Source organism: Amblyomma americanum, chromosome 1, assembly GCF_052857255.1.
Source record: "Amblyomma americanum isolate KBUSLIRL-KWMA chromosome 1, ASM5285725v1, whole genome shotgun sequence".
In the NCBI taxonomy this organism is placed as follows: domain Eukaryota; kingdom Metazoa; phylum Arthropoda; class Arachnida; order Ixodida; family Ixodidae; genus Amblyomma; species Amblyomma americanum.
In genome coordinates, this window is record NC_135497.1 from 329,955,102 (window position 1) to 330,230,210 (window position 275,109).

A 275,109-nucleotide genomic window follows, 5' to 3' on the forward strand; every position below is an offset into this window, starting at 1 on the left:
CGTGCAACTGACGATCACGGCGACAGCAACGTGTGGGCAGCACTAGGGAAATAGTTGGGGTGCGACCACAGCTCACTCATTCGTATCATCGGTAGTGGTGCAGGAGAGTTCAGAGCATCCAAAATACTGCACATTGTACACAATGCACTTTGGAATTTGTAAAATTCCTATCATCCCTAAGTTCATACCAAGCGTGATTGTATCTAGACTGCGGTATGGTGTAGTGACAGCCCCCCAGTAGGATGCCTTCAACTACATTGGAAGTGCTCCGGTCTGCACTGAACATCCAACAAATGATCTCATGAAAACAAACACAGCCTGTCAAACAAAGTACTGTGCTTTATTAAGCTGCACGTAGCTTTCTGATTAAAAATGTACAATAATAAAAGTAAAAGCTCGTTAATTCAAACTCCACAGGGACACAGACAGAGTTCGAATTAACTGAAGTTTGAACTAACGGAAGTGCACAGAATATGCGCTACTCTGCAATCGGGACAGAGTCAGGTAGCGAAATTACCCTATTTTATTGTTCTAATACCGTATTTTCGAGATTCTTAAGCACTCCCACTTATTTACGGAAAAAAAATTTGCAAAAAAAGTTTGCCTGCGAATCTAAGCACCGCCTTTTTCAAAAGGGCATACTGAACCAATTTCAAAAGGACATACTGAACCCCGGTAGGATTGGAGTCACTACAAGTATTCTGGCGTTAGACGTTCGCAAAGCTTTTGACAATGCGGCTGTGCCGAGAGGCCTCTCAGAGATAGGCGTGGGACAGAACTTTCAGGTTTATAGAAATATTCCTAAAAGGGAGGACGGCAGAAATACAGATTGGAGACTTATCGAGTCGCATAATACGGTCAGGAAATATGGGATATGGTTAGAGACTCCACAGGGGCTGTGCTATCTCCCTTGCTGTTTAACCTCACTATGAGAAGCCTACCTATTCTCTAAAAAGATATTCGGCACATTATCTTGCCATATATGCGGGCAACGTTACCATATGGACATGTACAGGAAAATACAGTGAAATACAAGACAGCCTGCAGAAAGCAGTAGAGGTAGTGGACACGATGTTCGGTCAAAATGTCCAGTCTGTTCGTCCAATAAATCGGAACTACTGGAGATCAGGAAAATATCGAGCAACAGGAGTAAACAACGTGACGAGGGTGCCAAAATTAGCATTCTCTTATATTGGGAAGAGGTCAACACGGTTAGAATGATAGGGATACTTGATATGCTTATACAAGAAAACACCGGAAATCGGGAAGCTTTAAAGTGGCTAAACAAATTGCAGGTATGCTTAGAAGGATAGGCAATAAGCATAGAGGCGCCAAAGAACATGACATGTGCAAACTAGTACAAGCCTTTCTCATAAGTAGAATAATGTATGCATTCCCATACTACCTTCTGCGGCACAGCAACAAGGATCCCCAGAATAGTGCAATGCGGACAGCCTGCAAGTTGGTCCTGGGTATCACACAATATGTTAGCAGGGACAAACTACTGGAACTATATGTCCTGGACAATGGGGCTTTAACGCAATCGCGTAAACTACTGGAACTAGGGATCTTCAACACCACTGAAGACCTGGTAGAGGCACACAAAACATCTCAAAGGAAGAGACTCTCGGCATTCTCGACATCAAACACAAGCAGACATATTCTAGAGAAGCTAGGTATTAACCCTGTTCAGAGGCTGGAAGGTCGGTTCCGAATCCCAAGAGATGTTCGAAATAATCTGGACATAAAGCCTATTCTGAAAAAAAAAAATGCTCCCGGGGAGATACGATGGAAGACGCCAAGCCAGAGCATCTGCGATTGAGATGGTTTTTTTGGGAAAACCCCATAGTTCTATATGTGGATGCTGCCACGCAAAGCCATGACCAATATATAGGAAGTGTAGTTACTGATAACAGTAGAATCATACACGTGATTGCAATAAAAGGTCTCCTCGATTTGGCTGCACTTTCTGCACTGGTTCAGGTGCAGCACTCTCGCACTCGATTTGAAAGTGCAGCTAGCGCCACCTGCACTTTGGCACTCGATTTGACTTCGTGCTGCACGAGTTCTTCTGCACTAGCCTCCCGGCGAGTTTTCTCTGGCAAGTACAGTCGAACCCCGCTACAACAAATGTCGCTTCAACGAAATATTTTCAATTCCCCGCCAGCTCGCTATAGAAAGTAATGGAACAAATTTCTCATCATAACGAACCATTTTCGGGGCGTGATTTCGCTTCAACGAAATTTTTGCTATGCAAAGCTGGGTTTAAAAATCTACAAATAAAAAAAGCATATCGCCGCCCATCTGTGTACTTCCATAGGTCCACGCTGCTTTGTTTAACTAAACCTTCGCTGAAACCAATTGATGGCAGAAAGTGCAGCCAAATCGAGACCTTTTATTGCAGTAAAGTGTATGATTCTATAGTTATCAGTAACTACACTTCCTATATATTGGTCATGGCTATAGTGAACTAGAATACTGGTCTAGTGGCGCGAACGGAGGCGTGCGGCAGCGGAGCGGCTGAAGCAAAATGCCTCTCCTCGCCGCAAGGGGCGCTGCCGCGCCTTTTACTAGCTCCGCGCCTCTGCCACCGTGCTCGCCGGGCAGTAGGAACGGCTCAACATTTTGCTTTTTCGCGCCTCACTTCCGGTGTTCTAGGTCAATTCTGCGTCTGTTGACAAGCTTCATTTATTTCTGTCGCACCTGAGTGCATGGGAAAACCACACTAATGTAATGCAAGGCTTTTATAAGCAAGCCGACAGCTACAGGACTGCGTGCGACACTGTTTAGCGTGTTGTCACTGTTGAAGTACCTAACAGAACGTGCAGGTTTCAGTTACCTTCAAGTAGAACTCTAGTTTGGGCGAGTTGGTTCATGTTGAAAGAAAAACCGGTAATGGCGCAAGAAACGGGGACACAGAAGGCACACCTGTCAGTCCTGTCTTTTGTGTGTCTTCTGTGTCCCCGTTTCTTGCGCCATTACCGGTTTTTCTTTCAGTTACCTTATGACATGTAGAGTGAGCCAGGATCCGGCTGGGGATCTTATCAGAATTGTGCGCCAGTCTTCTTTCTGGCTGCAATACCAATACCCAGCGCCTGAGCAGACGTTCCTAGTTATACTGTAATCTGCCTTGCATTTAACAACCTTTCCCACCGAGTTTCTACGGGAAACCTCGAGCCTGGCATCCTCATTGCCATTTTGTACGCAGACGCTGGACCCGCCGCGGGGGCTCAGAGGTTAGAGCGCTCGGCTACTGATCCGGAGTTCCCGGGCTCGAACCCGACCGCGGCGGCTGCGTTTTTATGGGGGCAAAGCGCTAAGGCGCCCGTGTGCTGTGCGATGTCAGTGCACGTTAAAGATCCCCAGGTGGTCGAAATTATTCCGGAGCCCTCCACTACGGTACCTCTTTCTTCTTTCACTCCCTCCTTTATCCCTTCCCTTACGGCGCGGTTCAGGTGTCCAACTATATATGAGACAGATACTGCGCCACTTCCTTTCCCCCATAAAAACCAATTGTAATTATATACGCAAATGCTGGCTAGCTAACCTGTCCCAGTAGCACGCAGGAGCTTGATAAATTTTAAATGCGGGCAACATGCAGATGCAGCAGGCGCAGCACCTAATTCTTAAAATACCGCCATGCCATTCCACTTGCACTGTAGCACCAAGTGAAAGGCGGCTAATATTCTAATGGAGAAGCTTGGGCGTGTTGGTGGTGGATCATTCTTAAAACACAGCGCTAGCAATTCGAGGACGCAGAGACAATAGGTAAGGGGCGATCGAAAGAAACGCGAACAGAGCGGAGCCTATAGGCGCTCCGCTGTCCGCATTTCTTTACATCGCGCTTTTTCTTCGGTGGTAGCTAAAGGACGCCAGTCGTCCGTAATGCTTTCTAGGATGACTCTAACGTCTTTTTCTTATAATTCAGGTAAAAGCGCGATCAAAATGAATTCCAACAGCTGAGCGCATAGGCGCCGGGTTCGCGTTTCTTTCCATCGCGATAGTGCACACGAGCGCTCAAGTGTACGTCTCGTCTATGCGCGCTCGTATTGTTAGCGCTGTTTAGTATTGTTAGATGCACGGTTATGTAGCAAAAGAAAATGGCGTCTTGAAGACAGGCTGTGAAGGCTGTCTGAATTTGTTTCTAATGACCAAAGAAGCGACAGCCAACTCAAGCCAGCCGAGTTCGCTCGCATGAACGACAAAGGTGACCGTCGTTCCTCTGCAGGGCCCCTCTACAAATTGCAGCTGACCTCGAAAATACTTACATGACATGCTTTAGCCTCCTATAAAGCTACATGCAGACAGTACCCTTGATATCATACAGGTGTTTAAGGCAAAAAAAAAAGATACATCTGGCTCTATGGCCACTGTTAAAACTTAGCAGCCGAGCTCACTGCTGTAGTGCCTAGCTATCACTACTTTTTACGTAACAAAACCGCCTTGCATTTTTGAACAACCAGAAGTAAAAAGATTTTGAGTACCAGAAAATTAGTCGGTGCGCTTAGACCTGTAAAGGACCTGTTAGGGTGAAATTCCATTTCACATAATTTCGGCTGATTGCTCGAAGAATGCGCCTGCCAGGAAGCAAGATTTGCTATAATTTCTATTTTACAAATATTTGAACTTACAATGCAAGCCTTGCCTAAAATTGGGGTAAAAATGTTTTTAATCGTGTGTAAATTTTTGTGAATAAAATGCGTTTCTGAGGCCGCTGAACCGCTTCAGGAAAAGTGGAAAAGTTATTTAGATCACTCGTACAGTGCCCTCTCAGATGAATCACTAGGGTAGATCAATAGTCGCACGTAACCAAAATCAGCTCAGTAAGGGATGCACCTAAACAAATTACATCCACCAGCAAAACTGTGAGCATTTCGCATTGCCCTTTGTCGGTAGCAGACGACATAGACGGTCTCCTCGATTTGGCTGCACTTTCTGCACCAGTTCAGGAATTGCGGCACTCTCGCACTCGATTTGACAGTGCAGCTAGTGCCACCTGCACTTCGGCACTCGATTTGGCCTCGTGCTGCACGAGTTCTTCTGCACTGCTGCACTAGCCTCCCGGCGAGTTCTCTTCTCGTGCAAGTAGTGCAAGATGCTTGGCGCGCTCCGTAGCAGACGGCTCCGCGGCCGCTTGTTTTGTGAGCGGCGTTGAGACCATGGTTGAGACGGCCGCGTACCCGTGAAAGACGCGGCATCTGCGCCGGGCGCTCACGTACCAAACAGCTGAAATGACTGCGCGTATACGTGTGTGTATGCGCGCGCGTGTGCGCGTGTCTGTGTACGCCCGTAAGCGACTGGCTGGCATGGCGCACGTACGTAAGTACGTACTGCGTATGGGTTCGCATCTTTCTGTCCAGCCTCGCACGTTGCTTACACCATTTCTCTTTTGTGTGCAATTATTATTATAGACGCAGCACGATCGAGCGCTTCCATAAGAGGCAGATTGTGAGATGTTTTATAATACGTGGGCGACCGCAACGTTTGTGGCTCGCTGCGACATCAGTACCTCCGCTTACGACAGCAACTGGGCTTGATGTCGCCGTCAGCCCACAACTTCGCCTGCCACTTAGCCTCTGACAGTCACGTCGCCGTCACCGTCCGCCGAAAGTGAACGCGATTGAGTTCAAATATAGATCAGGCAACTCTTGGCGGATTTGCGGACAACCGCAGTCACTTTTCGATAGGACGGAAGCAGCCTGAATCACGCGTATGGACTGTAAAAGATCGTCTCGAGCGGTAGTCTGAATAACCTGTATAATTAATTGTTGCCTCTTTGAAGTACCCGTTGAATCAGTGACGGTCGACCGGCCTGCGCCCCTTTACACAACGCAACGGAAATAACGGTGTCAAATTCATCACCACTTTTGGAATTAACAAAGTTCATAGCCGCTCCACGAGATGTGCCACTTGGAGCAAATACACAGCGTTCAATGCAGCTAGCACAATCTCGCGCATATTTGAAAACACGCGACAAACACCACACGTACATGGCTGCAGCAGACGAAAGTTTCTGCACTTTTGCACTCGATTTGGCCGCTGCACCGACAGCACTAGTGTCGGGCTACACTCGCGCCGCAAGAACTGGCACTACACTGACACGGCACTTTTGTGAACTAGTGCGGAAAGTGCAGCCAAATCGAGGAGACCTAGAGCGACGCGATTTTTCATCATCGCCAAAATGCTCAAAGGGGCACGGTGAGGAAAAAAAAGGTGCCTAGGAGGTTACATTGTAGTTGAAGCCAGTGGCATGCAGGTTTCTTAACTAGGAGCGTACTATGCACCCCATCGTTACAACTATGCGGAGAAACATGCATGAGCTCCTGAAGCAGCAGCGACAGCGCCGCTAGAAAAGTCGCCGTGGCGCCATCTGGTGGCTTTTATGCCAAAGAGCACGCCCGCGCTAATCTAGCCACCTTACCCGCGCCCTCGCGTTCGCGCCACTAGGACAGTTTTCTAGTTCACAATAGTCATGGCTTTGCTTGGCGGCATCCACATATAGAACTATAGGGTTGGTGGTGATGACAGTCGGGCTGGCTGCCTTGCGACAAGGCATGGGTGCAAGCTCCCGTTTTCTTCTAAGCCAGAGCCGCAACCAATCCGTCGCCAAAGGACGCAGCAGCCTGGAAACAGCAGCAGCGTGTTTGCCCTAGTTTTGTAGCGATAGCTACATTACGGTAGCATTTCGAGCTTTCAGCGTGGCTGCGCGCCACCGTCGCTGCGCCGCCACGCTGTCACGTAGCAGCTACCGGCGGCACCGTGGCTGATCACGTGGTTGCTCACGTGACCAAGTTCCACTCGGCCAGCTGTAGCTATCGCGTCACTCCGGGTTTAAAAAGAGCTAAACCACCTCCATTTTGTTTCACTCGTGCTTCTGCGCTGCAATCGACATGAGCATGGCGACTGCCTAGGAAGCGGAAGTTCCTTTCTCTTGAAGAGAAGGCGCGAATTATCAGCGCGGCATCCAGCGGCAGGAAAAAGGGATCCGAGATGTTGCAGCGGACTTCGGCATCCTACAGATCACGCTGTCAACGATCCTGATGATGTTTTGGGACTATGTTGTCTAACCTGACAGTGTTTTTGGGCTGATTTTGCCACAACGATATTTCCGTTCCAACGAAATTTTTCGCGCACCCCGTGAATTTCGTTGTAGCGGGGTTCGACTTAGTGCAAGGTGCTTGGCGAGCTTTGTAGCAGGTGGCTCCATGGCCATGTTATTTTAGTGAGCGACAATGAGACCAGGGTTGAGATGGCTGCGTACCAGTGATAGAAGCGGCATCTGCACTGTGTCCTCACAAAACATCTCAAATGACAGCGCGCGTTACGTATGTATATGCGTGTGTGCGTGCGAGCGTAAGCGACTGGCTGGCATGGCGCACAGCGTATGGGTTCCCATTTTTCTATCCAGCCTCGCACATTGCTTTACACCATTTCTTTAGTGTGCAAATATTATTATTACACGCAGCACGCTGGAACGTTTCCATAAGAGGCAGATGGCGAGATGTTTTATAATACGTGGGCAATCGCAACATTTGTGATGACTCGCCGTGACGTCAGTACCTCCGCTTACGGCAGCGACTGGGTTTGAGGTTGCTGTCAGCCACACCTTCGCCTGCCAGTTAGTCTCCGATAGCCACATCGCAGTCACCGGCCGCTGAAAGTGAACGCCATCGAGTTGGGTTCAAATATAGTGCACATTAATTATCAGGCAACTCCTACTGGCAGACAACCGCAGTAACTTTTCGATAGAACGGAAACAGCCTGAATCTCAGGACTGTAAAAGATTGTCTCGAGCGGAAGTCTGAATAACCTCTCGAATTCAAAGTTTGTTGTACCCGTTGAATTGGTGATGGTCGACCGGCCTGCGCCACTTTGCACAACGCAACAGTAAGGACGGTGTCAAATTCTTCACCACTTTTGGAATTAACAAATTTCATAGCTGCTCCATGAGATGTGCCACTTTGAGCAAATGCACAGCGTTCAATACAGCTAGCACAACCCCCTGCATATGTCAAAACACGTGACAAACACCAACACACTACGGCTGCAGCAGACGAAAGTTTCTGCACTTTTGCTCTCGATTTGGCGGCTGAGCCGAGAGCACTATTGTCAGGCTACACCCACGCCGCAAAAACTGGCACTACACTGGCACGGCACCTTTGTGAACTAGCGCAGAAAGTGCAGCCAAATCGAGGAGACCAAAGGCTCTCTCCCCGATAGAGGCCAAAGAAGCAGCCATAGCCCAAGCGGTGGTTAACCACTCCACCAGGATCATAGTGAGTGACTCTAAAAGAGCTGTATCAAACTACAGTAAAGGCCTAGTCGGGAAATCAGTGGCTAGAATATTAGCCACAGGGAGAGTATTAAAACAGACCAAGAACCTTTGGGTTCCGGCACATGCCGGAAACAAAGGAAATGAAGCAGCGGACAGGGTGGCCCGAGGTCTAATCATCTGGGTGCACCCAAGTCAGAGATGCGCAAAATTAGAAAACACAGCAAGCTCATACCATGAAATCATGCAGCTTTACAAGAAAAACAGAAGAATCTGCCCTCCCCCAATTAAGGAACTAAGTAGAAGACAGCCAACTATGCTAAGGAGACTTTAAACCTCATCAATCTTCAGCTCTCACAGGCTTTCACTTATCGTATTTACTCACATAATTTGCACTTTTTTTCTTCAATTAAGGCTTCAAAAGGGAGTGTACAAATTATGCGAAAATTTTCTGAACATATCCTCAAAAACACTACAGAGGTCATAATGCACAATATATACTGTATATTGCCGCCTATACGTAAACCTGGCCCCCACCTCGCATCCCTCACTGGCCAAAAAGCAGACTCCAAATATGACATGCGTGCCCCCTCCCACCCGACATTAAGAAGTTCCCTGCGGGATGGCATGACGACACGTGAGCAGCTCAAAGCAATAATGCAAATGCCAAGGCAGCAGTGAGAAGCAAAGGCAATAACGGGCATAATAAAACTGCACCCGTGCGTGTGGCCCGGCTGACTATCAGCCAACTGAACAGCAAACGGTTTGATAGTTTCGAATTCAGGCGTGCGCACAACTGATTATCCTGGAAAGCGATCGCCAGCGTGAACAAGCTGGGTAAATGGCACACAGTTCGTGCCCGTGCCACTCAAGTCTTTTGCAAGCACACACGGTGACATGGCCATGCCAATCTTCCCAAGTCTGCCTTGCAAGCATCCAAGAACATGCTGCTGGTCTGGCGCAGCAGAGAGCGCAAAATTCAAGAGGAAAAATTTTATTTTCAAAAGTCCGAGTAAAAAGATTGGGGTGCGCAAATTATACGAGTAAAAAAATTAGGACACTTTGGAAATTCTAAAGTGTGTTCGGCGAAAGCCTGTGGCCACTCCACTGCCTATTTCCATGACTTTGTGCATGCCGCCCACAGTCGAATGGCCAGGCCTGTCGCCTTAGTCCCAGCAGAAGCCTCGAGCCGCCGTTGACCCATTCGTTCATTGATCTTTTGTCATTTGGTGTTGGGGGAATCTGCCTTCCTGCGCTTGTCTAAACCGATTGGTGCGGAATCAGTGGGTCGCTTGGGAGCCATCAGACTCACTCACTTGACTGCAATGACATGTCTGGCGAAGGAGTGCCGTCGCAGCGCGTACTCGCTCCACCTGCCGGTGCAGGTGACGTCACTGCTGCTATGTGCAGCTGCGCATGTGCTTCGGTGCCGCCACCTCTCACCGAGGAAGGTGTGCGCCGGCGCAGGGGAGGGTGTTTCAGGATGCAACGGACAGACAGGGTCTCGAACTTGGAGTATGAGCCATAAAAGGCTTTTGCCTTAATACGGTATCACTAGATGGGACATAAGTCCCCTATGTCCAAATTGTAGTGAGGTTACTACACAGTCACATTATGTGGGGATGTCGAAAAAAACTCCCTCCTGAGATTTTTTCTCCATGGCTCTATCAGTGTGCGGCCTGGTATCAGCGGTGCTTGGCAGGTTTCGCAAGCATTGCAGGCACGCACTGCTTTGTTTGGTGTCAGTTGCAGTTGTTGGGCAGCCCTAACCGAAGTCGGAATGGGTTTGAAGAGGGCTTATGCTTAAAGGTTGAAGTTCAAGCGAACTGTAATTGCGCTTGCCGCATATAATGGCAGCCACAGTGCCACCGCGGAATTCGGCGCGGACCATGTCTGCATCATCAGATGGAGGAAGCAGTGGAACCAGGTTATCAAAGGTGCCGCGACACGTAAGTAGTTCACAGGACCGCACAAGAACCAACATTCGCAAACTGAAGAAGTCTGCGAGTTTGTTTGCAGCGAACGATGCAGGGGCTTTGCTGTCACTACCGATGCAATCCAGATGAAAGGGTGAAAGCGACGGAGATCGCAATAAGAATGCAGATTCCCCGAACAGTGTTTCATGAAAGCCAGGGGTGGGTGGAGCATATGTTGAAAAGAAATGGATTTTGTTCGAGACGCCGGACAACATTGTGCCAGAAGCTGCCAGCTGCTTTCAAAGAAAAACATTGCTTTTCAGCGGCATGTGAAGCTCCGCAGGGAACACAGCTTTGGGCCCGGCCAGATCAGCAACGCTCATGAGACGCCAGTGTATTTTGACATGCCAAGGCCGTGCACAGTTAATGAAGTAGGAGCTTGAGAAGTGAAGGTGAAGACGAGGAGCAGCCTGTCACAGTGAAGTTGTGCATACTAGCTGATGGCCAAGAGCTTCCGCCATACATCACCCTCAAAAGGAAAAGCATGGCAAAAAATGAATGGCATCAGAGCTGATGACCGACTGGATTCAAGTCGTGTGGCAGCAGTGCCTGGGAGCATTGCTCAACGGACCTGAGACACGCAACTGATGCTTCTGTTGGACGCATCTCGCAGCCATCTTACCCCAGAGGTAAGGACCAAGCTTCAGAACAAGAATTATGACTTGGTTGTGATTCCAGGCGCCATGATGCCAGTGCTGCAACCTCTCAATTAACAAGCCTTTTAAAGCTAATCTTCGACAGCAGTATAAAGAGTGGGTGCGGAACCCCAACCGGAAGAAGACGCCGACGAGAAAGCTGCAGAAAGCGTTGCTGTCGACCGTCGCAAGGTGGATTTCAGACACGTGGAAGCGGATCCAAGTCGAAATTGTGGTCAAGTCATTTTAAGCGTTCTATTACAAACCACTTAAACAGAATGGAAGACGACTTGCTGTGGGATACTGACCACAGCACCTCAAGCGGTGCAACGGACTCGAGTGGCAGCGTGAGTGACCGAGTACCAGACACATGTGGTGGATTCACTGTCTGCACCTATTTTTTTCTTTTTTGAATGTTTTCCAATTTCTTGCACCTGTCTCATCGAGATATCGCCATGAAAAGAGGGGGGGAGCTCCTCTCACTTTGGGCATCACGGTCATGAATAAAAGGGGTGCTTAGAATCAAGTAAATAAGGTATATCCCATCATCACCTGCTTTTTTTCCTGGAAGACAATAGCGAACACTTTCACTGCTAAAGCCCAAACTTATCTGAAGGCCTGTACTGCGCCTTTAAGACTGAAGATGAGGCGGGTGGTGTACGGAGTGTCCGAACCTGAACGGAGGGCTGCACCGAAGTCGCGAAGGACATGCAATCGCCTGTGAGCATGAAGTTGAAAAGCTGGAAAATCGAGCAGTGTGCGACCGTCCCACAGCTGCCGCTTTTTTGCAACCTGGACTCGTAAATTCACATGTGCAAGTTGCGGAGGTCGTATGACCATTTAGGTTGAAAAGCGAAAGTGGTCAGCATAGCCGCAAGTACATTGCAAGATTTTCCAGCCTTCCGGCCCCGAATCGCAAACTGCCAAATCTGTCAGCGCGCTTTTTGGCTATATCCTGATTCAATAACGCACCAGCATCGACTTCACGCATGGTTTCAGTCTCATCTTGAAATGTTTTGGCGCGGTAATTACTGGAAATAGATGACACTTTTAAACAACTACACCCGAATCCACGCAAGTTGACTGCTATGGTTGCAACTAATCACATAGAACGTGACGCAAAAGGAACTTGGAAAACTGAGACAGACTCGCAGCAAACATCAGCAAGAACTCCACATCGTACGATTCGCGAAAGTCTGTGTTTCCTGGTTTCAGATTCGGAGTGCTACAGACTGCGGCATGTCTGAATCCCGCCCTTACCCGTTTACCCAGTACTGTGCCTCGCCAGTGACCTCACGTTATTTTTGCCCTCTCCGCATCACCAAAGAGGCAGCGCAGCCTTGTGGGAGTGTTCCTTGGTTCGACAAATGTGCAGGCCACCCAGGCCTGGCGGCACACAGTTCGAATTATCGGAGGTACAGCCCATTCAGGTTTTACATAGACACCTAGGGAGCGTGGACAGACCAAGTCGCATAGTTCAAATTATCCAGAAATTAGAATGAATGAAGTTCGAATTAACGAGTCTTCACTGTATATACAATTTTATTGCATATTCATTCATTGTCGCAGTCAGCCAATACATTTGTATTAAAAAAAGCTGGCAGACTTGTGGCACTGTGACTCCCAGACGGCTCTGAAACGAACAATAAAGCGCCAACAAAACACTGAGAAACTGCACCAGCATGTGGATTCCGAAAAAAATTCCATTTTTGGACTTTAGTTTCAAAGTGACTTCCTAAATTTAAGCTCACTCAATACCAAAACTGACGCTTTTTATGTTTTCAAACATTAGAAGCAGGTTAGGCCCTCTGACCTCTCCGTGAAGCTCGGTGTGGTGTGACTATACTGAGCATGGAGTCTTCATCACGAGCCAATCATACTCTGAGCCAATCACACTTGGAAGTGCTGTGTGTGTGATCTCTCGTTCTGTGTCCTTGTCGTGTGTTGCACTACAGCGATGGTTATTTCTTTTAAGTAGGGGTGTGCGAATATTCGAAATTTCGAATACGAATCGAATATGTTCGATATTCGATTCGTATTCGAGAAATTGATATTCGAGAATTTCCGAATATTCGAAAATTCCCGAATACTCGCCAGCGATCGTATACTGCGCAGACTTTCATAAATTCGATCGTGGCAAAACCACAATATCTGGGAAAATTAGCCAATGATCGAGTTAAAAATTCCAGGAAAATAATACAGAGGTCCTATTCCCTTCCTTCTCCGTCGTTTATCACGTGGACCGATCTCATTCCGACGCCGCTACGCTTGACCTCGTGTGAAATTCCGCAAGTGGGCTTTCCCACATATCACCCATGCTGTGAACAAGATGGTCCGCTTCGAACAATCGCAACGCGAAATCGCACTTTTTTTAATCCTTCCGTAATACGTTACATATTTAATGCCCAAAATCGAAGAATGAGTCCTGTCGCCTTCATAACTCTCTGAGCGTGACCTCCGCCATCCTGTTTTGTAAACTAATGCGGGAAAGCCTACTTGCGGAATTTCGCGGGAGCCTCCTGAAGGGGCACGTAGAGTTGTCACAATAGGGCAAGCGATCCTGTAAAAATCCCACCTATTGCATGATGCATTGTAACCCGCGCACCTCTTTAAAGGGCATAACAGCAGGCGTGACGAAGACCGGAAGGCCCCTGTCGCTAGGTCAAAAAATAGCCTGGCATCGTAGTTTCAGTTTCTGAGCTTCGCCACTGCCCCGCGGCAACTGCAACTGTCGGCCCACGCATTCGCCGGTAGTCCAATCCTAGCTCTGCGCAGCTTTTGGATGCCGAATGGCGCGTCGCAGGTGATTTATTTTTCCTTTTTAGAAGCCGTCTCACCGTTCCAATGCCAGTGTGTTCCCCGGTGCCTTGCTTTCCTTTGTGTTCTTCCAGCACTGCCAAAACGGGCGGCTCGTCACGGGCTTACAGGCTTCTAGTGCGATGGAGCTGCCTCATAAGGCCTTACTGCATCTTCGCATTTTCAGCAGTTTTTTTTTTTTCAGGGGGCGCGGGGAAGCTTATAGTAAACCTATAGTAGAATACAACTAAAAAAAACAGCGGCTGTTAAAACTGGGCCACGGTCTGCGGCGTACTGTATTACTCCGCTAGCCAGTCATAGAAGTACACGAAATCAGCTTTTTAATGTTTGACTTTATTAAACAAGCCAGGTATCAAAATTCTAGAGCTTATAACTTTTTTCTCCTGATTAGCTTCTTGTTTAGGTGACGAGAAGTTTTACCAACTATGTTTTTGTCATGGAGCAATTCTGTGCGCCGGTCCTAAATGTGGGCGGAGCTTCACTGCAGACTTAAGTTGTATCAGACTATAGGCCTCCTGATAAACTGGGCATTTCTTCCAGACCCTTGAACTCCGAATGAATGAGGTTTTACTAGTCACCATGCTATTTTTTGTTGCCAGTCTTGTCATTTTTATGGATTTCGTTCTGCATGTCCTCATTACAGTTTGGGTACTGTTATGCTGTCTAATTAATAGTAAGCATTTCTGTGCACGTTCTTTTATACGGTACTGAGGCAGTCTGGTTTTGTTTATTTTAGTTGCAAAGGCCACACACTATTTTGAAAAAAAAAATAAGGGCAACATTTGCTTGTTTAAGGGCACAGGGTAAGGTAAAATTAGAAAAAAATCGTTTTTTTTTTCTTTTGGAATTTTAGAAGTTCAATTCTTTCTACACATGTTCCATGATCGCACTTTCCTCAGAAAGCCATATTTACGGCTGAAAAACGCTTTTTCCGAAACCAAGTAGTGAGCGGCCACGCCCCCTTTCAGGATTAACGTCAATTTTTTCAACCAAAAAGTCCACCACCTGATTTCAAAACTTGTCTAAAATCAGCTACATATAAAAAATTGTCTGGCAACTATTGTACAGCTCCTCTTTTTTAGCCAAGACAATCCTGAAACGCTTTGCACGTTTTTTCCACGTTTCTGCAACCTTCATGCAGCTGCGTCCGAGTGCTATCCCTTTCGATCAGTATTGTAAATTGTGCCGGTGTTGGTTGCTGCTGATAAGTTGAGATGCCCAGGGCAAAGAAGGCCTTCGTCAGGCGTGAATTTCACGGCAACCGCTACGCTCATCGTGAAAAAGCAAAAGGATGTCCACGACCGAATGAGATCCCGAACGCCGAACGCGCCAGCTCCTCGACATCGAAGCTTTCAAGATTTTCTCTGTGCTTCCAGGAAGAGGATGTGCTACAGAGCAGCAGCCAATATGCCTTAATGGACATGGATGGCATTTGTGCCGCAATTACACAGATTTGTGTGTGCAGAGAGTGCGGTGGAAGTGTTGAGCTCATCGAAATTGTGACAAAACGGGTAGGTGTTGCAAGCGTTTACAGTTTGAACTGTGAAGTGTGTAGTGCCGCACAACGATTTGAGACGTCGAAGAAAACTACTTCTGGCCTCTATGAAGCCAACCTCAGGTTAGTGTATGCCTTGAGGTCCATTGGTAAGGGAATGGCTGCAGGAAATATACTCTGTGCTATGCTAAACCTTCCTAAGCCGCCGACAAAGTCTGCGAAATACAATCAAGAGCTTCTAGGTCACATCGAAGCTGCTGCTCAGGAGTCGATGAAAAGGGCAGCTGACGAAGCTGTGCAGCTGAATGAGGGGGATAAAGACATCGCAGTTGCTCTTGATGGAAGCTGGCAGAAGCGAGGCCATACTTCCAATAACGGCATAGTCTCTGCGACCAGTGTAGACTCTGGGAAAGTGCTGGATGTGGAGGTTTTGTCTAAACGTTGTCCAAAGTGCAGCATCAAGGGTACAAACAGTGACCCCCTTCATAGAGAGGTGTGCCAAAGCAACTACCAAGGCACCAGCGGTGGAATGGAAGTCGCAGGAGCACTGAAAATTTTCGGCAGGAGTGAGGAGCTTCACGGCGTTCGATACGTCAAATACCTTGGGGATGGCGACAGCAAGGCTTTTATGGCTGTGAAGGCACAAATGCCATATGGTGATTCCGTTGAAATATCCAAGGTTGAGTGCATAGGGCACGTGCAAAAAAGGATGGGCACAAGGTTACGAAGGCTAAAAAAAGGAAACAAAGCAGGAAAACTCTGATGGAAAGAGCCTCTCTGGCCGAGGCCGACTGACTGATGCAGTAATAGACAAGCTCCAGACGTACTATGGTTTGGCCATCAGAAGAAATGTAGGAAACCTGGATGAAATGCGAAAGGCCGTTTGGGCAACCTTCCACTTATCGGCCACAGACGATGACCCATGCCATGGACTTTGCCCAAAGGGACCTGATACGTGGTGTGCCTTCAACAGAAGTCAGTCAGAGGGCAAGCGATTTTTCCACAAGGAGAGTTTGCCTGCATCTGTCTTGGAGGCTATCAAACCCATTTATAGGAAGCTATCGAAGGCTGAGCTCCTAGAGAAGTGCCTGCATGGGCGAACTCAAAATGCAAATGAGTCGTTCAACCATGTTGTTTGGGAACGCGCGCCAAAGAATGTGTTTGTTAGGCTTCGGACCCTACGGATGGCAACACTGGATGCTTTCTTTCATTTAATGATGGTAGCATCGCACGGGACAACGTTTTGAAGGCGTGTGGATTGAACCCAGGGAGCAACACCATCAAGTGGCTGAGGGAAGCTGACCATAAGCGCATGTACTTTGCGGACCGAGCAACACGACAGCTTACAAAAGAGGCCCGACAGTCAAAACGACAAACCGAAAAGCAAAAAAATGACGGCGACAGTAACTACGAAGCAGGGGGCTATTAAACCAATTACTATGGAGGCGTTTCTGCGAATAAAAAATGGTTTTTCACATCTTTTTTCTCTTTACACTCTATTATCTCAAAACAGTGTTTTTTCTTACAAAGGTACCATTATTTCCAATGCCTTTCAAGACAGACGGCTGATTTTTTTTTGCAATCATCTACATAAGTGTTGCCAACTACTGAACTAGAATTAAGCAATTTCACTGAGCAGTTATTCTGTTATGAATTTTGAAATGCACAAAGAAAGGCCAGATTTGTGTACTACCGGAAAAAATTTTATTAAAAATCGAATTTTCAATACATTTCAAATATTCTAGTTCAGTAAAAAGAGCACAAAATTTGGCAAACAATGATATATGTATTATTAGGCTACTGTTATTAGTTAGTGAGAAACATGTACCTCAACATGGCCTAAAATGCATGGGAAGTATAGGGCTTACCCTGTGCCCTTAACATTTTCTGAATTTTTTTTTTTGTACTGAACAGATATCTGATATTCGATTCGTGCTAGAAAATTTCAATATTCGCACAACCCTACCTTTAAGTGATAGTGATGGGTCTGGGGGCGACATCCAGTGAGCAACTTCTTGCATCAGCAACACTCATTATGTTCTAGTATTGAGAAAAATGGAAAATGTGTGTGTGCATGTATATGGAATGGAATGAGTGTGCGTGTGTGTCGTGCGTGTATCTTCAAAACTCCCTATTTCAGAAAGAAGCATGCATGGCCTAGAAAGTTTACGAATTCATGCATGCTACATGATTCCATACAGGCACAATTGCAACCTTATACTTCCACCAAACATAATTATGCCGAATTAATTGTTTTCGTTATCACCCGAAGCTGCTTCTGCAATGAAAACTCTGCTACGGTGTCCTTTAATAAAACATTCCACCACGCAAGAGAAGCTACAGCACCAGACCACACTTCATAGGTGCTGTAGAACTGAATTTCTTGTTCTGGAAAACAATTTTTTTTCTAGACAAGAAATGGCCTGCCATTTTGTCCATCAGGAATTTAAAATGTAGCTAACGTCGCTGACTCGTCAAAACCGTGCTAAATGCTTTCAGACAAAAAAAAAATTGAAAGTCCCATGCAGCAAAGAATTAAGGGGGAAGCTGGTCTTAAAAAAACCATAAATCACAAAAATCACAATCACAAAAAAAAGTCAATTCTGAAATCTTCAGAGAACATGTTTTTGTGTGCCAATTTTAAACATGCCATGTAATTTCATGTAAAACAAGCAATTGTGGACTTGCACATTTTTCAGAGCTTTTAAGAAACTTTTATGCAGGGAACTAGCTGAATTGTAGGCCAGTGGTTTGTCTTGACATCAAGGAATACAATAAGGGCAAAATTATATTCTGCCTATTATAGAAGCTAAGTTATAATGTTTTTAAGTTGCCACTTCAGACGGAAAGAAACGTTTGTATTTGTCTCTGAAGTGGCAACTTCAAACCTTGGTTGCACTTGGGGGGATGCACATGACTAATTACTCTTTTATTAGAAAACTACTCCTTCTTGGGGATTCCCCTAAACATTAGGCCAGCAATTGGATCTTGCAGTAAAATTTTAAACGCTCTTGACAAAAAGTTACATGCCACATTACACTAGTGCACAAGCACTAGCTTTACAAGAAATTAAATACAATATTTGGAATCCGCATGCAAAAACATGTTCCCTGAAAATTTCATGGCTGTGACTATGATATTAATTTTTAAAGAGCAGCTTTCAGCAAAAATGTACACAGCACATCAAAATAGTTTTATGACTGCTCTCATAAAAACTCACTGTTGTAACTCCGGAAAATTGTTTTCTAATACATATATTTTCACTCTGAGAGAGAGAAAAGGCTGCAGCATTAAGAAATTATGACAGAAGGCTGGCTTAGCATTCATTGCGTTTCTACTGGCATACTACATGTTATGACATTCTTACAATTTCTGATTGCAAAGTACAAATTTTGGTTTTGATTTTTTGCAATAAGTGTCCATGGACATATCTAAAGCAAAAATAAAAATTTCACACAAAAAAGTCAAAATTCACAAATTTGAAAAACAAAACATCTTGACCTGAACAATAGTCTTAAAAAGGCAAACAAACTGGGTTAAAACAGATAAAACAGTCACGAAGAAATCTGCTCTGAAAGCTGAGTATCAAGGCAGAAAACCGTAACTGAGAAAAATGCCCATTGCTGGAGCCCTCCCCCGCAGTGCACAGCCGCTGCGGTTCATGAAACAATTTTTTTAGAGCACCATATATACTTGCACTATGAACCCATTTGCACAATGAACCGGCTCCCCACTTCTGTCGTCCAGATTTTACTTTCTTTTTTAGCCTTTAGCTTTTTCTAGCCTCAGTTTTCACACGAGCGAGCCGCAGACCTTGGCAGCGCGCCAAGATGCTGCTCACCCATAACATCATCACCTTGGCAGCGCACCAAGATGCTGCCCACCCATAACATCACCACCGCTTATCTTTTGAGGAGAGCTCCTGCCAGAGGGGGGGGCGCTTGGCGAACCTGGCAGAGTGCCATGACGTTGTGTGCTCAAAGCCAAGGCTTAAGCATTCACATTACACATTCGTAGTTATCCCGTGTTTGTTTTGTTTTTTTTTTCAGGCCTGCTCTCAAAATTTTGACGCGGCCTGCCTGCCCCCATTCCCCCCCCCCCCCCCCCTTTCTTCCCGCTAGGAATGTGGTTCCTTCACGGAAGTGGCGACAGTGGCTATGGCGACCCTCAACCTTGCCTTGACGGCCGTGCTTTCTCTGTGTTACTGCAGCCAGCGTTTCAACGCTTGCTGCTTGCTAACTTCCTATGCGTGCTATAGGAGGTTGAAGGTGCGATGCCCAATAAGCGTTGCATGCCAGGTTGCTCTGGCAATTGCCTGAAAAGAAAAAAGGTGCAGATATTTTCATTTCGAAAAGACGAGAACCCCCCCGAGAAAATTAATACGTGCTATTCCCCTGAAGGATTTTAAGGATTTTGTGCCGACTTCGTACACCAAGGTGGGATCATTCTTGTGTACTTATAGCTTTTCTAGAGTCGATTGACCTGCGTTTAATCCTGCTATACTGAAAGCGTTAACTGCTAATGCAGCGACGTGACAGAATAATCAGCAGCGGCAATGTTTGTAAGGTGGCTGCTCAGTTGACGTGTACTGCATATTTGCGCAGGTGCGCGCCGATCATTTTGATCCATGTTTCAAGCGGAAAACAGCGTACACCAATCCAAGGACAGGGAGGGCGCTTAAGGTGGACTTGCCAGTGCCTCGTTTACGTCTAGGATCTGTCCAACACGATAGCAAAGTGGGCGAGTTGGTGATACATATTAAAAAAATGACAGCGCGGAAAACGGGAACTTCAAGGATAGAAAACACAGGACCTGTGCTGAGTTTGTTCCCTGGATGTCCGTCGTACCTGTCGAAGGCAAGTCACAGCACAAGAGAGGCGCCTGACGTGAAAAGAAGTCGACAGGAACCTTCACAACTAGCTCGGGCTATCAAAGAGTCTGTGACAACGTATAAGGAGCAGCAACAACAGCGTCACTTCTCAACGCTCAAAGAGATGAGAGTGCAGCTCCAAACTGCACAAGTACCCGAAATGTGGACAGTCATCCATCAGACCAAGTGCACAATGTTTCTGCACATTGTTGATGAAAGCACACCATGGCTGAAAGCGTCAGTGACAGTTTTGGATAATCTGCACCTCAGTGCATGCCATTATGGAGTTAAAATCAAGAGGGTGGCAGAAAGTGTTGTGCCTGACTCTGTCCGCAATGTTAGCGACTTGATAGAATTACAGTCGAACCTGGATATATCGAACCCGCATATTTCGAATTATTGGCCATATCGAACACAAAGATTACCCCCTTGAAAATACTATGCAAAAATATAGGACAGGTGCTTAGTACAGTTGAACCCCGCAATAACGAAACCTCCAGGGAAGGAAAGCTTTTTCGTTCTCGCGAGAATATCACTGCCGCAAAAATCGACAAATAAGTACACCCATTACTTTCCAGAGCCAAAATTTAATGAAAAAAGTCTCTTATTTTTCTCTGCTTCACAATGCTGTGCAGGAGCTTCACGACTCGGGTTTCGCAGCTTGATAAGCTATGCATGCTTTGTCGTCGTCGTGGTCGCCGAGGAAACTCCGGATAACATCAAAAGTGTCAAGCACATCACGCGAGCTTACTTGCCTTCCTTGTGCTTGGTTTTCGCCATCCTTGCCGTCACTCTCCTCATTTCCTTTGTGCACACTGTCGATAATAGCGTCGTCACTGAATTCCTCGTGCACGATCAAGTCGGCGTCCGCACACAAGAAGTCATTCAGTTCAACAGCGCCTGGCCCCATTGCATCGACACTGCAAAGCGCGTCCCATGCTTCGGTTAGTGGCTGCAGATCGTCACCGCTTGCAGGAACACTCGCTTCCGGTTCTGCCAAGGCGTGCTGACCAGCTGCGAAACCGGCGTGCCTGAAGCAGTTCTGGACAAGGGTGGCCGAAGTAGCAATCCACGCCACGGCAAGCATCTCCAGCGCCATGAAAAGATCAAATTCCGTCGGTCGCTTCATTTTGATGTTTAACAACGTCTGGCGGATCAGCCTTCCCCGGTATGCAGACTTGACACTCTTAATAACCCGTTGCTCAAGAGGTTGAATATAACAGATGTGCAGTTCGGAGGGAAAAAAATCAAGCGGATGCTCATCAAGATAACGTCTTCGATGTGGTGGGCACTGCAGTTATCCAAAAAAAAAGGCAGGCAGATCTGCCCTGCTTCCGCATATCTGCATCAAAAGCTTCCAGCCAGCTGGAGAATATTGCGTGCGTCATCCAAGCTTTCTGGTTAGCAGTGTACTCGACCGGAAGCCTTCGGTTACCTTTAAAGCACTGTGGCATCTTGCCCCAGCCGATCACGAGGAGGGGACGCTTGTCGGATCTGTCCATGTTTGAGCACAAAAGAATGGCCACCCGCTTTTTGCTCAGCTTGCTGCCATGGCATTTTTGTCCCTTCAGGTCGAGCGTTTTCAATGGCAATATTTCATAGAAAAAGCCAGTTTCATCCGCATTATCAATTTCGGAGGGCTCGTATTCGTCCATTATGCTTTCGTAAGTGGGGACACTGCTCTTTGTGGTCGGAAATTGGTAAAAAAAAAATCGTATTTTTGATCTTTTCATTTTCGCGATCCTGAAGTCATTGTGCAGCTATCTACGAATTTTCGTTGAATAATACCACCTAATCCATGCGTTATAGCGTTCCAAAGACTTGAAACGCGCATGGCCCTTCAAATTGAGCCTTAATCGCACCGAACTTTGATCACCCGCAGTTTGACCAATACGTGTGCCATTTTGGTTTTGTTTGAAAGGTTGCAATTCAGGCTATTCTCCTATTCCGGCAGGGAACCATGAGCAAGCCCTGGAAGCGGAAAAGAAAGAAACAAAATTGAGCAAAATGCGCGCTGCTATTGGTTTTCCAAATCACATGACCAAAATGGCGACTTTTGGTTGACTGGCGGTGCCAACCGCTTGCAGCCCTGTGCCATTTTGAGTTAGTCGTGCCGTCCCCCTGCCTCGGCCAAGTGAGATTCGTTGGGCGCTAAGAGCGAAATATTCCGATTTGCCGAGTCTTTGGCTAAAAGCCCTAAAAGGGAGCAAAAGACAGAGATCCGAAGCGCTCTGGGTACGCTGCATCGTCACACCCTGGTGTCTACAATCAGCGACGGCGCTCCACGATGCCCAATAACGCCGTAACCGGCGGTGCTTAGTGCGACAGCGAGGAGTGATTCTGAGGGAGCGAAACGTAGAGATCTGAAGCGCGTTGGTTACACTGCATCATCGGATTCAGTTATCTACAATCAGCGATGAAGCACCGACGCTTCGTGAAGGCCCAATAACGCCGTCACAGGCAGTGCTTAGCGTGACGGCGAGGAGTGATCAGGGCGATCCCCGTTGCGTACAGACAGCGTAATCGTGACTGTGCAGATGAAGAAGTGATACCTAAGCAGCTTTCGTGGAGAGCCAGCAACGGCGCGATCGATCACGAGCTTTCCAGTAAGGCTGGTGGCGCGGCGGTCGCGAAACGGCGTCCCGCAACGTGCGGAATCGGAAAGCTTGACGAAATAAACTTGCTTCTGAATATTTTGAGGGCCAAGATTAGTAAAGAGCATGTATCATTTCTCAGGGGCTGACTGTAATAACAGCGACGTTGTGAGATACAATCGTGCGCTGCAAGTTCGAGGAGGTTGCAGTGCAATGGCACTCGTCTCTGATTCCAGCCTCCAGACCATGCCATCTGTTCGCCGGCATTTTCCTTATTGCAAGCACAATTATGTCGACGGCAAATGGTGCTTCCACATCAGGAACCAGCCACAACACACTTCAGTGATTACTAGTTAGCTCTGGCACCACAAAAATATTCCAAAAACGTTTTTCCCCGCTTTCTCAAAACTGCATTTTTGGCACATTCAGAATTTTGGAGGAGCGACGTCTCCAGTTCTATATCAGCTATTACTACAATTCTTTCTGTGCTAGAAAGATAAATGCACAGGTTGTGCAATACGGCTAACTTTCAACCATTGCTTTCCAAGGGAAATTGTCAAAATAAATCCTTTGTCTCAGTCATCAAAATGAGCTTTTCGAAAACTCTGTCAAGTTTGACCAGCTGTAACTTTCGTCCAAGTCGTCCTAGAATGATCATTTATGACTTATTGCACTCTTTGGTGACTCTAGATCATTTATACTACCCCACAAGATCTTACGTTTATTAACCAAGCTTCCTCCAAACAAGAGATATTTTCCATGATAAATCTAAAACTATCTGATGCAGCAGGGAACTATTTGCTGTTTTGGAATCAGCATATGGAAATGAAGAAACAGTGAAAATTTGGTGCAAATCTGCCCATAAATAAAGAAAATAGATCTAAGAGGTGTGTCCCCCCTCGTAACTTTCCTGCATCCAAAACGATGCTGCTTTAGCGTCGACGCTCACAGACTCCCCCGACAACACCTTGGCAACGATGCAGTGCCGTGCTTAAAATCGGCTTAGCCATCCGGCGCTCGCCTTGAAGTAGTTGTGCCCCAAGAATGCACGCGAAGTCAATTGCCTTCTGCTGCAGAAGGCTTCCAGAAAAGGGCATCTTGTTCGCTTTCTTGTCAAGAAACCACCGGAATACGGCTTTGTTGACGTCTTTGTAGACCGGCGTTGCCACAGTCTTGTTCTGCATGTGCACGCCATTCTGAAGTGCTGCAACAATGCTGTTCTTGAATTTCAAAATGTAAAAAGTGAGCTGCACGGGATACTGAATTCCCTCCGCAATGTCCAACTTCTTTCTGCCTTTTGCAGCTTTGGCAATGATTGCAGACTTTTCCTGCAGCGTCAAAAACTTGGCGCTTTTTAACAGGAGGCAGCATATTTCCAACAGGACAAAAAAAAAATACTGGACACAAGCAAGTCACGGGCGAATTCAGTGTGCACGAGGCGGACGGCGAGATAGTGTGGTCGGTGTGCACGAGGCGTGGTAGCGAAAAAAAGAAGGGTTCGTTGTACTGCCTAGATGCTCCCCGGTTGGCCGGCGGTGTCACGTGAAACATCATGTGCATGCGTAGTTGCCAACAGATGGGCTAGCGAAAAGCTGCTTTCAGTGAACAAAAAAAAAAAAAGTCTCATCGCTATCATCATCCTTACCAAACCAACAGAAAGTAAAGACCAATGGCCGCGCCGGTGCTTGTTGGCAGAAATGAATGGCCCCGACTTGTCGGAGGAGTGTGCTGCTGTTTTGCCACTTCTCTGTTCCCAACTGGCTGATGTGCCGAAAAAATGTTGCAGATCACTACCTCAAACTTTCGTTAATGCGGGACTGCTTTTTTAAAAACTCTTCGCTGTTGAGAGGGGGCAAATGCATTGAACTCTATGGAAGTTCACCGGGGGCACCAGAATTTTTCGTTGTCGCGAGAATTTTGTTCTTGAGGGCTTTCGTTATTGAGGGGTTCAACTTCAACTCCATATCGGACTCCAGTTTCGCTGGCCGTACGATATTTCAAACGCTGCGCCAGGGCCCTGGGAGGTGCACTTTGCCCAAAAACACCTGCATCTCCGGTCGCACAACGTGCGGCACGGAGGCAAGCGGCGACGTTTGCAAGCCATGCCTCCTCGGGAAAGAGAGAAAACCGGTCATAAGTGAGTGCAGCGCCTCCTCACTGGTGAGGGAGACGAGAGAACTGGAAAGAGCCAGGCGGTGGTTGCGCTCGCGGCGCCCCATGATTGGCACAACTGGCACCAACGGCGTATTTCCACTGAGTTTTCTCCATCTCTCTCTCCTTCATTTCCCTTTGCGCTGACTCCTCAACCGACGCTAGTCGACTCCATCGGCCAGTGCGGGGCTTGTCACATTTTTCTTGTGCATGCCTTTGTTTCAACGCGCCGATTGTAGTGTGTGTGACTGCTGTCATCTAGTGAGCTATGGCATCTACGGACGTAAAAAAGAAAGAATCTGGACTTCGCAACAAAGCTTGCGGTTATCTAGCGCGTTGAGAATGGCGAAAAGAAGTCCTCCGTGGCACACGCATTTGGCATTCCGCGGCTGTTAAATAACAAGCATGACTTCACGCGCAGGTGAGCAAAGAAGCTCGGGAGCATGTCGTGTGCACCCTGCTGCCTTCGACAAAGTTGAGAAGGCACTGTATGCATGGTTTCTCAAAGTCCAAGCGAAAAACATCCTTGTGGATGGCCCCATGTTAATTGAGAAGGCCAAATGGTTTGCCACGGCCACGGAAAACCGCCACGGAAAACCCATTTCAGGCGAAAGTGGGGCTGTCAGGAGCCAGGAGATGCAGCAGTGGCTGAAGATCTGCCGAAGTCTTCAATGCAGACGAGACTGGTCTCCTTTGGCAAATGCTGCCGAATAAGATACTCGGTCTCCATGGGAGCTCATGTCACGTCGTGAAATTGAGCAGCACATGTGACGGTTCTGCTTGCAGAAAACATGGATGGCTCGTGCAAGCTACGTCCGTTTGTTATAGAAAAGAGCACGTCACCGCGCTGCTTCAAGAATTGCAAACAGCTTTCCGTCCGCTATGGCTGTAATAGAAAGGCCTGGGTGACACGCCAACTTTTTGTTGAATGGCTGCAGGCTTGGGATACCGAGTTGGGCAGGTTGGGCCGCCGAGTATGCCTTCTGTTAGACAACTGCTCGACCCATCAAACGACTTGAAAGCTTAAGAACATTAAACTCAAGTTTCTCCTGCCAAACACCAGAGTGAGACAGCAGCCCATGGACCAAGGTATCATAAAGGCTTTCCAGGTAGGCTACAGGAGGTGATTTGTTCAGCGGCTCCTTATAAACCTCCGCATAGGAGCTGATCTCAAGATTGACCTGCTCGGCGCCATCAAGGTGATTACCGGCGCTTGGAATAACATAAAACAGGTCACGATAGCCAACTGTTTCAGCAAGGCAAGTCTTGAAGTGGCTGGAGATGAATGCCATGAAGCTTCTTTGGATGGCGACGATGAATGCTTGCAGGACGCGTTTCGGGACTTGTCCCATTTTCCCAGCGTCGTCCTGTCGGAACTTACCGTTGAGGACTTCATCAATGCTGACCGCAAAGTTCAGGCTGTAGCTGACCTCGCTGATAAAAGTACTGTGGGCAGCATAGATGGCGCCCAAGAAGGCGATTTCAGCGACGACGAGGACAACTGTGTTCCAGAAGAGATGCGCCCATGCACAGCCGTTGAACTGGCATTAGCGTTCGGTCTCATTCGGCGTTGTTGGGGCGAAACAGAAGGTACCAGGCTGTCGCACCTGGACAGTCTTGAGAAGATCGAGACAAGTGTTCTTAACTGAATTATTCACAGCAAAAAGCGGTTGAAAATGAGTGATTTTTTTTTTTCCATGAAATACAGTGCTGTCAGGCTGCATGCCCTGACTTTGCGGTTCATGACTCTTGCGATCGGTAAGCCACAATTTGTCATGATCTCGAGTGCGGGTGAAGCTTCTATCTGTATATCGGATTTTCGCTATATCGAACTATTATCTGATCCCCTTAGAATTCGATATTTCCAGGTTCAACTGAATAACATTTGCATCGAAACTATTTCACCGTCCATTTTTGTGTCAGACGTGAATGATGCTCAAAATAAACGAGTACACTTGGTGGTTTCTGCTTGTGATTTAAGGACGTACGGCTCGCTCGAATCTGATGCCGTACAAAATGTGTACGCTCCTTTTCAAAAGGCTGTCTCGGAGAACAACCTGTTTCTTCCTGGGTCATCAGCACAATAAGTGAACACCAAACATTTGTAAATTTCCTATTTTTATATGTAGAATGCAGAACACATGTCCGTACGGTGTCAATGCTTCCCGTTCGGTGCCCAAGTGTTCACAATGCGTGCGAATGTACCTGCCAAACCGGCCAGCCAGCGTGTCATGATGTCGACACGTCATGTCACATGACATGCAGGCTTGAAAACCTGTCCAGGGGGTGTTGAAAAAACGCGTACGTGACTTTCAGAGTCGGTGTTCAGCATGTTCGCGTTATCTCGCTGCAACCGGCCAGCGCCGCCGGCTACCATAAAATTTCCGGATCACGTCAAAGTGAACGATGCTAAACCCCAGCGGTACGAACGCGGCTGACCGCATGCGTTTGTTGATGACGGAGGAACAGACAAAGGTATATGGAATTTCAGCCCTTCCAAAAAAATCTGTTGAAACTTTTTTCCCCGCGTAATGAACCCTACCACAAAACTGATGTCAACTTTTCTGAAAAAAAAAGTGGGTTCATTACGCGAGTATATATGGTGCCTTGTGGTCGATTTCAACAATAAAACTTCGGTACAGCATAAAAAAAAGTGATACAAGCGAATGCAATTAAATTTTTTTGTTGTAATTTTTGGGAATTTCAAAGCAGCATCCCCCATTAACTGGACTCCACAGAGCTGAAAGGTGATGTTATCTGCACGCGTGAATAGCACACACACAAAAAAATTGGTGTGCTCCAGCCACATCAGGTTGCAATAGCCTTCCTAAGCTACAAATGCAAGCTCTGTCCCGTTACATCCTCTGCTAACGTAACTGATGCGAACTCCTGCAGGCATCATGCCACCATAAAAATGCCACAAGTGACAACACAATGGTGTACTGCTTCCCTCAACAGGAAAAGTGCTTTGAATAGCAACTGCCAACTCGAATATTCATCCCATCGCCAGCTACCACATGTGCTTATGACTGACACCAGAGCCTTTGTGGAAATACCGTATTACACCCGTGTAATGAACCCACTTTTTTTCTAAAAAAGCTGACATCAGTTTGGGGGGAGGGTTCATTACACGGGAAAAAAAGTTTCAACGGTTTTTTTCAGTCCATCCTTCCATCATCAACAAACGCACGAGGTCAGATGCGTTCGTGCCGCTGGTGTTTGGCATCGTTCACTTTGACACGATTCGACAACTTTGCGGTAGCCTCCGGCGCCGGCCAATAGCGGCAAGATAACGGGAACATGCCGAACACGGACCCTGAAGGTGAGCTGCACGTTTTTTACTGGAGGTTAAAAAAAACACACAGGGTAGTTATTAGTGTATAATGTGAATGTTTAAGCCTTAGTTTAGAGCATACAACGTCTTGGCGCTCTGCTAATTTCGCCAAACGACCCCCCCACCTCTGGCAGGAGCTATCCTCAAAAGATAAACAAGCGGCGATGTTATTGGCGGGCAGCATCTTCGTGCACTGCCAAGGTCTGCGCTGCAGATGGCGCAAAAACTGAGGAACCTGCTACAAAAAGCTAAAGGCGAAAAAAATAAATTCTGGACGACGAAAGTGGGGGTGGTTTCATTATACGAGTATACACAGTTAGTTGGTAAGTACAACAGATGAGGCGAGTTCAATAGAAAAGCTAAGCTAACAGCCACAAAAATGGAGTAGCAAATTCTCATGTGCTTGCGACATTCAGTGTGAAAGGGTAAAGCTGACTTACCTGGACTGATGAGGTTGAACCGACATAAATCCTCTGTTTGAATAACAGTAAATGTTGGGTACTCCACAATGACTTTGCCTTTCAGGCAGTTCTCCAGGCTCATTGACAAGTCTAGGTTGTAATAGCTGTAAAAACCATAAAAAAATAAGTCACAAATATCCTTTTTTTTTTTCAAACAAAAGGCAACAAATTACTGTATTTACACGATTGTAAGCTGACCTATTTTTCAAATTTTAAAAATCCGGAGTGGGGAGGTTGACTTACAATCGAAACCAAAGCATGGCATCATAAATAAAGGCGAGACAAATGAGATATCAGGCATGCTACAGCATGGTTGCATTTTCGCTGCGCAACTCCATTGCATCGCTCTCCGTGCTGACCTTGAGTAGCTGCTATGTCAACACGTAGAACCGCCATCCCCTCCCCGTGCGCGGTGGCCGATGGTGGCTGTTGATAAGCAGCAAACTGGCCACGGAGGCATGTGTTTCTTCCCACATGTTCCCATTTTCTGTCTGCCCACCACCATTGTCCCAGGAAATGGACTCTTTGTCATGCCCACTCCCGACACGCGAGAGCTACCGGCGCCAGAATCGCTCAAGCACAGTGTAGCAGTGATGGGTGTGCACCTCTCATCCTGTGTCTTTTTTTGCTATGTCCAATTATTTTTCGCTACTTCGGAGCCTGAACTGTTGTAGTGTTATGTGGTGCGACGTTTCAAAGGCGAAAACAGCGAAGACTGCTGCATTTGCCCCACTGATGCGCTGATGGCACAGAACACTGCGTCAGCTGCACTCGCTTGTTGCAATCGTAGATGTTTCTCTCATGTCAATTCGCGTTTTATTTACCCGCCGCGGTGGCTCAGTGGATGGGTGCTCGGCTACTGATCCGGAGTACCCGGGTTTGAACCCGACTGTGGCGGTCGCGTTTCGATGGAGGCGAAATGCAAAGGCACCCGTATGCTGTACGAAATTAATCTGGAGCCCTCCACTATGGCACTTCTTTCTCCCTTTCTTCTCTCAGTCCCTCCTTTATCTTCAAAGAAAATACAGTGCGCGAATAGACGTAACCCAACTAGCCCAACTTCCCATCCTCCTTTATCCGTTCCCTTACTGCCTGGTTTAGGTGTCTGCCAAGATGTGAGATAGATACTGCGCCATTTCTTTTCCACAACCAACCAATCATCATGAAACTTCTGCGTCATCCTGCCAAATTTCAAGTAATTAAGCACTAGCTAACAGATGGCCAGCGTAGCAAGTTCATTATGTCAAGGTCAACCACTACAGCACCTTCGTTACATGGAGTTCTCAAATACATGCACTTTAATGAAGGCAACGCTAGGGCATTGAAAATATTCACAATATCGTGGATTTTGGTACATTGAGGTTCGTTAGCCAGCGACCGATTTTTCGGACTCTCTGGGGTATGCGAAAACGACCGAAAAATCGGGCAGTCCGGAAAATCAAGTTTCACTGAAAAAATCACGAATTTATTGCCAATATGCCGGAGGAAGGGGTCAGTTGCATTGCACACATTCTGAAGCTCCTCATGACTGCATTTCGCAACGTGTCATGTGCACAGACGACGGGCGGCGACCACTTTCACGAGCTCGGCCTGGCTGTGCAGCCCTCGGCACGTCGCCGATGAACGCACGGGTTGGGGCAGTGTCTAGACGGGAAAGCGAACATGCCACTGCTGTGGGAACTGCGCTGTGCCCGCAGTAGGATGCACCAGGACCGCGAGGATGACAAAACAATAAGAACAGAGAAATAGCCGAAGCAAGCACTTCATCGGCATTGGCCTTCGTCATTAGGCCTAGCGACTAGAGCCAAAATCAGCATCACATCTAGCGATGCGCATTCTGCGGTGGCTTGCGTATAATGAGAGGAGTGTTGCCTGACGCCAGTTATTTACGGTTTTACGATAGAAAGTTCAACTGCAGTGCATTTTGCCACGAGTATGCTGACCTCACTTTGAAATTCGCCAGTATTTCCTTCCGTGCTCGCCGTCTACGCGTGAAGCCGTACACCTCCCACGCAATTCGCTGCTACCTCTTCCCGTGCTTGGGACAAAAGACTCGGCACAGAGTTCAGCGAACTCTGACTACGGTTCAAGTTCGTGCGGCAGAAGACGTTCAAGAACTGTACGAATTCGAAACCAAGCGGGTGCAATATGCCGACTCACGCAGAATTTCAGCATCACAATTTAAGAGGCTCCCTTTAAGCTTGAATTTCGATTTGTTTCATCAAGTGGTCGATCTTTCCTGCAGGTTGAATTAATGAAATTCCACTGTACACATTATATGGCGGCTTAGGTATTGGCGGCGATTGCTAACGAGGTCCGAAGAACCGAGCAGCTCCATCACAGTGCGTTTGAAATTTCAAGTGCTCTTATACATTGGCTCCATGGGCCATATCGTGGTGCCGCAAAAGAGTCCAAATAATCAAGCATATCCGAAAAATCAGGTGCCCGAATTTTCGGTAGTCGACTCCATATCCAGGTTTAATTGTAATTCGAAGCTGTGACCGCCCGGGTAATTCGAGATCTGGGGTGCTATGCTGGAATGCCCGATCCCGATTTCACTGCAAACCAGCGAAACGACGGCTCCTTGGAGCCGCAAGGCAATGCCACAAAGCGATGCTTGATATGCAAAATGCCAAAGCCCCAGTACTACCCACACGAAAGCCAATCTATGCTACAGCTTGTGGATCATCAAAACGTACATTTGCACCTGTTCCACGACACAATCATTCTTGCTCCATGCCTGCGATGGGCTGACTGCACGCAACGCCGGCCTATCTAAATACCTAAAGTACCGTTGTGTACAAGTCAACGTATATGTGGACCTGGCCTATCTGCAGTCTAAGGTAGTTTTGGACGAGCGGCGGGTAGTATACATGCCCCCTACCGGTGCCTGTTCCCAGCAAGACACATAAGATCCAGGCACACAAAAAAGTTAACTCATATGCAAATAGGTTCTGATAAACAAAATACGAATTGTGGGCTGTTCCCCGCTCTTTTGCGCTGAGAGTTGCTTCCTGTGACGAGCGGCAGGCAGCGCGAGGGCAAACTTCTCATGATCTCCGGGGTGTGCATCGCCCCAGAATCTGAAACCACAATACTGCTTGCAGTTCAGTTTGCCTCTTTAGTCCACAGGCCACATGCATGTGTAAGGCAAGGTGGAGGGCCATTTTTTCACTTTTGACCTGCACTTTCAGACTGCTGTCCTTGTGATCGCATTGTTACTTCGCATTGTTGTTGTTCGAGTTGCACGCGTGCCGCGATACCATCCCGTGAGAAACTACACAACAAAATGAGGTGGCAGGACGAAGCAGAGGAAGGTGCGGATAAAGGGGGCTTATGCGGCGACTTATACCATGTGTTTCAAATTATTCAACATATTTTTCATTGAAGAGGCGTGAGAAAAACGACATAGCAGACATTATGCCCCTGCTTCAGCTCAATAATTAAACAATGAATTAGCTAAATTTAAGTAATCAACTTTTTTGTTTTTGATCTTAGGTGTCAAGATACAGTAATCCCTCGTTATACCAAAGTCAGCGGGATGGCGAAAAAATTCGTTATTAGTGGTAATTCGATATAAGTGACCACCAGAAAAAATCTAAAGCAGTCAAGCTTTAATTGAGCCGCAACTGCGAGGAAGTCAAAATACAATGTATTCAGTGAAGCAAAACTTTATTCAGGTGCAAAAAAGGCAGTGAGCTTTAGCTGTTTCAAGTTCTTACTGGGGCACGTGCAACCCGTGCTCTAATCTGACCAAGCATTGCACAAAGCCGCGGTTGCCGCCCACGCATTCAACCTTCGGGGCATTTCAAATCGCGAAGGCAGTGGCCGCATTTATGGGTGTTTTTCAGGATATTTCGAAGGCAGTGGCCGCTTTATGGGTGAGTCATGGAAGACTACAAGAGTATCATGCTGGAAAGTGCCGCAAATGCCGTGGCTCTAGTCTGAGGCTGTGTTTGTTGTGCTCAAAAAATGATTAGCCGCTCATTGCGGGCATGCAGCGTGATCATGAAAACTGAACGGTTTTGCAGTAGGGGCTTTGCATGATTACTGGACAATTTTTTCCCAAGGTGTGCAGCTGTGAAGTTCGCAAAACGAGTTTTTCGGTGCGCCGTTGTTGACGAAACTGTGCTAATTCTACAGTTCGAGTGTCGGTGTTCGCACAGCGTGGAGTCCACGCCGTTGACAAATGTCTCGGGACAAAACTCAATGACCCTACCATGCATTTAGACCGTTTGTCTAGCCGGATGGCATGAATCGAGCATGACCGGCTCGAGAAAATCGCCAGGGAAACACCATGGTTGCGTTGACCCGCCATGTTGACAGCCTGACTCGGCGCTGGCGACGCTCGGATTTTTCGTATTTTCGGCACATTATCGATTGATTTGCACCGTCAAAAGTGCAACGAATTGTAGAGGCGGTGTTTCAATGCGATGAAGGGTGATTATGACGAGCAAATTTCTAGACAGGCTTCCCAGAAGTCGTCTTCCAGATTTGTTAACGTAGCTCCTTGCGTCAAACATGGCAAAGGGCATGCGACCAGGCAGCAGCTCGACAGCACCGTTGTTCACGCTTGCAAGTGTGACCTGCAGGTCGCCTTCCCGTCTGAAGCGAAAACTCTCAAAAATGACATTTGCGCGCTTTCGAGAGTTTCGTCTGCTTCGGCCGCAGTGAAACAGTTAGGCTTAGCGACGACTACGGCAGCCAGGCAGCAGCTCGGTTCGTTGCCCAGCACCGCGGTCGGCGTCGTTGCCAAAAGCTCAGTCCGCTCACTGAAAATCGAGCAGCAAATGACTGGCCTGCGACTGTCGTTTTTCGACCAATGCGACCGTTTGCTACTGGCACTTTTCGACCGAAACAGTCGCACAACCTGTGCAACTCGCAAATGTGAATGAGCTCATAATCGGAGGAACACTTCTTTTGTGCTTTTTGGTACATTTCAGTGCCAGAAGTGCTCTTTAGAGCGGTCAAATTTTGCTGATCGAGTACACCCCATGGAATGCTACGGTGCAAGTCTGCCCGCGGTCTTTTGGTCATTTTTCGGCATCCAAGAGACTGCGGTTTTCTGGCATCGCAAAGCATCAAGAAAACTATTTTCGTGTGGATTCTACCACAGGGGACACTAGTTACACGATTGCAACCGAGAATAACAGTCCGGGCGAACTGCACCATGGAATTTGACAGCTTCCGTTCGCTCTGCTGTAAACAGCTGGCGGCACTAGGCACTCGCTTGGTACTCGTTACTAGGCAGGTCATCGGTCATAGGTTTGGTACTTTTGTGGTGTGTTCTGTGCCTACATGAGACTAATTCGCTGGCGATAGTAATTTGACACTGCATGTGCAAAAGGGTCGCCACCGCTCTTCGGCGCCGATGCCTCTGCTTGCCGCTTCGCTCTAAGCGGGCCAAGCTCTTCGTGCGCTTAGAGTAATGCAGCTTAAGGGGGGACGCGGGTCTTAGATTAGCGAAATATGGCCAAAAAATCGGTTTTGAGAAAAATGCATTTTAGAAATGTTTGTACCTTCAAGCACCTGCCCTCAAAATATTAACGCTGAATTCGATCGGGAAATATGACAAAATCGACTTTCAAAACATCACGGGAGCCACGAAATGCCCCGTAACGGGCAAAATTTGTTCGAACTTCCCGCGCGTGCCACGGGCGAAACATCCGGCCGATCGGCGCAATCTTGGGCTCGTTTTGAAGCTTGTTTCTTTGTGCGCATTTTGCTGCATTTCAAAATGGCGTCGATCAATGAGAACGACCGCAGTAGCGGTTTTCCGAAGGCCTTTTTTGGCCAATAATTGGCTAGAGCGCGCGCGAGAGGCGAGCCTCTCGTCCAATGCCTACCACTGGTCGACGCGGCCGCGCACCATTTTGTTTTCTTTATTTTTATTTTGTGCCGTCCTGGTTCCCGTTTCGTGCGTTTGACCGCGTCTCTTTTTTAATAGCGCTCGCTTAGCGAAGTTTCTCCAGATCTTTTTTGCGGTTTCTTTTTCCTCCGTCGCATACTTTGTCAGTACAAAGTAACTGATGCCGGGAGACGTACGTTTGAAGAAGACGATGCGTAGTACGTACGGGAGAAAGCGTTGCCCGCCCAACGCGAAGCCCGGTTCGACATCGGGACGTTTGACTGTGCCAGATGATTGCAGCCACAGCGAGCGTCGCCTGCCTCATCGTATGCCCTACGGTCGACCGTGCCGGATGAGGATTGTTCAAAGTTACAGCGAGCGTCGCCTGCTTCGTCGCCTGTGCAATGTTCGACCATACCGGATGAGGATTGTTCGAAGTTACAGCGAGCGTCGCCTGCTTCGTCACCTTTGCAATGTTCGACCGTGCCGGATGAAGATTTTTCGGACCTCGGCTAGCGCCGCCCGCCCCAAAAGCCTGATCAATTTGCTCCAGAATCCTGGCCCCATCCCAGCACGTTTTGTCGACACGACACGGAGTTTTACACAGCGGAGGAGATCGCTGCGTACACAGAACACGCAGACATGATCAAGCCCGGCGTGGGTGCAAAGTCGGCAACGCAGCCTCAGCTACACTGCAGGCTGCAACACCCTTCGTCATAGCCTTGAAAAGGACCAGAGAAGGCCGAAGAAGAAAACAACAGCCTTTTTGAGCAATAATGCAGACAAAAAAAGTCTCTCTAGTGGGCGCAGTGGAGACAGGTCTCCAGGCTACAGCCCCGGACAGGTGTAGATCACCAACACGAACCACTCTAGACAATAGCCTGGGACAGGTGCATATCACCGTCATCATGGACGAGAACTGTTTAGCTACTAAGCTTTTGCAGCCTTCATGCAATAACTGGCAAGACACAATAAAGTATTGCCACTGTCTTGGCTAGCTTTCAAGTTCACAAATTTTGCTGAATTCCTAATGGCATATGCCATCTTGACCTTGGGTTGTCTGTGATATCTTCAGTTTTAGTTGGCATATTTAGAATCCGAAGACAGTTTTGGAAATGGGAAGAACATGTCATTTTTGGTGGGAAATATCACAGTGAAGGTACCGACCATTCATCTTATAGCATATGATCAAGCTTCAAATGAATTTTTCTCAGTTTCATGTTTTTGGTCGATCTCCTCAGCCTTACGCAGGATTTTGATAACTTCATTTTGTCTCACAAGAATAACCTTGGTGCCATTTTCTTCGGAGAGAAATAAGGTACCCGATAACATTCTTACTTTTTTTGTTTAGGGCATGCATAAATAGCAATCTGCAATTAGCTTAACGAGTTGCAGTGTCAAATACTGCGACCTTTTACTCTCGACATAATACAGTGCAGTCCACTTATAACGATACTACATATAATGATATATCGGTTATAACGATGGGTCGACATGAGAGTGTCATTTTATGCATTAGGTCTATGGGGAAAAAAACCATTTATAACGATAGGCTATTCACCGCATATCGGATATAACGATCAAAATATTGCCGTCCAGATGGCTTTTTCCGTGCAAAATAATCGTAACATTTGCGTCGCTTAGTTCCCTGAAACGAACGATGTTGAGACGAGGCGATGTTTACCTCCGTAAGTTCGTATCTGCTGCCATTACCACGCTGCGCGTCCCGCGCCGCCAGCGCACCGGAGAGTACTTGAGTAGGCGCAGCGCGCCACAAGATGGCGCGAGCTGCTTCATGCGCGTCGGTCACAGTCGCTCCGAAAGAGAGAGAAAGAAAAAAAAAAGCGACAAGCAAAGCGGCGCGGTGGCGCCCGTGCCGCACCCAGTCTCTCTCTCTCGCGCGATAGCAGGCTGACGCCACCGAAGCAGCGTGCAACCAACGGTACAACCCAGTTCAAAGATGGTGCCGACAAAGCGTAAAGCTGTGTCGCTTGACACGAAGATGGATATTTTGCAGGACTCTCGACGCGGCTTCAAGGTGAGCGCCCTCGTGAAGAAGTATGAGCTCGCCCAGTCGACGATAACAACCATCTTGAAAACCGGGAGCACCGCGATTGTGAAGGCAGGAGCTATGAGCGGCCATGCCGATCAGCGGCACTACTTGACAACTGTAGCGAACACAGCGTTAACCCGAAGCTAACATCTGTCGAATTGATGTTTCTGCCTTCGAATACTACGGCAGGCCTTCAGCCGTTGGACGCCGGCGTGATCGCCAACTTTAAAGTCCTGTATCGGCGGCGCATGCTGGAGTGGCTAATTTTAGCCATTGACCGCGCAGCTCCTGGCACGTTGGGTCATGCAGACGGGCCCCCTGACCTGAAGTGATCAGCCTTTTGAAAGCCGTGCGCTTCGTTTACGGTGCACGGTATGAAGTAAAGCAGTCAACCATATACAACTGCTTCAAAAAGGCGGGCTTTGTGCGTCAGGACGAACTTCCCCAACCCACTGAGACCAACACGGTGGAAGCCCCTGACATAACCGAGCTCTGGGAGCTCGTTCCTACTGGTGACACAGGTGGTGCGTCAGTGGAGGAGTTTTTGACTGCAGACAGTGCTGCCTCGTTCTGCGATGAGGTCACCGACGAGGCGATCGCCGAAGATGTGCTGTCTCGACAGACGGCAAAGTTGTGCGACGGTGGCGACGGCAGCAGCGACAGTGACAACAAGATTGACAGTGGCACCTTGACCCCGACCACGATGTCCACGCAAAGTGCACTGTCGTCGATCGACTCCTTTACTGATTTTATGCATGCAAAAGGATTGCCGCCAGTGTTCGCGCAGCAGCTGGAATCCATGCACACCGTGGTTGTGAAGCTGAAGCTGCCACAAAAGCAAGTGCAGATTTCGGACTATTTCGGCGCGCCTAACCCTTGACACGGTTACTGGCGCTAGAAATAAAGTTTGTTTTTCACAGCCTACTTTCTACATCATCTATTCTTTAGAGCAAGTAGCGAACTCAAGTTCGGAGCTGCAAAGGTATGTTCCGCGTTTTTTATTTATTTTTATTTTTTATAACCAGTCCAGATATAGCGATCATCGGTTATAACAATCATATTTTTCGTCTTTCTCGATATCGTTATAAGTGGACTGCACTGTATATCAGGATGACCTGCCTTTAGAGAAAAACGAAGAATGTCATCGGGTGTGGGAACTCTCCGGCTGTCAATTCATGCAATTAAAAGCAACAAAACTCTATGAGAAAGTTCATTAAAGCTGCGTAAGAAATTACCTAATTACGCTCTAGACTTCGTAAGATAACTTTTGATCTAACACCATCAGCTCAATTATGATTACATTTTTAAAATAAAGAGAAAAACGCATCTGTGTGCAAAATTTCATGGCATTCTAGCCATAAATAAAAAAGTTAGTTTTAAGACCCTCGCCGCCCTTAAAGATAGATAGATAGATAAAGAGGAGGAGGGAAAGGCAGGGATGTTAACCAGAAAGGGGAGCCGCCCTTAAAATGCATGCGTTTGGGTTGGGACCGGAAGAAATTTCGAAAAAAGCGATATTTTGAGTAAAGCGATTTCGTTAAAACGAGGGATTACTGTAATATTGCAAAATTGGAGGCCAGCAAGACTGAAGCTGAGCTCAGTTTTTTTAATTTTCTTAACCAGCAATGTGGTTTGAAATATCGAACTTCAAAAATATGCATTTTAGAGCTCGTTGAGTTGGCTGCAAATAATTCAGTACTGCTAACTGTGACTGATAATCAGCCGCAGCACTTCTCACAATGACTGGCAATCAGTTGCTGCATATGTAATATTGTAATGAATACAAACAAAACGTAAACACCTCTATACCTTCTCAACTCCTCAAAGAATTAAAACATCAGACAGGACACTCCTGACCTGAGTGACTCACTTCTGCTACAAAACGATGGTTCGCCACAATGCAACCACCACACCACAGTTCCTTGCTAAGTACAGTGTCACTGCACTTGAGGATCCCTGAAAAGCGGTTCAGAAAGTGGCTATCGGATGCGTGCATTATGCAGAGTAAATACCACTCAGTGTGCATGCCGTGTACAAGTCCTCAGAAGTGAGCCAACAATTTACAAATTTTTTAAAATTTCCGCTTTCGCTCCTTGCAGTGACCTGCAGTGCCAGGCTTTCGTGCAAAATCTCGCACACGATCTCATGCAGCACACGTGACATCAGCAGTACGGGGCTGTCACTGGCTTGCAAAAACCGCTGTAAAGAAGGCGAGTGCGCAGCCGGCAGGAGACTTCGGCACTTCCCTTTCCCCATTCTCCTGTATTGTCTAGCCAAGGTAGGAGAACAAGCGGCAAAAAAAGTAAGTAAACAAAAGGCAGGTTGGCTGGATGATGCTTTCGTGGCTGGAGTACAGTGCCGGTCTGTAATCTTCATTTTTTTCTTGCTCGGTCCAGTGTATCAGTTGAGAGGAAACACACAGAGGCCATTTTTAATCGCCAATCTCTCTGGTGCTACATAAAGTAGATCAAAAAATTTTGCATAAGGATGACAGGCGATGCAATATCTATATTATTTCGGCTTTTTTTTCTTGCCCTCGTGGACACCATTTCAATGCCCCTTAAACTCTCCCATCATATGTTATCAACAATTCATAACTGCAGTTAACTTCCTTTTTCTAAATTGAAACTTCATGTGAAGCAATGTTCTGACCATGCCCACGCCATTTGAACATTATGAGTGCACTGAAATGAAGAGGTAGCATGCTGGAGCTGTACGACCACCAATTTGTATACAGTCGAGCTCAGTTATAACGAACCTGACAGTCATGGGGGTTACGTTCGTTGTATCCAAAGTTCGTATTAAATGGACTTGCCGTTATAAGTGGGCTCCACTGTACTGAGCTGGGCAGGATGTTATGTTGAAGGATAAATGATAAAAAAAAGTCAGAAAACAGTCAGACAAATGGGGCATTCACTTCCTTAAAAAGACCGTTGTGCCCTCCTGTCTCTTTCAAGCAGACCATTGCAAGGCGCTTTCAATGCTCTAGGTCGGAGTCACGTGGTCCTGGCCGAGACCCTTCTTGTGGACAAGCCGCTTTAGGGACGCGATAATACCCATAGCGACTAAGACATACACAGCAACAGATGCTAGGTTGCCATCCTAATCTTCGATCCTCAATGAAGTCGTACGGATGCAGCGATAAAAGTTACCGCGGCGTATGTGCATGCCGAACGAATATCTATTATCTACGCGCTGCCTACACAAGTAAATCCGATTGGGCAGGCGACGTATGCCACGTGACCAGGTGGGTCAGGAGGGCATACCTCATGACTGGCATTCAAACTTCTCTAATCGCCGTCACTGGTTGATCACCGGCCGCGTGCAGCAGCTTCACTTACAACGGTGCCCCTGTCCGGCGGTTGCTAAGCTTCTGCTTCCACTCTCGCTTTGCCCAGGCAGCACGCACTCATGCACTGATGGAACGGGGTGAGTTTGGCTGGCGGGTAACTACAATTTCAATGCCGCTGTTTTTATTGTTCTTTTGGTGGTCAAAACTTTCGCTGGGGGTGTCACGGGGTTGAGACACGCTCTTAGGTCACCGTGGTGGTGGAAAGCGCGCATTTGTCGACTGCAGGGACGAGCTAATGGCTCCTCTTCATTCGTTAAAACCAAGTAGTGCATCCATTGTTGTTCATTTTATCTGAAATGCAGTCCCATAGCCTTAATACATATTTTGATGGTAGCTCCACCCTTGTTCGTAATAAGCGAGCATTCATTATAACTGCGGCCGTTATGAGTGGGCTCCTCTGTACTGATCTAGGCAGGATGTTATGTTGAAGGATAAATGATGAATAAACGATAAATGATCCCATCCTTTCTTTTGGTCGGCGCCTTCTACTTTCATCAGGTACCATCCCGACCAGACGGGTTTCCGTCAAACTCTAGACTTCAAGGATAAATGATAAAGCTGCTGCTACTTTTCAAACTCCTCAATAATTCAATTCCATGCATTCAGAGATGCATACAGCATAGGACCTACTACTTTTGTGATGCTGGCTTTCCTTCAACAGCCAGGAGGACGGACACTCCTTGCATTCCAGCTGTTATATATTGCTGCAGTGGACCTCGCAGCTCAGGCCGGCACCTCTCCATGGTCAAATGCTTCTCAAGACATCTGCCCAGGCTTTCCTTTTCATGCACTCTGCACAGCAAAAAGAAAAAAAATCAAAAACACAGGTCAGTTACTTTACGTGTCCCACAAACCGACTGTTGCACATATTTGAGCGTGACTGCAGTAAAAGAGTAAAACCCAAATAATTTTTAAAAATGGTTTATACGAAATCAGAGTTAATTTGAATATTTCTAGGATTCTCAAAAATTTACAATTCAGATTTCGCCAACTAAATTATTGACTTTTGTTGCAGCATTCAAGACTCCCACACCAGTTCTGTGCCACTGTTCACTGTTCACGAGCCCTGGTCTGCAAGTTCACAAATGTGTCCGGCGTTTCCAGTTTGCTTGCTGATGCCACAGGTTTGCCATTCAATGCTTTATTAAGCTAGCCTTTCTCGCATCCTTCTCCACACCAAGCTGCAACACGAGCACTTGTGAGTGCACTTTTTTTTTTCTTATTGCAAGCTTCAAGTAACAATCATGATTTTGATACAGGAAATGCTGCAGCACAGAATATTTCATTTGCACCTGAAGGCACCCTGGATACTACAGACCTCCTCAACCACTCAGAAGAGTGCACAGAATCTTAACGTGTTTCTGCGTGCCTCGTCGTCTGCTCACCATGACCAGAAATAGGAAAAAAATAATGCCTTGTATGAACCATAAAGAAACACCCAAACAACGTTATCACGACAGTAGTGGTTTTCCAACAGAAGTGCCTAGTAGCGACACTGAGGAACTACGCAGCAGAGCAGCAGTAATCAGAAGCAGCGATGTGGTGTAGACTCGCATCAAAACCTGTCAAGCCATTTTAGACAGCTGGGTGTGTGGTGCCATCTAGGTTGTGAACTAACTACACGTCCCACTAAAACTGTCGCTGTCAGCTTTGCCTTGCGTGACAGTTCACATCGATTCCACAACAGACTTAGCACTACCCGCTCCCAGTCCTCTACAGTGCTCCTTGAAATGAAATAAGCAGAATTCTGTTCTGATGATGCCAATACACTAAGCTGAATATAACACAACTAGGTTTTTGTGACGTTAACTGGGATAAACTGAAATTGAGAACTATTTTTTAATGTAACTTTTCTTGAATGAAAAACCTATCTTGAAAATTTGGCACATCGCACAGAACGTCCTTTCCATTGCAAACATAGAAGCCTACCAACGCCTCTTGTGCAGATTACGATTCTGCAACTTAAAAGACTTTTATGCTGGCATTAAAAACTGCAGCGCTTTGGGAGGTTAAACCCCATAAACCAAACCTATCAACTGCAGCGCAACAGCGTTACCTCTGCATGCTTCACAGCTTTGGCAGTACTGCAAGGAACAACTAAGATGAAGTATAAGAAGCTAAGCAGTCAATGTGTTCAAAACACAGCATTTTTCAGCTGATGATATTGACAAATCGAAATTGGCGTGTACTGATAAACTACAGTGTTTTAATCACAAAAAGACCACTCTAACCAAAAAAAAAAAATGTTTGCACGAATATAATGGGATCACAAATATAACACAAAGAGGGAGTTTGTGCCTTGAAGAAAAAGAAGTAGTACAATTATAATGCAAGTGCAAACTACGCAGGGCAACCATAGCTGAAGGCTATGTGTGAACATGCTAATGTGTTTCGTTTTGAGAAGTTGGATTCTCCACGCAGCTCACGAGTGTTGTGGCTGAGCTCTCTCAAAGTGAAGTGAAAAAAAACTCATGCTATGGCCGTACCTTGGCTTTGAATACACAAGTACTACCACCATATTGATTTAAAGGAATTTTAGGAATGCCTAAAAATACATTATAAAGAAGCTATAAAGCTACCTTAGAGCACTCTGGCAGCTACTGGGGCACTGACACAACCCACATTTTACAATGAACTGATGTGGGCCCGGCAAACTCCCTGGAGATAACGCATTAAAAGTCCCGATTATACAACACATAATTACACACACCCCGCTTCATACGATGACCAGCAGGAACCATACGGAACAAAAGAGGCTGGTGGAGCCCTTTATTGCTAGATGCTACTTCACCCAAGGTATTCCAAAACTTGCGAAGTTGCAAATAATAATGCAATCCAATGTTTCTAAATCACTGCACCGTGGCATACTGTGTAGCCTTAAGGGGAGAAGCTGGTCTTAAAAAAAAGATTTGCTAATAACATAGTAACAACTATGAAGGCTTTCAGAAACCTGTTTTCCCATACAGATACCAAACAGGCCTTTTAATTTCATGTAAGACTAGAGCTTGTGTACTTATGTAATATGCTAAGTAACCTTTTGCTCAGAGCAAGAAATTTTACTGCAAGGAACTTGCTAAAATGCATATCATTGTTTTCTTTTGTGACATCAAGGAATGCAATAAGGGCAAAATTATCATCCTGTTTATGACAGAACTTGAGTTATTAGGTTTTTAAGTTCCCACTGCAGAAATGGGAATACAATACAAACTTTTCTTTCCATTTCTCTTTAGAACTTGATGACTCAATTTGTATGAAAGGCAGGGTAGTAATTTTACCCTTACTGCATTCCTAGATGTCAAGACAACCCAATGGCATGCAGTTCAGCAAGTTCCCTACAGCGCAATTTCTTAAAAGCTCTCGGCAAAAAACTTGCATAGCATATTCCATAATCACACAAGTACTTGTCTTAAATGACATATTTAGAACCGACCCACAAAAATACATGCTTCCTAAAGATTACAGAATTGCGACTTTATTAATGAAAAAATTTTTTGCAAGACAAGCTTCCCCACAACTTGGGTCAACCGCTACAGCCAATCGCAAGAAACATGATGCAGAGGGCACTGGAAAACCTAGCAAAGACACGTAGCAAATGTCTGCGGGAGCTCCACTTCGTTTCATGCACAAAACGACCGTGGTTTCAGAGTGCCGGAGACACGGAGAGGCACCTGATTTGCTGTACTCTTGGCACTGGTCACGTCATCCATCGTTCAGCAATAAAAGCTTACACAGCAGGCTACTGAAGCTTTCGAAATCGGCAGATTCAAGCAACAGTCGTACAAACCTTGGAGGTCATAGATGCTGCCACTATTCTGCCACTAACCCAAAGAGAGCCCCCGTTCATCCCCAACGTTGGTTCACACTTCCTCTCTAGCCTCGCACGCCAGATTTACCCTCTCCAAATCGCCAAAGAGGTGGTGCAGTCTCACCCGTATGTTGCTCACTTGGCCATGTGCCCAGGCCGCCAAGCACGGAAGCACATAGTAGTCCAAATAATCGATGGTGGAACCAATTCACATTTTAATTAATGGGCTATGTTTTACGTAGGCTCCAACGGAGCGTAGACAGACAAAGTCGCACAGTTCAAATTATCCGAGCAATTAATGAATTGTGAATGAGCAAGCTTTAACTGCACAGGTGCACCCCCCCCCTCTCCGTTGGCATTGAGTGTGTCTTCTAGCAGGTCAATGGTAAGCTGCACATGCATGCTTACACAAGCCACCTACTGACTGTTCTTAACACTGAAGGAACAACAATTGATCTCTCTTACAGGAGTGGAGACAATTCTTGTTGACACCAGCCACAAAAACTCACATAGGCCACCAACACTGTAGTAGGATGGAAAGTTGGGCTACGTTCATTTTAAAGGAGAAATACAGCACGAACAGAGACGACGGACGAAGAAGAGGTGCACAACACGAGCGCTGTCTTGCAACTAAAATTTTATTCAGGAGGAAAACACATACGAAAGCGATTGAAAAAACGGTGAAGTCAGCAATCACATGAGGCAATCAACACAAAGAATGAACTCAAAAACTGAAAAGATAGCGCGGGGCGCCCTTTTCTATGACCCATGGCAAAATCAGGTATTGTCCAAGAACCGTATCTCCGCATCAAATAATGTGATAGAGGGTTGGCTGATGCACGCACTAATTTTTTTTATGAAAAACGCTTCCATAATCTCTCTGGTACGCTGGTCCCGTTGCTGGTACAGTACCTCGGTTTTCTCAAATATCGCCTTACAGTTCTGGTGAGTGCATAGCTGGCAAGAGCTACAACACGCAGTGAGCAAGCAGCATGCAGGTAATATCAAATGGACCACACAATGGCAGCATTCATGTAGATACAGTCAGAACAAAGTAAACAACTACTGCAGCTTTTCAATGATGTGATCCCTTGCTGCCAAATGAAGAAGGCACTTGCACAGCGTTCTTCCCTTAATAAAGAAACTGTGCTGGCACGTGTGAATGCAGCAAAGATACTAACAAATTCATTTCTCAGCACTGCACACCTTTAATCTCTGCATGCGAGGATTAACATCCAGCAAAGTGTTTTATGCATAACAACCATGGCTCCAGGTGTGTGAGGCAGCGAAGACCCCAACTAGTACAATGTTCCTGTCACTGCTAAACTGCGGCCTGACAACAGAGTTGTGAAAGATGATGACGCAATCACGATTGGTCACCTGAATGCTGACGAAACATGCTTTTCCTGCTTTTATTAATCAAACCTCCACGCTTATCCTCCAGCCCTCAATAAACTAAACCACACATTACAACACTACTTATATATTTGAATTTGAGCAGTTATATGGCTGTTGGTAATATATCAACATGTTTCTGATAAAGATTCTGCTCAGTAGTTCTGATATGCATGACACAAGCTGCATTCATGTAGTCGTGATTAACAAAAAACAGGTTTGTATCTAAAATTAACAGGGCTCAAGATAAACATTATTATGCACCCAAATAATTTGTCAAATACAACACTTGCACACAAATAAACGTACACCAATGGCCAATACATAAAAACTAAAACTTTTTTCAGGATGCTAACGCTACACTGTAATTAAAAGCAATTAATGTGCACCTGAACACCTGAACAAAACCTCAAATGCATGCAGGTTTGCCTGTCATTACAATACAGAAAGAGGCCTCTGAAGTAGGCAGGTGGCTGGAGAGAGACAGTAATGCTAACATGCAGACTGCACTTATAGTTGGCATGCAAGGGGCTTTAGGTTAGATTATCGCAATCCAAGTGGCTGCAATGTGCAGCAAAACTATACCTCTGGATCTCATGGACCTTGATACGGGCAGCAGGGAAGACCCAAGCCACATGCCAGTAAATGCAGTGCTCACGGAAATTGAACTGTGACTTGTTCTCTTGCCGCTTGGTGAAACAACGTGGCAGCAACTTCAGCATAGTACCACGATGCCTGCACTCAGCTTGGAACTTGTGCAGAAACTAAGAGGGGGAAAAAAATTGACAGAAAAAGCCAATACTGTAGTAACACAACAAATAACGAGGCAATTTTGCAAGCAGCTTGGCAACCTTCCTCCTTTCAACTTTTCAGTTTCAGTGCTGCCAGTCACTACTGGGGAACCACTGGGTCAGTTACAAAACGCCCGTTTGCTTTACACAAGCTCAACCGATTAACTCAATCATTTTGCCTTTTAAAGCTCTCGCCTGAGGCAGTGTAACCGACCGCAATCTTATGAATGTACAACTTGACTCTACAAACTTTCAAGCAAGCAAAAAACTGAGTACGTCGAACTGAATATGTCCAATCATACTTTGAGATTTCATTAACTGATGAGTACCAGCAATTAAAAGGTGGCTGTGTATTTGCAGGTGAAAGTAGTAAAATTACCTGCCAACATTGCTTACCACAACCGAGTACTGTAGACTTTTTTCTAGCTGAAAATCTGAACATTTACAGTACAGCAGTAAACGAAAAAGAAAAAGTTTTCCAGGATAATTCATTTCAAAAGCAAGAGCAAAGGCAGATTTAGACTTGGATTACGGGAAGTCCCAAAGCGACTCAGGCTACGAGGGATGCCGTAGTGGAGGGCTCCAAAAATTTCGACCACCTGAGGTTCTTTAAAATGCACTGACATTGCGCAGTACACAAGCGTACTGAACCTGCTGGGACTGAACCTGCGTTCTTCGCATCAGCAGCCAAGCACCATAACCACTGAGCCACCATGGCGCCTACGAGAACAAGGCAGATTTACAGCATTTTGTGCAATGCAACTTTCTCTCTGCTGAACTTCCTGTAATCCCTCAATGCTTACCATTGTCCCATCATAACTGCCGTGGCAGGCTACCCTGCAGAATATCGGCCAACAACAAAGCTCTGCATTCCAGCCGCACTTCATTACTGTTTGGCAGCAATAATGAGCGCATGGCCAACAGCCAACACATTGTCAGGATGTTTCACGTTGGAAGTGGCTACACAAAACTGCATTGTTTCAAGTGGGTGCACCACGAGCCCCACCGCACCACAAACATATACTACTAAAAGATTGCATGTTATGGTAACATTAATGCAGCTGTAAAGATCAGTGATAAATACAGATGAGGTGCTCATGGAATTACTGTGGGCATTTGAAATGATTACATCGTAAGCCTGTTTTACAAACTCTCGTGAGACTTCCGCTCCAGAAAGTAAGAGTGAAAATTCAGCATTAAAGAGGCAGATAAATGACAACAGTTCAGTAAAAACTGCAGGCACACCAATTTAATTTCCAGTTGGACCTGTGCAAGCAGAAATGGGCAAAACAGCAAAAGAAGTAGTTGTGCAGTCCCAAATGTTGCCATGATGGCATATCTGCACTAACCGATGCCATAATCACTGCAAGTCTAACCTATGTCGCAAACTATAGGCATGCCATCCACTCTGCAGACTATGCAGCAATCTTCGCAGGTGATCATAAATGAAATCAGTGAGAATGATGTGCAATTTTAATCCTATAGTACTGAAGAAATGAGTTACAACGTGTGTGGCAAGCTGCAATACCTGCACACAGCAACTGACAGCAAAATGTGTGGCTTCCAGTGATAAACAATGTTATGCAGCCAATCAATCAGGAGAAAAGCATATCAATAGTAAAGAATGCAGGGCTGTTATGGAACAAAGTCATGTGTTAGGAGCACGTATGTCCTTAGTGCCAGATTATCCTACTCAAGTAACGGCACAGTATTAATAAAAGAATAAGGGGTATTCATGAAGAAATCCACAGAAAGCATCTCTACCATTTGAAAGATCCGTCGAAAGGATCGAATGCAAACACATGTAGATAATGTAAGGCAAGACTCACACCAGGAAGGGTCTTCTGTTGAGGATATACACCCAATGCTGGTTTGGTTCTGCATACACTGTCAACAACCCTTGCAGATTCTTCAAGAAAACGGTAATCTGGGGCAAAATGAGCACACACACACAAGAAAAAGACTTGCTTCCATGCATGCACTGTGACATACAAAATGCAATAGCTGCAATATGTATACGTGACTTGGTTGGAATGCCACATTTTATTTCTAAACAGCATGGATAAAAAATAGTCCAGTCTATACAGCTCCCAAAAGATGGCAGGGGTCCTGATCTTTTAATAACGAGTACCATAATTTCCGGTTTACAGAAGCCCTGTATTGCAGGGCTCAATTTCAGCATTTTTTCGTTGTTGCCGTAGGCGTAACCGGTGGGTGCGTTAACGGCATCCACCCATAGAGTGGATGTTATTAACGCACCCACCGGTCATTAACGCACTCACCTCGTATCAAGGTCAATCTGGGTCGCATAAGCGTACGGGTGGCTCTGTTTGGAACAGCTGCCTGACAGTGCAGGGGTGCATCACTTGACCACTACACCAGCTATCGCTGAATCTCACGTTACATAGTCGTAACCGTTCTGTGAGGTTTTTTTTTTTTTACTAGATTGTCAGCACCTGATATATAGCATGCTGACGCAAAGTGAGCAACTAGTGCATAAAAATGTATATGCAAGTACAGCGCAAGTACCAGAAAACATTGTAAAAAAATAAGCATTCGGAATTTCACGCCAGATTCGACGATACTGAAAAAAAAAATATACTGTGTAGTCCTTGCCTATAGATAGCCTACAAAGCACGAAACTTCATTTTTAAACATGTAGCGAATGTACTCACAAAACGGCGTGGGCACCATTTTGTTGTACAGCACGTAGCTTCAGCAATACAGGCCAGAGCAGGTGGCAATAAGGCTATTAGACATACCATGTTGCCTTTCACCATGTACCGCTTACATCAACATGGCGGCCACTGCTGTTTGAGTGAAATACTCCCTACAGCTTGTGGACTGTAAACCGGAAATTACGGTATATAAAAGAGGCCCTTCGTTTTTGGGTAAAACCAGATTTATGCCTGAAAATATGCCTTCCAGAGAATGTAATCTCCAAGTACACAACGGTGAAGGCACTATACGGCAATTAGCCTATCTTGTACTGCCTTGTACTTGCTCTCTAGAGAGCGGTGTTTTTCAGTTTAAAATATTTTAAACTTTTTCTTAATGCTTTAAAGTGCTATCCAAAGTTTGCCTTAAACTAAAGATAAATTCTAAAAAAATTTGTTTCAGAAGCGATAGGCCAGGACAAAGACACCGTCTGGGCATTTTACAAGCAGCACTGTACGAACAGTATCAATGCTAATCACATCCTACACTGAAGCCTTGAGAAGGACTGAGAAAGGAAGAGGAGAGGCAGAGAGGTTCTCCAAAGCTACTGTGCATTTAAAACAGTCGCTTTGATGTTTGATGCTTTTGGACAGTGCAAAGGCAGGAAGGTCTAGCATAGACGTGGAGAGATGGCACATGGACACAATAATGACAGTAGTAAATGAGAGAAGAAAAAAAGAGATATATCTCATTTGGCAAGCAGTTTTTTGATGAGACCTGTCATTTCTATATTGTTTAAAAAACTAAGAGGAACAAAGCACATTCCATGTACTGCACAAAAATGAGAGCTTGAGTCAATAATCCTCACTGGAAAAAAATAACCTGAAATCCGGGTCTCTCAAAATAAATTACACAATGTACTAAATGCTTTGAAAGCAGAATTTGATGAGACTGTGAAGGCCAAAGTTCCTGTGCAGGCAATACTGTTGCATGGGCTTGCATTTTTATGCAGACAAAATTTAATTATACCCTTTATGCACTTATATAACTTGTAATTAGCCCATTTTGCTTGAAGGCATTTCAAATAAAATCAGAGCTGGAACCCATGAAAAAAGCTTCTCATATATTATCATTTAAAGGGGCAGAACACTGAATTTTAAGGACTCAATTTTTTTCGACACAACAGAAAGCTTGCTGTCTAAGGTGCTGTATTCCGCAACGGTTTTATTGGAAATGCTGTAGGAAATTTTTTACTGAGAATTTTTAAATCAGCGCATGCTCCTGTTTCTATGTATCCCGATGCTAGAAACCGTGATCAGCGAGCATGACGGCCACTGCACATCGGCAAAAGCGTTGTAGCAAAAACTGATATATATCTCACCCGTGTGAGAGTAATAAGACATTTTTAGTATATGGGGTAACATCCATCTCAGTTTCCGTACCCAAAGCTGTTATGGCACGGTGATATACACCTCGTCGCTGAAAGATTTAGTATATCGTGGTTGCCACTCCATCCAAGAAATTCAAAACACTGCTGCGCCATCTAGTTACAAAAGCTAAAAGTGCATGGTTGACAATACAAAGGGAGCGTTGCTTTTCATCGACTGGCGCACTGGAGAGAGTGTAAACGGTAATAAAACATGAACACTCTTGAAAAAAAAAAAATTGTGCATTTAAAACAAGTGATATTTCAGAGATGTGGTCACGTGGTGTAATACAGTGATAATGGCAGGTTTTGCCCCAAGATGGCTTTTAATGCAATTTTCAATGCCAAATTGAAATCATAAATCCTCGTTTCTTTGATATTGCAGTGCTCAATTCTTACAGTTTGAGGCACAATCTTTTTTTTTTTTTTTAAATAATCTCATGACATGTTTTGGTCAGTGTTCAGTCCCTTTAAAATTTTACTTTTGAATTAACTTCATTTTATATTTTTTAGGCACGCCTTTTTTATCCATAAAATAATTTTTCTATTAAGCAATGTTTCATTTTAATGGGAATCTTCATCACTATCATTGCATTTATTCAAGATCTGCTCCAATTACACTTAAGTGGGGAAAGGTTTGTGACAGCAAGCAGTGCAGTTTTGTAGGAATGTCGTCATATCTGTGGTTTTGATACACCCTACTTCGTGCCACAAATAAGGAAGCCAAACTGCGGCGATAAGAAGCACATATATGATTATCATTGATGACCAACGACATACTAGTCGATAATAAGTCTGCCTTTTCTCCATCATTTGTGTAGCAGGAACTGTCATGGCAAACGCTGTGCCTGAGCTATTTGTCTGACAAAGTATTCCGAGTACTTTTTTTCTCTTTCTCAATTCGCTATAGTACTAGGCCTGTACGCGCCTTCGGCCTTTCCAGCACACTTCAGCCTTCCAAGGTCGAAATAAATATAACCTGACGCCACTCAAGAGTACCCCACCCCTCCCCTCTTCCTTTTGTCTTCTTAAAGGGGCCCCGAAACACATTTTCAGTGCATTGTTTTGCCTGTTGGTTGCATAGAATGAGTAATAGTGATGCTATTAGCATCGGTCGTACCGCGTGTACTGCGGTTTTTAATATTTTAATTAGCAAAAGCAAATTCGTGGCGCTGACGGTGTCACCATACAGTGGCGGTATTTAGCAGCGGATATGACATCACTAAGTGGGAGCCTGATGATTGGACGAAGAGTAAATATACTGCAAATTGTGTTAATAACTAGATATGTTTTGTCAAATTTTTGTGTTTTATATTACATTAACAAAACCAACTTGTTTGCCTTGGATAAAAGCACTGTAAAGCAAGTAAAACAAAAATACACCACCAGGGGCTCTGGCTACTTTTTGCATCTAAGGACTTTGCGCCTCTCTGTAAACATCCTACAACCTAGCACTCAACACTTATGGCTACTCTCTATGTATCTAAGAGTGGCTTTACGGAATCGATCCGATCGAGCCATTGCACTCTATAAGCGTTCGTTTCGGTCACAAGGAAGGATGCGTTCGTTTCACATTTAGCAGACAGTGCGCATCGTCAGATTGTGGAGGATCACCGGGCGGCGGCGCCACGCTCCCGTCAACAGCGCGCGCTCCTTGCTCGCCGAGACCAACCAGCGCGCTAGGAGCGACAGGCGATGGTAGGCGGTAAGCAGTAGCTGTACGCGCTATGCTAAATGTGTCGGATATCTTGCGCAGGCCGTCACACCGTCGCAGTATCTCGCGCTCGAGTTCGGATCCATAAGTAAGGGAACGTCACTTATCAGTTTTTCCCACTGATCTCCACTAGGTGGCTGGATGCCGCATTCCCGCTTTCTGAAGTGGGCGCAAGTGAAGCCACCGGAAGTTGGATGGCATGTCCCGGAAGTTCGGTGTTTGTTGTGTATTTCAATGCAAAAAGTCGCGTCTTTCACCCTTCCGTTCTCAGTTTCGCGTTGTTTTCGTGTAACGTCTGCTGTAATATCAAAGGAATAAGCAAGCTAAACGTGATAAATGTGAGCATTGTTCAGGGAACACTAATTTCAGAGAAACCGAAGTAAACAGGCATGCATGTCTCACCATGCTGCAGCAAAGGGGTACGTGCATTAAACACTATTTTCTGACCTGGTTCTTGTCTTCCGAGCGTAATTAGGAGAAGTATGGTGATGAGCCTAGGTCATCTTGAAAACAAATTTTCGCGTACCAAAGAACATGCAATGGCATGGAAATCCTGACACTCGAAAAGCCACTCATTATACAGCTGCCGCTGTTTCAATTTCGGGTTGGTGGCGGACGATGTCTCTTCTCATTGATGACAGGTGATGTTTATCGCTTTAGTGTGCCATTTACCTTCCAGACGTGCTTTTAATCTAACTCTATAGCACAGCCACGTTTCATCTACACAGCACCAGAGAAACGACTGACGATAAAGACGAATGCAGCAGCGCATGTGACAAGCGCTGTTAGAAGTCAACTGCACCAAGCATCACAAATAAAAGCCCATTCAAGCATAATTTGAGACAGTACGAAACAGTACAGTCGAAAAAGCAGTACCATATACATTTTGGACGCGGTAATGTGAACCAGCAGAACACCGACGGCACCTCGCCAGATTGTGGCCTCGCCCTAGCTCGCTCCGGTTCGGTGTAAACATAATTCGGTAAAATGTATGTTCACTGCAAAGTCAGCTGCCAGGTGAAGGTTTCTACCTATTCTTTCTTAAATTTACCCCCCATTGGTGGTATAACTTGGGCTTACAACGCGACAACACCACAACAAACAGCAGAGTTGGCGACGCTAGTGCAACAGGACGACACAGTTGAGCAGACGAGGCTCCGTACGTACAGCGACGTTCTGTCGTCTGCTAGTGTCGTCCCATAGCGATCCAATGGACCCTTATTTTTTAAACGTCTTTCCCGAGGACTTTGCTGCTTTCCTCATGCAGTTGACTGCGCAACAGGTAGGCATTGTCACGAAAAAAGAAGAGAACGTCGAAACGACAAAATGCTAAGTGGAAAACGAAAACTAAAACAGAAAAACCGTGCTGAGGTCCGATTTCGTGCACTGCTAAAGGCTGACTTCCGGGACATGCAGCCCAACTTCCGGTGGCTTCACTTTCGAGCGCCCGATGCAGCATCCAGCCCCCTAGTGGAGATCAGTGGTTTTTCCTTCTGCGCCGTCGACGTGACGATGAAGCATCGCTGGGTCAGCTGGGCGTTCACATGGTTGTTGTAACCATGCAAACAGCACTGAATAATAATTGGTTTTGGGGGGAAAGGAAATGGCGCAGTATCTGTCTCATATATCATTGGACACCTGAACCGCGCCGTAAGGGAGGGGTAAAGGAGGGAGTGAAAGAAGAAAGAGAGAGGTGCCGTAGTGGAGGGCTCCGGAATAATTTCGACCACCTGGGGATCTTTAACGTGCACTGACATCGCACAGCACACGGGTGCCTTAGCGTTTTTCCTCCATAAAAACGCAGCCGCCGCGGTCGGGTTCGAACCCGGGAACAAACAGCACTGCCAGCTTTGGCATGAACGAGTTGCAGAGAACAGGCAACCATAGAGTGCAAACTTGTGAACTTTGCGGAGGCGCTGATGAGACCATCGAGCACATCGTGTTGGAATGTGCAGGCCTACGCCCGTCGGTTTCGGATGCACAGGACAATTCCTCAGTAGGCCCCATGCCACCAGACGCGATCAGCGGATCCAACAGCCTCGAGGCACTAGCGATGGCACTTGATTTTCGCCGACCCGACGAGCCACTGCAATGGAAGCTGGTTGCGCGAACCAAGCGACGTTTGGAACATTGGTGGCGCACACGACACGGTCACGCTCCTTGAAGGCTCAGGGGACCAAAACGTGCCATGAGCGTGTGTTAGGTGTTTTTATTCTTTAATTTTTATTTTTTTTACAATCTTGGCTTGATCCGGTTTTTAGTACCGTTGATCTCCCGATACAAAGAGATAGCCAGTATCATCATCACTATGTGCTCAGATAGGCTGTTTTGATTGGTCGCATTAATGGTGACTTCCAATCGCAGAGTTGGAGCACTTCTGGAGGAACGTTTCCTGCTCGTTTCGGAGCAACTGTATTCCAAACGCAGATCTGAGCCACGGATCGCGTCTTCCAATCGTAGACAGGGAGCGGTTGCCGGGACTGCTCCGCCGAAATCGGCGGATCCGACCGGAAGTTTGCGTGACGTTTTCAAGCAGCGGCGATAGCCGCGCCCTACACGCTCTGGCCAGAGCAAGTGCACTCCAATCGCAATTTCAGGTCGCGCGCTCTGCGCCGGATTGAGGCGCTCTGTCACAGAGCGTGCAGACCGCTCCGGGCCTGCGATTGGAATTCACCATAAGTGTCGCCATGGGGAGAGTGAAATGGGAGTGGGAAGCTGCGCGAAAATTGAGTTGGGGGCAGCATTTTGTTTGCTTGTATTTTGAAACTTCATTGAATAACTCCCGTTCATATGCATCGATTCTCGTAATTCTTTTTTGAGTCAGCATCTGTGTGACATAAAGAATTAATCTGAAGTGCAACCCGCATCCGTTCAAGCAGTGTTTCGCAGCCCCTTTAAGCAAGCTAACCATCTTTCAAGGCACGAGAAAAGGGCCATGTTTGATTGCGCAGTTCGAAATAACAAAACGTCATTCCCGTACAGGCAATTGACCGCAAGAAAGAAATTTTTTTGCTGGCACGAAGCAAATTCCATCACTTACCACTAAGAAGATCCAAATCGGTGAACCCGTCCAATGGAACGTACGCTGTTTTGTCGCGAATGCCGTCGCACTCGCCGATCTTTTTGTGCCGCTTCACGCAGGGCAGGGAGCACGACCGGGCTGAACATTTCGGACAGCAGTACTTCGAAGGCTTGCCGCACTGGAGGCACGTCCTACGTAACAAATCAGCGCAGTCGGAATCGTCGCTGTAATAGCTCCACAACCCACGTGCACTCACCTTCCTGAAGCCGCCATATTTGTTTTGATTCCCGCACCACGGTTTGCAGCCGCCCTTGCTGCGACGGTAGGATCAGCTGAACCAGCACTTCCTGAACTGATGCATGACGTCGAGGACGCCTTGCTGACGCTACTGACGCCGTCGGGCGCAGTTGGAAACGCCCTGACAGTCACATGAAATCACTAAGTAGAGCAAAATTTTATTTGCGTATTTGAGGCAAAAAAAAAAGCATACGCTTTAGATGACGATGAAACCAACGAAAGTGATACCATCTTGCGCATCAGGGAATGACGGTTGCCTGGCAACGGCCGGCCACTTACTCCTCGCCCTCTTTCAAGGGCTCGCCCGCTCGCCGCAACTCTTCGTCGGCTCGCGCGTAATGTGGCGGGGGTGGGGGTGTGCGACGGCGGCGTCAGCCGACCAGTGTTTGTTCCGCTTGTACCACCGCGTCGGCGGCGGTAGCGAGTTGTTTTCGTTGTGGAGACGTGCGCCTAGTCGATGCAGCGTACCCGATCGTGCGAATGCACTGCGGCGCTACCCCGGTCAGCGGCAGGGACGCTCCCGAGCGCGACCTTAGTGATCCACTCACCCACTTTGCAGCAGCGGCATTGAACAGCACGGAGTGATAGCACTGCGCAGCGATCGATAGACCAAGAGAAGCAGCCGTAGGAACGAACACGATGGGGGAAACTTGTGCCCCTTTGCTGGCCGTGCTGTTGTGTTTGGCCGCAATGCTGCGAAACGCGAGCTCCCTTCAACCCAACGAAAAAGTCGAGACAGGAGTGCAGAAGCTCAAGAGTTTGTACATAGCGGCGGTGTTTCCCATGAAAGGCCATGGTGGCTGGCTTGGCGGCCAAGGATGTCTTCCAGCGGCGCTTATGGCACTGGAAGACGTGAACCAGCGATCGGACCTTTTAATCGGCTACAAGCTCGAAATTGACTGGAGGGACAGCCAGGTGCGTCGTCCTTGACACACATTTACTGTGCCGTCGAAGCACACCGCGCAGCAGAACGACCTTTGACATTTTCGTAGAGTGCCGCTGTTTGGCAGATGCTTGATTTACAGTCGAATTCAGTATCTTCTGAATGTTGCATCTATAATCTTTAAGCTGACCGCAGAACGGGCCACGTTAGCTTTGCGTGGTCCGTTCTGTCTTTGTTACGAGTTTCGCTTCAATGTCGGCTAACAGAAAGTGAAAATGTTGCACTCTGGGGTTACTGTGTGACGCTCTGGTAGTTTCCCACTAGTCATTAGTGTGATCTGTGTTGGAACATTGGCGATATCTGATTTATTTTAACGGTTATTTATTCGATTTATTTTAAATGATTGTCTATTCTGTCTTTCTTTTTGCAGTGCAATCCTGGCCTTGCTGCAACAGTCATGTATGACCTGCTGTACAATGAGCCACAGAAATTGATGCTACTTGGAGGGTGCAGTATTGTCTGTTCTACAGTGGCAGAAGCTGCTAAAATGTGGAACTTGGTTGTTGTAAGTGCTTACTGCACTCTTTTTAATTTGCTGCTTGACAACTGAGCATAAGAACATTGGCTGAAAGCTACATTGTTTTGAGGGATTAATCATTACCACCTAAGTTTGCAGCTGATTCAGACATTGCAGGTATGATCGGCGCACATGCGACTCGGTGTGTGTGGTAAAGTTTCTCGTGTTACCTGCATTTCCACGATTGTTGCAGAAGTTCTGAAATTTTTTCTTTGCATTTGCTATGGGATACATTCAGTTCCAGTTATACTTTTACTGGCCTTCACCAATTATAGTAGGGGCTCCAGTGAAGAAAACATAGGCTCCATGCAGTGGCTAGAGGGCGCTGCGGAGCAGCACCGCTTTCTGCGCCGCCATGGCATGTATGATGATACTGGGCAGGCGAACGCGCTCGCTGCACTACCTGCTCTCAAGTCCTCACTGTGTTTTGTATACGACCGCCGGCCATGTTCTAGTGTTGCATCATGCGTTGTGCTTTCCAATGTCGCAAGTGGCCTTTTCTGTTTTTATGCCCATTAAAGGCTTATAGCAATACGTTCCTGCCGCTGTGAAGGGCATAATTCAGTTGCGTTTGATTTTATTGTGGAAATTCACTCTGTGGCATCAATGGAACATAGGACTCCAATGAGTAGTGCATACCATGGTTGTGATGGGATGATTATGGTGTTTGAAACACGTCAGATACCTTTCATCTCTTGATGGCCTCTTGGTTGCATAGACTCGGCTAACGATAGTAATTGGCATGCGTTTCAATTGCGCTTTTTTGCATACGTTTGCGAGGTGCTTAGTGCAGATGTTTATTTGCAGCCATCACTCTGAATATAAAATAAGATAAAATAAATTGACAACAGCTAATTTGCACTACGGCGAGGTATGCGCACGCTGTGCAGCACAAGCAAACACAAAAGTTTATGGGACATGGAGATCGTAATAAAAGCCTGATTGTTTGGCACTCAATCTAAGCATGCAGCCACATACTGGAGGGTGTTCTTTGCACTTCCCTGTGTGACCTGCATAGTCCACCCCTCAATGCCTGGCCGCACCGCCAGCTGGCAAGAAAATCCAGCTTTTTCATGACTTCGATGCTCAGAAAACTTTTGTGAGCACCAGTACATGCTATTGGCAGCAAAGCTTACTGGATGTGAGTTCTCAGATAAAAAAGTAGCACTGCCTCTCAACCCAGTCGCTAGGTAATATTACCAGTGGAAGTACACGCCCCGTCATACATTCGTACATTTCGGGTGATATGCTTGCTCTCCCTCCTCCTCGAATTCCGTTAACTTCTGATTCCGACAGTACATACGTGTTTCAGATGATTACAAATATCAAAGAAACTAAAGCGCGGCGAGAAGTCTCACAAACAGCAAAAGCGCGGTTAAACGCCCGCAATTAGAAAGTAGCTCTAACGCTATCAAAATTCTAAATGCATGCTGCAGGAGTTGTAACGTGTGCGTAATTTGAAAATCTAGCTTTAAATACATGGCACTACGACTGACGTTCAATGTGACAGAGGTTGTCGACTTGACTGTCCGGACTGCTACAATCCACTTCTTGGTCGTGTGCAGCCTACCCGAAAACTTGCACATTTTGATGCCAAGCTTCCCCCCCACCTGTGATAATTCTGGACGCAGCATAACCGGTAGTTGTGTATTTTGCTTCCTGGAATTTCCTAGGTAATTTTCTTTAGTACTCACCATCATTGCAGCGGCGTGAAAGCATCTGAAAGCGTAATGCAGCGTGCGGCGCTTCCGCTCCCGCCGACCCACAGTTTCGTGAAAGCTGCGTTAGGTGGCAGAGGGCTCATGACCAAACTTGACTGTACGGAGCCTATAGCGCAAGTGCTTGAAAACATTCCGCACAGAAGAATATGATGTTTAGTTTCATATCTTAGTTGGGAAAAAGGTGTATGAGTTTTAATTCGACAACTCGGGGGCTTTCAGTACCTAAGAAGTCAAGAGGCCAAATTGTTGACACCTGGGGAAGCATGATGAAGTTGTGGTGTCTGATTTCATTATAAACGTTTTTGATTTGAATGACATATCTTTTGATAGATTTTTATTTGTGCTCGAAATGTCATTCATTTTGTAGTTCATGATGAACATTACTGTTTTTGATGGCCTGTGCACAAGTCAGCTGTGGAGCTGAACCCTTGGTATGGGTGAATCAAAAGAGTTTTAATGCGTGCTGCCTTGTGAAATGGAGTTCAGGAACCGCAGAAACGTGTACACAGCCACCCTTACTGCAAGTTTGTCTTACTCTTCTTTTGCATGACAGTGTTGATGATATATGTCCAAGGAATCAAAACATTCCCGGCTGAAAAATTATTTTAAGCATTTATCTCTAGGGGAACAAGCTTCCATAATGCTGTGGGTATTATAAACCTGTCTTGGAGATTAATTTCGCGAGTGCAGATGTATCTGCATGGTAGAAGTAAGAGAGCCAGTGAATACAAGAGAGTTGAATATCCTTGAACCATCTTGCTGGAAAAAGCACTTCATGTCCAATTTCACTTTCAAGAAGTTGAGCATCCTTGATATTGACTAGTTGAAAGTGTCCTTGTCTAGGATTGCAGGTGATGCCAAGTACTTCACTTGGTGCCTCGTGAAGCACAAATAGAGCACTGCACGGGCTCGGGCTTACCTGAAAGCCCAGGCCGGGTACAGCAACTTTTTGCCGGACCTGGGTCAGGCTTGGGCTTTGGGTTGCAGGCCTGGGCTGGGCTCGGGCTTGTGGAGTGAACTAGTACTTTCACTGAACGCCCGCTTCTTATGTTCTCATGGTGTTAACAGACAGCAAGTCAGGATAGTAAGAGCCAGTTTTCAACTATATCCAAAGTGCAAACTTATTAATCTTCAGTAATATGTTATGTGACATGTTGAGTGTGAAAAAAAATGAAAACAATGCAGAAAATACAAAGTAATTCAGACAAAACAGCGTATATACCATTCTATATTTGCTAAGCTCATTTGCACCCTTTGCAAAGCTTTCCGGTTCTGAAGCACTGAAAGTCTTATCGTCACAGTACTTTTGCTTGCCAGTTTCTTAACTTTGTGAAATCATTGTGCATGAAGCATAATTACGGCATCCATAACAAAATGGAAAAACATTTGCTTTGATAATTCGGATATAGCCTGAGGCTATCAGGAAATGTGAGGCTGTCTTTGTGTTTCGGTGCTAGATTTTCAGCTCTGAGTGCGTCCCACTTACCTCCTCCCTAGCATGTGCCTTGGCTCTGTAATGTTCCACGCTCTATATTATCGAGTATCATATTTCCTGATACTCCCTAGCATGCGCCTTGGCTCTGTAATGTTCCACGCTCTATATTATCGAGTATCATATTTCCTGATACTCCCTAGCATGTGCCTTGGCTCTGTAATGTTCCACGCTCTATATTATCGAGTATCATATTTCCTGATACTCCCTAGCATGCGCCTTGGCTCTGTAATGTTCCACGCTCTATATTATCGAGTATCATATTTCCTGATAATCGTAGTATTATTTCCTCTCTTTCGTGGTGGTGCTCCTCAGAATTTCCCGAAGTATGGAGAAGGTTGATGTGCATGCAGGCAAATCTGGCCCTTGGAGGGTGCATCTAATAAATGCTTAGCTCATAGCACCGATATAGTGTGGTTTCTCTCCTTTTGGTCTGTGTGTTCGTGCTGAGCACTTTTCATAATATATGGCACAATACTTATGAGACTTCTCTCTTTTGTGCGCCAAGTCCTGCCTTCTTTTTTCTTCAGTTTTTCGTGCCCTTTATTCTACAAAAGCTTTCTAAACTAATTGTCTAAGATACGACAGCATTAACATTCAGTTTCAGTGAAGTATGTGGCCTGCAGAAATTGACATCTTCATTGTGTAATATATCAGAGCCCAGTCGATGTTCCCTCCATTTTTTTTTTGCTGGATCGTAATAGACAAGCGACAGTGGGAGGAGCAGCTGTTTGAACACGCGCAAAGTGACACCTCGCTGCCTTGTGGTCTTCATGCGTGTCGGTGGCGAACCAATTGCAATGGTACAGGCTGTTTGACATATGCTTTCGAAAGTTAAATCCGAAACTAAGAAGGCTGAAAACGAGCTTCAGTTGATCATTTTCAGCAAATAGGCATGTGTGGCATTCAAGGCTCTGTACTTTCTTCTGGGCGAAAAAAGGATTGCAAACTCAACGAGAAGGAGAAGCTAGAGAATTTCAGACCTCTATTTTAATAATGGCGCATTCTTTTTCACTGAAAATCATAGTTGCAACATTTCCACTTCTGTAGCACGCTTACAGCTATGGCCCAGCCCGAGCCATTAATTACGGCCTGTGCAGTGCTCTAAGCACAAACCTTTTTTTTCGCTGCCAACTTTCGTTCTTGTTCTAAGGCATACATTAACTGTTCCAAGTTTGTTGTCCACTTTTGAAACGCATTATCATATAATTGTAGGGATCCTTCGTCTGTGCCAACGCCAGTTATAAGGCCATTGAAACAAAACTATTGGACAAGTGCTTCGGTTGTGACATCCTTGTTAGCGAGTGCTCTTTTTGAAGTGGTAAACAATGGTCACAGCAAGTCAAAACGCTGCATGTTATTATAAGTGGTGCATGTATCATTCTCTCCTGAATTACTTTTCTAAGTGCTCGGCTACATCTCCTTGAAACCAAAAGAAGCAGAAAGCATTTCTGTCATCCTCTCTGACCTGTGGAATGGCTTTTTTTATTGTTCTGATGCTCTGTTTTACCTGTTACTGCGATGTAGTGTGTTCTGATATGTATCTAAATACTGGTGAAAATTGTTGCCCTTCTCAGGACAGTTTTTTAAAGATAGTTGGCCCTTTGCTCATGAAGGTGCGGTAAAAATTACTCTCCCTTTTGTAGGTGCACTTTTATCTCTAATTAGTACTTCCTTGTGTAGCATGTGTCAAAGCTTTCTTGGGCCCATAGCAGAACTGTTAGCTACTTTTGCACGTCCAGCTTGCAGGTCCATCTTGCAGGTGTTTCATTATTTTAATTTCATAGATATCCAGTAGCCCCTTTTTGCTAAAGAGGTACACCAACTTTCGTTCTTAGTAGAAATTTATTGCTGCAAAAATTCTATTTAAATTTTTTATTTTTTTGCTTCTTGATTCAAATCTGTATTTCATTTTTTGACCTTTCCTAGCTTATAAAAGCTTTGTTTTCAGTGAAATTAGCATCTTTGTCATTAGGGTGACGTTATCTATCTATACACGCCAACTTCAATTTGTCCTCAGTGTCCCTTTAATGTGTGACCTATCATCTGTAGTCCGAGAGTTCATCTTTCCACATTATTGTGCCGTCATATTACCTCAAATATAAGACTTTCTCCAAAATGTTTCATGGTTGCACTGTCTGGGTGATTCCTATATATAGGATTCAATATCCTGAACCTCTTGAATACTCAAAAAATGTGAATTAAGTTGTTCTCAGTTGCATGCGTCTTCAGCATGCTAACCCTCATCCACGACTTGTATGCCTCATTTCTCAAGCTTCTTTTGCTACCTTGAACGGTCAGCCCATCTCAGCTTAGAGTTCACTGCCGTTAGCATCTCTTCATGTGGAAACTTCACCTGTAATTATTGTCAGTGTATGATGAAAGGTAGTGAGTATATGGGCCTTGTGATGACATGAAGGGTGAAGTAGTTCACCTGGCAGTGTTCACACTTATTAAGTGATGCCACAGAGGATAGTTCTGGGGTTTTTTTTCAGTGTTTTGGAAATGTTTGCAATCTCTATTGCGCGTAATATGCCTGTGTTATGTAACTGGTTTTTCAACTGTAGTTCTGCAGTGTTTAATTTCTTGGCTGTCTGATTTCACACACTTTGAATGTGTTAAGGGTAATGGGGGACGATATTTACGCAGTTTAACTTGAGGTGCCTTCAAAGTTCCTAAATTATAAACTTACTCCACTGTCAGTCAACATGTAATGCTGGCTCTTTCCAATGGATTTACACATAGTTATGTTAGAACTCTAGTTTTCTCCTTCAAACTTGTAGCACTTGCAAATTCCTGTGTCTTTCGATGCAGGAATGGTTGTCAGCTTGCAAAGCCTGGCACAGTATTCTTGATCCAAGTGCATCTTGTCACTAAAGCATCTCTGGCATTTCACTAGCATCCACAAGCAATCTTCAATAGTATGGTAGCCCATGATAGCTGAAGCAGCATTTCTTTTCAAGGGAGTTGAAATAGTTGAACTTCTCAATCAAATGAAGCCATAGTTTGATTTATCATTTGGTCAAACTATTCTCAAAACTTGCCCAATTGGGGCAACTCCTCAAAGAAAGGCACGATGGGTAATTTAGCTTAAGTTCTCCCAGGAGAAGCGGTGACATCTTGAGTAGCTGGAGCCTCTGTTAGCAGTGACCATTAACAATAGGTGGTTGTATTTTCTGAGAGGTCGGTCAGAGAGAATGCTGCTTTGTCTCATATTCAATCACTGTCATTTCTTCCGGTCTTTTGCCTCTTATAAAGGAACATTATTTGAACAAGCATCACGAAATCATTAGTCAGAAGAACAATTGCGTTGTTGACGTACTTGATACTCTAGTTATTGGGCTGTCCACTTGAATATCAGTCTTTCAATAATTGACTGACTTGTAGCCTTTTCAAAGGTCTCGTTGCAGCTTTCATGTTTTGGCAAAACATGTTTCTCATGGCCCACACATAGGCAGACATAGACTGAATTCTTCGTACAGGTGCATAAAAAGGTTCTTTAGTGCGTGCAACCTTGCTCAGCAGTGGAGCCCAGGAATCCTGCAGTATGCATAAAGCCACCCCCTCTTAAAGTGTGTTTTAGAGCAAAAGCTCTACTTCACAACCAAAGCTGCAAAAGTCAGACCATCGCTGAAGCTTTGACCTTGACCTTGAATAAATAAATATTGCCGCAACTGGGTTTCGAACCCGCGGTGCCACGAACAGCTCAGCTTCGCTGGCCACTGCATGAGATCACTATGCTATCACCGCAGCTGATCATACTTCGTATTTAACTGCAATACACTTTCGCGCTGTGCATTGCACATCGTCGTCTTCACCAGCTTCCATCTGCGGCACGAACAGATCAGATCAGCTTAACCTCAGAGCTTAACCCGAGTCTAATATTGTTGCCAGACGTGCTGACCACCCAGCAAAGCAAGACCATGAGCCAATCGGGCTAAACATATGCTGTCGCATGTCTGCTCGGTTTAACTACAATAAAACTGTACCATTTTTTTTTCTCTTTTGCACCACAGTATGAATGGTGTCAAGGAATAAAAATTACAGTTCACTTGCATGCACATGCCTTAGTACCTGTGACCGATGCATTACAATTCACTTGCATACACATGCCTTGGTGTCCGTGACTGATGGACTCTGCACTCACTTAATGTGTTACGTATTTCGTTTTGTTCTCTTAGGACTTGATTGATTTTTTGCTTATTCATGAGCAAATGCTTTGTGTTAGAAGTTTGATTTGTATAGCAAATCTACAGATTGTTTGCACTGACATCATAGTGGCCGTCATGTTTGTGAACTAGGCATGCGGCAGAACTTTGTGCATTTGTCAAATCTATTTATTGCCTTCTGCTCTGATCTGCACGGTGAAAGCTTGCATGATATGCCATCGTGGCACACATAATGTCACATGCAGCGGATCTGGTATTCAACACTGGCTGCCAGAATATCTTCAGGTTTTTTTATGCATTTGTTTGATACAGTGTTTATTTGTGGTAAACTGTGAATTCTGCAGTAGCTTTTAAAAAGTCAGCTGCCAACTGGCCTCCACAGCTAAATTGGGTTGACCGCTCTGCTAAATGCAGTGTAGTAATTACTTTGTTGTGAAGAATCTGCTCTGTGTGCAAAAGGTACCTTTCTTAAACCCTTGGTGCTTGGCCATCTGAGGGGAGAAATGCTTATGAAACGTGCTACCTTAGCCTCTAACCAAATGGTTTGGTCTGAGCACAGGTGGCGTTTCCGATCACCAAGTCAGCAGCTGCTTTTTACCCGTTAGAAAAACTCAATGGACCTAAACAGCGCATATATTCAGACCCAGTTCCTTGCACATAGATACAAGTCGGGTGCTCTTGTACAGCAGTTCTTCATCCTGATTATGTTTAGCACCCGTTCGGCATCAGTGTAGGTGATTGAAGAGCTCAAAAAGAGTTGGGGTAGAACCACTATCTTATGATGACAAATGCTAAGTTTTGCCATTAGGTGTAATTGTGAACTGAGCTTATTTTGTAGATTTACCCTAGAATGATCTCAGAAATGCTGTGTGGGTCCAATTAGCTAGTTCATTTGTGCATTGAACAGTAAGGCGACTTTTATTCACTTGACCTTAAAATATAAAAGTCTCAGTAAACATAGTTTAAAGTTCAGTTCAAATACTAGGGTCACTACACCTGGTTACTCAGATCTGGTTACTCAAAATCACTCACCTGCCAGCAGAGCAGTTCGGTTTGGGGAACCAGGGGGCATTTTTTTCTATGCAATCTTCCTCTGGGAAGGCCAACTACCAGGTCAGGAGGCACTTGCACCAGAACCAGTGGGTATTTGGTGGTGCTCAAATTCAGACCCAGTGGCTCCTGAATGAGAGGGAGATGCTATACCACTAGGCTACTTAGCATACTGTTTGGAGAAAACAATATATATATTCATAGTTGCAATGTAGGTGGAATGATTTTGCAGAATGACTTCACGTTGATTGTGAAATGTTTTATGGTTGCTGTTTTACAGATATCATATGGATCTAGTTCACCTGCACTGTCCAATAGGAAACGTTTCCCAACATTCTTCAGAACACATCCGTCAGCTACTATTCACAATCCCACACGCATCAAGCTTTTTCAAAAGTTTTCATGGTCAAGAATTGCCATCATTCAAGAAGCTGAAGAAGTTTTTATATCTGTGAGTTGTCTTGATTTTATTGTTTTTAAAACACAGTGAAGCCCGTGAAAATTAAATTTGAACAATGGGGTTTAACATCCCGAAAAGACTCATGGACATGTAAGGGTTGCTGTTGTGGAGGGCTGTGGATTAATTTAGACCACCTGTGGTTCTTTAACATGCGCTGATATGACACAGCACATGGGAGTTTTGTATTTTGCCAAGCCAGGGTCAAACCCGTGACCTTTGGGCTAGCAGTCGTGTGCCAAAGCCACTGAGCCGCTACGTTGGGTTAGCTTGTGTAAGAAAAAGAAAACGGGAGATGCCGTAATGTCACCTTCTCTGAAGCCAGGACAGGAGGAGCAGCTGCTTGATCAGTGTCAGAAAGCCCAACACAGCGCCTCAATTTTCGTGCCATAACATTCCATTGCAGTTCTTTGTAGGGTGAACTAGTTTACGCAGTTTGAAGAAAACAACCCTAAATAAGGATGTGTGTGTGCATGCAGCCAGTTAACAAGTATGGCTCCAGAAACAAGAAACGGCAGTTGGAAGGGGGGAAATTGGGCCCTTTGCAAACACTGGTAGCACTGTTGCTAGCAGCCCAATTATGCCTAAAATTGTTGTGTTTCTTTAGTCATGCTGTTTAGAATATTCTTTTAGAGGAAGAAGGGCCTCTCCTGTGTGTTCTTTCCTCCGTGGTGATGCAAAATGTAGACCATACTGTCATCACTGGATGAGTGGCATGGACTGGGACCTTAATTTTCAGTTCCATCTCTGCCCCACCGTGGTATTTGTCATCACTAGAATGCCCAGTAAAAAAAAAAGAAAAAAAAGAGGGGGGTTTAAAATAGACTTGGGGTAGTTAGTGTAATTATTCTTGTCTGTTTCTTTTTATTTTATCGCCCTCCACACCAGCTAGGCAGTTGCAGCGATAGCAGGGCATATCTTTGCCTGATCCAAAGACAGGGTGTTAAAAGGATCAAAATAGATTAGAATGGTGATATTATCCTTGCTTAGAAGTTATTGGCTTGCTATTGGTTCTAGTTGTGTTTGTGGAACTTTCAGTTCTTGCTTCTTATTTTTAGGGGGGGATAAGTAAGTCTTCCCTCATTGTTTCAGCATCAGGTGCTAGTTTCCTTTCTTTTTCCACTCTTTGTGCGAGATGAAACCATCTGAGCGGCAGGCTTGTCTCCATCCTGGTTGCTTTTTGTCAAAAGATATATTGTGGGAGCAAGTTGTTAGTCCTGTACTCGGCACATTGCTACTGGTGGGAAAATTCAGTAATATACTTTTGTATATTGTGTGCTCAAGCATCTGTGTAATGTTGCTTTGAAAGTTTTTATGTGTTGAAAGGTTTTTTTTTCTTTTGGCACATCTCAATAGAATCAACAATCTGTCTTGTGATTTAATACGGCTTTCGAACTTACGCACACAAACTTAAGTGGCCTTTTTCTGCCAGGTTAAAATTATTTTAAAGGCAGTATGCGTAGTCATATACAATAAAACTTAATTAACTGAGACTTCCAGGGGCCATAAAAGTGATAAAAGAGGCCATAAGAGTGTCTGTATCGTCCAGAGGTCGAATTGTCGAATGGCCCCCAAACGACTGCCAGAAACTCCATCACAGTGAATTTATTTCATGAAAATGTGGGCACCAGTCTTCTGCTTTTGAGGTGAAAATTGTAAGGCAACAATTTTCTGTATTTCGTTCATGCGCTTTTGTGCATGCACACTGTCAGGAGTGTCAAAGCATAAGTGCTGCAAAGTCCACAACTTCTGTGCAGTGCAGCATGGTAGCGGTGGAGCCTCCTCACAAGCGGCACCGTTGTGTGTGAGGAGGCTCCACCGCACAAACTGGAAGTAGCAAGCGGTGAGTGTGCAGTTTCAGCGCACTAGAACTGCGCAGACAGAAGGAAATGCCTGGCAGTGCTGGAGTCATAAGGCACCTTCTAAAAAAAGAAAAAAAATATTAGCAACGCACCAAACGTCGTTCAAAATGGCATGAGGGGTGCTCGGCTGACTGGCCAATTCACAATCGATAGCTGCCCTAGCTGCAGGCTGCCAGCCAAGCTCGGAAAACAAAACTATGCAGGCAGTCTATTTCTCGTCCCAGCGACGGCAGTCCTCCAGTCATCGTTGCGCCTGCTGTTGCGTGAACGTTACAGGTGCACGCAGAGGCATTGTAAGGCTGAAAAACACCCATTGTGGTGGCACGGCGCGTCATTCCCCTCTCTCCTGCAACATATCCTGATATCCTGCTTTGCTGTGGAACATGATTCAGTGACACATCACATGAAAACCCTAACCTAGAGAAAATATTTACATTTCTGGAAGATGCAGCAGAGAAACAGATTCCTTGACATTTGAAAAAAAAAAAAGCATTGATGAAAAGACACTGTGCATGTTTCGCGACATGGATCAATGTCTAGATTGGTGATGTGAAAGTTAACAAAGTAAAAAAAAAATGGTAAGGAATACAAACACAGTCTGAGCATGTAAAAACACATGTATGTGTGTAGCAATACTGCTTTTGGAAATTGGATGAAAACAAAAGGCAAGCATGTTTTATTGCCACTTGCAACATTTGAATCGCGAAGGTTTCAGTTACAAGCTCAGAGTCGCAACCCTGGTCATACCTATAATTCTTTGCAAGTGCCATGCCTAAGAATTGCATAGAAGGTGGTGTTCCCCAGAGCTCTGCTTCCTGTCTTTTGTAGACCGGTGAGGATCTAGAGGCACGCTGTAAAGAAGCACACATTGAAATTGTTACCAGGCAAAGCTTTCTGACTGATCCTACTGACGCAGTCAAGAACCTTGTGGTGAGTGCTTTTCTGCCACAGCTGGGAAGTTCATCTGCGCATTCACATCTTGTATTGCATGATTAACAAGATTTTCTTCTTTCACATCTAATTCCAGAGGCAAGATGCGCGGATCATTGTTGGCATGTTTTATGTTGCTGCAGCACGACGAGTGTTTTGTGAGGTATGTGCAAATCTGCATGCAGAAGGGCATCTTTTATTTTAATTTATTGTAGATAGTGTTGAACAAAGTTGTATCACTAAATTCAAAATCATTGAACACATTCAGCAGTTACCTTCAGTATCTTGTGCAGGTGCAAGTAATCTGGAGTTGCTAAGGCACGAAGGCAGGCCAGTTGGTCTCTAGAGTGTATAGATGTGCTTTGAGCACATAAGAAAAAAAAAAAACACAGGACAGAGAGAGGAACAATTATACATGGGATGAATGTTCATTCTGTGTATATGTGCTTCTTATTCTGTCATGTCCATTTATGGGCTTACATGTCCATTTAATCTGGAAAAATGGAAAATAATAAACAAATAATGTGATAGTCTTGTAACCATCTAAGTTGTTCTCAAACATGTGGACCCGCAAGGGCACCTTGAGCCTCAAGATGATGGTGCTTGGTGCCACGACAGACCCTTAGCCCCTATACCGAAGCTGTCATCTGCACCGTAGCGATAGGCTTTAAGGTGAAGGGTAGAAATTATGAACGGTGGTGGTCGGGGCCATGGTCAAGCTCCAGCCGAAGGGATCCCTGTCTGTCTACCAGTCGGGGAGGTTCCGGGGCCTTCTTGTGTCTGTAAGGGTGAAGCACAAGTGACAGAATAGGAACCCTTAATCCATACATGCCGCATAAATTCTCAATTCCCCCCTCCCCCCACCCCTAAAAAAAAAACGATCGGAACCGGAAACAGAACCACACCGAAGGAATGAAAGTGTCAACTCCGAAATCTCCTGAAAATTTTTCCCAGTTCCTGATAGTGCACGCTGTTGAGCAAAATGCTCCAGTGGCCATGCAATCAATGTTCATAATACAAAAGTGGCTAGAGACCAACATAGGCGTGGAATATGAAGCAAAGAAAACTCTCCTCCGGAGATCTGCTTGTACAGGTGAAATCAAAGAAGCAGAGTGATGTATTACTCGCACAACAGAAACTTGGTGACCTTGACTTACTGTAACACCTCACAGAAGCCTCAGCAGCGTTCAGGCAATAATTTCTGAGCGGTTGCTAATGCCAGAGGATGACAACGAGCTCCTCGAGAATTTGCGAGACCAAGGCATAACATCCCTTTGCCGTATCACTATAAGGCGCAAGGGAGAAGAAATAACAACACCTCACATCATACAACTTTCAGCAGCACTCGCTTGCCTGAGTCTGTCCGGGTTGCATTCATCAGGTGCCCAATGCGCCCATACATCCCTAACCCTAGAAAATGTTTAAAATGCCAAAGGTATAGCCATGGCAGTAAGACATGTAGAGGCAAGGGGACCTGTGGCAAATGTGCCAAAACCGAACACAACAAAATGTACGAATTGCTAAGGACCACATGCAGCCTACTCGCGAACCTGTGAAATCTTCAAAAAAGAAAAGCAAATAATCAATCCTAAAGTACGTAAGAATATATCATACCCTGAGGCACGAAAAAAGTACAATGAACAGACATCCAGGTCATATGTTGACGCTGTGCACCGGGGGGCGGAGCGACGTCTGGTGACAGTGGGCACACAGTACACCGTGCATTGTTGATGTGTGCCTGCCCCGTCCCCCACCCGAACGGCACATCGGTGTCAGCACATTGACATCCCAGAGGTGCGCCTGACGGCAGCCTCTGGGACAACCGCAGCTAGTGGGAGTGGTAACGCACCACACCAACTTCAGGGCCATCTATATCTCTGACAGGTGCAGCCAAGGCTGCCCTGCCATCTCAAAAGAAAGGCTCGCTGGCCCATGACGAGGCAGGCCGCACGGCTTCCCCCCATCGGGAGAAGCCACAAATTCGTACACCCACGGGTTCCCCCGCTGAAATCCATCGCCTCCTCCGAGGCGATGGATATAAGCAGTAGTCCGCCTCCGCAGCAGCAGCGGCGCAACTTCCTTGAACACAAAAAGAAAGGCAAAATTCCAATAACGGGCCCCACAAAACTGCGAGCATAGGTTTTTAAATACAGTACATCCCCAAAAGGCATCAGATATGGCATTCCTAATTCACTGGAACTGTCGAGGCATATTAAAAAACTGTAGTGATGTAAAAGACATTTTAGCTTTATATTCCCGGCTGTTTTATGTCTCCAGGAGACAAACTTAGGATCAAAACAAAAATATTTTAAGTAAATGTAAAGTCTTTCGCCACGACCGAGAGCAAGCAAATAGGCTCTCTGGAGGTACTGCTATAGTCGTCCAAAGTAGTGTGGCCATTTGAGAAGTCAAGCCTCAGACTACGTTTGAAGCCATTGCAAAGTAGTGTGGCCATTTGAGAAGTCAAGCCTCAGACTACGTTTGAAGCCATTGCAGCCACTGCTGTACATTTTAAAACAATTACAATATGTTTCGTACATCTCCAACCACACCTGACAGAGCACTCCATGACGTAGAAGAACTTTTAAAACAATTACCAGAGCCATATCTGTTAGCCGGGGATTTTAATGCTTACTCCAATTTGTGGGGAAGCAAACAAACGGAAACTAGAGGCCATCTTTTAGGAGATTTTATTCTGTGCGATAATATATGCCTAGTCAACACAGGCAAACACACATACTGCTCTCTGAGCTCAGGAAAATGGACCTGGATAGATTTGTCTCTTACATCACCGTCCGTTTTTACGGATTTTAAGTGGGATGTCTTGGACAACCCATATGGCGGCTATCATCTACCCGTTCTTATCAACCTAAAATCTTCTTCGGAAACCATACCAGCAAAACCACGACTTTGGAAGCCGCACTTGGCCGACTGGGCGCTGTTTCAAGAAAATACCAGCCTAGATAAATAGATCCAGATAACTTCAGTATGATCTTATGAAATTTTCACAAATTGCATTATTTCCGCTGCACACCTAGCTATACCTCAGTCTACTGGAGTGGTGAAACAAAACAACACAGCCTGGTATAAAAAAGAATGTATAGTAGCAAAAAAGAAACAAAACAAAGCATGGGGAATCTTGAATCTTTCGCAGGTACCCCATGCAGAAAAACCTCATAAACTTTAATAAGGCAAGGGCAGAAGCTCGATATATCCGCTGTCATGCCGAAAAGACTTTGTGGCGAAGTTATGTGTCATCCAAGTTAGACCCACCGCGGTGGCTCAGTGGTTAGGGCGCTCGGCTACTGATCCGGAGTTCCCGGGTTCGAACCTGATCGCGGTGGCTGCGTTTCGATGGAGGCGAAACGCTAAGGCGCCTGTGTGCTATGCGATGTCAGTGCACATTGAAGGTCCCCAGGTGGTCGAAATTATTCCAGAGCCCGCCACTATGGCATCTCTCTCTTCCTTTCTTCCTTCACTCCCTCCTTTAACCCTTCCCTTTCGGCGCGGTTCAGGAGTCCAAGGATATATGAGACAGATACTGCGCCATTTCCTTTCCCCAAAAACCAATTATTATTATTATTATAAATAGCCCAACCAAATCAAAAGAAATGCGGGAGAAGGTAGGAAAGCTGAATGGTAAATTCTCCCCATTCACACTTCCCCTTCTAACAGCCCCTGGTATACAGACAAACATCGAAGAACAGGCAGAGATTTCAGGCGAATATTTTTCGGCAGTTTCCAGCTCATCACACTACACAAAATCATTTCTAAAGTACAAAAACGCGGCCGAGAAACAAAGACCCCCTACAAGTGGATATACAAATGAGCCATATAGTAATCTTATTACAGTTCAAGAAATCCACACAGTCTTGTACGCTGGTAAACAGACCGTGCCCGGCCATGACGGAATGCACTATCAAATGCTGTCCCACCACTCTGAACCTGCTGTAGAGGCACTTTTAAATTTTTGTGATAAAGTTTGGGTATCGGGTAAGCTCTTTGAAGCCTGGAAGAAGGCCATCATCGGTCCATTTCTGAAACCCGAAAAACCACCAACCATTCCCAGCAGTTATAGGCCCATAACTCTCACCAGCTGCCTTGCGAAATCCTTTGAAAGTATTGTGAATATTAGATTAACCTTCGTGCTAGAAGCCCGTGGGTTTCTTGATGTCCATCAGAGTGGTTTCAAAAAGGCATTCTCCACAACAGACCACGTAGTTCGTCTTGAAAATACTGTCTGTGAAGCTTTTGTACACAAACAACACTGTCTTGCTGTTTTTTCGATTTAGAAAAAGCATATGATACAACCTGGAGGTCCGGAATTCTTCACGACTTGGCTGAACTTGGCATTCGCGGCAGTATGTTGAACTGCCTAAAAGACTTCCTGTTAACCCGCTCATTCTATGTATGCCTCGGTTCTACCCTTTCGAGAATTTTTGTTCAGGAAAATGGAGTGCCTCAAGGGTGTACTTTAAGCACAACCCTCTTTGTTGTTAAAATGAATTCTATTTGTCAGATAATCCCAAGGTCCATTATGTATTCAGTATATGTCGACGATCTTCAGATAGCTTGCACGTCCTCAAACATACAACAAGCGAAAGACAAGTGCAGTTAAAAATAAACTTTCAACATAGGCTGACTGAAATGGTTTCCGGTTCTTCCCACAGAAAACAGTGGCCATTCTTTTTTCACTGAAACGTGGCCTACAGGCAGATCTGAGTCTACACCTGAACGAAATCGAATTGACGGTAAAGAGTGACCACAAATTCCTGGGCATAACTTTTGACAAAAAACTGACCTTCTTACCCCACATAAAGAACCTGAACAAGAAAGCTTTTCGATCATTAAGTATCTTAAAGGTGCTTTCACGTAAACGCTGGGGGTCTGATAGGACCTGCCTTTTACACATCTTCCGCAGCACAGTTCGTTCTTGCCTAGATTATGGGTGCATAGTGTACAGTTCAGTTTGGCTGTCCTATCCAAAGCAATTAGATCCAGTACATAACTCAGGCCTGTGCCTCGCAAGTGGGCATAGAGGACATCGCCCATAAACAGTCTATATGTAGAATGTAATGAACCAGCTCTTGCAGATAGAAGAGCCATGCTCACATGTGCATACGTCCTAAAAACCCATTCACTACCAGAACATCTCTGCTACTCCATAGTTACGAAGGGCCCGCCTAAACAGCTTTTCAGTAACAAACCCAATGCAACGAGACCCTTTATCCTACGTTTTGAAGAAATTTGCCAGGAATTAGGTATTCTGGACACGCTACCTTATGTTGCCCAGATACCTGAACCACTGCCACCTTGGTACACCTTTCCCGCTGTAGGCGACTACACACTGACACAATTTCACAAAAAGCAAACTCCACGTGAACACATATTACAAAAGTTTTTGGTGCTAGACAAAAAACACAAAGAATACACAGCATTTTATACAGACGGTTCTAAAACAGCACTTTACGTCGGAAGTGCACTATGTAGTGCAAGATAAATGGGAAAAAGTAGTCAAGTTGCCTCAGTGTGCATCAATTTTCTCAGCCGAATCTTATGCCATTTTGGTGGCTGTATCAAAAGTAGTGAAAAGGAACATTCAAAACAATATCATCTACATGGACTCGCTTAGTGTAATCACAGCACTGCACGCCAGAAATATAATAAAACCTTTAATAGGAGGTATAATACATCAAAATAATAACTGCTGAACCACAAGAACATGAAATGAAGTTCTGCTGGGTACCAAGCCATCTTGGAATTACTGGCAATGAGAGAGCTGACGTGTGTGCTGCCCAAGCTCGGCATAAGGAAGTCAGGAGTGTAAATATACCCTATCCAGGTTGCATAAAGTTAGTAAAAAATAAACTCAAAGAGAAATGGCAGTCTACATGGAATAGTGAAGAAAATAACAAACTACATTTAGTAAAACCCATCCTCGGAGACTGGAGATCATGCAGACACCAGGAACGTTTTATAGAGGTAATTTTATGCTGTGTGCGCATCGGACACACACACCTAACACATAATTTTCTACTGACAAAACAAGACATACCCCTGTGTGAGAACTGTGGAGGTGACCTCACAATAAATCACATTTTATTTTCGTGTACAGAACTCGAACAGCTAAGAAAAAAATATTTTACTGTATTTTACAATGAACACATTCCCTTCCACCCAAATTTAGTTTTAGGAGATAATCCACTTGTAGATATTTCATCTGATTTTAGTTCCTGAGAGAAGCGGTGATCTTAAACTATAATATCACAAAATCTATAAATTATAAAAATTCTTACCCTGTGCTTTGACGCATTTCATGATGCACCTGATCCATTTTCTCAGGCCTGAGAAGAAGGCTGAGGTCTTTATTTGATTTGTTGGGCTCCTCGGAGTCTCTGTCCGGGCAAGGACTTTTGCTGAGGACACCCAATTTTTGAAAGAAATTATACCATGTGTTTGGCGCATGACAGCCTGAGTTGCTTATGTACCTGAAAACCCAATACAATGCAATACAAACATGTAGAATATAGGACATAGCAGCAGCTGCAATGGCTCATTCAGGCACATAACATGTTTCTGGGTCATAATTGATGTCTTAGAAAGTTTTGGGAGTTGCCACTGTAAGAGTGTAAAAAGCTCAAGGGGAACTATCAAACTAAACTGTATATCAAACAGGCAGATGTGAATGAGAGCACTTCTAATTGATTGCCACTGAGGATATTTAATGGAATCAGTATGTAACCAGTTGCTAATTGAGTGCTACCCCTAATTCTTATTGAAAATGCAAATGATCTCAGTTGCACACACATTTAGCTAGTGAAGAGTGTGCATTGTCACTCATGGAAATTATTTATATTGCTGTTTATGCCAGTCGTATGTCTAGCACCCTCTTCAGGAGGTTGGTTGCAAAATTCAAATGGAGATAGCATGTATTATTAGTCATAAATGAAAACTCAAGTGGTGTGGAGAATTTGCACCTGCCTCTTATTTAAGTGCAAAATTTTGTACTGAGTAACCACGTCCCCCCCCCCCCCCCCCCCGTTTTCTTTATGAAAAAGTTTTTAAAAATGCGTTGTATGTAGAACTTTCACTGGGCATCCTCGGGTATGAAAGGCACTGCACTTTTATTGAAGGGACATTAAGGACAAGTTCAACTTCATGTAGGCTGATAGATTTTCTTTTTTTAATTAGACTACTTTCACAAAAACATGGAGCTTTCATAAGTTAGCGAAATATGAACAGGTGTTACCACCACTGGCCATTTTTACAAGCAAAAATAACAGATTGCATGCTCAGATATTAAGGTAACCTTTCCATCACTACTGCTAAAGCATATTTATCATGTCAGAAAGATGAAGATGAAAGCTAAATGGCAAGAAATAACTTAAGCAAACTGAGAACACTTGATGTCATCATCTACGTCACAATTTTGAACTGGAGTGGCAGAAAAAAAAGCATTCGAACTTCAGCTGTAAATTTTTCAGGAATTTTTGCTGGTGAGCAAACTTTAACAGAGTCACGAAAGCCCTGGCTATCACAAATCACTATGAACTAAAGCGTAGTAGGGTTCTCCTCACTGTGCCATTAAAGGGCACTGTTCCTGATGGTGGTGCCTAGTAGATGTGGAGCCTTGATGCCAGTCATATCCTTCAGAATAAGTCATTATGCACCATTGGTACTGGAGTCTGTGCTGTGTGTCCACAGTAGTTGCCGCGGAAAATTCTTTCCTGCACTGTCTATCTTGTCACGTTTGTATTATTTGTTGAAGTTTGTAATCCTGGATTCATGTTTAAATGAATGTGGAGAGTTTTGATGTTGTGGAACTGTTATGAAGGCAATGATAGCAGTTGAAAGTGGTCTTGTTTTCGAGCATTCTACGAACTTTTTAGGGTCAAGCTTTCACACCAGCTGTGACCATGAGATGAAGCTGGACAGTCGGAAGCCTGCAAGTTCCAACTGAATTAATTAGACAAAGAGTGAAGCTCTAGTGAAATGTTTCAAATGAGCTTTATGTTGCAATTTGTCAAGTGTAGCCCAAGTGCTCCAACAGGATTTTTTTTTTTTATGAGAAAACATCCGTTGTTGGTTTTACAGCTGTTGTCGTCATGCCTTTGCATGAAGGTTGCTATAGGAGATTTCTGCCATTATTTTTGGCATGCAGGCATACAAGCAGAATGTGTATGGCAAGCAGTATGTGTGGCTGCTTATTGGATGGTATGAGGATGGCTGGTACACAGTCCAGGACAAGGGACACAACTGCACCACAGAGCAGATGAAGGAGGCTTTGGAAGGGCACTTCACCACTGAGGCCCTCATGCTCAACCAGGGAAACCAGGAGACTATCTCTGGAATGGTATGTGCATATACCACTAACACATGGAGCAGATCAGATGAATGGAGCAGAGCTATAAGGTCAGCAGATGGAGCAGGTTTTTTTTTTTCTTCACTATAAAGCTATAGGCTTGTGACAGCATTTACTGCAAGCATGTTGGTAGAGTTTTGCTAGCTAAATTTTTTTCTCAACTGAGCCACATTTCTGGGCTGGATACTGTTGTCACATGATTCTGTGGCACATAGTTAAAGAGTTTCACCTGCAGCTCACCTCCTGCAAGTCTTCTGATGGCATTGTCTGGTGTCTCTGTGTCACGTGACACATGGTTTGCAGCACAGAACTGTAATTCACTAGGTCATGTGAATGCTGCTCAAGAGAAATGGTTGCCTGTGGCCCAGGTCTGATTTTTTTTTTTTTTTCATTTTGGATGTATGGAGAATGTGTCAACTCTGTAAACCGAGCTGTTATATAAAATCAAACCACTGAGTTCAATTTAACACATTCGCTGTGTTGTATGGGGTTCATATACCGTATACAAGCTGTGTGGCCACAAATACTGAGTCTCGCATTGGATCTGTGGGATAGCTCAGTAAGTTTCAAAGAGCCCCTGAAAAGCACACATGCAAGATCACTATTGCCATCTGTTGGTGGCTCAAAGAAGCTGGTTTCACCAGTGGCTCACTTGTGGGTCACGCTACATCCAAAATAATTTAATGATGGCCTACTAGTAGACCATTATGCGCAGGGATTAGTTCACCAAAATTGCTGCGGCAGTGAGCGTGTTAATAAAACCTGTTTATTTTAAAAGGTACTACAACTTATGCTGTCAAATGAAGGAGCAAAATATGATCTGAGCTTCCAAGTTGCTATAAAACTTATATGTCTGTAATGCAGTGTCCCAGTTTAACCTTGTTTTTTGTGTGTGTTTTGCTAGATCCTCTGCAATCGTTTTAATCCAGTTCAGGATATCTTTTGATGCATTCTACAGTGGTCATAGCTGAAAGGAGTTTATATAATGAATGGGAATTCCACAATCAAATGAGAAGGGTTTCAGCAAGAGCTCTGAAAGGTTTAAGCCATATATGCCTGGTGTCCCTCATGTAGGACACTGCTTTTTTGTGTTTATTGCATAAAAGTTCGTACCCACTAGCGCAGGTTCAATCGACTATAATCATTTCCTCTGCAAGCATTGCATTATGTTCATTAAGTTTTGTGTATTGTGGGTGTTAATTAGTAAAGAGTTGCCTGTATTTTCTGGAATCAGGGAGCACATTCAACCATCGACCTTATTGTGATTCCAGAAAAAAAAAACAAGATTTGCTCATTGTCATAAGAAACCCACCGTGCATAGTGAGAAAGATTTTAATGTTGACATCAAATGTTGTTTGAAGCTTTACCGCATTTAATAGGTAGCACGTTTCCCTAGTATATCCTACATTGTAGGACGGCTGGAAAGGCGGTGCTGGGGAAAGTATTTTCATCAATAAAAGGATACTGAATTCTGAAGTGAAATAAAATTTTATATAAAAATATTTTCTTTTTTTTTCAGTTTCTGAAGTTTTGCCTTATATGGTCGCATTATATGGGTTAAGTGTGTTAGTAAGCTAAGTTCTTTGCTGCAGTCAGAGTAAATTGGAAGAAAGAGTGTCTCAAATGAGAACCCAAAACAGGCAGAAAAAGGTAATTTCTGCTTGGAGCGCTGCGAACGTTATCCTTCCCTATATGCCTTTTTAGATGCGGTGCAACGCGCACGCTGCATAGTGTAGTGGTTAGTGAACTCGTTTCGCACGCAGATACCTACTAGGCTTAGATTCCTGGCCGCTAGGTGAATAATTTGTTTTTATTTTTTATTTTACCCTAAATCACATTCTATTTCATTGCAAACAAACAAGCCATGTTAGTTAAAAAGAGCCATCCGAAACCGAAGTTTGTGCAGCGTCGCCTCACTGCTGCCATAAACTTCACACTGCCAGCATAATGCCCAGAATCTCCGTGCCACGCAGCGCCAATTTTGAATGCACGTTTAGAGCGCACCTGGCGTTACTCTCCAAGCTCCGATCTGTGCCTTACAAGATCAGTAGGACACACGCGCCCTACAAAAACTGCTGGGAATTGTTTCGTTCAGCTTGACGTCTGCCGGCTGCACAGAGTGTGTCACGCAGACGTGTGCTTTCACTGAACGAAGTTTTCATCTGCAAGGTGCAGGGACAGCGCCAGGAAATTCGAAGTGGGGTGGTGATCGAGAAGGGGTGCAGGCAGATTTCAAATTTTGGGTAGTCATGCTGGCCTTTACAAAACCAAAGTAAATACTAGCAAAAGAGTGCTGAAGCGATAGCTTCACATTCTTGCTTACCAACGAGGGGGCCGAATACAGGCTTCATTCCAGTACATTCCTCCTTATAAGGGGTATGACGGAAACGCTAGGCAAATTTGCAATGTGGTCAAGCAGATTTGTGCCACCCTTGGCGCTGTCACTGGCAAGGTGATTGTAATATGTTTTCTTTCAGCTTGTGAAACAGGAAAATTAAAGCAGAAGTGCTTCTTTGTTTGGTGTTTATGCATATATGCGTCCTGCCTGCCATAGACAGAATATTTGTGTCTTCTTGTCGTCCGTTTCGCCACGACCACGAACCGCGAAAGAAGGGTATCTTTTAACCGCTCGTTGTGGCTGGTTGCATTGTAAGCCACTGTTCTGCCCGAGCACGCATTCCGCTAGCATCACGTAGAAACCAGCGCTGTGCGCTCGGCTCCATATAAAACCCATGCACTTAGCACTATATTAATGTTTCTTTCATGCAGTTTGTTTTCAGCAGTACTGAAGCGGTGGTTGTGATGGAACGAGTAAATTTAGTGCTCACGTAATGTGTGCAAAGAGCTGCAATTCCTGCATTGCGATTTTCTTAGCCTGTACCTCTTAACCATGATTGCCTTCCCGATGAGCCGGAATGCAAGCGACTGAACAGCTGTTGCAGTTTCTGTATGTCTTTGTGATCATCATAATCTCTTTACTGGGCGTACTGTGATTACCACATATTTATCTATATTTACCAATATGAGAAAATGCGAAATGCAAAAACTCTGTGCCTTCCCCCTTTGAAGGTGCAGTTTGTAGAGTTTTGGAGGCTCAAGCCGATTTATAATGGCCTTTTCCTAGCCTCCTATTGACTGTACAGTGAAAGAAAATAAAGATTATTTATGTACAATGCGATCTTCATTTTCGAGTTAGAAACAGTAAACAATATATCTACTTTAGCCGCATTTCTTCTATTTCTACAGTACACATGTATACGCTCTCATTATAGTCTGATGTGCGTATGGGCTCTTATGTCTTAATTACAGCAATTTTTTTTTTTCATGCAGTTGAGTATTACAACTGTGCCCATGTTTTTGAATAAAACTATCGTTGTTGCATACGATGCACTACAGTTTGGTAAGTCTGCTTGATTACACTTCTAAGTTAACTCGTACTTGTACAATGACTAGAACGAAGTGTGCCCACTTTGTAGATAACCTAACCGTCTATACTTCGCAATCATGCACCTCGCGCATCCATCGGTTGACATGTCTAACTGCTGGCCGTAGGACCCTTGGCAATGCAACGTTCGCTGCATTGTGTGCAGTGTGTCGCCGCCAAGTCTGAGATAATCCAGTTTTGCTTTAATTTTCCTGTTTCACAAGCTGAAAGAAAACACTGCAATCTCCTCGCAGGCGAAAACTTCGTTCAGTGAGAGCGTATGCCTGCGTGACGCACTCTGTGCAGCTGGCAGACGTCAAGCTGAACGAAACAATTCCCAGCAGCATTTGTAGGGCGCGTGTGTCTCACTGATCTGCTGAGGCACAGATCAGAGCTTGGAGAGTATTGTCGGGTGTCCTCTAAATGCGCATTCAAAATTGGCGCTGCGTGCCACGGAGATTCTGGTCATTATGCTAGTAGAGTGAAGTTCACGGCAGCAGTGAGGCGGCTCTGCAAAAACTTCAGTTTCGGTTTCGGTTGTCTCTTTTTAGCTAACACGGCTTGTTTGCAATGAAATAGAATGTGATTTAGGGTAAAATTTTAAAAAATAACAACGAACTATTGACGTAGCGGGAATCGAACCTTAGGGTTACGCGAGTTGTAGTGGTTAGCGAGTTCACTAACCACTACACTATGCAGCGTGCACGTTGCGCTGCATCTAAATAGGCACCAAGGGAAGGATAACATTCATAGCGCTCCAAGCGGAAATGACCTTTATTTGCCTCAATTTTGATACACAGCTGCCATAAGCATTTAACATACTCTTTCTTCTAGTTCACTCTACTGCTGTGTACCATGTGTCCCACCTAAGTTAATGTAGCACTCAAGAAACATTTCCTGTGTTTTGTTGAGATCAAAGAGAGACATTTCTTTTTCCGGGGGGAGGGGGTAACTTTGGTTAGGTAAAAAGTATTTGATGTGTTTAATTGGCCAAATACTAATAATTATCGGCCAAAAATTTGATTACTGCACATCTAAGGAAAGTTTGGTTAGGAAGGTAATGTAGCGTCAAACTGAAAGTAAGATAATGATTTCTGGATCTAATGTTATTAGCTTATAGGTCAAACCTCAATATAACAAACAGAGTCATTACGTATTATTGACTGTATCAAACTGTTCCTAAATGTATTTAACAAACACATGCAATTCTTATTTTGTATGTCGGACACGGTTTGCCATTAAACGGATACTTCGTACTGCCGAGTGCCAAGCTGTGCCCGTTGGGATAGCAAACAGCAGGCTTTGCCTCACTACACGAGTCACTAGCGGTAACGTGGCAAGCGTTGGCGCCACGATTCACGCTTTATCGCACACTTGCCAACAAACAGCGCCACGGAAGATACAGCAGCGTGAACAGTTGCTAACCAGGTGGCTGGCACCCATTTGTTCTTGTCATACTTATCTCTCATAACCTGTGGCATGGTCAATTGTAGCCTCCCAGCAGTCATCCTGTGCTCACGTCTGCTGCCATGGAGGTGTTGAAATCAGCAGTAGCATTGTTCTGGCGCCCCATTTTTGATGAGATGCTGGTATTGGGGAAGCCACCCTAGAGATGGCATTTGACTTGCCGCTGCCGCGTGGTGGTGGTATATGTGAGGAAGCCAACCTAACTGCAGAAAAACGCTTGGTTTTTTGCAGCCTTCTCAGTTGCATTGAACGGCTTTGAAACAGCGCTAAATTTTGGAGGTCTCTCCCATTTGCCATCCTTTCGCTGACTAAAGTGTTCTTCTCCTGCACAATTTTCTAGCGAAATTTAAATTTCCAATTTTGGCTATATCAAACTTTTTTACAATTTTTAACCTGTTCGCTATAACAAGGTCGGACTGTAGTTGATCAGTTATAACTAGAAATGTGTCTGGTTTACGGTGATAAAAGGATCTGATTTCTTCAGTTGTGGTGAGACACGTTGCTCATTTCTTGATAGTTTCGCGTTAAGAGCCCCATGTCACATAAGAGCCGGCTTCGTCGTTGACATCATTGGCCGTGAGTGAAAAATCCCCAGAGGAGCAACCTAGGGGGAAGGTGGGCCACCTAGGTCATGTGACCTGTGACGTCGTCGTTACCTATCCACTGGATTGTGAGCAAACTGCCTACTGTGGCAGCTGGCAGTTCAGTTGATGATTGGCCGCGAGAGGTTCCTTGAGAAGAGCAACCTGGGTCTCGGCGGGCCCCACCGGTGGCAGCACCACCTGCCTTCGCAGGGCAGTGGCGCATTCCTTAAGCGCTGCACCGGCACTCCAGGAGCAGGAGGAGGACTCCCTGGGATCTATGAATGCAAAGTAGAGAATGACCAATTCCGCATATATGGGCATCAGCCCATTAACGCTATCGCGTCATATTCTTAAGGCGGAGCTTAAGTATTCCATCCAATTTTTTTTCTTGTGTGCAGTTTCAGATTCCTTTAGAGCATGTCCACAGTCTGTGCACACAGTTACATTCATAATGGCTTTCCTCATCACTTTTTCAAGAAGCTGTTATCATGCAACAATAGCATTGGCAGGTACACCGTCTGAGTCTGTTCTCTGTTTTTGGGTGCGGTTTCATATTTTCTGAACAGCAGCCATGTCACTGCTGGCTGTTGTTCACATGCTGTGTATCGTTTACCTTTTTTTTATATTTACAGAGCTCACAGCAGTTCCTGGAGCGGTACGAGCGTGCGCTGGCAGAACAGAATGGAGGCTTACAGGGCTACAAGCCTGAAGGGCACCAGGAGGCACCACTAGCCTATGACGCCATCTGGGCCATTGCCCTGGCACTCAACAAAACCATCAACACATTGCGTGAATACTCCATGAGCATCGAGGACTTCACTTACACCAACCGCAAGATTGCAGATGAGATTTGGTCTGCCATGAACGCCACGCAGTTTCTTGGCGTCTCGGTTAGCATTTTGGTTTTTGTGTTCTTGATTTCAGTGATGTCACCTGCACATTTCACATACAGCTTCTAGTGTGCTGTGGTGTCCCATAATACATCAGGAGTTGATTGTACCTCCTTTGGTTTGTGGAACATGCAGCTGCTGCCGTGCTTATTTTCATATTTGCAATTTTGCCAGCATCCAACCATTATTTTGCTTAATTATCACTACATAAATGCACATGAAAACAAGTTGGTAAACTAGTAACAAAACTTGTGTTTTAGAGCTTTTCTAATACAACCGTTGTAGGAGCGGGCACTTTGGACACAAAGCTTTTTATCATCAGTAAAATCATCAGAAATAATTCAGAATTACAAACAGAAATCATTTGTCAGTCCTTCAACCAAACCTTTACTGTAGGTTTTCCTTTCTGTCCGTATCAAAATGCCCATATGCTTGGATTTCGTTGCATGTTGAAACAAGAATCCCGGATGGTCATTATCAATATAGAGCCCTTTACTGCCCGATTACTGACCCCGCAGTGTAGCCGTGGCTTATAAAACCCAGTAGTCTTAATCTGATGAATTGTTTTGAACTTTACTGCTACACTATGTTTTGTTTCTGTAGAAATCAATTTTAAGCTTTCTTAAATCACAACTTCAAATCGGGATTTCGGTGGGCAACCATGCACCTTCTATGTGACAGATATTACTCGCTCTTTGTTGCCTTAACCACATTTTTCAAAGTAATGTGAAGCTTTTTTCTGTCATTCCTACCATGTTATGAATGTGGTCACCACTTGTAGTTGCTAGTTAATAATCTTGACAAACAGAGGTTGCTCTAAGAAATGCAATTTGATCAACAGCTCAAAATGTTAAAAAAAAAACTTCCTTATGTTGCCCTTTTTAGACACCTGAAGCAGCTCAGATCTTGTACCTTGTGTTGATAATAATCTATTAAAGCAGCACCTCACTCTTGTATCTCTTTAAGGCTGAGAGATAGATAACCAGTTCTTTTAATTCATTACAAGTTAAGCTCATCAGAGTTTATGCATGCTGTTAAATTTGGTGTTGTCTCCTGTTTCGAGGCTTCTTAACTTTTAATTAAGGGGTTTATCTTTAATGTTTCCCTGTACATAACACTTCTGTAGAGCTCATTAGTGGACAAGAGGGCACAAAGCACTTTTATAAATGATGACAACAATCTTATTCACTTTTCTTTTTAGGGATTTGTTGCCTTCTCTGCAAAAGGTGATCGCATGGCATGGACACTGATTGAACAGATGATTGGTGAGCAGGCATGCTTTGAAGTGGTTTTTATTTGATGAGAGAGCCATTGAATGAAATGCTATATATCTGCACGGGTTCATTGATTGGTTACATCTTTACAATGTTCTATCTTCAGATGGGAACTATGTCAAGATTGGTTACTTTGACACGCAGACTGACAATCTTACTATATTGAACCAAGAAAAATGGGCAGGTAAGCAGACACATCCATGTGGTTGTCCCTATATTGTGTATTTAAGAGTCCAGAGACAGCAAATTTTTCTTTGTTTTTGCGTGAGAATAACATACCATATTTACACGATTGTTAGTCGACCCTTTATTTGAAATTTAAAATACCGAAGTGGGGGGGTCGACTTACAATCGAAACGAAACCTTGAACTGCCAATAAAAGCAAGAAAAACAATCTATCAGGGACGCTACTGCGATATTAGAAGTTTTTGTTTGCTCTACGGCTCCAAACGTAGCATTCAGGTATTCCGCGGGCTTTTTGGCCAGGATTTTTCATTTTTTTATTTTTACTGCGCACTCCGTTACCCATCGCGATGGGTCAGTGCTACTGAACAGGATACCCGGGTTAGAACCCGACCGCGGCGGCAGCGTTTCGATGGAAGCGAAACGCAAAGGCGCCCGTGTGATGTGCGATGTCAGTACAGCAGGTTAAAGATCCCCAGGTGGTCGAAATTATTCGGGAGCCCTTCACTACGGCACCTCGTTCTTCCTTTCTTCTTTCACTCCCTCCTTTATCTCTTCTCTTACAACTGGGTTTCCGCCGATATTTGAGACAAATACTGCGCCACTTCCTTTCCCCCAAAACCAATTTCATTTCATTTCACTCGCGGCAAGGGCCGCTGTCCCGCTATTCCAATCGCGGAGTCTGCGCCAGCGCCCGGGAGTGTCGCTAGCTGATGGAAGAGTCGCTATTTCAGTTGGTTGCGCAATATGTAACAGCGGCGCTTCTGGGGAATGCCGATGTTTGCTGGAAGAGCCGACGCCCCGACAGCGATCACTCTTTGTTTGGTGGTGCTTGGAGTTGGTGCTTTTGACTCGACTGCTGGCCGCGTGCTTTGCCATGAGCTCTCCAGGTTCGAAAAGCATTTGGCGCTCATTCACTGCAGCGTTCAAGAGGGAGGCCATCATTTACGCCGAAGAAACCAACAACTACGCTGCGGGCCGCAAGTTCGACGTTTCTGAACGGTTGGTGCGGGAGTGGCGGAAGTAGCGAGACAAAATTTTCTATTGCGACTCAAAGCGAAGAGGTTTCCGCAGGCCGAAGTCGGGACGCTTTCTGGAGCTGGAGGTCAAGCTTGCAGCGTATGTCACCGAAATGCATGATCGGTCTCTTCCAGTGACATGCGAAATGATCACGCAACAAGACCGGGTGTTCGCTGCGGAAGCTGGAATACTCCGAACAGACTTCAAAGCCAGCAGGGCTTGGGCTTCGAAATTTATGAAGAGGGCTGGCTTCTCTCTTCGTCGGCGTACTAGTGTATGCCAGAAACTGCCTGCTGCTTACGAGGAGAAAGTTCTCGCCTTCCATAGGCACTACCTCAAGCTCCGTGACTCGCGGCGATACCTGTACGGCCAAATCGGCAATGCAGACCAGACTCCCTTCTACTTAGACATGACGAGCAACACAACAGTGAGCGTGAGGGGAGCTCGCAAGGTTAAGCTTCTCACGACAGGAAACGAGAAACTTCGGTTCACTGTTATGCTATCATGCTTGGCAGATGGCACAAAGCTCCTACCGTACATCGTCTTCAGAAGAAAAACTATGCCAAAGGAAATGTTCCCGAAAGGTGTGATTGTGCGAGTGAACGAAAAAGGCTTTATGACGGACAACTTAGTTATTGATTGGTACCGTCGGGTGTGGCTTTTGAGGCCAGGGGCATCCCTCAAAAATCGCAATCCGAACCTCCTCGTGCTGGACTCATTTCGCGGCCACCTTACCGCGAAAGTGAAGGCAGAGCTCCAAAAAGAAGATACAGATATGCTGTTGATTCCCGGCGGTCTGACGGGACAGCTGCAGCCGCTAGACGTTGGCATTAACAAGCCATTCAAGGACTTGCTCCGGCGTGAGTACAACGAGTGGCTGGCGGCAGAAGGGCGGGAACTTACGCCAACGGGGCGCGTGAAGATAGCCTCCCTGGCAGCTGTGTGTGGGTGGGTGATTTCCGCTTGGGCGGCCGTTCCACGCGATGTCGTGGTGCGGTCATTTAGGAAGTGCGGACTTTCCATGGAGGACGATGTGCTGTGGGATCGCAGCGGCGATGACGACGACAGCAGTACCACTGCAGATGACTCAAGTGAGGATGAATAGCCCATCTATGCAATAAATTTTCGTTTTTGAAGCGCTCCACCGGTGTTTTTTTTTTCGGACATGCGATTGGGGGGGTCGACTTACATTCGCGTCAACTTTTTTTTTTTTCGGACATGCGATTTGGGGGGGTCGACTTACATTCGAGTCGACTTACAATCGTGTAAATACGGTATATGACATTGGTAAATGTGGCTCATCGTGTGAAATTCACTCACAGTTGACGAATCTTCTACGATTACTAAATGTGTTCTGCCATCTAGTTTTGCTTTCGGCTGCCCCTGTAGAATGATGGTTGTGACGTCACGAGTAAGTAGGAGGTCACATGAGGCTTTCAGAAACTGCCCCGCCGTGGTGGCTCGGTGGTTAAGGCGCTCGTCTACTGAGCTGGAGTACCCGGGTTCGAACCTGACCGCAGCGGCTGCATTCTGGTGGAGGCAAAGGGAGCCCATGTGCTGTGCGTTGTCAGTGCAGGTTAAAGATCCCCAGTTGGTCGAAATTATTGCGGAGACCTGCTTTATGGCACCTCTTTCTTCCTTTCTTCTTTCACTCCCTTTATCCCTTCCCTTAGGGTCCTTCCCCTGTCCATGGAGATAAGTGAGGGAATTACTGCATCATTTCCTTTCCTCAAAACCAGTTTTCTCATATTATGGCTGTTTGCTCATTTGCCGTGATTCCTGTTTCTGGAGCAGGCTAGTGTAAGAGTGGTAGCGTAGTAAAACTACAGAGCAGGGATTATATTGCAGTTTCTTTATCAATAGATGTCATATCTACTTGTCATATCTACTTTTGACATTGTAACCACTGTGGAGCTACTAAAACCAGAACTGAAACTACATGGCAGAAGAAATTCAGTTGTTAATTATTTACGGAGTGCAGCCGAATTCTGCAAAGTGACCCATGCTTACTAATATCTTACGCATCATTCCAAGCTAAAAACACAATTCCAAAAAAATTTGGTGTCTCTACCCTTTAAAGTCCAACACAAACATTACCTTCATCAAAATGCGTACCGTATAATCTCGCATAAGGGCCGTACCTGTGTATGGGCCGCACACCGTTTTGGACTAGATAATTGATAAAAAATGCGGTGATAACTTTTCTTAATTTGTGTATGGGCCGCACCTTCTAAATTCACTCCTGAATTTTAAAAAAACAAGTGCAGCCCTTGGACGAGTTTATGCAGTAGCTGCTTGATGCTTCTTTGTGGAACCTAAGCAGTTCACTTTTTATATTAGTACTGCACCCATTAGCAGCGCAATTAAAGCATTGGTGTCAAGAACAAAGCAGTATGAACTGTTTATTAGCTACTAAAGGTGTGAAATTATTATCCTGAAAGAGTGTTAGTGAGGGATATGCAAATAAATCAATAGTTAAGATGGGTTAAATAATTTCGCTAATGCATTGCTTCTATAAATATAGCCAGAATTTGTTATTGGGGAAAGAAAATGAGCTTAGAATACCTCAGCCAAGTTAAAACTTTCTTGAGCCAAATTTGTTGGTATCCTCATAATTTGTTGGTTACATATGGAAATAGGTGATGTGTGCTTTTGTGTATAAAGGTGGTGGGGTTCTTCTCTGTGAGGGGCCTGCACCCAGCTAGCTAAGGTTCAATAAAGGATGCATGGCAGAGGTCCTAGTTGGTGCAGACTGGGGTCTAAAGAGTGCAGTGTGAGGAACATGGGCAAGGACACACAGAGGACAGGACAAGCATGACCTGTTGTGCCTGCACTGTGAAAACAAACAAAAGGATGATGACTGTCGGCAGCAAGTCTCACAATGTTTTTGTTTCATGGGCAGATGGGAAGCCACCACAAGACCGGACCATTATTGTCCGTGTGCACCGCAAAGTCTCGCTGAGCCTCTTCGCTGGAATGTGTGCTGTGGCCTTCATCGGAGTTGTCTGGGCTGTTGGCTTGCTCATATTCAACTGGATATTCAGGCACTCCAGGTGAGATCACAGTACATGCATTTTTTTCCTCTTCTCTTGCTGTCAGTTTTTTATATGGTAGAACCCCGGCTGCTGCATTCCCGGCTGCTGCGTTTTCGTGAGCCAGTCCTGTCCAAGCTCCCATAGAAACCCATGCAATACAGACTCGGCTGTTACGTCACAACTGTGATAACTGTCCCACATGCTTTGTTGCGAATGTCACTTTGTGTTAGTGGTTCACCTCGTGCCAGCGTTTTTACAGTGTGTGCGGAACGGCAATGGGGCCAAAGTGGAACTTGGACTCCATCGGTGCTTAGCTGCCACCATGCCATGTTCGACAGCTTCTGGCATGTTACAGCGACGCTGAGCACAGTTTGGTAGTGGCTTGACTCTTGTTACAGCTGCTGGTATAGTAGCTCCCTTGCCGCTGTGGCATGGGCATGAATGGCTGAAGGTGTGAAAACAAAGCTATGCCACGGCAAGCGCCACGTGGTCAACGGTGCATGACATGCAGTTGTACAGGTTGGCCACGAGGCATGTTTCTGTCATCCACAGTTTTCCTGTCACTTGAAGCTTAAAAATGAGATTTCTAGGTTCCGATAGACGAGGACTTCGTAGGATTAAAGTGGCCTCCGCGAAAATAGTGCAGAAATGCACATGCGGGCCTAAACTTCGCCCGCTCTGTGCGCCTGCCTTCTTCGCTGCTGCCTCCCTTCTGCCAACAGCTGTTGAGGCAGACGGAGAGCCATTGCAGGGCATTTAGAGCTTTCTGTGCATGCGAACGATCGTGAGAGCCACAGAGCCTTGCAACTTCCAGTGAAGCTTATGTTCCCCTTACTAAAAGTAAAACAAAAACAAAAAAACAGCAGGCAACGATTTACTTTTTTTTTTTTTCACGCATGCTTCCCAACTACTACGTTTCCTAGCTGGTACGTTTTTTTTTTCCACAGTCCCGTGAAAAGTGTAACAGCGGGGTTCTGCTGTACTGGTGTTGCTGCTGTAATATAGGTATACCAGTTGACTTTTTTTTTTTAGTTACAGATTTTTATTTTTAAAAACTGTGAGAGATGTATCAGTGCAGTCTGTGCACATGTACTCGACAGCAATGCGGACTTTATGTACATGGCAGAGCTAAAATAAAAGACGATTAGTTCACTAAAATGTACTAATCAACTTTATAAATTGGCATTGCTGCATGTGCTATAATCACCAAAGTCATGTTAACTTCTTCTGCATCATAAAATACGTAAAATGCATCTGTCTTTGCTGCAGTAGAAATGCGAGAAATGCCATTTGATAGTGTGCCACACGGGAAAGCCGACTTGATGAGCTTTCAAAGGTGCATTTTTCACCTGTGCTATTTCGAATGAGAATGCCGATTCAGAAAATTTTAAAACGGCTCGCCTTCAGTGCTGACAGCCTCCGATTTCACTATATACTCTTGCACCCTAAAACCAAAAATTAAAAAGTTGATTAGTCAATTTTAGTTAACTAATCATCATTTAATTGAGCTTTGTCACTTACATAATGTCCACCTTGCTGTACAATTCAACTGTACAGACTGCACCAGTATTTCGCTCACTATTTTTAAAATAAAAATTTGTAAAGATTTTTAAAAAATCACCTGGTATACCTTCCCTCTCCTCTAGTCACTTTTTGCACGCTGAAATGTCGGCACTCCTCCACCGGCCCCTCGCACTTGCCCCCTCCGCCGGCTGCTGACGCACACGAACCAATGCTAGCGGTCCGCTGTTGACGTAACGAGCGCTACATGACGTAACGAGCGTGGATGCTGACTTAATGAGCGCGGATTTTGGTGAAAGCCCAGCAGTGCAGGTCGCCGCTAGGCGTGGAAGGGGTTGTTCTAAAAATTGTATTGGTAAATTATCGGCTCACTTTTGAGGTCTTGTACACGACATGAACGCTCATTGGCTCGTACTCTACATAATGCGAGCATTTTGTAGACAACCTCAGACACCCTTTTCAGGGGCCCTTTAATGTCTGTTGTTAGTCTCATAATGTTTACTGCCCTATGAAATGGCTGCTTGTTCCCAGTATTTGTGAGAAATTGAATTGGTTGCTTTTTATATGTTATACTCAGGCTGTGGGGCACATCATAGTGGAGGATTCTGGATTAATTTGGACTATCTGGGGTTTTTTGCCATACGTTGAAATTTTGGTAAACTTTATGGCTTATGCTTATTTGGATGAGGAAGTCCAAGGACATTAATATTTGTGCCCTTAATAATGAGAAAGGGGAGTGAGTAAAGTGATATGGTTGCAAAACAGGGTCATTCAAATTGCTGTATTTACTCACGTAATGATCGCACTTTTTTTCTAAAAAAATTGACGCAAATTTAGCGGTGCGATCATTACGTGGAGTAAATTTTCCACAAAAAATTTCTGAGAATCGAAAATGCAAACAAGTTGCAGGTCAGACTTCTTACAATAGCTATCATGATCATAACCAAAAATAGACGTTGAGTAAGGCTTACCTTTGTAATAAACGCACACATTGCACAGGCATCACATGAACTACACATTGCCCTTTTATTTTTTCTTATTCAAAAATTTATTCAGAGTCCGAATCCTCACTGTCGTTGCTGCACGATTCGTTGTCAGAAACGGCAGTTTCATCACTGGGGCCATCTTCGTGGTCCCAAAGAAAGTCATCTTCCATTCTATCCAGACCGTTGGATATGCTAGATTTCTTAAAACTCTTGGCCACTACCTGGTCGGGGATACCGCTTCACGCTTCGACAATCCACGAGCAAAGCACCTCCATGGACACTCTTCTGATTTTGCCGCTCGATCTCAAATCATGTTCGCCCGCCGCCATCCATTCTGCATAAAGCCTTCGAACATTTTCCTTAAACTGTTTGTTCAGTGCCACGTCGGGAGGTTGCAGCAACGACGTTAGGCCTCCCGGGATCACTGCAATGTCCGTGCGTAGCTCCTTAAAGGGGCTGCGAAACACCGCTTGAACGGATGCCGGTTACGCTTCAAATGGATTCTTTATGCCACACAGATGCTGACTCAAAAAGAATTACGAGAATCGGTGCATAGGAACGGGAGTTATTCAATGAAGAAATTTCAAAATACAAGCAAACAAAATGCTGCCCTCAACTCGATTTTTTCGCAGCTTCCCATTCCCATTTCACTCTCCCAATGACGACACTCAGGGCGACCAATCAAGACAGCCTATCTTAGCATGTGGCAGAAGTTTGCACTCCATGGTTGCCTGTTCTCTGTAACTCGTTCATGCTAAGGCTGGCAGCGCCGTTTGCATTGTTACAACAACCATATGAACGCCCAGCTGACCCAGCGAAGCTACACCGTCACGTCGACGGCGCAGAAGGGAACACTGATCAGTGACGTTCCCTTACTTATGGATCCGAACTCGAGCGCGAGATACTGCGACGGTGTGACAGCCTGCACAAGATATCACATTTAGCATAGCGCGTTCCGCTACTGCTTACCGCCTGCCGTCGCCCGTCGCTCCTAGCGCGCTAGTTGGTCACGGCGAGCAAGGAGCGCGCGCTGTTGACTGGAACGTGGCGCCATCTGGCGCCGCCCGGTGATCCTCCACAAGCTGACGAAGCGCACTGCCTGCTAAATGTGAAACAAATGCGTCCTTCATTGCGACCGAAACGAACGCTTATAGAGTGCAATGGCTCGATCGGATCAATTCCGCAAAGCCGCTCTCAGATACATAAAGAGTAGCCATAAGTGTTTAGTGCTAGGTCGTAGGATGTCTACAGAGAGGCGCAAAGTCCTTCGATGCAAAAAGTAGCCAGTGCCTCTGGTGGCGTGTTTTTGTTTTACTTGATTTACAGTGCTTTTATCTAGGACAAACAAGCTGGTTTTGTTAGTGTGATATAAAACACAAAAACTTGACAAAACGCATCTCTAGTTATTAACCCAATTTGCAGTATATTTACTCTTTGTCCAATCATCAAGCTCACACAAAGTGATGTCATATTTGCTGCTAATAACCGCCACTGTATGGTGACACCGTCAGCGCCACGAATTTGTTTTTGCGAGCTAATTAAAATATTAAAAACCACAGTATACGCGCTACGACCGATGCTAATAGCATCACTATAACTCATTCTATGCAACCAACAGGCAAAACAATGCACTGAAAATGTGTTTCGCCCGGGGCCCCTTTAAGCTTAGCACGTACGCTATCCACAAGATGGCCTCTGAAACTGTCTAAAGCAAGAAGCGAGGGAAGCAGAAGCGCCCCTGGCCTTCGTCGCCAAACAGTCTTTATCCAGTCTACCATCAGTTCGGCAGTCATCCAGCCTTTAGTTTGAGCACGGACGTGGATGTCACGGGGAAAGTTTCCGTTCGGAACAGTGTGCCGTTTAAATATAACATATGGTGGCAGCTTTCGCCTGTCGGCCATCACAGCAAGCATGACAGTGCATCGCTGCTTTTCTGCACCCGATGTCTTCACGAAGACACTCCGAGCGCCCTTCTTGTTGACCGTCGTGTTTCGAGGCATGTTGAAGGTTAGCGGAGTTTGGTCGTTGTTGCCTATTTGCGACAAGAGGCAGCCGCTCTTTTCGCGGATCCTGGTGACAAAGCGGTGAAAGTCTATTACCTTGCTTTCATGAGCGGATGGGAGCCGCTGGCACAATGACATCCGCCGCCTCAGGGAAAGCCCATTTCGTCGCATGAAGCAGGTAGTCCAACCGGAGCTAGCGCGGAAGTTCTTTGCGGAAATTTCCAGCTTTCTGGCAGCTGTGCGTGAGGAAACTTGCCCGTTTTGGGTCCGCGGAAAGCCCGGCGAGTTTTGTTTGTAGCCATCGGCTTTTCACGCTGCTTTTTCCAATATCGTATTCGAATTTCGTCGATGCTGAAATGTCTGGCGGCAGCATGATTGCAATGCTTCAGTGCATAATCAGTAGCCTTGAGATTGAACGCGGCCGTGAAACTTGCATACCGCCCCATGGTGAAATGGCACCGACACACACACACGATCACAAAGCACTCCACAGACTTTCAAAATGACGTACACGAGCTTTTATAGAGCATGGAGGAAGGAAAGAAACTCCATTTCCATGCGAGTTTTTATATTATTTTTGTCAAGAATTATAGGTATGCGTTTGCTGCGGAATGACTTCAGGTCAACCAATAGGCGGCTGCAGCTGTAGCATTGCGAGACATCAAAACAAAAATGGCAGCTGACAGAGCAAGCCGAACGTAGCGCAGCAAATTTGGGGTGTGATCATTGCGCAAGTGCGATCATTGTGCGAGTAATTACGGTAATGTAAAATGTTGTGTTTGTTAAGCGTAAGATGTCCGATTAGTTTTTGTTTTTTTTTTCAAGAAAAATTGTCATAGAAGGTCTTGAAAGTTCTCAAGTAAACTGCTCATCTTGAAGGAGAAAGGCAGAAGCTGCAGAATTGTGACAAGCAGTGCGAGTTAGAAAATGGGGCAGAGAAAGCCATTAGTGGTTGGTTGTTACAATATTGCTGCTGCTTCCTTCTCATTTTCGGATAAGCAGCTAACTTGAGAAATTTTATTCTCTGACTTTGTACCTCCTTGATAACTAACGCTAGATGAAAAAGCATTTGGCACATCCTCTTCTCACCAGTGACAACCCTTTGCACCATTTGTTATTGCCTCTGTGTCTCCTTACTTCATTCCCCACCTCTCTTCCCACCTTAGAGGGTGTGAGGCACAACTTCCTTGTCTCAGTGCTATCAGTTAGCGTAGCCAGTTTCAGTTGCGATGAGACCAACCACTGAGGCTCCTCTCTTGTTCATTTCTAGTCGTTTTATGTCGACTCAGTGTTTGCACCAGTGAAGACCACCTCGGATAATACTGGGTGTTCTGTGTTCAACACTGCCAAGCTGCCGTGCTCATGCAATTCCATGTGCATGCAGGTACATACAGCTCTCGCATCCCATGTGCAATAACATCATGCTTATCGGCATCATCCTCTGCCTGGTGTGTGTCTGCCTGCTTGGCCTGGATGGGCAGTTTGTCAGCGAGTTTAGATATGCACACATCTGCCAGGTATGACCGCTGCTTTGCTATTGCTTGATTACTTCTTATTTGCTTGCTTTCTGAGTGCAGCTGTAAATCCCAAAATGTTTTTGCAGCATTTGACAATGTAAGAGTGTTATGCACAATGAACATACCTCAGGATGTGCATGCAGGTATGCTGCATAATTGGTAGCAAAGGGAAACCTTGTAACTGCCACTTGTGCCATTTTTTACAGTTTTGAGTTGTAGAAATTTAATTTATTTACTTTATTTACTTTGTAAGAGCGAGGCCATGATTGTAATATGTGAAGCTGTGCTCCAGCTCTCGGAAGCAGCCTTTTTTTTTTTTTCGGAGGGTCCTCGATAACACTAAGTCCACTGCAGTTGAGCAACGGCTTACACTGCTTCTTCCATCTTCCCATCGTTGTTTCTTCATACTGGTCACTTCATGCTTAGTGCTCTTGTGACAAAATCGACATAAGACATAAAATCGAGCAATTTTTTATCAAACTAGCTGATTTTAATGGTGAGTGTTTACTGTGCTTCCAAACTGTTTTGTCTAGCCCTCACAGCTGCCTTTGCATAAGATTCAGTTATAATGCGAGGGGTGACGTTTCACTGGAGTGCGCAGTGATTCTTTTACAGTACACATGTAATGTTATGGGCAGACAGGTTAGACTAAATTTCGAATGTTTGGACACTAAAGCTAAATTTTGCATCGCAAATGAAACATGAAGGAAGCAAGTCTGAATCAATTAACCTTTTCCCAGGCCTCAAGGACTAGAAAACTGTATTGGCAGTTGTGACATTGTAGAGAGTTTAGCACCCTGTATGCTGGCCATTGCAGGCTCGGTCGTGGTTCTTGGCCATTGGGTTCACATTGTCGTTTGGTGCAATGTTCTCTAAGATATGGAGAGTGCACCGCCTCACGACAAAGTCCAAGTCCGAAAGCAAGGTAAGTTTCGGCACGGTCAAGCATTGTGCTTTGTCAAAAGCACCATAATCACCTCTCTAGTTTTTTTTACCTGAAGAAACTGTAGTGATTACTAGAACAGAACTTGTTAGTCAAAACATCATTAGAGTGAAAATGCATGTACAGGCAACAGGGAAAACCCCATAGATTTCTGTACCGCCATGGTTATTTCCAAACCAAATCATGCATTTGTGGAGAAATCACACATATTGAGAGTATATATATAGATATATAATCTGCTGGAGTTCATGTGTTTAGGTGTGCCATTTTCTGAGATAGGTTTATACTCAAGCTTTTGCTCTTTATTAATCAATTTCTGTAGCTATCACCAGGAGTATCATGCTCCAGAAGTGCAGATCATACTTGAGCTTGTGCAAGAATCTTTTGTAGTCAGTAAAAATTGTTGGCCTACAAATTTAAAGTTTAGGAGGCAGCCAGCACTTACATTTCTTGCTTTGGTTTGTTAGTTTTAGATGCAATTAAAGGTGCCTACTTCTTTAAAATGAACTTCTTACTATCATCCTCTGATACTTTTATGTGCCTTTTATATTTATGAGTATGCCCTATGGGGTCACTCTGCATCCAGCCGGCCGGGAAGGCGAGCTTCCGTGCAAGCTACACGCAGGCGTTATTCAAGTACGCAACACGTTTCCCCAACCCGTGGCGGAGAGTCACAGCCACGGCAGGTCCGGACGAAATAGGCAACGGCAGGGCACGCTAGGAAATAGTTTATTATCCTAACGCGAGGTAAAGCACACTGTGGAAGAATGTTCTATCCGTAAAATAGATGTTCAGTAGCTCACCAAGTCATTGACGTCGACCGGCGTTGGTGTTCGGGGGCCGGCGGGCAGCGAAAGGGGTCCGTGAGGCACTTAGGTAAGGTCCAGAAGCGAGAGTCGCTTCCCGCCGCGCGTTCCCCCCTTTTATCCCTTCGGGCATTGCCTCCCTGGCAGCAAATCGTTGCCGTCAAGCTTAGGCGTGCTACCCTCTCCGCAGAAGGTAGCGCGCTGCCGTGACGTCACGTCAGTGCTGGGGCGGAAATGAGCAGGGTGGCCAGCGCGCCCTGGTGGCCAGCGCGCCCGTGTAAGTCACGGTCGCCGCTTGCGCGGGGGACGAGGAGGGGATACCAGTGCATCCCACATCCTCCCCTCCTCAAGAAGCCTCCCGAACACAGAAACAGGGGCAACATTACTTGATCTTCTCCGCCATCCTGGGATCGAGGTTCGAAGTTCTTCAGCTCCCGCAGGTGCATCGGTTGACGGCCGCGCCGCGCCCCCGCCGATCAGCTGCTTTGCTCCGAGGGCTTGGCCTCCCGCACGATGACGCTTGGCATCTTGCTCCCTGTCACGGTCTTCCAAGTGCGCGCGGCTGCGCCGTTCCGGTGAATTCGGTCGACCGCCTCCTTGGCGCCGGCTGCGATGGCCTGGAGGCCAGGTCCATGGCTGCACCCCTGAGGCACTGGGTCAGGTGGCTTCAGGGGCCAGGGCTGCGGCGCTTTATGGTTGAGGCCGCGGTTGGGCTGCCCTGGCATACCTGGTCAGCAGGCGAGGACCTAGGGTTGCGGTGGTAATGGGGCCCCGCAGGCGGTGGCGCACAGTCGGCGGGTGGGCAGCTCCGATGCGATGTGACAGGTAGCAGGGGTGGCCAGGGTGGCGACTGCAGGTCGCAGGCGTGTTGTAGCGTCGAGCCTTGGGTGCGGCGCGTTGCCGAAGCTGGATGGTGGCTGGTAGTTGGTAGTGGAACGGTGTCGTTCTGATGTGCCCTGCTTCTTTTCCATCTGCGCTGAAAAAGGTCAACACAGATGCAGCCAACTCCCGTAGCGCGTGCTGCGTGGCTGTTCGACCCTCACGATAGTCATGTGGGTTAACGCAAGTCAGTCTTGCGTGACACTGTTCGGCATGAGCGGCCCGTACGTTCATGCATCTAACGAGACTGCCTGCCGGCTCGCGCCCTCGCTCTAGGCTGCGCAGGCAGATTCTGTTTCTGCCTAGGGCGCAAGTTATAGCGGGACGCGGGGTTCGCCGGCTGATCGCAGCGCTCGTTATCAGACTGCGGCGCGGGTTGGGCTGTGTCTTCTACCCACTCATCTCGCTGCACGTAGCGTTTCAGGTCGCATACGTGCACCGGTCCGTCTGTCGATTTCGACCGCAAGTCCTCGAGCCTGTAAACGAGCAAGGAAAGTTTCTCTCGCACGCGGAACGGCCCGATCCATTTCAGGGCCAACGAGGCCGCAAACTGTTTGCTAGCGTCGCTGAGAACGTGCTGGCATCGAAGCACCAGATCGCCCACTTCGTAGTGAACATCCCGGTGCGAGCGGTCGTACTGTGCTTTCTGCTGCGCCCTAGCGGTGCTCAGGTTGCGGCGAGCCTTGCGTAAGGCCTCCGTCATCTTAGCGCGCAGCTGCGTCGCGTACTCAGCTCGTGCTGACGAAGTGACTGCCGTCTTCCTGCTGTCCGATAGACTCCGGTCCATCGGATTTAGCAGCTCTCTACCCAGATTGAGAGAAGACGGCGCATACCCAGTCGAGCGGTTAACGGTCGAACGCAAAGCAAACGCGATCTCCGGCAGATAGGAGTCCCAATCTTTGTGCCTCTCAGAGTACGCGACAAGCAAGTGCTTAACGATGCAATTGACTCGTTCCGTGGGGTTCGACTGAGCATGATAGGTGGTCGTTTTCTTGTGCTTAATGCCGAGTGCAGCGCTCGAATCAACAAACAGCTTCGCAGTGAAGTAGGACGCATTGTCCGTTATCAGCTGTTCTGGGAAACCGAACCTGGTGAATACGTCCATCAGCTTCTCCATGATCACTCGTGCCGTGAGCTTTCTAAGGGGGAAAAGTTCAACCCACTTGCTGAAGTGATCCGTGACCACCAGCAGGAACTTGTTCCTACTCGGTGTCATAGGATACGGTCCCATGATGTCACACGCCGCGATTTGCCAGGGAGTCTGGCTGTTAACCGGGTGCATGAGGCCGGGTGGTCGTCCGCCTCGGGGCTTCGCACTTTGGCACACATGGCACGAGCGGGCGTAGCGTGTTACGTCCCTTTTCATGCCAAGCCAGGTAGCAAAGCGACACAACTTAGTGTAAGTCTTGGGGCCGCTTGCATGCCCAGCGATGCACGAGTCGTGAAAGTAGCGTAACAGTGCTGCTCTCAATACTAGCGGTATCAACACCTTGAACGCCTCATTTGTGTCGTTATCGGAGGGGATATACCTTAGCAGGACGCCGTCGGAATCCAGCAGATACGAATCCATCGCGCTCACAGCACTACCAGCTGTTTCCGAGCGCTCCGCACCGACAGCAAAACCAGCTGTCTCCGTGTGCGCGGCGGCCCTGCCGCCCGGCTCCCGGAGCCCGTCGAACACCTTTCGACAAAACGGATCCTTCTGCTGAGCTTCGAGCAGCTCCTTTCTGCTGAACACGATCCCCACGGAACTCGCGTAGTCCACGTGGTTGTTGCTCTCTCCCTGGATCAACGGTTGGTCCGCGTTCCTTACATGGGCTACGGCTCGGGCCTGTCCCTCACTCTCTCCGGCTGTCGGGCGGTCGGTCGAGTGACCTTCCTCGCACTGGACAGGCGCTCGCGAGAGTGCGTCAGCCACAGCGTTGTTTTTCCCTTTGCGGTAACGCACGGTGAAGTCGTAACGCTGCAGCAACAGGGACCAACGCGCTAGGCGGCCGCTCGGCTCGCTGAGTCGTCTCAGCCAGGTGAGCACCATATGATCCGTCTCGATCACAAATGCCACCCCATCGACGTAGGTAGTCGAACTTACGCAGAGCAAAAACTATCGCGAGACATTCCTTCTCTGTCACCGAGTAGTTTCTCTCTGCCGGCATCAACGAACGGCTCGCGAAAGCTACCGGACGGAGAACGCCTTCATGCTCCTGAAGCAACACTGCTCCTAAGCCCAGATTGCTTGCGTCGGTTTGAATCACAAACTCCCTGTTTAGGTCGGGTAGCTGCAACTCAGCCGTGTCAGCGAGCATTTTGGTGAGGTTGCGCAGTGCATCCTCTTGCTCGTGACCCCAACTCCAGCGCTCGCCTTTCTTCAAAAGCTTTGTCAAAGGCGCCTGCAGCGTTGCGCAATCTGGGATGAACTGGCGATAAAAGTTCGCCATTTCCAGGAAGCGCCTGAGACCGGCTATATCTGTGGGCGACGGAAACTTAAGCAAAGCTTCAAGCTTATCGTCGCACGGCAGAATGCGGCCTCTGTCGATCGTGAACCCCAACAGTGTTATTCGGATCGCGGCGATCTGTGCCTTTTTCGGGTTCAAAGTGGTTCCCGCGGACCTCAGCCTCTCTAGGACGTCCCTCAAGTGGCGCAGGTGTTCCTCGAACGTTTTCGAGTACACCACGATGTCGTCTAGGTACGCGAGCGCATGTTGCCACTTCGCATCTCCCAGAACACGGTCCATTAGGCGCTGATAAGTAGCGGGTGCTCCTACCAAACCAAAAGACATTCTCTTGAACTGGAAAAGGCCTCTGTGACAAGTGAAAGCAGTTTTCTCCTTGTCCCGCTCATTCATTTCAACCTGAAAGTATCCGCGGCTAGCATCGAGCGTTGTGAAGTACTTCGCCCCACCTAGGTTGGACACTAGGGAAGAAATGGTTGGCAGAGGGTAGACGTCTTTCCTCGTAACCTCATTCAGCTTGCGGTAGTCCACGCAAAGTCGATATGTATCGTCTTTCTTTGGAACCAAGCCTACCGGGAAGCCCCAAGGGCTGTTAGACCTCTCAACAACGCCAGTATCGATAAGTTCGTCTAAGGCGCTGTCCAGTCCTTTTCTCTTGGCCAAGCTAATTGGTCTAGGATTGCACTTCCAAGGCAGTGCGTCACCCGTGTCTATTCGGTGCCTGAGTAGGGTAGTGAGGCCCGGGCGGTCAGTGATTGTCGCGTTGTACTCGTAGAGGAGCGATGACAAACGTGCCTTCTCCCTCTCCGTCACGCTGTTCACTTCCGACAACAAGGGGTGCGCTGACCTGCCCTGCGCGGCAGAGCAGCTTTCTACCGCGGCAACCTTCTCCCTGCTCTCTCCCTCAGCGGCGATGGTCCGCTCGCCTCCTGGATCTCGGGCTGGCGGGGTGGACTTGTCACGGTCTCCCCCCGCTCGCGCCGCGTTCGGAGTCTGAATGGTCTGCGACGCCGCAGGCGCTTTCGCGAAAGGCTTCAAGGCGCCTGACGTGCGCTCCCTGTAGCCTCCGCTGCTGATGTCTATCACAATACCTGTCTTGGCTAGGAAGTCTCGTCCAAGAATTACAGGAACGGATAAACAGGGAAGATGAACGAGGCGTTGTCGCCGCACGCGTCTTTCCCAGCGAACCACTATCCTAGCTGCACCGCTTGATTGCGCTCTGCCGCTCGCGAGGCGAAAAGTGGTATCGCACTCTCTCAGCCGGATTTTGTTCTCGCGGAGATGGTTTAACACCTCGTCACCGAACAAAGAAGCGCTTGCTCCTGTATCTAGTAACGCGGTGAATTTCTTTCGAGCTATCGTTAGCTCAATGAACAGCGCTGACAGGTCAACAGAACTTCCTACGCGACATGCCAAAGGCGCTAGCAAACCAGGGTTTTCTGTGTACGCCGCGCGGGATCGAAGGTCGATCACCGGCGGCTTTGGCTGTTTCCCGACCGTGTTTGGTCACGGGCGGGAGGGCGGCCACACTTGCGGGCGAAGTGCCCCGGCTGGTCGCACCGGTAGCAACGGTTGCCCGGGCCCCGACGGGCTAGGCGCTGGTCGCCCCGTTCCGGTCGGTCATCTCGAACTCGCGGTCGGACAACTCCCAACCCCTTGGGACACGCTCGTCAGCAAACTGTGCTGACGCTTCAGTTCTAGATGGACTGCGCGCTGAGCTGCTATTCCACGCGCAGTGCGGCTCAAGTGACAGCGACACGGGTGGGGGCGGCCGATACGCTCGCGCAGAGAGGATGTCTCCCTGAATGCGCTTCGCCTCAGCTGCCAGCTCATCCAAATCTCTGAACCTGACTCCTCTCAGGTAAGCCGTGAAAGTCGGGTGCGCTTGTCTCGTGACACGCTCAACTTTCTCCGTGTTCATGGCGCGAGGGTCAGCGAGGCGATAAAGTTCGTCCATCGCTCGGACGTACTCTAACAGAGACTCGTCGGGGTGCTGGGTTCGGAGCTCCAGCTCTCTCCTCAAACGCCACTCATAGTTTGCGGGAAGGAATTCGTCGCGGAAGCTTGCGCAAAACTCCTCCATTGTCCTCGCTCGGTTGCCGGCTAGTCGGTACCAGCGGGCCGCTTGCTCCGTCAAAGAAACAGGCACAACACGCGCGAGCATTTCGGCGTCTGCGATTCCTGTCACTTGCTGATAATGCAGCAGACGGTCGAGGTACTCGTTTGCTCCCGTACTGCCGTGGTACACCGTGTAGGTAGGCAAGTCTATCCTAACACGTGGTGACTGGGCCGGGGCTTGCAAATTGTTTTGCAAAATACCCGCTAGACTCTGCATATTCTGCAAGAGCACCTCGGATGATTGCGGACTAACGCCCCCGGAGTTAGGCGCAGCCAGTGATGGCGTCGAATGATGAGGCCTAGGTGCCTCATTGTTCGCGCCGCGGAGCGGCGAGGCGCCCAATGTGGAGCCCCCCCATGCCAGGCCTAAGTCCTAGCAATGCGTCAGGGGATGTTACTCGGCTATTCCGCGTGGAACGCCCAAGATTCACAAATTCAAACCCTTCCAACGGCGCATCAAGTAGGGAGCCCTGGTTATGTGCCGCTGGCTCTGACAGCATAAACAAAGACTGCATGTCACTCCTGTCGGCTGCCATCCTCTGTTAGGGTGCCGGTAGTCGTTCGGTCCAACAAAGGTCACTGCTCAATTGCCTAGTTCGCCCCACGTTCGGGCGACAAGATATGGGGTCACTCTGCGTCCAGCCGGCCGGGAAGGCGAGCTTCCGTGCAAGCTACACGCAGGCGTTATTCAAGTACGCAACACGTTTCCCCAACCCGTGGCGCAGAGCCGCAGCCACGGCAGGTGCGGACAAAATAGGCAATGGCAGGGCACGCTAGGAAATAGTTTATTATCCTAACGCGAGGTAAAAAACACTGCGGAAGAATGTTCTATCCGTAAAATAGATGTTCAGTAGCTCACCAAGTCGTTTACGTCGACCGGCCTTGGTGTTCGGGGGCCGGCGGGCAGCGAAAGGGGTCCGTGGGGCACTTAGGTAAGGTCCAGAAGTGAGAGTCGCTTCCCGCCGCGTGTTCCCCCCTTTTATCCCTTCAGGCATTGCCTCCCTGGCAGCAAATCGTTGCCGTCAAGCTTAGGCGTGCTACCCTCTCCGCAGAAGGTAGCGCGCTGCCGTGACGTCACGTCAGTGCTGGGGCGGAAATGAGCAGAGTCGCGGGGGTGCCTTCTCTCCACATTCCTGGTGGCCAGCGCGCCCGTGTAAGTCACGGTCGCCGCTGGCGCGGGGGACGAGGAGGGGATACCAGTGTATCCCACAGCCCACATACAACACTGAATCACGAACACATGAACAGTGCGATCTCTTATTCACTTGCTAGGCCTTCACGAATTGATGCTTTGGCGTGCATGCTTTGATGTGCATATGCACATCACAGTGTCAATTTTCCATTTTAATTTTCACTCTTGTGTGATGTTATATTGGTTTCCTGCAGGTCTGGCAGTTTTACCGACCTCAGATGTATGCACTTCGAAATCAGAATAAAATGGGGACCTTTTAGTCGCTGCCAGTAATTTGTGCTTGGAGAAGGCATCTTCGTAAAAGTGCGAAAGCATCTGCTGTGATCCCAGCGGACAAGTTTGATACCTCCGCTGCTTTCCTTGAGCGTTTAGGTGCCATGCTCACCTGCTGTCACTTTTGCACTCCTTTGTGGAGAATGCATGTTTTCCAAAGTGCTTGGCTGCAGGCTTTTTCCCATGCATGGGCTCGTTTCTGTCCCTGTGCTGCAGGGCCTGTCATTCCAGCGCGTGGAGAGCTGGAAGCTGTACGGGATGGTCGGTGGCCTGGTGCTGGTGGACGCAGTGATCCTTTCCGCCTGGCAGCTGGTGGACCCTATGCAGCGCCACCTCGAGGTCTTTCCCCTTGAGCCACCCGCCCTCTCCGATGAGGATGTCCGCATCGAGCCCGCCCTCGAGCACTGCGAGTCACGCAATCATGCCATCTGGCTTGGTGTGCTATTTTTCCTTCTGTGGCACTTTGGCTACAGATGCCTGTGTGGTGTGGGTCATTTCACGCGAAACATCGCAGACCGCAAAAGCGACCACCGCCGATTCTCTTGAAAAAAGTTGGGCTAGTTGGCAATTTGGTGAAGAGACTTTCAGTGAAGTATTTTTCTCGAAAAATGCTCACGTGAGCGCTGTGTGAGGTTTCTGCAAAGCAGCAATAGTTTGTTGGAGTTAAAAGTTTTAAAATCAAATGTGAAACAGGATACAATACCGAATCTTATTTTAGAATATTTATCTTGTGTTGCTCTTTGATCTGATTTTGTTAATGAAGTCATGCAAGAATTTTTAGTGTTTTTTGGTTCAGTAAAAAAGCAAGAAATGTGGCGTTTAAGAAATTTTTTACATAAACGTCATTGACATTTTAGCCGCAATAATTTTTTCTTGCTTTCACCTGTTGCTGTAGCATATGCTAAAAATAGATTAAAATTGTTTAACAGGGTACTTTTTAACATAATTACTTCCAAAGTTCGCAGAAAGTGACGTTCTCCTGAGATTCAGACGTAAATTAAGAATCAAGGCCCTCCAGATAAAAATTACGTGAGATAGCTCATAATACACACCAACTTCGATGCTTGCAATCTAGAAATTTTAATTCAAGTAAATTAAGTTTGACGCAAGAAAAAAATTTTTGAAGCCTGTAGCCAGCCTCCTCAATAGATACTGCTGAACTGTCTTCACTGCAGAACACGTACTATCGTGCTCAATATGAATTGCTTTGCACAAAATGTGATAGGAGCTTAGGGAAGCACTGCAAGCGCAATGTTGCTAGAAATCGGTGGAGTTAGCTGTCGATGCAAACAACAAAGTACATTGTGTAAGTGGAGGGCTTTTTGATATCAGGCATTGATGTACCATAAAGTGGAAACCTCAGGTGGTTCCCATTAGACACGTTGCAAGCTAGATTGAGTGCAATAGTACATGCCACCGCCTATTTTTATGGCACTAACATGCACTGTGGCTGTCACATCATATGCGTTGCACTTCTTATTGAGCACAATAGTATGTGTTCTGCAGTGAAGACATAGTTCGGTAATATCCACTGAGGAGGCTAGCTGCGGACTTCAAATTTTTTTTTCTTGTGTCAAACTAAATTTACTCAAATCAAAATTACCAGATTGTGTGGGGTCACACTACGTCCAGCCGGCCGGGAAGGTGAGCTTCCGTGCCAGCTACACGCAGGTGTTACTCGTACGCGACACGTTTCCCCAACCCGTGGCACAGAGTCGCAGCCACGGCAGGTCCGGACGAAATAGGCAACAGCAGAGCACGCTAGGAAATAGTTTATTGTCCTAACGGGAGGCAAAACACAGTGCGGAAGCATGTTCTATCTGAAAAATAGACGTTAGTTGTCAACCGGCGTTGCGTTCGGGGGTCCAAGGGCAGTAAAGGGGTCCCTCGGGGCAGTCTGGTGTGGGCCAGCAGCAAGAGAGAGATTCCCCGCCACGATTTCGTCTTTTTATGCTCCTCGGGCACTGCACTCACATGCTTAGCAACACAACCCCTTCCCTAAGTCACCCATGCGCTGCCGTGACGTCACGTCAAGGTTGGGGGGGGGGGGGAATGAACAGAGGCGCAGGAGTGCCTTCTCTCCAGATTTCCGGTGGTACACGCGCATGGGAGTCGCGTTCGCCGCTGCCGCGGGGGACGAGAAGGGATACCAGTGTATCCCACAATTGCAAGCATCGAAGTTGGTGTGTTATTATGAGCCATTTCATGTATTTTTATCTGGAGGGCCTTGATCCTTAATATACATCTGAATATTAAGAAAAAGTCATTTTCTGCGAACTTTGGAAGTAATTTTCTTAACAAGTGCTTAGTTTACCATTGTAATTGTTCTTTTGCATAAGCTACTGCAGCGAGTGAAAGCAGGAAAATATAGTTGAGGCTCAAATGTTAAGAACATTTATGTAAATTATTTCTTCAAATGCCAATTTGTAGTTCTTTTTACTGAACCAAGAAAATGCAGAAAATTCTTGCATAGCTTTATTAATAAAGTCTGGTCAAAGAACAATGCAAGTTAAATATTCTAAAATAGGTCTTATTATTGTATCTTGTTTCACATTTGCTTTTAAAACTCTGAGCTCCAACCGGCTTCTGCCTCTTTGCGGAAACTTCAAGGAGCGCCCAAGTGAGCAAAAAGTTTTTTAGAGAAAAATATTTTGTCTATTCACATAATCGCCAACTAGCCCAATTTTTTTCAAAAGAGTCGGCTGTGGTCACTTTCGCGGTCTGGGACGTTTCACGTGGAATGACCTGTGTGTCACTGGGCTGGGCCATTTCTTTTCTTTTTTATTTTTCAGTTGTGTCTCTGCAAGGCTTAGAAAGGGGAACTAGAGCCAGTCAGGTCTCTTGTGATCCTTCTGTTCCTGCACAGAAGGATCACACTGAAGCATAGTTGCAGAATCAAATGCGGTAGCTTATTGGCCCACTCTATCAAATTTTTCAAGGGTGCATATTCATCGTTGTGCACTGCGTGGATGAAGATACTTTTCACGAGGCCCGCAGCCTCTGGTTGCTATGAGCGAAACAGAAAGTAGCCATCTCAGTTGGTGGCTGCCACACATAAGATATTAGCTGTTGCATGGGGATATACTAGCATGCTGAAGTGTCAGGACAGTAGCTTGCTGATTTCACGTCATGAAAAGCACTCATATTTAGCTATTTCGGTTGAGCAGACCAAGCTGAGAAAAACTTTTATTTCATTCCTTCTCCCTTCCTCTTCCCTGGCCACAGGCGTGATGTACAGCTATAAGGGCTTGTTGCTCATATTTGGCATCTTCCTTGCATACGAGACGCGGAGTGTCAAGATCAAGCAGCTCAACGACTCGCGCCTCGTTGGCATGAGCATATACAACGTTGTGGTAAGTATGCTAAATTTCTTGCTGCCAAAGTTCAGTGTGGAATCCTTTAAGAGCAGCTGTGACCACTAATAACGTAGCTACTGCTTGTAGTCGGTGCTGACTGTAATGCGGCTTTTCCTGATTATCTGTTTTCATTTGTGTAATGAATGTTACGGCATGTCACTGTAAATGGAGCTATCGATATAGAACCCTGTTGATACGTTTCATTAAAAAAGTATATCGGGAGGATTGGGGAAGGGATGGGGAGGGGGGTGTGATAGCCTGAAAACATGTGATTCAAACTACCTAATTTGAAAAATGTAACTATTGAATGAGGTACAAAGGGACTCATTGACAATTTCACTTCATACAAATGTCAATTAGCATTTCTTCACGCAAGCTCTGCACACCTCCTTTTCTAGTGCTCGCAGAATTCAGTGTGCATTTGCGTTGTCCTTAGCGCAGAAGAAACTTCTCAGCGCATCCAGTCCGTCGAAGGCATTGACACAAGTAGCTGGAATCTTTCTTTCTCATTGTTTTGGGTGCTTCGCCTCCACGCATCGATGCACTGCGGGGAAGCCGCCACTGCAACTCACTGTCGCAGCATTCTTGCTCTTCATGAGGTGTTCCTCAGGCCCACTCATATGTAAGCGTATCGTGGTTCTCAGACGCCTCGCTGCTTGTCATTAGTGCTGCGAATAAATTGCTGCATCTCTTTTCATCATGTCGCGTTCCCGCGGGAATGGCCCATTCGTATGTTGGCGTTTTTTTTTTTATATGCTTTGCCCCTTTGCACTCTTGCACTGCAGAGAAGTCACTTGCCGCTACATTTGAGCTCATGTCGAATGCCCCAGATTTGGCCCACTCGTATGTCCACACATGCACAGTTGATTGCTAAATATACTACAGCCATGGTAATACAGGCTTGCGGGCTAGTTGGTACATAGTTTCGTTAAAAGACAAAGCGCAAAAATGACAGCGCACAAGGAAGAGAGACAGTCACGTTTGCATCCTGGATATATCAAATTATTGTTTATATTGAACAGTCTGAACACTCCTTTGAAAATCCCATGCATGAGGTGCTCTTGCGATCACTTTTTGCATGTGGAAAAAGTTCGGCTACACGGCCTTGGTGCTGTAAAACTGCCTGATGCAGTTTAACAGCACGCGGCGAACGTGTGGTGTGCTTGTAGGTTGTCTTCAATCTTGTACTCATTGCCGTCATGCAGTGAAGCCAACCTGATTGACTGAAGCTCAGCGGCAGTCTTCACCTGGCTTGCTTTGTTGTGGAAGGCATTGCAGACTAACTGTACCTTAATTTTAATGCGAGATTCTTCTATTTATAGTGTACTGGTAACAGGATTAGACCTCCTATGATAGACATTGGCTAATTTCAAAGCACCGTCTGCTGCAGCTCTGATGTGAAGCAGGTTAGGCCTAGCAACGCCTAGAGAGAGGTGTGCTGCTAGCACGGCAGCGGGAGGCATACCATTGCAAAATATGCCACTAGCTTGGGTGCAATGTAGTCTTGATACTAGGTTACACATGAGCTTGCCTATTGCCATTTTTATATATCAAACTAACTCACGATCACCTTCGGGTTCGAAATATTCGGGATCTACTGTATACAGCCAGAATTTATCAAAATTTTGAATATAGTAGCCAGAAAATCGTGTTACTTGGTATCATATTAACTGGAAGAAAACAAGTGCAACTCTATGGGACACTTCTATTGCCCGCAATTTTGAGTGCGTAAACCGGGAACGTATCGGCGAGGTTCTACTGTAGTAGCAAAGGCTGCTGCTCATGTGATGTGGCAAAAAAAAAAAATCATGAAGTGAAATTTCTTGTACCTTTTGATGTGCTGGGTTTCGTTGCATTGAAAAGCTTGTAACAATGCTTCTCTCACGTGTTGGAAATAAGATAGCCATTAATACTTGCATGGGCCTAGTCAGGACATGCTTGGAGCTAAAGGAAGCATGAATACAGATGCACTTGTGGCATTTGTTCATGGTCTGTCTTTATTCGTAGTGTCTAGATTTGTGCTTTCTTTACTTTAAAAATGGTCATCGTTGTAAACCCAATATAGACCAAGTAACCATGGCAAGCTCGGCTGCCATGGAGTGCTTGCACATAGCATGTCTTAAGTTTCTCTACCATGATGATAACACGAAACTAGAAGTGGTGCGATATAAGTATCTGCATAGGCATAGACATATCACATTGAGCATCTTATTTTGACATCAGTTCAACTACCTACATCACCCAGCCTAATTGTTCCTAACCTCTGGCTTATTTCAACTGGCGTTGTAGCCCCGCCAATATCAGATTTATTAAAAAAGTGCCCCGTAAGTACAATTCTGTTTAATTTGAATAAATCTTTGGCCCCTTTGAGTTCGAGTAATGGAGAGTATAGACTGTACTGGGAGCTTATGAGACATGCTTGGTGTGCATGCTGCATGCTGGAAAATTCTCAAGAGATTGCCCACCCAAAAAAGAAGAGAAAATCAAGTGATGTTTAAGGGCATGTTCAATTTCTGAGTGACCAAAGGAAAAAGCTAAAAATGTCGCAGCCAGTTTGGATACATAGTCTCTGAAAGGTAACACATACGTTGTTTTTTTCCGATCAAAGCATTGAAGTGAGCGATCAGTCGCACGTCGAACATGATATTGATGCACTCAGTATGCCCATTCTCATGCGAGGGTGGGAGGGGTGCAGTGCAAGTCATTCATGAAACTGTTTTTACCAGACACCACTGGTGCAGTTTGGGCTGCCATTAGCTTTTCACTGACAGCTAGTTGCAGCCTAGTGGCAAAGATTCCTCTTGTGAGCCACTGCTAGTGTGTGAACCAAGCTAGCTTACATGTTATGAAAACTGTACTAAAACGACTTCATCTGACAGACGTAGGCTGGTGTAAATTTGGTGTGCAGCCACCCGACATGTACACAAAGTTTTATCTGTTGATGCAGAAGCCTTGTGAGTGTTCTTGGCTTTGTTGAGAGTCTGGACTAGTTGAAGCAATGAGCAATTTTAATTTAATCAGAATTCATCATGCTATTCCTAGAGCATGTCAATTCCAACCATTCTTTCGAGGGCAACCAGACATTAGAATAAAATTGGACGAACTCATAAGTGTGGGTAATCCTTTGGTGTTTTTGCCAACATAAAAAAACCATGTCAAAAACATAAGTGGGCTGGGCCATATCTCAGGACTTTTTATGGTACTCTGTGCTGCAGATATGCAGCTACTACCTCCAGCTGCAGCAGTGGCCTACAGTTACTAATTTGCTAAGCTGTAGGAGATGTGTGTAAATGGAAAGGTGAGATGATTGAATTGATAGACAACATGCTTTCTTCCATCTCCCAACATCGCCACGACCAGGTGCTGTGTCTGATCACGGCACCAGTCACACTGGTGATTGGCAGCCAACAGGACGCCACCTTTGCGTTTGTCGCCCTGGCCATCATCTTCTGCAGTTTTCTCTCCATGGCACTCATCTTTGTACCCAAGGTACGAGGTTGTTGCTCTCTGCAGTCCTCAGTAGAACATGGGACACAACAACATAATATGCAGTAACAAACTAATTTCTACATTGCATATGTGTGGCTTTATTCAGGTGGTAGTTTGTGTCTTTTGGGCTGCTTCCAGCTTATACTGTTGCGCAACAGAGCCAGTGTATACTGCAACTGGAACTGCTCAATTCTAAGGCCACTTTGTTGTGAGTGGTGTACAAAGGAGAGGGAGCTGGGAAGTGAACCAGACAGCAGAGTGAAGAGTCTCAACATGGCTGCACTGCTAGACCATGTGCGGGATTTATGGTTGATCACAGTGTATGCTTGTTTGTGGCAGGAATTTCTTTATTGTCATGCATACTTGGCAGCTATGGCTTGTGCAGGTAGTACAGCTATGCATATAGCTTTTTTATCCTTTCTGCCTTTTCTTGAACTACCAGGTCACATTATTCCAAGTATATTATGATATTCAACATGGAATGAAATGAAAAGAACAGAGGGCTGCTGTGCTTTCCCATCCCAGTTGCTGTAACCCCTTTCACTTTACTCCCCACCCCATCCCTTCTTTCCCTTGGGGAGATGAGGGAAGTCTCCCTGGACCCACTGCCCCAGCAGTGGTTTCCTGGCAGCTTTTATTTTGTTTTTTGCTTCTCATTAGTTTTCAGCTGCAAGTGTTCTAAATTCTGCTTTGCATTCCCTTTGACCTCTTCATTTTTATTATGATTGGATTAAGCCTCATACATTTGCAATGCTGGCTGACACAGTTGTGTTTCTTACTATTTATTTCTTTTCTTTTTTTCATTATACTCTATCAGATATTATTTTTTTTCTTATTTTAACACTCTTTTTGTTTCATATCGTTGCACTGCTGTACAGATCATAGAGCTGGTGCGACGGCCCCGCGAGCGTGCGGACGTGCGGAGCCTGATGGACACCATTACGAGCAAGGAGGAGGAGGAACGACACCAGCGGCTGCTCGCTGAGAATGAGGACCTCAAGAAGCAGATTGCTGAGGTATGTGTCTGGAATACGGAAGTCTGGACACCTTGATATGCACCTGCCTGCGCAAAAAGCAATGGTACACAAAAAGTGAGCGTAGCAAAAACAGCACGAACTTGCAGCTAAAGGTGGTGTCCAAAATACGGTGGACATTGCATCACAGCTAAGTTTTGTCACGTGAATTTGGACTTCCGGGACGTTCCTGTGGTTCCGTTTGTATAGGCATTGCTTGCAGACATGCGGTTTCGACCTTTATTTCCTAAATACTAACGCTCCCATTGCTGAAAAAGGGGTGTTTTGCACTGCCTCAAACTGCAGCAACTTCAAAGCAATGGAATGCAACATGTTCCGAGTGCCATCATGTAGTGAACGGGCAAAACAGTACGCCGTTGCAATCCGGTGGCAGACTGCCTGCTACGAGCTCCACGGACAGCTCTTGGCTTAGCTTCGAGCGTTTTGTTGGCCAGTAAATGAGAGCGTTGTGGAAGTTTGAGAATTTGGTTAAGTAGGCTGTTTTCTCTGTCTCTCCTTGAAGAGCACCAATTTCTTTCTCGGACAACTTCGGCCACAGCCGTTCTCGCATGACGGCGGCAGCACCGCGCGGTCGTAGGTGTGCAGATATGTGCTGTTCGGCCTCTGTCACTACAGCTCGACAAGATGTTAAAGGACAGCACGATTTATTCCTCAGGAATTTGCGCTGCATGCGAGTTGCTCGAATTCAGAGCTAAAACTTTAGGCCTATGCGACCGCAACCGTCAGCTGCCGAAACGGCAACACCGGCCACGGTGGGTTCCGGTTGCCTGACATTGCTGGTCGCCGTATATGTTTACAAGCACTTTTAGGATTTATGAATTGTTTTATGGGAACATATTTCCCGAATTCATGCCCAAAGTGAAACACATGTTTTCACCAGCAGACCAGTCGATCGACATGAGCAAAGCGAGCTGTTACGTTAAAGCTACCCGTTTGTGTGGATCCGAATGATGTAGTTATGTTTCTTCGTTTCTTGTGTGCGGAGAGGGAGGGTGACAGACAAGCTGATCACTTTACAAAATGATAAGAATTTTTCACCGCCATTCTTTCATACTCTCAGGCAGCAAAGTTGTGAGAAGTTTCACTTCAGGATAACCAAACTTAAAAAAAATATAGCAGTCAACATAGCCTAGCTGTTTTTCACCTTTCATTGTACAGCACATAGGAAAATTGAGATCTGAGGTAAATCTTGTAACACTGAGCTGTTGCTGTGCAGCAAAGCATCATTTGAAAACTGTCTAGGTGCTGAGCATGCATGTGAAGTGGATAAATGTCTGTGTCTCTAGCTTACATGTGATGCATTGCATGATTTCATATAGGAATATTGCACTGAATGGTTGACTTATTGAGAGGGACGTTGATGATTTCAAGAAGTTGAAATGCTGCAAGGATGGCAGAGGCCGGTCTGGTGGTCGTTGGGTCAATTATTCGTAAGACTAAAGAGTAATAAAAATGCTGTAAAATTGCTAGTGTAATAAGAAACGCCTTCCAAAGCACAGCATCGCGAACAACCAGCGGTCCAGTCCAGGCACAGACCAGAGGCAGCGTTCAGTCTAGAGCATTCACGAGGGACCGAGCGTTCGGCGCTCGAGCTTCGGAGCGTTCGGCGCTTCTCGTCGTCTTCTTCTTAAGCGCCAGCCTCTGAAGATTCCAAAGCCGAAGGTCAGTCTTACAGTAGTCTTAAAAGGCCAAGGAATACATTGTGTTCACAGACATTCCAGATTTTTTGGTATCAGCAGTGTCATAGGGACAGTTTACCAATGTCAGTTAGCATACAAGCTATGCCGCAGTGTTCACGCCAAAACTAAACTGGATGGGAATGCCTTTCATTCAACATCGCACAAAACTTAGTCAAAGGAACTTGTAGAAAATGCTGAAAACAGCTCGGATCAAGCCTCCGTGTATGCTGGAAAAGCCGAAGCATGATTTTTTACGCCTCTACCATGCTGTTTATTACAATTTACTATTTGTCACTCACATCTCCTGCATTAAACTCATTTATTACATGCTGGGCTGTACAAAATGTGCCTGCAAAAGTTTTTGCTCGGCAAAGGTTATATCAGATGTTATTACCCACATGATAAGAAGAGTTTCCAATTAACAGTCGATGAACTTTCTCATTTTGCAGTTAAACAGTAACGCTGCCTATATGAAGAGCTAGTTCTGCTTTTGGCTGGGGTCTGCTTTCTGTTTTGTCTTTGTGCCTGACTTTGTTTATGTTGTGGTGCTTGTAGCAAAGTTGTGCAGCGGGCTTTGATGCTTTGTTTTGACTTGGGGTTTTCATTAAAAAAAAAACAAGGCAAGCTAATCTTCTGCCTAGCTGCTTGTGTTATTACTTACCTACCTTACCGTGGACACTTTGCATACAATGCATAAGTTTTATATTTCCACATTTCTGTACATATGCATCAACAGCTGAGGTGCCCGCCATTGGGGACATCTGTCCGTACATTGGCTGGTGGTTCTTAGACTAGGCTCTGAGCACTAAGTACACGACAGCAAAATGGCTACAGGCGCTCCTCGGCCTTGATGGGAAGCCACATTGATTTACATTCTGAAGCTAGTGAACATTCAAGAGGGTTATGATCCATAGCGCAGCAACAAAACAGGGGACAAGCACAAGCGCTATGTTTTGTTTTGTTGCTGCGCTATGGAACATAACGCATACCCACTAGCCCGAACCATCACCTTGTTAAGTTATATTCAAGAGGGGCCATAAAACAAAGCATTTATTTTAGTACTTCTTTTTCATCTACATAAAGCAGCAACCAGCATTGGGAAATCAAGCCCAGGAATTCTTAACATTCAGAGCTGCAAGTGACATGTAAATGGCATGCAATGTCCCACACCACCATGCAGGCTGTGAAACGCATTGCATGGTTCATTTTGTGTGTGAGTGAGGTTCTTGTGCACGTACCAAAGCCTCAGTAAACGGGTGCATTTCTCTCAGTGCCGGAATAGCTGCTATGTCACTTGCCTATCCATGCCCTTGACACACATTAGTGGAGGTTTTCAGCCACAAAGTCTAAGCGCATGCTCGATGCAATCCGTACTGGCAGAAAGAATACAGTAGTGCTGAAAATGCAACACATTTGTCATGCAGTTGCATTTTTGCATTACAGACGAACTGAAATTCAGTTGCTTGAGACAGTTGTTATGCATGCCAGCTAGTGCTGTAATTATTCCATTAGCCATAGCAAATATTCGATAAAAGCAGTTGAGCTGACAAGAACATAACCGACAGCTCAACGTGCCGCATGTGCCAATTTTAGCGCAACTAAAACGCGGTCTACCGTGCTTGCAGGCAACGACAGCTCTGGTGCTACCGTGTAGCAAGAAACCCTTGCAGGTCCGATGCAGTGCACATGAAAGCTTTGTAGACTAGAAAATCATAAAATATTGCAAATTGTATGGTGTCACGTCTAGAAGCGACACATGGGCAATGAGGGAAGCCGTAGTGAAGGGCTCCAGATAGTTTAGACGGGTTCTATCGTACAGCACACGGGCGTGCCTTTCGCACTTCGCCGCCATCGAAACGCGGCCGCTGCGTCCCGGATTTAACCCGGGTCCTCCGATTTGGTAGCCGATTACACCAACCACTAGGCCACTGTGGCTGGTGTAGAAAAAGCACCGCAAGTGCTGCGAGGATTTGCATGATGCAAGCTCTTTGCCGTAGCAGCCACTCTGCTACAACGTGTACAGCAGTGCGCTCGTATACATAATGCTAGGCTACGGTTGCTGGTAGTCCATATATTCAGTGTCTAGTAGTGCGAAACCTCTCAGAAATATGTACCCTAACATATATTAGAGATCAATGTAGCTGCCGAGTAACAACAGAATTTTTTAGGGAGTGAATGAAGCGTCCTGAACTTCTGCGCGAACAGACGACGCACGCCGAAACGTTCACACTTGCAACACTTTTTCGCCATTAATTCAAATAAGGAACGTCGAGCGCGGACATAATAATGGACGCAGAGCATGCTCACCTTTTTTATGACTTTATTCGCACATATCAACGCATGAAGAGCCGAATTCAAGCTTGTCAATTCTGCGTTTCAAGCAAAGTGCTGTACACACGCATCTCGCCGAACGACCCAGAAGTCGGAGTACCCAGCATGCCTTGCGGCTCGCTCAGATTGGACACCACCTATTTTATAAAAAAGCTGTGATTACAGTCATTGAAAAATTTTTTGGACACTGGTGATTTTGAAGATTCCTAGACATGTGACAGGAACAGTGTAAAAAAAATTAAAGTTTCTCTTTTATGCCCATCTAATTTACTAGGGATCCGAAAAGGTCTTTAATAAGCTTCCGTATATTAAAATGTACTTTAATTTAAACCTGGGCTGCACCCTCTCTATAGACATGGGAAAGTGTAGGGGACACATAATACCACAGGTTCTGACCGTTTAACAGTATTGCACTTACATCATAACATTCTGAGTGCACAAGTACTGGGTTTATAACCTCTGTACTGCATCTGATGGCTTGCAACTGAAGGTTCCATGCACATGCATAATATTTTAATGCATCATGGTAGCCAGAATTTATACTCTGACACTATACAGTCTATCTCTCGATTGTCTCCATCAGCTTAAAAGCATTGGATTTATGTGGAACTTCATCTTGCAGTTGGCTGTGTTTGAATTCATTTATTCAACTGCACAATACCACTGACCTGGTCAGAGTAGAATAGGCACATGAATATTTTTTTTAATTTCAACTTTTTTATTGCACATACAGTCACTGACCAAATTTTCAGACTCGACTGTACTTGGACAATGGTCTGAACAATTGAAACAGTCTGAAAAAATTTGTGAACTTTAAAGAATTCACCTTTCTGCAAAAAACTGGCTGTAAAAATCACGAACTTCTTCATTGCCCACGTTCACGGTTCACATCACACCACAATGCCAGACAGTGTGGCACGGCTGCAGGCCATGCCGCGGACGAGCGCACATGCCGCGCGCATTAAGCAGTCTGTCCTCACATGGGCGATGATGCTTCCAAAGGCTGGGACAGGTAATCCACGGGAAAAAGTGAGCACTGGGTGCAACTTGGTGCAACACTGGGTGCAACTCGTTCATAAATGCATTCCCTGTCTGCTTGCTTACAGAATTTCATGTATTCTGTCGCTAACCTATCTTCTTCTTCATTTGCTAGTTCTTCCCCTTCTTTTTGGAACTACAGTTGCAAAAGTGATGAAAATCTGGTGTGAAAGCCCGAGAATCCATTTCTGCATCAAGATACCCTGAGTTGCTGTGCGGGGCACTTTACACAGTGTCGCGAAATGCCTGTCTTTGCTACGGGAATTCTGAATGGAATTCTGAATGGGATTCTGAATGGGAATTCTGTTTCTCTTGCAGAAAGAGGAGCAGATCCAAGTGCTGAACCAGAAGCTACAGGAGCGGCAGCGGCTGGCCCACCAGACTGCACTGCCTGCCAGTGGGGAGCGGGTGCGCATTGCGCTGCCACCTACCTATGCAGACGGCCTGTTGGCCCCCAAGGAGCCCGTGGCCATTGATCCTGTCTCGGATTCTGGCTTTGTCACAGGAACCTCCCTGGTCGGCCGTGGCTCCCGCCTGTCCCGCTCAGATTTTGAGTTCTCAGAGTCGTATCTCTAATCAGGCTGCATGAGAGCTGGTGGCCACCGCAAGTTGCCATGGGGCCGTGAGTGGCTAATGTACAAATTTTCATAAGGGAAGGGACTGCTTGGCTCCAGCAAACATGGGAGAGGATGAGAAAGCAGTGGCTCTTGGCTTGCCTCTGCAGGTCTTAAGCCTTGCAGATAGAGGAGGGGGATGGGTTCAGAATAGTTTTCCCCCTTCCTTGTGGCCAGGACTGGTGCCCATTAATGGCTTGTTTCCACTTGGCTCAATTGTTTTTCATCCTCATAAGTGAGAGATATCAAAAATGCATCTGGCAACTCGAGGATGTCTGCCCTGCAATAAGGAAGATAACCAGTGTGGAATAGCAGACAGCTACTAGAAGGTAAAGTACTGAGTTCATTTGTGGAAAGGAAAAAAGGCTTATCAGATATAGTTGTGGGTGTCCCATGGTGTAGTTTGAATACATAGTATGCAATTAGTTTGCTCTTTCTACTATTCTTACCACTTGAATTCTAAATATACATGTCGTCAGTATGGAACTTATTTCTCCACTGGTGGTGTTCTGTCTTGGCTTTGAATTTGTTTCCCATTGAGAAAAAAAAACCTTGATTTAGCATTACACTTTGAACAGTGAAGTTCCTCAGTATTTTACTTTGTTTCAGTGGCCACAATTCTTCTTAGTTCATTCTCATTGTGAACTCCATATTCTTCCATATCTCAACATTTTTTTTCTTGTAATGATCCTTGTGTTCACCAGTCTTTCTGCCTTGGGGAGCATAAAAGTATTTACTGACCACTTGGTTACTCCTGGCTTTTCTCACTGACGGCATGTTCGACATCCACAACTGAGTTTGCAGTAGTATGGAGGATGGCCACCGGTATAGCACAGTTGCTGGGGAAAGGTTGTATGTTGTGCCCCCACTATTTATGTGGTGTCTTAGTCCCCTTAAATTTCCTGCTCTCTAGAAAATTCTCCAAGAAGGTTCTAAAAGTATTTGCCACTTCATTATCACCTCATTTCCACTAAATGACAGTTGGCTCCTTTTTAGGTACAGTGTGATCTGAAAGTCACCCTCCTTTTTCTTATCCTGCCTTCCCATGCATGCAGTGATGCTTGTTGATGAATGCTGATTATTACCTTGTAAAAAAATTAAAATTATTAAGAGGGGTGTGCAAATACTCGAATACAAATTGAATGGCAAGTTTTTGAGTAGTTTGATTCTCAAGTAGAATCTCTGGTATCCAGCTTCTCAAATATTTGCTGTATTCAGCCAGAAACCTGCATTTTGCACTGAAGCGATTGTTTGCCACATTGTGCCACATGCATGCAGCAGGCGCGCACAACAGTGTTCAGTCCTTCTGTGGCAAAAAGTCACGCTGGTTGTACACCTGGGTTGGTGGGATTGGAGCATGTGACGGGATTGAAGAGAGGGTTTCTTCTTTTTTTTTAATGTGATAGCATTTAGGTTAAGTTGTCGTCGTGCAGTTTCCGGTTTCTCCACAACAAAATTCCCTGATTGGTCAAGAGAGGTCACGTGACCTTGTAATGTCGTCACAACCTGCCCTGATGGGCCATCCTGATTGGTTGAGAGAGGTCACATGACTTTGTGGCATCATCACAGCCTGCCCACCTTTACAGATGGACCCCCAAATTTTGGAAGTTGGCCCGCCCCCCAAAATTACAAAGGACCCCTGAAATTTTGGAATTGGGCTCACCATAGAAAATGAATTAAGGTAGATTAGTGGGATTAATGGGCAAATTAAGGTGGAATAGTGGGTCAGATTAGTATAATCCCATATTATAATCCAATGGAAGGTACCGAAACGTTCTAAAAGGTGATGACTCATGCATACCATATAAGGGCAGTAGAACTGGTTCCAGCTGGAGTTTTGGCAGGCAGATCACAAAAACATTAGACACTCATTGTAGACATCATAGGAGGAAACCTAAAGGCTATCGCATCTTCTTTAAAATGTGGTTAAGAAGGCCCTGAAGTTTTTTTGCTTTGTTTCTTAGGTAGTGCATAGGTATTGCCTTTAAGGCAGGTCTAAAGGAGGGAAATCGGCTTCCTGACTGGGTCCTAACCTCAAAAGGCAGAAAACATGAACATATAATGCATACATTGATTACAGTGACAACAATGAGAATAAACTCAGCAAAATAAGAGTGTATTCAGAACACAATGAGAAAACAAGGCACACTGAAAAGACGAATTTCTGCTCATACAAAACAAAGTCTGCTATAACTTCTTTGTGCTACAAGTACAAGATTGATAAATTTCTCTTTCAAGCACTGCACAGATGTCAAGGTAATCATATACAGGGTTACTGTTCTATGAGAAAAAGAAGGCCTGCATTCTTAATTTAAAGCTGTGAGCTGTGAAGCCACTTTACTGCTTCAATTGTGCGTGGATTCTTGATATATAGTAGTATGATGTGATGTTCAATTTCTTGTTTGCTGTAGTTAGTCCATGGAATATCAGCAATAACGGAAGCTCTATGTAAGTGATGACCAATAATCCTGCTGCTATAGTAAGCCATAAATGTATTATGTTCTGTTTTAAATATCTGGAATATATATCTAGCCAGTTTAAGCCTCTAATCATTAGTAAAGATGTTTATACATGAATGTTGTGGCACTTGTGCGGAGACTGAAGTGCTCAAATTGCCTTTCTTTGCAATGTAGCAAACTTATCTGCACCAGTGCAGTGACTGGTTCCCTATACTAATGCACAAAAACTAAGGTGAGCCTGAACCTTTAAAAAGTAAATTTGTATTATAAGCCCTGTAGGTAAAAAAATTCAACTCTACATAATAAACCAATAGATTCAGTCATTTTTACACATATGTTCTCTACATGACGCGACCAGCTTAAGCTAGATTGAAATGCAACACTGAGAAGGGAATAATTTTCTACAAGTTACAGTGGTGAGCCACCATAAAAGAGGTCGATATTATAATTTATTCTATTCCTTGCATGAAAAAAGCATAAACTTTGTTATTCTTGTGTTAAATTCTAGCTGATTCAAAGAGACCCACTGATAATTCCTGCAACCAGACATTAGCAGCAGCCTATAATTCTTGTAGGTTGCTAGCTGAAAAGAAGACATTTTGAGTGATCCACATGTAATACAGTTATCTCTCTGATTTTGGGAATTTTTCATTTACATAACATACTTAAAAGTGGTATTGGGCCTAAAATTGGTCCCTATGGGTATGGGACTTTATATTTGATAAGACTTCTACTAGACTGAAAACCGTATAAAGATGTATATACTGAGAGCGAGATTAGAGATAATTACAAACGAGATTATGGTCATGGCTCCTGATATTGCATAATGTTTTGTTCTTATAGTTAAAAGCCTTTCTAAAGTCTAGGAAAATTTCAAATGTAAAAAACATTCTTCAATATTTCGAACTTGCTTTAGAACTTCAAATCCTTGAGGAGGAATCGAATTGAGCATCTGGTAGAGGAGGACATGCAGATTTTATCAGCTACGTGTGTACATGTGGCGCAAGATTTTAATATGAATGTGGCATGCCAGAACCACTACTCACAGCCGACACAAGTTCCCCTGTTCTTATCTGCATTTTGAATACAAACATGAACAGCCAAGATCTATCGCACAAGAGTGCCATTGTAAAGCACACGTCGTGAACATTGGCAAGTTGGAACCCATCAGGCAGAAAGCCAAAACATAGAAGGACATCACAGCTTGTGATTCAGTGAACGAAGGTTTAAGTGACAAAAGCTAGCTAGCTAAGGTCATTTAAGGGCTGACTGGACTGATTCAAAAGGAACTGCCCTCTTTATCATGCTTGCCTCTCCCATTCAGCCTTCGGCACATGCATATTTTGTTTCTGCCTCTTTGCCACTGCCGCTTTGCTTTATGTTCTTGCTTTGTTCATGACCACCCATTCCCATTGCCTCACAGTTATGCCCCTTTTACTGCTGGTATCTCTGCAACGATATGGCTAGCCAGGTTTGCACTTTGTGCACCACTTGCTCCAAATGCATGCCATCCAAAAACGCCGTTGGCAGTTCCAAAAACTGGCACAAAGATGCATGCGCACCCACACCTGCACTGGCCCACATAGGTGCAGTCACAAGTATTTGCCGCACATGAGCAGCGACCAGTGTAAAGCCCATAGAAATGCAGAAGCTTTTGCGTATAGGCTCAACTGTATCTCCACACATCCTGGCAGTGGCAAGGGTTACTGATAGCAGTGTTAATGTGTTAGAGGGTACTCTCCCAGTTGATAGCCAGTGTGCAGTGGCACCACCTTTGAAACATTTTGTGTGTTGGTGGGCATGGCTTGGTGCATTCAGCTGGTAGAGTATGTCACTGCAAAGAACTCAACCAGGCTGCACAATCTAGTGTAGCAAATGGGGTTTAAATGGGGTTTAACATAGGCTGCCCTTCATTTCCTACAGCAGGCTTTCCAGCCTTTGAGGTGCAGCCCTGTTGCAGCCATAATCAGGGACAGGAATCCCGAGATGACATCAGCACACGAGTGCTCGCATTGGCCATTAGTCATTGGTGAATTGTCTGGATACTGTCAGCATTAAATCTGCATAGCAGTATTCAAAGTCTAACAAAAGTGCACTTGATTGTGCATCAGTTTCATGCAGTGCTGAAATTGCCAAACAATGGCAGCACAAAGTCCAGTCAGTATGGGGGGGCCTTACTGCATCTGCCATCGGTGAATTGTCCTGATGCTGTCAGCATAATATTTGCATAACACCATCCGAACGCTCGCAAAAATGTGCTTAGAATAGCTATACTAGATAAAAAAAAAAATAGTTGAAATGAGCAGTAGCAGCCTTCCTATTTTTAAAAACAGTGCACTTTGACACAGAAAGCAATTGTTGATTTGTCAAGCCTGCTTGAATTGGCTCATGCTCCTTTTTCATGCTGCCACTGTTGGCGGTCTACCCATTGTTGTGCTGTGCAGTTGCGTTTTCACTTGTCAGCTTCACGTAACTAGAAGGTTTGTCTTGCGCACCAAGTATGCCCACCAGGTGTGTGTACAACGGCTGTCCGCGATACAAAACAGCGATTGCTGTATGAATGGACTCCTCGAGGTAGTGCAGAGGCAGGGCTACTATGGACTACAGCAACCGTACATGGCCTTGTTAATAAATAATTGGTTTTTGGGGAAAGGAAATAGCACAGTATCTATCTGTCGCATATATTGTTGGACACCTGAACCGCCGTAAGAGAAAGGATAAAGAACGGAGTGAAAGAAGAAAGGAAGAAAGAGGCATCCTTCCAGATGAGCGTTCAGGAGGCGTCTGGCCTGGCCTTGTTAGGCAGAACTTCGTTTTCAGAGCTGCAAGGAGAGGGAAAAGAAAAGAAAGGTTAGCTAGTCATGATAAAAAAATAGCGCTAAAGGAGCAGGACGGATAGAACGACGCAGACAAGCGCTAACTCTCAACTGGGGTTAATTGCTGAAACACACAATTTATACAAGTCACTTTGAAAAAACATAAAACAAGAAGCCTCCCCTCGGAAGCCCAAGTCAAAGGGAGAAAATGTAGTTTTATGTTTGTTTTTTTTTTTCAATGTGACTTGTATAAATGGCATGATTCAGCAGTAAACCCCAGTTGCGAGAAAAATGGTGCTTGTTGGCATCGTTCTTTCCATCCTTCCTGTTTCTTTTCGATATTTTTTTTCATCATGAATGTATACCAACTCGCCCAACTTTCAGCCTTAGCTAATCATGTTGGGTTTACTGGCACGTACACAACTAAGACTGGCATCTAACACAGGGTTAAAAGCATGCTGATTTTTGTCTAATATGTGCTTATTGTTTTGAAATAGAAGTTTGGTGAAATTACAAGTGAGGGAAAGAGCACTACCTTATCACTCTACCTTTAATTCTTGTGTTCTTGTTCTGCGGTATGAAAGTCCTTTCACAGAACAGTCACTGATAAGGCACTGTACAACTTGTGGGTGTTCATCATAATCACAAGTGTTTCAGTGGGCCTTTAAGACAGGCAAAAATAAATATCATTTTGGTAATGGCTATGAAGTGAGTAGCTCATGGAAAGCTAAAAGTCTTACAGTACTACTTCTTTTACCCATACCGTTTCTGCTATTTGTGCAAGGAAGCATTCAGGTTATCTTGCAGTTAGATGCAACATGACCAGTGTAGAAAGTGTACATGTGCATTCAATGACTCCTGGTTAAAGAGCTTGGTGCTAACTAGGAAAATCACTTTTTTCTGAAAATGTACTTGAATTTCCTGGCAAGCCAGAACTAAGCAGAAGAGTGCCAGCTCCATTAAGTAAGGCATAATGAAGGACCTCACTGTTAGAAGCATGAGTCCATTTTGTTGCCTCAGTGCTGCACCCTCCTCTGGAGCTGTCTGCTGTTCGATGGTCTTCTCTGCTCTGCACATTAGTCTCTTCTTAGCTGCTGATGGAAGGCACCACTCTTACTCAAAAGCCAGTGATAAGAAGTGGGTCAGGTGACGTGTTTCCAATTAGATGTTTCTGTCTGTCGGTACCAAGGGCAGTGGCTGAAGGGAAAGATTTATGTTGCTGTTCCCAATCTTAGCACTGCTTCTTCCTTTTCAATCACAGCAGCATTTCCATGCTACATTTAATGCTTCCATTCCCATCATTCCAATATATAGGCTTAGTTCTAGGAATGTTGTGACCCTGCTGTGATTATTCCAAGTGTTGAACCAGTCAAGGTAGGGAACTGTATATGAATCTCCCATCGTGATCGCATTGCTAGATGACCAGATGGAGAAAGAGCCAGATTAGCTCGAGAGGTCCTGATAGGAAAGAATACCGAGCCACTCTGGCCAGCAGGTGCTCAACACGAGAAAGCCATTGTTTTGGTTTATTTAAGGTGGTGGTATGCAAACTTTGATTTTCATTAAGGCACGTGTGCAATTCAGGGAATGCAAATGTGCAGAGCAGGATCCAGTTAAGCTGACATGTGAGTTTTGTGCTGGAGAAGTGCAGTAAGTAAAGTATTTGTACAGCCTAGGTTATCCTCCTTTGTTATAATGTGCAAATTGGTGCTTTGGCATATAAAGAAGTTAGCTTATTCAGCAAGCCTTGAATGTGCACAGCTGCTTAAGCAGCAAGTTATCATAGCAAAGTAGAATTGCATGTGCTAGCAAAAGCCTCAAGGATTTTGGTGATTCCCTGCAGTTTGTTTTGGTTGTTTTTGTTTGTTGCTTAGCATTTGGAATTAGTAGTTTGTGTGTTGGTTTGTCCAAGCACTACTTGTTTGGTGAAATCTACATGCTTTTTATTGTTTGTGAAGTAATGAGATTTATCTATTTGCTAATATATTTCACACACTGATTGAAGGTTAAATTTTTGCTACAGTGGGTGTAGCATTTATGGCTGCTTTGTATTCTTAGCAAATCTCCTGTGTCAATCCTTTGCCCCTCTAAGGTCACACATTTCCGTGTTAGAGTGCCAGTGTTGTACACTTTACTCACACTGTACTTGGGTGTTTTTGAACACTATACTTGAAACTACATGTTCACCTCTATGCTTTGTGAAGTGAGTGTAAAGAAAAAAAAAGGGGGGGTTTCTACAGAATATTTTATGCATTCTTGAAAGTTACTTTTTGAGGAATCAACTTTTAGGTGTTTTTATCTTTGAAATCTCAATCTTGCATTTGTAGAGGTTGTTAAATAGTACTTTCATTCTGTCTCGTTTGGTATGTCACGTCTGTTTTGTTGCTCAGTGCATACCGAAGCTGTTATGCTAAAGTTGTAATCATCGCAGCTGGGGTGCCGTGATGTCATTGGCCATCTACTCAGATTGGAGCATACCAGCTCATGTCCATTGTGGTACTTACATGCAGTTTGGGTGCTGCAATCATAGCCTGAAGGTAGCCTAGCCTTGCCATATCTATCTTTCCAAATTTGCTCTGAAGGAGGTACACTCATATATTATCACATGTGGCTTTTCAAGCTTGCTTTTTTTGTTTTCTCATTGCAATATAGCTTGATTTATGCGTTTTATTTATGCTCATGCATTGGCGTAGTGCAAATCATACACTAACTTGTTGCTTACCTAGTTGCTCCATGGCCTCAATCAAGTTTTGGCAGTTAGGATTTGGTTCAGAAATGAGCTAGAATGTAATCAGTTATCGTTAAGAATCGTGCAAAGTGAAATTCAGCTCAGATTGGTGAGTAGTGCTGAACAGTGCAAAAAAACGTGAAGTACTGAAAGAACTATAGGAATTGTTTCTGGTTCACAGAAACAAACACAAGCAAGCTCACACTGCTAAAGGCATCCACTTATTTCCTGTCAAAAAAATCTTGCATAATGCTAGTTGGTGCAATCACTGCTGCACAGCCAGCATTATTGATTGAAGGCCTTAGAGCCGGCTGAGCTCAAAAACAGAATCTGAGGTATGGCTATATGCTTTCTAATAGTTCATAAATCAGCAAGTGAGTTATAAGTTACAGATCCTTGATTCTCTAGGTTTGTGGCTCATTGAAGTATATCTGTAATCCTTCAGCTCTGCAGCAGTAATTGTTTTAAAAAAATGGTCCCCGCAATACCTTTTCTTTTCCTGGCTCTAAAACATGCCTCAAGACAGAAAACGAGTGTCTTCTTGTGCAGTATTTGCTTGAAATTAGTCTGGTTGACACAGAAAATTAGAAGCAAAACATCTGCAACTAGTGGTGCGCAAATGGAGTGGAATGGCTGTGAAACAAAGCAAGCACAGAGAACTTGTCAGAGTGGCCTCCTTTATAGTTGCTAGCTTAATGGGTGGGAAAGACAGCATAGTTACCTACAAAAATAACTGTGATGCCATCCCAGTGTGTGTACTTAATCAGTAAATCAAATTATTAGAAATTCAAAAGTATAAGAAAATATCTTCAAGTGTTGTTGGATTGATTTCAGAACTTGATTATTTGTACACCCCTATTTGCTGTCATTTTAAAGGGACACTAAAGAGGAATACTAGATTCAGTTAGATTGAGAGATTAGTCTCTTAAAGTTTCAAATACAATATTATTTTTGCCACTGTTAGAGCTTGGATGAGAGGAAATTATGCAAAAGCGAAAGAACAAGCAGCAATGCTCCCTTAGAATTTCAGTAGCTGCCCCCGGCCTAGTGGTCATGCAAATTCTTCACTGGCCTTGATTAATTCATTGCTTTCACGTTGAACACTATTTCGGTGAGAAAGCACTCAAAACGGGAGGAGGGCTGTCAGGGTATGATAATGAGAAGTATCATGCCCTTCGCATGCCTAGTATTCGGAGTGGACAACAGACTTATCCACAGCAAGTTGAGATGCATGAAGCAAGCGCGAGCTGTCTGGGCCATTCGTGCTCTTTTTGAACATTGCGGCCACTATGCCCTGAAAGAACGACTCCACAGCATGGAGGGTGTTAAAGAGTATGGCAGTGCCGTCTGTTGATAAGTATAACAAACAGCTACCTGACTGGTAGACAGGGCAGTTTTGTTTTTGATTCATTTTCTCCGATCCCCAAGAGTTCAGAATGTTACACGTCATGAAAGTGATGCATTGCCTGTGTTGTGTGGTGGTAAAAAATGGGGGAAGAGAAGAGGGCACTTCATTTGTGGTTTTCTCAGCCATACGGTTGCCTTTTTGTTCAGAAAACATACTGGTAGCGTTCCCCTAGTGTAATTTATCAGCATAGTGGAGCTTCTTGTTTCATTAAGAGTTCCCTTTAGTGTCCCTTTAAGCTTTGCTTCAAACTAACTGCATTGAAACAAGATGCTAGATCTTTAAAGTGCAAGCAGGTATATGCATGTTTATTTTATGCACTACAGTGCCGTTTGCAACATTTTCTTGCAGCTGGGAGACACGGGCCAAGTCGGGACTGTCTTGCCAGTACATTATGTTCGGGAGCCACGGATGTAAACAAAAGTACTTGACAGTGTTGCTACAATTTTAGACCACGCTGTGATGATAGTTTAATTGGTGTTACTGGGGCTAGTGTTGTATAAAGAATAGTGTTATCCAAAAATGTTCTGTTATTAAGACTCCGGTGTTTTTTGGTGCTGCCATATTGCTAAAGGTAGATTCACATGACGGACAAAATTATTGATTTGGAATTCGAACCGTGCATCATGTGGCATGGTGCCGGGGATTAATGCTAACTGGTGTGTGTGCATGGTTAGCGCATACCAATAAAGCAAGACGCTTTTTCACTCATGTCCTTGCTGCAGACAGGTGCAAGTTTAGAAAGAAAAATTTTAGGTGTGGCATCTAGCAAGGTGCTTTCCTTTCTATTCCCGTTAGGCACATAAGAATGGGCATAAAAATTTTGCAAGACAAATGGTGAATAACTCATGCTTTCTGGACAACCCTGGCACAAGCACTATGGCTGGTGGTGTTTTCTGCACACCTGTTGCAAACAGTTGTTGTGCTCCATTTTCTCATCCATTATGTTAATGCTTCAGCTGGAAAATGGTCTACTAAGTAGTCTAGGCATCACTAACTAGTCCACAAACGTATCCGTCATGTGAATGCACTTCAAATGTTACAGAAACCAAGAATTTTGTGCAGGGTGCACAGTGAATCAAGATATTGCTGCTGGGCTGCTTCCTTATGCTAGTGAGGCATTGAGCCATGGTATTTGCTGGAAGAGATTTCAGTGGTGTCATAACAATCAGGTTCTGAACTTTTTTTTTTTTTGGCACATGGAAGTAGCTGTCATGTTGGGTGCCTGTTATGTGGCAATCGAGCTAGCATTTTTGATGAACTGCTGTCACACACTTGCTACCACTGCTCATATGCACATAAACCTCTGGTTGCAGTCAATATGAAAAGCATGTAAAGATAGCTTCCTTGTCATTCCTTAATTCTTAAACCATCCAGCATTATTAATTTCAATGTCACTTGGCTCGTGCAAGCCTTTGAGCCTTTTTTTTTTATCTCTAACTAAGGTTGAAAAGAGTATGAACATGCTTAGAGAGGAGCATTCAGCAAATTAGCCACAGGTAAGGATTCTCCCACAGCGGACAAAGTCGGGCAGATGATGATGATTTCCAACTTTTGTTTTGCCTCCAAAAGTTGTTCATCTTGCAAATCCCGTGTCGCTGAAGCAAACTGCATTTATCTTTGTTGCTATTTATTTTGTAGCGTAAGACGCTCAGTCAGTCTGGCATTTAGTTGTTCTTCCAAGACTTCTATTAAGGTCATTATTGTGCACCTTGTTGGGCCTTGAAGCGCTCGCCACCTTTTTTTGCTTAACGTGTTTCTAGCCAATGGTTGATGACAGACTGTGATGAGTGCAGGTGTAGCGCAGTCTGATACAGTTTGAAAGTGATCACAGGGCTTAACTTGGCAGTGCTTCAGATTAGTGCATTTTTGTTTGTTTTCTCAGCCTTTAGTTCCTTTAGCCTGCACTTACCTTCACAGGAGAGCAGGCCACCAATGCATCAGACTAATTTTATACAGCCTGCATGAAAGTAGTCCCATTCATATTGCTTCAGACTGTGTGCCTCAACACATTGGGAGTATAGCTGTAACTGAGTGCGAGGTATCACTTTGGTTTCAGTTATATACATAAATCAAAATGTTGCCTTTAGCAAGAATGTGTTCAAGTTACGTGTGCATTGTAAATATGTTCTTTGTGCTTCAGCGCTTTGTTGTTGTGATTGCAAAGCATTGTCGCTTCATATTCTGTTCTTCCATTTTGTTTTTCGTTCCGTGATGTGAAGAAATAGTTCAACAGTTTGTGTGTTTTGAATTCTTCTGTCTTCAGTGGCTTCTAGGTGCATAGTCATGGTGCTTTCATTTCAGCATGAGATGCCATAAATACCATATTGGGGGTTCTGTCTTTAGAGTTCTAAAGTATGCTGTCAAAGCATCATTCTTTAAGTTGGCAACTGTGCGGCAAGAGCTATTGTGGCTAGTAGAGAAAAGTGTTAAGTCCTGCGGCAGTGTTTGATGATCTAGTCATGGAAAGAGTCGAAACTTTTCAGCCATGGTGAAATTAAGAGTACAAGAATCACTATCTCAACACAGCAACCTCATGAGTTTGCAACCTTGCAAGCTCCACATTCATCCACTGCAAGCAAACTTATTCTGATGGTATTTGTGCCTACAATGGCAGCACCTCAGAAAGCGAAAATGACTTTTGTACGTAGTAAAGATATATCCCTAACTGTGATGGATGGTAACTACTGGAACATTGTGTGCAGTATGCACTGTGCGGTACGGTATGCACTGTGCTGTGTGGTGAAGAAGCTTACCAGAAAAAACGGGGCTGCCGGTAAACAAAGATAAGCAATCAAAGTTGTGTTCTGAACAACAAAGTTTTTTTGTTTTTTTTTGTGCTGAGAGCAGAGGTAAAGGGCATGATGCAGGGAGGGAGAAGAGAGAGAGGAAAAAAAATGCTCAGGCTGTGTCACAGTATTGTATATGCCTGTAACCCCCCCCCTCTCCCAAACTTTGTTGTGTTAGCACATCCAGTGGCATCTTGATTTAGTAGATCTGCCAGGGTACTTGGACACTAAGTGAAGAATGACCTTTATTTTCTTTGCTTTTTTTTTTTTCATGTGTTTACTTTAGATCAGATGTGCGCAGATTACTGTGCGCCGCCTTAACTTTAGGCGTAGGTTGTGAGAATGCTGGTGATAGTCGCATGTTTCTTGCTAGCAGCACAGGTCCTTAGTGTGGAGCTTGTCCACCTGCTGTGTAGATAACTGTGAATAATACACTTGTACAGGTTGTTTACAAGGCTTTCCTTCTGGAGGTTCATAGCCTTACCCACCCCGCTTGTACCCTCTGCTTATGGCTTCACTTTTAATCTGTTGCTCTGCAAGTGTTGGGCTCTAGATCTGTCATGACGTGTTGTTCGTTTTCATGGTAGATTAGGTTTTTACAAAGATTGTTGTCTGGGTGCAGCAAAGCATGAGCATAGTTTAACTCTGCTAATCCAAGGCTGTGGCAATGTGTTGTGTTAGTGGTAATATGCATTAATGAAAATACTCATACAAGGAACATAATTGCCCTTAATATTTTGTGGATTCATCCTGGACAAATGTGCAGTTGCTCTGGTTTAATTTTACTGTTCAGTTTTATACACACACTGCTGCATCATTCATGAAGATGCTGTTGTTATTTGTCATGTCGTGTTTTGTTCAGAGCATAAATATTTAATGTTCCAGAAGTCCACACAGAATGAGCAATTTATGGGTTTGCTTTTATTGTGTGTGTGTGATTGCAGTGCATGTCTACCACTCGGAACCTTACCGTAGGCTATGTCTACTGACAGAGAGACCGAAACTCTGGCACATTGTGCAGTCCTCACATGCCAATGAAATGTTGTGTCCATGGTAGGAAACTATATACTGCATCAAAAAGGATCATGCAGGTGTGCAAAAGAAAAAATCTCAACAATGCTGGATTAATGCAGTAAGTTTTGTTGACTTTGCTAAAGCTACCACTTAATTCCGTTTAGAAAGCTCATATTGAAATAACTGTGCCTAGGGGCTGAGATCAAGCACTAAGACTGTTTGAGATTAATGTCTAGTCACCCATACAACTGGGCAGAGGTTGTTACAGCACTCTTTATCGGGGCACATGCAAGCAATATGCTGCGAGCATAAAGCACCACATTTTATGTTACTGGAGGTATTTTATCATGTGATATGGTTTGTTTTTTAAACAAGATCACTTCACAGGCACATTATGGATGGATTATATCTGGCAGGAGATGCAGTGCCATCACATATTTTGGCCTCATAATTATGGTCACTGGTTTCAGTGTCTGTCCTTACGCACTTCCATCTTTTGGACCATGTTCATGGTGCCCTCCAGTAATGGTTGTACACTCTAGTTTTGTGCCACTCTAAATTTTTTTTTTTTACCATCTTTAGCAGATTGCACAGAGAACTAAATTTTGTTAAAAGCCTAATGCATTCCTGTCGAGTCGTATGACACTGTCTACTTGTGCATCACTTGCGTTTGTCATAAAGCTTCCCCATGTTGCGTAAGTTTTGTAAGGTTTCTGTACTGCCGAACATTAGCTGCCAATAAATTGCATTACGATGGCAGTTTCATTCTATGTAATGTCTTTATTCGCATCACAGAACAAGCAAGATGTCTGTACAATATTTACAACACAATTCAGTAATGTGTAGCTGAAGTGCTCTATTCAAACCCACAAATTTTATGCCAAAAACCCTACACACTGTTTCATGGCCCCTTTTGCAATACTAATCTCAACACTCCCATTGCTCTGTTGCCCATGTGGCATGAACTATGCATGAATACCCAGGGGCCAGTCTTAGCCACCAATGGCCAACTTCTCGTTTACAGAAGTATTGGCTAACTACACTGACAGCCTGACAGGTTAGTTCATCCAAAGCCAAGAAGTCTCACGTAAGCGATGAAACCAGTGTAACTTGACCAATTACGACTAGTGTGAAAATACAGTCTGATGACTCTCAACCAATCCTGCTTTCCCTTTCCTGTGCTGCTTTTAACCTCTGCCATCTTTTGTAGCTTTTCCCATCTTGCCAAGGATAAAATATATTGCCACTGGCCAGTTTCTTCATGGAGCAGAGCATATATGCTCAAGAACAATGGCAAGAAAGATTAGAAATGCAGTGCAGTGACGTACAACTGGCCGCTACAGGCATTGCATGTGTTGCACGGGGCCTGTCCTCTGCACCTTCCAGCTTGCTTGCAGTACTAGGACAGCGGGCCTCTGAACAGAAATGGCAGCTTTTAGAGAAAAAATATCACTATCCCTTCAAACAAACAAGCACACAATTTACATACAGTTCCAGACTAGCCCATCATTATTTCAGTTCCAATCCTCATTGTGAAAACACTATGATTTCTGTGCACAACTGCTCCATCTTGGGGCCTTAAAAAAACGAACTTGGTAATTTATATGATTTACTTTCGAAACTCGGACATTAAGGCATTTTTTCAAAATGCACTTTGGCAGTAATCCCATTTTTTTCTTTTGCCATCGAGGTGGCTCAGTGGCGTTGGTGTTCGGCTGCTGATTCCAAGGTTGCAGGATCAAATCCTGGCCGTGAAGGCCATGTTTCAATAAATGCAAAAGCGTCCGTGTGCTGTACAATGCCAGCGCACGTTAAAGAACCACTGGTGGTCTAGATTAATGCAGAACCCTCCAGTATGGCATTCCTCGTAGCCCCCATGTGCCGCCTCACGACGTTAAACCTCGCACACCAATAACATTTCCTCTTTAATCTTGTCTGTGAAACCATCTGTTAATGTTAATGTGAAACCATCTGTGAGTAGCCACTTGTTGAACATTGAGGAAATAATCTGTCCTGAGAAGCAGACAAAAATGTGCTCTGGAGTGTAGTAATGTAATCATACACAAATGCCCTGCCTATCCAGTGGATATCGTTTCACCCGTGACTTAAGCAGATGTGACGTGTTCGTCAACTTCAGTGATCTTTCATACTTCATGGTCGGCATTGTTTTTGCACACATTAAGCAGATTTCATGAGTACAACAACTGTGAACATGTTATGGAGGCGTTTTCAGCAAGTGAAAAAAAAATGACAGCAGCCTTATTGATGCTGTTTCTAAGCTACTAACAGTAGCACAACGGTTATGTTAACCTGTATAGCCACTGCTAACTGTACTCGGCCATGTTTTTCATTGCTTACAATAAAAGCAACACCTTGCCCTTTACACCAGAATCTTTTCCTTAACCGCTAGTGTCCTAGTGCATGTACTAGTATATTTCTAAGAAGCCATGTAACCATGACCACAATGCATGACACGGACTTCTTGATACCAACAGAGCTGATTGCTAGTTATGACTGCAAATCCACAAAGCTGTTTCAATAGCCCTGAAACTAGCAAGCATGTTAATGAGGGCACTGTCATCGGAGCTGATATGCTCCACACAGTAGGTTGATTGTTGCACAGACTTCCAGCTCAGTGGCAGCTGTATATCCAAATAATGGACCGCAGTGTTCAAGCTTTGACATATATTGCATTGTATTAATGCAGCCACCAACTGCTGTTCAAAGTACACTATTCAGACACATTTTGTTAAGTTTTTTTGTTTGTTTTAGGCTGTGTGCAACTATCACTGCAGTGTGTGTAGTACTAGTTAGTGCACATATTCTGTATGTAAAACCTCGTTAATTCAACCCTAATTCTGAAATCCACATAATTCGGACCACTGACATGATCCTGGTCTGAAAATATTTATTTCAACCTTGGAAGGCCACGGTGTATTGGAAAAAAGGTCGAAAACCCTTACCATGGAGGCCTAGTTGGCCTAGTACATGCCTACACCCAAACAAGCCTACGGCGTTAGACGCTTATTCGGAAGGGCTCCCGACATGGCCCCATCTGACCAAAAGTCCAAATAGCCCATATTAAGACAACTGCTTGATGCAGTGTGCAGTTTGGCCACGAACCTGTGGCCGCTCTAGTGGGCCCTCCAATGCTTCACGCATTAAAATCGTTGCCGCGCACTTTGCATTTCAAAAACAGAGAACTATAACCCAGGCTTTCACCAAATAAAATTACTATGGTGCGAGCGATCTTGGGTAGTTTTTGAGGGGGGTGGAGGCATTCGATAACCCGCCTTTTTCACAAGGGCGCTCTGCGCACGCGTGCCTCTTGTCCTCCAGCTCCACTGGTTGAAAATAAAACCGCCAGCTCCTACTGCACATGGGCAGTTCATGTTAGTGACAGGCACATGCGACAGATGGCGGCAGCTGTCAAGCACACACTTGCCATTTCACAGGCGCAGCTAGCTCTGTGTGGAACAAGATAGCACCTGCATCTCCCACGTGTTTGTTAGTAGCAGACGAATGTTCGCCACTCCCCAGAGGGTGCCACATCTTGTGAAAAAGGCAGATTCTACCTTCGGATAATTCGGACATTGCCTGGACTGGCGGGTCATGGTCCTAAGTGCTACTGCCACCACAGACATTTGAACCAACACTGACAAATGAAGTGAGCATGCACACTGCACTAAAAATAGTGTAGATAGTGGTGGCGTCACTGCAAGGGCATAATGACAACGGTAGAACTACGGCATATGAAAGCTGTCAATTTTTACTCATTTGTCAGTTCAATCTCGTCTTACAATGCAGCCCAAAGGAACACAGACACACACTGCTATGTTTTGAATGGCTAAAAAGCCTATATACACATGAACTTTATTTGCACTTAGCTGATCATTGGTTACATTTAATACCTGTTTCTCATTTGAGAGGTGAATTTCACATATAATGACACAGAAGTGGCCTTGAGCAGTATGTCGATGTGCAGTCAAACATCCTTTGGTAACTAACCTCTGCACAGTGTTCAAGCAGTGGCATTTTCACCATTCATAAGGAATGTCAAAATGGAAAAGGCGAGAAAAGTAGTACATGGCTATCCTTCGCCTGGCACTGAGCCTTGCGGCTCCAACAGTGCTGTACGTCTTTCATTTTCACGGGTGATGCTCTGGTTGATCCTGTTCAGCCGTTCCTTGGAAATGAGAGAGAAAAAAAAGAGGGAGATGAATCCTAGCATTCATGGCCTTTGTTGTCAACAGGAATGAAAAAAAAAAAGTGCAAGTCAGCAGAGATCACAGATAAGATGCATTTAAATTGCCTTAAGAAAACAACTTTCAAGCAATTAGGCATCTGTATGGGGACAAAATGTGGCTGCCATGAAAAAATCTGCAGCAATACAATAACAACTCTACAGTAAAAAAAAGATTGCTGCCCGAAGCAATCTTCAGAAATGCAACCTATCATCAGCAAAAACATATCTTGATGCTGTTCCAATAATACAGAAGACTCGCAAGCACAAAGCCATTTACAAGCATTTTCCTTTTTCCCTACAAGTATTCGGTTGGCTGGAAACCCATTCATCAACAGCTTTTTCTATGTCTGCCATGAAAAATACCAGGTCTGACATAAACCTTAGATGTGCCATTACAAGAGACTAATGAATTCAGTAATGTATAACTAGAAGAACATGAACATTGCCTTCTCTTGCAATATGTATTCAGTCTTTCTAAGAGGAGGAAGAATTATGTTTGCATTATACCAGAGGTGGATTTTGAAAGGGGGCTACAAAGGAGGACGCAACTAACCCCTCCAAGCGAGAAATTTTCTGCAACAAATCCACACTGGCTCCCATGGTTTTGATGTGAAAAGTTAAAAGCCCTGAGCCAATATCAGCCCCCCCCCCACACCATCCCCTCTAAGAGTTGCCCATAAATATGCCCCTCCTTTATCTGCAATATACTACTGAGATTTCATGTTCACAGCAGAGATTACTACAGCAAATAAAACTAGTGCCTCATAGCTTGCTAGCCTATCTGCACTTGGTTATCAGTCTAGTCACTTACTACCATGATTGGTGTCACTGCCTTTCAAAAATGTAAAAAGATTTTGCATTGGAAAGCAATACCAAGGGGTGAAAAGGGCTAAAGAAAACATGCAAAACATGCACATCTACCAGACATTACATAATAGCAGTATATGTGATAACAGGCACAGAATTCCACTGGGTTATCAGTTTTGAAAATGGAACATTACATTTATTATCAAAAAGTTCCAGAATAGTTTTGCTTATCAACCCACCTGGGTTATGCCTACCTGGGGTTCTCTGACATACAGCAACAGTATCTTAACTTTTTTTTTTTTTTTCATTTCACACCCACTGACATGCAGCTGCCAAGACCAGAAACTAAATTGTGCACTCATCTTCAACAGTGAACACCTTGGTCACTGATCCACACAGTAGGTGCCCATTATGCAGAACTCCATTTTAAGCCAAAATATTTAATTTCTCCTCATGCACCATAAGTTACAGTGCTACTGAAAGCAGGTGTACAGTAGTTCAGTGATGGAACTGCTGCGCCAATTGCGCCAAACTGCACCAAATCAGAAATCTTGCTACACGCTGCTACAAAATCGATTTTTTTGCCTACTTTTGCACCATGTCTGCGCCAAAACGGCGCTAAATAACTCTGCCGAGAGCAAAACCGAAATTCACTGTCGCGAAATCTGACATCTGCCGGCAACACTGTTCAAGACCCATGCTGATTGGAAGAAAAAGGCGCGAAGAAAGTGTCCATCTTCATCCCTGCTGGTCATCGCTGCCGGAGGTCATTGCAGCTCACGAGGTCTCCGCCCTGATGGATGAGTTTAGTCTTGTGTCTCAGAAGATATTAGCCAGACAATCCGAACGACTTGATGACTTCTGGCAAAAACTTCTCGACCTCAAGCAAGAGGATGGGGCTCGAAAATATCGCTTATTGGCGGCACTCGTAAAAGCACTCCTGTACCTTTCGCATAGCAATGCTCATATGGAGAGTGGCTTCAGTGAAAATCGGCGAGTGCTGAGAGGGCGATCGTCCTTTTCAATACAAATTGTAGGTTAGGTTAATGCGGCTTTAACCTCCCAAACCGACTCAGGCTATGAGGGACGCCGTAGTGAAGGGCTCCGGAAATTTCGACCACCTGGGGTTCTTGAACGTGCACTGACATCGCACAGCACACGGGCCTCTAGAATTTCGCCTCCATCGAAATTCGACCGCCGCGGCCGGGATCGAACCCGCATCTTTCGGGCCGGCAGCCGAGCGCCATAACCACTCAGCCACCGCGGCGGCCCTCAATACAAAGTGTAATTAGGCTTCGGTCTGTAATGACATATTCCCAGCGTTTCGGCCGAAATCCAGCTGCCATTCCTTTGATACAACGATTAATCAGAGCGGGGAAAGGATCGCGGAAGTGACAGCTGCAGTAGTTGGAGGCAGATGCAGCAGAAGAGGCACATGCAAAACAAGCAAAAGAAGGCTGATGTACCGCACAAGGACACCCAGAAAAGAGGTCAGAATGAAGAGAAGGTACTGGAAAAGATCAGGCTGGCCAGGAATATGATCGCCAATGCTGAGCTGCTTTTTGCAAAAGGAGTCAAGTCTAAAAATTCTGCAGATGTTGCAAGCCCTTCTGAAGAATGCTCGCCACGGTGCTGTCTGAGCTGGAGTCATCAAGAAAAGAGAAGAAAAAGTACCTAAAATTTGCAGTTTTAAGAATGGTATCATTTTTATAGCATTGTTTCATACATCGTATGTCTTCCCTCTGAATAAAAATGGCTTTGTTTTTAGCAAAATCTCCTGTTTGCTTATTTTTGGGGCTTTTTAAGGAAAGGACAGCACTTCAGAATTAATTTGGGCTTAAACCTTGTTTTTACATGGACAGGTCATCATAAACACGTGGCCTGTTCCAGAAGTAAAACAAGCCTTCTTTATTTAAGTGTTTCAAGACATGAAATTTTGCTACGAAACAGTTTTTTTTTTCTGCTACAAAACTTGCAATTGCTGCTACAAACTGCGATTTCTTCTGCTACAAAACCTGCTACAAAAGGGCAGTTGCCAGTTCCACCACTGGTAGTTGTAAAAATATAAATATACCTAAACAACTACTAAATTTTCTCTCCCTGTTCATTTGCCCAGGCTCAAATTTTGCACAAAGGTTTCATATAGAAGTCTGCTGCCTATTATAATATAGTTCGCATCAGTGTTTTCCCGACTGATGCAGCAGACACTGGAGAATGCCACTGCTGTGAAGCCTGGCTCAGAAAAGTGAGTTCAGCCACCAGGTCTGCTGGGAGAGGGCAGGGCTCCTGTATAGTGCTTTCTTCATAGCAGGCAAAGCTAATACACATTGCTGGCCAAGCTCAACCTCCCTAAGGCCAAGCTCGGCAACAGTTAAAGATTTTCATTTCTGCCACACAAACCAGGTCAGTAGTACCAGTGCCAAAAGTGTTATGCATGAGGCAAACCCACAAATGCAATCTCTGCATGAAATCTCGGCACAAACCAGCAGTAGTTGAAAAATTTTTTTGCAAGCATTGAAATAAATATAGAGGCAAAAGCATATGCTGCTTTCTGATAAACTGCTGAACCGCTGAATACTTTGCACTCATATGAAAGCAGCATTTGATGGCAGATATTGACCGGTGCCAGATATGTTGGCAGTACCTGCTCAAATTATCTGGAATAAATTGCATTATGCTGATGTCTGAAAGTAGGTTTAGACAGCAAAATACATCCTGCATAAACGCGGCCCTCATAGCCTGAGTCGCTTTAGGACGTTAAACCCCTTTAAAACTAAAACCAAAACATCCTCCAACAACAACAGAGCTGCAGTCTGCGCCAAGAGAGCAAGTGCTGACCAAAAGAAAAAAAGAATGAGGAGGGGGGCATAGCTTTAGCCTCCACGGCAACACTTCATATGTTTCTCATTAAGCTGCATGCAAGAAAAGGAAAACCAGAGCATGTTTTAATTTCGTGCAAGTCCTTTCAGCCACACACAGAGTAAGAGATATGGTTAGCCTAGAATTTGCATATCTAAAAACAACTAATGAAATATTGACCTGCAAAACAGACAGGAAGTAGTAAATGGACTGATGGAGAATAAGGTGGCAGAAGCTTGGTACAGGACATAAAAAAAAAATGGCTCGAAAAAGGGCAATTAGGCTTCAAAATTATAACGTCACAATGCAATTTTGTTAAACAATGACCTGGCTCTGGCACTTGCCTCATTCATCCAAAATGAACGGAAAACTGTTTTTGTTTGTGAACTAAACAATGGTCAAGCAAGTACAGCCGAATGGCTGGACTGGCGTCACCATGTGCTACACAGAAGAACAGGAACCCAGGCAGCAGAGACAGGTTTACTCTGGTCTTTTCCAGGTGGCAACTCAATGTCTATTCAGCTGGCTACACTTGCTTTTAGCAGTTAGGTTCTTACACGAAAGTTTCCACACTAATTGCAGAAAAAGTGGTCAAGTGCCAATACCAAGTGTGTTATTTGCTGAAACAGACTGTAAGCTTTCTTAACTAGAGAGAAGAGAATGCAATTTCATGGTGCCTACAATGACTACCAGAACTCCGGCTGGAACCGGTTCCATTGTTCCTATTCGTATGTATGAGTCATCAATAGAAAATTCCATTTACCTTCCATTGGATTATCATATGGGAGTACACAAAGCCGATCCACTAATCCACCTTAATCTATTTTCTGGGGTGAGCCTACTTTCAAAATTTTGGGGGCCCTCAAATTTTCTAATTCGGTGGTGCTATGATTGGTCCACTGGTGGTCGCATGGTGTTGATGACATCACGACCCTTTCAATTGCATTCATAGATCGTGGGGAGTCCTCATACGACTCCTGGTGCAGTGGTACAGCGGTTAAGCAATGCGCCACTGCCTCAGCAGGTGGCCGTTTCACACAGCCACCAGTCAGGCTTGTGAAACTTGGGTTGCTCTTCCCGAGCTCCTGTAAGGCTTATGTGCAGCGCCACAATGGGCAGGTAACTCGCAACCCAGTGAGCAGGTTGTGGCGACATCACAAGATCACATGACCTCTCTTGACCAATCGGGGAATTTCATGACGGAGACGACAGAAATTTTTTGAGACAGCAACCTAAATGCTATGGCATTAATGAGTGGTTACCCTCATGCTGATGATTAAATTGCAAGGAGGATTGGTCAAGCAGGTGAATCATGTGCAACACTGTCACAGGAAGCACCTGGTTAACAAACTAAACTTCCCACTGCCTCACTCCTGCATGGAACCTAAATATACATAATGGGGCTGATTATTCTACAGACAACTAGGCAGACACCAACAAGCGGCACAAGCTCGTACTTGAGGGGGTAATCCTTCAGTGAAACGAAAGCAAGACCATCCAGGTCACTGGATTGGACTACACTTGAACTTGTGCAATTTCAAATGCACCAGAATGAAAGTTTCATGTTGTTTTGACTACATCATCAAGCAGATCATGTCCACTGCAGGAAAAAGGCCTCTCCCACATAACTTACCTGTGTGTTTTGAAGAATGCTGTTAACAAGCACTACCCTTCTTTTGGCATTTACGAGCTTCTTAACATAGCTGTCAAGGTCGTAGGGTATCTGCTGGTTTTCAGACAATACTCGAAGGTCTGCAAAAACAAAGTTTGTCACAACACAACATTACACCCAGTCTTGACAAAAACTACCTAGTTAAACAATGAAACAGCAGAATTAGGGCCAAAGTCTTGAAAACAATTTATTAAAATACTGCAACAACCCTGAAAATTTATTGTTACCTAGTTCACCTCCTTCCCTGTAACTGGCTCAAGCACTGCTGTGAAAATCAGGCAATCCATATGGCAGGTAATAAGAATAGACTGCTACTGTACCACCATTATCAGCGCAATCAAGCAATCTACATGATAGATAAGAACACAGTACTCCTGTGCCACCATTATTAGCACAATCAGGCAATCTATGTGGAAGATAAGAATGGGGCACTACCACGCTATTACCAGCGGCACAATAAGGCAGTCTACATGGTAGAAAGTATTAACGGAAAAGATGACAAGGAGGTAAGCCCTGTACCTACCATGCATTTTGGACCGTCTTCATGACCTATTTCATTCAGCAACTTTAGGAGGAAAACCACTTATATAATTTTGTTTATCCGTTACTGGTCTCGATACTTACAGTGACAGTGCTAATTTTCTGTGATGCTTTGTGTGACAGAAGGCCAAACACAAGGTTAGATTGCACTTGTCTGCATTTAAAACCAACTGTTTTACAGCCATTACGACTGATCAAGAGTGTCCTCACCAGCACACAGTAAATCGATTTTATTTCTCGAATTTTAACCAACCAAACATCTGCCAATTATAAACATGCCGCTCGGCTTTTTGCAATTCGCATGCTAAACGCAAACACAGACAGAATGTTATTAAAACCAATTAAAACTACGACAATGTTTCTTGCGCACACACAGACAGCGTGTTAAAATTAAAACCAATTAGAACTAAGACAATGTTTCTGACAGTGCTTAGGGGTCAAGTGGCAACGGATGGTCTCAAGAATGCATAAATTTTGTCCTGACAACATAGAACCAATCTCTCACCCTCTGCCAAAGTGTCAATATGTTGCCGAAGCTCCAGCTGACTGATCCTGAAACAAAACAAAATGAAATCAATTTTAAATAAGAATGAATGGTTTGGAGTTATTCTTTTCCAACGTCAGTTCTAGTGACGTGAACTGGTCCCTGAGTCACCACCAACAAAAATGGTTCGCAACTAATAACTTAATGGGGCAAGAATTTTAGTCATTTCAATCGGCACATCAGCTGTCGATATAATTTTTCGCAAAGAGGAATGTCAACTTTAAACTCAAGAAAATCTCTTGCAACGTAGCGTAACTCGCTATCATGTCACGCCCACCAGCGAATGCTTGGTATGCGCGCATGTATGACAGGGGAAAATTACGCACCGAGTGGACTTCACTCGTTCGTCTATCTGCTCCACGGTCGGAAGCAAAAGACCAATGATGCCTTCAGTTATGCAGTCTCGGGCAGATGCTTCTGAATACGCCTCACTGCGATCATCTATTGAAGTCGCATTCTCACTGTCGTCCATAATGCTGCAAGCGGCCATTCCTTGGCCCAGCTGGTGGTACAGCTGGTCCAGCCTTTGTCAAGAACTATAATAGTTGGATCCATAAATTCGAGCTGCACCTCAGTATATAAAAAAAATATGGTTTCAAAATATTTCAGAGGTTTTACAAGGCTTAAATATCGGATATGTAAGATCTTTCAATAGATTGGAACATAACTTATTGGTTACGCTCGTGCTGCTCGCTGTGCGGCAGCAACAGCGGCAGCACGCCAGAAGCATACCAAAGCAATCAAAGCGCGAATGCTCGAATGCTGCTCGTGCGTTTTTAGACGATTTTGCGTGCTCTTTGTGACAATGTCCGCCATCGACAATTTTCATTAACAACATTTCTCCGTTGATGACCCGAGTTAGCTGGGATTATGGACTGTTCGGTACGTTAGTTTCTGGTCGTTTTTCGCGTGTGGTGTGTAGAAGCTCGAACAATCATTTCTCGAGTATTTTTTGCAGTGCGCTAGTTAGCTTGGTCGTAAGCTATTGAATTTCGCGCGTGTGTTCACAGACCTTGAGCCTTGTTGGTTTCGGTCTTAGTTCGGCCTGTAGTTTGACCGTGCGGTTTAAATTGGCTGAAAGTCATTTTTATAGTTTCGTTTTCCGGACTGTGGTAACAATTAATGCAGTGCAACAACAGCATGCAGATTTGATTAGTGTTATGAGTGGCTCACTCGCCGTCTCTTTTTGCTTTCATTTTTTAGGTTGTCAGCCGAAAGGCGGACTTCAGTTGCCAAATGTGTGGCCATTGGTCGGCTCTTGAGGACGCGCATGCTCACTTCAAGAGCCAAGAGCACCAAGAGGAGCACATCAAGTTATGTCTGTGGCTAAATGAGTAAGTAAATAGACAAACTGTGGATTGTGAAGTGCCGCACCGAATTTTGTGATGTAAAATTTTGCTGCATTTTCAAACTTTTGCGGCACCGCGGTGTAACTACCACTGATTCATGTCAAACCGCCGGCTCATTTGCTCGCATATTTCTCACGGAGTTGGGTTTGTTTGATAATACGTTTGGTTGTGACACTTGCCTACATTTCATCAAATGATTCAGTTAATTGCATACTACGCTTAGTCCGATGTAAACACTTGCGAGTGATCAATATAAAAATCAAATTCAACTTCCTATTTTTTAGGTCTCCGAGACCTCAACACACTTATCCCACTTCGCCTCTAGTGATAGGATGGCCTTCGAACAGAGGCTTCTTGCTCCTGTAGGCACCCTGTTTTCACCTCTTTGACTGTTTTATCATCAGGAAATTGCCCGTGCAAATTTCTGCAGGCTACGAAATTAAGGAAAAGTAATTGGGAGCCAGCCTGGTCTGAATTGTAGGGTGGATAGTTACTCCATGAAGCTGCGTTTCCTGATAGCAGCATGTGATTTGCATGACTTTCCAGCTGGCACATCGTCGTGGAGGAGCAGCACACCTGCCAACAAATGCCTACAGTTCGTCATGATTGAAGCATATGTCTCTCTAGTAATTTTTGTCTTGTGTGTAATGCATTCTAACAGTAAAACACTTTTTGTATCCCACAGAAGTTGCTATAATCCTTTCAGCTGGAAAATTTCCTTGGATTTGTGACCGCTTGTATTTCCATGGCATGCACTCTTGTATCACCAGGTGATGGGGGGTGAACCCAAGCTTCATATCTGCATAAGTTCGCAAATGGAAATCCCCTGGATTTTCCCTTAGAATATCTAAATTTTCATGCCTAAATTGCTGGCAGCATGTTTTTTTGTTCAAGTGTCAACATTCGTGGCAGCCACTGGGAACCGGTGTTTGACATAAAAACATCATAATGTTACTGGAAACCGTTTCAGCTCCAACCCTAGGTACCACTGGATTAATTATTCCCCCATTTTCATGTCTCTGGTACGTGCACTCCATATGGCCACAAAAAAACCACCCCCAGCCACAAAGTGTCTCATTTTTTCGCACTTGTGCATGTTTATTTGTGGAAACACATGCAAAGCACAGCAATTTAACTTGCTTGTCATAAAATTTTATTTGCTTGTAGAGCAGAAAAGCATTTAATGAGTCGCAACTGGTTTTTGCTTTCATGCCATTTCTCACAAAGCCCCATTTTCTGTGTAATATCTGCATTTTCAGAATCCATGAAAAGCAGTCTGTATATTTGGACTTGCTTTATGTTGGTGTTCATGGTCTCTGTAGTAGCAGAGGGAAAAGCTAAGCCAGCGGGTTGCAGAGCATAATCATATTAGTTCATAACTAATGTGAATTTAGAAGTGCTGCTGTATTGCAGCCTCATTTTTTCCCGAAAGGACAGCTTTGTTCATTGTGCCATGAATTGGCAATGAATAATTGATTGAAGTCTTGTACATGCTGGAAATTAGTTCATCAGGCAGTTGCTTCAACACACCACTAAATTGAGGAGGGGATTTAGATGTGGGGCACATTGAACATTACTGGTTGGAACACTTGCCTCATCTTATAAAACTTTTTAACCTAGAAAATTAACCATTGAAAAGGAGTGCACTTTATGACATTTGGAAGCACTGGCTTTATTTGCATATCTATACTAAAGCAATCTTTCTTATGAAGGTACTGTAACTTGTTTTCTGCCTTTTTTTTCACACAGGGGACCACTGCTACGTAACAAGTGCCATGTTTCCGTACATTGTTTGACCACCAGTCAAGTCCACTTCTCTGTCTCTATTCGTGTCAAGTTGCTCAAGCACGTTGAGCACAAAATGCGTGTGCAACTTTCAAGTGATGCAGAAAATGGTGTTGATCTGCTGCACTGTTTTTTGCTTGAGCCAAGTAATGTTATGCATCTTGAGGACTATGGCAGCTCATATGACATGGAAAAGCATGTGAGTGTGTCCGTTTTCTTCCTTGATTTTTTTGCTTTCTTTTTCATTCCTATTTTCAAGGTCCCCTCCGTGGCGACCATCATCTCTTGTGCGCACAACCATGTGTCGTTCCTCCCTTCACGAATATTCTTCAAACAGCTGGTTCATGTTTGGTATAAGGACAACTGAACCTGAAAATCACAAACTTTGCCTGAGAGGCTACTACATGCATCACCTAAACTGTGTTCTATTTAATGCTATTGGGCTGTCTTAAACAGGCCTTTGACTAAGTTTCTGTTTTCAGTGTTTTTTGATTGGCATTTCGCAAGCCTCTTCCTGATTCTTACTGCATACCGCAGAATTGTTATTTAAGCACTAACCGAATGAAGCGACAATACATGGCAGGAAGAAATTTGTTTTAAGCATTTCTAGTTACAAGAAGCTTCCATAGATGGCACCACCTATTCCAGTGACAGCGTGACAGGTATACGCAGTGCGCCAGGTGGCCTGGCGCACCATTGTGCTGTTGACCTGTTTGGCGGAATGACATGGCGGACACTTGGCCCCTGTAGCCATTTTTCATTGCCAAGGAATGCTGTCGCCACGTGTAGGTATTGCTTGGCTCTCCATCTTTTAATGGCAACTCATACATGGTTAACTTTTCCTCCAGCACCTTTTGAAAATTACTCTCTTCATCCTTTTCACTCCTGGCAGTAATTCTCTTCACTTGCTATACATTCTGAGAACCTCTTATTCAGCACTAGCCCAGTGGTCACTGTACTTTGCTTGCCTCAGTCCATATCTGTCAGGCAAGTTTCGGCAGTTAGGCAGAAAGCATCCCAAAAACTCCACTAACTAGTATGTCACACATTTTGGTTCACTAAGCAATAAAAAGAATGGGCTGATAGCTTAGGGTGCACACTCTGTCACACTACAGCACACAGTAAACATTGACTAAGACTAGTAACTCTAATTCTCTGTACAGTAAGAGTATAAGTAGATAACAGCCTCAAGGCATAAAAGGGTATTCTCTGATTTTCTTTTCAAATGTGTCCTTATAAGATCAGCGCACAATCAATACACATGCCGTATTTATGCGGGTAAGGGCCGCATCAACTCGTGTTAGCACCAACTATAGCGTCGGAGTGCCGAAAGAACAAGAAAGTGAATGCGCAAAAAATTGCAGTTAAAAGTGTTTGCTGCACTTTACTATGCGGAGTTCTCAGGTTTCAACGCCAACGGAGTTTTTGTGGCACTTGCGAACTAGCGATTCCATGCTCATATCAATGAAAAATTATTTTGAGCCTGTATTGCAGCCAAACTTAAGCATAGGATCTTATTAATAACCAACAATCATTTACTGCCGCTTATCTGGACTCTAAAAATCACACGAAAGGTGCCAAAATGTCAAGAAGCCGCTTTGCTTCTATAGAGACGCACGCCATGGCATCGGCACCATCACCGCCTCGTCCGCCATGTGGTACAACCGCCGCGCCACCTATAGGAGCTGGAATGACCGAATAAACCACCCGATGCAAGTGCGGCTGGTCTTTTATGCAAAACATTTGGTTTCTGACAGCGTGGAGCGGCAGGTGTGACACGTACCGTGGCGGCTCTAATCAAGGGAAGAAAGGCGGCGAGGACACATATGCCGAGAGAAAACATGGATACTCAGAAAATCTATGGCTTTTATCTAGCGTTCCAAGATGTTCGTAGTCAGTGGCCCCGCTTTTCGCTCAATTTCTGCACATACACCATCGCATTTAGCTGCTTAGGCAAGTAAAACCTAAAAAATCGTGCTCTAGGAAGAAGAAGAAAGCAAGAATAGAAAGTAGCAATGACGGTCAGCAGTGCGCATTTGAGTCCTGCTGATTTATTTTGGAGCGTTACAGGTAGGCAACAATTTTTAGTGACGTCAATCATGCATGAGCAAGCCTAGAAGCAAGCCTTTACAGAAATATTTTTCAGCAGCGATCGCTTGACAATCGAGGTAGCTAGCACTGGTTTTTAGGAGGAGCCATACTATTACTTCCTCGGTGCCACAAATGTTTCAGATGCAGCTCCACTTCGTCGTAAAGTTAAACAGGCTCCATATTTATAGTGCGCCCTTCAACTACTGATTGCAAGCATTGCATGAATTGAATCATGCAAGAAACATTTTTTTTTATCTCTTAAAAATGTACCTGTACGGTCAAGTGGTCACTGCTAAAAAAATGGCTTTAAGGGCGGTTCACAATTTCTGTTAGTCAAGATCACTGCTCACCAGTGGTACGCAAGAAGAAATAATTGCGACAGAAATGCGCACTAAAAACAGCCACAGTCTTGGAGATTATGCAGTGCGAACCTTGATTATGCAGCAAATTTAAAGCCGCGCGTAAAAACGACAATTGAAAGAACACATCCAACGGGACAGCTACAGCGTTTGTGCTGTGTGTTTCTCCGTCTTCCCTGTTTCAAAGCGCTGCTTTAAATTTTCAGCATGAGTAACCGACTTGACAACACTGGCATTTTAATTAACTTGATAATCCACTCCTTCCTGAGCTTAGAATTGAAAGGAATGTACGCAGATTTATTTTGCCTTTGACCAGACAGTTCCAGCACTGTAATGGATTGAAAATGTGGTTATTTTTGTTTTCTGCCCATATCATGTGCTTTACAGGTGTGCTTGAATGTTATGTTAACGTACTGCCGTGGCTGTGTGAAAAATGCCATTGAAAACTCAGTAACACGCTAAAAGCACTGTGCAATAGAAATAACAGTACAGAAGTTAGGCGGGAGACATTGGCCCAAGCCGTGTGGCAGCAACACCATACGTGAAACTTGCGAATCAGTGCACAGCATCTTCGTGCGCTGCCAAGGGCTGTGCTGCAGACAGCGCAAAAGGGGGAACACGCAAGGAAAGCAAATGCTTAAATAATAAAAAAAAGTGAATTCCCAACCATCTCTGGTGGAAACTGTGTTTGTGTGAGACAGCGTTGCGCGGCAGCGGCTAAGCATGCTCCTTCCTCCAGCGAGTGTGACGATATAGCGCTTGGTTCCCAAGGCCATGGGCAATGCTCCCTCACGGATTGTGCCACACCAGTCCGTCTGCGGAGTTCTTATGTCATTAGCTTCAAAGTATTTTATTTTTTTATCAAATTTTCAGACAAATTTTAGTAGTAAACACCATCCAGGCGGCCAGAATGTTATCGTTGTATCTGTTGTTTCACTGATAATCCCATCGTTATATGCAGTTTATTTTTATGTAGGGGCAATGGGAGAATTGATAAAGAATTTGATCGTTATAAGTGATGTATCGTTATATCTGGTATCATTATAAGTGGATTACACTGTATAGCTGTGCATTCATTCTGTTATGACTGAAAAATGTATGGTTCTGCAGTGTTAATGTTGAAAAATAAAATCAGTTGGAGCTATGTGGAGTCGCAGGCTTTTTAAAAGTATATTGGAGAGAAAGTACCTCGTAGCAAACGGTAGTGTGAAGAACTACCAGCAATTTTTTATAACCTGTTTTTATTCTAGGTGCACCTTGTTGCATGGCATGTCATGATAGTGCAAGTAATGTGCACAGAATGAATGAAGCAAAAAACATTGTGGCATCCACTTTTCACTCATACTACCTCATACACTCAGTACTAGCAGCACGTACTACCCACAGAAGCCTCTGCACTGCTCGTAATGTTAGCAACACCAGTTGCCACTGCTCTTTCTGCAGTTTAGACTCTGTGATGTGTTGCACAATACATAAGGGGCGTGCAGTTATCAAATGGTCCTCCTGTCAAATAGTACTCCTGTCTACCTCTTATTTGTGTAATGCTTTTAATATGTACTGATGCGGCAATAAATGAAGCATGCTGAACTGTTCTAACTGCATTTGCACCTCTCATTAAAAATAAGCCATATGGTGTTTATGTGCGACTGTATGGCGCCCTTGTGAATACCTACATGGGAGACGTTAAAGCAGTGCTGCATGCTCCGTTTACTTCAATCTGTGCCTATAAGTAGCAAAGAAAAAGCAAGACCAAACCCCTTTTTCGGCAGGCACAATCAACGCCTTTGCTTATTTGATAACTCTTGACAACTAGTTACTTATGTTCTCCACCTCATTTCATTAGTGCTAGGTCACAAAAATAACTTGTTTAGCATGCGGAAGCATTAAACCATTAGTTTTCGTCCTGTGGCATGCATACTGGCAGTCTCGATTAACCTTGCGACACAAGTGAGATTGTGGGCCTTGTCCCCTTTGTAAAAATTTGGTCATGTTGTATGGCCCCAGGTAGTCACACTCACTATGACTTGCGATTCATCTGACATGAATCTGCTGAGGTTTCCATGTTACAGTAAATCAAGAAGCTTTCACAGAGAGCACCCATCTTGCACAAACATTCTGTACAATTCGTACTTTGCATCGAAGGCTAACTGCATCGATTTCTAGCATCACCATGGGCTGGCTGTCTGCTTCAAAAACTGAGCTCCTACTACCGTGCTGATACTGTAGAAGCTTGGGCAAGTTGGTGTGACATGGTTTTTTTAGCAGCGCATAGGACAAAGGACGTGACAGGTGCACAGACACGGCGCTGTGCAGTTGTCACGTCCTTTCAGCGCCGTGTCTGTGCACTTGTCACGTCCTTTGTCCTCTGCGCTGCTAAAAAAACTACCGTGTGTGTACCTTACAGGTCACATTTAGTGCGATAGTACAGCATGTTAGAATGCAGACAGTTTGAGGTGTCAGTGTTTATTTCTCAGTGTTCATTGCCTCTGAAGTAACATGAAACAGGTCAAAAAGACAAAATGTGGTATATTGAGTGTGAGTGCAGATTTTTTTTTTCTTTCAACTTGCTTGGAGCTTTTAGTCATATAGTCTTCCTCGGAAATTAGAGAAATAATATTTAGATGGTTCGTTATTTTTTACATTCAGTATTTTTAAATCTCCTGTACTCAGGTGCTAAGTAAGTGATGACCTGTACATGTGATAGCACGCTTGCGATGAGTTAATTCGTAGAGAAATTGTGCACACAGAGCATTTTTTTTCAAGGCAACCTTGGATTGGTAAACTGCTTTATAATGCCTCGAACACCTATGTCAAGTCAACCTAGCCATGCTAACTGCCATATAGACCGTTCCATAGTTTCTCAGGCTTTTAGTTAACTGTGTGCTCAAAGTTGCCAGCAAAAAGTGAATGTTTGAAAACAGCTTCACGAGTTGCTTACTGGTGGCTGTAATGGCATAGTGCTATATTTTTGGTACTCAGACTCTTGAAAGCAGGCTTGTGTGTGTGTGCGTGCGTGCGTGCACGTGTGTGCATGTTGAGTTTTGTTTTACCCCTGATTAAGGGTTTTTTATTTTTCTTTTCTTCATTGATGAGTGCGCCTTTTTTCACTTCCATTTTCTCTCAAAGGTGCACCTTTCTCCTGGCTCAGTGCATGATGTCGGCATCTCCTGCAAAGCCAAGAGGGAAGGTGTGGAGAGAACTTGCCTGGTTTTCAAGTTCCGTGAGGACACCCCTGAAAAGAGATCTTTTGTGATTGTTCGCTTTGTGGAGGTTGCCTGTTATGAAGATGCCAGTGGAAGCAATATCCCAAAGATCCAAGACCCTTGCGAGTACAGTCAGCCTCTCTGTAGAAGGCTTCCTGATGCAGAATGCATTATTCCTGCTGGCCATGCTGAAAGGTTTGCCAATAGCATGTTTTTTTTTTTTAAGTTATCTCCCATTTCAGAAGTATTTTCAGTGATTGTATGACTGTTTTAGTGAGTATGACGTTTTTCTGTTCCCTTTCTCGGAAGAGAGTTTGAGTTTTTAATGTGCTATTTCTAAGCATGTCTTCATCTTAGCTGATAGCTTTAAAAAAAATCTGGTATGGTTCGTATTCTCTGTTCCAAGGATGTTGAATAAGTATTGCCAAGCATGCTTCAAGTTGTTTTAATTCTGAATTAAAATTTCCAGAAGTAGTAGTGTCCGTTTATTCGTGACTTTCCCAGTAGATTGGCATTTACTGTGCAAAGTTTAAGCATGCTCCCCCATTAGAGCACACACAATGTGGCAGGTGCTACTAAGAATGGCTTATATCCCATACTTGCGGGCATGTTTGATTCCTAAACATCGAACGCCTACACAAAATTTATATAGTAGTCTATCAGTTTCTTTGATGTACTTTGGAACACATTCAAAGTGCGATAAGTCTTCATTGTGAACATCTGTTATTGACCTGTAGAATTAATATGAATAATTTTCGAAGTGAGATGTTTTGGGGGGGGGTCGGGGGGGGGGGGGGGGGGGAAGAAAAATGGGCATTAGAACAAAGCAGGATGCATCACCTCTTATAGATGTGGTTATAGATGTGAGTACTTACTTACATCTATAACCTCGCCTTATCAACAGGATGCTTGTGCAAACAGAAGCAGGTATCAAAAGTTATTGTAATCTTTAAAACCGGAGATAAGACATGTCGAATTACAGACCAATTTCTATATTGCCTGTTTTTTCCAAAGGTTTGGGAAAAATAATTTGTAAGAGACTATACAAATTCTGCAGCAAATTCAACATGCTGTCTATGTCTCAATATGGATTTGTTCAAGGCAAATCCACTGAAACAACTTTACTAACACTAAAAGAAATAATTCTTGAAGCATTTGAAAATGCTTCAAAAGCAAAAAAGAAAAAGGCAAAAGCAGTTATTTTCCACGCGAGAAATAGGGCGATCATGGCAGAGCCCCAGTTTGCCCTTGGGAATTTTATAATAGAAATTGTAGATACTGTCAAAACACTTGGAGTATTTTTCAGCAAGAGCATGGTCTGGGACGCTCACGTTAGTTCTATGTCGCCTCCTGAAATGTGTAGGAATACTAGCAAAATTTCGGTACTTTCTTCCGACGTCTATAAAAATACTAATTTACAACACGCTGTTCCTCCCTCATTTAAATTACTGTTCCTTAGTATGCGGCAATACAACACAGACCAACATAAATAGAATAGTATTCATGCTCCAAAAGGAAGCAGACCGGCACATAGCAGATGTGGATTACCATGCGCACACAGATGAATTTTTCTTGCGCTTTCATATTACTCTAGCTCATGACCTATATGAATATCATTTAGCACTAAAATATAAAAAATGTATACGCTACCACCAGACTACATTCCTAGAACTATCCTGCCTGAAAGCCACTATTCCAACATATGCATTTCGAAATCAGTCATTCTGGTGCGTTCCCTTCTGCCGTACAGAATACGAACGTTCTATGCTTTGCCGTTCCACATATGTATTAAATGATGTGCCGAGTAGAGGCATATCTGTGGAAAAAAGTAGCCCACATGATATTCTTGTCGCTTTGAAGCAGTGACTTTCAGTCCTCTTGATAAATGCACTAACATACGCAAGCATTTTTTTTTTAGTTATGTGTACTTGATTGGAATTTTATCAATCAGTTTGTCATATTATAAAAAAACGTAAAAATAGCTTTAGTGTTCATATTTGTGGGCATATATGTTCTTTTCTTTTCAGCTACCTTGTCATATTGTTAACCACGCTCTATTGTCTTCGTTGTATTTTGCCTTGTGCAAGGGGGCCCGGACTCCTTCAAGTGAATTTTGTTTCACTTTTCTGCCTGGGCCTACCTACATCATCCTGATGTAAATAAAGACGAACTTGAACTTAAGCAACACCATAGGTTCGGCAACTGATGGAGACACTGCTCCAAAACACTGATAGGAAAAATTTTCTCGTGTTAGCTGTTCAGTCAGTTTTTCAGAAAAAAGATTTCGTTTCGTACAGTTAAAATAGGTACTCTTTTTTTTTTCATGATGGCACAGCAGCACACTTTTACTTCTTGCACTACCATTGTCTGTGCGATTGTAAATGCACCAGGGTCAGCTGCATGCAAATTTGGCGTTACGAGTTTTTCAGACATCAATGCTGCCATATTCAAGGCACATGCCGGTACACCACTGGTTTACTGTTTTTTTGAACAGTAAACTAACTTAAAATGGTACCTGTGCAAGCATATTATAATGGCATTCCTTTACCTGTTGGTAATGCCAGTTCGGTATCATTAATCTAGAATGTGTACTTGGTCAGCACCTTAGTAACGCTAAATAATGGCATTTCATTCACCTAGTGTGAAATGTGAGATTCCAAAAGCAGGCATATTTAAGTCTATCTGACATTTAGGTCCACATTGTGAATAATGATTTGCAATTGAGCTAATCCGCTGTCAAGTCAACATTTCCCAATTGTGCCTGTTTGAATGAAAGCCTCGGACCTGGATGTGGTCAACTTGGTATGTAGTAACCTGCATAGTTAGCTCATTACTTTGAAAAATTCTTTTTTTTTATGCTGCTGGCTCAGATTTGGAGAGATAACTGTGTGACTAGCTTCACGCAGCACACCAGTGCATTTGGAATGAGCACAAATCGCATTTGGAGTAGAGAAGTAAAGTTATTGTTAGTGAACCCAAATGCGAAACAGCAAGCTCAGCGAGCTGAGTAGGTGACTGTCGCTTGTCTACTTGGGGAAACTATGAGAAAGTCTATTAGTGGCCTTTGTGAGTTGTCGTTTCCTGGCAGATGGCATTACCAATTCACTCAGCTTAAAGCCCCTCAAACTTCGTAAAGTAATGACAACCTTTGAAGAATGCTGCCCTGCAGTCATCCTTCAGTCTCCCCCACAGTGGGGGGGTGGGAAGGTGGGTGCGCCTCCCCAGGCTTGTGTGGGATGTCATTTTTGGTACATGAATCTGCATCAAAGCGAGAGGAAGAAGAGAGGGGAGAGATGTCCCTACTTTAGGAAGTTTGAGGGGCTGCTGGGCCTCTCTCCCCTGTAGTCTGTATGAGCTTACTGACGAAGGTGGCTTGTTATTTCTGCCACACAAACCAAGCTAGTGATCACACCAGAAGTAGAAGTGATCTCTGTATAAACTTTTACATGTGTATGAACCAACAGTGTACAAGAAAAAATTGTTAAAAGGTGGTGAGTGAATAGACAAATGGCCATATATTCTTTCTTTTTTTTTTTTAAAAGCTTATCAGCTTCTCTTTAAAACTGAGTTTGCAGTTGAAAAGGGAAGCATCAAATCATGTTTCTATTTTCAGGGAGCATCAGAATGACCCATCCTTTGGTAATGTACCTGCAATATTTGAAAAAATTTGCCTGCATGGATTAAAGCCTTGGAAAAACATAACACCGTATGAGAAGGAATCTCTTCATGAGACAGAGTAAGTCTCTTGGGCTAGATTAAAAACCTAGTGTCACTTTTGTTTGTGAAACTTTCACCTGAAAGCAGCTTTCAGAATAGAGCTTGTGGCCATTTTGGTGCAATGGGTGGGGAAAATGTGCACTATATACTGAACATCCATGCTTATGTGTGCCAAGTGTTGGAAGAAAAAAATGCTACACATAGTAGAAATGGCACACAAGTGCTTTCACTGCAGTATTTTTTCATTCCTTCTAGCTAATCAACTTCTAGTTAATCAATTAGTTAATCACCTTTTAAATTACTGGAGAAGTTATGACCAAGTTGTAGCATGTCTAAATAGACTACAAATGGCATAATTTTCATGGCGGTAGCTTCATTGTGAAAGTTGTTTGTGCTTTGAACTAGTCAAGTAAAGTCTGACAGAGTCAGAGCGAAAAATGTATATTTTGAACTTCTGGCACTTGGCAATTAATGCTTTCATGTTGGTCTTGCACATAGCAGCCACAATTCTTGGTATGGATGAGCAGCCATAATCCTGCTCTCTTCAGGGTTTATCAAAAAAATCAACCTGTCCTATCAGAAGTTGCGCCATTTGTGGCACAATTTTGGTTTTCTGGATGCTTTGTTACTGGTTAAAATGTTTTGCTCATGTCGAGCACATTATAAGGGTTAAATGGTATGAAATGTGCTCACTGTAGGAACTGCCAACGATAGCCATTTGTTTCATTCCTGTAACTGGTACCATTTTTTGTTTACACCTTTGAGTCACGTTACCTGGGACACCTGCACATGTATGAACTCCCCACAGACATTTTGCCTTTATTTTCATGCTGTCCTCACAGCCAGTCTTGAATGCTACAGCATGTACTGTCAAGGGAGCTCTGAAAGACAATATACCAAGCTTGAATTATGCTACAATTGTTACCGTTCCGCATGACTGTTTCATGACCGGCTGCGTTTCTGCAGAAGTGGGGAAAATACTAGTGCAAAGAACATGCAAGGTCAGGGTACATATTTTAGTGGAGTGCACAGACATTCTTTTAATGGGCAGTTTGCTTCAAGGACAGTGCCCTTAAGTCATTGCAAGTTGTGCCACTCGCACATCCACACAATCGCTATTCTTCAAGTCTATCATGCTAGTGCGGTCAAGTCACTGCAGGCTTGGCCCACATCTTGTGGTTGGTGTGCTGTCGGTGGCACCCTGAATAAATGGCTGCATACCATTGTTTCATACACACTGTCTACTGTGAGGACTATAACAGCACCATGAGCAAGCCACTGCAGACTTCAGATTTGGTTCTCAGTATTTTTCGGGACATAGCAGCACCCTGAGTGACCCTCTGCAGACTTTGCTCTTGTATCTCGTGGCCGCCTGACTGTGAACGCCATACTAATAGCACTGAGGCCAAGCCGTTGCCATGGAGTTTCCCTCCATGCAGCCTGGCTTGCACTGTACCGTTATGAAAACCTAGCTCTTCAGAACAGTCAAGTCTGAACTTGTGTTGTCCTTTGCACACATGAATGCACTGTGTTCAGTGTGTTCCATAATTGTCTGTAATCGAACAGTTTGCTTACTGTGGGCAATTAAGTTGCATGTGTTTTTACTGTTGTAAGCTCCTATTTCTCTCCAAAGGCAAGTGAGGCTTGTCCACCTAAATTTGATTAGTTCAGTTTAAGTTTAGTGTGTGAGGAGTATTTACTTACAGAAGAGTCTTGTGGAACCAAGACCTTGCATCAATATGCGTGGATTTAAAATGGCAGTATTTGAATTCGTGACCACATGCCTTTAGATGTTCGACACCTTTATTTTACAAGCTGTCAGATAATTAGAAGTAAGCTTGAGTGTCATGTTATTGTCTTCAGTATCCAAACAGTTTTTTTATTTTAACTTGCTATCAAGTATAATGTTTCTTTTTCCAAGCATGAAAACTATGAAAAAAATTTCTGAAGTTTGTGTGAGTAGAACTGCAATAGCATACCGGGTTAGCAAACTTTCCTGCAGGTGGTAGTCCGGTATATAATCTTGGCATGTGGTTAAGCCGAATGTGGCGTGGCAGAGCACTACGTGGAACATACCTGTTTACCCCACAGGGACTGCGTATCTCATTTTTCTTGTCATTAACAGTTTGAATGCACTATCATGTCTACTGTCATGCTTCAAAGAACGACTAAACAGGTGAAGTGACTGATTTTATTTTTTTTTTTTTCCAACTATCCACAGCCAATGTCATTCCAGCAGAAAAGGGCTTTTGCGTGTTGCCTATTTGAAAGTGGCAGTGTGAATGCGCATTACTGATCTGAGTATTATTCTCCCCACTTTTCATTTTTTCTACACTTGACAGGAAACTTCTAACGACCCCATTATCTGAAAAGAACTACCGCCAGTATTATACTGCACTTCTCAACCTTGAGAAAGCTCAATTGGTCACCGATGTCCGGAGCTATGACATGATTGACGTCCCCATCTTCAAAAGTAAAGAGTCCAAGTTGTACATTCTAGAGGTAACAGTGGGCTTCTTTCTCACTAAACCGTAAATAGTAGGCAAGTGCAAATATTCGATTACATCCGAATGTTTGGTATTCGAAATCTCGAAGTATTTGTCCCAAGTGAATAACGTTTCTGGAACTTGTGGTGCGTGTGGTTTCGGTTCAGTGTACCTCCTCCGGGATGGCACCGCCGTGTGCGCACAACAAAATTCCAGACTCTGCGCCACATGCCTGCGCTCCCACGCATGCTGGAGCCAATCAGCATATGCCCGTGCTCGCAGCAAGAGATGCGAGCAGGCGGAAGTACGGTGCCCAGGTTCGTACCTACCAGGTGTCAGCGGCCGCGTTACCTGCGGCACATGTGCACACACCATAACCGTCACGGCAGCATGCATCAATGGACAGATCTAGCATAGCGTGATCCGCTTCCTTGCGCCACCTGTATGCATGTGCTGGTTGGTCCCGTTGGGGCAGGCATGCAAACAGCCAGACGGTGCCCTGTGGCATCCTCAGGCTGATTTGCGCATTCACAGTGGCTGTCTGAAGAAGCGGATCGTGCTATGCTAAATCTTTCTAGTCGCAGGACGCGCAGCATCCTTGATTTCCATGGAATGAGTCTGAGCTGACTACAGCTGCCACAGCCGCTCTTCTCCACATGAAAAAGTGCGATGGCACAAGCACAAAGCGGAGTTAGCACGAGACACATGGAGGTGGGTGCCTCTTTCCAAAGCCTAATGCAGGAGGGCGCTAGGTGCGCGGTGCATGTGCCTGGTGTCACAGAGTCTTCGCTTAAAAGCAACAGCTGCGCGTGGCGCAGTTGCAGTTAAGAGCAGCAATTGAAGGCCCCACATATAACTATTACATCCCGCAAATGTGTCGGCACCGCATGCAGACTGACTGACGCAGCTTCAATGAGTGTGACAAAGCTTTAGTGCACTCCTTTTTGTGTGTGCTAGCTGGCTGTGCCTGGACGTGGTAGCAGCACAAAAGATAAAGCCACCTGGGCAGGTGACGCATGCCACGTGACCAGCTTGGGCAAGAAGGTGTTAAAACTTTTCAAATTGCTGCCGTAAGTTGATCCACGACAATGCACATTACCTTCACTTTCGGCGTTGCCGCTGTCTCGCACCCAATGCACTTTTGCTTCTATTTGGGATACTTCTCCACCCCGGCACGCACGCAGGAAATGATTGACCTTATTTAGGTCATCTGCACGTGCTTGGATGGCAGTTATGTGCCGTTTCAGTGCGACCTTTTTCTTCTTTTCTGGGTCCAGATGTTTTTTCCGGGCAGTGTCGCGGAGGCTGAGACACTGTTCACTCTCCGCGCTAGACTGGAAGTGTGAGTTCTTGAATTACGTATTGGGGTGAGCTTACGGCGCCTCCTTGTTCGCTATAACTGAGTGGTGCGGTCGCAGTTGTTCGTTGTATCTGAGACGAGTTGCCATTGCCTTAATGCATATTTTAATGCTAGCACCACAGTCGTTCATAATATGCGAGCGTTCGTTATATCTGGGGCTGTTATAAGTTGGCTTGCCTGTATATGCTTGCATGTTTAAGAGGGATACATGATGTGTAATGAACCTCTGCTTTGAAGAGGTTCATTGCAAGCTTTTGCTGTGACTCTTGCATACCTTGACCATAACTATGAAAGAAGGGAAATGAAGAGAGAGCTGAGCAAAAGCATTAAAATTATTACCTCACTTCTCTGCCCAATTTGTAGTGTAGGGATGAAGGTAATTGTTAGCCGTACTAGTCCTTATTTTAAAAAAACTGTCTTGCAGGACAGTATTCTCTGCACATTATATTGATTTTGTGTTTTTATTGTGGTTATTCGCACTTAAGCACTGAATTAAAGGGACACTGAGGAGAAATTGAAGTTGGCTTGTATTGATAGAATATCGGCTCCTAAACGCAAAAACCACTCTTTCTGAATACAAAGCTATTGTAAGGTAGAAAAGAGCGAGAACTAAAGTACAGGTATTGCCGCCAAGCGTGATGCTGAGATTGAAGAAAAGTGATGACAGATCTCTGAGACTGACAAAGGTGCATGAAGGTTACATGTTTGATCGATATTGAAGTATATAAGTTTTGTTTTCAAACCACTAGTGCACTTTTACCACATAAGGAAGACTGAAAAAAGAAACCTGTATGTTGGAAGTCAAAGGAAACCTGCAACTGGCGGCGCAACAGGCGGCCAGCTGTGTTTCGGTATGTTTTGGGGTGCTTCGCAACCATGCGTTCTTTGTGCCCGCATGGTTCCGTTATGTTCCTCGATTTACAAGGGCAGAGCAGCAGAGAACCTCCAAGTGAGTCTCTTAAGTGCTCCTCTAACGAAATTTGTGCAACGGCATGCAACTGCAACAAGGAAAAAGTGCTGTGTATAGCCAATGTTCAATGAACCTCTATGTTAGCAAATGCATTGCTCGGCGTGTTTGCTTCGTCAACGTACCAAGACGCTGGGCCCGACTCCTGGGCGCTAGGACTTTCTTGCCACACCCGCCACCTCAGTCCTGAAAAGTATCGTACGCTGTGTGGGGTTCAGGTCGTTGAAGTGCAGGCCGCAGTTCTCTACGACAACTTCGTAGTTGGAACCTGGAATGGGACCCATTGTAGCATTGGTGCAAATGTAAACAAAGCGACGACTGCTGATAGAGGCCTTTAACGTTCGGCCGGCAGTAGTTTTGATTTTGGCTGCTGCTAGGCGGGAGCACAGCACTTGCTGCTAGCAATCACGGTGTCTTCGTTTCCTCCACTTTACGTCACTGTTTCCTATTTTGTCATCCCGAGTTTGAATCGTAGCAGCGGGAAAAAGTTTTTCAACTTCGAATCCAAATCTCTTAGCAATAAATTTTGCACCTTTCGCTGCCGGACAAGCAGCAGCAAAGGCATAAAATGCCGAACTATTGGATTTTACTAAGAAAAAAAATTTGTTAGCGTTGTCCTCAGTGTCTCTTTAAGGCCATATTTTTTAGAGGAGCATGGGTAAGGTTCTTCCGTGCGGCACCCTTTGTGCACCAAGTCTTGGTGCCAGAATGGCTGAAGTGCAGGAGACTGTCAATAATGGTCTTAAAAATGGCTGACATTTGCAAAATTGCGCAAATTGTCTTGGCTTAATCCAGCACCCTTCTTTGATGCTACCATTAAAAAATGGTCTCAAATCCTGTAATTAAATTGTTTGAAAGCAATTTTAGTTAACCAAGAGATACTGACAGTTCCTTACTCTTCTGTCTGCCATGCTAGGGGCATGTAGCAAATCTAGGATCCTAAAAGCAGTTGCACCCATTTAAGAGACTTGTTTTTGTGACAAAGTGATCATCCAGTATATCTCGTACTTTTTTCCTCCTATGCCTCTTGGAGACCAGAGCTGTAAGTATATAGTGAAACAAACTGTCTGTCATGCTAAATTTTTGTTTATGCTCTTCTCATTAGTTCTGAGAAAGGTACCGCAGCGATAGCCTAGTGGTGTGGGCGTCTGCCTCGTGTGGGAGGTGTGGGGTTCAATCCCCAGTGCTACCGGGTACCCACCAGCTTCCACTTGGTACAATCTTTCCCCTGGCCTAGTGCTCAGCTTCTCTTGAGTGAAATTCTACGAAAATAGGTCTTCGACCTTACCGCAGGCGGGGGGGCACCTTCAGCGTGCAGACGTTGGTGATTTGTGACACCACGGGTTCCTTGAGCATCTGCTGGGACATCCCCACAAGGGGATGACGGTGAACAGTGCGTCACCACGGACCCGAGCACCCGCGCTTAGCCATGCGTGGCATCGCCGTGTTTGGGGAAAAGGGGATCCTGGTGGTTGAGCTGATGCCGAGCGTTTGGACCTTTGAGGTCCCTCGGTGGAGGCGACACACCGCTTTCGCCCCAGCTTCCTGTAGACGGCACCTCCGGCCTTAACTGACCGGGGGAAATCGGCAGTCTCCTTTTCCTATCCTCCCCTCTATCTTTTACTTTCCTATCCCTTTCTCAGATCTGTCCTGTCTTCTACTCACTTAGTTCTTCCTTTTGTCCTGCAGGTTGCGAGGGTTAACCTTATGTGGCGAACTACCCTGGGTTTCATCATATTTGGTTATAGTTGAGGTGTACAGCTGGCATGGGCAGGACTTGCTTACAGGTTCCTGCCCCATCCCCTTGTTTGGCTCTGGGGTGAGTGCCTGGCACCACATCCGAAAAAAAACATTCATTTCATGGCTCCCCCTCTCCCACAAAACGATCACCCTCTAAAAAGAGTGCAGACCGATGTAACAGCAGAATTCCTGCAAAAAACAAAACATTTCCATTGGTATCATGTCATACATAGTGAAGATGCAGAGCAACCAGTTAGAAAAATGTCTCCGTTCATTGTTTCTAAATCTCCTACTGATGAACTGGGCCTTGGCTACAAGGTGACGAAGCTAGCCAGTGGTGACCTCCCCCTCCAAATCAGAGACAAAGCACAATACACCAAACTCTCAGCCATAGTGTCCTTTGGAGACATCCATGTATCCGTAACTACGCACTGATCACTAAACACAGTCAAAGGCATAATATCCGAACATTATTTCCTGAATCTTTCTGAAGAAGAGATGTTGGAGGGTCTGAAAGACCAGAACGTCATCAATGTCCAATGCATCAAAATCTGAAAAGACGAACAAAGAAACTCCGACAAAACACATAGTCCTGACCTTTGCCTACACCCAACTCCCCGAATCCATAGAAGTAGGGTATCTTAGAATAACTGTAAGACCATACATTCCAAACCCCAGACGATGCTTAAAATGTCAAAGATTCAGCCATGGTTCTCAGAGCTGTGCGGTGGCCAAACATGTGCCAAATGTTCATCAAATGATCATGAATCCATGGACTGCAATGCTGCACCACTGTGCTCGAACTCCGAAGGGGATCACCCCACGTACTCGAGGTCGTGCCCGACCTGGAAGAGAGAGAAGGAAATAATAACTATAAAGACATAGGAAAACATAACATATCAAGAAGCATGAAAAAGACTCCCCTCTGCTTTCCAGTTCACATCGAAAACAAATTTCGCTGATGTGGAGCACAGGGGCAGCACACCACATCGGCTTTGGCCACTGCCCAGGCAAAGCCTGAGGCAGGGCCACCCCCGCCAGACGCAGTGAAGGCTGCCCTGCCACCTCTGCAAAAGGGCCCGCCGTCCCCTCAGCCGACTGCCTGCAAGGCTTCCTCCAGTTGGTAGAGGCCCAAAAACCGCACACCCGCGGGTTCTCTGCGGGCCTCCAGAGCCTCTAGTGAGGTGATGGACACAACACAGAACTCTCCTTCACTGCGGCGGCGGCACAGCTCCCTTGAGCGAAAAAGAAAAGAGAAGACCCCAGTAATGGCACCCCCAAAACCGGTATCTTAAGTTTTAAACTACACTCCCAGAAATCATCCAACATGGCGTTCGATCCTTATACAGTGGAACTGCCGAGGACTAATAAATAACTGCAGTGACATAAAAGAGCTCTTAAACACACTGTCCCCAGTGGGTTTATGCGTACAGGAGACCAACTTGGGTCCTAAACAAAAAAACATTTTAAACAAGTATGTCTTTCGGTGTAACGGAGAGCAAGCGAGTAAACTGTCTGGAGGTGTTGCTTTTGTCATCCAACTGGTGTTGCAGCCCACGAAATCTAACTTCAAACCAAATATGAAGCCGTTGCAGTCACCGTCCTTCATTTTAAAGCAATCACAATATGTACCATATATCTTGAGCCACACCTAACAGTAACACTTCATGATTTAGAAACCCACTTAGAACAGCTACCAGAGTCATATCTGCTAATTGGTGATTCTAATGCCGACTCTAGTTTTTGGGGAAGTGCGCACACTGATGCAAGAGGTCGCATTTTAGGAGATTTTATTCTAAGCAATAATGTCTGCCTTCTAAATACTGGCAAAAGCACATACTGCTCTCCGAGCACGGGAAAAATGAGCTACATAGATTTGTCTTTTAGTTCACCCACTGTTTTTAGCGATTTTAAATGGGATGTCATCGATAACCCCTATGGCAGCGATCACCTCCCTGTAATAATCAGCTCGACATCTGCACCCGAAGTCCTTTCAACAAAACAACAACATTGGAAGCTCCATTTAGCTGACTGGCCACTGTTTAGAGAAAAATCCAGCCTAGATAAAATAGTTTCGGATAATCTTAGCATAGACGAATTAAATGAATTTATCACAAACTGCATTCTGACCTCCGCACGCCTAGCGATTCCTCAGTCGTCTGGAGTAGTAAAACAAGATAGCAAAATTTTGCACTCACAAGAATGCCGACGTGCAAAAAGGAGGCAAAACAAAGCCTGGGAAATTTTCCGTAGATACCCAACACAGAATTTCATAAACTTCAAAAAGTCCAGAGAAAAAGCCCGATATATCCACCGTAATGCTGAAAAAACTTCATGGCAAGGTTACATGTCCTTTATATACAGTTCAACCACATCAAAACAAATGTGGGAGATGGTAAAAAAGATGAATAGTAGCTACTCTCCATTCACAGTTCCTTTTATGTCAGCCCCTGGTATGCAGACAAATATAGAACAGGCAGACAGGGTGAATATTTTTCTGCAGTCTCCAGTTCATCTCGCTACACAGAATCATTCCTAAAATACAAAAACACAGCTGAAAAAACAAGGATTGTAGACAAGTGGCGGTACTAATTAATCTTACAATATTATAATTTTTACCTACAGTTCAAAAAATTCATAAAGTACTGTCCGCCGGTAAGCAGACTGTATCTGGCCCTGACAAAGTACATTATCAAATGCTAGCCCATCTCTCTGAACCGGCTGTAGGGGCATTTTTAAGATTTTTTAACAAAGTTTGGGTATCGGAGAAAATACCCGAAGCCTGAAAGAAGGCCATTTTTGTTCTATTTTTAAAACGCGGAAAACCACCTACCCTTCCTAGCAGTTGTAGGCCTATAGCCCTGACCAGCTGTCTAGCGAAATCGTTTGAAAGTGTATTGAATATCAGACTAACCTTCGTGTTAGAAGACAGTGAGCTTCTCGATGTCCACCAGTGTGGTTTTAAGAAGGCGTGTTTCACTGCCGACCACCTGGTTAGTCTTGAATATACTGTCCGAGAAGCTTTCGTACACAAACAACACTGCCTTGCTGTATTTTTCGATTTAGAAAAGGCATATGACACAACGTGGAGATTTGGGATTATTCAAGACCTTTCTGAACTGGGCATCCGTGGCAGGATGTTGAACTGCTCCATTTAATCCATTTAATGTCACCCTAGGCTCAACCGTTTCGAGGAATTTTATTCAGGAAAATGGAGTACCTCAGGGGTGTATTTTAAGCACAACTTTCTTTATTCTAAAAATGAATTCTCTTAGGAAAATAACTCCAAGGTCCGTTATGTATTCTGTCTATGTAGACGATGTTCAGATAGCTTGCACATCCTCCAACACATCAACAGGCAAAAGACATACAATTCACAGTAAATAAACTGACAACATGGGCAGACAGAAATGGCTTCCGTTTTTCCTCGCAGAAATTGTTAGCCATTCTTTTCTCACTCAGAAGAAGCAGACAGGCAGATCCCACCCTACACCTGAACGAAATAGTTACCCATGAAAAATGAACATAAATTTCTAGATATAACATTTGACAGAAAGCTCACTTTTCTGCCTCACATAAACGTATTGAAAAACAGAGCCTCTCGATCCCTGAGCAACTCAAAGTGCTGTCTCAAAAACACTGTGGGGACGACAGGACATGTCTCTTACAAATTTACCGCTCTGTAATATGCTCTACCCTGGATTATGGATGTATAGTGTACGGGTCAGCGAGACCATTGTACCTTAAACAACGGGACCCAGTACATAATTTAGGTTTACGTCTTTCCACTGGTGCATACAGGACGTCGCCCATAAGCAGCCTTTATGTAGAAGCTAACGAGCCATCACTTGCAGACAGAAGAATCAATGTTCACATGTTCATACATTCTAAAAATTTGTTCACTACCTAAGCACATCTGTCACCAAATAGTCACAAAGTGCCCATCTAAAACACTGTTTAACAACAGGCCATAAAGCACCAGGCCACTGCTCTTTGCATTTTGAAGAGATGTGCCAAAACCTCGGCGTACTGGACACATTACCTGGCATTGCTGGAAGACGAGATCCACTAACACCATGGTACAATTTTCCTGAAATCTGTGATTTCACTCTTACACAATTCCACAACAACATATAATACAAGAATTTCTTGCTCTCAAGAAAAATTAGTACTTTCACAGCTGTTTATACAGATGGCTCAAAAGCAGATGTTTTTGTTGGAAGCACAGTAGTACAAGGGAATTGCAATGAAATATAAAGCCTTCCACAGTGCGCGCATCAATCTTAACTGCCGAATGTTACGCCGTCTGTGTAGCCTATGAACAAATAGTAAAAGAGAACCTCACAAACAGTATTAGTTACAGACTCCCTAAGTCTACTTACAGCTCTCCACACTAGAAATGCAGTCACTCCTATACTTGGTGACATCATATACAACATAGTAATAGCCACACCAAAGGACAAAACATAAAACTCTGCTGGATACCAAGTCATATCGGAATTAAAGACAACGAGAGAGCAGACTTCTGCGCTGCTCAAACTCGTGACAAGCAAATCGAAGAAGTAAATATACCGTTCAAAGATTGCATTAACTTAATTCATTGTAACATAAGACAGAAATGGCAGTCCACATGGAACAATGAAGTAAATAACAAACTAAACTATGTAAAACCAGTCATAGGTGAATGGAATGCAAAGAATGCAGAGTTGAAGTTACGATTTTAACCACATTTTCTTCTCTTGTGCGAAATTGGAAAAACTAAGGGAAAAATACTTTACTCAATTTTATAACGAATACATTCCTTTTCATCCTACACTGCTTTTAGGAAATAATGCAATTGTTGATATGCCATGCGTTTTTAGCTTTCTTAGAGAAACGGGATTTCTCAGGAAACTTCAAAATTTTTTACCAACTGGTCTGTTTGAATTTAATACACCTCAGCCACTTTCTCACAATTGAGAAGAAGGCTGAGGTTTTTAGTTTGATTGGTTGGAAGCCTCGAGATCCTTGCCCATGGAGCTAAGGATAGCTACTGAGGTTACCCAATCCTCTTTAAAGCTTTTAATAGTAGCCATTTCTGAAATTTTTCTATGTGTTCACTAGGTACTGTTAGCTTTGGAGTGCCTCTGCACGACGAAGGCTTTTTTACATTTCTAATTCAACAAAAAAAAAACTTTTCCTATACCTTGTGCTTGGCTCATGATGGCCTTAGTTGCCTATGTGCCATAAAACACAACACACACAAGAGTTCTTCGACCCTCCTCATGTAGACAAAAATACTTGTGCCTTGGGGCACTGTTTTCTTGCCTGCTATTTCCTTTTTGTTTTTCTTTAAAAGCGTTTGTAGCGTTGGTTCAATACAAGGCTGAGCTTTTCCGATTCGGAGTGGAAATTCTGGCTCTGTCCAGCATCACTGTTTGAGTGGGTGCACTTAGTGCACCTACCTAGTGTACCTGTACGAGGAAGACAAAAAGTTATAAAAATGGTAATTGTTCTCAGGTACCTGGCGCAAAAGAAGGGCGGCCATCAGTTATCAAGAGGAGCAGGCTGTTTTTCAGTGTTATGTCAAGCAATGCTGCTCCTGTGACTGAATATGAAGCCATTGTCCGTAAAATAAAAGGTTCATCAGTGACAGTGAAGTTGAGTGAAAAGTGAGTGTTCATGTTTGTGGTCTGTACATTTTGAAATCGCAGAAAAAGTGGTTCTTTACTGAGAATATAAATTTTTCTTTCACTTTGTATTCATGCAGGTTCGATGAGATCTACGAAGAAGGAAGCAGATTTAGTGTGAGATTTGCCCCTAATCTCGTCCCACTGAAAAGAATGCGCTTTGCAGTAAACACATGCCGGGAACAACAGCTGCGCAGTTTCATTTTTCCCAGTTGCGCGCCGCCATCAAAACCTGCAGTTTCTGCATCCAATCTGACGTAAGGCAGTTGCTCCCAGCAGCTAATATTTTGTTTTTGCAAGAAATCCTAACTGATGTCCTACGCTTTGCATGTAGGTTTTTCAACAAGAATGTGCAAGGGAATCCTGAGCAGTCTAAAGCTGTTCATGACATGCTTCGAGGGGAGCATCGTCCTTTTCCTTACCTTTTATTTGGTCCTCCTGGTACTGGGAAGACAAGTACGATTGTCGAAGCTCTTAAACAGGCAAGCACATCAGCTTTTGTCAGGAGTGCTTACTGTGGCTGCTTTGTTGTCAACTCCCTTTTTTGATGCTGGTTTTTTTTTTATGTTACTCATTTCTGTTCTTTTTGTAAAACAAAACTAGAGTCACATGCGCTTTATTGTGAATGCAGATATGCACTGTGGTGCCATCCAGTCGCATCCTGGTAGTTTCTCCATCAAACAGTGCAACCGACTTCTTGGCCGAGCAGCTTTTGGATCACCTGAACCCATCGCAAATGTTCCGCCTGTACTCTTCTGCTATGCATCCTGACAAGATCTCAAAAAAGCTGCATGTATGCAATATTTGTATATTGTATAATGGACATATTCAGGCTTTTATTGCATGTTTGCATGCTGCAGTGGCTCAGTGACTGGCATTCTACTACTGAGTACAAAGTTGCGGGTTCAAATCTGGGCACAGCAGCCACATCAAGGCAGCATGGAAAAACATTTTGGTTCTGAGGTGTTGGTGTCCGTTAACAAGACCCCAAGTAGTGAAAAAAATTAATTCAGAGCCTTCCACAGTAGCATGCCGAATAGGTTGCAGCGTGGCTTTGGCAAATAAAAATCCAATAGTCAGTATTGCATGCCTCACGCATGCAGCAGGATAGTGTATTGTTGTCGAGTTTTTCATTCACGAAGCTACTACCATATTAAACTTGGTTCTGTCGGTTTCTCTAGAAATACAGCAATTATACAGAACATGAAGAGGAAGTGCAGGAGGATTTGCCCAGTCTAAGTTCCTTCAAGGTTATTGTGACCACACTGGTCACATCAGCAAAGTATGTGCCTTTGCATCTCTTTTTTTTTGCCTGCTGGTTTATTGCTGTGTGGGAGATGACCAATTACCCACACTGTTGCGCAGGTTGATGAAAGCTCGTTTGGGTGTCAACCGTTTCACTCATATTATTGTGGATGAAGCTGGGCAAGCCTTGGAGCCCGAGTGTATTATTCCCTTAGTGGGGCTCATGAGTCCCTGGAACCCTGGCTGCACTGGTACAGGCGGACATGTGATCCTTGCTGGAGACCCCATGCAACTAGGTCCTGTTGTTAGCAATCAGCTGAGTTCATCACACGGTCTAGGTATGGACAGCTTGATAAACCCTTGCTTATCAACTCTCAGAACTAGTTAAAAGTAGAAATTGTCTTCTGTCTTTTGATTGTAGTGCTATTGTGGTGCCTATATTATATTGATGGCAGATAATTTTCAAAGGGGAAGAGGTCATTTCCGAGCGGCATTTGTTTTCTTCAGCTAGTATTACTGAGGATTGGTTTTGTAATTTCCGTACCAAATTGAACAGCCTAGTAGTTGCTGCTAGTGTGAGACGAAAATCTCATGATATACCGTATAAACGCGTGTAAGGGCCGCACTTTTTTTCCCAGATTCGGGGGGCAAATTTCGGGGTGCGGCCCATACACGCAATTTTCGAAATTTTTTTTTTTTTTTTTTCAAGTGAAAGCAAGCCAATCTGGAATGCGCAGCATTTATTTACCGTTCAGGCATCACTCACGGAGTCTTCAGACTCCGAGCTGGTGCTGTGTTCAGGTAAATGTTCAGCCCACAGAAAGTCGTCTTCGGTCCCGTCTAAACTGTTTGAAATTCCGGTCGCTTTGAAACTCCGGGTTACAATGTCGGTCGACACAGAATTCCAAGCGGACAAAATCCATCCAAGCACAGTCGCGAGCGGTGCCCTCTTAAGCCGCCCTGTCGGCGTCTCGTCGTGATTGCCATTGGCCATCCATTCCGAATACTGCCTTCGAAATTCAACCTTAAAAGGCCGATTGACGCTTACATCCAGGGGTTGCAGCATGCCGGTGAGGCCGCCCGGTATCACGGCCATGTCTGTGCGGATACTGCGCAGGCATTCCTTAACCCTACCCGTTAAGTGACCGCGGAAGCTGTCCAAGACGAGGAGCGATCGTCGGGCCAGCATGGCGCCTGGGCGCTTCTCCCAAACGCTTTTTACCCAGTCGAGCACAAGCTCATCGTCCATCCAGCCCTTTTCTTGTGCGCGAACTACAATTCCCTTGGGGAAAACGCCTTTAGGAATCGTTTTTCTTTTCAGGATGACATAGGGGGGCAGCTTCCGCCCGTCCGCAGTGACGCACAGCATAACGGTACACTGTTGGCGCTCCGCGCCGGTTGTCCGCATGAAAACACTCTTCTTTCCTTTCAGTTCAACTGTGCAGCTCTCAGGACAGTCGAACCACACGGGGGTCTGGTCGGCGTTCGCTATCTGCGAAAATATATAGTTGTGCTCACGACGCAGACCGATGACATACTTCTGAAAGCTGAGCACCTTGTCGGTGTAGTCGGGGGGCAGCCGCTGGCACAGCGTGGTCCTTCGCCGAAATGATAGGCCCTTCCTCTTCAGAAATCTTCGTACCCAGCCGGCACTAGCCTTGAAGTCCTCGTGCGGTATGCTTTTAGCACGTGCCAAGGCTTGTGCCCTCACGCGCAGCTTGTCCGTTGTCAACGCGTAGCCGTTGTTCCGCACTTCCATTGAATAGCATAGCAGCTGTTCTTCTAGCTCAGGAAATTTGCATGGCTTGCCTCGGAAAGCGCGCTTTTTGGAGCTGGTATTCTTCAACGCATCCCTTTGTCCACACCACCGTCGGACACACTTCTCGTCCACGTCAAATTTTCTGCCCGCGGCACGCTTGCCGTGTTCGAGAGCGAACTCCACTACTTTCAGTTTAAAGCCCACCGTGTAGCTGTTTAGGTGCTTGCCCATCGTGCAACAGTGACAATGCTCGGAGGCAGTTCATGAAAAAGTGAAGAACGACAGCGCACGAGAGCAACAACTATGCCGAGCGACCACGCTAACACAACCATCAAAAAATGCATGCTTTGACAGCCAGAACAGAACAAAGTTAGACCTGGCGATACCGATGCCGATACGGATAGCGGAAGTACAGTAGCAGAAGCTCGCGGCAGAAGAAAAGATGATGATGATGACCCGCGGCCTCGGGCGCCGTCCATGGGCGGCACCTCGAAGCTCCTGTGCGCATGTATTTCGAAGGCTATTCTTGAGTGTTTCCTGGAAAGTTTAGGTGCGGCCCTTACACAGATTTTTTTTTTTTTTTTTCAAATATTTCCTTTGGGAATACGGGGTGCGGCCCTTACACGCGTTTATACGGTAATTCAAGCTTGGTTTATTAACTGCCTTTATATTGTGGACAAGTCCTACTCGATTAAGGTGTGTTGCAGTAATATTAACTTTCTGTTTGTCCTGTATTGGCTGTTTCTGTGCTGAATTTCTTTCCTGTTGCCTTAAACTTCCAAAATACTATTTCAAATATAATTTTCCTTTTTTCTTCAACCATTTATTAGGACAAATCTCTCTGAATCATATTAAGTATGTGATGCTTGATTTTGGGTGGGGGAATTCTTGATGAGCCAGACTGGTAATTTGCAAATTTCACAAAAAAAGCACCTGGATGAACAAAGCTTATGCCTAGCATAGGAAGGGTGAAATACTTCTGACGTAGTGCTACTGACTGGGTGAATTCATCAATGAGCTTATAGTTATAGGCATTTATGGGAACAAGGGAATTGAAAATATTTTCTTTTTGTTTCTCAATGGTCACTCTGAACTTGCTTTCCGTACATGCCTTTTTTGGTATCTAAACTTCTCACAACATCCAGTATTAGTGTATTTCTCGGCAAGTATACAGCTTTTACCGGGCTTTCTCCGGATGTTCTCGAAAGGTTGTCAGCCACGGGGAGGGGGATTGCCTCCTAATCTTAAAACGCCTAGATTTTTTTACCAGCCTTATCAGTGGGAAAATTAAGTAAAAAAACACTCAATTTTTGACTGAAAACAATGATAGAAATCTTTGTAGAACCCCCAAGAGATCTAAATTTTGCCAGCTGAATCCTCTACTACTGCATCCCTTACAGCCTATGTGCTGTTTCAGGACGTTAAACTCTACAATTTACAATTTAGAGCAAAACACCGCTATTAAAAGAGTATAGACACCTAACTTTTGTGTGTGTGTTTTCTTTGTAATGATGTGTGAGGCATTATTATACATGGATTACCACGTGGTATTCTCCTACGACCGCTAAATAATGTATAATTGAATTTCTTTCTCGTGCTGTTTTGCTTTCAGTTTCAACAGCTGAAGATGACTGTGATGTCAAAGTGGTTATAGGTCATGTGAGGCATGAAAGACTGCAATATAATCGCTACTTCTACATTCGTTGTCATTCTGTCTCTTGAGGAAAGGTGGCTTCAGCACTGTAATGAATTAAAACGATGAAGCAGCAATTATGTCGCAGTTTTTCCATGCCTTACGTGACGCAAAAGCACACTTTGACGTCACAGCCATCTTTCAGCTGTCGAAACCGATACTGAAACAGCATGACAAAAATTTGATTAGAAATTATTTAGCGGTCGTTGATGAATACCACTTGGTGATTCATGCATAGTAGTGTCTTCTGTACCATTGTAGAGAAGAAAACATGCCACCAAAATTGTTTTAAGTTCTTCACGGGCAGCAGGAAAAAAATGTGCCAGCTGGGAAAAGTAATACCCAATGTGGAAATATTGGGGACAGCCTTCCACCCCACACTCCCACTCCGTGGATGCAGCTTTCCCGCTTGCTAATCATGGAGGGGTTCGTGCTCGTGGGAACAAAGGGAGGGACGACAAAACGTGAACACTCATATGCTATTTATTACACTTGCAAATAATACACAGAGTGGGCCAGGTAGCTACAGAACATCGAGTCGTTCCTCGGAAGTAGAAGGTTACGTAAGAAGGGCTTCCGACTTACTGGCTGGGTCAGGGGCGCAACTTCGGAGGCATCCGCGGCGAACGTTTCCATCCGCCGACAATGCCAGCCGGGTTTTCCCGTGCGCGCTGCATTCTTGGGGCAAAGCGATCTCCAAGCATTTGCTGGGAGAGGTGATGAGAGTGCTTTTGCTGCACTCACTTCACTGCCTGGAACCAGAAGTCTAGCGGCAAGGCACGACGGATCTCCATGTGCCTGCCGCGGAAGGTGACGAGGGCATGCGGCTGCAACCGCTCGTGACATTGGCCGGATCCTGAAGAAGCTCTCACCGGCTCCACAGAGTTCCACATAACCTTCGAGGTGGTGCTCCCGCTGCTGCTTCCGCTTCCCCATGAGGGAGACTTCCCTCCTCGCCCGGCCGCGTCGAAACGGAGGGGGGAACAGGTTTCCACACCGAACACATTAAAAAGTAAAGCTGCAACAGTGGATTGAACGCAAGCACATTTAAATCTCTGCGCTGAAATAAATTTTGCATTGGTATCGCACACTTTTTTATTACTGTTATTTGCTGCAAGTGGCAGCATACTTTCTAGAATTACGAAGGCTTTTTGGCTTCCGTGATTGTCACTCGCGTTAGTTCTGTGTGCGTAAAATGAGCTGTAAGTTTTGCGACGGCTCCTTGTTGCAGTGTTGCACATTGATCAGTTGGCTTTTCTCTCCTTCTCGACACAAAATTGCTAGGCATGTGTGTTGTATCGCAGCCTGAAGGAAAAGGGCGCGAAAATAAGACAAGACACCGAGCAGGGAGCCCAACCTCCGATAACGGCGAACAAAACCAAAGAGAGCGTTTATTTGAGGGAAGCGGCTTATATACCCTCCGCCAGGGGGGCACACAATGTTATTTGCACAGAATTAGTTCAACAGGTTGCCAACACGCAACACGGAAAAAGCTATACCTGAGAACACCACAATGTGCAAATAGCGAGTTTTCAGTCCGAAGCAAATACGAAGTGAATAGGTGTTTTGTTTGAATAGTTTCAAATTGAAGGGAATAGTTTGCGACTGAAAATGAAGTGGTAAAAAAAAAATAGGGCAGTTCATTAGAGCTGCAGAATATCATACGCCAAAAGTCGGGGCTTGCAGAATTCACTAAAGCAAAAAAAAAAAAAAACTCAAACTTGCGCTACGCAATGTTCAGTTAGCAGCAAGAAGTGCACTAAGCATCATATATAGCCTCAAGCCCTTACCATGCGATTCATTACGTGCTGCTGATTATTAAATGTTAAAGTTGCTAACAGATTTTTTGGACGCAGTTCATACTCCAGACTTGCACACCACCAAGTCACGCTTCCCATAGACTTCAGTGTAGAACGTTAGTTGAAATTTTGGACACGTCGCATCTGATGCCATAGTTTCTTCAGCCTCATTCACGTTGTGTATGCTGTGACCACACTACGCACGCGTAATCGTCGATTTCACCCGCTCCCCGCTTCATAAGCTGTCGAACTATTTGCATCGTGTTATCTCCCCTTTGGTCGGTAAAAGCGAAACGCACGTGCACAACTCACACGACTTCATTGAAAAGGTTCGCAACATGGTTATAGAGGACGACGAAATTTTAGTGTCATTTGACGTGAAGTCACTGTTTACGAGCGTGCCCACTGACCTGGCCGTGAAGGTTTGCACAGATGCACTCCAGGCGGATGCAACCCTACCGGAAAGAACAAACACCCATTGTAGTTCCAGACCTCAGCAGACTTCTTCAGTTCTGTTTTTCAAACACCTATTTCACGTTCCAAGAGAGCATATATAAACAGGTTCATGGTACGGCTATGGGAGCATCAATTTCTGTCACCGCTGCGAACTTGACAATGGAGTCACTGGAGTCCCGCGCCCTTTCATGCTTCACGCCGCGCCCGAAAGTCTTTCTTCGTTGTGTGGACGACTGTTTCTGCATAATCAAGAAATCGGCTGTGAGTACATTCCTTTTGCACCTGAACAGCATGGAACCGGCCATACATTTTACCACGGAAGAGGAAGTAGATGGCCGTCTGCCTTTTTTGGACGTTCTGGTGAAACGCGACGGCCCTGGAATATCATTCAGTGTATTCCGGAAGGACACGCATACTGGCATGTACCTCAACTTCAGTTCCGTATACCCGACCTGTCACAAGAAGTCCGTTGTTGCTCGCTTGTCCGCCGATCGGAGAACCTCTGCTCTACGCTGGAAGAGAAAAAGACTGATCTGGACACCGTGCGCCGCAACCTGATGGCTTTGGGCTATCCCAGTTCTTTTATACAAAAATCCGAGAATCGCCTAGCTCACCCGCCGCCACAGCAACCCCAACGAGAGAAGAAGAAAAGGATCCCGATACCCTACGTCCCCGGAGTAAGTGAAAGTTTATCCCGCATATTCCAGTCGTACGAAGTCGACTTCGCACATGTGCCCACGCAGAAGCTGCGACACGCGTTGGTTACAGTGAAAGACAAGATAAAGAAGGAGAAGTTCCCGGGCATCATGTATAGGGTTCCCTGCGCTGATTGTGAGCATGTCTATAACGGTGAAACAGGTGATTTTCGGAAAAGATTGCAGCAGCACCACAATGATGTCAAGAACAAGCGCGTGGCAACAAACGCACTGGCTGATCATGCCATCTCCGAGGGCCATGACATCGACTGAGATGGCATGAAGATAATCGGAAAAGAAAAGAGCAAGACGACTAGAATCTTTTTATATTCAGACGACGGCAAACACGCTTAATCGCAACGAAGGCAATCTACCCCCAATATACTCCCGCTCCTTGCGTCACACCATGAACCTATATAACTTACCTTCACTCCTGTCTTTCTTTTATTGTGAACAAGGTCCCCGTAAGCCTGGGCCGAAACGTCATCTTTTTAACGATTGGTCGGTGCTTGAAGATTTTCCGCCATACTTGACTTTAAATTGTTTTATCTAGGAGTATGTTCGGCGCCCATTTACAATAATTGAAATGGCTTAATTTGTTTCCCATAAGTGACGCCGACGACCACGTACTGCTGGGCGCCTGCAGCATTGGTCGGCAGGCTGGGTCACACCGCCTAGTGGTACGTGGCACTTCCCGCTCGATGTACGTATGTCCTAAGCTGTTTGCAGTCGTCGATTAGGTCACTGTTATCAAAACTATGCTCAATGACCATTTGTATTCACTGAAACTTGTGAACTTAATCTCCACAATTGCAGACATTGCACATACGAACCTTGCGGACACGCTAGGCCTACTTGTACCGCCGGTCTGTGTCAGAGGGTGAACGTATGAAATGTAGTCGCTCTTTCTGCTTATTTGTGATATGGATAAGGTATAGATGAGCAACTAGTCAGGTCATTGTCTCATCGACATGAAGGTTTCTCTCAGCCGCTGCTGCTAGTGCCAGCTGGTGGGCCAGCATATCTGCCTTCTGACCACCGGCGCAGCACCTGGTCAATGTCGTGTGTTTCCGTTCATAGTTCGTCATGCTGCTGTGCTGTGATGTCACTTTATACATCGCCAACTCTCGTGCTAGTGATGGGTCTCGATCATGAGAAAGAGCATTTAAGGACTCTTCGGAGCTGAATTAAAACATATATTAAGTGTTTGCTTCATCCAGTACACCTTACATACAGAGGAAGCCGATAACAAGCTTTTTATAGCCTTAAAATTTAGTGTCTCAACTCTTTTTAACGGGAGTCTGCTGTATTTGCAGCCATAACTTCAAGTTTCAGATGTTCATATTGCCTTCATTCAAGGTGACCAATGCTTGGTTGATTTGATTTGGGTTTAACGTCCCAAAGCGGCTCAGGCTATGAGGGACTACGTAGTGAAGGGCTCCGGAAATTTCGACGATGTGGGGTTCTTTAATGTGCACTGACATCGCACAGTACATGGGCCTCTAGAATTTTGCGTCCATCAAAATTCTACTGATGCAGATTATTATATTGACGACTTCATTTTTGTAGTAATTACTAATTCAAGAAAAATTAATTAAATTATAGTCTTGAGGGCTTTGCTTATGGCAATTTCTTGCAATTCATATATTGAGCTAAATTTTCAAATGGCATCTTTGGAAATAGCAAGCAGAGTGGTACAGAGGATACATGGTTAAGAAACTAGAATTTTTTTTTTTCACACCCTTTTTATTTTAACACGCACTGCGTGATTAAAAGCCCAACTTTTTCAACTAGTTTTGCATCAGTTTTGGAAAACTGCGCGTTTCTTGTTAACATTCAGTTAGCACAGTAATTCACCCTATGATTCCCATTCCGTTACAGGCCGAAATTCTAGATGTTTATGGTGGCAAAAGCACAGACTGCCGTGCTATCAGGTATAGTATAGGCAAGGCTGGTGAACGTGGAGTCGACCGAATCCACTGGAAGGCACGAGTGTCGGTACAGCTATAAGGCCAGACTGCAGATCTCTCTATCTTGTCAGTGCTGAATGTGGCACGCTGCCTGTGGGCACAGGCAGTGTGCCACATTCATCATGTTCAACTTCCAAAGCTCGGTAAAATAGCACTAAAAGAGCCAGGGTCATTGGAACACCTTGCTCCTGATCAGATGATGCACGCTTGTGCATGCGGTGAAAAATGTGAGGAGGTGTGCTGATATCGAGTGCTGACTGAAGGACACTTCTCGCTTTCCGCAACATAGAGAAAAAGGGGTTGGGGGAGGAAACGGTGACAAAATACATTGGCATGTCTGCAGTATGCTGAAGGACTCTCATTATGAAAAGGAAGACGGTGACAAAGAAATGAAAACTCATGACTTGCACATCACTTGCAAAGAGCTCGACAGGATAGATGTGCCGAGGTGATTCGTGAACTCTCGTCATGAGTAAGGCTTAGTGAAATCACTATGGGTATATGAACAATGTGTAACTCCATTGTTGATAGGTAAGGATGGGCAAAAGTAGCAGACCAATTTCACTTTTACGAGGTTTTGTTTTTGCATGCTATGAGATGAATTTCAGACCAGCGAAATTTCAGTGTAACGAAGCAAAGTGCAGGTTTTGCGAACTTCATTATGTCGATGTTTAAATCTGCTTCTATAATCATCTGGAAGCTTTTGTATTGATTTTCAGGTACCCTGCATACTACATTAGGGAGATGGGGTGTTGTGTTTGCAGGTGTATCCCTGTTGGAGCGTCTCATTAACATGCCTGCATACCAGAAAAATGGCCAACAGAGTTCGCACATGATGACCAAGCTCCTCCGGAACTTTAGGAGCCATGGAGACCTTCTCCACGTCCCAAATGAGATGTTCTACAATTCAGAACTGCAGGTAACTGCTAGTGATATGTAGCGTTTGCTTGCATGACCTGGGTTGTATAGTGTGCTTGCGTACCTCTCTGCCACATTCATATATGAGCGACCAACACCCAAGCATTCAACATCTATAATGCCAATTGCTTGGTTTTCACACAAGGCCCACTCTAATGGGGGCAAGCAGTGAAAGGTTTGGTGTGCATGCTGTTGTATAACATTGATTGTTTACATCACCATGAATATGTAGGGTGCATGGCTGCCGCGTAATTGAACAATCACTCCTAGCAGTGTGGCGGTTGCCAACAGCTTGCACCAGTTCACTCGCATGCAGAGGACGTGCACATTGGGACCGTGCTTTGGCAGCATTTATAATTGGGTATACTGCTGCATAACCAACAGCACGTATTCAAATGTAAGCTGCATTGTCAGTAAGATTAGCCTTATTCTAATTTTGTTTTCACAGTGAAAAGCAGGCAATTCTCCCGACTTCCAAATGTGAGTTCGACAGTTGGCTGCACATGATCGTGACATTATTTCCTGATGGAGCTGAGGCGATTTTAAGACTTGTGTAAGTCAAATAGACCCAGTGCTTGTGCACAGACGTAGGCACAAAAACATAAGGTTTAAAATAAGTATGATGTTTGCACAGAAAAACTGTACTTAATGTAACAAAACTAGCTTTTTACATTACTGTACACATGGTGCAGAGTGGTTCTATACTGCAAGTTGTATTGTAGAAAAAGAACAAAGACCACAAAGAAAGTGTTAAAGGTGAATGAAGGTGAATTCCAAATGTTGTGTTGAGTAAGCTGTATACAACTACTTGATGTTTAAGTTTCAGAGTTTTTCTTACTGAAAGTTGCAAGTTCTGAACTGCAGTTTTTATTTTTTGAAGCTCAGAAATACAAAAGCTATCTGTTGACGCTGGCTATCCAATTCTGGTGTCACATGATGTACCTTGGGGTTAAGTCTCATTGCATTATGCATCGACATGGTAGTTGCTCATATTTTTTTGTGTATCTCACTTCAAAGTCCTTTCATTCTTCCCTTTTTTTTTAATTCAAGTCATGACATCACTTTTTTGAAGCAGTTACGGCTTCACTTGCAAGTGCAAAGTGGTACGGTGAGGTGATAATCTCTCAAGAATGGAAGCTCTAGCGGCCAATTTCAAAATGCTTTTCTGGAGGGAAAAAAGGGGGGATTAGTGCAGAATGCACTGAAAATGGCATAAAAGGATCCTAATTGGTCAAACAGTTTTATGGAAGAATTCCCAGTTGGTTCCAGCTGGAAGCTATTGGTGCCAGCTGGACCAACTGGTAATTGTTACATAGGCCAGTTTGACCAGTTAGGAATTATAACTAGAGGAACCTCTGTTCTAAAGCAAATGCAGGATGCATGATATCGTTTTTATCTAGTCTCCCCATAATTTCTTGCCTCGTGCCAGTGCCAGAAAACCGTGCGAGATCTCAATGCTACTGGTGTGCAGTGTCACCAGAATAACGTGGAGCATTACATTGTGAAATGTTATAGCAGATATTCACAGGTTTATTATCTTTATTCTCGCACAGCAGGTTGCAAGCACGACCATCCAGGTAGTGAGAAGTCTTCCTAAGCAGAACAAAAAATGCAATGATTTCTTCATCTGTGCTGTCAGAATGTAACAGACAACCAGCATGGCCACGAAGGAAATGCTTGCTAGCTACGTTTCTATTTTGTCCTTTAATTAGAGCAAGCACTGCAGTGTGACTGCTTTGAGTATGTGCTGTACATCTCCCACTGTATTGAGCCAAAAAATGTATTGGGGGACCTACCCTTAAAGCATTCGAAGTAAAATACTGTATTTACTCTCGTAATTTGCGCACCTCTAATTTACCACCGGGATTTTTTTTTAATTTTACTTGCACATTTTACGCTCCCTGCTGCGTCAGACCACCAGCATGCGCTCAGGTGCGCGCAGGCAGGCTTGGGAAGATCGGCGCGGCCGCGTCACCGCGTGCGGCTATGAAAGGTGTGAGTGGCAAGGGGAAGAATTGTATGCCATTCACCTGGCTCGTTTGCCCTGCCGGTTGCTTTCCCAGGCGAGCAGTTGCGAGAGCAAACTTTGGTAACCGCCGGCATGCACCGGAATCCGAAACTACCGAACCATTTGCTGTTCGATTTGGCACTGGTCAGCTGGGCCGCATCGAGGACGTCTGTTTATCGCCTGTTATGTCCATTTGCCTCTGACTGCTGGCTTTGCGATTGTATCGTTGCACGTTTATTGCTTTTAGTTGTGCATACGCTGTCATGCCATCCCACAGGGAACTATGCAACATGGGGCAGGGCAGGTATGCGTCCTATATTTTGAGTAGTCTTTTTTCTTTTTTTTCTGGCCAACCTGGGGGCAAGTCCGGGGTTCAACATACAGGTGGCAACACACAGTATATAGGTATTGTACGATGTGACCTTGTCAAGTTTTTATTTTTTGAAGCCCCCAGTGTAAAGAAAAATGTGGTCACACAAGTAAATACGATATGTTGTTTGTATTACTGGAAGTGCAAGTCACTGCTATGATTGTGGTACCTTTTGAGTTTGTTTGCCAGTTTTGTTTGAAAGCAATTGGGAGTTCTTTTATCTTTCCTTTTGGCTTGGCATAGGCCACACAAAGAAGGTCATGCCTTGGTTCAAATGAGAAAGTAAGCAAATTGTTCTGCAGCTGTTATTACCAAACTGCTTACACAACTGTTTTGCAACTTTGCAGGCATATGCAGATGAAGCGACTTCTAAAAGTATGCTACTATGGGAAGAGCTTCCCACAAAAGGGGTGCCGCTTTTGTTTCACGGTGTTTCGGGCAGGGACATGCAAGATGGCACCTGCCCATCTTTCTTCAATCTTGAGGAGATCAAGGTTGTGCTTGGCTATGTGACCTCACTTTTGAATTGGAGAAATGGAATTCCAAGAAGGGTAAACGAGGAAGACATTGGAATCATTTCACCATACAGGAAGCAGGTTTGCAGTATTTTGTTTTCATTGTCTGGAATTTTGGCAGGATGCATGTGTAGTGCTTTAAATTTCACTCCTGAACTAAGTTCCGATGAGTGAAACAAAGTTAACTGTGCAGGAATGCCATTGTTTGATGGATAGATCAGAGTGCATATTTACTTCTGAACTCACGCGTCCATGTGTATTCGAGAGTCTGTTGTAACTTGAATATTACAAACACATTTTCAAGATATCTGGCATGGTTTCACAAAATTTCAGAGCTGATTTTTGCCCAACTGTTGCTTTCTGTTTGTGTGAACACCTTGATGCTATAATCTGCAGTTTTTGGCTTTCCGTTCTTCCATTTCTGTTCTTTGTATTTAGGTCGGAGTGACCTCAATAACTTTTTCTGAGTTGTACATTGTTTGGAGTATGCATTCTTTGCTTTCCTATCATCTTCACTGCTTTTTTATATTCATCAATAATGTGTATTTTTTTATTTATATGCTTTATTTTCTATTCATATGACTGGTTGTCAGTAACCCTTTCCGGTGAGGTGTACTTTTCCCAGTGACTACTGCACCGGGCAGCATGCTTTTAGGCTTTCTAGTCCCTCACAATTAGAGGGAGTGCAGCGTCATGATTTGATTAAAAACACCCATTTAAAAAGATTTTTTTTTTCAGCTTTGCTAGGGCTTCACCGGAAACAAGGCAAGAGCGGGGGCTAGTTGGTGTTTCATACTGAGGAAATCTCGCTAATTCTTCGTCTGTCTGTGTGTGTTGCACTTCGTCTCTCTGTGTTCACATCCTTCTGTACCACTTAGTGCGATTTCCTCAGTACTTCAGCAGAGCTTCTTTGGAGTGTGGTTGCCTCGAAGCACTCCTGGGTTGACGTCACCCTTCCTCTCGTATGTCTTGCAAAAAAATACCATCTCTCTTCTGCCGCCTTTTGTCGTTCTGTCACTGCAGACAACGTGCAATCTGTTTCGAAAGAACACATAGCTGTCTTCGTCACTTAAGTTACCTTCGATTTCTACAAATTCCAAATTCATTAGACAACTTTCCATACTACACACCTGTTGGAATGGAAGTCATGCCACGCTTTATTGGCTCCTATTTAGGCCCTCAAAACCACGTGATCAAAAAATGTTTTTGCATCAGTATGGTGCTGCTATCCTTGCGAGGAAAGCCAAAGAGCCAATTTGCAGGCTACAATAATTCCAACCAGATGATGCGCAATTTTTACTACAGAAATAGCAGGCAGAATGCTGTGTCGGGCCATGCCCAACAACTGACCGTACGCGCACTTTTCCACTGTCGGGCATCGCCCGACAGTTGACCAGAAAGGGTTAACTGTAATTTTATATACCATTCTGTTAGTGGTGCTTGTTTATATGTGATAGTGGTTTACTCCAAAATTTTTGTTCGTATATGCTGGTTGTTTCAGCAAAGGTGAACCATAATTTTTTAAAGTAAGTTTTCTGTGAGAATCGAAATGGCCTCTGTGGTGTTGTCATAGGAGTGTTGGCAGACATCAGAAAACAGGTGTCATGTTAACTAGTAAGCTGTTGAACTAATTTTCAATAATAAATTTTTAATTTTATAGGTAAGCACTTGTTTGCAATTGGAGATTTGTAGCCAGCCATTAGTAATAGCCATACAGTGTTATATAGTAGACTCGGCTATGGTGATGTGAAACTGCTGTCCCTGTTCAGCTTCCATAGAAAACTGTGCATTTTTTTTTTTTCGGTTATAGTAAAAATTTTTTTCAAAGAAACTGCTATAGTAAAGAGCGTCTGGCTGTGGCGATGTACTTCCTGTAGAATGATGATGACGCAGCGTGCGCAAGGACAAAATTCAGAGGCAAATGGATACCAGACTCTGAAAACGCTTTTTTTTTTTTTAGATAGCTTCACGACGAAGCTCAGAAGCTGTGAGGAGAAGAAAACTTCTGGAAGTTCTTGTTTTGGGGCCTTTAGACAAAACGCCCGGTGCACACAGAAAAAAAAGTAAAGCTGGCTATGAATGCAGAAAGAAGGTGGAGTTGTTTGCTGAAAGAGCAAAGACAGCAAAAGGGCAGTGAAGAGTAGGGAAGGGAAGAAAAGAGCAAACATTCGCAGTACAGCAGCGCGAAGCACAGGGAAGCGGCAGCAAGAAACGGAGGTGTGGCGGCACTGCGTTAGCGGTACTGCCTCGCCTTGACTGTGCCACACTTCTTAAAAGATGCTGTGTTCACTCAAAGCTTTGGGTTTCGCATGAAATCAAACTCTCGTTATATTCGTAGCTACAGTGAACTAGAATATTGGGTAGTGTGCTCACTGCGCCGCGTCTCCATAGGCCGAGGTGAAGCCGCCGGTGTCGACATATTTCAATTTCCTGCTTGTCCGCTAGCTGCTGCCGCCGTTCCGAACACTGTAGTCACCGCGGCACAAGTAGGCGTGTCATGAGCTAGGGAGTCGTTTTTTTGGCCGTTGTTTGTTGTGCTCATTGTGCTTGCTTTGGAGGATTCAGTGGCGTGCTTAGAACATTATTTCGTCACCCACGAACCTGCAATGCAAGGTTTGGTTTGGTTTATGGGGGTTTAACGTCCCAAAGTGCCTCAGGCTATGGGAGACGCCGTAGTGAAGGGCTCCGGAAATTTCGACCATCTGGGGTTCTTTAACGTGCACTGACATCGCACAGTACATGGGCCTCTACACACAGTACATGGGCCTCTAGAACTTTGCCTCCATCGAAATTCGACCGCCGCAGCCAGGATCGAACCCGCGTCTTTCAGATCAGCAGCCGAGCGCCATAACCACTGAGCCACCGCGGTGGTGGCGGCAGTAACAGTGGAAGTATGTACTTGCTTTGTGCTTGCTTGGAGGATTCAGTGGCATGCTTAGAACATTATTTCGTCTCCCACGAACCTGCAATGCAAGGTTTAGTTTGGTTTATGGGGGTTTAACGTCCCAAAGCGACTCAGGCTATGAGGGACACTGTAGTGAAGGGCTCCGGAAATTTCGACCATCTGGGGTTCTTAAACGTACACTGACATCGCAGAGTACACGGGCCTGTAGAACTTCTCCTCCATCGAAATTCGATCGTCGCAGCCAGGATCAAACCCGTGTCTTTTGGGTCAGCAGCCGAGTGCCAACACCACTGAGCCACCACGGCTCTGGCGGTGGCAATGGAAGTATGTAGCATCCTGGATAGACTGAGATAGTGTTCTGTAAAGGAAAAAAAATGCCAAGTATGTGGTCAGGGCAAGGCTGTGTAAAGAGGTTGGTTGCCATCTTCATGCAAAAGTTCTTTCTAAGTTAATTTTGAAATTTTACATCGCAGTCAAACTTCAGTTTTTTGTGAAAGGAGTGAACACTGAAAGGCCTGGCAGATGTGAACGGGCCAAGCACTTGAAGTTGAGCCGTAGCTGAACCACTGCGACACTTGCTTTCTCTGTGCGCTTATCTCAAACAATATAAATAAGTTTGTCCTTGCCCCATTTGAAGATGAAGGGCTTCGTGTACTGTTTAATTTCAGATTTTCAAAAAACGCAGGTTCGATTCTGGCCAGTGTAGCACAACAAACAATGGCCCGTGTACTGTTCTATGTCAGTGCACGTTAGAAACCCAGGTGGTCGAAATTTCCAGAGCCCTTCACTAAGGTGCCTCTCATAGCCTCGGTCGCTTTGGGACGTTAAACCCCGATAAACCATAAACCATAATTTTAAGTCTGCTGAACACCTTTAGGCTGATGCTATGGCAGAGGAGTTACAGCATGCAAGTTGAAAGGAACGGGTGGGTACAGTCAATTCGAAAAGAGCGAACGAGTCGCGAAATGAACTGGATGGTAGTAAAATGCCAGAGTTAAATCGGCGAGCATGTGTGAAGTTTCACAGCATCTCTGGCATCTCATCCCTAATTAAGAAACTAAAGGTCTCTACCTCAGCCGGCGTTGATGGTATAAATAATAAAATTTTGAAGCATACATCCACATATACAGCCCCCATTCTATCACGTATTTTTGAGCAATCCTTATCCACAGGGGAACTGTCATGTGACTGGAAAATCGGGAAAATCATTCCCATCTTTAAGTCGGGTGATAAAAGTAAGGTAAGTAATTACCGGCCCATATCATTAACAAGCATTCCATGTAAATTACTAGAGCATGTGATAGCATCAAATATTATGCAGCACTTAGAAACTAACAATTTCTTCTATCAGAAGCAACACGGTTTTAGGAAAGGGCTTTCCTGTGAGACTCAACTAATCGAATTCACTAACGAGCTATTCACATACATAGACAATGGTTTCCAGATTGATAGTATCTTTATTGACTTTGCCAAAGCCTTTGATCGCGTTCCACACTCTTGATTAATAGCCAAATTATCATCATTACATTTAGACAGCCTTACAATATCGTGGATAAGGAACTTCCTCACATTCCGCAGTTTACGTTTACTGACAATCATTCTTCTTCCTTGGCCTATGTCTCATCCGGTGTACCTCAAGGTAGCGTGTTGGGTCCGCTATTGTTTCTCATCTACATAAATGATTTGCCATCCAACATAACATCAGCAATCAGATTATTTGCTGACGATTGCGTAGTTTATCGCCAAATTAAGACACCCGACGACCACATCGCTCTTCAAAAAGATCTAGATAAGATTACAAACTGGTGCACGCTATGGCAAATGTCACTAAATACAGAAAAATGCAAATTAATGACTGTCAGCCGAAAGAAAACTAACTCTCTTTACACTTACTCGCTTAATAACAGTGCTGTCACTGTCACCCCCTTGTACAAATATCTCGGTATTCATATTACAACAAACTTATCATGGAAGGCGCATATAAAACATGTTACAGCAAAAGCGTCTAGCACACTTGGTTACCTAAAACGAAACCTACGTGAAGCCCCTTCAGCCACTCGTGAAATAGCGTACAGAACCTTTGTTCGTCCTCAGCTCGAATTCGCTTCCGCCATCTGGTCGCCACATCAGGCATATTTAATAAAATCTCTCGAATCTGTTCAAAACCGTGCTGCGCGTTTCATCGCGAAAGATTACAGTAGGCATTCTAGCGTAACTGCTATAAAGAAATCACTATCACTCCCATCTCTTGAATCTAGAAGGACGATAGCTCTGCTTTGCTTACTGCACAAAATCACTCACAGTGAACACGCAACTACATTACCCCTTTCCCGCCCATTTCGCACATCTCGCCGCTTATATAACGCACACAGTTTCACACGTGTTTTTGGCCACACAAATGCATTTAACAAATCTGCATTGCCTCTGGCAATAGCAGCTTGGAACGATCTTCCAAGCCACATTGTTGAAATTAATAATCTAGACACGTTTAGAGAAACATTAAAAAAATTGATTCCGTAGTGATGCGCACACGTTTCATTTGCACCATGCGACTTGGCTGTCATTCTCTATCCTTGCAAGCAGTTTATAAATATACATGCGTTTGCAGTTCTTTGCAGGAATTCGATGAGCCATGCGCGTTTCTGATCGTCCAGAGTGTTGTTGTTGTTCTTCGTTTGCTTGATGTTGTTCGGCGTCTTTCGATTCAATTTCCTGTTTCTTTTGATTCTTTGATTTGTTGTTAGCTATGTTTTTTGCTCCTGTTTTCGCTATATGTTGTTTGTCTTACCCCCCTCACGCAATACTCCAGTTGGAGCCTGTGAGGTATGTGTATAAATAAATAAATTAGCATTGATATGAAGCGATATTTGTCTACTTTAAAGTTGGGAATAAAGCAACACGCCGTAGCCAAACTGGTGTGCTCAAAGCATATGCTTTTAAGTCGCATTGGTCGGACAATGCGGAGCGTCGAGTCCGCAGCTTCACCTAATGAGTTCTTGGAATCGCAAAGTAGCGGCTGCTGTGCACGCGCTTGACCCTGCGACTGCCTTCGCACGAATGAGGATATTATTAAACCTTCATCCGCTAATGTTGAACAACACACATGATGCAAACTATTTTAGTCCGTACAGGCCTGATCTTTCGGCAGTAACATGGCATTTTATCCCGTATACGCCTGGACCACTTTCCCTACCTTCCTACAGTGAACACGACAGCGGCAGCATCACTCTAGCCCGGCCAGTGAGCACACTACTCCTATTCTAGTTGACCCTATAGTAGCCGCATTGTATTTGTGCAAGTGTGGTACTTCCACAAGACGTAAACAAATTCGAAAACAGGATAACATGAGATGTGGTAACTGAAAATAATTATTACATAAACGGACAATAAGAGCTGGGTGGAAGGTATCTGTGAGTGTTTCTTTTGAAAAACCACTGTGTTCAGTAAGTAGGCAATTAATTACCAGAGGGCATGCTCTGAGCCATGCCATCACCAACAACTGACAGAGTAAAGATTTTCGCTGGTCCAACTCAGTTGCTATCACTTTAAAGAATTTCCGCCGCATGTCCTTTTTGAAAAGCGTTTGCTGCGAAGCGACATTCATCACTACACATCGCACCATGGCACACATGCCACGTGACCTTCTCTGTCACAGCCGCACTGCGATGGCTGCCGTTGCTCGCTGCTCCAGCCCACACGAGATAGAGGACGTCACATAACACATACACCATGGAATGATGTGCAGCGATGGACATCACACACCTCGAAGACGCACGTTTTTCAAAAAGGGTGTGTGATGGCGAAAATTTCTTCTGTCGCAGCACACAGGGTAATCAAGTTTTCAAAATTTTAAAAATTCGTAATTTGGCTATTACTCGCGGCCGGCTACAAATCCCTATTTGCAACCAGGTGCCTGATAGAACAGTTTAAAGGTAGCTATTTAATATTAGTTAACCAGCATACTAGTTAACATAACCTACCTGGTTTCCGATGTCCGCCAACAGTGGTATTACAGCATCACAGAAGCCGTCTCAATATCTCAAAAAGCCTATTTTTAAAAATTCTGGTTCACCTTTGGTGAAACAACCAGTATGTACTGGCTGCACTTGTCTCAGTTTCTGCCAGATGGCATAAGTATGCTAGAAAAAGCTACCATAGATACTCATGTATAATCCGCACTTTTTTCATCAAATTTTCTCAGGCGTGGGTTATACACGAATCAGGCTTCTATAGCTACACATTAACACACTGTGGTGCCACTGCAACTACTCTTTCAGTTAATTAAAAAGCTGGTGACAGATACAAACATTTTATTTCACCATTTATCGCCACTTTCGCGCTAATCGCTGTCGGACGAGCTCAGCTCATCGGCACTCTCACCACTGTCGGACGAGCTCGCCTCATTGGCATGCTTCCAAAGCTGGTCATCCTCTGTGCCGTCCATGGCATTTGACAGCCCCGTGACTAAAACTCTTTGAGCTGGTGTCCACTGACAACGAACACCAAGCGTGCAGAATCCAAGCACATGCTTGCTGGAGATGGGGATGCTTGCTTCAGCCACCCTGTCGGAGTTGTTCCAAGGTTGCCCACGGCTATCCACTCGGTGTAGCACCGCCGAAATTCCGTCTTGAGTGGCTGATTAACGCAGACATTGAGTGGCTGCAGCACGCTTGTCAGGCCACCAAGAATTACGGCGAAGTCCATTTGGCAGTCTGCCAGCCGAGTCTTCACTCGGTCTGTTAGGTACCCTCTAAGGCTGTCGAGCACAAGAAGGGCTTTGCAGCATAGTAGGCCTCCTGGTCGGTTCTGCGGCACTGTTTTCAGCCAGTCTATGGCCATATCATTGGACATTCAACCTTTTTCTTGCCCCCGGGCTACGATACCCTGGGGGAACTTCTCTCTTGGCAGAGTCATTTTCTTAAAAACAAAGTAGAGTGGAAGCTTCCTTCCATCAGCGATGATGCAAAGCATCACTGTGCACCTTTGCCGTTCAGCACCTAGTAGTGCGCACGGAGGCACTTTTTGCCCCTTTGGCTTCCACCGTGTAATTCAGAGACATCGAACCAGACAGGGGTCTGATCAGCATTGCCTATCTATGAGAGGTCATATTCATGCTCCATCCGAAGTGCATTGACTAAGTGATGAAAATTCATTATTTAGTTCTCTTATTCGGCTGGCAGCTTCTGGCGCAACGTCGTTCGACGGCAGATGGCAAGTTGGTGCCGTTTCATAAAATGTTGAACCCACCCTCGACTGGCTTTGAAGTCCACAGGCTGAATGTTCATGTGTTGAGCAGTATCGGTTGCTTTCATGTGGATCATTTCCGTAGACACCACGAAGCCGTTGCTCCTAGTAGTGTGAACGTACTCGACGAGGTCCTTTTCAAGTTTCGGAAACTTGCATTGTTTCCCACAGAAAGCCTTCCGGGTTCGGGTAGCCTCAGCGAGGTGTTGCATTTGCATACACCAGGGGCCGTATTTCGAGTTTGTGTCATAATAACAAGCGTCATAATCTGCCGCAGCGGCCACACCCGATTGGTCAAAAAGCCAGAAGCGGATGTCAGTTCGGCTGCAACTGTGAGCAACGACAGGATGTCACTGCGTTGCGGTTGCCACAGCGAAACATCCAGCAGTGCTTTCGCTCTTTGCTGAGAAAAAGGAATGCGACCAATGCGACAGAAGAAACATGCGGCCACAAGTTTGGTTGCGCATCGGATTCCACTGTAAAAGAGTAATATCAAAGCTGCTTCATTTACCTAATTGACTTCAGCAAATGCAAACAATATAGTTCAGGCACTCCTTTCTGCACCGTAAAGGCCGGAGGTGTACTTAAAGAAGAAAATATTCTATGCAGCCACGCATGGCTTTTCAGTGAAAAAGTGGCTTCTGCAGCCGTCGATCGCCATTGGTAAATAAAAGGCAGCTAGCTTGTTCGCACAACACGGCGTTTTACATTTATCTTGAGGAAAAGGAAACGGGGAGGAAAATATGTAGCATGCACTTACTCGCTGCACAATGCGCGCTTCGTGCCGGGCTGAACCAAGACGCCGTGACGACTTGCCGTCTGCAACATCGCTGAATGTAAATTGGTGCTGTGATCGGACGGTTGTGCAGACGGTAATTTGCGTTTTTTCATTCTTTCTATGCAGGCACTACAAATAAATAAAAGGGATGAGCTAAAAAAAATCTTACTGTGTTTCTTTTGATATATGCATTGGGAGACTTGGCAGACGAAGTTTTCATAGCTTCGCCATGGTACGAAGCGCACGCATGCCCATTGACGCCTTAAATCTAACGTGCAAGCTAACTTGCGAGGTCAATGATGCGAAGCCACACCACTGCAGCTATCGAGAACCGTAAGGGACACCAAAAAACCACCTCTGGAATGTCAAACGCTTCGGTGTAGCAGCGTGTCGCTGGCGACCGACCATCCGTGCACATGAGTGGTTTCACGCTGGCAGACATTACACACGATCATGATGCAGGATGCTTCAACAGCTAATAGAGAGCTCTAGAATCGGAAATGCACGTTCGCACGCAGTAAACGCAAGTATTTTGCAGGTCATTCTGCTTTATGGTACATCATTCAACATACGCAGATGGGATGACTCGGTGATAGTGGCACCATCCAGTTTGAATGAAGAGAACAATTTCTGCAACAAACCAGTGCTGGTTAGGCCTTGGAGCTACCGAATCGTCCAACGAAATAAAATACAGGCCGGATCTATCGTCCATCCAATTTGTTATAGGCAAGATAAGACGAAGTGAAAGTCCCGTACCCAGTTTATAGCCAGTTCACGGGCCGAAAAACGCAGTAACATCGACAAGTTCACTTCAGAGCGCGCCGCCATGTTGGCTGTCGAACATCTGCTGCGCTCGCTGTGTGTTTGACGTCACCGTCCGGTTTCTTCGACCCTTTTCGCTGCATCCAAGCTACAACATTATTCTCTTCCGGTGTTTTGATCAATTAGGTGTGCCCATTGCGGCAGATTATGACGATTTTTATGACACAAACTCGGAATACGTACCCAGCTGCGAACACACTTTTCATCGACATCAAACTTGCACCCAGCCTCCCGTTTACCATGTTCCTCAGCGTATTTTGCCACTTGAAGTTTGAAGCCTGCAGTGTAGGACCGTCTGCGCTTGCCCGTTGCTTTTTGTTCACATTCATATGTATGCAGCCTGCCACACGACAGCGGATTCCGCAAGCAGTCCACACACTTCCGAACGAAGCACTGGATAACAAAGACCAAGTGTTGCTGTGCAAGGCACCGTGAAAATTGGAAACAGAAAGCCGTGGAAACGTGGTTATTGACAGCAACGCTTCTGTAAAAACTGAGAGCTGCATTTCCAAACACATGCTCCTTGTTCGATGAGTGTACCATTCGTGCACTCCTTGCGGCTGCAAGCGATGGGCTTCAGTCGGCATTGGGTTGGACAACTTGAGTTTTCTTGCATGCATGGCTTGTTGGGAAAGAAGGGATATTACCTATCTTGTGCTTTCCTATGCATTTCTCTGAGTGCGGAATGAAAGCCATGTGTTGGCACTCGAGCATATTGTGCGAGTCTCTTCATACGTTTCTCTCCCAGCTGTTTTCTCTGGAGCCCAACTCCTAACAGTGATGTTGCTTTCCAGCGGCATGTTGGTGGACCAGAATAGAAAAGAAGAGTACATGTCCATAAACAACAATGGGCACTATTAACTGGCATATTTGTTACAAGCTGCCACAAATAACTCCATACATTGCACCCACGAACAGAAACGCAGACCACGCGCTACCCATTCGGCCGTGCTGCGAACTCATGCTGCCTACTGGCTGGCTGCCATTTTCTGTTGCTGGTAGCGCCCTCTGCGAGGCGGTGCCTCTGCCATCGCAAAAGAGGCCCCCCTTTTCCATGCATTAACAGCACGGTCGTCACACTGGCCAGTATTCTAGTGCACTATAGCCGCGGGCTGGCACTAAGTGCAGAAAAGCGAAATTCATTTTAACAGAGTTTGTCCTAATGGTAGTCTACTGTATATGTAAAATGGAGTTTTTATGACACTTTACCAATGTAAATGCAGAAGAAAGTAGAGGTACTTTTTGTTTTAATGCCATTGCTCTTGAACTAAAGCGTCATCTTGAAAAACTTGTCACATTGCATAAAACGTTTTCTTCGTGAATATAGAAGCTGTAGAAGCCTATCAGCGCCCCTATAATTGCCGCTTCTGCTTATCCTGATTCTGCAGTTGAGGAGGAAACTTATATGGGCACAATATTCTGCAGTGCAAGAACATTGCCCCTGCACACTTCACAGCTTTGGCAGCACTGCAAGGAACTACTGAGATGGAAGAATAATGCGCACTCATGAACTTGTTTATTTATTTTAGTGTTGACCTTGAAAAAGCATCAGATTAAACTTGGATTAATTTTAATGTTGACCTTGAGAAACTTTAGATTATACTTAGATTATGCATGCAGTGGAAAATTGCATGGAAAAAATATCTGGCTGCCTTTTTGGGCTTAGCATATGTGCCTCTGGGAGTTGCTCCTGTGAGCACTAGCGCATATAAGAGACGCAGACTCTGAGCATGTGTGATCTTTCCAGTGTTGCATTCTGCTCACATAAAATAATTTTCTGTTTTGGAATATCAGAGCACTGAGCAGTGGTGTTTATCAAATCTTTTCTTCCTCTTTGTCAGCATTTTGCTGTTTTGTACAGGCGCTTCTTCATCCGCAAGAAGCTTTTTTTCTTTGCAGCATGGTTCTATCAGTGCACACGCACACAGAATGCAGATTACGTCGTCTTTGTTTACGTAGCTTCTCCATTGCATGCATTCCTTAATTTTGGGGAATATTCAGGACTTGCTAGGAGCTGTGTCAGGTAAATAAGTGGGAGGCTGCTGAACATTGATGCATGTGTTACCAACGAAGACGATGGTTCTCGAAGTGTGATCGTGGTGAAGGAGCCTAGTTTATCAACTTTAACCGAGGGTGGTACGTACTCAACTGCTCAAACTTTACTGAAGTATTTGATGGAGTGTATTACGGTTATCATTATTGCTTTTCGTTAAGTAGAATGATGGCTTCAGTATCATCCCGAGTGGAATCGCGAGCATCCTTAATGAAATCCTTTGGCAGCAGACTTCACTGGTCCGGTTTTTCATGGTGAAGCTCTATTAGGGATGAAAAGGGAGCGCGGCCTTCCTGACATCATTATAATAAAAATCTGCAGGCGTATTTGGTAAAATATCTTGGCAATATGTTGCTAAGACTTGCCTAAAGTACCAAATAAAACCACTAGATCTCATCATTTACAAATCAAGTGAACGTACTACATAAAATACAATGCAAATGGTAAAATTAAACACATGCGAGCATGCGCTGATGTCCCGGGCCTCCGAGGCGAAGCCTTGCAATTGAAACTTAAATCTGACCATTCCACGTGGTTGTCGAACTAACCACTACTGCTCTGAAAAAAAAAAATAGAAAACTGCATAAGAACCGACAAAAGTGTTCAGTGTAGCCTTTTTTCTTTGAGGAGCGTGTGGCAAGACGGACGTCATGATCGGCGACAGGTGGACTACGTCCGGTCAATGTTTCTTTCACATTGCCTCATCGCATTAGAAAAAGGGAAAAAAAAGCTAAAACCAAAGAGATGGTGTTATGGAATCAAACTAGATGGGATAGCTTGTCCAGGAGCGCAGTCTTGAATTTTTGGTGGCAGGTTCAAAACATCGGTTATATATGACCAGTGGCCTATGGCATAGTAAAGAAAGAGTTGAAGAAAAACCATGCAATCTTCATTCTCTTCTTTCTAGGCACAAGGAACCAAGTGAACAAATTTCTCTGTGTAGGCAAGTTCTTCAATGGAGATTTGTAAATATTGGTCTGTAATTTTGTGCCTTCTTGCTGCTTGATGCAAGAAATAGTAGCACTGAACAAAATACAATGCAGTGCATGTTCCATGTCTTTTTGTTTTTATATGACATGTAATCTTCTGTTTGTATTTATAGCAGGAGAAGAAACCTATTACACATGTAAGCTTAATGTTTATACGCTATACTCTTGGTACACCAGAACCTCCTCCCCTTCCCATTTTTTTGGTGCATTTGTTTTTCGTCTGCCTTGGTAGCTCAGTGGCTACAGTGTTCAGATTCTGAGTATGGATTTTTAAAGAAGACTCTCTTTTATCCTTACAGTGGAAGTTGGCAACAAAAATTATTATGTGAATACTTTCTCTGTAGCTGCAGTTGCAGGTGCAGAGCCCTCATTCACCCAATGTGGCTTATATGAGTTTTTGTACTTCTCACAGGCTGCTAAGATCCAAAATGAACTAGAAAAACGAGGACACAAGAAAATCAGTGTCGGATCAACCGAGCAATTGCAAGGCCAAGAACGCATGGTGATCATAGCAACAACTGTCCGCAGCACTGTAGGACAGACATCAAAGGATCCGCGCCACAGACTTGGATTTCTGAAGAATCCAAAGGTGGTTATTGCAGAGAGCATGTCACCGTGCTTCTTGCTTTTTCACCTCTTCCCAGGGAGATTGGGTTCCTAGGCATTTTGCACTGATTTTTCAAAACAAACCAGGCCAAGTAGCGACCACAGTTGGGACCATGGGAAAAAATTGAGAAGGATAAGATCAGGTTGGAGCGCATTTGGCCGGCAGTCTCTAGCAATATCAGCTTGCCAATATCCCTCGAAACGAAAGTATGCAGCAGTTCTAGTCTTGCCAATACTCACATATGGGGCTGAAACCTGGGCCCGTATTCTAACTTGCATCCCTTTCGAGAACATGCCTTTCAGCCAATCAGATGTCACCGAAAGGGACTGTTTTGAAAGGGGCACAAGTTAGAATATGGACCTTGGAGGCGAACTAAAAAGTTTGAAATTAAACTGAGGACAGTGCACAGGTGTTGGGTGAAAAGGGATAAATTAAGACAACATCAAGAGACAGAATGAGAGCAGTGTGGGTTATAAAGAGCAAGGTCGTGTTAATCATATTTTTACGGAAATTAAGAATTAAAAAATGGAATTGTACTGGGCATATAATGCAGAGAACAGGTAGCCAATGGTCTCCTAGGGTGACAGATCTGGATTCCAAGGGAAGGGAAACGTGGGTATTAGATAGGAAATTAGCTGGCATAGCATGGCCAGAGTTGACACCGAACAGCATGGGGCTGATTGTAGATTGTGATAGAGGCCTTTGTCCTACTGTGGACATGCCTGATGAATGCAGTAATTAAAGACATTTTGTACTTTCTGAAACATCATGCAGGCTGTACTGACTGAAAAACCTTAGTGCCATGGATGTGCAGCTGTGAATCAAATATGAAAAAAAATGGCTTCAAATCATTCGAACCTCGATGTAACGAACAAGGATATTGTGAATTGTTGGCTGTATCAAACTCATCTTAAATATTTTTAACAAATACATGCAATTTCTACTTCAATATATTTATTTTATGGCCAGTTGCGTTGGATATATGAACTCCCCAGCGCCAAGCAGTGCCCGCTCGTTTGGCAGGCGGCAGGCTTAGCCGCACTGCACAGGTGACTGATGGTGATGTGACAAGCATTCGCGCTTTTATGGTGATATCTGGCACACTCAAGCAGCACCGTGAAAGATACAGTGGCATGTATTTTTGGTAGCCTGGTGGTATGACTTTCGCATCCGCCGAAGGTACCCGGGAAGCAACGGTGTGGTCAGTTGTGCCTTGCAGCTTCCGCTTTAACATACCATTTTCCATGGGACACGGCTGTGATGCGGGAAAGCCACTCTGGATGGCGCTTGGCTTGCCGCCGTTGCGTGCTGGGTGTGCTTTGTGGTAAAGCTAGCTAGCCTAACGCATTTTTTTGTGTGTGGGGGAGTTTCTGGAATTGCTGTGAGCACCTTCGAAATGGTGCTGAAACTTCAGAAAAGTCTCCTCATTTATTTATTAAGGATTGCCTAGGTTGCTGTTACTTCACTGACAAAATTGTACTGCTCTTGCATGCGTTTTTGATGAAATTTCTATGGGTGTAGGAATATTTGAATAGTTATTGAATAACTGGAACGTAGTTCGTTTAAAGCGCCATAGTTTTCTTCAAAGACTGTTTGAAAAATAGGGTCCACTCCGACGCAGCACAGCATGTTGCCGTAATTGGTCTGCACGAAATGGACTGTTCAGCGCCGCGACGTGACCCATTCGTCTGGTGTTGTTCATACTGGTCGTATGTGGCCTCCAAGATTGGGCAATGAAGCAGGGCTCATGTAGGTCTGGCCAACTACAGTCAAACCCGGATATTTCCAATTATTGGAAAATTAACTAACAGAGATTATCACCTTGAAAATCCTATGTAGAAGTTTAGAAAGTTGTACTGTATATCCGCGATTGGCACAGCAGCTTTTCCATCAATTATCGACACTCCCTTGAGCACAGAGTGCACAGTTTAAAGTAAAAAAGAAAAGTCCTGAAAAAGTGCACAAAATAGCCAAATGCTACTGGGTAGAGCCGTTGCAACCACAACATTGCAACCACGCTGTAGCATTCCCGCTATCTCATTTGTCTCGCCTTTATTTATGGGGCTATGCTTTGGTTTCGATTGTAAGTCGGCCCCTCATTTCGGATTTCCAAATTTTAAAAAATAGGTCCACTTACAATCGTGTGAATATGGTAGTAGGTTACTGCTGCAACTGTGGTACCCTGTCAGCAGTGTTCTCGAAAATTTCGCATTGTGATATCTTCTCTTGATCAACCTGATCTTTAGCTGGTCGATTTATTGCTTTTCAATTGATTCCGATTGATGCATGATGGTATTTAGACACAAAGCAGTTGTCCTGATGCATAATAAGCTGGCAGCTTAATAGTATGTGCACGTGCCTTTTTCAGAGATTCAATGTCTCAGTCACTAGAGCGAAAGCTCTCATGGTAATAGTGGGCAACCCCCGCGTCCTCTGCCAGGACCCATGCTGGAACAAGTAAGTGTAGCAGTACAAGCTCCTGCCACTGCATAAAGAGTGATGCTTGAACATGATTTTTGCAGAATGATAGAGTTTTGCGTCAGCAAGGGGGCCTACCGAGGAATGAAATTTGAGCCAAGCAACCCACGTTGATGAAGTTAGGTGACGAGGCAGCGTCGTCGGAGGTGTTGTTTGGTAAGGAAGTGGCTGTTGCAGGCGTATGGCTTTTTTTCCCTGATCAGAAAGCGCATTGCTGCAAGCACTGTACAAGTCTATCATATTGATGGTCTGCAGTGGTGATGGCAAATGGCATGCTTCACGTAATTGCTGTTCTGTTTTGAAGGGCCACTTTGCTTTACTTTCAATATAGTACTCGTGGTCTGGCTTATGAGGCTGCTTCCTTTCTCCTTATGAACTCCCATGGCATCTGTAGTTTGTGCCAGTGTTCTAGATTTTTGTCCAGATAACTTGGAATTGTCCCTGGCTATTTGGTACAACAGTTGAATAATTTAATGTTGCAGTGCTGAAGTACTGAAGCTCAAACACAGGGCAAGCTTTCAGGCCTAGCTTATAGCTAACCATTCATAATGGTGGTGTCCTGCCAACGAGGCAAACCTAGCTTTGCTGTGCATTATCAGCATTGAACCACTCAAGCAGCTTGCTTGTTCATGTTTTTTGGGCCACTTACTCGAAGGTGTGTTAGGCAAGTGTGCTGGGGAAGCATGCTATCTAATGCGACACCTGTTGCCACTTGAGCATTTTTCCTTGTTTGTAGGTTTTGTTTTCCATATGTCTGCACCTTTTCTTCCTGCAGTGCATTGATACATCATCCTTTTATTGCTCTACTTAATGCCTACCTTGAAGGTGTACTGGAGTGTAATTGCAAGTATCAGATTTACTCGATTCTGAAGCACACCCGTTTTTCACGGCAAACAAAAAAAAATTGCATTGCCTTCAATTGTAATGCACAGTGGATTTTCATGCTTCGATGAAAAAATGATCGAATCTTCTAATTTGGAACTACTACCAATCTTTTGCAATGTCGCAGTGAAGTAAGCAGCGTCACCGCCTCATTTGCCTTTCCCAAACTGGCCGGCAAAATCATCCCTCGTCATCGCTGTCTGAAGCCTCATTGTCCTTCTCAACAGCCCAAAGCATTTCATACTTGGTGCCATCCATGACATTTAAAATTCCACTCTTCTTTACAGCCTTGTTGACCTTAGCAGATGGGTTTGTGTACCACACATCCTTCATTCGTCCCACAAAGTCCTGCAGTGAGGCACGCTTCATCTTGTTAAAAAGGTTTCAATGGGCCAAGCAAGGACTGGTTTCCAGAAATGCCAAGCAAGTCAACTTGCGGGAAAAAATCCCATCTCTTTGCTTCCGCCAATTATGCATGCAAGTTTCAGGAACACTAAGCACGCAAGGTGACCAGATTGCCACTTGCAATGTTCTGTTAATTCGGGAATTTCTTCTGGCCCCTTGAAATCTAAATTAGTAAGGTGTTACGACCCATCTGTGGATTTCATTTTACTGCTCATTTCGTATGACCACATTACAGTCTGCGTACTGCTATGCTGTTTCATCAAACAGTATACATTTTTTCCACATTGTCTTTTTGTGTGTGGTGCCAAACCAGTCGTTTTGTTAGTTTCAGTTAGAAAGGCCAGCCATTATTTAAAAATAAATTAGGTCATTTGCCTTTCTATTAGTGAACAGGTGTTCAATGTACATATTTGTTTCATATTTGAAGACTAATATTTTCACACCACTAATTTTTGTTAGCATCCAAATTCAGCCTCATGGTCAAGTACTCTCTAACACATTCGTTATACAGTTTTTGAGGGATACTGAAATTGCCTTTCATTATGTGGAAGTATCTGCTAACGGGCTCCAGCTTATTCGTATTCTCATTTGAATTTCTCAATCTGGGTGTGCCATGATTACTTACCAGAATGTTACTTTCAACACACGAGCTGCATTCACTTGGCGTTTCATGTTCACAACTAGACAACTCGGTAGAAAGGGTGCAGCACTGCCCTTCTCTTCTGTGAATAGTTACATTTTTTTTTTATGTACCTCAACGGCCCCTAAATGGTCCCTAGTATGGGGCATTACATAACGGATGGGCTTGACAGTTAAACGATGGTCTCAATTGCGTTCTTCAAATGGATAGGGTTAATATGATCCATGGCATCCAGTGGTAGACCATTCCGGTCCAGAGGCGACATAACGAAAAATGATAGGAAATGAGAGGCAGTCGGTACAGGTGGCCTTGTGGTGGCTAATTAGGTTGGAGAGGTGATGAGCTGGTGATATGACTGATGCTGCCAAAGATGAATGATAAAACATATGAAAGAGGCACAATCGAGAAATTTCCCGTCGCATTTCAAGGTAAGGTAGGTTGGCTCTTGGTTTTATAGCAGGCACACTAGTGTAATATGACTAATCAGAATAAATGAAGTGGATGGCACAGTTTGTATTCTTTCTGATATTAGGGAGGTTAGACTAGTGAGGATCCCATATTGCTGATGCATATTCTAGTTTAGGAAGGACAAAAGTTTGGTAGCCGATGCTTGTTCACTCTTGAATTGAGACTGGCATTAGAGTTTCGTCTAAAGTAAACTGAACACTGTTCAGAGATTGACCCTGCCCTGATGCGGTAACTTGTCAGACTTAACTGCCACACGATGTGCCCATTGGAGTGGTTCTGTGCATCGGTTGTGCACCAACTTACTATGCTTTCATGTTTCTATTATGACATGTCAGTGCATGTTGACCACAGTGCTGTGTTCGATTCGTTTCCTTTTGGCTCCTTGTGCACAGGAGCCATTGTAACTGGCATTTATGGTCACTTTATGACAGCATTGCAGTTAGGGTATGCATAACAAAACTGTCTGGATTTTCTCTTGCAACGTGAAACTCGTGGCCGCATTTAATGCGTGTGCCACTGTTTCATTATTGCGAGAGATGGAAGTCTCAAACTCGTAGCACAATGCGAGCCACATTAGCAAACATTTTTTCTCCCTAGGCCTGTTGTCTGGGTAGATAGCGGAGGATGCCACGTATGGAAATTGAGCAAACTTGAGCAAAAGTGAATTAAAGCATAAAAAGAGGAAGTTAATGAGTGAACCTTTGGTAGATAAGGCAATTTTTTTTTGGTAGCCTAGAAAAAAACACGAGCCAAAGACTTAACGCAACAACGGCACTCATGTTGTGTTGAGTCTTTGGCTGTAGTCCTTATTTTTTAGCGCTGCAAATATGTTTTTCTCATTGTATTCAAAGTTTCATGATAAATTTTAACGGCGTAATGGAAGCTTTGGCGAAAGAGTGCCATGGTACAAGGTGTTTTTGTCTACACAAGGTGGGGTCTGAGATCCATTTTCCAAGCGTTTCACCCCAGAGATGCAAGCACTAGGCTAGGGAAAAGTGGTGGGTAACCGGCAGCACTAGGGATAGAAGTTTGAACCCCCGCCTCCTGTATACGAGCCAGATGCTCGGACTGCTAGGCCATCACACTGCAGTATCATGAAAAGCTATTGATGTAGGCAGGAATGGCCAGACATAGAGGAACCATTTGCAGCTGTAGATCATCGAAGAGCACAAAAGGGGAATGAGTGAGATCCTTCTGGAAAAAAGGCTGAAATCTTGTGGGCCAGGCCACTGCACAGCAAGGCCCTGCGAGCCATGTTGAGACCCCCCCCGATGGAAATGGTAACAAAAAAAGGCAGCAATTTACAATCAGTTTTTAACTTTTTATTCATAGAGTTCAGGCTAGGATACGCACCCCCCTCCCCCTGTCGTGCTTGCAGCATAGGCATTCTTGCAGGGTGAAGCACTCTATGACATGTCCCAGAATTGTCAAGGTATAATTGCGATGCACAAAACCATTGCCAAAACCTGTACCAGCACTGTCTGCTTCAAATTTCTGGCACTTTGACACACGTCAAATAAGTGCAATATAGAATAGCAGCTGGGTGGGTACTCATGTGGCTATGTAGCAGCAAGCTTGTCGAGTGAAATGTCTTTGTGCCTGGCTAATATCGATCTATTCAGCAGAAACTTCCTCTTGTGCCTGTGTTTGACAAGATTATCCATTCTTGTTTCTCAAGCATGCAATTGCTTCACAGAGGAAAGGGCAGTTGAAGAGTAGCACCAGGATTGCACATAGCAGCCTTGTTGGCCTTCCCCTAGAACCTGAATTCTAGTGGTGCCCACTGCTTGCCGCCTTGAGACATTTGTTAAGGGCTCTCTATCTTTTTAGCCTCGGGGAGCCCTAGCAGCTTTGAAAAGGTGCCGAGGAACCCATTGTGTCTTGGCTTCCATCCCTTGCAGCTAGAAATGCATGCAAATACATGGTAGCTGCAGAAATGCCCAAATTCAAATAATGACTGCCTGTGCAGTGAAAAAGCTTGCAAGAAGTGGGTAAAAAGAAGTAGGGGTTGAGGTTTGCATGGATTTAGGTGCTCGTGGAACCCTAGAAAGCACTCCAAAGAACCCTAAGGTTTTGCGAACACCTGTGTTAATATCTAATAGTTGGGCAGTGACAGCACTCTGCTTTTTAAATGTGCTGTATTCGTGCAGTTGATACGGGGTAGTTGCAACTTAACCGAGCAGAGCATTTATATTCTTGCAGAGACTGCAAATTGTGGAGCACGTGAGGACATGGTATGAAGAATCAAGGTGGAAGCCATTTTAAACATCAACTGTGGTGCATGAGATTTGAAAATTGCTGTTTTGCTTTTATGTATTATATCTTTTTTAAAAATAAAGAAAAGAAAAAAATCTTGGCATTTCATCAGAACTTTTGCACACTGCAGCAAAGAATTATTCTGAGAATCAAGCAATAAATACACCTTGCCAGAACAAGGAAGTACCGCAGTCCCAGTTACTCTGTCAAAAACGACCGTACATTCTCCATTTGCTGGCAAGGTGCATTTATTGCTGCTCCAATTTTAGTACGAGTAACCAACAAGCTCAAGCCTCTGTTCTGTTAAACCATACAACACTTCAGCCAATTCATGGCACATTTATTAGTAAGACTGTGCAAACCGTTGCACTGTACATTATGAATGTACGCAGAAAACACAGTATATACAGGTATGACAACAGCCAGTACATTTGAAAATTTCTTGGAGTGCATTGCAGGAGAGCACTTTTGCCAACCAAAGCCACAGCACCTAGTGTGCATTTTAGGGCCTAGAAGATGTAGAAGTACAGGAATGCTACAAAAACAATAACTGACACTGCCGCTATTTTTGCATAGGTTGAGCGCAAATTCAAATATCTTGCATCCTTCTTGTACTTCTGCGACAGTAGTGACAGGTTGCTTGCCTTGCTGTCCAGCTCTGTGAATGACAAAGGGAAAAAGATTAAAGTTCTACACTTTAACACAGGCAGAAAATGGAGAGCCTGAACGATTTGTGTTGCAACCCAAATTTTTGTTCTACTGGGTACTGTAAGCGATTCATTTTGACGAATGGTGTCCAGTCATCCTCCTTAGTCTAAAAAATAATAAACTTGCATATTCAGTGGGGGGTGTAGAAGACTAAGAACAACCTCAACCACTAGAAGCAAAAAAAAGCTGTGCACGCAGCACAAATCACTAATGTTTCCAGTTCCAGTCGACTGCTACTTTCTATGCACAAAGCATTGAATCTTTGCACTACTCGTACTGTTAAGAGTAGGCAACACAAAACTGCAACCTTTCTGCTTTAATGAATCCAGGAATGGCGAGTTCAAACCTCTGCTATTCTCTGCATAATTATTTTAGTCATTTATTATGAGCAGCTGCAGATTAGTACCAAGCATGGCACAATACCACCACATTCTCAGGCAAATGGCTTTACCAAACCTCTAGGTGACAAATCATGTGGACGCACAATCTACTGATGTGCCAGTCTCCAAAATCGAAACTACTTGCTGAATGTTGCAGAAGTTCACAAATACCCTAAGTGTTGAGTAAATCCATTTTGTCACAATGATGTCATGCTGTTAGTATTTTGTAAAGGTACCAATGTATACAAGCAAAGTTTTGTTGAAAACCCAAATCACCACAGGTAGAATGGTACCTTACAGCCTACGCTGGCAGTGTGCTTTGGCATACACCAAATGAATGGCATACACTAGGTATTCAAAGCTGTCACTCGGGACATTACACAGTCAAAAGAGTGCGTTCTAATAAGCAAGCCACATGTGCGCATGTTCAAACCACTCCTCGCACTAAATGCTAATTCATGCATATCCACTGCACAAGTGTACCAGCAAAATATGCTGCAACTATGAACAGCAACACAGAAGCTCATACATTGATATCCATTTCGCACGTATACATATTTAAAAAAATCCGCTCTCTAAAATTTAGAAGGGAACTTAAGAGCTGCTACTAATGACTGAGAAGTTGTGAATTGGCAAAAACTCCCTGCAAAAGTAACACCAAAAAAACATGTTCCCTTTCTGGCCACTGTAAAGCAGTAAAAGTGGCACAGCCTGTCCAATGCACATGCTGTGGAGTACAGCAACGATAAAAATCTTTTAGTGCGCATGCACTAGACAGACACCTTGCTAGCGAAAAAGCTTTCCTGTCTGGGGGTGAAGCCTCTGAGGCACTCTGGTAAGGTCAGAGCAGCGTCACGCCAGAAGCAGAAAAAAAGATTAAGATGAAGAGCTGAAGGATGTAGTCGCCAAAGGAAGGTGCACTGCAACCAATGGCTAATCGTGGATGAAGCCGTTCCTCCGACAGATGCCGAAGCTGCGAGACATGCACACCGAGCTGAACAACAACACAAAAGAAAAGAGCACTAACGTGAGTCAACCAATATAGTGAGGCGGCAAGCTGAAGAAGAGTAGCAAAGACTGTATAACCTTGTTAAACAGCATGTGGAAACATGAAGAAGAGTGACCTAGAAGAGGCAAATAATGAAGTCTCTGGAGGAACGTACAGTCGAGAGGCAAACAAGTAGCTTCAGAGACAGCCAAACAAACAGAGCAACAACTCAAGTTGCAACGAGCAGCTCGGGTGGTTTATCACAAGAGGAAAGACGCTGAACGTCTGCAAGAACATTCGGGTACTACTCGCATTTTCAAGAACAGATAAACAAAACTAAACAAGGGCAAATTTGTTAGCTCACCTAAATCACATTTAGCTTAACCAGGTAAGTCTGGGGCAATTTCTTTTCTTTGCATGTATACCTTTAAATGTGCAAATTTCTACCTCTAGTTGCCAGTCACCTCAGTGCAAAAGTGGCCTGGTCCCTTCTTGCCTAATGAAGTACACCGCAAGATGGTGTTACCCTCAGTGCAGCATAAACGCAACCAATACCAGCTACAGTAGGCTGCCTAGCACCGAAATAATATCTAGGTTACACCATCGGTACTTCTCACCTCCATTGATTCTGACACTATAAGAGAGAAAAAAAAATGCTTGAAAATGATAAGCAAATGCAGAGTGTGTGCACAGCATGTGACAGGCTGCTGCTCAGCATGAAAAAATGACTTGCAGCGAACTGTGCACATGAAAGAGTGCATCACACCATACAAGGCACTCAAGAGCATGGTAGGAATGCTGCTCACGATCTATTACTGCGTGCCAAAGTGGATGAGGGCTGCATGAAGAAAGGGGACAAAGAAGCACAAGATGAAACAGTCGCTTGAATTCTCACTCTTAACATGAATTCCACAACCACGATCAAAATAAAAGTTTTACTCCAACCATGAAAAAACAAATAAACTAGTGAAATCTGAAATAATGCTCTGCTCACACCACCTTGAGTTTAAAGAAGAGACTGCCAAGTGAGCACTACACCACACTACCATGATATAAAATTCATAAAATCTCTGGCATCTGAAGGTTCCAAACTTTAGACGACAGCTATTAAATAGATCTTTATCGGAAAGGAGTCGAGCCACTATCCCATGCCAGTGAAAATGGAGCGCTTGGGATGCACAGATAGGCTAAGTAGACTGAACTACCTAAGCGTGGAAAGATTACTCCTATGCAATGATACTAATATCAGCTACATGGGTGCTTGCCATGGTTGCACAGGTCTCATAGGAGCGGGCAACAAAAAGTGTTATGCATAGATTAGAAATTTTAAACTAACTTCCAGCCTTTACTCACTAAATAATAAGAATGAATGAAGACATGTTTTATTCCATATTTTCATGTGCTAGGGCCACTAGGTGGAGGGGGGAAGGGTTGGTTATATTTTAAAGCAGGGGAGAGGGCTACCTTTGTTTTACTGAATGGATATCCCGGAACCAAGCTAAGCAAGTGCCGTACACATCTTGTGGTTGTCGCGAAAGCCAGGTGCTACTATGTAGTAGTATACTAAATAAAAAAGACCTAAACTTATGCATCATGAGTTAGTCTGTTGCAAAACGATGGCATACTGCTTCAGGGAAACCTGAAATCGCCTTTAAGGCGGGGGTCCCACGCTTTCGTGGCCACTGGCCATTTTTCACAATGTTTGCATGACCGCTGCAGTCATTCTGCTTATGATAGAAAAAAAAAGTTTGAGCCGATCAGTACGATAGATGTATTTAAGTTTCCATATGGTATGCACTGTTAATAGTAAAATTGTTGGTATGAGTGCAGTTAGTTAAAAAAGTAGTGCGTAACAGTACTTTTGTTCGACTTGCTTGCTTACTTCAAGTTTAAAAAAAAAACTACTGCCCCAAAAAAGGGGTGGCCTCTGGAGAACTTAAATGGAATGTTAATCTCTGTATTGACTGTGTGGTTTTTGGCTCCAGTGGAGAGTTGGTTTACTGCTGTATGGGAGATGGCCAATTACCCACACTGTTGTGCAGGTTGATGAAAGCTGGCTTGCTTGTCAACCATTTCACTCATACTGCTGTGAATGAATTCGGGCAAGCGTTGGAGCCTAAGTGTATTACTCCCTTAATGGGGCTCATGAGTCCTTGGAACCCTGGCTGCACTGGTACAGGCGTACATGTGATCCTGGCTGGAAACCCCATACAACTAGGTCCTGTTGTTAGCAATCAGCTAAGTTCATCATACGGTCTAGGTATGGACAGCTTAAAACACCCTTGCTTATCAACTCTGAACTAGTTAAAAGGAGAAATCGTCTTCTATTTTTTTATTGCAATGCTACTGTGGTGTTTATATTATATTGATGGCAGATAATTTGTAAAGGGGGAAGAGGTTATTATTTGAGTGGCATTTGCTTCTTCTTCAATTAGTATTATTGAAGATTGCTTTTATAAATTTTGTATCAAATTGAATAGCCTGGTAGTTGCTATTAGTCTGAGATGGAAATCTCATAATATTTTTTATAATTCAAACTTGGTTTATTAAAGGCCTTTATATTGTGGACAAGTCGTACTCAATCAAGGTATATTGCAGTAATAGTACGACCTGTTAACTTTGTTTGTCCCTGGATTGACTGTTCCCATGCTGAATTTCTTTCCTGTTGCCTTAATCTTCCAAAATATCTCAAATACAATTTTCCTGTTTTGGCTCAGTCAATTAGGACAAATCTCCCTGAATCATATTAAGGATGAGATACTTGATTTTGGGTGGCAGCACCAGAGTGCTGTGGGTTGTATTTGGCGATTAGGCCAACTTTGAACAATGAAAACTAGATAACTACTAAGTGTGGCTCAAAGAAATTTTGCACACTTAACGAAATGTGCCAAATATGCATGTGTTTTGTGAATTAGATGGGAAGCTACTCAGCAGCTAATATGCATCATTTTTGTCATTTTCGGTCTTCTTTAGAGTTTTGGTTCTAGATAACTCCACAGGAGCGAAAAACCACTCAGTCAATACAGAGATTAACACTTCACACAAATGCTCCAGAGGCTGCCCCCTTTTTTGGTGCAGTAGTTTTTTAAAAAACTTGAAGCAAGCAAGCAAGTCAAACAAAAGTATTGTTTTATGCACTGCGTTTATAGCTCACTGCACTCGTACTAACAATTTTATTATTAACAACGCGCAAACCATTGAAAAGTAAATACATCTATCTTTTTAATGTGCTAAAACTTGCTTTCTACCACAAGTGGAAGGACTACAGTGACCATGCAAACATTGTGAAAAATGGCCAGTGGCCGCACCTTAAACCTGCTAGGAAAAACTGAAAATTGTGAAAAATGGCCAGTGGCCGCACCTTAAACCTGCTAGGAAAAACTGAAAATTGTGAAAAATTGCGAGTACTTGATGCATTCAATCATGCTTGAGGATAACAGTGTACTGCTGGGGAGTTATTACAGCACAGAGAAATAATTCTCCTTCCTGACAATGCAACAATGCAAGCTGAAGTGATCAAGCTGCCTCTTTTACACTGGCAACAAAGTAGGTATACTGCAGTGTGATTAGACAATCGAAGTATACTGGCTTACAAAACAAAGTATCATCAGACCAGTTGATGTCCAAACAAACTACAAAAAAGTCAATTGGAAATTTCATGAAAAAGTACAGCCACAAGCAGAATGCAATAAATGGAGATGTCAGTTTCATGGGCCTGACACTGGACACACCTCATGAGTAGCCACTGCCAGGTATTATGTTCTTTTATTTATTTTGTTTACTGCAGGCCTCAATTCCGCGACAGAACATAGTGCTCAAAGCGAACAGTATGCAGTATGAATATAAAGCAGAGCTGTCCACAACAAGGGACACAGCATGTGGTGATCTATTCAACGGTCACACTAGACAAGACGGACCCAACCTCTTTTTTTTTCTGCCTGTAAGTGTTTCAAAAATTGCCGAAGATTGGCTAATTTCATCACAGACCTCAATGCATCAGAAATTTCTGCACTCCTCCTCGCCCAATTTGACAAGAAGCGCTTCTTCATAACCCAAATGGGTTGGAAAGGATGCCCCAAATGACCTACACTGGAAGGAGGCACCAGATAAGCAATGGCGTATTAGCTTGCAAGATGTCCTTTGATTTATTTCATAGCAAATGACTTGTCTCGAACTTAAGCTTGTGTTCACGTTGTCGGAGACATATTCACAGTTGTCACATTACAATTTAGATGCCAAGTTTTCTCTACCCTCAGAGAATGTATGCGAATGGGTGCTTTAATTTCCTTGATGGAAAATATTATTTCTTGCATAACAAAGCAGTCATGCAGCTCCTTTCACCACTGCTAATACACAATGATACACCTAAGGTTTCAAGAACCAAGTGCAAAGGTACGCATCATTTCTGTGAACTTTTCATTAGTGCACTGCACCAATACAGAACACTTAGGCAAAAAATGGTCAATGCCAAAGCAAGGTAAACAAAACAGATGTTTCACACATGTAACATTGAAAGCTTAAACTATGGATGTAAGGTTTTGTGGAACTAGCCATCCTAGCAAAAAATTTCCAGTGAGCTCCCTATCAAACCTCATGGGCATAAACTGCTGGTAAGCTGGGGAAAGTAGAGCTAGGAGAGTTTGGATTATTATTCAGGGAAATTTATGCCCAAGATGATATAGTGCAATTAATTGACCAAGTGATTACAAAAGGCCCAGACTACACAGCTAGTTGTCATAAATGCAAGCACTTTCAGCAACAAAGCAACCTCAATGAAGAAAAAAAAGTTTTGAAGCCCACCGGAAACATTACCAATACTCTGTTATCTTTTTAGAAAACTTCCCGAAAATCTCTTTCAATACTGTGCACTGCAGAATAAAGCATGTAAACAAAGTGGCAATGACCAAGAAAAGAAGATTGGAACTATGATACAAAAATGGATGGTACCTGAAATAACTGATCCCCTTTGGAGTACATCATCAATGTTTTGCACCATGATTCGCTGAACATCTTGCAATTCAGAATTTAGACTGCTCAAATTCCTTCTGGCCCTAGAATCCATGTACGACTTCTTTGCCTTCTGAATGTAGGTATCTGGAGGTGGAAAGAAAAAGTATGCATTATGTATAAGCCATTACTGCTGACTAGTTGGCAATAGGCACAAGTATTCAAGCAACAGCTTACCAAACTCAATGAAGCTGTATGGCCTGTTCACAGAATGGACCTTGGAGCCATGCCGTGAGTTGAACTCATTTTGCAGATCTTCAAGGAAAGAAAATGCAAGCCTCTTCGAAAAAGACTTCTCTGTGAGTACGAGATAGCAAACTCCATTCTCAATCATGTAGCTTGAAAAGAAAGAAACAAAATAAACATGTAAGCTAGTAAGACGGGGACATTGCTTCTTGGGCAAAACATGAGCACATGATGACTTCTTCGATGACATTTCTAACGCAAGTGCATATTAGGAGCACAGCAGTAAATCCTACTTTATGCACCGCACTGAAAACACACCATGATTGGTGACTAGTGCCAAAGCATCTTGCACTAAACTTCCATGGAAGATCTCACGAAAAAAGAAATAAAAGCATATCCTAATGCTTGATCTACTGACACTGGCACAGAACTTGAAGAAAGCCAATGAAAAGCACACAAGAAGTCACTCTTCCATATCACTCAATCTGCCACAAAAATAGTGTGGGCTCTTTACCAAAAGAACTGTGCGACTGCATTGCTGCTTTTTTTTTTTACAGCACTGCATGATGGACTTTCTCCTAGCGTTAACAATGCTGGAGGCATCATAGCACACTGCAACCAAAAACTACTGCAAAAACTACCGCAAAACTACTACAGGTGGAGCCTAAGCCTGTGGTCTGGAACTCGGGCACTCTTGAGGACGTGCCATCTGCGGTCATGTCATCCACAAGAGTACTTTTGGGGAAAGTCAAAACATCTGGTATTTTTTTGTTTAATCTAATTTGTTGCAAATCTTCTGACCAAACACCGAAACATTATATTCCTCGAAGCATTCAAGTAGTGCAAAACTGTAGCTATGTACCCAGCTGCATCTCTTGCGTGGTTGCTTTTTCAGTAATCAGGGCTTTCAATGCAGAGTGTGCACATTTTAAGTGCAGACAATGGATACAACCTTGGAGCAGGATCTAATGCTCTTTGATTATTTGAAAAACTTGCTAGACAGTTGCATGCCTTATCAAGAAGATCTCCCATACTGTAAGGGTAGAATTCAAAGCGCAAAAAAAAAACAGGGACACAGAAAGACGACACCACAGAGCGCTCTGTGATGTCGTCTTTCTGTGTCCCTGTCTTTTTTTGCGCTATGAATTCTGTCCTTGAAATGAACCAACATGCCCAAGTATCTACCCTTCCCATACTGTCCTGTACACTTCAATTCCGAAAAAACTTCTAGAAATTCAAAAATCTTATGCACACAAGCGAATTATGCCTTGTTACTGAGTGCTCCAAACAGCGCCTAAGAGTGCCTCAACATACAAAAAACTAAAGAAAACACAGTCCTTCAACGTAAACTGCAGCAGCACACAATGATGCAAATATAAGGAACCAGGAGCTTGACCGTATTTCCACGCCGATGCAACTGAATCATAGTAACGCATTCCATTTTATTTGCTTCACACTTGTGTCGCAGCACTTCACGTATGTTTCGTTGCTCTTGGTTAATAAAAAAAAGCAAACAACATTAATCTTGAGACATTTGATTTCAACGGTGCAGTTCTGAAGCATAACTAGCAAGACGTTCAGTGCCAAGTCTGTCATCACCACTGTAAACTAGGTGTATGAAGGCTCTCGTGCAAAATGTGGCCAGCTTCCATTAAGCAAGCTTTACTACTGCAATGAAATTTATAGGCGCTAACTTTACAAGCACAGAGAAAAAAGGACACAGGAGACGTGTCGTGTCCTTTTTTTCTCTGTGCTTGTGAAATTTGCACCTACAAATTGCATCATGAATAGCCTGCAACTAGCCCAGCTTTCTATCCTGTTGAATTTACTATCGCAGACATATATGGTATAAAAAATGATAAAAGAACAGGAGGGTGGCAAGCATAGGTCTTCAACTAAGTTTTCTACCGGATTGAGATCAACATTTCTAGATGCACACAAAGTGCAGGAGAGGTATGCTCTGCCCCAACGTAACTACACTAACTGTGAAGACTATAGGCAGCAAACCCATGAGATCGAAGGACGATGCATAACAGATCTGGAGTATGCATAAGCTCCCATGAATTTGTCAGAAGACATTATTAAAAGGATCTTTGAATCACATATAACAATAGATAGTATACCTGCAATAATAGTATCCCTGCAAAACCAGAGTATGTCTGGTATTCACCGAAAGTAATCAAGCATCAAATTACTTAATAAGTAAAAGATGTTTTAACCCCACTACAGGAGCTTTGTCTTTCCATGATTATTGCCAACCACAAGGATTTCTGTTAAAGCATCAATTTCATTTTATTCAGGTATTCACTAATGAAGAAATATTTCTCGCCTTTATGCCAAAAATTATCCACACAAAACCTAAAGCGAAACAAAGTTTTGCAGATAAAAACGCTAGAAAGCAATGTTGGATATTCTGAAGACAAAAACCAAAACACTGCATTCTGCTAGGAGTTGTAGAGCGCAACTGAAGTGAGCCAAGGGCTCAAATAAAGAGGGAAATGTTGAAATGGAACATGCACTATTTTTTGCAGCCCCTGAAGCAATCAGGCACACTCTTTAGACTTGTCCAAGTTATTTAAAATCTACCTAACCTAACCTAATCAGCTTTTCACCCGCTGGAGAAAGGAAGAAGTATTAAGAAGGAATGAGGGACTAAATGGTCAAATTTTGAACCACTGCATGGATATTTATAGTTTTCAAGAATGATGTATCCTTATACCATTAGAACATAACCAAAAGTTTAGTATTAAGGCGCAAGGCTTTCTTGGCTGATGAGTGGTGTGGATGGAAGTTATAGACAGAAGCTGTCTGCAAAACTGTCCACACGAACTCTCAATGATAAGTTGTATGGTAACTAAAATAAAATATAAAAGTTTATTTAAGCAACAGTTGGTAAGGAACATACATGTAATTATAGTAGTGATAGTGAGTAAATAGATTAGATAGTAAAAAATGGTGATAATGATAGCTACCTGTTAGTGACAGTTAGTGCTAGAGCTAGATTGTGGTAGTGATGGTTGTGATGATAGCTGCCAATAGTGATAATGATAACTACTGATAGTAAGTTAGCCTGACAGATTGATAGTGATAGTGCTGGAGATAATGATAATGACAGTGATGATGGTAGTTATATTGATAGTGATAGCAATGGGAAAAATAATATATTAAAACAAAAATAAAAACAAAGAAAACAAAAATAGATAAGAAAAAAAAGAAAAATGGAGGGAGACAGAGAGCAGCGGGAGCATATACAGGAACACTAACAGAGAGGAAAGGGAGAGGCTTTGGCATTTCCACTCTTAAGCAGATTTGAGCTCAATCCTGTAATTTTTGTACCTTGAATAAGACAAAAAAAATACTCATTGCAATGAGCTAGTATGCTATTTTAGGAAAATTATCACTTTAAAAATACTTGTAATTAGTTCACATCTTGGGCACACCTGAGCCCAGGACAGCCCCTCATACAGTACAAGGAGACTGGTGTTTGATGAGCACTTTTTTTTTTAAATTCACCACTTAAAAGCATTTATTTTTTTGCTGTCACTACTGCTTAAAGTCTACTTTTTTTTTTTTTGCCATAAAAACTCATAGTTTAGCAACAAGTACCGAATCTTGTTCCGCACAAAATTTCGGTACAGAAAGCACTTTCAAAGTATATTTTGGCTATGCCCCCACTTTTTTTTTTCTCCACTAAAAGCCCTTTTGCATAGGATTTGTACATATCGCAGCCCCTACAGGAGCCATCGCAGGAGTGGACATATACAAAACATCGTAGATACAGCCAAAACTATCAGACATGGCAGTAAAAATAAAAAAACACCAAAGTGGAAAACAAAGTTGAAAACACAAATTGGGAGCGTGGGAACAGTAAACAGATTATGAATCAGTTATGGCATGCATAAATCTTTCTATTGGGAGGAAATGCACTGGCGGGTGGCGAGAGGGAAGTTATTTGTAATGATTGAGGGCAGAAGAGGGTGAAAAATCACGACGATATTTATTACATATGAAGCGAATGGATTTCCTTTGTATGGCCTCAATTTTCTTAATCTCTGTTACCTTGTAAGGATTCCACACAAAACAACCATGGTCAAGAATTGGACAGATTAGGAATTTATACATTATCATTATACATTCAATGTGATGCTGCTCAGTGGCAACTGCTTAGTTTTTGTCTCTTGTTTTTCTGTATTTCAATCGTGGCATCTTGTTAGCACTTGGAAATCCTGGAGTTAAGTGAAACAGCAAAGATAAGTGGCGTAGACAGCAGTGAAACCAAGTAAAGGCTAGATATTCATCTTTAAATAATGGTCACATGATGTGCTTCCGCTAATCACTTGATTTAGCTTCTATATGTGTGCCAATTACAGCTCGCAAGGCTAATATTATATCGTTTTTACTTGCATTTTTCATGTGTTTCTGCTGCAATCTTCACAAAATGCCTGGCTATGCTAGAAGGGGCAAAAACAAACTTCAATATGCCCTTTTGCCACAGCGCTGCACTCTGGAAACAATGTTTTGAGGCAGTGCCGGCGACACCTCTTGCAACACCTTCACAGGAAAAAACTTCATCTCCTATATTTTTACTACACAGATCATGACCAAAGTTGGAAGATAGGTTACTTATTAGTTTATGCTTATGTGAGCCTCCTTGTGTTTTCTTTTTAATAAAAATGACAAAGTTCCACATCATAAAAAGTAACTAGAAATGGCATAATTTCTATGAGTATATTATCATTCTGAACACTGCACCCAAAATCTGAAGGAAGTGCACAAAATCCCAGAGGAGAACAAATCTGCAGCCACTAGCATGAGCTAATAATGACAACAGCTGCTGCAAGAGCACTGCCATGTGCATTTCTGACTTTGTACACTATATTAAAAGTAAACACAAAACTGTTTCCTGGGTTCCTTTGCTTCATGCCAAGGTAGCTGATGAGATGAATTTCAGATGCAGCTAACAACATTTGATAAGGTCACACTGCCAAGCTCACTGACCACACTCTCTGAAAATTCCAGTAAAATCAACACGAGATATGAAGAACCCTGTGCACAGAATTGTCTTTCAGGTGGTCAGAATAAATCTGGAGAACTGTACTATACTGTGCCTAATAGCCTTTTATCTAGAAAAATTCATTAATACTGGAAGCCTGACATGCCTGTATATGTGGGTGTGTGTATTCTCAAGACGTCACTAATGCCAAGCACATTGCTTCAGCGCGAGATGCGGTACCAGTTGCAAGCACCGGCTGTGCACTTTATAATCACTCTTGCTCCAACCCTGTGCCCCATTTCAGTTTCAGGCGGCCCCAGAATAATTATTAATAAAAGCACCAACACTTGGCAGCCATAGCAGTAAAATGGTGAACCCTGCCATCAACTAAACACACTGACACTTCCAGTTCTGTACTTTATGGCCTTTTCTGCACCTTGTCGATACTTTTATGACACGAGTCTGCACTAAAAAAAAATTACTTATTTGTAAGCTATGTTGCTGACTATTCACACCAGAGTCCTTGAAAGCCTGCAATGCAAATTAATTGCTTTTACAGCCCCTCTGCATAAACCGATGACTAAAAATCAACAATAATAAAGTTAAGTTGGCACCTATTCCAATTATTTTTTATTAAAGGCAAGGTCAAAGGGTTGTCATCAAACTACCTCTACACAAAAGAGAAACTAGTTGGTGGTAATGAGTGTGTACACAGCTTTTATATTTTGCATGTTTCAATTATAGTTTTAAGTGGAAAGTTACTTAGCTGACTGCCTAATGCCTATGCACCTAGGCAAAAAAAAAAAAAAAGACATTTGCCTGTCAAGGCTTATCTAGACATCGCAAAAGGGTGTTTTTCATTGGCTCTCTTCAGTGAACTATTCAAAACAATGAAATACAGCATAAGAAGACTACATTATGGTGTTCATCCAATTAACTGCAGAAGAACCGAAAACTGAGCTAGTTGGTGCATCATTTTTACCTCTTCATCCAATGAGTGCTGCACACAGATCAAGCTTCTAAAGTAACTAAATGGTTTAAACTGCCCCATGGCTAGTTGGCACTGAAATCTCAGAGAACACATTCCATACTCTGTTCTACAAGATCCATTTTGGCTAAGGCACTGGCCCAGCTTGACCAGAGACTAATTAGGCTATTTCCTGTATGAGAGTATGGCAAACATACAGACAGTGTTTGTCAGTCACATGTTAACAAAAATTATTTAATTGTAAATTATGGAAGCAACACACAGACTATGAGGTACACCCGGAGGGCTCTGAATTAATTTAATTGACTACCTAGGTATCTCTTAACTTGCACTGATATCACAGTCAGTCATGTGCAGGACACATTCAGCTTTCGTAGGTATGCCCCCCCCAGGTGCATATCTTTATTTTCTACCCACCCAAGCCTATGTTGGCCTAGCCTAGCAACGATACAAATTTCATATTGGCAAAAAAATATAAAAGAAAGGCTTCAACTTGTGCCATTAATAAAAATGAACAGGTATGTCTGACATACCTGACATGTCTGACATAAGTGGTGCGGAACCAAGCGAGCAGCTTACAGACAACACAATTTCTGCTTCTGTGCCAGGATGCAATGTTCACCTTTGAACAGCAAATGTTAGTTTAACAGTTTAGTGCATATAACTTATTTTGCGTTGCTTAAGCACAGATGTGCACAAGTGAGGCACAAACAACCAAATGCAAGACTTCCGGCTACACGCCTTCGCACTGAGCGGTCATTCCTCAAATTCAAATTTACCGACTGTCATTTTTCCCACAGCCCAGGGCAGACAATGAGTTGCGGTAGTGATGTTTTTATTTCGCATTGCCCTGGAAGATAGTCTCATTTTCATCGCAACTGCAGGTTCTTGAATGAAATTCGTTCTATGAATGACTTCAAACAGGGACAACTGTAACGTGAAAATCGGTGAAAAGACTGGACTCACTGAAAATTGTACGGTCCTGTTTCAATGGTTGATCGTGAAAACGACTGATTATTTAGCTTCTTGAATAGCATCTTTGCCTGGTTCTGGTATTCCGTATATCCTACGCCATGTTGCTGAAAAGCAAAAAGGCAGCGTAGATCGCAGCCAGGTGAATTGAACAGTAACAAAAAAAATCGCGACAAGTTTTCACGAGCAATTTCACACTAAACACACGGTGAAACGCTGACAACAAACACAGTCTCGTTTTCACTGACGAAAGCAGTGCATTACTTAGCTTATTCCCTTCTCCATCACACTTTCAAGAAACTGCTACAAACTCCAAATGAAAAAGCCAGAAATAATAAACTGTGCATGAAGGCAGATAACTCAGTTCATGTAAATAGGCTGGTGCAAAACATGACATATGCAAAAATACCAAGGAAAGTACAGCTTTTTAACGACAGCAGTACTGACACGCATACCTGCTGATCATCTTGTACAGACGCAGACAGAGGCAACCCATCGGTTACTCTGGCAATCATCGTCATAAGCACCATGTTGAAGCGATCGGCAACCGAAGGAATCGCGTAAAATGAGAATGGCTCCTGTAAGACACAAGGAAAGTTTCGTTACGCGACGAACATTTCTACTAACTCTGCCGGCAGTGACGCGCCCGCAGATGAATAGATGACGTGTCACCGCGGTGGCCAGACTCCTGAAAAGCATCCGGCCAAAACATGCGTTATCAAGTCCATTCCAGCCATCTCTCTTCGATCTGGCTGCACTCGCTGCACTAGTTCCTTTAAGTTCCGCGGCGGTGCCGCCAGCGTGCAGCGTCAGTTCAAGTGCAGCTTGGAACTGGATGCTTGCAAAACGAATGGTGGGGTGCAGGCCTGGTCGTCTGCTAGCCTTGGCGTCGCTACCAAACACCGAATTACAGGTAGTTTAGCAGAACTTCTTGTTGGGCTAGTTGGTGCATTGCTTTGAAGAACCACGTTGCGCATTCAAAAGAGAGAAACACAGGAAATTTGCGCTCTTTCCGTCTTCTTGGCTTTTTCCTGTGTTTCTCTCTTTTGAATGCGCAACGTGGTTTTTCAAACCAAATTACAGCCAACTGCTTGCCACCAACATCAGCAGGCGCCAAAATCCCGAGCCACGTGAGTAATTTTCAAGCAGCAAATCGCACTGAAGTGTCGCCATGAACCAGCCTCAAGAAATAGTTTCATAGAAAAAAAAAGTTGCGTGTACGCGCGCAGACGATTTGCGAATATGCACTGAAATGCTGCTTATGAGGCTCGGCTTGACCGCTTAGGTTTGCAATTATGATGCCATGAACAGTTCCTCAGCTCCCCCTTTCAAGAAAGAATTAACTGTCATCGTCTGCTGTCATATCTTCTTTGCTTCTCTGAGCTACACATGGGCGCCGCCATATTGCTGCACTACAGCTGCACTTCCACTTGAAAGCAAGCTATACAAGAACTCGTGTTGCACTATGTTGGCACTTAATAATAATAATAATAATAATTGGTTTTGGGGGGAAAGGAAATGGCGCAGTATCTGTCTCATATATCGTTGGACACCTGAACCGCGCCGTAAGGGAAGGGAGGGAGTGAAAGAAGAAAGGAAGATAGAGGTGCCGTAGGAATAATTTCGACCACCTGGGGATCTTTAACGTGCACTGACATCGCACAGCAGACGGGCGCCTGTCAGTGCACGTTAAAGATCCCCAGGTGGTCGAAATTATTCCGGAGCCCTCCACTACGGCACCTCTATCTTCCTTTCTTCTTTCACTCCCTCCTTTACCCTTCCCTTACGGCGCGGTTCAGGTGGCACTTATGCAGAACGAAGACGGAGGTGCAGCGGGCGCGCGCTGCACTGGCAAAACGAATACGAAAGTCTTGCACTCCTTGAACTGGTGCTGTAAGTGCAGACAAATCGAAGAGGCCTCATAAGTGGGTCACAGCAAGTGGAGCAAGTGCACTGTTTTCCTCCTTTGTGCAGACGGTTTGTCCGATACACCTGCACGGAGAATGCATTGTCTTTGGGGCCTGCATCTGTCTGCCCGCAATGGCCTGTCCTCGATATAGTCTGCCGTCTTGCAAGGACAACGCCGTGCATCACTTCACGGCCGAATTAACACGCAAAATAGCACCGAGCAAGAACTAGACCCGGGATGCGCACGTTAACTTCAGAGCATCAGGCTCATTGTACACGCAAAAAGAAATAAGAGAATATCCCCGTGCGGAACGCCGCAGTGCGCGATCTTACTGCTGCGCATTAGCTCTAGCAATTAAGCTGAACCGAGACGCACACTGTATGCAACGAAGGAAAACACGGAAAGCGTCATTATAGTTACGCCCGGCCTGCGCCGAGTTGGACAGATGCTCGCAGCGACCCGTGGAGTCAAACCGCGAAGGCCAGCTTGCTGCACGCCGTGGTCAGACTTATTTAACGTCCTCTCTCCACCTCAGTGGAGCACAAAATTGATGAACGTTCTTTTGAGGCCATTGTAAACTTTCCAGTCATCAAAGAGACAAGTACGGAACCGGGCATTGCATAGGGTCGTTTTATTGGACAAAAGTAGCACACTTCGTCTGAAATAGAGGTAGAGTTCACTCTACCTGAACCAAAATGCAGTCTTTTTCCGGGACGTTCCATTCAAGCCCATTAATTGCATTAATTCGCGGCTGCTTGTCAGCGCTTAAGGCCGAGCAGCGCCCCGCTCTTTGCAGCTCTCTTTGCTTTGCAGGACTCTTGACATCATGACAAAAAAGGCTCCATGGCCATATATGAAATGAAAGAGAAGATTATTTAGAAGGTTAGGCGGTGTAAGAAAAGAACAAAAACACCACGGCTCGGCGACTGCCCTTAGCCAAACATTGTTTTTGGTCGATAACTTATTGCTTACTCTACCTAAATGTATGCAAGAAAATTACATATTTGGAAAAAAATTGTTTTCTTTTTAATTAATTAATGCAATAAACGTCTTGCGAAAATACGCTCCTGCTGCTAGCGTCCTCTATTAAAAAACCTTCGGCTATTCTTTCGTTGCATTTTTTTTTTATGCAGGCATAGATCATGAGGAGGTGTGTTGAGATGTAAACACTTTGTTGGTGTAGTGGTGTTATCCTGATGCGCTGTGCAACATCTGAAGCACGTGATAATATTCATGTTATTATTTAGTACCGTGTATGTCCTGTGTATGTCTGTATCTGCCAGTTATGTGCGATCTGCCTTTTTTCCGTGGATAAGTTGAGTGCGTTGTTGTGACATCAGTGCTCGGTACTTTGGATGGTGTTGCTTTGAGGTTATGAATTCTTGCTTTGCGCACCCGTGCCGTCTGCGCGGCTTTGGCCTCGTAAACTACTCATGAGTAGTGCCTGATTCGAATCGGCATTGCTGTAAAGTAATATGCACCGTCATAGTAATCTTGTGTTCCGTTTCAGCCGAATGCGGCCGCCTTAGAAAATGATGCAGGACCTCCTCAAAGTGCTCCCTGATGATTTACCCATAACCGACGTGTGTATCATTGAAGATCCGCAGAATTGTCCTCCAGGCTACCATGTGGTACCGTAGTCTTCATTCATATTTAGCTAGCGCTTTTATTTGCTTTTTTTACCAACGAAGCCCTTTACTTTAGGTGGACAAGACGTTTGACCAGGACACTGATGCGGACCTCTGGAAGGATCGTTTCTTCGGCCGGCGAATTACTCGATACATCTGCTACTCAAAGGCGCATGTAAGCTGCTTCTTAGAGCGTTTTTTTTTAATTATTTTGAATGCTTAGCGTTAGTCGTGAAAGTTATGCAGTCGCACCGCACCCTCTCTCCATTTTCTCAAATTTTCGCGCTGTGAAAAGAGCATGATTCTCATAGCAGCCAGGTTAACTAGTAGGGGCTTTCTAGGCAAGCCGTAGTTGTGTGCTGAATGCCGCCTTAAGTAATATTTTTGTGTTGTTGAGAAGACAAGTTTTTACTCAAAGCACCACTTGCTGCAGGCCCTTCCGTGGTTTCTCAGAAGTCGGAGTTGTTTTTTTTTTGTGTTAGAGGTGGGCCACTTTTGGTGACCGTGTCATTTAAGCCACTAGTACCTTTTTGAAGGCACACCATTATTCGCTTGAGGCACCAAGCAAAGCAATGCTGGTTACCTGTACTGCACGTGATTCAGCTGTACTTGTACAAAATAATAGCATTTAAGTTTTTAAAATTCGGATGTAAGTTGGATGCCCTGCATCTTTCAAAGCTCCGTTTCCTTGACATGCTCTGTGTGAGGAAAGGCTGTGTGGTGCAGCAAAATTTTCAAGTGCAGCGGTTAATTTTTTAAACAAAATTTTAGTCTAGAAAAACGACATATTTGCTGCTAACAGTCATTCTGAGTACATTGAATTCTAGCCTTAGAAGTTTCTCTTGTTACTAAAATATCCTTGTCACGTAGCCATATCAGATGGCATTATCCTGAGGGAGGCGTGCACAGGTTCGCACTGCAGCTATTGATAGTTTAAGTGAAGTGACATCTGCTCAGAACGTGTCGCAATATTATAGCGCATACTGAAAGATCTTGCCTCATATAGATGGTGTGCACAGGATATCAAGGTACACCGTTTTTGAGTGTAGAGACTCCCTCAGTGTTGTCTGGAATCAGGGGGTGGTAAGCAGCAAGAGAAATGAGCAGGTTTCCTGCTCTACCGCTTATTGTTGTTTATGCTCACCTCATTGTGTTTTTCGATTTAAAAAAGTGTAGGTTGAAAAGTGGCACTCCCTTTGCATTGCCAGATGAAGTGCGTTGCGTTGTTGGCACGAGATGGCGCCACAGTGTTTTGCACATGCTCTGATGGGTTTGTGTGTAGAAACACATCTGAGGTCTCTTCGATTTGGCTGCACTTTCTGCACCAGTTCAAGGAGTGCAGCACTTTCGCATTCGTTTTACCAGTGCAGCGCGCACCCGCGGCACTTCCGTCTTCGTTTTGCAAAAGTGCCAGCCTAATGCAGCACGAGTTTTTGGCTAACTTGCACCCTCCCAAGTGGAAGTGCAGCTGTAGGGCAGCAATATGGCGGCGCCCATGTGTAGGTCGGAGAAGCAAAGAAGATATGACAGTAGACGATGACAGTTCTTTCTTGAAAGGGGGAGCTGAGGAACTGTTCATGGCGTCATAACTGCGTCAAGGTTTTTCACAAACAAAAAAATTTTTACTTGCCCTAGATTTGCGATTGTCGTGAGAGCCAGATAATATAAAAAAATTTTCATATGCAACCTTTTCAGCGTGAGTTATTGCTAATTCTCGCCAGCAGTTTCGAATTCTTTCCAGGGGTTAGAGTATAAATTTACATTTTTATCATGTACTCCTGGTACAAATCCTCCTCAAAAACACTCTTGGCCATTCTCACCGTTGTTACTGCATTAGCTCCTTAAATTTAATTCCTGCAGCTCTTAGTTTAATTCCTGCAGCAGCTTTTCTTTACAGCCAAGACTGTTACAATATTTAAAAGTTTATTTTTTGAAGCTAAAAGACATTTTCCTTGACATGCATGATGGAAGCCAACAGTCACCGGAACCAAGTAGCATAGAGGATTTTCTTTTCTTGCAGTTTGTAGTGTTGATTAGTTGGAAATTAATTTTGTTAATTATTTTATGGCTTAAAGATAATTGATAAGAAAGCAGAAGAAAAAACAAACACATGCCACCAGTGGGATCTGAACCCACGACCTCTGAATTTCACATCCGGTGCTCTACCAACTGAGCTATGGCGATGGCTATGCAATCTTCTGCTTTCGAGATATTTATATGTAGTGTAACCGAACCTTGTGAGTGTTCACCAGCGCCACCCTTGTTCGTAGCGGCAGACTTAGTACGTCCTGTAATACTGCGAGTGCCACACAGGAGCATGAATGAATGGCGAGGTTGTAAGCTGTGCAAGAACCTTCTTATACTACATTTTCCATCAAGATGGCCAGATTCAAGGCCCTTGTTAAACTATTCAGCAGACAAGGGGAGAGAAAATAGGGGCTCATTATGACATGCATGGCGGGGTTGCTGAGAAAGTAAAGATATTAAAAGTGCAGTGAAGAGTTGTGAAGTGAAGGAAAGTGCGATGATTTGCTGTACAGCAGCGCGAAGCGCGGGGAAGCAGTGGTAAGAAACGGAGGCATGGCAGCATTTCGTGAGCGGAACCATTGTGCCTCAACTATGTCTCGTGCCTTTCTTAGCTGTTGCCTCTTAAATGACTCTGAGGCTGTGGAAAACGGCGCAGTGTTCACTCAAAACTTTGGTTTTCACATGAAATAAAACTTGTGTTATATTTGTAGCTGCATTGTATTTGTGCAAATGTGGTACTTCCACAAGACATAAACAAAATCGGAAACGGGATAACATGAAATGTGGCAAGTGAAAATAAATTATCTCATAAAGTGACTATAAGAGCAGAATGCAAAGTATTTATGAGTGTTTCTTTTATAAGCTAACACTGTGCTTAGTAAGTAGCCAATTAATAACCAGAGAGCATCCTCACAGCCATGCCATCACCAACAACTGATACAGTAAAGACCCTGATATAGTTCAGATTTTTGCTTGTCTCGGTCACTTTGCTATAGAGGGGTTCTACTGTAGTTAACGTTTTAACTGTTACAGTTTGGCACCTCATTTTAATCGGAGATTAATAGCTCCTTGTTCCTAATAGGCATATCAGCTTTTATATTTAAATGTGATTCTTATTAGTGCTGCAGTGGTTGGAATTCTGGCTTTTTGGGGATGGGAGACCGAAGCCAGATTCCCAAAGTGCAAGTCAGCCAGCGGTGTTTCTGCTGCATGCTCGTTTGTGTGGCACCAAGTGGGAGTGTTGAGCTTGAAAAGAGCATGTGACTAGCATGCAGCCAGTCGTTAGTGGACTAGGGGAAGGGACTTTTTATTTGTTTGCTTTTATTTTTCCATTTATGAAGCTTGCCTGCTAATATGTCCAGAGTACAGTCTGTGACTAGCATGCAGCCAGTCGTTAATAGACTAGGGGAAGGGACTTTTTATTTTTCTGCTGCTTTTTTTTCATTTATGAAGCTACTGTCTGTTTATGTTTTTGAAAGTTACTTTCTTTTTCATGCAGCATACAGAATGCATCCAGTCTTTGCTGGTTGTGGGTGACAAGGAAGTGCCACCTGAGGGTCACATAGTCATGAATTCTACAAAGGATACAGGTATGTAGATTGCCAGCTGTGGTACTGTACTGTGCCCTCATGCATATATTTTGTTCTGCAGACCAGCGTGCCATGAAGAAAAAACTTCTTTGTTACAAGATGGTTGCAAGGGACTCTGCTGGTGAAGCAGTTTCTGACATTATTGTTCTCAGCAAGTCTAGAAAGCCTCCGGATGGGTTTGTTTTAGCAGGGTAAGCTCCCTTAAATGTGTGGTAGCCTGCTAACTAGTTAGCACTGTGGTCTGGTGCTGTTCTTTGTGTTTTCAGCTTGTGCTTTGTCAAATTCATGCTGCGCTTAATTTAAAATCACAAGTTTTATTTCATGTTCGCTGTATAAGTATTCCTTAAAAAGGCCCCCAACCACCCTTAGAACATGGCAAGTTAGTGCATTTGGCAGGTAGAATGTAACTTTGACCATCACAGCCAAATCATACGGTCCTTAATGCCACTGACAGTGTGCAAGGTAAGCTCTCCTTCATTTCCTGCAGCAGCTTTTTCATCTGGTTTATGCTGGCACAGACCAGCCTCCTGTGTAACATTAGCACCTGTGTTCCTCGGTGTGGTCATTGGTGTGTGGCCCCTGTAGATGGTTAGGGCAGGGTTACCATTGGCAACGGTGACTGCACGTGGTTTTTAATGGGGCATTGCCCCTGGAATTATGAGGCGAGAAAAAGTAGAGAGATTTCAAGCTGAGGGACACTGAAATTGAATTATGAGGCGAGATTTCAAGCTGAGGGACACTGAAATTCAAATATTGTACTTTTTTTTACCTTTTTTGTTACTGAAATATGAAAAGTTCTTTTGGGATTGTCATTATTAAGGCAGAGCAGCGAAACCCGCTTGTTTCTTATGCTATGTGGTAGTGCTGGAAAAAATGCTTTTTGCATGTACAGGTGCAGACAATTCCATTCTAAATGCAGTCACGCCATCCATACTGTAAATGACGAAACATTGTTTGTCCATAAGAAAGTGCACTGGCATCCCCTACCAGCATGCACACACCATAGCTACCAATTTCATTTAGACATCGCATGAAAAATGTTAAAGGTAATAGTGTGCTTCGTTTACTTTTGTTTGCCTGCAGCTGTACGTTGAAACTTCCAGCCAATCAGATGTGTATGGCTTGATTTCTCCAGTGCATCAATTGCAGGGTATAGAAGGGAAGTTTTTGGTGGTTTGATTGTAATTGAAATTAGTATTATATGACTATTTTGTACATCTCCATGGAATTATTTACTGAACAGGCTAGCATTGCAATAATGTTGACAGCAGACAGCCTTGAAACATTGAAGAAGATTGTCATCAGAGAAATTACCTGCCACTATTATGGTTTTGTGTGAATTTTATTCCATCCATAGGATTTGCTTTTCAGGGAGGTCAACAGTTTACATATAGGCTACAAGCTGACATCTGTGGCACCTGTCAATGGAAGGAAGTAAGTGCCCCTGCCACCCCATATGTTTGAAACTTGTCTGGAGCCCCCACTGTGGCATGCTTTGTGCCTAGTTTTTTGCATTTTTGGAGTTTATTTGAAGGAAGATTAAGGTGGTATTTTTGATAGTTTATTTTTTTTCCAGGTCTAGCTTTTCTTCATAGCATACAGAGAAGTCTAGTGTTTTTCTGGTTGTTAGAGACACTAGGTTTTGATCTAGGTAAACCTTGTTTGAATGCACAAAATAAGGAGCAATGTAGCCAACAAAGAGGAATGTTATTATGCATTTGGCGACCACACAGCAGTCAGGCTTATTGCTTCTTAGTGCTAGTTGTAGTAAACATGCACAATATTTTCCCCATTTTCTGGTTAGAGATTGTAGCAAGATCATTTTGACTAATACAGTGGTGCTCCAGCTGCGCCATTTGCGCCATTCTGATACATCCTACATTTTGCTCTGCCAGTCTGCTCCAAAAGCGGAAAATTGATCAGTATTGCGCCTTTGCTGCGCCAAAAAGACGCTATCACGGGAAAACAACTATTTTTGGAACCATTCAGGCTTTAGTTGAACCTACTAAAACGTTTCCGCAGTTGGCAACCCAGGGTGCTGGTGGGCTGGATCGTGGTAGAACTTAGCAGCCAGTTCATTCGTGCACGTGGAGGAAGGGAAGAACTCTAGAGAGGCAGTCAAGTCACATTGTTTGAAGCCAGCTCCCCTCTGCTTGGCTGCTGTCTCAACGTGCTTGCACATGCGCAGCAGGCATTGCAGAAGATGACTCTGCTGCGACCAGCGTTACTATTGGCTGTGCTGTCGGCCAAAGACTCCCAGTAGTCCTTGCGAAATTGCGTGACTTTCGGCACACTTTTTTCTGTGCAGCTCGGCTAGCGAGGGCCTACCCAAGTTTTCCTTCCTCTATGTTTGCACATCTTGTTGGTTGCATCTAAAAGTTGCATCATGTCGGTCAACCCTGAAGAGGGCTGAAGAAGTATCTTCTGGGTAGAACAAAAGCTTTGAGCAGGTTCAACGAAGTCAAGCTTTGCTGGAACAAGGAAATTTCGGCATTGCTGATTCACTTTGCGAGCTTGATGAATTTGTAAAAAATTCTAAGAAGCGTTGATATAGTGCCAACATAAATGAATGGTTCTAGTGAAAGTGTCCTTTGGACTAAGTCAAGCACGCTTGGCTAAACTTGCGTGCAAGGCTGTGCCAGCATTAATAAAATGTTTTGTCACTGTTTTTTTGTGAACACTTTTCTTCTGAACCTGATTTCGTTAGGAACAAACTGTTTTGGGTGGCTCCTTTATTCCGTTCGTGCTGCTCCCGGGTTGCTCTGCAGTTATTGTTCTGATGCAAAGGTGCTCCAAAATGAATATTTTTCTGCTCCAAAAATTGCTCCAGAACTTGAAATGGCTGGACGACCTCTGCTAATAGCATGCAACAACATGAATGCTTTGATTTCACACAGCGAAGTCGGTGGCTTTCATAATACCTCTTTCACACTGCAACCAGATATGTGTGAAACTGCATACTGGCAAGTTGCAAAGTGGCCAGATTTTGTGTGGTGGGAAAAAAAAAAGGCTAAATCGCTTAAGCTAACTCAAATGGTCACAAGGGAGCTTGCCTACATGTTGGATTGTGGCCAAAAATAGCAAAAAAAAAAGTATGTTATAAATCCAAATCTGCAGAGTTTTTACTGGTTGGTGTATGTTCTTGGATTTTATCAGGTTTATTCAAAAATGACTTGTCTGAGCTATTCAGATTTGATTTTTGCCACATTTATTGCACTAATTTTTCATGCATGGCCATGACATGTCAATGTTCATTGTTCTCCTTCTTTTTGAGCATTTCATCTTTGGGGGTGCACAGTGTTCTCGTGTTAAACACCTTGATTCCATTTGGGTCACTTTCTTATACAGTCAAGCCCGCTTATAATGGCCCCACTTATAATGGCCCCACTTACATGAATATTCATTTGGTGCGAACAAAGACTATGCAACCGCCAAAATTTTCATTAGATCTATGGCACTGACTCTTGGATTGAACGAAGGTCCATGAACCCAAAATTCTGTTTCAGCGAACACAGTCGCCAGGAACTCGCGCTCCTGGTAACGCTTCATTGCAGCCATACATGAACATCGGTACTGTTTTCGCTTTTCACGTGAAGATCACAAAAAGGATGCTTATTGTGCGCAGAAAAGACAAAAATAAAAAAGTCTGCTACTGGTATGCAAAATGGCATCTGCTTCCATGCACTTGACTGTGAGAATACCCGCTTTGGGGAAGGACTTTGTGGCAAAGGAGGAGCACTTCTCTCGTGGGGTGTCAATGGTACTTGTCTTCCCCTTAAAATATGGGACCCGCGAATTTTTAATGGCGAGCCATAAGATCTTATCTCGGCTGAACAGAACCTGAAGAAGAGGAACGATCTCAGCCTGTGCTGGAGCGCATTCGTTAGTTGCACCATGCCTGCGCTGCATACCACTGATCACCGATTAGAAGTGAGATTAAACGTTACAAGTTGAAAGAACTCGAGTGCCTACTTTGTTGGATCTGCGATTTTGTATGGTTCCTGGCCAAGAGCAAATAGGCGGTTGCACCTTGTGCACATCAGCGCTGCATACGAGCTTCGAAAAAAGGCCTTCCTCTTGCACTGCATCCATGCTAGGCTCACCAAGTGCCTCCGCGCTTTGTTTTGCCAAGAAATTTACTCTAGCGAAGACTATAGCTTGTACGGTGTGGAACGTTTACTGGGCACAAAAAACGCCTGCCGCCACCACCGCTGTGTCTGCACGCAATGTCGGTGTGCTTTTCCACGAATGGCTGTTGCTGGTTAAATAGTGCGTAGCAAAGACAGTGTCCTTACAAAATCGAAGTGCCATAGCCGCAGCAGTGACCATTTTGGCCAGTACAGATTTCATGTTTTGTGTTTGGCGCATCATAGTCTTTGTTGCTTTTGCGCCATAAAACCCAATATAACTTAACTAGATTTCACGCCTGGCTCATTTATGCCCCTGTACTTAAAAGCAACTTTTCATCGCATGATGCACTAGGTCCATACGCACAGTCACGATCACCCAGCTGATGGCGAAGCATAAAAATGTGCTAACCAGCATAGCAACATGAGCCGATGGTGACTTGCAGATGCAGTGTAATCGGTGCACTGCAGGAGTCCGCCTTGCAGTTGTCGTCTATATTGTGACCAGGCCACCTACGGCAAACATCCGGATGTAACAAACGAACAGCATGTGACAGTCATATTTGTTATAAGAGGGCTCAACTATACTCCACTGCCTGCTTGGCATTATCCAGGGAACACACTCTCACAAAAATTTCTTGCGAGGACTCGTCGATAATTGAGGTTACACCTGGTGGTGCAGTCATAGAATTTTTCTATGCTTTTCTTAGCTGTGTCCGCTTCAGGATGGCTTCTTTTCCTCACTGGAGCTCCTAGCAGAGGAGGAGAAAGAAGTTAGTCAAAGTTTACGTCGTGCACCTTGTCTGCACCATGGCATATGTGCGCCAGCACCGTGTCGCTTGGATGCAGTGAATTGTTTTAGTGCACTGCACTTTGTGGAGTGCTAAAACACAGTTATCACAACAGAATTGCAGAGTAGGGTTTCATGCGTGTTACAGATCTCTACTGCATGCTTGCATTCTCTTTAGGTGCCATGTTTGGGCAAATGCACGATAAAGCTGTTACACAAAAAGAAGCTAATCGAAGTGATAATACAACACAATAGGAGAACTTCAAAGAAATGCAAATAGGCTAGAAAGCCCTTGTGTCTTGACGCTCAAAAACAAATTCCACAGAAAAAGAGCATAGCTGCAGAGCGCAGGTGAGCAGGCACCATGGAATTATGTCCCTCATCATGCAGTATGACTGTGCAGTGCAATGCTCTGCGTCACCTATACATTGTGCACATGCGCCTATGTCACCTCCAGCAAAAGAAAGGAGATTGGTGATTTCAAGAGGAAAGTCAAAATGGGCTTTTTTGTTTAAATTTTCATAACCTTTCGCACCACGCATGGCTGTCGTATTTTGCGAAGATTAAAATTTTGCGAAGGTAATCGCAACCACCCAGTGTACATACCGCACTTCTCTATTTCTAATTTTCAAATTTGGCCAGGGCCCCTAAAAGCAGTGGCCCTTAAACAAGTATTGGCAATGGTGAGGCACTGTCATCGTTGAGAACTCTCCAGGCATGGTGGAATGAAGTGTGAGAAAAATAGGATTGAGCCTTACAGGGCATGCTACAGTGTCTGTGTGAAGTGCATGATTTATTCGTTAATGAACATTGTAAATAATTTTAGGGGGACACCTAAGCTCTGCCTTAAGGGTATGATGCCACAGCAGTAATGATTATTTCTTAATTAGTATCACTCTTCAATTAGATGCACTTATTAGTATACATTAGTAGACATACTGGACCATGTGATACACCACAAGACACACAGTCTCCCTTTAACAAAGGTAACGTGTCATATTCACAACCATGGGATCATGGGACTGATTCCTGACTAATTACCCCAATTTTATTTGCAGTGTAATTAATTTACTTTACATCCTTATGTGTAATGATGTTTCACTCGTGCTGCGACCTCATAGTCACAATTTAACTCGAGTTTAATCATTTTCATCCAGCACCTGAATGTGTGACATTGCAATCCTCTCGATCAGTCTTGAATTAGTGTGACGACGTGCACGGCTTTTCCTCCGAACATCTGCTACAATGCTATCGTGTTAAAACAGAGGAGAGTGTACTATTTCTGTCTTGGATTTTGGCCCCAGTAGGTTTGTTCGTGTTCAGTTGCTCAAAACTGAAAAGGTTTGGGAAGCACTTTTGAGCCATATCAACATGGTGCATATTGTTCGCGTGTATTAATGCTCAGTCCTAGTTTACTGAATAGTTTTGTGCTGATGCCTTATCACTTAGCCTAGCAGCTCATTAAACTTGTTAGCTTGAAGTAGAGCACAGTGTAAGGCCAAGAGGTGCATTCTTCGAAAATGGAAAATCTTGAAAGTTGGAGCGTTTAATTTAACCAGTGCACTCGTTGCTTGGCGATTTAATCAGTAAACAATTTGCTTATTGGTAGGCATAGAAAAAAAAAATGGGCCTTAGGAGGCAGTAAATGCTTCGTCTCTAATGAAGTGCTGGCACTGTTGCACGATTTGGGCTTGATTGTGCAGCGGTCATATCCTGTATCTTCTGAAGCTTGGTGTTGGCTAGTAGTGCATCTTGTCTGATTCAAGAGGGGCTACGGGGGGGTGAGCCAGTTTATGTTGCCACATGCATCAGATACGTTTACTTTTTGGTTTTCCTGAAATGTGCAGCGTTAGCATGTTTCTGTTATGGTGCAAGACATGCCTACAATGTGAGATTGTTTTAAGCCATAGTGCTTACAGAGAAGTTGGAGAGGGAGAGGCAACTTCTGCACATCCAAATAGAAACTAGGCAGGTAGAAAAACAGGTTACCTGCTCTGCTGAGATTTAGTGTTTTCATGCATACTTTTGTTTATTAGTCCTTTTTTTACTACAGGAACAGCTACCACCAACCCCCACTGCCACCCCTGCCTTACCCTTTGCCCTCCCACGTGGATGACCACTTGCAAAAGAAGTCGCCAGGTGGTCGGGTGTGTCAGCGTGGAAAGTCCATGCAGAAGTCTGGTAAGAGGATGCGTCTGGTATTGAAGGATCACAACTTTTTTTTAATTCTTGGTCCTGGGTTCATTCGGTACATGGATGGACAGGAAAAAAAACATACTCAGTGCAGTGGGCAAACACGTTGCCCCTCTCCTTTTTTTTTTTTACTTTTACAGTGATAACAATATTAGAGATTTCCTCTGTAAAGCTATGAACTTGTGCTTAGTACCCAAATGTCCCAGCCGCAGCTGCTACAGATGCTACAGCTGGTCACTGTTGCTGGCTAGTGCAATTTCAAAATCAAATGCAGGATTGACTTTTGGCCCCATTGTTATGGAAGAAGCAATTACGTTCAGTGCTTTTGCTTACTTTTGGAATAATGTTCCCCCAAGAGCAAGATCACCACGCACTGTCACAATCTGAATTTTTTTTAACTTCTTTCACATTGTACTGTAAGCCTTATTCTGGCCTAAGCAGAATAGGCTAAGCGATAACAACGTTAAATTTCAACTTCCTCAATGTAACAGTAAGGCTTGTTTGAATTTGCTCAAAAATAAGTTGGTAGAGCCCTCAAGAGATGGCTCCATATATTCAGCAAGGAAAAGCTGTATTTTTCAAGTTCATTGTGCGCAAGAGCTGGGCAAGCAGTGCCTCACATATGATGGGATCATCTTGAGAAACAGCGCAAACGCAGGACACAAGAAGGACAACAGGACAAGTGCTGACGAGTGCCGGGTGGACCAGATTGATGATTACAAAGAGTGGATCTTGTCTTTTTGCTGCTCCTTATACTGTTCCATGTAGTGTTAACCGGTCATTCTTTTAAGAAATGAATTCATAATTTAATTCGATGTATTCTGCAGGCACTTATTTTAACATAGGAATTAGTGTTTAACCCTATAATGTCTGTCATATCACCAGCAGAAACATAAAAATGAGCCAGAGACTAAAATTGTGAATAAATTTCATTTGCACACGTAGAACTACATGAATTTCCAACGTAATTAAGGTGAAAGGTGAAAAATTATGATGAAACAAAAGTAAAGTAAGGTGAAAGTGTCAGCAGCCAGAGATGCAAGAGGTCTGCTCAAAGATATATTAATGCAAAAGCTAATCCTAACGACAAAGCAGCCTAAAATTTCAGTGTTCGTAATGCTGCATTGGCAGGGGATAGAACAGTTAAATTTTGCGCTTGATTCACTCACTGCATGTGCCGGCATATTTAAGTACAGTTTTATCGTTCTTAGACTTTGAGAAGTTATTAAAATTGCTAGAATTTAATTATTACGTCATTATAAGTTCCTTAATAAATCTCCCAGTTTTTACATATCTGCGATGATGGGACCATTAGTGATAAAATCAAAGTGTATGCAGTATGTCACGTCTGTCAGATATCCTTACTATTTGCATTTCCTCTCTTGTCTAGCCATAGATGATGTGCCGTTTGAAGTCAATCCAAAGTATCGGGCCATGTTTAGACTCTCTGAGGTAAGAATTCATTTTTGGCTGCTGCCTTGTGGAGGTCTCTGTGTACTCATCTTAGATGCTAAACTCTATCCATTGCTGTTTGCGTCTGCATGCTTGTGCCTTTAAGTAGGTGGGTGGGCGGGGTACAGTATTCTTAAGTCAGTACATTCCTGGTTTTTAAAGGGGCTCTGAAAGGGGCTGTCAATATTATTAAGTTGCGGCATGCCTCTGATGTTAAAGAACGCCACTTTACAAATATCCTGCAGCAAGAATTTTTTCAGTCTGCTTTGTAAAAGCTGAATTATCTGTAGTCAGAATTTGAATTTCGGCGCCTGCGTGCCTTTCGCTCTCCTCACATCACTTTTTGCATGCTGAAAGGTCGGCGCTCCTCTGTGGCCCCAGTGCGTGCAGGAATTCTGGAAGGGGATTCTCCTAAATAGCGTTAGGAAAAGATGTAATGCTAATTCATTGTCATGTGTAATGATAATTAAGTGCTGCCATAATTTTTTCTTGCTTTTGTTCTCTTTCGATTGACCAAGGGTTACACATGTTTCTAACGCTGTACCAATCACAAGAATTAGCAGCATCTACAAAGCCACCATTCTACTACGGTTATTGCATTAAGAAGTACAGTGAAATCCACTTATAACATTACGAGATATAACGGTATATCGTTTATAACGATCAAATTCTTTAGATTTACCTTTTCTCTCATTGCCCCTATGTAAAACCAAACCGTATATAATGATAGTTATCAGCAAAATAACGGATACGATAGGATTCTGGCTGCCCGGAAGTTGTTTACCACCAAAATTTGCGTGAATGTTTGATAGAAAATAAGATACCTTGAAGCGAATGAGGTAAAAACACCCTGAACAGACCGGCATGGCGAAATTCATGAAGAAGTGTTGCCTACGGCCTTGGGAACCAAGCCCTATCGTCGATCACAGGAGCTTGCTTGGCCACTGTCATGCAACGCTGTCTCACACAAACCTATTTTCCACCCGAAATTTTTCTTTTTAAGCGTTCACTTTTCTTGAGTGTTCCCCCATTTCACGCTGTCCGCAATGCAGACTTTGGCAGCATGCCAAGATGCTGTGCGCTGATAGACGGGTGTGGGTGGCTTGCCCCGCGAACTTGGCAGAGCGCCAAGACACTGTGCTCCCTTGACTGGAGCTCCAGTGGTGGTGGCAACATGCATGGGGTAATACGTGGGTGTGTTCTTTTTGGTTTTTTTTTCCCGGTCCAGATAGAAGGATAATCGGTTATAATAATCGGATTTTCCGGTTTTCTCAGTATTGTTATATGTGGATTGCACTGTATTGTTTGTCAAGGCCGACCTAAAGCCCATGAATACTGAAACTGCTGCTTAGCATTGTACAGCTGGAAAATGGGCAAATAAAGCTCAACAACGAGTTGAATTTTAATTGCTAAGGACTCTAGTTACTTGGCAGCGCAATAGAACCCAGGCTGTTACATTCCCTGGTGCCACGTTTTCCTGGCTTCTACGTTTTAATGTGGCACTCTCATCCAAGCTCTCTTAGAAACCCTTGCAATGTAGACTCTGCTGTTAGGTTGCAAATGTGGCAGCATTCTGGCATGCTACGTCGTGAATGTTACCTGGCGATAGTGCTTTACCACGTGCCGGCATTTTGACAGCCTACGTTAAACGTTTAAGCATGCGGAATGGCGATCCAGACCGGTCAAAGTTGGACTCCGTCGGTGCTTGGCCGCCAATGTGTTAGGCAGCTTCCGGCATGTTGCTCAGATGCCGAGCACACTCATGTGCGGCGCGAGTCTTGTGGCTGTTGGTGCAGTTTCACTGCTGCTGCTGCGCGAACAGCCGAAGGCACGAAAACAAAACTGCCTGCGTGGGTAGCATTTGAGCGAGTTGGCATTGAGGCATGCTTCTGTCATCCGCGTTTTCCTTTTTCTAGGTTCCAGTAGATGAGGGTTGTGCAGAATTGAGCCGGCTGCTGTGAAAAGAGCACAGAAGCACACACACATGCTTGAACTTCGCGTGCTGTTCCTCTTAGCTGCTGCCTCCCGTCCCTCAACATGTGCTCAGGCAGACAGAGAGCCATCGCAGGATGTTTAGGACATTCTGTGCATGCAGATGATCACGAGAATCACTAAGTTTTGCAAATTCCAGAGAAGCATGCTGTGTTTAGTAGAAGTACAAAAAAAAAAGCAGGCAGCAGTGTACATTTTTTTACACTCATTCTTCTCTGCAACTATGTTTCCTGGCTGGTACATTTTCTTTTTTTTTTTGCAGTCCTGTGGAAAATGTGACAGCAGGGTTCAACAGTATACATATACTAAGTAAAACCTCGTTGATGCATTTAAAAAAAGAAAATTCGGGAAAACGTATCATCCAAGAAAACGTGTGATCCAAACCGCCTAATTTTGAAAAATGTTACTTGAATGAGGTGCAGATTTTTTGACAATTTCACTTTATAACTGTGTCAGCTACCTGGCACAAGATCTGAACAGATCCTTTTCTTGTGCTTGAATTCAGTCCGCGTTTGCACCGTCTTAAGCCTGGAAGGATCTTCGCAACGCATCTGGTCCGTTGACTGCAGTGGTAAAAGTAACCAAAATCTCTTCCATGTCAATTTCGGATACTTCGCCCCCTGCACCTAAGCACTGTGGGGAAACCACCGCGGCTCGGTGGTTTTGCTTTTATGCTGCGTTCCTCAGACCTGGCCTGCTCATATGTAAGCACATCACTGTAGTTCATAGATGCTTTGCTGCCTTGCCCTTATGCACCAAAAAGAAATCTCGCCGTTTCTTTTCTTCATGTCGCACCCTCCACGGTGGCTCAGTGGCTATGGCACTTGGCTGCTGAACCAAAAGATGTGGATTCGTTCCCGGCTGCAGCGGTCGAATTTCGGTGGAGGTGAAATTCTAGAGGCTCATGTACTGAGCGATGTCAGTGCACGTTAAAGAACCCCAGGTGGTCGAAATTTCCGGAGCCCTTCACTACGGCACCCCTCATAGCCTGAGTCACTTTGGGACGTTAAGCACCAATAGCCAGCCAGACCTCTTCATGTTGCGCCCCCTCGCAAAAGCGGTTGTCGAATGCTAGCGTGCCATTTTTATTTTTGATGTTGGGTGGTGATTCTTTGCACCTATGCACAGCAGAGAAGCCACCACGGCGGGTGACTGCCGCTGCATTCCAGCTCTTCATGTCGTGTGCCCTCATGTTCGGCTCATTTGTATGATTGCATATATACAGTTGGTCAATGAATGTATTATGCGACCACAGGTCGTCGAAATTTTAAATGTAGTAGCATGGAAATCGTGTTATTTGGGAACATATTAATCAGGAGAAATATGGAACTATAGTATAACTCTACTGAAAATATTCATTGTTTGCGATTTTGAGGTTACAAACCGGGAAATCGTACGAGCCGGGAATGTACCGTAAAAACTGGACTATAGGTCGGACCGGAATATAGGTCGACCCCCTAACTAACCAAATCTAAAAGTGAAAAAGATCTTTTTCAATGGGAAAAGTACCGAAAGACATCCTTACTTTGAAACAAATATGACTCGAGAGGTTGCACAATGGTGACAGTATTTAATTTCATTTAAATGCTGCTTGTATGTACACCCGGCAAATTTTTTAACAATATCGCGCACTAATCGGCCCGCGTGTTTGTTTCTGGCACAGGCAAGTACGGCGCCGTAGAGCAAAGCCCTCCTCTTCATGAATCGCCGCAACCAGGATGGCGAGCCTTTGAATTGCGCCCTCGTGAGTCTAGAGGCACGCGCGATCTCTGCCGCTTTCACGCGGATGCATTTGGCAGTCACAGGCAGCGATCTTGCTCGCAGCGCAACGTTTCCTTCCTATTCTCGACACACTACGGTCTGCCCACGAAATGATGTTTTCTTCTGGTTGCTGCAAGTTGTAATACGCAGCTTCTGCCTCCGCCAGTACTGAATTCTATTTTCGGATACTCCAAATTCGCGCTGTGCCGCCAGGTTCCCGTGAGCTTCCTCGTACTCAATCGTGTTTTTCTTGAAGGCGACGGTAAATTGCCGTTAGCTTCCGCTTTGCATCTACGGAAACGCAAAATGGCGGCACTGCTGCTGATGGTGATGGAGGCTGCTGACTTCATCCACCCATTGTTGCAAGACTTCCGTATTTTTTCCGCCAATGACCGGTATATAAGACGGGGATCGACTTTTCACCATGGTTTTTTGAAAAAAAGTTCGACCTATATTCCGGTTTTTACGGTATCAATGAGGTTTTACTGTATAATTGGACACCTCACCGTATGCATACAATATGAGTGTGGAGGGGTTGTCAGAATCGGGTGTCTTGATTCTGGAGCTTATGCATATTTGCTTTTTTTGCTGCTATGCAGAGCCAACTCGCATAGCAGCATAAAAGGTAATGTTGAAGAACTTTGCAGTCTATTTTTGTGTGCACCTGATTTACCACATGATACCAGCCCCCAATGGGCCAGGTAGCAAGTCACAAGCAAGATTATGCGCACATAAAGCATACTATACTTCATCTCTCAAGTTATTTGCAGCACTGTTAAAGGTAGAGCTGTCTCTTCCAGTCAGGGCCAAGGGATGCGGCAAATAGTCCTTTAAATATTTGAGCAGTGTTGCGACTATTTTTCAAACAATTATTGTACTAATTAAAAAGGTAGTTCGGGATGGTGTTTTGAAAGTATAGCAAGCATTTCATTCACTGGTTAAATTAGCAGGGAAAGTTCACACAAATACAGCACTGCAGAGGCCTGCTGCACAGTGGTGTGCCGCCATTCGTAAACATGGCATCCGCCGAGTTGTCCGAGTCTCCTGCGCACAGCAGCTGGATACTGGAGCTTTTTCTTTCCCAGGGATGGAGCCACCAGTCGCGGTGTGAGAGGTGCAGAGGAACATGTTTTGTAGCGCAGGGCGTTCTGATTGGCTCAGATCGCTGCAGCCTTCACAGCGTTGCAAACAACGTGCGAGATAGAGTACAATAATAGTAATGCACCTGGCAACTGGAGGCACTAGGCAGAATGCCTCAAGTCCACTTCATTTTGTGCCTTATTACACTAGTTGTTTCCTTTTTTCTTCCTTCACAGTTCACCATGCCAAACATTAGGATCAAAACAGCTAATGAAATATTTGAGGAGGTGAGTAATGGCATGAATAGTTGCATGTTTCTTCAGCCCACTTGAGTGCTAGTTGTATATGTGTTTTTTTTTTTTCTTAAGCGCTGTTAGTTGTGAAAAGGTGATGAGTTTCCTGTTGCACCACAGCAAGGAGAGCTGTTAAAGGGCACTGAGGAGAAATTAAATTTGTCTTGTACCAATAGAATTCCAGGTCCTAATTACAGAAACACAACTGTTACTGAACACATAGCTCTTGTAATGTAGAAAAGAGCAAGAACTAAAGCACAGGTATTGCTGCCACAGCCCAGTCTCACAAGTACAAGCGCTATGACGAAATACCCGAAAAGTAGCATGGATCTCTAAGGCTGACAAATGATGGCTATGCATTTGAACATTGAAGTAGGTTTTGTTGTGAGACCACTAGTGCAGCACTTTTATCACACAAAGAGGACAGGAAAAAAGATAACCTCAATGTTGGAAGCCAAAGAAAACCTATACTGGCGGTGTCACATGCGACCAGTTCCGCTTTGATATGTTTTGGTGCTTCGCGGATTTGTGCTTTGCGTGCCAGCGTGGTTTAGTTTTTGACGTGCCTCAACCAGACGAAGTTCATGCCTTGGCACGCAGCTGCGGCGCTTTTTTTTTTTTTTGCTTTTACCGCAGTTTACCCTACGCTAGGGCACTGCATGCTACTTTGTGCCTCCATGTGTGCCGTACAGAGCCAAGGTACCCGGACGTACTGCGTTGTTGGTTTCCTTTTGACAGTTTGGCACCATACTAGCAAGAATTCTTTGAGTAGCAATGCTAACCTGATTACTCATGAGGGAAGCGTAAATGAGCACGAGGATTTATTGTCACAGCTACTATTAAGACAACACCTCATACCGTTCAGCGACAGAAGTGCTGCCAAGTTTTAAACATCGCTTTGGTGAGAAGGCAGAGGAAAACACCTATGGCTAGCTAATGTTGCTGTAGCCTCCATGTTAGCAAATGCACTGCTAGGCGTATTCACTTTGTAAATGTACCAAGACGCTGGGCTACAGAACCAGTGCTACAGGGACTGTTATTAACAGAATTTAAATATGTTCGTGCATACCAGCCTCTACTCATCAGTCGTGACGGTGGGTTGGCGATGACAGCTCCCGCACAGCTAGCTTGGCTTGCTGCCAACACTGCTGACTCCTCGGCACTCCGACATTCTTGCTTTCCAGTCGGTCCTGCTGCCTCAGCCCTCAAAAGCATTGCACGCTCTGTGGGGCTGAGGTTGCTTAAGTACAGGCCACAGTTGTTTGTGAGAACTTGATTGCTGGCATCAGGAATAGGATCCATCGTAACACTGGTGTAAACGTAAACAAAGCGATGGTAGGGACTGCCAATGCCTTCAATGTCCAGCTGCTAGTAGCTTTCATGTGGGCTGCTGCTAGGCCGAACCACTCGCTGCCAGCAATCACGGAGTGTGTCTTTACGTTAGTTCACATTGCTTTTCCGGTATTACATCATCATAGTCCTGAGTTTGAATCAGAGTGGTGGAAAAAACTTTGAATCCAACTCTCTTGGCAATAAATGCATCTTTCGCTGCTGGACAAGTGGAATGCCCCACTGTCGGGTTTTGCTGACAAAAAGTGTCCCTTTAATCCTCCTCTTTTAGTTAGTTACGCCAACTGCAGTTTATATAACGAACACGGGTATCATGAATTATCGGGCGTACTGAACTCCTCCTAAATATTTTTAACAACGCATACAATTTTTCATTTATGTGGAGATGGTGAAAACGGCAACAATTTTCACCCCAACGTATCACCTTCCATACGATGCGGCTGTAATATGGGGAAGCCACTCTAGCTAGCGCTTGGCCTGCTGCTGTTGCGCAATAGTGATGCTTTGCGGGGAGGCTGACCTGTCGCTCCATTTTTTATGGCCTCTGGGATTGCTGCGAGCGCCTCCAAAATGGTGCTAAAGCTTTTTGGAAAAGATTACTTGTTTCAGTAGTAAGGATCGCCTGAGTTACCGTTCCTTTACTGATCAAATTGTGCTGCTCTTGTGCGCAGTCTTGACAAAATTTTACATTATGAATTTCAGCTGTATCAAACTACTTCACAATTTGTTATCTGTTTCCTATAATGAGGTTAGACTGTAGTTAGAAGTCAGCAATATCTGAAACCAAGTCACCACTGTTGGCTTCTCTTGCTTGTATGCTAATGAGCCCTTTATTTCTCATTCCTGCCTGCTCACCTAACCAGCGAAGCATTGGTTGTTGATTGGTTGATTGGTTGTCAGACTGGGCAAGTTGGTCATGATCCATTGGGAAGGAGCACCAAAGGCTTGATGGCAGCAGGAGAGAGAGACCGGACAAATGCTGACAACCTACTCACTTTTATTTTATTCACACCATTGCTCATTTATTACCTAGTGATGCTAGCGCATTGTGAACATTCCTGGCCAGAAAGACTACAAAAATCCTATGTACCTATTGCCAAGAGATGCCACACCATGCCTGTACTAAGAAATTAATGCCTGGCAGGCACACATGCTACCCTTCTTGATAATGTTATATGCTTTTGCAAGCAGCAGCAGCATCAGCGGCCGGACCTCGTGATCGTGGTTCCAAAATTAAATTTTTATGCGACCAAGGAGTGGAGCACAGCCACTATCTTGATAGTGAGTGGCCAAAGACCTATTTAAAACCCCATTTAATAGGAACCTCTGTTCTCTATATTTTTTATTGATACAGTGCACAGTTGCGATTATGATGTGACAGGAAAAGTGCAATTTGCACTTTACCGCTTCTTGACACAAGCCATGTTTATTATGTGTTTGATGCCACAAAAATCACTACAAGGTCCAGCTCCATTATTCTGCCCTTGTAACTATTCTATTTCACTTATTCCAGGCAGAAAACACCATCAGTAGCAATCCTTGTGGTACACTTCTTTGCATGTCAAAGTGTGGCAGAAAACACCATCAGTTGCACATCCTCGTGGCATGCTTCTTTGCATGTCACAGTGTTATTTGAGGTACAATGCACATGTCACATCACATAAAAATTTTTGGCTAATATTAGGGATGCACAACATCCAATTTCAGTGTTGTTTACTTGCATTACTCAAACTCAGGAGTGCCTTCTGCTCTTCATAAAAGACATGCTGGTTGCTAGTTTTGTTGCTTTAAAAGCTTTTAAAAGAGTGGGAAGGAAAATTACATTCATGTTTGAGGATGGCATTAATTATACTAAGCAAGATTTTTCTGGCCTGTGTCGAAAGAGCAATTAAAGGCAACCTTAGTGTTGAAGTTTAAAAAGATGTTGGAACCTGCCGATGATAATTTTGTCTCGTGGAGGCCAAAGACCTGTACTGGAGCACACAACCTTTCAAGGGGCACTCCTTTTTTGCTGGAAAAGCTTACAGAGATGTACATCCAGTTCTTAGATTCGCTGCTAGGCATAAGAAGTGAGCATGTTTACTGCCGGTGTTGACTGAAGTCAGTGAAGTGCGTGCTGGATTTAGGGTCGCTGTGTTCAGAGTCTGTGAAGTGGGTATTGTTTCTCCAACATTATGATGTGCCTTCCAAAAGACCTCTTTTCATGCTATAGAGGAAGTTATTCTGCCAGCTTGGCAGGCTTAGAGCAGGGGGCTATCCTTGCACTGTTTGCCTCAACTTGCTTGGAGCTGAGGCAAAGTGCTTTAAGTGAAGAAGGATGTTTGTCTGTTAGAAGGGGAGAATAGCAGGTGATCAGAAAAACCAGCAACAGAGCGTCAGTTCTGCATTTGCATGGCATCGCACAGCTCGAAGTCTGCTGTAAGGTTTGTGGTAGGCATATTGTTTTCAGCTAGGAATAGGATAATAGAAAATGTGCAGCAGAACAGTGAACTGGCAGCCTAAGTCATTTATACTGTGTTGTGCTACTTCTGGCATTGACCACAGGATAAAAATTTGGCCCGTGTCAAGAAGCGGTGGTGTGTGAGGTGCGATTTTCTTATGGTAAAGCACCTTATTTTGGGTGGAACTGCTGAATTGAAACAGCATAGTTCTACCGCAGCTGAGCATTTACCAATGAGCCTAATTGTCCATCTTACTGCAGTAAATGTTATAGAAATGTTGCGATATGTCAACACGAAATTAAGGGAGCACAGGTCCTTGTTCAGAGGAGCAGCTTGTACTCATCTGGCCACTCGCTGTTACTCCACTTCTTTTAATCACAAAGATTGTGCTCCCATGATTGCTGAAGCATGTAACGTTGTCAAGAAAGGTGACGTGTGCCAGCCACGAGTTAATCTCTTCACGATGGTGAAACTGCAGCAGTGTACAGACTGGGAAACGAATAAAGGATGCACTGCAGTGATGTTCTTTGTTTCTTTGACCATGTGCTGTTGCTGTGTTTCACCATCACGTTATATTAATACTCCCAACAGTTTGGGTTGCTGATTTTTGTCCAGGCGTTCGGTGGCATTCTTGACAACAACAGGTATATAGAGGGTTTTCATAGATGTCTTGGTGTGCCTGTCTTGCTTGGCATGTAGGTACATATTGCACTAGCATCACTGGATGAGTATGTATGCAATCTTCTGAATTTTAAATTCTGTTGGTAGTTGGCATACGTCCCATGTCTATACTGTTGCCAATTTGCCTTTGGTGCTGCTTTTGCATGTGTGGCTCAGATGCACAGTTTGTGACCTTGGCATATCCCTTGTAATCTAGCTAGTCATGAGCACCACAAGTTACAACTCCATTTATCATGTCATGTCTTGATAAATTGGAATTGTTAAATATTAAGCGAGATTTATTTTCACACCTCCCATGAAAATGCTGTTTTGTTAATGGTGCATAATGGTGCATATTTTCCTCTGAAATTAAAGTTGTGAAGGGTAGAAGCAGAACCTGAATTACTCTTTATTTGATGCCTTCAGTTTGCATTCCAATGTCTAAATGCTTGGTCTTTGCGTTTTTATTATTGTTGCTCTTCACACAGTAAAAGCTCGTTAATTCGAATTTCAAAGGATCGAAAATGGGAAAAAATGTTCGAATTATAAATGACCTTGAAAAACCTGACAATTAAAAGCCACTTGCATCACGGCAACTTTATCTGTTGGTAGATTGGGCAGTGGTTGCCTACTTTTGAGATGCGAACAGTGCGGCAGTGTCTAGTTTTCACATGCCCATCAACACCTTATCGCATGCACTCTGTCGGGAGCGTCGAAGCAGAACTACTCCAAAATGGTAAGGGCCTCTCTGGCACCCCTCACGGTGCATCACGGTAGTGGTGGAGCCCCTCGCTCGTGATGAGGTTTTACTTATGACTGGCTGGATTGGACACGTGGCCGTTCATCCTCTGTAATACAAACAGCGAACCACACGTGACAAACGCACTGTCGTATGGAAGGTCCGAAGCCATGCGCAGCTGGGCTTGACTGACTGTGTGATATGCGGCCGGTAGCCACCGCCGTGGTCTGGAGCGAAGCTCAGAAAAGTGAAACCGAAACTATGCAGTCGAACAATTATGGGAGGCGGGGCCGAGCGTTTGTTGTCACACCTGCATGACAAGAGGTGCGCGGGTGGCTCTTCAGCGTATGCAAATTCATGAATGAGTAGGGCTCTTTTGACTACCGCTTGCCATGCCGTCCATGCCTATACTCCGTTTCATACTTAGGTGCAACGCTGTGAAAGGTACGGAAGTAGTCCACACGAAAAAATAAAGGAAGGCGTGTTACTTCGCGCTTGTTATGTGGCCGAGTCACGAGAAAGTGACAGCGTGTCGTCAGCAGTAAGAGGGCATTTTATCAAGCTCATGACATATGTGTAATGTAGTAAGCGTGCAGGCAAAGCATTTACTATGTTTCGCTCACCACAAGGAACGCACTACTTTTTGGTTGCGGATGCAGGCAGCGCAAACAAGAACACTAGCTTTGACAGCGTTGCACCTGATGTATGAAATGGATTGTAGGTGCGGTCTGCCCTCGGAAGCCCGTTCGAGTTAATCTGTGCGAGACCAACAGTGTACGAATTACTGAGCGTCCGACGCCATAGACTCCCATGAGCATTGGCTGGGACCGTGCCTGGAGTTCGAATTAGCGAGCTTGTATTGCATATTTGTTTCATTTTTTATGTCATTTGAGCTGGATATCTATTTGCTGCTGATGCTGCTATTGTTTGTGAATGGAGACATGGTCTACATTGTGTAAATTTTATTGTTGGCTTTGTGATCACACACTCAGCTAAATACAGAAAGGTGCAGATCAAAGTTTTGCAGTGTGAGGTGAAAAAGCCAGTTTAATGTTCAACATCTTGCATTACAATTTGAAAGTTGTGATTTTAAGTGCGTAATGAGACTAATTTTTACAATGGAAGCAGTCAGGTTGTTCCTTGTTCTGAAAACCGTGCGTGCTGTCAGTTGCAAAAAAGCTGAAAGCCACAGATGGGGCGGGGCAACTTTCGTCAAGGCTCTGGCCTTTGCTTTTCTGCTGGAGGTGCTGCCTGCTGTTGTGATGTGAACTTCTCTGGGCAGCTGCCCTTTTTTTCCATGCTTGTGGTACCACCAGTCTTCCTGTCTTTCTTGTGGCAATGTGTGTTTCTTGCACCGGCCTTTGTTTTCGTTGCAGTACAATTACAACTTCCAAGTGGAAAACCAAGCTCAACAGACCTGATTCACTCGCAAGAGCTGCTGAGCACCTTTCGTTTTTTCTCTGACCACAAGGAACCACAGACTTCGGCATTGACCTGCTAGATGTAGTTTTTCGATTTCCTTTTCAAGGAGAGCAGAGTGGGGGCAGAAAAATTAAGGCTGTTTTTAAATATTGGAATACAATGTTTCAAACTGTTTAGAAGGATGTCAGAAACACGCTATTCTTGTCCTGCATTATATTGTGCTTGTCTTTTCAGGGAGTGTTTTAATATGTTGATTTTACCAGGTAATGCATATTTAACATATTTAGTGTACGTTTATGGAAAAATGCTATTACCAGCTTTTTTCTTTCTGTAAAAGACACCGTCCTTTGAGCATTGCTTTTTTGTGTATTTCATGCTGTCACGCATCCAGAACTCTCCAACCGGTGGTGTGCACCCATTTCAGTTTATTGTGATAGCTGCAGTCTCTACTTCCTTGGTACCGTATTTACATGATTGTAACAGTCAACTCGAATGTAAGTCAACCCCCCCCCCCCCCCCCCCACACACACACATACACACATCACATCTCTGAAAAAACAAAGAAAAACTTGGAAGTCGTTTACACTTGGCCTTTAATAATAGAACTATCCTGCAGCCTCCGCTTATCGCCAGCCGCGCACGGACGTGCCCGTGAGCACATTCCAAAATGAAAATGTATTAGTCCCTGGACTACTCGTTCACACTTGCGCCATCGTCCTCACTAGTGCTGCCTTCGTGATCGCTGCTGCGGTCCCACAGCACTTCGTTCTAACATCGTCGTGCAGTGAAATCCAGCACTTCACAAACAGCCACGTCTCGACATTGCGTGGAACAGCCGAAAATTTTGCCTCGCTGCAGCTGCCACACAACGTCGAACTTGTGGCCCAGCACGCAGTTGTTCGTTTCTTCGGCGTAAAGAATGACAGCCATCTTGAATGTTGCCATGAACGAGCGCCGGTCGCTTACCCAACCCGGAGCACAAATGACGAATGAAAAAGCACTACATTAAAAACTTGTGAAACGCGGCTGGCAGTGGTCAAATGCGTCAGAGGCAAAGAGAAACTATGTGTGAGCAGTGTCGGCTCTTTTGTCGGCTACCGGCACTCCTCGGCGCCACTGCGGTTCCGAGTGGCAGTGCCACCGCAATCGGAACAGCGGCCCTTCCATCAACTACCAATGCTCCCTTGAGTGCCGAGTGCGTGGTTTAAAGTAAACAAAAGAAAACTTGAATGACGCCTATTAAGAGTAGAACGCGAATGCGTTATCGGGCCGCTACCGCTTATCAGCAGCCACAGTGAGTGGGCTGGTGCCGGTTTGCTGCTTATCGACGGCCACCATTGGCCGTGGCGCGCAGGGTGGGGATGCCAGTTCTGCGCGTTGACATCATAGCTGCTCAAGGCCAGCACCAAGAGTGATGCGACGGAGTCGCACAGCAAAAATGCAACCACTCTGTGGCATGCCTGATACCTTGTTTGTCCCGCCTTTATTTATGGTGCGATGCTTTGGTTTCGATTGTAAGTCGACAGCCCCACTTCGGATTTTTCAAATTTTGAAAATAGGTCGACTTAGAATCGTGTAAATACGGTATATGATACAGATTCTTTATCTTTACAACAGACGTTTAGCAAGCTTTTATTTCCTTTGCTTCATTCTGTTGTTTTATTTGTACTTGCTAAAGCTTTCCATATGAAAATCCATATCCTGTGACAGTCCTCTCATAATAAAGTTGTCAACAGCATTGGCATGTCTTGAGTGCACTCACTGATTGCTAGCGATGCAACATGAAACATAAGTTATTTCAGAAAAAGACGTGCAAAAGTTTTCCAAAATTTCAAGGCTCATTGCAGGAAGTGCTTGTAAAATGAAATGCTGTGCTGCAAGCGTGCAGTACCTGTCCTCGTTAAGGTTTGTGGGAAAAGAGTATCTTGAAAGTGTGAGAAGGTTAGCAGTGTGAAGTGTTTCGCAACATCATAGCTGTTTCCACCATTGGCGAGGAGAGTGTTTTGTCACTGTCACCAGCATCCAAGCTGAATTCTCTGCAGCACTGAGGCCTTTCCTAGTAATCTCTTAATTATCCTGTTGCCTGAGTATGCTGGCTAATTTCCAAAGCTCATCACTCCACCGGACTCATTGCTGTCCTCAACTCCATTTTCCCCCTCTTTTCAGTTATATCTTGCACCTTGCACTTCCGATTTCACACTGCTTTTGCTGTCTCGATGATGCACCTGTCATTTTTCTTTCTGTCGCTTGTTACGCTGCTCCAAGCCCAATTTCCAGCCTTTGTTAGCCTCTTCAAGTTATGGCCTCATAGGCAAGTACTAGCAAGATACCTCTGTTATGTACCTTTCTTTCAAAGATTGGATGAGTTGCAATTATCAATTTTGGGGAGAGCTAAATGTGGTCCTCCCCATTATTATTCTGTCAATTTCCCTCGCGACATGGACCTGGCATGATTACTTAGCCCCAATAAATAGTCATCGGCTGTATCCATTACCTTGTTACCTGTTTGTTATTCCTTTGCGAAACTGTTCAGTTGTCCATTGGTTTTCTCTGTGTTGACCTGTAGGCTCCAATCCTTACCCCCCTCACCTCCAGAGTTGCTTTTCAGGACTACACCGTTGCCAACTTTGAGGTTGCCGAGGCAATCCCCAATGATCTTCACACCAAACGCTTCCCTCTTCTGCACTCTGATAACGTGCAGTTGATAACAAGAGAGAAATTATCTCCCCCTGCCTTAACGATCCTTCGATTTGCATTTTCTCACTTCTCTTCTGCCTTCCTCTATATTTTCTAGTGGATTTGCATATGGTTCCTCGAGGCCTTGGTTCTGCAATGCATGTGTAAGTGCTGTTGTTTCCACTGAATTAGATGCTTTTTGAATGAGCACAGGGGCCATGCTGCTTGCATTGGAGCAAATTTTGGTGTTTTAATCTTAAGTTCGCAAGGAGTGGCAGTGATTGCAGGTGACGTTGAAGTACTTTGAAGGCTTCAATCTATGGTGCTTTCCATCTTAACTGGATGTTTACAGGGGTGAGACTCTTGCTCCAATTGTGCCATTTTGATACAAACAACTTTTTGCTCCAGACTGCACCAACCACAGAGAAGAGGTGAAAATTGCGCCAAAACGGCCAGAACGCCTTCGGCATCTGTGCTCCGGCAGCAGTCGCGAACAGCGGGATCATTCGTTCTTCTAAAAGAAAATGCATCCGTTCATATTCCGCGCGGTGGGCGCCTCTCGCACAGTTTCTAATAATTTTCATGCTCTTTTAGACAGTTCGAGCAAGTGGTGACGTGCGCACGGCCATTCCCTAGTCCCAGTTGTCGTCGCTACTGACGCTGATGAACTGAATGGGATTGAGGGGCCGAGCAGCGTGGCCAAGTGCTCGGCGTTTCATAACTTACGCACAAAACATTGAAAGGGAGGCTGAAAGTGCTGCGAGCAAACTCGGTGTTAATGGGGCGCTAAGCCATGTTGATTTTGAGGGCATGGCGGAGTTAGAATAAAGGTGGATTGAAACAAATTTACGTTTAGCAGCCCGTGGTTGATTGCCGTATCCCTGGGTCTGCGGTGACTCAAATTATGTTACCATGTCGATCGGACCGCGCGTTTGGGAGCATTTTCAACCGTTGCAAGTGTTGGCGCGGCGATGTATAGTTTGATGGTAGCGCCACCAATGTTCTCGGTTTTACGGGAAAGCCTGCGCCATGCTGCCATCCAGGCATTTCACCAACACTGTTGAGTCATGAAAGGAAAATGAATTGATAAACAAATGTCTTAGCCAACGTTTCGAAATTTCAGATTCGTTGTTGCAGACTATACACTTCTTATGCTATGTACCATTGTTAAAAAACCTACAGTGCCTGTTACTAAAATTTGCATTCATTAGGCGGTTTCAGTATGGGGTATATCTGCTTCAAAATTAAGCTGATGTACAGTGTCCATATTGGTTAATTTTTTTGGTGGGTTCAAAGCGTGCTTCCATGTTTGATTATTCTACCGAAATTCAGATAGGCCTGCTCCAAACTGCTTCAAGAGCCGCCGCGATGGTACAGTGCTTACGGTGCTCACCTGCTGGCTCGAAACACGTAGGTTCAATCCCGGTCAGGGTGGTCGCATTTTTGTACAGGTGAAGTGCTATAGAGGCATGTGTATTGTGCGATGTCAGTTCATATTAAAGAACTCTCACTACGGCATGCCTTATAATCAAAGTTGTTTTGACACATAAAACCCCGGAAATTAATATACAAACTGCTTCAAAATGAAATTTCATCTGCTTCAAATTGCTCGGAAATTATTTTGTTTGCTCGAAGAAGCTCCAAAGTGCAATTTTGGCTGCGCAAAGCTGCACCAATATGCAAATTTGTCTCGGCCATATTGCTCCAAAACACGATTTTACTTGCTCCAAAATGACTTTGTGCAGTCCCACCGCTGTGTTTACATCAGGCGTGTCACCTGGGAATAGACTATCACATTAGTACAACAGTACAGGACATTCATGAGTCACTGTTGATGAAGGATATGCTTCCAATTTTGTAGGGAGGTAAACCCACCTTAGAATCTATGTAGAACCGCAGTTCTGTATACATTGCAGATTTGTATCACCATAACATTCATGTAAGGGCCGCACTTCTTTTTGACAAGATGCAGCCCTTGCACGTAAGCAGCATTTTTCCACTCAATTTCAGACTATAGATGAACCCAGATTGTGTGACTACCTTTATTTTGAGATGAAGTATTATGGGCCTGGTGGATCATTTCTAGAGTTACACGAATTAAATGATTGATACAATGACTTCAAGTTACTACAAATAAAATTTTGGCTGATCGTTCGAAACAGCACTTTGCACGCAAGACCCTGGCTGTCAGTACGATATGGGTTTTACCTCGCCTGTTTTTCGGCTGACTTCACTGCCGAAAGTGTTGAGGAAATCAATCATACCTACATTTTGTTGAGGTTGGGCTGTTTACCACGGGAGGAAAATTATACGCACATGAAACACAATTGGTCTTTGTCGACTTTTTTTTTCTTTCTGATGCCAAGTTGGGGGGAGAGGCCCTTACACGAGCGGTTATTATACGAATGTATGCAGTATATATATTCAATTTCTTAATGACAAAATCATAACCTTGGTGGCAAGTTTAGTTGTGTATTGTTTCTAGAATGAGCTCTGAAAAGTTTTTCTTTGTTCACAGTAAGCTATATATCTGTTTTCGAAAATTGCAATTTGTGCTGAGCACTGTAATACAAAGTTCTTTCCAACACCAAGGCTTACTAAACACAAAAGCCTTTCTATTGACTGAGAAGTACTCATAATTATTCAGTGCTGCTACTATTCAATTTGCATTTGATTCAGGTCCAAATACTATTGCTCTCACTCAACTAAGAACACGTTAAAGAGAAAAGAAAAAATTTTTTCTTTTTACTATGTACAATTCAGTTACTACAGGATGGAGAGTTGGGCCATGACCACGTGATAAAACTAGAGAAAAGTATGCAGCACTAGAACACTACGACGCCAGACCACCAGATACAAGCCCTTCCGAGACTGGTGGGAAATTTTAGCTAGCCACATTATCAAGAGAATCTCTTTCTAAACAGCGATGAGTGGGTCGCAGTATGCACTGATAAACATAAGGTTATGTCTAAGTGACCGGCGCATCACTTCCCATTTATATCCTTGCAAACCTTGCCATGGCATTTGAGAATATGTGTAGCTTTTGATGGAGGGTCTACATGTGGTCATGTTTAAAACACATTTAGTTGAAAGTCCAACACTGTGCCGTGTTACTTTTCACCCTTGTACCGTTTGATTTTGACCAGTTTTGTTGTACAATACTATTCATGTGAATTCAAAAGCCATCCTTATATTACAAAAAAATGTGACAGAGAAGGTTCCAAGAGCATTTTATATTGCCCTTCAGCAATGATTAATAGTGACAGGCACCTGGTGATATCATTCCCTTACAACATGAGGCAGCACCAAACTATGAGAGAGCTGCATGCAATTCTCCAACAGCACAGAGCCTTGTAACAATGGATGTGTAAAAATGGATAGACATGATTAATAGCTGCTACTTCTGAATACTGCAAAAAGTGTCTTGTAGCACACACAAAAGGCACATCACGGAGGAACGCCGAAGAGCACTCCTAGTTGTGCTCCATTTAGCTCATCAAGGCACCAAAGAATGATGTTTACATGAAATTCTTGGTCGCACAATGTTTTCAGATGCAGCGATTTAATGCACCAAATGTTGCAGCTGCCCTGTCTTAGATGCAGTAACAACTGGAGCAAATACTGCTGTCAATATTGGACCACAGTAAGGGCTGATAGGCATCACCCATACATCAACTGTCAAGTTAATGCAGAGCAGCAAGAGTGAAAAGCACCACTTCGAAGACTGACATGAGTTTGCTTTGTGTACGACATTCAAACATGACTTAAACCTCTCAAGCACACTAGAAAATTTAATCCATGTTACGACACAGTACTACAGTCTTCGCAATTTTATAATATTTCTCATAATATTGAATTCTGGCTCGACCAGCTTTATGTGAAGTGCTCATGGCCTATAGGAAAAACGAGTACCGATCAGATCAACAGTGTACAATGCCAGCATTGCATGCAAGTTGCTGTCTGTGGTAGCGGTAGATGGTGATGCACCATGGCCATGCACCAGCAAGGCAAGTGCACCACTGTGCAACAATTTGGATCAGGTACCTTGTTCAGTAGCCACTAACTATAAAGTGTTACTACATTACTTTTCCATAAAAAAAAGAGTAGGAAAAGCTTTTGAGTTACCAGCTATAATAGCTACATAGCAACTTGTTAATCGGTAGCCTCATTAGCTAAGTTCAAGTGTTTATTCTGCACAATCAACACTGAGCTCTTGTAGCAGTTTCAAGCTGCTACCATCTGATCTGGGTTCTTCACATAACTTCAACAAAACAGGCCAACAGCACTGCCAGAAACTCCCTATGTTTAGAAAATTCTGGTACATTTTGTGAGAATAAAGCTTGAGCAGAATTTTTATTCAGCACTCAGTTACGATGCATTGGTTGTGTATGGTTTCATTGCACGCAAGGAATTTGGGCCAGGCATAATTAATACCACACACGGAATTAGAATTAATACATTGATTAATAACATCAACTTTTGAACTGCAGATAATATGTGATAAAGTTTCATTATAAAGCTGAACACCTTCCTAGAAAGGTATGATAGCTTGCACCCGATATCATGGGCACCATGATGAACCGCACATAGCTTCAGCAATGCACGCCAGAACACATTTCAATAAGCGCGCCTTCTCGCAGTGCTCCTGTTTCGCCAGCATGGCGGCTGCTGTGACATTCATGCAAGCTATGCGTAAGGAGTGTTGCCTCCTGGGCTGACTATGTTATTAAGCAATGAACTTTGGACACTACACGTTCAAATGAAATTTTGAGTGTCCCCTCTTCCCCAAGAGCACACCACTTTTTTGATGCAATCCACACCAGCAGCAATGCACTTTCACCACCATTTCACTAGTCTCTGAATGCTGTCGCAGATGAACGAGGGCGACTGTTCTGCCTCGCCTATCTTGCAGCCTGGACCTCTGCCAACAGACGTCTGGCCATTTCCCAAGACGAGGGAACAGCTGTAGGGTACCTGCTTTGAGTTGGACAAAAAGGTCATTTGTACAGTGCACTGTAACTGTCGTCTACATCCACCCTCATTCTTCTGGACGGCATGCAGATACTAGTGGACTGGTGGCAAATGTATGATATATGTAGCTGATGGTGCACACCAAGATTACAGCCTCTCAGACTGTTATTACAAAATCAGTGTAGTTTGAAGTTTCCAGCAACACTGTACAGTTAAATGAAACTCCTCAAATATCTTCAGCAGTTTAAAAGTTTAACGTAATTATTGAATTAAGAACAAAATTCTCTTCTATGCACTAGATGACCACCAACATCACTGTTCGGTCCTTGCAATATGTTTAGCCTCGTCGCATCGTAAGTGCATCACTTTGAACCGCATAATTAGTCTAATATCTTTTCACCCTCGCAGTCTGTTGTTAATGGCAGGCAATCTTAGCTCTGGCTTATACTGGTTGTTAAGTTCATTTACTGCTTTTTTTTTTAATGTGAGCTCTGACATGCAGGTGGAGAACAAGAAAGGTAAGAACCTTGACATTCATGAAATCTTATTCACGGAAACATGCCTGCTTCTACGCAGCACCTGAGTAAATGCACATGAATAGGAACATTCAGGAAAACAAGAAAAGAGAAAAAAAGTGAGAAATGGGCATGAACACAACCTTTTCGTGTTATTAGTTCATCTCTGTGAATGCTTAACCAGTGTTACCTTTGGAAAAGAATAAGGCAAAGCCAACCAATTTAAGCATGACCACACAGTTAAAAAAAGTCAAAAGTTTACCTTTCATTTCACACCAAAACTAGCCTAACACAGAACTTTGATGCTAGGCAAGTGTACTAAAATGGAATAACAGGATGGCTGGTTCACATAAACATGCCAGAGTTTCCAAACATGCTTCCAGTAATACAGCATAAAGAAATTTTTAAGGGCACAGGGTAGGCTAAAATTAGGGAGTGGGGGGGGGGTCGATTTTAGTTTTTTTTTGTTGCTTTTTTGAATTCCCAATCCTCTCTCAACAATATGCAGTGCACCACATGCTTCTCCGTGTTTTTATTGAGCCAAAACAACCAAGTTTTCGGAACCATGTAGCGAGCGGCAGGGCTCCATTTTTTGGACCTGGTACAACCTGGATGTCAGTCGCGTTTCCGCTCCGAACAAAACCACTTTTCTCAAAGCTTAGTGTATTTTATAAAGCAGTCTGGGAACAAAAATGCACGTGGTACTATTTATTGAACACTAGTGGCTTTTATACATTGTTGCTGTTCCCACGTGTGAGACTACTATTTCATTGACAAGATACAAACCTATTAAGGCTCAGCTATAAGAAGAAATGTTGGAGATCTGGAAACAATGCGGAAAGCTGTTTGGGCAACATGCTTTCATATGTTGTCTACCGATAAGGACCCAAGTCATGTGCTCTGCCCGAAAGACACTACCACTTGGTGTGCCTACAAAAGGGCGCAGTTGACAAAGGAATCATTTGTACATACGGAACCCTTGCCTCCTGCAGTCCTTCATGCCATGAAGCCAATTTTCCAACAACGAGCTCAGCCAGAGCTACTCAAAAATTGCCTTCATGGGAAGACTCAAAATGCCAACTAATCTTTCAACCATGTCGTGTGGGAGCGTGCACCGAAAAATGTGTTCCTTGTCATGAAGACGCTCAAAATTGCAACTTTAGACGCTTTTCTAACATTCAACAAAGTCTGCATGGGCAGGGTTAACGTCCTGGAGGCGTTTGGGATATCGCCAGGGCGCAACACTGTGACGTGGTTAGGTAGGGCGGACCACCGGCGAGAGTATATAGCCAAGAAATGTGGAACGGATGACAAACAAGCCAGACAAGCAAAACGACAATGAAAGAAGCAACAACACACTGGCTGTAGTGAAGACTGCATGGCTGGGGGCTATTAAATAAATGCTTCAGTGCATCCCGTAAGTGAGCAAAAATGAAACACATTTTTTCTCTCTAAACCTCAATATCTCGAAATGACTTTTTTTGTTACATTTTCCCCATTATTATAAAATCCAGAGAAGACAGAGCGCTAATTTTTTTTTCTGCACAAACTAAACAGCAGCGCCACGCTAATGAACTAGGATTATTCCAATACATTTATTATTTTAGTTTCGAGAAACAATTTTTTTGTGAAAAAACTACAAAAAATTTACGCTTTGCAAAATTGTTTCTATTTGACGCAGAATAATAACCCTAGTTCAGTGGCATGACTACATAAGCGGGAATAAAATAAAATAAACCCCCAAGAGGCAAGTGCATTAGTTCCTGAGAAAACGGGTCATACATATGCCACAAAATAAATGGGAAGTATAGGGCCTACCCTGTGTCCTTAAGTAACTTGGCCAATTGGACCCATGTAAAAGCAGCAGATGGTAATGATGTGCCAATTCTAAGCATATGAATAGCACACAGTTCATTAAACAACAAAAGTTGTGCATCAAGTGCTGCTACAATATGAAAAACAATATATGCAGAAAAGTACACAACCGGTGCTACAAATCAGACGTGATATACAATAGTGACAATGTCCAATAAATATGTGGTTATGAATGCATGAAGGCGTACTCTGCTGGACATCCAAATGATTTCTAATGTAAGACCCAGCCAGAACAAAGGATGCAGCTTATATCTGCAAGCCAAAAGACAGTCTGAATGCCATCTCCAGTGCAGTTGCGGAAACATCTTCATGCATACAAACATAAACCTCCCTCGGCTGACACTTGTCAGCAAAAAGACGACCCACGACCCAGTATGAAACGAGACCCTTGGCCCTGCTCTTGCTACTACTGGTGGCAGGACAGGTGAACAGCACCCCATGCTCTCTTACACATGAAAGGCTCCTATCTGAAAAGAACTTGCTCTCACCATCTGTTTCATCTTCCCTTGCACACCGTGCCTCTTTTGTTGTACAATGGAACACTTTCCTTATTTCTAAGCAACAGCGGTAGAAGTTGTCAACAACCTCAACACCCAGGTTGCTCTTAAGGGCAGATTCCACTGGTGCGACAAATACACCCTCTGCAATTTCTATACTGAGGTAATGAAAGACAAGATTTTCATCAGCACAGAGGACTGGCTGCGAAGACCTTGCATGGCTCTGTCCTTGGCTGCTGCCGTCTTCAAGACTGCGACGAAGGCTGCTCAAGTCATAACTGCTGGTGAAAGCCCGGTGCAACTTATCATCCCGGTTCTGATAGATGTCACTGCCACTGGTGCGAGAGTCGCAGTCAGAGCTGGTGGACATTGAGCAATGCCTTGCTCGCAGCCCATTGGAGTCACTGCAGCTGCTGTAACTCCTGCTCATCTGCAGGTCATGCTCTGAGCAATCGAACTGGCTGCTCGTACACTGCAGCAGATGACACTGTTCCACATCGCTGCTTTTCCTGGCTCGCCTTGGGGACAGAGATGGAGGCACCGACAGGAAAAAGCTGGAATGACTGTCTTTCAATGGGCTCTGGCACCAACTTGAGCTTGTAGAGCTGGCAGTTGAGCCAGGCATGGAGCTACGATTCAGAAGGCAGCCTTCGGCCACTGTGAGCACTCCAAGGAACTCAAGTTGTAGCAATGAGTTTTGTGCCCGGTCTATATAGACTGTGTCAGGTGTAGGGTTCACCTCTGCAAGAGACGCACAGCCTCCCACCTCCAAAAGCGACAGTAAGAGGCTGTGTTTTAGCCCCACAATGAGAACAAAGTGTCGATCATTTGCATGTTCATCTTGAAGGAAAACTTCTTTCCACACTACAACCTGCCCGACTGATTCTTCTTTTGTGAGCGCCAGTAGCTGATAGTGGCGGCAGTACAGAAACACATTTTCAAGATAATCTTTTGGTAAGTGGTTTCCAAGAAGAAAACCTTTGTAAAAGGCACACGAGCCAAGAAATGTAAAGCGCCTGGTTGATTGATGAAACGCCTCGGACATGTCTGCTGACTCAAGCTCACTCAGCACGGTATCGACATGTCCCTGAGCCTCCATGGGGAGATGCAACCAGTGAACATGAGGCAAAGAACGCATTAACCTGAAACTGTTGCGCTGCGGTTCTGTGTCTAAAAGCATTTCTCGAAAGAAGTGAAGAAGGAAGAGGTCTATGCAGTCATGATTTTCCACAGTCTTGAAGGCTTGCGACAATGATCTATGCTCCAACTTAAGCAGCTTGACAATTTCCAAAAGAAAGCTGTGGACTTCTTCAGGAGTTGCACGGGCAGCAGGCAAACAAAGCACAGCCATGCCACTTTCTTCATGAAAGTAGGCCACATGAATCAAATGACCATCCACAGTCAGGCTGCTGGTTTGTGGCTTGGCTGCCGTCACATCACCAAGAACAGAACTCAGGGTTACAAACATGCCCCTTAAGTTTGACAGTGTATGATCATGGTCAGGAAATCGATAAAACTGCTCAGTTCGGCGAGCTGGTTCACTCTGTTGGCCAATATCACTGCAGAACCCTTGATAGATAAATGCATGTGGTATTTGGTGAAGTTGCTGTTTTACTTGCTGTACAATTGCTGTCTCTCCAGACAACTGTTTTATTAGAGAACTTTGGGCGTCTACATTCTGAGGATAAGTAAACTTATCGCAGCCCGTGAGTGTGTTCTCTTCAAGGCGAATGAATTGAAGTTTCACTTTTTGTGCCTTTGTGATACCTCGCAGAATGCCATCAATATTCTTCTCATTCACACTAGACCCATCCACACCTCGCAGGACATCGCCGATTTTGATGGCTCCTGTCTTGATGGCCTCCCCATCAGGCAAGAGACCTTGTACCATGACAGGCGAACATTCCTCAAGTGCTTCAGCGGTGGCAAGCCGCGATGGTAGGCTGCCGGGTATAATACCAAAAAGCGCCTCGCAAATAGTCGCTCTGCGTCCGTAATTGTGGCGAGCCGGGTCTACATCGATGAATACCTCGATGCATTCTGCTTTGTTGAAGGACCGCAGGGATGGCTCCTTCCCAGTCGCACATTGCGATGTATCGGCCTCACCGTCACCACTGTGTTGTTTAACCTTCTTGCGGCCCACTAAACTTCTGATCTTATTTTTTGCTTCAGAGCCGAAGCCCTTAGAACGAGCAAGCTGAGAGTCATTTCCAGAACTCTTGTCGGATGCAGCGGCAGATCTTGTCCCGAACGATGACTTGTACCTTGGCTCAACGTAGAAGAGATCGCCCCTGGGACCGATGTTTTCAGCCCACTCCGGTTCGTACGACTTCTCACTACATCCATCCGGGGTTGCGCTGCTCGAATCACAATCGCAAACTTCTTCAGAAAAAGCGCGGTTAACGTGAGAGTTCTCCAATATCCGAAGGGTCTGCGGCAGCGAAGTCATTTTAAGGTTCTAAACAGGGTGCGACAGCTTCTATGACTTCGATGGATGAGTTTCTCTGTGCAAGCTAAACTGCTAAATGCAAGTTTGCGTTCTTTCCACAAACATTGCTTTGTGTACTACAACACACCACAGGCTCTCACAGTTTGGGCACTGCGCGCAGCGAACACTACAGCTATGTTAAAACGTCACCGTCACATCCATTCCGCATTTCGCCGTCACCTGTCAGTCATCAACGTTGCTGCTGCCACTGCTAAAGCTCTAGCCACCCTACCACTGCAGTGTCACAGCGTCACCGCCGTCCGCGGTCATCGCATACACAAACTAGAGTGAACTAGAGGACAGAGTGTCTCAAACGAGAGCCCAAAAGTGAGCCAAAAAAGGTCATTTCCGCTTGGAGCGCTGCGAACGTTATCCTTCTAAAGCCCATATCCTTCCCTAGGTGCCATTTTAGAGGCGACACAAACCGCGCGCTGCGTAGCGTAGTGGTTAGTGAACCCGCTTCACTCCCGCTAAACCAACAATTTTTTTTAATTTAATTTATATTACAGTTTATTTCAGTGCAAACAAGCCGTGCTACCTAAAAAAAAAAAGTCAACCGAAACCGAACTTTGTGCAGCGCCTCCTTTCTGCTGCCGTGGACTTCACAATTCAAAATATAACTGCCGGAATCTCCGTGCCACGCAGCGCCAATTTTAACGCGATAGCGTTAAGGAGCTCGTGTCGCAGAAAAGTCGGTGTCGTCGGCGTCTTTGGCCGTGAACGAAAAATGACGCATCTCGGTGCACACCTGGACCGCGCCGTAAGGGATTTTCCTTCCCTTACGACGCGGTACGGGTGCATGCCCAGCGAGAATTGTGAGACTGGCGTCATTTCCTTTATTTTCAATTTCCTTCCCTTACGGCCCGGCTCGGGTGTCCACCGAGATATGTGAGACAGGCGTGCTTTCCTTTCCTTAAAAGATATTATTTTCATTTACCTTGCCTTACGGCGCGGTTCGGGTGTCCACCAAGATATGTTTCCTGAAATTGTCCGGGCAAGGGGTCGCACCGAAGGACGATGGCGCGTTCCGTGGATTCCTATTTGGTAATGCTGCAGCACGCTGTCGCGTCCTGCTCTTAAAGGCGAATCTTAAGCGTCCTCCTAAATGTTTTAATGCGCGTTTAGAGCACACCCGACGATACTCTCCAAGCTTCGATCTGTACTTTTAGCAGATGAGTATAAGACAAACCCGCCCTACAAACAGTGATGGGAATTGTTCTGTTCAGCCACGGCCGGTCTCTAGGAGAGCGCGCGCTTTTCTTCTGAAAGAGCGCGCGCGCCCCTCTCGAGACCGGCCGTGGTTCAGCTTGACGCCTGCCAGCTGCACATGCAGAGTGCGTCACGCAGACGTACGCTGACACTTCAGAATGACGGCCCGTGGGGCGAGTTGGTGCATGACTGAAAAAACTGCGGCGCAACGAAGACAACACAAGGAAGAAAAAGACAACACATGCGCACACTACCAACTGTTTATTGGATGAAAAGGGGCACATTTACAACCCTCACTCACGATGTGACACCGCTTATTATGATGTACCCTTTATGATTAAAAAGAAGGGGAGCAATTATAGATTCGTACAGATTCGTCCTGTCAAACATATCATTGAATGTATCTCTGTCCCTCTAGCTTATATATATATATATATATATATATATATATATATATATGTGTGTGTGTGTGTGTGCTCTTACCAACTGAGCTACGGCGACGGCTGTCCAATCTGCTGCTCTCGTGGGTATTTATGTTTATTTGGTGTACGCGAACCTTGAGAGTGTTCACCAGCGCCACCCTCGATATATATATATATATATATATATATATATATATATATATATATATATATATATATATATATATATATATATATATATATATATATATATATATAACTTATGCTTAGAAACAGCAACTTTTCCCTCAGATATGCAGGGGTAGCAAAGGTGTCTGTCCTTTACAAAAAGGGTAACAAGAATGATTTCGGTAATTACAGGCCAATCAGTATTCTTCCCGTTTGTTCTAAGTGCCTGGAAAAAATTATTCTAATACGAATAGAAAAATTTCTGCAATCTCACAACATAATTACTAGTTCACAGTACGGATTTAGACAGAATAAATCTACAGAACTCGCCCTTCTTCACCAGAAGGAATATATATTAGAACACTTCGAAAGCATAATGTTAGTATTAGGTATTTTTATCGACTTTACTAAGGCTTTCGACAGAATTAACCATAACTATCTTTTAGAAAAGCTAGAATTATATGAGATACGAGGACAAGCCTTACTTCTTATGAAATCTTATTTATCATCTCGAAAACAATATGTTCAGATTAGTAACTTTAAATCATCACAACGTTCAGTTAGTAACGGTGTCCCTCAAGGCAGTATCCTTGGTCCTCTGCAGTTTAATCTATATATTAATGATATTGTTACTATTGACACTTTCGCCCGCTTTATAATTTATGCAGATGATACTACAATCCTCATACCTGGTGATACTTGCAATGATCTAAGCATGCATGCTAATCGCATTCTGGACAAACTAGCAGAATGGTCAGACATGAAATTCCCTTTCAATAAACGTGACAAAATCTAAAGCTGTAGTTTTCTGTCCGAAGAATAAAACTTGTAGTACAGAAATAGCTTTGTTTTACAAAACACAATTAATTGAAACAGTAAAATCATTTAAATCGTTGGGTGTTTAGCTTCAAGAAAACATGCAATGGGATGACTATGTTAATTACGTCATGCTGAAGGCATCTAAGGTTGTAGGCTTTCTAACGCGTCACAGAAACATTTTACCGGAAAAAGTCAAACCTGCCTTATATATAATTCTTTATTCTGCTCCCACATAAATTATAGTACATTAGTTTGGGCTTGCAGCAACAACACATTCTAATTTACAAAGGATATTGGTGCTTCAAAAAAAAAATCCTTCGTATAGTCTATGATTTACCTAGCAGACACACAACCCAGAATCTGATAACTACCCTCGGCATCATTACAATACTAAATATTTATGCTTATAGACTGTTGCGCCTATACAAAGTTGAGCAATAATGACGTATCGACACCATTTCCTTTCTGGCCCGTTTGCATCAGTCTGATTCTCCCTATCCGCACCACCATAAACAACAGTGGGTTTTACCATTTACAAGAACCAACTATGGCCGTCAAATGCTTAATTATCAGTTACCGCTCGCACTAAACAAGCTAATTGAAGCTAACGTTAGCCTTCCCGATATTACTCTCTCCTCTCTGCAAAATATTCTAGTTCATCTCAGTTACCACTAATACATCAACCGTTTTGTATGATGGACCTTCTACTCTTATTTGTTGTTTGATGCTTAGCCGCCTATTTTATTTCGTTCCTTATAATTCCTTGTATTTCTGTTTGAATGTATGGTGTTCATTTTCTGGACTGTATACTATTGTATATTGAAGCTGACTGTTATGCTAAATAAAATTGTTTTTCGTCCCTGTCACTGCCGCCTGAACGGGAGGTGAGAACTCTGTCAAGCGGAATGCCGTTTTCTCTCCCCTCCTCCATCAAATTGTATTTGATCTGAATGAAATAAACTTTTATTATTATTATTATTATTATTATTATTATTATTATTATTATTATTATTATTATTATTATTATTATTATTATTATTATTATTATTATTATTATAGCGGTAGCTCCGTATTTTTTCTCACAGCGCAACAAGAACGGAACACGAGACGAAATACTAACACAAACAACGCTGACTCAACTGGTTTTTTAGTGAAGAACGAAAGGCGTCATAATGAATTTGCTATATATATCTTGAAACGTTTTTATGAAGACCTGTGCCGCCAAGAATTCCTTTTCGGCGTCCGACACCCAAACCTGGGTGGGCCTGTCGTTGTGGTTTTTATATTATGTTTGCTTTGTTTTTTGTTTTTTACTTTATTTTGTTATGCTTTTACGTTTAAGGTATTGACTGCTTTTGCTTGCATATGACACTGATATTAATTGCCAAGATTTGTTTGGTATAATCTTTCTATTATAAGCGAGTACTTTGTGTAATCTTTATATGAGCTATAGTGCTTTAAGCGCATTGTAGATAAGCCTTCTGCGTTTTAACGCGCAGAAAAGCCGGTGTCGTCGGCGTCGGTCGTGAGCGAAAAATGGCGCAGTATATATATGTACGTGTCACATCTCGGTGGACACCTGAACCGCGCCAGCGAGAATTGTGACAGGCGTCCTTTCCTTAAATTGTCCAACGGTTCACGCGTCGCGCCGAACGGGCGATGCCGTTCCGTGGACCCCTTGGCAACGCTGCAACACGCTGTCGCGTCTCACTCTTAAAGACGATAGCTTAAGCGTCCTCCAATTTTTGTGTGTGTTTAATCTTGTAATTTGCATATTACTTGTTACTGGGTTGTGAGCGATAGAGCGGTGTCACATGGAGCGGTGTCACATGGAGCGGTGTCACATGGAATGTGCCCCTTTTCTTCCAATAAACAGTTGGTAGTGTGCACATGTGTTGTCTTTTTCTTCCTTGTGTTGTCTTCGTTGAGCCGAAGTTTTTTCAGTCATGCACCAACTCGCCCCATAGGCCGTCATTCTAATGTGACAGCGTACGTCTGCGTGACGCAGTCTGTGCAGCTGGCAGACGTCAAGCTGAAGAAAACAATTCCCAGCACTGTTTGTAGGGGGTGTTCGTCTTACTCATCTGCTAAAAGCACAGATCGGAACTTGGAGAGTAACGTCGGGTGTGCTCTAAACGCGCATTCAAAATTGGCGGAGTGGTCAGGAGCAAGGCGGCGCTGCGCAAACTTCAGTTTCGGTTGGCTTTTTTTTTTAGCTACTGCGGCTTGTTTGCACTGAAATAAACTGTGATTTAAAATATAATGAAAAAATAAAAACAAATTATTGGTTTAGCGGGAGCCGAACCCTAGTCTTCCGCGTGTGAAGCGAGCTCACTTACCACTACGCTACTATACTACCTAGAATACAGAATAGAGCGCGCGTTTTGTGCCGCCTCTAAAAAGGATAACGTTCGCAGCGCTGCAAGCGCAAATGACCTTTTTTTTGCCTCAATTTTGATACACAGGCGGCAGAGGCGTTTGAGACACTCTCTCTTCTAGTTCACTCTACATAAACTAAAACAAAGGCGGCAGAGATCACTGCTTAGTTTCGCATGCAGGTGGAACAACGACTCTTTTAGCGAGTTATGAAAATCCAGTGCAAAAACCAACATTACCAGAAGGGTATATGCTTGGGCTTGTTGGTTCATAACTTCAAGGTGAAAAACGTAGCGCAAAGAAACGAGGACACAGAAAGACGGACAACACACGGCGCTTACTTCCAACAATGGTTTATTTCAGAAAGAAAAAGTGGTTTTATAACGAAATTGCTTTTCAAAATGCTTCTGGCATCTCGGTGAATGGATTTATAGAACTTTTGAAATTATATCTCAAGTCAACGTTCATTGTATGGGATGAAAAACCTTATCTTCAGAAAGATGGCATCTGTATAGGTTCCTGCATTGCACCCATCCTCAGCGATTTGTTTTTAGCCCGTTTGGATAGGTCGTTTGCTGATATTGTAAAAGATACCAATGTAATCAATATTTTTTAGGTACGTTGACGACTTTCTGATTGTTCTTAACAGTAATGACAGTTCCTTTAAGGATGATGTTCTTAATGTTCTCAACCTTTTTCGTAACCATTTTAGTCCTCTTGAACTAACGTTTGAACTACCTGAAAACAGGGTTATCCAATTCCTTGACATCAGCATCACAATGCATCATGATCGGACGTGCTGGATGTTCAAACCCCGCGGCGAAAAACCATTGTTACCTTTTCATTCAGCCCATTCTAAGCTCGTAAAAAGATCTATTGCTAGCCTTTCATTTTTTAATTGTTTGAAGAAGTCTTGCCCGCACCTCATGCATGAAAGTTTTTCTCAGCAATGTAAGAGGCTTGGGAATGCTGGTTACCCTTCCCATGTCCTAGTGTCTGTGGCGGAAGGTGTTTTGAAGAAAGTCTGCAATAAAAAAGGCCAGGATAACCAGGAAGCCATGAGTAAGAAAGAAAAAGTTGCCGTCATTCCTTATTTTCATAAGTTTTCTCATAATATCAAAAAAATAGCGCAACGTTCGGGAGCCAGAGTGGTTTTTTCGGCGCCTAAGAAGTTGAGTCATCTGTGTACGAAACTTTTCAAAAAATCTAAAAACGGTGTTGGTTGTACGAAAAAACATAGGAAAAAGTTTGTCCATTGTATTGAAAATGTCATTTATCAAATTCCTCTTTCCTGTGGCAAGCGGTATGTAGGGCAAACCGGCAGATGCCTGAATGATAGGCTTCGAGAGCATGGGCGTGACGTAGATGATATGCGTGGAAAAGGGTTGTCAGTCCACTGCCGGTCATGTCACTGCATACCGCTTCTTGAACAATGCATGGTTTTAAAAGTGCACAATAACCGGTTGACACGAGAAATCATAGAAGCGGAATGGATATCACTTTTGAAAGATGATTGTGTGAGTACCCCCTCTGTATCATTGATGGCGAAAGAGCTCGCATATCTGGCTGATACGCTTCGCTAGCACATGGTTTGACGGCGTGTTGGTCGTGATTTCGTTATAAAACCACTTTTTCTTTCTGAAATAAACCATTGTTGGAAGTAAGCGCCGTGTGTTGTCCGTCTTTCTGTGTCCTCGTTTCTTTGCGCTACGTTTTTCACCTTCAACATTACCAGCAGCCTAATTTTGGACGTTAGCAATGGAGGCGCCGCTTATGAGTTGCGGAGCAATTTGACATTCGCATTATAAAATTTGGAGGACGCTTAAGCTTCGTCTTTAAAGCGGTAACCGCATGAGGCGATATTCCTTCGCGATACGTCGCGCGATGACGCCGCCGTCGCTGGCGCAAACCGTACGAAGCGACGGGACTCGGCGTCGGAGCGGCGCGTTTTCAGTGTTGCTCGATTGCGGCCGCTTCACCGTTCAGTCATATTGCGTTAATTAACGCGTATAACAACGCTCTTAAGGCTTCATACAAGATAAAAAACAATAAAAACATTGAAAAATATATTTAGATAATTTTATTCTTAGTCTACACAAAGTCACGTGACGCAGAAAAGTGCGCCCGAGGGACGCTGCGATGAGGCGCCAGGCGACATTCCTGCGCTCTTGCGACTTATAGTGCGTGTAGGACATACCCACAACACCCTTTACTTTTGAACTTCATTAATGAGCATTTCATTAAATTCTTGCATAGCTGCCATGGTGAGGGATGCGTCGGCTGTTGCTCCGCGCAGAAAGTCCGCTGAAAAAAAAAAAAAGATCGACTTTCGTGCACAAGACGGATCGGAAGTTACTCATCCGCAAGGCCTACCGTCATTGGCTAGTCTCGCACGGCACTTCCGGGCGATGGGCGAAATTTTTTGCAAACCCAGAACCTGGGCGACGCGATGAGCGACAGTGCTTCGGCGGCCCTCAGCCCATCGCGCGATGCCATCGCGCGGCGTGTCGCCGCGAATTTTCGCCTCATGCGGTTACTGCTTAAGAGTGAGACGCGACAGCGTGTTGCAGCGTTGCCAAGGGGTGCACGGAGCGCCATCGCCCGTTCGGCGCGACGCGTGGCCCGTTGGACAATTTAAGGAAAAGACGCCTGTCTCACAATTCTCGCTGGACACCCGTACCGCGCCGTAAGGTAAAGAAGATCCCTTTCCTTAAGGCGCGGTTCAGATGTCCACCGAGATGCGCCATTTTTCGCTCACGGCCAACGCCGCCGATGACACCGGCTTTTCTGCGACACGAGCTCCTTAACCCTGTCGCGTCAATAAGTCGACTGTTCTTTTCGCATATTTAAAATAACATGACGCAACAAATGCCACTAATTTTTCTTTATCATTAGGTGGTATGCACTGGCGCACAGCCGCGCCGCGGCCTTGCGGTGCGCCTCCACCGGCGCCATGATTGAGGTGCATGTAGCAGACGAAATTCATGTAGCAGACGAAATTCAGACTGCCGTTTGGGATCCGCTTGCATCGCTGGACGCGATAGCCGCACGTAACGTATACGTCGTAAACGAACTCCTCTGCGACTGGGCAGCTGCGCTTGTTAGCGCTGCTCGAGACTGTCGCGGCGACGAAAGTTGGTCGCGGGCTTGGTTCCCCCCGATTCTGCGATAGAAGCTACGGTATAGTGGTCAATGACAGCAGCGCTTCTATGAAACCAGAGAGCCGTATTTAGTTGAGACACATTCGCGGGGCAAATGGCGTCTTTCCACAGCAAATGCAGATTGCAAGGGTAACATTTGTTTTTAAGAAAGGCGACAAGAATTATTTTGCAAACTATAGGCCTTTGTCAATACTGCCTGTTTTCTCGAAAGGGCTCGAGAAAGTAATTTTGACCCGGATGAATAATTTTTGTAATAAACACGATATACTGACACTTCGGAAACACCGGTCGACCGAACTAGCTCTATTGGAACAAAAAGAATTCTAAAATCTCGGGATGACAGGAATTTACCTTTAGGAATATACGTAGATTTTTCCAAGGCTTTTGATCATTTGAACCACAAGTTACTTTTAGAAAAGCTCCAAGTATATGGCTTTCGAGGAACGTACCATTGATGCTTTTGAGCAGTTACCTCGGGAGTCGACAACAGTATGTTGTAATAAACGGTCACTGATCTAATTTTAAAGCTCTCTTTTCTGGTGGGCCGCAAGGCAGCATTTTGGGCCCGTTCCTTTTTAATATATACGTCAACGACATTACACAGATAGACAGAGAAAAAAAAAAGGTCATTTATGCAGATGATACCAGTTTATTCTTTTCAGCCGCATCCGCCTCAAACATGGTCTTGAAAGGAAATGCAGCGCTTAGGCAGGTTGAAAAGTGGACAAAATATAACGCTCTAAAAATTAACACTTCCAAAACAAAGGCCATTATTTATGCCGTTCAAAAAACAAGGATGTTGGTATTAACGATGATATCACTTTTAATGATTTTGAAACAAAGATAGTGAATTCCTTTAAAGTACTTTTCAACCAGAAAATGACATGGGATGATCATACGAATTACGTAGCATCAAAATTATCGCGAGTCATTGGATTGACTTACACTCATAAGCACATCCTCCTCCCAAAAAGTGAAAATGCTACTTCATAATTCATTGTTCTGTTCCCATCTAAGTTACTGTCATTTGGTATGGGGGCAAACATATCCCTCACGAACCTACGAAAATTATACGTTCAACAGAAAAGAATGCTCAGAATAATATACAATGTAGCATATGATCATCCATCTAAAGCGCTCTTTATTAAAGACAACATAATGCGAATTTAGGATCTGTACCCATACCGCTTAATTTCTAAATACATATACTGAGCTCAAAAGCAATATCTCGTTCATGGCGGAACTGGCTTCACTGCAGAAAAGAAATATCACGTATGCAACCAGAAACACCGCTATTTAGCACATTCATTCAGAACTGGTTACGGACAACATATGCTTAGAAACACTCTTCCATATTTCTTAAACTTGTGCCAGAATTACAATTTCAATCTTCAATGTATTCGGCCAAAAGATTTGCGTCATTTTGTTTCATCCATATATACGCGAGCGGGTACCATATCTTTTGTTTGATGTGCGACATGATAATATGCACATCATTTTGTTTGTTATGGTTTGTGCAGTTGTATACAAATTGTCCTTTTATGCATTATATTTCTTTTTGTATGTGTTGAAACGCTTGTCCTATATGCCTTTTTTTTTCGAAAAGTTATGCATTTGTATCGGGGGAGGCGAGCTAGCCCGTCAAGCTGGAAATCTAGCTTTTTCTCTCTGCCTCCCACATCCTTGGGATGAAAAATAGAGACATCATTATTATTATTATTATTATTATTATTATTATTATTATTATTATTATTATTATTATTATTATTATTATTATTATTATTAGGCCCGCTTCTGTTTTCTCTTTTTATCAATGACGTTTCCTCCGTGGTCAAAAACTCCTCGTTTCTCCTTTATGCGGACGATATAAAAATGTTCAAGGCAATACATACTCTTCACGATTGCTTGTCATTGCAATCGGACATATCCGCCTTCTCTGATTGGTGCTTGAAGAATGGGCTCACTCTCAATTCATCTAAAACCAAGGTTGTCTCATTTACGCGTAAAACGCACAGTCTTCTCTACTCTTCTGTGAATGGTAGGCCGCTGCCCAGGGTTGATGAAATTAATGACCTCGACGTACTTTTCGACCGTGGCCTCAGCTTCTCCTTTCATACAAAACGCATTGCTCTACGGGCTATGCGTACACTCGGCTTCATCTGCAGGCTTTCGAGAGAGTTCCGATCCCAACTCCCTTTCTTAAAGCTCTACCTCTCCATATGCTTGCCGCTTTTGGAATATGCGTCTGTTGTTTGGAGCGGCACTTGCCAGTCGAACTGTGAAAAAATCGACAGAGTTCAGCTAAAGTTTTTACGCATATTTCAACATCGGTTTTCTTGCAAAACTTCCAGCTCTCATCCCAGACGGAGTAACTCACTGTAGCTTCCTTCTCTTAGCTGCCGTCGCGTGAGGGCAGATATAATTTTCTTGTATAAACTTCTTCAAGGTCACATTCTATGCCCTCAGCTCCTAGCGCGTATCCTTTTGCGTGTACCGCGAAAGAGCATAAGGGAATTCAGACCATTCCAAGTTTCAGCGCTTCTGCACTCCCTCTCCCCTCTGGACAGAATGCAAAAGTTGTTTAATTCTCTTTGTCCTCACCTTGATATATTCGAAAATTCTCTGCCTTCCTTTATATTGGATGTCCGTGACGTTCCACTTTGAGCACTCTTTTTCTCATACATAACTTCCCCTTTCATGCATTTTGTCTTTACTACACTTGTGCGTTTGCACCGGTATTACATTGTTTTTTTTTCTCCTTAATTGTTCATCACGTGTACTTGTTTTCATTAATATTATTTCTTTAATACTGTGTACTCACGCCTGATTGTCTGTAACGCGTTCACTAAATACATTTCTTATTGTGTATGATTGTTTTCTAGCTTGTATTTCAGAGGTTTCTTATTCGTTCATATTAGTATTGGCTTTATTCTTGTTTGTATTTTGCTATATGCTGTACTTGGCTGTGATCGGTCGTTCTTGTGTTCATTCTCTTTGTTTATTGTTTCATTAGTTATTTATATGTCTGCTGCCTGTTCTGGCTGTTTTCATTTACCGCTGTTCTCGCTGTTTTATTGTTTTCGCTTTTTTGCTTCATGCTTGCTGTCACGCCTAGTTTATGTGTCTTTTTTTTTCTGTCGCCTTGACTGCTGCATTACCTCCCCTGAGTGTCTTCCTTTGTGGTGAAATAAATTTACATTTTGTGCGTGTGAATGGTGTACCAGCACCAAGACCTTTGGGTTGTTCCTGGGCACCGAAAAATAAAGATTGATTATTATTATTATTATTATTATTATTATTATTATTATTATTATTATTATTATTATTATTATTATTATTATTATTATTATTATTATTATTATTGTAGAGCGGTTTATTGGCACGATGGAAGCGCCGGCTACGAAGACCTTGGCACAGGCAATCTACGAGGCAGAGAGCCGAGAGACCAGACACAAGCGGCAGTGTTCCATCCAGCACGAGCATCCAACCGGCGGCGCGAGCGCTTCGTCGTCGTTGGCTTCGGGGCTGGTTCATCTTCTTCATTCCAAGTGCCCCGGCGGAAAGAGGGAGCCATCCTGGCGACTCAAGGAGAGGAGACTACGAGGGGGCTATAGTACGGCTTCAAGCGGCTGACGTGAACGACGTCGCGGCCACGGCGGCGATGGTCCGAAGAAGGTGTCACCGGTTCGATAATGTAGTTGACCGGTGACGTACGCTCCAAGATGCGGTAAGGGCCAATGTGCTTGGCCGAAAATTTGGACGTATTCGGAACAGAGAGCCAGACCAGTGAGCCAGTGGAGAAGTGAACCGCGGGCGTGTCTTGATTGGAAGCATGGGTACGGAGACCTTGACGTTCGGCGGTGAAGGAGCGAGCCAACTGGCGGCACTGCTCAGCATGGCGGGTGATGTCAGAGAGGGAAGCATATTCCGAGGTGTCGGGGTTGTAGGGAAGGATTGTATCCAACATACAAGATGGTTCGCGTCCGAATAAAAGAAAGAATGGGGAAAAGCCGGTGGTTGCTTGAGAGGCGGTGTTATATGCATAGGTGACGAACGGAAGAACCTCATCCCAACTGGAGCTGCCGGAGTGAATGTACATGGCGATCATGTCCCCAAGAGTACGGTTGAAGCGTTCGGTGAGGCCGTTGGTTTGAGGGTGGTAAGCAGTAGTGGTGCGGTGGACTGTGTGGCACGCAGCGAGAAGCTCGTGAAGAACTTCAGACAAGAAAACACGGCCGCGGTCACTAAGAAGTTCGCGAGGAGCGCCGTGACGACCAGTTTGGCTCTGTTAGGAGGGCATCGTTCGACCCAGTGGCGTTCGTCCTGTTCATCGCTGCCCCGACGGCTCTGCTCTGCTGGGAACGATCGGCTAAGTTTCGGGTGGCTGATTGTGGCATTTTCTCTCTGCGTCTTTGCGCGGTAAGGCAGTAAGCCCGGACTATGTCCACCCAGTCTCCCGGCCAGGGGAGTTCCCTCTGGTGGGCTTCTCTGTCAACTGATCTCCTACCGTTGGAAGCTTTTTTGCGCAGTGGTGTCGGCAGTATCCCTGTCGCGCTGGTGCCTAAGGATGGTGGTGCTATCAGGATGAACAACCCTGGTGCTGTTCGGGCTGCTCTCCAGTCGACGACTTCTCATTATGAGTCAATCTCAGAGGTTCGCCAGTTTGGACGCGGTGGGATTCTGTGCAGATCGCCAGACCTCGCCTGTGTAAGAGATTTACTAAACTCCTCATCCTTTGCCTCCCTTCGGGTAAGTTCTTTCATCCCTTCTCATCTGGCGTGCACGAAAGGTATTGTACGAGGTGTAGACTCTTCCCTGTCTCCGGCAGAGACTCTTGAGCTTCTGTCGGCTGCAGGTGTTGTTGCTGTGCACCGCTGTAGCCGGGATGTAAACAAAGTGCGGATGCCCACTGAATCAGTGATTGCTACCTTTGCCGGCACTTCCTGCCCCTCTGAAATCAAGGCATGGCCTCTAATTTTTCGGGTAGACCCATTATCATCTCGGCCTCTGCAATGTAACAACTGCTGGCGTTATGGACATAGCGCTGGCGGTTGCAAATCCAACTTGAGGTGTTGCAACTGTGGGGATGGTCATGCAACAAGCACCTGCACTGAGAAGAATGAGAAGTGTTGCCTTTGCGGTGGTGCGCACTCTGCAAACTACTCAAATTGTCCCTCTCGAGCTCAGGAAATTCAAATTCTGGAAATAATTGACAGGAAACGCTGTTCGCGCCGTGACGCTATTTCAGAGGTCAAAGAACGTGCCCGCGGTTATGCCGGTGTGACCGCTCGGCAAGGTGTCATGCTAGACTCAACGCTGTCCCAGGCAATTGCGGCTGCTGTGGAGGCTTCGATGTCTAAAATGGTAGAAAAGATTGTCGCAAGTGTGTCGGAGTGCTTTACAAATGTTCTAGCGACTCAGATTACACATGCCGTGCAGGCTAGTTTGGCACCTCTTTCGACAACAATTCCCTCTACTCTTATCCGGTCTCAAATTCCAGTAGCATCACAACCCCAGGAACAAACTTCTGTCACTTCCGCTGTACCTACCTCGGGTACTTCGAGGGATGTTGATATAATGTATGATTCCGAGATGGTGGAGCCTGATGCGCGGCTTAAGCGCAGTGGGTCCCCCATGTCTCATTCGTTGTCTTCTCAGGGCACCCAGCCCAAATCAAAGAAGCAGCAGCTTGGCACTAAACCCAAGGATACCATTTTGGAGCAGGCAGTTGCTGCTGCTAGACTTTCGCAACCATAGCGTCGTTGCGAGTTCTGCAGTGGAACTGTCGCTCTATTCTTTCCGCTTCCACAGATTTACACTGCCTTTCTACTCAGCTTAATCCGGATGTCATAATTCTGCAAGAAACGTGGCTTTCAACTGACAAACATTTTCATAACAAAAATTACCGGTCATTTCGCCTAGACCGCCAGTCAAGAGGCGGGGGTTTACTAACTTTAGTCTCTTCAAAATTTTGCCACAGGGCTGTGGTATCTTTTCAACAAATGTCTCCTGACTGTGAGATTTTGGCAATAGACTTTGTACTTCCTGGGTGCTCTCCATTTTCAATAGCAAATTGTTATTTCCCCAATGGAGTCCAGGATGTTAGACCTCTGGATTTTTTACTCGTAAACTGTAAAAACCCAGTTCTCGTGGCTGGGGACTTCAATTCTCGCCATGTGTCTTGGGGTTTTAGGACTAATTCATGCGGCAAGCGCCTTTGGGACTGGGTTTCTGATCACAACCTGATGTGCTTAAATTCAGGATCGGCCACTTATCTTCGCTCACACACTCAATCTGTTTTAGATCTCACGTTCATTAGTCCTGGAATTGGCGTAACGAATTGGTCGACAGTTGATAGCGGCACTTCAAGTGATCATATACCTATTCATTTTGATATCATATGTCGTGTTACTCCGGCGTCTTCCCAGTTGCGGTCACATGTAAATTATGACAGATTTCAGACGGCGTTGCGCTCTGCCCTTGCTCCAGTGTCTAACATCGCCGAGGTCCCCCAGTCAGCAAGAATATGTCAGGCTATTGAGGAAAGCCGTAAAAAGTCGGAGTTCCTGGTGAGGCCAATAAAAGGGAATTCTTCTAACTGGTGGAATGCGGACTGTGCAAGAGATTACAGGCGGAGGAAGGCAACATGGAAAAAGCTTCTTCATAACCAATGTCCGAATAACTGGAGTGATTATAAATTTATTGCAGCCACCTTTAAACGCACAGTTTCTCGCGCAAAGGAAAAATATGACTCAGAACACTTCGATTATCTTTCAAAGGCGGGCAACCGACGTGCACTATTCGGTTTTCTACGGTCTAGGAAACAGCTCATGTCCTCTCATAATTTTCAGTCATTAGTTATGTCACCTGTAGAAGCTATCCAGGCGGTTGAATTAATAGCCACAGGCCTGCAAAAGCGGTTCTCGTCTTTACTACCTATGCGACCATTGTTGTTTGCACCAGTCGTACCAAATGATAATGCCTCACAAGTAAATCTATCAGAGCTTTCACAAGTTGTCCAGAGATTGCCAGCTGCTGCTCCTGGCCCTGATGGTGTTACCACAAAGATGCTCAAGATTCTATTTGAAGAGTCTCCCAACTCCTTATTGCACCTAATAAACTACTCTCTCAAACACGCTTGGATACCTTCTGAGTGGAAGCTGTCCAAGGTGATCCCTTTACTTAAAAATCAGGGTGGAGGCTATGAATTGGATAATATTAGACCAATTTCTTTAACATCAAACGTGGTAAAGTTGATAGAAAGGTTGTTACTAATTCGGGTGTCAGCCATTGTGGACCGCAAAAGTATACTCAGCCCGTGCCAACTCGGTTTCCGGCCACGGTGTTCGATATGGAATGTACATGCTGATCTTGAGAGCAGAATTCTCCTTGCTCGTCGTCAACGCCTGGTCGTGGCTTTGGTTACGTTAGATGTCGCCAAAGCTTACGACAGTGTAGAACACTCCATCCTGATACATAGGCTACAGTCTCTTCATTTTCCAGATTATATAGTTGCATGGATATCTACATTTCTTCATAACAGGGAATTCTTTTGCGTCCATAATGGTGTTCATTCAGAGAGGTATAGACAAACGGGAGGTGTACCGCAAGGAGCTGTTCTTTCTCCTGTGCTCTTTAATATTCTGTTAAGCTCAATTCCTCTCCACCGCCATGTACGCACTTACGTCTATGCGGACGACATTGCGTTTTTTTGCTGCTGCGCCGGATATACATTCTCTGTATGGTCTGTTGCAGTCATATGTGAATACACTTGAGCACTGGTTGAGCGCATTACACCTGAAGTTAAATGTTGGCAAGTGCGCTACTCTTGTTTTCCCTCTATTCACTCCTGTAGTGGTCTCTCTCACTTGCCAGTTAAAAATAATACCGCAGGTTCAATCCCTAAAATACCTAGGGGTCATTTATGACAACAAACTCACCTGGCGACCTCACATTGACCATGTCGCGGCGAAAGGGGCTCGTGCCGTGGGCATGTTACGGAGATTATGTCATCCCCGGTACGGCATGCGCAGAGATGCGCTATTAATGATCTACATAATGTATGTCAGGCCAATTTTAGAATTTGGATCAGTGTTGTTTTCAGGCTCGGCTACATATAAACTTCGCCCTCTCGTCCTTTTAGAGAGGGAAGCACTTCGCATGTACCTCGGCCTTCCAAAATTTGTGGCTATCAATGTGCTGTACTTTGAAGCCCGCATTCCGTCTCTCTTATCACGACTTCAATTTTTAACTGTGCAAACTTACCTCAGGATCTATGAATCCCATTTCCACCGTTCCCAAAGCATTTTCTGTTCTCAGCCGACCTCCTTTTTTGGTGTCCCCTGGTCTCGGTTCAATTCCCCTCAGGTAGTGTTTGTGCAAAGATTACTTCAGCCTTTAGATGTAAACATTTATGATATCCTTCCTGCGCTTCGGAATGGGCCCACTATACACATTGTTTTCGACGACATATTCCCAAAAAATGCAAAACTTTTGCCACCGAGTATTCTAAATGGCCTTCTAGAAGACCATCTGAGGACCCTACCAACTTATATAGCAATAGCCACTGATGCATCGCAATGCAATGAAAAAGCAGGTGTGGGAATATTTTGCTCCCATTTAGACTGGTCCTTTTCTCTGCGCCTTCCAGATTTCACCCCTATTTTTCAAGCAGAGTTTCTAGCAGTTGTACTTGCTCTACGCAAGCTAGACCCCTCTATTACAGCAGTTGCAGTAATTACTGATTCTTTATCTTTGTGTTCGTCCCTCGCTGCACAGGTTGACGGTCCCATTTTATCAACTTTCTTATCCCTACTTCCTCCGCATTTGAGCCTTGTTCATTTAGTATGGGTTCCCGGCCACAGCAGTGTGACAGTAAATGAGATTGCTGATAATCTTGCAAAGGCTTCCCTCAGCGGCCCCGTGTTGCCAATCATACCGGCTACAGCCTACATTACAGCATCTAGATTTCGGCGACGTGCGTTTTTAAGCACGCAAGACACATCACTTTTAACATCGGCGGATTATGAGCATCTTAAATATTATTGGAACAGGAAAATTTGTTGCTCTCGGCAGCTTGAAGTATCACTGACGAGGCTACGCTGCCGCATCCCCCCTCTAAATTTCTATTTACACAAGTCGGGTTTGGCGCTCTCTCCCCTTTGTGCATTTTGCCGTGAGCCAGAATCTATTGAACATTTTTGGCTGTATTGTCGCCGATTCAACTCACTGAGAAAAAGGTTGCTGGAGGAGCCCTTGCAGCATCTTGGCCTTAGTTTGAGCAGCCCGCTCTTGCTATCATTTGGCGCCACCACATTTGGGTTCAGCCACAGATCTGTTTGCACCGCTGTTCAAAATTTCCTGATAGAATCTCACCGACTGCCTTGCTAAGTGTTTCAACCTTTTCTTTTCTATCAATTATTACATTTTGACTAAATCATTAATATTTAATCACTCTCTTTATTATTATTCTTAAAATTTTAAAATCAAAACACTCATCCCTTTTCTGTTGATGACGAAAAATTCACCGGTGTTATGCTCCCACGTGCTTTTCCTTTTTGTTAACTGCGTTCAGGTGAATAGCCACCCGATTCTTGGCCGATCCCCCAGTGTGGGTATGTGCCATCTTTTGATAGGCTAACAACAACAACAACAGTAGCCGCAGGTAGGGCAGCGGTCTCAGCATACCGAGTGAGGTGGTCCACGGCGACTATGATCCAGCGATTCCCAGCGGTCGTGAAGGGAAGTGGCCCATACAGGTCGATGCCCACACGATCAAAAGGGCGAGCCGGACACGGTATTGGCTGTAACGGGGCAGTCGAAGGGCGAGGTGTCGACTTCCGCTGCTGACGGGCCGTGCAGGAGCGAACGTAGCGACGAACGAAGTTGTACATGCCCCGCCAATAGTACCTCTGGCGTAGTCGCTCGTACGTTTTCAGCGAGCCAGCGTGAGCGCTCTGAGGATCGGCATGGTGGTGTTCACAAATCTCAGTGCGGAGATGTCGGGGAATCACGAGAAGCCACTTGCGGCCATCTGGACGATAGTTGCGCCGGTACAGAAGACCGTCGCGAAGGGCAAAATGGGAAGCCTGGCGACGAAGTGCTCGAGGGAAGGAGGCCGTAGAGGGTGCACGAAGTACGTCGAGCAACGATGAAATCCATGGATCTTGGCGTTGTTGATGGGGCATGTCCATGGTAGTGAGCGCTGCGAGTAGGGATGCAGATATTGGCGAAGAGGGCGCAGGAGAGGGCAGTGGGGAGCGGGACAAGGCGTCGGCGTCGGAGTGCTTGCGGCCCGATCGGTAAACTACGGTGATATCGAATTCCTGAAGATTATTAAGTGGTTGGTGATCCGGCCTCTCGCTACGGCGTGAGCGGTGCATGCATATACAAAAGACGCCGATTATGTCTTGTGTGCCTCTGCACACACTGCATGCATACTGTTGTGATCGGAGGCCCCGACAGCGGGAACAGACGAGCCCGGCAGGCGCCATCGAACTATGTTTGACCAAAGGTGCTGTCGTCCTGAGAAGAGGATTAGGAACGGCTCCTGGCGACGGCGAGCTGTGACGAAAGGCCTCTAATCCCTTCGTCCGGAGTATGGGCGGCATTTCTCCCGAACTGCGCCCCCACGTGGACCGGCATAAAGACCCGAACAAAGGCCCCGGACCCTCCTCGCTCGCTTGCACCTGCGCGGCCAGACAAAGCGGGGGCGGACACGGCTGATTCATCTTTACCCTCTGGAATTAACCGGGACCGTCAGGACGCATCTTTCCACGAAGGGGATCACCGCCTACAAAGCCAACGACCTTATGCACCTGGTCAACCCGTCGGAAACCGCATTCCAGGACCTCAAGGCGCCAGGATTCCTTATCGCCTGTGCACGTGTTTTTGAGGACGGAGCGGTCACGGGGTTAGGGCGGAGACTATGAAGAGTGTGTCTGCCCATTGGACGCTTGATCAGCTACCGGTTTCCCTAGCTAGGTGCCCAGGGAATATCCACGGTATTTAAGCCGCAATTTGGCTGGTTTCACAGCACTTCATCTCTGACTTTTGGTCTCCCTGCTTCTGTTGTAAATATGTAAATAAACCTTCAAGTTTACCAACCCTCCTGAAGGCTTCCCCCCGTCGTCTGCAGAGTTCATCGTCATGCGGTGAAGACCTCGGTCCCGATACCCAAGCATATCAATACTCATGACTGGACTTGGGAAGCCTTGTTAGCACTCTGGAGCAGTTGTTGTTTTGCACAACCTAGGTGGTCTTAGATTGTCGCAACGGCCGCTCATAAGGCAGCACACTGGGCTAGGAAGTTGTTCACTTTTGCTTTGTGCGCGCCGTGTTGACAGAATTAGACACGAGAGTAGCTGCTAGCTGACGTTTGATAGTTTGCGCTTCGTCAGGGTCTTGTCTCTTTTTTCGTGCAGGCATTTGACCCCACAGCACACGTACGGTACAAAAATGAGTGAGCTGCTTGGTAGGTAGGGATCGAGGTTGCCGCGCCTGCTCTCTTGCTTTCAGTATCACCCTGACGCAAGCGCAGGGTTCACATCGTCCACGATATAAAGACCCCGCCTGGGTGGCCACGACTCCACCGCAAAACGAAGCGCATGCCCCCCCAAAATTTATTTCAAGATAAAAGAAAACACGGTCATATATCCTTTCATTCAACATTTAAGCAAACTTTATTGGTGGCCGCACTGCTCTTAATTGTTTAGGATGCATTTCGTCCATAAATTTCGCAGGTGAACCCAAGATTAAAATCTGAAGCATCATATCAAGGTCAGATAGGTAGTACAACTCGGAAATCAACGGCTCTGCGCAGGTATACGCAGTCCACAGTTATGCATGGAGCACCGCGCAAATTTAACGCGCCGCAGCTGGTGGCGCCAGGTCACCGATCTCTTCCCTGCGAATGTGCCTGAGCTACAAACGACTATCGGGTTGCACGGAAGCATTGCTGTCATTGACCACTATCCGAGATTCTATCCCAGAATCGAAGGGAACCAAACCCGCGACCAACTTTCGTCGCTGCGCCAGCTGTTTCCCCCACAGTCTCGACCAGCTCTAATAAGCGCAGCTGCCCAGTCGCAGAGGCGTTCGTTTACGACGTAGTTGCGTGTGGCTATCACGTCCAGCGACTGCCGGCCGAATCTCCGATGTAAGCGGATTCCAAACGGCAGTTTGAATGCCGCACGCGAAGAAAACATGCTTGCGGAGCAGGAGTTCGTCTGCTACGTGCACTTCAATCATGGCGGCCGGCTGGATGGATGGATAAGGCTGAACCCTTTAAATCGGGCAGTGGCTCAAGCCACCTAGCCATGACTTGTGAAATTTTACTCTTGTCTTGATTTTAACCATCAATCAGATAACCTTCGCTTGGTTACTTCTACCCGCTTAAAATCTACTTTCCCTTCACCGTCCCTAAACCCCGATGCCGGTGCGCCGCGGCGCGGCTGTGCGCCAGTGCATACAACCTTATATGTTTCGCCAGCAGTACGGGAGTTCGTCATTAAAACAATATAATTGGTGCCTTGATATTACTAGAATTTTAGTTATTCATCTGTCTTTTGAAGTTCAGTTTGTGAAACAGGTGACAGCAATGTTTATGTACCTATGAAGACCCTGTGTCTAGTTCACTATACCAAGTGCCTCCTCTGTGTCTGGGAATAGGAGAGGCGAACAATGGGAGCCGGCCGTCCGGGCTAGTACGGCCTTTCGCCGCCACGCGCCGCCACCAGAGTAGGACGCCCATCGCATCACCGTCGCTCATAGAAACGCACACTGTTCGCAGCTGTTCTGTCGTTGACTTTTCGACTGCGTTCATGTTGTTTCAAGTGCAATCAAGACTTTTTAAAAAGGGAGCTCGGAAGCTCTTGTCGCTAAGAGTAGCCGGCCCATTTCAGTCGTGTCGTTTGCGGCTATTGCTGTGCAATGCGCTCGCGCGTCGTCTGCTGCGCTGATATGACAGCGCGCGCCTGCTTTAATCCAACTCGTGAAAAATTGTTCTGTCACCTTTAAGTTCGCTTGTCTGAGGGTCGTTATTTGAAACAGTGTTTGGCGGCAACTAATACTGAAAGCTTGGGCGCTGAAAAAGCTCTGTCTCGTGCTGTTTACTCATGTAA

At 44.5% G+C, this 275,109-nt stretch overlaps 7 protein-coding genes and 1 non-coding gene across 19 annotated transcripts; 3 read left to right on the plus strand and 5 right to left on the minus strand.

Moving 5' to 3' along the window:
• Positions 1–7,604: 7,604 nt before the first annotated feature.
• On the minus strand, positions 7,605–55,063 carry LOC144115490 (box C/D snoRNA protein 1). Of its 4 annotated transcripts, none has more exons than XM_077649900.1 (7): positions 54,926–55,062; positions 54,688–54,860; positions 47,679–47,776; positions 45,644–45,822; positions 40,489–40,650; positions 28,585–28,709; positions 7,605–7,654 (listed from the first exon to the last, which is right to left on the minus strand). In XM_077649900.1, the coding sequence occupies exons 1-7, from the start codon at positions 54,940–54,942 to the stop codon at positions 7,620–7,622; spliced, it is 789 nt and encodes a 262-aa protein (XP_077506026.1). In that variant the 5' UTR covers positions 54,943–55,062; the 3' UTR covers positions 7,605–7,619. The 4 variants fall into 4 exon arrangements, with proteins under 4 accessions (XP_077506026.1, XP_077506023.1, XP_077506024.1 ...); XM_077649897.1 differs by lacking the exon at positions 7,605–7,654 and adding an exon at positions 12,408–12,516; XM_077649898.1 differs by lacking the exon at positions 7,605–7,654 and adding an exon at positions 19,358–19,510 and having other exon boundaries at positions 54,926–55,063.
• A 187-nt stretch (positions 55,064–55,250) lies between these two features.
• Positions 55,251–130,551, plus strand: GABA-B-R1 (gamma-aminobutyric acid type B receptor subunit 1). Of its 3 annotated transcripts, none has more exons than XM_077649895.1 (18): positions 55,251–55,881; positions 56,280–56,414; positions 65,139–65,309; positions 68,006–68,107; positions 68,205–68,270; positions 76,269–76,460; positions 82,577–82,834; positions 84,036–84,099; positions 84,215–84,292; positions 88,214–88,364; positions 94,241–94,373; positions 95,191–95,298; positions 103,251–103,470; positions 106,260–106,387; positions 109,751–109,879; positions 110,758–110,895; positions 116,280–116,583; positions 126,335–130,551. In XM_077649895.1, the coding sequence occupies exons 1-17, from the start codon at positions 55,606–55,608 to the stop codon at positions 116,535–116,537; spliced, it is 2,607 nt and encodes an 868-aa protein (XP_077506021.1). In that variant the 5' UTR covers positions 55,251–55,605; the 3' UTR covers positions 116,538–116,583; positions 126,335–130,551. The 3 variants fall into 3 exon arrangements, with proteins under 3 accessions (XP_077506021.1, XP_077506022.1, XP_077506020.1); XM_077649896.1 differs by having other exon boundaries at positions 116,280–116,369; XM_077649894.1 differs by lacking the exon at positions 126,335–130,551 and having other exon boundaries at positions 116,280–118,571.
• A 3,068-nt stretch (positions 130,552–133,619) lies between these two features.
• Positions 133,620–140,983, minus strand: Snapin (SNAP associated protein). Its single transcript, XM_077649907.1, has 4 exons — positions 140,781–140,983; positions 140,416–140,462; positions 139,332–139,450; positions 133,620–133,972 (listed from the first exon to the last, which is right to left on the minus strand). The coding sequence occupies exons 1-4, from the start codon at positions 140,942–140,944 to the stop codon at positions 133,877–133,879; spliced, it is 426 nt and encodes a 141-aa protein (XP_077506033.1). The 5' UTR covers positions 140,945–140,983; the 3' UTR covers positions 133,620–133,876.
• Positions 139,753–199,216, plus strand: LOC144115488 (putative helicase MOV-10). 3 transcript variants are annotated; one of them, XM_077649891.1, is made up of 18 exons: positions 139,753–139,876; positions 141,658–141,788; positions 143,553–143,787; positions 149,165–149,436; positions 152,855–152,977; positions 155,301–155,460; positions 165,011–165,162; positions 165,261–165,437; positions 165,515–165,662; positions 165,812–165,973; positions 166,362–166,462; positions 166,546–166,763; positions 175,562–175,716; positions 178,441–178,689; positions 191,812–191,988; positions 194,375–194,463; positions 194,529–194,640; positions 199,082–199,216. In XM_077649891.1, exons 1-17 carry the CDS (start codon positions 139,841–139,843, stop codon positions 194,596–194,598), a joined length of 2,655 nt encoding a protein of 884 aa, XP_077506017.1. In that variant the 5' UTR covers positions 139,753–139,840; the 3' UTR covers positions 194,599–194,640; positions 199,082–199,216. The 3 variants fall into 3 exon arrangements, with proteins under 3 accessions (XP_077506017.1, XP_077506019.1, XP_077506018.1); XM_077649892.1 differs by lacking the exon at positions 139,753–139,876 and adding an exon at positions 141,180–141,336; XM_077649893.1 differs by lacking the exon at positions 165,515–165,662 and having other exon boundaries at positions 165,261–165,297.
• A 217-nt stretch (positions 199,217–199,433) lies between these two features.
• Positions 199,434–214,021, minus strand: Sec22 (vesicle-trafficking protein SEC22). Its single transcript, XM_077649906.1, has 5 exons — positions 213,813–214,021; positions 213,352–213,464; positions 206,396–206,556; positions 206,159–206,305; positions 199,434–199,793 (listed from the first exon to the last, which is right to left on the minus strand). Exons 1-5 carry the CDS (start codon positions 213,885–213,887, stop codon positions 199,645–199,647), a joined length of 645 nt encoding a protein of 214 aa, XP_077506032.1. The 5' UTR covers positions 213,888–214,021; the 3' UTR covers positions 199,434–199,644.
• Positions 214,022–214,190: 169 nt separating this feature from the next.
• Positions 214,191–242,549, plus strand: Mvb12 (multivesicular body subunit 12-like Mvb12). Of its 5 annotated transcripts, none has more exons than XM_077649905.1 (10): positions 214,191–214,270; positions 216,777–216,897; positions 216,971–217,069; positions 220,421–220,511; positions 220,573–220,702; positions 221,883–221,945; positions 227,482–227,609; positions 229,012–229,073; positions 234,143–234,193; positions 240,766–242,549. In XM_077649905.1, exons 2-10 carry the CDS (start codon positions 216,799–216,801, stop codon positions 240,808–240,810), a joined length of 768 nt encoding a protein of 255 aa, XP_077506031.1. In that variant the 5' UTR covers positions 214,191–214,270; positions 216,777–216,798; the 3' UTR covers positions 240,811–242,549. The 5 variants fall into 5 exon arrangements, with proteins under 5 accessions (XP_077506031.1, XP_077506028.1, XP_077506027.1 ...); XM_077649902.1 differs by lacking the exon at positions 214,191–214,270 and adding an exon at positions 216,347–216,416; XM_077649901.1 differs by lacking the exon at positions 214,191–214,270 and adding an exon at positions 216,399–216,483.
• On the minus strand, positions 219,006–219,081 carry TRNAS-UGA (transfer RNA serine (anticodon UGA)). Its single transcript has one exon. It is a non-coding gene; the product is annotated as a tRNA-Ser (tRNA).
• A 3,299-nt stretch (positions 242,550–245,848) lies between the features above and the next one.
• Positions 245,849–254,116, minus strand: in (inturned planar cell polarity protein). The gene has a single exon (XM_077649890.1). The coding sequence runs from the start codon at positions 253,792–253,794 to the stop codon at positions 251,095–251,097; it is 2,700 nt and encodes an 899-aa protein (XP_077506016.1). The 5' UTR covers positions 253,795–254,116; the 3' UTR covers positions 245,849–251,094.
• Between the last annotated feature and the right edge of the window lie 20,993 nt (positions 254,117–275,109).

Coding starts and splice junctions, on each gene's coding strand:
- Snapin (XM_077649907.1), bottom strand. CDS start 140,944: ATGGCCGCTTGCAGCATTATGGACGACAGTGAGAATGCGACTTCAATA. Junction 140,463..140,780: donor GAACGAGTGAAGTCCACTCG/GTGCGTAATTTT, acceptor GTTTTGTTTCAG/GATCAGTCAGCTGGAGCTTC. Junction 139,451..140,415: donor TATTGACACTTTGGCAGAGG/GTGAGAGATTGG, acceptor TTGTTTTTGCAG/ACCTTCGAGTATTGTCTGAA.
- LOC144115488 (XM_077649891.1), top strand. CDS start 139,841: ATGGTAGAAAGTATTAACGGAAAAGATGACAAGGAG. Junction 155,461..165,010: donor CCAAGTTGTACATTCTAGAG/GTAACAGTGGGC, acceptor AATTGTTCTCAG/GTACCTGGCGCAAAAGAAGG. Junction 178,690..191,811: donor TTTCACCATACAGGAAGCAG/GTTTGCAGTATT, acceptor TACTTCTCACAG/GCTGCTAAGATCCAAAATGA.
- Sec22 (XM_077649906.1), bottom strand. CDS start 213,887: ATGGTGCTTATGACGATGATTGCCAGAGTAACCGATGGGTTGCCTCTG. Junction 206,557..213,351: donor ACAGGACCGTACAATTTTCA/GTGAGTCCAGTC, acceptor TTTCTTTTCAAG/CTACATGATTGAGAATGGAG. Junction 206,306..206,395: donor ATACAGCTTCATTGAGTTTG/GTAAGCTGTTGC, acceptor TTCCACCTCCAG/ATACCTACATTCAGAAGGCA.
- Mvb12 (XM_077649905.1), top strand. CDS start 216,799: ATGATGCAGGACCTCCTCAAAGTGCTCCCTGATGATTTACCCATAACC. Junction 221,946..227,481: donor GCACCTGTCAATGGAAGGAA/GTAAGTGCCCCT, acceptor TTTTTACTACAG/GAACAGCTACCACCAACCCC. Junction 229,074..234,142: donor CCATGTTTAGACTCTCTGAG/GTAAGAATTCAT, acceptor CTTCCTTCACAG/TTCACCATGCCAAACATTAG.
- LOC144115490 (XM_077649897.1), bottom strand. Junction 40,651..45,643: donor AAGGTCCATGAGATCCAGAG/GTATAGTTTTGC, acceptor TTTGCTGTGCAG/AGTGCATGAAAAGGAAAGCC. Junction 12,517..28,584: donor GTTCAACCTCATCAGTCCAG/GTAAGTCAGCTT, acceptor TGTTCGTTTCAG/AGCCGTCTGGGAGTCACAGT.
- GABA-B-R1 (XM_077649895.1), top strand. CDS start 55,606: ATGGGGGAAACTTGTGCCCCTTTGCTGGCCGTGCTGTTGTGTTTGGCC. Junction 68,108..68,204: donor ACGCAGTCAAGAACCTTGTG/GTGAGTGCTTTT, acceptor ATCTAATTCCAG/AGGCAAGATGCGCGGATCAT. Junction 84,100..84,214: donor ACTGATTGAACAGATGATTG/GTGAGCAGGCAT, acceptor TTCTATCTTCAG/ATGGGAACTATGTCAAGATT.
- in (XM_077649890.1), bottom strand. CDS start 253,794: ATGACTTCGCTGCCGCAGACCCTTCGGATATTGGAGAACTCTCACGTT.